At 44.5% G+C, this 288,358-nt stretch overlaps 2 protein-coding genes and 1 pseudogene across 4 annotated transcripts; all 3 read right to left on the reverse strand.

The window, feature by feature from the left end:
• Positions 1-428: 428 nt before the first annotated feature.
• Positions 429-26,619, reverse strand: LOC136640030 (sulfate transporter-like). Of its 3 annotated transcripts, none has more exons than XM_066614833.1 (4): positions 26,549-26,619; positions 14,832-14,897; positions 12,203-12,859; positions 429-11,614 (listed from the first exon to the last, which is right to left on the reverse strand). In XM_066614833.1, the coding sequence occupies exons 3-4, from the start codon at positions 12,845-12,847 to the stop codon at positions 10,109-10,111; spliced, it is 2,151 nt and encodes a 716-aa protein (XP_066470930.1). In that variant the 5' UTR covers positions 12,848-12,859; positions 14,832-14,897; positions 26,549-26,619; the 3' UTR covers positions 429-10,108. The 3 variants fall into 3 exon arrangements, with proteins under 3 accessions (XP_066470930.1, XP_066470931.1, XP_066470932.1); XM_066614834.1 differs by having other exon boundaries at positions 26,530-26,573; XM_066614835.1 differs by lacking the exon at positions 14,832-14,897 and having other exon boundaries at positions 26,549-26,616.
• Positions 26,620-83,569: 56,950 nt separating this feature from the next.
• PPARGC1B (PPARG coactivator 1 beta) lies at positions 83,570-220,392 on the reverse strand. The gene is made up of 12 exons (XM_066613880.1): positions 220,281-220,392; positions 116,687-116,857; positions 105,461-105,673; positions 101,356-101,472; positions 96,911-98,090; positions 95,482-95,518; positions 92,509-92,573; positions 91,317-92,100; positions 90,686-90,764; positions 89,092-89,213; positions 86,261-86,415; positions 83,570-84,109 (listed from the first exon to the last, which is right to left on the reverse strand). Exons 1-12 carry the CDS (start codon positions 220,362-220,364, stop codon positions 84,006-84,008), a joined length of 3,111 nt encoding a protein of 1,036 aa, XP_066469977.1. The 5' UTR covers positions 220,365-220,392; the 3' UTR covers positions 83,570-84,005.
• Positions 184,302-184,418, reverse strand: LOC136643335 (5S ribosomal RNA; annotated as a pseudogene).
• Positions 220,393-288,358: the final 67,966 nt, after the last annotated feature.

Consider the following 288,358-nt stretch of genomic DNA (forward strand, 5'->3'; position numbering starts at 1 on the left):
CCCAAACTAAACATTGTTGTGGCAGAGCCTGTGTAAGAGTTGGGTTGCAAATTCCTAAAAGCAGGGGAGCATTTAAACTGTAGCACAGACTGGTGAGAAGGGGATCCAAATCTTTCTGCTATTCCCTCTTTTCCTCCCAAAACTGCTTTGCTGTAAGCTATTTTTCTCTGGGTCAGGCTCAGAAACTGGAAGCAGTACCCACTAGAGCAGAAAAGAAAAAAAAAAACCAGAGATGAAGAACTGGGAGAAAGAGCACAAGCAGTTTCCCCTCTGCTCATTCAGGTTGCACCCAGATTTATATGAGCGTGATCCAGTCTGAGTTATGTTGCCATGACCTAGATTGCCTCTAAAAAACTAACAGTTCTTGAATCCTAGCTATGTATACACTACTATCCCAGAGAACAGGCAAACAAGAAGTGCAGAAGACACAGAGTTATAAACTATATTTTACTAGTAAACATGATTACAAAGCACTCTTATGAAAATTGACACAAAATTTTCCAGTCTGTTTAAACCGTTTTTTTACAATGATTTTTTGGTAAGGCACTAGCATTAAGGTTTAATGCTATTGCATGACAGTAGAGAAAACACTTTGCAACACTTTAAATTTGGAGTTTTGTTTTTGCACATAGGTCACTTTTGAGAGTGTAAACTCAATTTTCAACTCTGTATGAAGATGAGACTTTTAATCTTGCAGTGCTGATATGTGGGATGGAAACACCCAGGAAGTTCCACCATCATCTTTGGAACAATGTTCCTCCTATTTTCTTTCTACTTATGTTCCCATATGTTCTACTTGTGTGTAACTTTCTGAGTGACTGTTTTGCTTAAAAAATAGATTGGCAAACATAATTCTTTGCTTGTATGTACTGTATAAAAAAACCTGACAAGGCCCCACCTAATGACTTACAACCCAATCCGACCTAAACATCTCCACACCGATGCAGTGGTACTGGCACAGGCTACATTGCTCCCCATGGGAAATTTAGCAGGTGGAGTCTCCTTGGAGTAAAGCAACATTTGTCCGCTTGCCCCAGGGTAAGCCCCAGCCTGCGCAATGGGTCAACTTGGACCTGTGCCAGCTATATAGCTGGTGCAAGTTTGCATTGATTCATGTTGGCAGATTAGACCTAGGAAAGAGGAGGATACGGCATGTGTTGGTGCCACCAATTCCACCCCTTCTAAGCCCTATCTACCCACCCTGTTGCTGCCCTCCCCATCTTGTTACAACCCTCCCCGCCTTTGTGCTGCACAGAACTTACCCACTCTGTGCTCTGAGCATACTTCTTACATTGGTGCCAATGGGAAGGCTCTTGCCTTACTGCTGGTGCTAACTGGCGCACTGTCGCAATGTGCTATACAGCATGTTTGCAAAAGCACACACTGGTGGAAGGCGCACTCCTCTGGCACAAGCCAGCAATGGGATTGTGCCCCAAATCTCTGAAGATGTTCCAAAAAAACAGATTCTTTGCAAAAGTCTGGAGTCCACAGGGGATAAGATTATTGCAATGAAGCCCATAATGCAGCTGCTTTCCATGACTACCAGAATTCAGCTACACTTGCTATGCAAATTAGCACAGTTGCTTACTAGATTGGCTGAATGGCTGTCTTTGTATAAACATTCAGATAATAAAAGAACTGAACACTTGTTTCATAAACACATCACATTTCATACCTCAGCCATAAAGCTAAAGGAATCTTTTGCCATCGCGCTTCTGGAAAATTCTATTATCTTGCTTAGGCTTGTCACCTCTGCAAGGTGCTAATGAGAAAATCAGGCCATTTTACCCCTGTAAAAAATACCCTGGTCTCATTTGTTCTGCTAGTGCAATATTGTTAAAGACTTCTATCCATTTCTTGGAATATCACATATCTCCCAAAAATGGCAGTCCAAATGTGACCATGTTCACTGGACTGCACACTTGTCAGCAGCAGGTATTGCTGAGAAAAAGAAATTCTCAGCTCAACTCTCTCACTTTTTATACATATTTTCATTAAATTCATAAAATCGGTTACTAGACAAGAAATACACATTGCGCCCCCCATAAAAACAGTAAAATGTTTAATGTTGTATATAAAAGTTACACAATTCTTCATTCTAACAGATACAAAAATACATTATATCCCATGATTTTTATTCTTTATAAAATCTTTATTTTATAAGCCACTAGTAATTTCCTGGCAAGGACTTGCATAGGTCCCAATTATTTTTCTAAAATTACATTAAAAATATATTAATACAACTTTGCAGTTAGCCATGTAATCAAGGAAACTAACAATTCTTTACTGGAATGTAGCTTGCCAGACAAGCTATCCTATGACATATATACAGTACGTGAAAAAGTCTTGAAAATGTTTCCAGGGGTGGTAAATTTTGTACTTCCTTTTATGGCAGACCTACCATTAATGGAAAGGGGCAAATGCCCTGGGAGTGGTGCCTCTAGGACCGCATGGAAGCCACTCTGAGGGTCCCAACGTGGTCGGAAACTGTGCTTCAGGTTTGTCGAAAGCACAGTTTAAGAGCCCGGGGAAGCTTCAGTAGGCTTCCCCGGTGTCTCCTAGAGTCGTGCGAGGCTCCATGCGCTCCAAGTAAGTGGGGGGATTTGCACATGGGGGGCAGCAGCATCCTGTAGAGAGGCACCATCATGGACCTTTGCCCCAGGATGCAGGGCTGGGGAGGTCCTCCACTGGTATTAGAGGTAAGTCTTGGGGCTTTCAGCAGATTTCAGAAAAACTGGAACTGCATTTGTAGAGGAATTAACAATGAGGATTGGATAAAATGTGTGTGCAAGCACAGGGCTCCTTCAAGTAGTGTCAAACTATGGTACCCTATGAGTACCTTGAGCAGTAGCTCTTTTAATCTCAGTAAGGCCATCAGCGTAAAGAATGAGGCATCTTGTCTCTTTCAGATCAAGATGCCATTTTCAAATGATCACCAAAAGGTAGACGTCCCCGACCAAAACATTAAAAGAGTGCCAGTTTTACTTCTTTACTCTAATTGACACCATGAATCAATTTGTTACAGAGCTACCTTTCAAAGGGGCCAGAAATTAATTTAGTACAATCTTCTGGAGGACAGTGATTTTTGCTATATTTATTATTCTAGACAGCATACAAATACAGGTGGAGCCTATTTATCCGCATTAGTTCCGTTCCGTGACTCGGCGCGATTAACAAAAAACACGTTCTGCTAAATTCCATAGAGCTACGCAAATATGCTGCAGCCCGACACTTCCAGATGGAAGGAAATGATGGCAGCTGTTATCAATCCCCTCCCCTCCATAGTCAGACCTCCCCGTTGCCAGCTGTCCAGCTTCTTTCACAGTTGGGATGCTGATCTTTTAAGAGTCCAGCCCTATGCGTTTCTACTCAGAAGTAAGCCCCATTCCAGTCAGTGGGGCTTACTCCCAGGAAAGTGTGGCGAGGATTGTAGGCTAAATCTCATGCTTTGCTTGGTGGGAAGGCTTGCTTGTGTCCATGATAGCCTGCACCATGAGGGGGGGTTGCTTGTGTTGGTGATTGCCTGCACCATCTCAATGGGAGGGGGGGGGAAATTTGGCAAACACTCCCTGGGTTTTTTAAAAGCAATCCCCTCTGTTGCTACCATACCTGCCCCTGAGTGAGTGAGTGAGTGTGAGAGAGACTGCACTCCACCTTGCTGCACGTGTTCTGGCTACAGAGATTTTTGGCCCCCCCTTCCCCCTCTTTGCTGGCTCAGGGGCTTCAGGAGTGTTACTGTTCCTTTGCAAGGGGAACCTCTTCCAGGGCTCCAGGGTTATTTCCCTGCCTGGGCAAGGCAGAGCCTTTTTGCAGTGTTTTGGGCTGCCTGGAAATGGAGGGAGACACCAGTACAGGGCAAAGGAGGCAAAGGTGTGTGTGACTTTTGGTTCCCCCACCCCATGAGACAAATCTGAAGATGAAAAATCAGTGGATAAATAGGCTGCACCTGTATATGCATGTATATCCACTTGTCTGCATGATTTACTCAGGTTGCTGAATTCATTATTTCATGTAGAGTTTTGATACATAATTTTTTTAAAAAAGAATATACAAATCTGTCTTTGAATTTAAAAAAAAAAACTGTCAACACAAATAATTTCTAAGAGTTCTTATTGCATAGTTTCTTAGTTGCATAGTTTCATAAAAATTAATGCTCCAGGACCATAACAACAATGTATGAAAAAGCAGAAAAATCAAGAAGACAAACCCCAGTCTTCTACACAGTACCATTAGCACTCATTGCAAGAAAGATTTTTAAGTGCTATAATCTTAAGATACTGTAAGAGAGTGTCTGCCCCTCTCCATTCCTTTCTCCCCTCATCCCAGTAACACTTACTATAATAGCACGCATAACATGATGTCAAAATGTAGGAAATTGCAGAGCTATGTCATCATGTTATTGGGAAAGGGAAGAAAAACATTGACACCATGTTCTGTATTACCTGCTACTGGGAAAAGGGAAGAAAGAAATACTGGGAAATAACAGATATTTCTTACAATGTCTATTTCCACCTCTAAAAGGACACAGACATTACATTATGCTATGCATAATTCTGAATATTTTCCTACATCCATCAAATCCAGAATGATCAAAGGTTTAAATAATGGCAGGCCCTACAATTCTCCAGAGCACTACCATCAAATGTTGTGGACTCAAGTGTACAAAATAGCACAAAGTGTTGCTGATTGTTTTCTTTGAAAAATGTATATAATCATGCATCGCACAGCAATGACTTAATTCCAGGAAGACCATACCTACATGCAGGTATGAATCCTTATCAGTAATGGTCCGCAGAATAATCACATCTCAGGTTAGGTATTTTTATTCCAAACCTTTTTACATTGCTCTTTAAATCTTCTCTGCTCAATTTTTGTGTGTAGGAGTTGCCTACTGACCAAAGCAGAGTCTGCTCTGAGGTGACGTACAAAAAAATCACCAGGAACACGTATACCTATGAAGTTAAAATGCACATTCTCAAATCACAGCAGTCGCCTTGCATGCTTGTCACAGGTTAACTGATGGCTTAAATACATGATCTCACCTGATCTTTCATGCTTCCCACTTCAATCGGGTTTTCTCTTCCCCCTCAAGGTGTGGTAAGTTGGGAGCCCTTGGTTGCAGTTCTGGGGTGAGGAGGGCACTTTTGCTGGAGTCAAATTTTGCTGGGAGCTGAATGGTGGGCAGCTCACCAGGCTGTTTTGCCTTTTCTCACTTCCCCTCAGGGTTAGTTGTTTTTTAAGTAGACCTTGGGTGCCAGAGTAGGGAGAAAAGATACACTGCTGGGTACAGTACATTGTGCATAGCACAATGCAATACAATGCTATTGTATTGTTCAGTACATTGCTATTTGATGTACTGAAGGTAAACAGAATGACCCATTGAGATATTGGTCATAGTCCTGTAAAAGTGCTTTGAATTGCCCTGAGATCCAAAGATACAGCCTTAAAAACAATTTAAAGAGACAGCATCTCCAAAGAATATTTACTGTAACTCACATGCTTTTAATTTTCTGTCCCTGTGCTTTTAATTTTCTGTCCCTTTGGCATTTTTGCCAGAAAGCAAACACCAAAGTGGCTTAGGGCACACCATGAAACTAAATCGGTAATTATGTGATTAAAAAGCAAATGTGTTCCCTTCCAGCCAAGGACACAAGGAGCCCAATGTTTACAGCTTACAATCTTGTAAATTCAAGATTAAAATTAGCACTATGTAACTTACTAAAATGCACAAATTGTCCAAAGAGTAAAATCTGTTAAGTTATTAAATGCCAGCATTTATAGTGCATTAGCTACACAGAGAGCAAGAGAAACTGCTATAAACAGCAGTTGTAGAGTAAAAAAAAGATAAATCAAGAGACATGTTAAGTTTATAACTGAAGCTTTGTGGATATTAATTTCCATAATGCCCTGCTGTTAACACACAGAAATGTTCCAAAAATTTAAACTTCTATCACTCCAGCTGGCATAATATGCCCTAATAGGGCTATTTGGTATTAGCAGGCTGCAGTAGAAATCTGCCTTGTTCAATTTAAAGTTTAACAGGCTACTTCTACTTGATGAAGAACTGCATATTGCTCAGCAGATTGTACAATCTCACCCACAGACCTCGGCCTCATAAAGGGAATCACCACATCAAATCATGACATTTACGCATGCTGCAGCCAGGAAGTTGGAAACAACCCCCACAAGCTCCAATTTATGTCAGCAAATCCATACTAATTTAATCCAGAACCTGGTCTTTTGAAATTGGCGCAATTGCCACCCCACGTTTTGGGATAGGAAGTATTCTATTTTAAAAAGCTGCTCAGTGGTGCAGCACATACTTTGTATGAATAAGATCCCAGCTTCAGTCCCTGGTATCTCCAGGAAAGGCTGGGAAAGACTCCTGCAGAGTTATTGCCAATCTGAGTAGACAACTTTGTTCAGTCTCAGTATAAGGCAGTTTCCTACTTAAGCTAAGATGAGTTCTTAGTGGAGGATGAGGCACACAAATGGCAAAAAAATTTTTTTGAGCTGAATGCTACACTGCAGATTTGTAGAAAAGCAGCAGAAAGCCAGCCAAGGCTGTCACTTTTCTACAAAGGCTTATACAATGTTTATTTCTAAAGTATCTCAAACATACAGTGCACCACTATAACATGCGACTAATCATCATGAACATGATTCCAATAAACATCTAGAATCGGTGGGTTTCTAGATTTAGGCTAGTTTCCATTACTGTCTTGTCGTTAACTCCTTGACCGGTTTTTCCACTCCCTAAAGGCAGCAATGTAAGCCTATAGAGCACCCTGCTGGAAGGCAGTGCTATTACATGTGGAGAAAAGTTCCCATCCTGAATTTTAGAAATCATCAGAGCTCTCCGGAAAGCATTTCCCAAACAAATCATGGGAAGGATTTATATACCTGCATATTATTCTCTTGGAAGAAGGCACCTGTATCAAATCTTTACCCAACAAATGTCTATCTATCATGCCGCTGCTAACTCCTCGGGAAGGAAAAAGGCGACCAAACCTTAAATGCAAAGTTGACATAACAATGTAAAAAGCATGATGGCTATGAAAGTATTGAAGACTAATTACATTGTGACTAATTACAGAGGCTCAGATAAGAAAGCGCCCATAACACAGAAACTGTATAACTGTATTTTTTTCTCCCACATAGTTAATGAAAATGGTATTCTTAGAAAGAAGACAAACTCCTATCAAAAGAAAAAAAAATGTCAACACAATCCACAGATGACTTACCTACATTAATTTACATTCTTTTATTTCAGGAGAATGAAGCAAAGTTAAATGCAATATTTAAATTGCGAATTGGAAACACTGTTTAATAACTGCTGGGTGAAAATCGTATTCTTGTCTTCCTAACTATAGTTCCAAGGTACTGTTTCAAGCTGAATATAAATATAAAATTTTGCATCAGAGAAACCAATTGCATAGATTGTGGTCCCTCCTTTACACTGCTCTTAAAAAAAAGTGTACTTAAAATGAATATTTAATTGTTGATTATGCAAAAGTGACACAGGGATTCACTATTATCCCTCATAAAGGATACATATTTTTTAAATAAAAATGCTAGTTTTCCCAAGCTTTAGTTTGTACCCATCCCATTAAAATCATTAGAATAATTATTTGCACAATGCGTAATTAATATATGGAATTATGTGGTGATGACACCTGGCTTAGGGCCCAATCCTATGCAACTTTCCAGCTGCAGTGCAGCCCTGAGGTAAGGAACAAATGACCCTGTACATTGAAGAGGTCTCTGTGACTGTTCCCCCCCCCCGATGCAGCGTTCACCCCATTGACACAGCTGGAAGTTGGAAGCTGGAAAGCTGGATAGGATTGGGTCCTTAGATGGCTTGAGGTTTGGTCCAGGCAAATTATGAAGTCTATTGACCAGAATAGCTACACAGAAGGTTCGGGGCAGTTTACCTCTGACTACTTAATTGCTGGTGGAAGGGACAACAGTGGGCATGGTTACTGAATTCATGCCCTGCATGTAAGCCTTCTAAAGTCATTGGTTGGTCACGAAGGGATGCAAGACTAGATGGACCTTCGATTTGATCTAGCAGCACTCTTCTTATTTCTTATACCCTCTATACAAGTCTCTTATGATTTTCTTAGATCACTCACAAGAAAGTTTCTTCCTCACTAACTGATGCCCCAATCTTATTGGGTCCTTGTGCTGTTGGAACTAGTGTTCTGGTAACACAAGGTTCCTTACAGTAGTGTGAAAGCTGACCATTGCCATATTCTGCCACACTGCTGCCATCAACGAAGAGAGATGCAACACAGATGGCAGTGCCCCCAGGAGGCTCCGTGGCAGGGGCAGGCCATGGGGAAGGAGGGGGAGTAACAGGGCATTTTGGGGGAAGAAACAGGGGGCATGTCAGGGATTATCCAGCAGCAGTTATGTATGTTGGATCTTATCCCTTCTTTTTGAGACTTCTTTGGCCCTTTTCTCTCCTCAGACATATGGCACAAGAGTGGCTGGCATACATCCAAGACGACCCATAGGCAACTGGGCAGCCTACCTGGGGGTACTTACCTCCTGCTGGCTGTCTAGTCATGCCTCCTCACCATTGCATGCAGCATGCACTCCCTTGGCACAGGTGCATGCTATAACATAGCAGGGGACAGGATTGGACAGTTAAAGAATTCAGTTTGCAGCTGAAATTGTTTATTGGGTTTCTTAATGTACCCTTTTCTTACATTTTTTGGAATCCAGTGCCATTATATAGACACAGGACACTGATATGTTTTCATTTGTTTAAATCCTGTCTTGTACAGGTTCCCGCAATGCAGGAAATAATTTGACTTGGCCGAACATCTGGATGATCTAATAAGAATTTATCATTACTGATCTACGATAGTTTGCAGCAGCACTTACAAAAGAATCTGTACAGGAATCTTATTTTCATAACAATCTCCTAAGATAATGAACTTGTTAGAGCCCTTGTTCTCATGTGCTAGGAAAGCTAATAATTAAATGGAAGCCACAGAGCTTCCTCTTTCTTCTTCCCATTCTCATGCTCTGCAGAACATTTTAAAATAGAAATAATAGTTAGAAGCATTATGCAAAAACAAATCCCCCCCAACAACCTGAAACCTTTACAACTGAATATACAAACTTCAATACCTAAATAGCTCCATCTCATTCAGGTGATGAAAAGGCACCTTTGGTTTAAAGGGGCATAAGAGTGTTCTATTTCTTACTCAGTTCGCATTTCACATGCCCAGCCTGTGGGAACTCAAAAACAAACATATCTTATTTCTACAAGGACATCTGGGCCAAGCCCAAAAAGAAGTGCAATGAAAGCCTAACATGCCTGTAGAATAATTGCTCAACAAATCCCTCACATATGATGCAATAGCAGCAAACTGCCAGAAGTCACTATTACAAAAGACCCTGTAGTCAGCTCCTACTAAAAAGTGCTTTGGTTCCCAAATAAATTTCCAAGAAGATATTTACAAATCCAGTTTGCTTCTTAAGTTGCAAAAGGACATAGCTTTAAAAAAAAACAAAAACCATTACGCAATTGCTAACGACATGTCCTTTCCATATGGTTAAAATTCATAAAGGCACTTATGTCTAGCAGAAACAGCAGAAAACTTTGTGTGCTCTCTTATCAACAGGTCAAAACTCAGCTATTATGTCTGTTCCCAGTAATTTCCTGGACAGGTCAGGAGGTAAACAAAGTAGGAAGGCAAACTGCCCTGCCCTGAATTGATCTAGTTTATCAACAGCATAAAGAGACAGGTTTTCTGTTTTAAGGCAAGGTCCCATCCAGAAAGATAGCGTTATTTTGAGAAGCCCAAGCATGAGTGGGCATCAGTGTGAGATAGAAAACTTGAAGACAGCAAAAGGAGAAGTGAGAGGCAAGCCTAGCTATACCACTCAGTCATCATTACTACTTTCTAAATGCCCTACCCAGCAGAGCAAAATTAAAGCATCAAAACACATTTGTTTATGATCTTTTACCATCTACAGTATATGAATTTAAAATCTGCTTGAGAGTATGCCCAGCACTACATCTCACTCACTCAAAACACACGCACTATAACCAAAACTTGGCTAATATTCAACACAAACTCTTTACTTCCCACTAGGCTTCAGAGGCACAGCACCCATTCTGTCTATGAGCACACAATGCATATTCCACAGCTTCGTGCACACTGTGGAAGAGGAAGTTTTTCTCCCCCTTTTTAATGTACTCCCCTCGATACAGAGAATCCCTCACAGAGGGACAGCACTGAGCCAGCAATATCTGGATGCCAATTTCTGCATAATCTTTGTGAGCTTCTTTCAGCGTGTGGATCCCTGCAGTATCTAAGAATTGCACTGCACAGCAGTCAATCACTATGGTATGAAACTCCAGTGGCTGAGTGACAAGCTGCACTGAGATCTCTGCTGGGTTTCCATTGGAACTGGCCGTTTTATCATGAAGCTTTTGCTTTTCTACCTTTCTCTTTGCAGCCACCTCCCACAAAGGGTTGATTCCAGTCTGCTTGTACAGCTTGGACTTAAAGCTCTCTTTATTGGCATAGTAGATTGGTGCTTCAAAACGAAAAACGCAGACTCCTGGCTTTGTCTGAAGGTCCCTGTATGCAGGAAGAGGTTCATAGATTTCAGATTTTGGCACCCAGCCCAATAACTGTCCTTCTGGTCTTTGAGTCCGCACAATGACACAAAGCATGGAGAAGCAGACCCCAATAAGAAGACCAAGTTCAGTACTTATCAGTGCTGAAGAAAGCATGGTGACAAACCAGATCAGTGTGTCTATTTTGCTTAACTGCCACATTTTGGGGAGGTCACTGAATTTCCGCAAGGCTCCTCTGAGATTCACAATGGTTATGACTCCCAGGACACATTTCTGGAGGGAATAGAAAAGGGGAGCAATCACAAGGAGGACTAAAAGGATGACCAAACCAGTCACCACACCAGAGACCTGAGTCTTACAGCCGGTTGACTCTTTGACAAGTGTCTTGGCAAGAGCTGCACTAGTTGTGAAGCAGTGGAAAAAGGAAGGGATGATGTTGCAGAAACCAATGGCATACATTTCCTGGTTGGGTTTGACTGTGTAGCCATGCTTCTTGGCAAACATCTCTGAAAGAGATACAGTGATAGCAAATCCAATAATGGCTATGGCCACTGCATCCATAGCCACATTGGGAATAAGACTCCAATCCGGTGGTTGTGGTGGCAGAAATCCAGTTGGAATGTGTCCAGAAACACTGGAGCCATACTTCTCTTTCAGTTTCCCAAAATGGGATGCCAGTGTAGCTGCCACAACCACAAACAGTTCAGTGGGAATGGGAGCCTTTAGTTTGGACTTGAATCGCTCATTCAGCTCTTTTGTTGGGATAAGAACAAGAAAGCACAAGAAGCTGGTGATGAGATCACAGACATTCGTCTTGTGGATGTTTCTGAATATGTTTATCCAAGTGGCTACAAGAGAACCAACACCACTGCTCCGAGGAATGTCTAGGCCCAAGAGATATTTGGCTTGTGAGGTAAGGATGGTGAAGGAAGCACCTGTAACAAATCCACTGAGTAAGGAGTCGGAGAGGTATACAGATACAAAGCCCACCTGGAAGAAGCCCATGGCAACCTGAAAAGAAATGCAAAGGATCAGAAGACCATTTTACACCACAGGACAGAAGAGAATGATTAGATAATACACATGATGTTAGTAATAGCTGAACCCAAATAAAGTGGCAACTCGGGCTTGTTATGGTGGAGCAGGAAACAGAGGAAGGAAAATTAGACTGGCCCACAGGGCTCCCCAAGCCCCTGCAAGTCTGAAAAATGGGGGGGGGGAAGGGCACTTCCAGTTTTCTTGTGAAAAAATGGGCTCCCCAGACCCCCCCCCCCCCCGCCGACTTCCAGTGCTGGCTGAAGGTAGGTGAAAAACTCCCTCCTGTCCCCAGCAGCAGCGTTATCCTAGGGACTGTGTTGCTGCCTTTCCCTCCTTCCCCACCCCTTAAAGGGACATAGGCCAGTGATTCCCTAACTAGTGGGTTGTGACCCACCAGTGTGGGAACCACTAATCTATTGTTTACTTCTAATCAAACGCAGATGTGAAACAGTAATGCTATAACACCACTCAGTCATCACCCTTCAACTCTTATGTAGGAACCCAAGTGGAAAAAGAAAGGAAGTGGATAAAATAGAAGGCCTTTGGATTATCACGTCTTACCTGATAAATACCTGCCATGAAAGTCACAGTGGCTCCAACAGTAATTGCATAGCAACTTCTATCACATAACAATTGGGTTGTCTGGTTTGTAGTCAAAGGACCCAGAGTGCTGTTATTTAAGTAGGAAATAGTGTCTGAGCGAAAGCTGCTAGGAACACTCGGTTCTAAATCATATCCAGCTCTTTCTACTTCCCGGTTCACCACTTCTCCCACCATCAGGCAGAGTACACCAAAAATGCCAACGGAAATGTGACGGGAGGTTCCAAACAGGAAATAAATAATGCTTGCAAAAAATGATGTATACAGACCATAAATAGGATCTTGGCCGGCCAATAGGGAATAGGCAATAGACTGTGGAACCAACAAGATTCCCACAATCAGACCAGACATAGCATCTCCCAAGATGTTTTCTCTCAGGTTGTACTTTGGTAGCCACTTCAGTACTGGGAGGAAACTGAAAATCAGGTCTTTGGCTTTAGCTGGAGTGCAGCGGCAAGTTTTCTTCACTTTCTTCACCACACATGCCTTGATATCTGTGCCCTTTTCTATAGGCTCCAGAAAAATCCTAGAGTGGGGATTCTGTTTGCCATCATTTTCCACTGCCAACTCAATTGCTGAATGGATATGGTTAGTTTCTGCTGCCATTCTTAAGGCTCTCTAGCAAGGAAAGAAAAACAAAGAGAAAAAAATGTCAGGCTGGTTCTGTAACCAGGAATGGGGGAATTTTGGGGTAGATACAAGGGAAGGGCAGGAGATGGAATGAGGAGGGAGGGAGTGGATCCCAGCGACATTGGCATGCCCCAGGATCATATTCTCCTTCCCCCTTATTCTCCAAGGTTATGTGCCAGTAAAATAACCTTGGCACAAATCTTTGGCACAAATCCAAGGAGTCCCACTGGGGTAGGAGAGGCTTACATCAAGGAGACCTCTGGGATTCCCCCCCCACCCACCCTGGCAGAATGCAGTATGCAATCTGTTGGTGCAGCTGCATCAACACGGGTGTTTAATGAGACTATAAAAACATGAGAAAACCCAGAACAGACTTTCAGACAAAGCCCCACTGGCTTCTAATCAAAAACCCTGCCAATGAACACTTTGCAGTAGGCTTTAATATTATTCTTGCATTGTAACATATATTTGTAGGCAGACTCTGAAGTGCAGCTTTCAACTTTTTAGATCTATTGTTCCTCCCAAAGTTTGTAGAAGACAATGATTCAAACTGTATTTCCAACTCCAGCACCAAAGATATAGCATCCTAACTGTGTGTCAGCTGTAATTTTAATACGAAGGTAAGAACAGAAAATTAGCCATGAGAAAGGGAGGTAACGAACGGTCTGTATCCTGCCACATTTGAAATTGAGACAATAGCAGGTGGTTTCCCAAGAATGCCTTCCTGTCCTCCACTGCCAGGATGGACTCAGCAGGAATAATCTGACTTGCTCAGGAATGCTGCAGTGAGGCAGAGGCAGTAGAGAAGATAATAAAGGGACTTCCCCAACAACTACCTGGCTGCAAGCAGGCAGTTTTAGCTAAGTATCTGGGGTCATCCTGTCCGGGAGCCAACAGTGCTGGAGGAAATAGATAAAAATAGCCAGACATCTCCAATCATAATTCTATGAAAAATTTCTCATAATTTCATATTTAATTGCAAGGTAAAGGGGGGAGGAGAACAGGGAAATCTACCCAGTTGTATAAAATGTGTGTGCACTGGCAGTACCTTAAGAAGAAAATCAAGCTTCAATTCTCAAGCCTTTCAATGTGACTACTTCTACCATCTCTATAATGCTCTTTTCCTGCTAATTGGTTTCTCTCCTTCCCTTTGCTTTTATACACACACTCATCAGAAAAATAAAAGTAAATTCAGTGATGGCTTAAGGTTGTTGTCCAACTCAAAGAGCAAGGAGGATAGTTCAGCCATGTTAAAAGCATTGCATTTCAAGAGCTGTTTTGAGTCACGGGGAAAGAAAGTAAGAAACATTCCTGCAAAATTCATTGAGACACATGGACCAAGTAATGAGACAATTTTAGCCTTGACACCAGTTCTCAATGGCGTAGGGAGAGACAGTTGTTAGCCAGTTTCCTAAGAGTCTCACTCTTTTACTCCTACCCATCTAAAGCACTGTTTCTTTGGCAATCGACATCAGATTTCATAAACCCACAATTTACGTTAGCATAATTAAAACAAAAACAACAAAACAATGTAAAGAACAGTGGTAGCCCAAGAGTGAAAGAAAGAATGGGCTTCAGAACTAGATGTTATTTGCAATAATTCATGGTCAACAAGGACTTTACATTGTGAGAGGTGCTGCACCCAAAGCGTCTTTACTTATTTATTGAAAAAGGAGATCAGAAATCAGATTGGTATACAAAGAAGCTAGTGAAGGGCTCTTTGAACTCACAAAGGTTAAACAGATTATATCAAGGCTTCCAAGATTCCTCACTGTTTGGAATGTAGATCAGGATAGAAGAGTTGTTGATGAAGAACAGTATAGGTAAACCTGTGGATTTAAGCAACAACAGCCAAGACACAAAACTATAACCTTAGTTGGAATGCATGAGCCACACTAGATGTGATGCTGGAGACCACTGGAATATCTTCAGTGGAAGAAAAGAATCCTCAGATACATACCTGTAGGGCACTCTCATTTAACTGGAGCAGCAGCACAGGAGTTCTTTGCCATCTTGCTTGCAGGCCCTGATCAAAGTAAATTTTATTTACAAATTTATATCTTGCTTTATCTCCCTAAAGGGCATTCAAGGCAGCATTCAACATTCCACCCTAATTTCTGTCTCACCACAGAAGAAAAGATTTGGGGGTCCACATACCTTTTCCTCCCATAGTGGGAAAAACAGATAGAAAGGATTGGAGTCAGGAAAATTGCCTGAAGGTAGCAGATGAAGTGCTTCTTCCCCCCAAACTCCACTCTAACCAAAATCAGAGTCCACCAAATCTCCGTTTCAATTTTAAAAAACCTGAGGAGACACCTTCACATGCCTCCTTCACAGTGGCGTCACTAGGGTTCGCGTCACCCAGTGCGGGATGCCAGCGTGTCACCCCCCATGCAGTGGGCGGGGCAACACCCCAGGTGGTGGGCATGGTGATGTACCATCACTCCACCCCCACTAGTTTTTGGCCTGTGCTTTTTGATAGAACAAAGATAGAACACATTCTGCATGAAATTACACATTGACTGATATATAACATGATGGCATTATTCTTCCAAATTATGATTTTAGTGATTTTGGTCACTAGCGGTGTCACACCCACCCCCGGGTGTCAACTTACTAATACCTTGTTGCAGTAGTTCTCAAACTTTTAGCACTGGGACCCACTTTTTAGAATGACAATCTGTCCAAGACCCACCAGAAGTGATGTCATGGTGGAAATAACATCATCAAGCAAATTAAAATAAATAAGTATAAATAATTAAAGTAAAACAAATAATGAAATAAGCAGAAGCCAGCCCTGTTCCACCAAGCGAATTTCCTCTGTAGCCTGCCTGCAATAACCCCCCTCCAAAACCAGCAAGCTTTTCAGCCCTACCCAATGCCCAGTTCAATTTAAGAACTTCTGTTTAAACCAGATCACTGTCAGGATCCACCTGGCTTTGCAAGTCTCAAAAAGGTTCACCTTATCAGTTAAAGCCTCTGTTTCGATCCTTTTTCGTGGGGGGGGGGGGAGGCTGCCTTCTGGAGCACTTGTTTAGCTCCAGGTGCATAGAATCAGGATCATTCTGGTAGCCTTGCACTCTCCTTCACCTGATCTTTCACACCAGCCAAGGCATGTTTGTTTCCTCAGAACCATGAGGTTTTGTTTCGCTTTCCATAGGACTCAATATATTCATATGCTTGGAGGAAGGGACTTTCTTCTCATGTGTTTTTGGGGGCTGCATTAATTGGATCAGGACCATTCTGGTGTCATTGGATTCCTCTCAGCCTGCCCTTTCCGATGGACTAAGGCAAGTTCGCCTACTTATGCATAAACATGCGATACGGCTCACTTTCACTTTCCTTAGGGATCCATGCGGTTTTTTGTTCTCCAGTTTTTTGGCCATAACTTTTAATAGAAAGGAGATATTTCACTCTAGTTTTTTGCATTGCATTCTGCTCAAAATTTTGCATCCAAAGGTATATACTATGATGGGGTTACTCCTAACCACCACGATTTTAGCGTGTGGCCCTCCCAGTGTGTGTCACCCCCCCAGTGCACATCACCCGGTGCGGCCCACACCCCCATAGTGACGCCACTGCTCCTTCATCACAATTAGTTTAACCTTTAGTTTATGGCTTTTCAAACTTTGCAGCTCTGTGATCCACCTTGTCCTCTGCGATCGGTCATTCCTGGTGGTGCTGGAGGCCTGTCCTGGCTTGGGAAACCACTCTATAGGTCTCTGTGGGCCTCAGAATGGTAATCAGAAACCTCATAAGCCACTTCCGGTTTTCAGAAGCAAACCAGAAGTGACTTGCAGAGGCCTGTAGAGTGGGTCGCAGGGCTAGTAGAGGCTTACAGAGGCTCTGTTAAGTAATGGGGCTTCTGGAATGGCTCCTATTTGGAGCCAAACCATTGTAAGAGAGGGCAGGATGGCCAAGATCACAACCCACTGTGCTTGGGTTTGTTACCCACACTTTGGGAAATGCTGCTTTAGTTAATAAGTCTTAAATTTTACCTAATGTAAACTGCCTTGAGCATTCCTTTTACTGGAATTGTGGGATACAAATTATGGAAATACATATGCATATTAAAACTCCTGCAAGGAACCCTACAGTATGAGAAAAATTAACGTACAGCTTTGTCATACAAAGCTACAGGAAGTCTGCATTAGTGACATGACAAGGGACATTAAATATCCCTGCAAATTACAAAAGGTTTACAGTAAAAGGCTTGCTTGTCAGCTGACAGTTTTGTTCACAGACACAACTGACTCTTTGTCTGCTAAATTTGGAAAGATTCTTTTACTTGTACCCATGTCTACTATCTATCAGATTCTACCCTTCCCCTGAAAAAGGACTGGGGATGAGAATTACGCTCTTCATTGCAAGTACGAAGATAAACGACTGCGGAGAGGTGAAGGAAATCATGTCTGACAACATGTAGTTATGTCCTTCTTTGCACAGTAAGGAGAGACGCAGGAGCATATTTGCCCAAGGCCTGTTTCCAGTCTTCCCACACACAGAGTGTGGGGGGTAGGCGAAGAAAAAGAGCGTCTGAACATACCATATAAATATGCTGACTTGCGGAGCTAGGGTAGCCTAGTAGAAAAGAGTACATAAAAGAAAGATCTTTATTCAAATCTCACTTTAAACTCACTAGGTGGACTTTAGCAGGACACTCTCACTCAGTCTCAATCTGCAAATCAGGAATACAATAGTACAGCCTATCATACACAGCTGAAAAAAAATTAATGAGATAACATCTTTGCCAAATGCTTTTGAACCCTTGACATGCTATAAAAATAAGTAGCTTGCACTCCTGCTTTACAAAAGGTTCACTTTATGATCAAATCACTTTACAATGGATTATCTGTAGTAAAACAAGATTCACTATGTAAGGTATTCACTTTATGATGGTCTCACAGTTGCCACTTACAGGAACTTGTGGGCGTTAGATAAACCAGTCAGCGATGTGAATGCAAATGTTTCATAGCATCACAACCAATAGCAGCATTTTTAACACTGTGTGTATTGAGGGAAGGATACAGCCTTCTAATCTGTGTTTTATAATTACAACATTGTGTAAACTGATAACCATGATCCCTAAAGAGCATAGTAGGCATCTCTGAGCTAGGGAAACAGATTGCACTTCTGAAGTTTCCTTAATATTTGGAAACAGTTTGTCATGAGCAGGGAAGTATACTACATAGCCCTCTGCATTTAAGTCCACATCTCCAAACTAGGAGCTGTAATTACTACATACTACATTTAGGACTCTCACTAACATGAAGTTTATATTTGAAGCACACCAATTATACCTTCTCAAACTAAAGAAGTTGCATAATATTCCTAAAGATTCTGGTAGTTATGGGTAAGTCCAACAAGAGATTAGGTACTACAAAAGCTCCTTCAACATGTATACAGTAAAAACAGCTGCCCATTCATCATACAAATACTGTACAGTGTCTAGTATACAGTTGCAGACTTCTATTAAAAGAAAAAACCATCTTGCTAGCAAGTTTCCTGGCACAGTTGTTGGCTTGCTTACACTACATCTTTGTATGTGCCAGCATGAAAGCTTTCATTATGTAGTGTGGAAACTGTCTTTCCAGTAGACAAGCAGGTTTTGGTTATAACAGCATACTGTCACTAAATATCACATTGCTAGCTCTGGTTTAATACTTTCCTTACTGAAACTGCCTATGTTCTTTGTCAACAGCTTTTTATTTCCAAAGGAATATTCCATTTATTTAAATTTGCCATCATTAGACTTTGACATGATCAGCCTTTTTTTCTGACTACAGCTTCAAGACGTGCCTGTTTGTTTCAAATCACAGCATTTGTAGATGTGCTAATGGGCAAATCACAAACCAAGAAGTTCTCCTGAGTCACAAGGTGCAGCAGGAGCCCTGGTATGAACAAGCAGGTACCCATGATGCACCCATCATAGTCTCTCAAGAGATGGCTGAGGATGTACCTTCAAGTTGTTAACTAATTAAAACAGATGTAGTTGAAAACAACATTTTGCTTTTGGTTAAATACTCACAAAGGAATTTGCAAATCTCAACTGTAGTGCCTTCAGAAGTAACTGAATAAAAGGACAGAGTTTTGATACCTGATGTGCTTTAAAACGTGTTAACATGCACACATGGGGGAAATAATCTTGTGTGCTGGGATCCTGTGTAGTGGCAAACGGCACAGCTCGAAGATTCAGCAGGGAATCAGAATGAGATGAGGGTGAAAGATGCAACAAAAAAAACTTGTACTGTGGGGATAAGTTACCAATGATAGGGAAGGGGTATCAAAATAAAGCAATTCAATGTTTCTTAGCCATTCACACAGCTGGATCCTAAGTGTAAGCAGCTGCTACAGAGAAAGCAGAAAAAGAAGGGAAAGAGGAAATCCTTAAAAGGAGCAGGGGTGCATAAAGGTGCAAGCATAGAGGGAGAAGAGTAGGAGTGAAAGGATGTAGAGATATGATGTCGGTTATCCAGGGGAACCTAGGGTGGAAAAGCTGAGAGTTTGGAATATTGAGAAGGTGCAAGGAAGGAGGAAAGCTGGAGAAGTGAGAGAAAAGAAAGGATTCCTAAAATTCAGACCATGGCTAGATAGTAGATCTCTGTAGCCTGAAGCAAGGGTTACTGGCAAAGGGTGAGCCCCTCTGCAAACTTTGAAATGACTTCACCCACTTGCTATGAGAAAACTAGTCTCTCTCACTGGATACATGTTTTGAACTGGCACCACAGCTGCTTGAAAGGTGCCCAACTAGGACCTCCCTGTAGTATGAATAGCTAGAGTGACAGTTAGGGGGACTTTATCTGGGAAGGAGACCAAAGGCTGATCTCAAATTTCCATTAAAATAGTTTAAAGTCTAAAATTAATCACATGTACACACATACACCACAATGCACTCCAAAGGAGGAAAACTAGAGAAGCACCATCATCAATTTGACTGCACACAAACAAGGAGAGGTAGAGGGGAGTTTGAGGCTGAAATCATTTCACAGACTGATAAAGTTGAGGTGTGTGTTATTGCTCGAATAATTAAAAGTGTGCCCTTCCTCTTGGCTTGTAGACCTGGAGTCTCTTGCCTCAGTCCTGCTTCTAAAACCACGTCATGGGCCCTAGTAATTCTCTCCTGGCAAGCACCCAGGTATGTTTTCATGCACACTTCAAATAAAAAGTGTTTTCAGGCAATGGTTTTCAGGAGTTTATTAATGTGAAAGTTACTATTCATTTTTAGAAAGATATACAGTCTTTATCAATTTGGAGCTCTGGAATTAACAATACACTTCTTGTGATACTAACATGTGAGAACTAAATGGCTTCAAAAAACAAGCAGGTTCAAATATCATCAGCCCTCTTTTAAAAACATATACTGGTTTCAACAGGGCGCTATTGGTTTAGTTGCTTGTGGTTCTATATTCCTTGAAGGAAGCTTATGGTGGTTTAAATTTGTTAGTGTTGTACACAGGGAAAAGCCCGTGTGAGTGCCTTGCTTCTTCAGCCCCACTAACATTTCCTTCCCAATTAATCCATTTTTGCCTGGCCCACAGGAGTACATATTTGTTCCCTGTTGTATATATGCAACGTTGGACAGAAATTTAATCCACAATCAATTTCAATCCACAATTGCTTCCTAATTTTTGTTGACTAACTACCAATGGGCAGAGCAATCCAAAGTGAGAGTTGAGCTAGCGTAGGCCCCCTGCACTGGTCAGAGCGTTGTGAATGTGCCATAAAACACATTTGTGGCTACTTGAAGCTGGGCACGCCAGCGCAATGATGTGTACTGGCCTCCTACTGCCAGATCCCACCCCGTGGAGGCCAGAGCAGGTAAGTGCAGAGTTGGATGGTGCAGGGGGTGGGAAAGGGTGGCGGGAAGGCAGAATGGAGGTGGGGAGGGGGTATTTTTGAGCAGGGGAGGGCAGACCAGGAGGCAAATTGGGCCTAGGAAGGGGGAGGGATTGGCTGTGGCAGCGCAGGCCACTCCTAGACTGATCAACCTTACACAGACTTCTTGGATTTGCACCAGTGAAATTGCTAGCAGAGATCCAAGTAGCCCCACAGGGTTGACATTGGAGCTTGACACGGGGTAAGGGGAAAATAATTTATTACCCCAAGTTGCCCTCCAACTGGCACCTACCTTGTGCTGGATCCAGTGCAGGCCACTCTGCCTGAATGTTCAAGTGTAGGTTAGAATTGTGCCATAAATCAATTAAGACATACCACTCTTTATACTAGTGTTTCTCAAACTGTGGATTGAGACCCACTAGGTGGATTGTGAGCCAATTTCAGGTGGGTCCCCATTCATTTCAATATTTTATTTTTAATATATTAGACTTGTTGCTACTGTGGTATGTGACTGCATTTGGGGAAATGTTACAGACCTATACTTTTAAAAACCTACTGTGTATATTCTTTTAACAACGACAGTAAATGGGACTTACTCTTGGGTAAGTGTGGGTAGGATTACAGCACAGGTTTGTTAAAAATTTTCCTGCTTGATGATGTCACTTCCGGTCATGACATCACTTCTGGTGGGTCCTGACAGATTCTCATTCTAAAAAGTGGGTCCCAGTGCTAAATGTGTGAGAACCACTGCTTTATACTATATATGACACACATTCATTCTTGACCCTGGTGGAATCAACAAAGTGGTGACTTTCACTTTTTTGTTATTAGACAAGATTGAAGCACAATCACAGACTGCCTATTTTAATGTGTGCTATTTTAACAATTGAGGAATTTCAGCTCTTCCTCTTGATTAACTTAGATTTGTGGAAAGTCACTCGCATTTCAAGAGGTCTGAAACAAGCAGACAGTTTAAGTTCACTCATGTGAAGCACAATGAGCTTCTGTTTGTCTGGGTCAAGATAGCACTGAGAGGTCAAGCGAATCCACTGACATGGCCGCTTTCCAAGACAGAGCCCCATGTTTATACAAAGAGCTATCAGAATCACATATGCAGGAACAGTGTTTAAAGTATATGCAGTTTTTGGCAACTCTTAGAAAAATCAAACATGCAGCTTGGATTTCCTAAAAAACATTAAATGCACACAAAGAGCAAAGTCAACACTGTTAAGCTAATCTAACAAGACCTATCAAAGGAAAACTTCCTATACCAAGAGCCCAATCCGATGCATTTTTACTCAGAATTAAGTCCATTATAGTCAAAGGGGAATACTCCCAGGTAAAAGGGGTAGGATTGCAGCAAAAGCTTAATCCTATTGGATTGGGGCCACCACCAGAACACAGATTCTGCTGTCAGAAGAATCCAGTGTGGAATCCACACTGGATCTAGACCATCAGGATCCAGTGTGCGAGGCATGACGTTGCTGGTGAGCACGAGGCCACTAGTGCAGTAGTCGGTGGACTCACACGTTCACCAGTGGTGAGGCAGAGGTAGGTGCAGGCAGCGGAGAGATAAGGGAGGGATTGGGAGGGACAGGGCGTTTCTGGGTAGGGAGGGGAGAGGAACTGGGGCCGGGAGGAGGTGGATCCAGCTGCGATGGTGCATGCTGGACATCCCCTCTTTTTAAAACCCACCCCTTTTCTCTCCTTAGACATATGCCACCAAAATAGGTTGCATATGTTTGAGGAGGCCTGTTGGGAACTGGGCAACCTACCAGAACAATAAAATGTTTTTACTTATTTCCTGCAGGCTGTTCGATCACGTCTCCCACTGTAGATACACTATATGCTTTTTGGGTAGGGCTGCATTAGTGCTGGTGGCAGGGAACAGAATTGCGCTGTAAGTATCATGTATTCATTTTCAAGTCTCCTGGAGGTGGCTTGCCTTAGAGAAAGGAGTTTGCATTTAGCATAATATGTTGAGTCATTATTTCAGTATTTGCAATTCGAGCCTAAAATATTATGTTATCTACCTATATGCTTTAAGCACACATGCTCACTATCACTTTGATTCCTCTTCTGAATGCTGTTTAAGGTATGGGAGCCACAACAGTCTCTCTACCAGAGTGCGACAGGGAGGAATGTGAAAAGTTCCCAGGTGGCCTGGGGGAGGCCAAGCTGCCAGTGTAGACCTCTTGAAACCAGAGGGTTTCTCTTAATACCTGATTGGTATGAGAAGGAGCTGCCTTGTAGCAGCTCCCATGCTATAAAGGGAATGCAAGCAAGAGTCCTGAGTGCACTTTTGTGTGCTAAGCTCAGAACAATCAGTACATAAACAACTTGCTGAACCGGTACCATACACAGTGATCCCAGGAGGCCACAGTTTGTTGAAGCAACACATTTGAGTAAACATTAAAATCAGAGTCAGCTTTACTACTCCATATTGCGCATCTATATTCAAAAGACTGGAACATACATGAGAAAAAAAAAAGCACACTATAATAGGCCTTTGATGACTTCATTCAGATCCCTGAGGCAAAGAGGTAAAATATTTGCTCTTTGACATTTACATGTACATCTAGTTACACAACATTATTGACCTGCCCCTTCCATATTTTAAAAGCTCAGTTCTAAAAACTGTTGAACTCCCAAGGCTGCTTAGCTAATCTGATTGGAAACTTTCCTGTAACTATTTGAGCATCCCTCTGTGCTTTTGTTTAACCTTGCCAAGATGTTCCACTTAGAGTTGCTGACTTGGTGAAAAGCTCAATAGATCTCAAGGTCTACTATACTAAATCACAACCCCTGGAATGAATTCTGACCCTCTCAATGAAAATCCAAGAAAAATGTAGGATCAAAGGACATATGGTTACAGCAATCCTGATATTTCAACTCATAACTTATCCAATCATACAGAAAGGTGTTGTCAGGGGAAGGGTCCAATGTTAAAAGTCAAAAAGAGCACTTGGGTGTACTGTGAGCCCCAGAAGATAAGCCGAGAGCAGGGGAAGATTCTGAACTCCCCACTTATGTGCTTCTTCTGCTTTTAGAATTGGATTATCAATTCTCCTCCTTCTCAGTGTGATTGGGATAGTTCCATGTTTAAACACTGGAAACTGCTACCATCATTTCTCATGTGACCCATGGAGCAAAGTTCTCTCCCACATAAAGATACACTCTCAGTTGCCACACAGCCCCATTGCCATTTTACGCCTTTCATTTCACAAGGAACCTCCAAGGCAGCTCCATAATAAAGCACTAACACATGCCTATGTTACTAAGGTTAGGATTGGGGCCTCCTTCTATGCTTTGAGTTTATCAATTTTATTTTGCTCATCTTTGTCACTGGAATTTTCTCATTTTTAACACTAGGGTGCCCTCTTTCATCTAAGGTAGATGCTATCCTCCTTCCCTTGCCCTTCATTGGAAGCCTCCAAATAGGCAGTCTGGTTCTTCAGTTTACCTTTTTTAATTTTATCTATGTATAGCACAAGCCAATTCTCAGAAGCCCCCTAATTTCCCTTGGTGACAGTTAAGGGCTAGTTACACTGTCAATTTCTCCCAATACTACCATCCATCTACCCTCAACATCATATACATTCAAGCTTACAAGTAGAAAAAATTAGCACAAATACCATCATATACAGATAAACTTAGCAGCAATTTCTGCAATTATAGGAGTGCCTTTTCCCGTTACCAGGATTATGGGGGTGGCTGAGTTAATGTACAAACATTTCTCCAAGAAATCTATTTTCCAGTGACGGATCATGACTGTAAGTCAATTCCATTCAAATCAATAGGAATTACCCTTTCCAGGAAATATGTTTAAAACTGACAGAGTAATCTTATGCATAACTACTCAGGAGTAAGTTCCAATATGTTCAGTGGTGCTTACTCCAAGGAAAGTGTAAATAGAATAGCAGCTCCAATGTTTCAAAGACCACTCTTACAAACCACTCTTACAAAAGATGGACAAAGTGCTGTGACAATAAAATGAAGAAAAATATATTGCTATGATCAACAACAAATATTCAGAAGCTTATTACAAAGATAGAAGTAAATTACAATGAGATCATAAACCTACATAAATAATTCCTTATTTTCTAAGCCCGGTCCCTTGGCTTCTATTACACTCTTAAGAAAATCAAATACTCTTTTAAAATGATGTATAAAGTATGAAACCTCTTGGCTGATGATACTTGAACTTTCCTTCAGAATTCCACCTGAAAAAAGTATTTGATCTACATTCCAAACTAATTCTTACTCAACTGGCACTGTAAACAATATGTACAACCATTTTATCCTCTCACATAAATCTTGAAAAACGGACCAACGCCTTCTACAAACTTTGTTTCCTTCACCATTTCCCAAGTCACATCAGTCTCAATTCAATTCACACCATACCCCTCTGCTGTGCTTGCGATTTGAAATCTAGCTCCAAGACTCTCCCCCCCCTTATTCATTTCCTTTTCTAGCCCCTAGGCATGCGCATGACCATTCTGTAAACTGGTTCAGGAACACAGAGACAGCAGCAGCATCCATGGTTGGAATTTCTTGTTCCTCGTGTATTCTGTGTCCAAAGTGGTAAATCTGAGAGCAGATTTGGGACTCACAAAGTGTAGGTGAAATCTAGTGTGCGTGGTGAAGGGGCACTGGTTGTTCCCCGGGCATGCTTTTGTACAATACAAAAGATTATATAGCCCAAAACTAGAAGCATCATTCCAGTTCACAGCAACAGAAACATGAACAGATATTCCAAACATCTACTGTATTGAATACCAACATCACAAATGCTCTATTGAGAGGTGAGAAGTGAAACAAAGGGACTGCTAAGTAGACTAGTTCCACAAATTCACTTGAATCTCAAAGTTTGTCCTCTGCAGTACCACTTCACATGGTCCACCTATTCAAAGTACCATGGGAAGAAACTGGTGATGACATCATTGCCAGTTACTTCTGGGTTGGGAGACCAAATGCAACGTGGCAAACACCAATAAGAAGCTCACTGAAGGTTTTTTCAAGCATAGAAAAGCATGCTTTGGAGCTCTACCTGCCGAGTCCTGTACCGCTATTTGTTGTGTCACGTTCCTGGTCTCGCTGCTGGGTGGCAGGTGTCCAGGGATCTACTGTGTATCACCAGACACCACCTCAAGTACCATGGGTGGTACCTGTACCACCGGTTGAGAAACACTGCTTTAGTCCCTTGTTGCTGGAAAGTGGAAAGTTTTGTTAGTATTGAAAGCCTCTGAGTTTTGTAGTGTTTTCTAAGTCAGAGAATGGAGGGGACAATCAGGCTGGCACCTTAGACCCAAGAGAAGAACTCCTTCCCATCCCCACAACACCACCACCAGCAGCCCCATACCCCAAGGCAGTGATTTTCAACCTTTTTGGTCTCATGGCACACTGACAAGGTACTAAAATGGTCAAGGCACAGGTTTTTTTGACAATTGACAAGGCACACCATGCTGTTGGTGGGGGGCTCACACATCCCCCAATGGCGCTACTAATAAATGACTCCCGTGGCACACCTGCAGACCTTTCCCGGCACACCAGTGTGCCACGGCACAGTGGCTGAGAGTGGCTGCAGCGAGTGCATGGCACCTGTTGGAGTCTCGCCTGAAGGAACTGTGCCACTGCCCCCCATGGCCTCGGGGTGCCTGCAGTGGCAAAGCTCCTCTTCCTCGACACCCCTTGGTTATGGGAGAAGAAACCACTGGCTTGGAGGGGTCTCTCCTGGTCGCTGCTGGGGGGAAGCGAGCCCCGCAGCCCACCCCCCTCCGGCTTCAGCCAGGCTTTCCTCCCACGGGTGCAGCAGCGCCCACCTGGGACCCTTCGCCTTACCGCCCACGCGCTCGCCGCTCCCAGGCAGAGAGAGGCGACGCACTTGAGTCTCTGGCCGCGCGCGCGAGCGAGCGAGCCCTTCTTCCCGGGCCCCGCGAGGCCACCGCCCCCCGCCAGCCTCCGCTCACTTACCAGCGGCCTCCCACCCGCTGACGTCCACGGAGCAGCCCTGCTTGGCTGGAAGGGGCGTGCGCAGCGCCTCGGCCCGCCCGCCCGCGAAACTGGAGCCGGAGGACAGCTCCCCATCCGGGTGTGAAGGAGGGGAAGGAGCGCAGGGCAGTGGGCAAGCCTCTTCTCGGGGCCGATGACCTTCAGCAGCGCTCTTCCGCCTCCAGGAGCCAAGGCTGCAGTCCTCGGCTAGCCACACTTACCTGGGAGAAAGCCCCGTTGACTAGAATGGGACTTCCTTCTGAGTAGACAGGCACAGGCTTGGGCTCCGAGGCTGCAGTCCTAGCCACGCTTTCCTGGGAGGAAGCCCCGATGACTAGAATGGAACTTCCTGCTGAGTAAACATGCACAAGATTGGGCTCTAAGTCTGCAGTCCTAACCACACTTACCTGGGAGTAAGCCCCATTGACTATAATGGCACTTGCTTCTGAGAAAACATGCATAGGAGTGGGCTCTTAAGGCTGCAAGCCTATACACACTTTCCTGTGAGTAAGCCTCATTGGACACCATGGGACTGACTTCTGAGAAGACATGTATGGGATTGTGCACTTCGGCTGCAGCCACCTGGGAGAGTAAACCCCATTGACAATAATGGGCTTGTTGCTTCTGAGTAGACGACTTGTTGCTTCTGAGTAGACATGCATAGGACTGAGCTGTTACTTGGGAGTGAAGGAATCCCACTGACTCGCGCTTAGGGTTGCAAACTCAATGAAGGGAACAGGTCCCCCCATGCAGTGGGCATCTGTGTGTCTGCTCTGCTTGCTGTGTGTGATCGCTGGGCATTGTGTGTCATTTCTGTAGGCACAGATCCTATACTAACCAGTATTTACTGTCCCACTCTATATTTGAAAAATTTGGATACATTTGTTTACACAGGGACACTTAGGTGTTTGTGAGCCCAATCTATGCATGTCTACTCAGAAGTAAGTTCCATTAGTGTCAATAGGGCTTACTTCCAGGAAAGTGTGGATAGGATTGGGCTGTCAGTTGTGCAACAACAGTATTGTATATGTTTACAAGGATTCGTATTACGCACTGGTCTGTAACAAAGATTAACTTTTTCCTCTTGAGGAAACTTGCATCTCTAAGTTGGGAGGTCTCAGTTGAAAGGTACTCCTTATGCATAAAACCTATCCAGAGCCAGTATAGCACACCGCTTTTTTTTTTTTTTAAGGTTCAGTGTTCATGTGACTTTTTGATGTCAAACAGCCCTAAGTAATCTGATGGGCAGCCCAGTCCTGAGCTTTCTGGTGCCCGCTGGAGCAACAGCACCAAAGCAGCAACCAATGTATCCAACAGGTGTAGGGAAGCAGCCGGAGGTCTCCATAGGAGAAGGGGACTTTCATCCCCTTCCTCCAGGGAAAGCCCCAAGCCTTGCAATGGGGCTTCTCAAGTCTGTACCAGCTATTTTGCTAGCACAGACTTGAGAGGCTCTGTGTCAGGCCTTCATGATATGGTGGAGCAGAGCTCCATTAATCCCACTCTGATTCCTCTCCCCACCTCCAGAGGCTGCACCTCCACCTGGCGGTTGCACTTATCCCATGCAGCAGCGCATCCTCTTCCTGCCTGCGCTGGGCCTGGTGCCTAACTGGTACAGACCCAGTGCCAGTGCTCCTTACTCTCCAGGTGCTATAATTTGCCTGAGCGCTTGAGGAATCTCTTCCAGGCCCGATCGATGCAAACGCATCCAACAGATGGGAACATTTCAAGAATGCCGTTTACAACAACGACTTGTCCATATTTGGCAGGAAGACCAACAAGACGGCAGACTGGTTTGAAGCCTACTCTGAGGAGTTGACACCAGTCACTGAGGAAAAGAGGAGCGCTCAAGCAGCATACAAGGCCTGTCCCAGTGAGCGCAACCTGCAGGTCCTCCGAGCTGCTCGCAGCAAAGTCCAGCAGACTGCCAGGAGATGTGCTAACGACTACTGGCTCCAGCTCTGTTCCGAGATACAGATAGCAGCTGACACGGGCAACATCAAGGGGATGTATGATGGTATCAAGCAGGCCCTAAGTCCAACACAGAAGAAAATTGCCCCTCTGAAGTCTGCCACAGGCGAGGTCATCCAGGATCGGATGCAGCAGATGGAACGCTAGGCGCAGCACTACTCTGAGCTATATTCCAGAGAAAATGTAGTCACCGAAGAAGCGCTGAACAACATTGAGTGCCTGCCTGTGCTGGAGGAGCTTGACAGTGAACCAACCCTAGAAGAACTTCACGTGGCCCTGGACTCCCTTGCCTTTGGCAAGGCACCTGGAAAAGACAGCATCCCTGCTGAAGTCCTAAAGTGCTGCAAAGAGATCATCGTCACTGAAATCCTGCATGAAATCCTCTGTCTCTGCTGGAGAGAAGGTGGAGTACCTTAAGACATGAGGGATGCAAACATCATCACGCTGTACAAGAACAAAGGCGACAGGGGTGACAGCAATAACTACCGTGGCATCTCTCTCCTTAGCGTTGTAGGAAAGTTGTTTGCCCGAGTTGCACTAAAGAGGCTCCAGGTACTTGCAGAGAGCGTTTATCCAGAATCACAGTGCGGATTCCGAGCCAACAGGTCCACCACTGATATGGTATTCTCCCTTAGACAACTGCAGGAGAAATGCAGGGAACAACGACAGCCACTCTTTATAGCCTTCATAGATCTCACGAAGGCCTTCGACCTGGTCAGCAGGGATGGCCTCTTCAAGATTCTCCCCAAGATTGGATGTCCACCCAGGCTCCTCAGCATCATCAGATCCTTCCACAAGGACATGAAGGGCACTGTTGTCTTCGATGGCTCCACATCAGACCCCTTTGACATTCGAAGCGGCGTGAAGCAGGGCTGTGTTCTTGCACCAACCTTGTTTGGGATTTTCTTCGCTGTCCTGCTGAAGCATGCCTTTGGAACCGCAACAGAAGGCATCTATCTCCGGACCAGATCAGACAGAAAGCTCTTCAACCTCTCCAGACTGAGAGCAAAGTCCAAAGTCCAGCTGAAATATCTGCATGACTTCCTCTTTGCCGACGATGCAGCTGTCACTACCCACTCTGCCAAAAATCTCCAGCAGCTCATGGATCGTTTTAGCAAGGCCTGCCAAGATTTTGGACTGACAATCAGCCTGAAGAAAACACAGGTCATGGTTCAGGATGTGGACTCACCTCCCTGCATTACAATCTCTGCGCATGAACTGGAGGTTGTCCATGACTTTGTGTACCTTGGCTCAACGATCTCTGACACTCTTTCTCTCGATACCGAACTAAACAAATGCATCGGTAAAGCAGCTACCACGTTTTCCAGACTCACAAAGAGAGTCTGGTCCAACAAGAAGCTGAAGGAACATACCAAGATCCAGGTCTACAGAGCTTGCGTCCTGAGTACACTTCTGTACTGCAGCAAGTCATGGACTCTTCGCTCACAACAGGAGAGGAAACTGAACGCATTCCACATGCGCTGCCTCCGACGCATTCTTGGCATCACCTGGCAGGACAAAGTTCCAAACAACACAGTCCTGGAAAGTGCTGGAATCCCTAGCATGTATGCACTGCTGAAACAGAGACGCCTGCGTTGGCTCGGTCATGTTGTGAGAATGGATAATGGCCGGATCCCATAGGATCTCCTCTATGGAAAACTCGTGCAAGGAAAGCGCCCTACAGGTAGACCACAGCTGCGATACAAGGACATCTGCAAGAGGGATCTGAAGGCCTTAGGAGTGGACCTCAACAAGTGGGAAACCCTGGCCTCTGAGCGGCCCGCTTGGAGGCAGGCTGTGCAACATGGCCTTTCCCAGTTTGAAGAGACATTTGGCCAACAGTCTGAGGCTAAGAGGCAAAGAAGGAAGGCCCATAGCCAGGGAGACAGACCAGGGACAGACTGCACTTGCTCCCGGTGTGGAAGGGATTGTCACTCCCGAATTGGCCTTTTCAGCCACACTAGACGATGTTCCAAAACCACCTTTCAGAGCGCGATACCATGGTCTTTCAAGACTGAAGGTTGCCAACAATAACAGTGCCTGGCACTAGGGCTCAGTGCCAGATCTGGGCAGTTTTAGAATTGGGCCCTAAGTAATTTTCCCCTACAATTTATCCTTTGTCTGGCATGTATAACTTGAAAAGTGTTTTGTAGTACTTGTATGAATGCATGTCTTACTATGTATGGTTTTACGTGAAGTACAGACAACACAATGTTGTACAAAAACCAAGCAAACCTATACCATCAAATAACTTCAAAATTATTTATTAAAAACCTGTTTACTCATTTTAGCTTTACAAAGTGTTTTGCAATCTTTTCTATGGTCCCCTTTGCAGTAATGTGGGAAATAAATCACTATTATGCCCATTTTACAGATGGGGTATACTTAGCTTGGGAATGAATTTTTCAAGTCCACAACAGAAGTGTAACTTGAATAAGTGTAACTTGAACCTATGTGTCATAAATCCAAGTCCAACTCTCTGTCAACTCTACCCATATGTTTGGTGTGCATATTTTCCCCCCCAGCTTTGGATCATTTATAACAACCTTACACAACTTAGGCCCAAATCCTAACCCACTTTCCAGCACTGGCATAGCGGTGTCAATGGGAGGTGTGCTGCATCCTGCAGTTTGGTGGCACTCATGGAGTCCTCCTCAAAGTATGGGAATGTTCCCTTACCTCAGAGCTGCATTACCCTTATGTCAGTGCTGGAAAGTGGGTTAGGATTGCGCCCTTATAGTCCACCAAGCTGAATGTAGCCTACCAACTTAGAACAGAGGTTTCTCAAGAGCTTGGTGAATCTGTTTTTGCCTCCAGCTGAAAAATTAAGGAGATTGTCAAATACTTGGCAACCCATATCATTTGACTGGTTGGTTGAGTTTTGGCTTGTGTCATGAGTTGTACAGGCCAGATTTACAGTACATTTAGCAGAACACTGAAAGAGGCATAGTTTTAGTTACGCTAGCTTGGTGACTTGCAAATAAATTGTTGTAAGCTGGTAATTATTATCTGTACGGTGCTCTGGTCTCTTGTACTTTTCCAATTGATTGCAAGATTCCAGTGAAATAATTGAAGACAGTGAAGATCTTTTCTGGATGAAACAGTGGGGAATGCTTATTGAAAAATTCAGATACTTTTGTGCTGTGATAAACTGGACAGAGGAAGGAAAAGGAGAAAGTTGTGAGGCAGGGGGTGGCTGTTGCTAGATTTGCACACAGTCCAAATCTCTGAGATAAATTTTGGGGCAATTCTTACATAAAAGCCATGGGGAAAGCAGCTTGCAAAGCTTCCTTATGACGCTGGTGCCATCCAATAGCTATAACTTATGAAATGTGTGTAGCCTGAATTGTCTATAAAGAAAATGCTCTAGTTCACATGCAATCACAATGGTTTAAGTACTTGGTGCAGTGTTTCTGTAGCTTGAGAGGAGTACGCCCAGGATGGGGGGCATGGGACAACTTAATAGTGTATGCCTACTTACAGTCATGGATTAAATTTCCCAAAGTATGGATTCATAAATGACCTGGAGACGGGGCTGAGCAGAGAGGTAGCTAAGTTTGCAGATAACACCAAGCTTTTCCGAGTGGTGAAGACCAGAAGCAATTGTGAGGAGCTCCAGAAAGATCTATCCAAACTGGCAGAATGGGCAGCAAAATGGCAGATGCATTTCAATGTATGTAAAGTCATGCACATTGGGATTGGCAAAAAATCAAAACTTCTCATATAGGCTAATGGGTTCTGAGTTGTCTGTGACAGATCAGGAGAGGGATCTTGGGGTGGTGGTGGACAACTCAATGAAAGTGTCGACCCAATGTGCAGCGGCAGTAAAGAAGGCCAATTCTATGCTTGGGATCATTAGAAAAGGTATTGAGAACAAAACGTCTAATATTATAATGCCGTTGTACAAATCGATGGTAAGGCCACACCTGGAGTATTGTGTCCAGTTCTGGTCACCACATTTCAAAAAGGACATAGTGGAAATGGAAAAGGTGGAAAAGAGAGCGACTAAAATAATTACTGGGCTGGAGCACCTTCCTTATGAGGAAAGGCTACAGCGTTTGGGCCTCTTCAGCCTAGAAAAGAGGCGCCTGAGGGGGACATGATTGAGACATACAAAATTATGCAGGGGATGGATAGAGTGGATAAAGAGATGCTCTTTAGACTCTCACACAGCACCAGAACCAGGGGTCATCCACTAAAATTGATTTTTGGGAGAGTTAGGACAGACAAAAGAAAATATTTCTTTTATTTATATTTCAGCATGTAGTTGATCTGTGGAGCTTCTTGCCATAGCGTGTGGTGACGGCATCTGGCCTAGATGCTATGGGAATCCACGGGGTTTGTTTTAGATTTTTAATTATTTGTAAATTGTTTTAATTATTGTTTTTAATTGTTAATTTTTAATTTTGTATTTGTTGGAGCTAATTGTTGTAGGCTGCCTTGTGTACCCATAGGGCAAAAAGGCGGGTATAAATTAATAAAATAATAATATAGATGCCTTTAAAAGGGGATTGGACAAGTTTCTGGAGGAAAAATGTATTACAGATTACAAGACATAATGTGTATGTGCAACCTCCTGATTTTAGAAATGGGCTACATCAGAATGCCAGGTACAAGGGAGAGCACTAGGATGCAGGTCTCTTGTTTTCTTGTGTGCTCCCTGAGGCATTTGGTGGGCCACTGTGAGATACAGGAAGCTGGACTAGATGGGCCTATGGCCTGATCCAGCAGGGCTGTTCTTATGTTCTTATTATGATACCACTGGAATTTTTGTTGTTGGCAATCTTCAGTCTTGAAAGACTATGGTATCGCGCTCTGAAAGGTGGTTCTGGAACAGCGTCTAGTGTGGCTGAAAAGGCCAATTCGGGAGTGACAATCCCTTCCACACTGGGAGCAAGTGCAGTCTGTCCCTGGTCTGTCTCCCTGGCTATGGGCCTTCCTTCTTTGCCTCTTAGCCTCAGTCTGTTGGCCAAGTGTCTCTTCAAACTGGGAAAGGCCATGCTGCACAGCCTGTTGTCACTGGAATTACTGGAAGGGCAAAGCGTCAACACTAACACAAGCATCACAAGGTCTTGTGAGCCTCATGTTCCATTGCTATATCAGATTAGGCCATAAATCACAACAAGAAGTCATCTATGAGTCTTCCTGGGCAAAATGAACATCTTAAAACATTTATTTCAGGACATTATCAGTTTGAAGAATTGCCAGAGAATAGAGAGTATGCTGAGAGCTATGGAAGAAAGGCAGGGAAAGCATTCCCAGTGGGGAAACAAGTAAAAAAAATGGAGATCAATATTCTGTGGGCCTAAAACCCAGGGAAACATGAAATTTACATTTCTGTAAAGAGAATTTGAATATGGAAGAAAGAAATTGGAAGAAACTGGTGAGAATTAATATGACTCCCTAACCAGGTTGCTTCCAGTGGGATAAATGTGGGAAATTCTTGGCACACTGAAACATATTTATCCAATTTAAGGATAATTGTCTGAAGCTCTGCCCTGCATTATCCCAACCTTTGCACATAAAAGCTTTTCCCCCACAGTTGCTCTACTTGCATCCATTTGGCTGGATGAGATGTAATGTGACAGGGCAGGAAACAGCAAGCTCTTTCAAGTGCTGTTATATCAACTTACCTGTTGCATCTGCAGTCTCTGATCCTCTGCAATCCTTGTAAAATTCTGTAAGCAGGACTGTTAGTAATAACCAAGGCTTGATATTGGTTCTTACCTTTTGGAGGTTGATTGCTACCTGGCATCTATGACAATTAGCAATCCTTGGTCTGTGCAATGAGCAACTAACCTTTTTGCATTTTTTGTACCTAGACCAGAGTCCATAAATACTGAAATAAATAGCACTGTTAGATTCAAAATATGAATGAGAGTGTTTTTTTTTGTTTTTTAAAAATTATCATGCTAGCCAGTTACTATGCTTTTCATAGTGCTTTTCAGTGCTTTTCAACCAGTGGCAGTAGTCCTGCTAGTACTCGGCCAAGTATATTACTCTACACACGTATCAGTGCCACCATTGTCCCAAAGAATTGTACAGCACTGCTTTGTTTGGCCCAACCTGGCATCTCCTGTGAGGATTGGGCCTCGCAGGATGCTGAGGGGGAGAACCAGAGGGGCCTGAGAGAACTTGTGGGGAGGGGGTTAGTGCAGCACCCTGACCCTCCTCCACAGAGAAGGTCAGGTGGGATTCATAGGTGTCACTGCCCCATAGTGGGGAAGGGAAAGCTTCTGCAGCTCACCCCAGTCCTCACCTTGTGCTAGTCAGACTGCCACACTCCCTCTTCCTCAGCTGGTGGCTGGGTTTTGAAGTCCTGTCACCCACCCTGCATCAATCCCTCTTCCAACTGCCCTTCACCCCTCAGAAACGCATGGATTGGACATCCCTGTCAGCGTTGGAACATTTTGTGCACTTCATGTGCATTGTTGGACAGGCCATCATGCGGACTACACCAAGGGCAGGATGGGATGCCACTCCATGCTAGACGATTGTATGCTGAGCCTCAGTGACTCATCATTGTCGGGGCTGCTCCCTCCCTCATGTTGATGGACAGCAGTACAGCTATGCAAAGGGCAGGACCCTGCTCTTCAAAAGGGGGCAGTTTGGGCAAGAACATAGATTCCAGGAGAGACCAGGAGTTAGAAACTACTACAGCAGCCTCTCCCTCAGGAATAAAGTGGGGTGAGCTGTATAATCTCACACATAGCAGCTGTCCCTGGAAGAACAGTGCAGTAATGTATCTATAACTGGATATGCTCTTGGAAAACAAAGTGTTGTATGTGTTGGCAGGACCAGTGCTAGGCTATCTGTGCCCTAGGCAAGACTAACTACTCCCCCCCCCATTTTTCATAAGACTTTATAATTAATTATATTCCATAGGACTGTTGTGGTATTTATCTTAGAATAAAAAATATAAATTGTCAGTTACATTTTTAAATGGGTTAAAAAAATGAATCTGTATAAAACAGTGCCCCTCAAAGGTGAGTACTGCGCCCCTCTGAGGTCTGCGCCCCAGGTGGCTTCCCAGTTGGGCTAATGATCACACCAGCCCTGAATATAGAGGTAATTATAATACTGTTCTAATTCGATGCATTCACAGTAATGTACTCATCATTGCATTAGGTTGGAGCCTGTTCCATAACTGACTATCAGTGCGGCCTCTCCTGCATGGCCGGAGTGGGAGATGGATGGGGACCTAATCCCAGAAGGATGAGCCAGTTATGACTCAGCCTTGGGAACTGACTGGAACTGCTTCTGGTTGAAGAAGGCATCTAGGAGAGGTATCCTTGCCTGCTGAGGCACTTCCTGGTAGGAAGCGATTAGCTACGTGCCAGCCAGAATGCACTGCTCTTGTTGGGGCAGTGCTAGCCAGAATACACAGCCTCTGTTGGATGAAAGCACCATGTCGGCAGCTGACTTTTCCACATTAAACTTTTGAATGGTTTTCTGGACTTTAACCTTGTTCTTGTTTATAACGCTGTAAAAATTACACCCAGGACAAAGAGTGCTATAACAAAACAGGGTCAGAGGGTCAGAGGAAGCAGTGTTGTGGGAGCCATTCATGGGGGAAATAAGGTTGAAAATCAAGCTAATGCCAGGCTAATGCCAGGCAGCCTGAAAGAGGAAGTCAAACGTGAACTTTCAGGGAGTTAGTAAACTTCCATACACATGTCTTAAACGTTTCCACAATGCATGGTTTAGAAAGCAGAATTGGCAGCTGAATATTCAGGTGGGCATGGCTGAAGGTCACAAGGTGCTAAAACTGCCTTCCTCCTCTAAGATGATTTTCCTCTGTTATTTGTCCATGCATTCCAGTTGAAAGGATAGAACATTTCTGTACCTCACTTAGGGCGCAATCCAAACCTGTGCTGGAGCAGGCAAGATAGGAGGCTTGCGCTGCATCCAACGCAGTTTCGTTGGGTGCAGTGGCTCAGCCACGGGCAAGGGGAAGCTCTTCCTCTTACCCCTGGGTAAGGGCTGCACGCCCCATTGGGTCTCCTCGGATCTGTGCCACCTCTGGAGGTGGCGCAAGTCCGAGGAGAGCGGAGCGGATTGAAGCCACTCCATTCTCCCTGGGGACGGGGGTTGGGATCCGGCATAACCACCGGGTCCCAGTGCTGCTCCCAGCTCCCCACGTGCCCGCCCCTGGGGCCGCTCATCACCCACCCTCCACCCGCCCAGAAATGCCCCCTCCTGACTCTTCCCCGCCCCCCCATACCTTCCTTTGCCGCTTGTGTTGGCGCAGGCGTGCCGACACAAGCAGCAGTGCGGGGGCTGCCGTGGAGGCTTCTGCCTGCCGACGCAGCTCCCACCCACAGAGGTGCAAATGTGCTTTACGGCACGTTTGCAACCCTCCTGTGCCCAAGGGACTTGGGCCGGCATAAGGCGCCTTTAGGATTGCGCCCTTACTCACATTGGTTTTCAGTTTTCATGAGTTTCTTAACTGCATTCAGCGTTGAGATAAGTTACCTCAGGTAACACTGTAAAGGTTTTCATCTCCTATCCACCTCAGAGATGCAGTAGCCTTCATTCTGAACTCATTTGCTGAGCAATTGCCCCTCATCATTGGGTGGGATGACACACAGCTGATTCACTGAGCCTAATCCTACTAAGTGGAAAAACAATATTATTGATGAATTCAAACTTCGGAATTAGTTAAAGCAGAGTAATCCTCTTAATTTTAAAAGATTAAATGTGTGTTGACAAGAAAAGACTAAAACTTCCTATGCCTGCCACTTGTCTTAGCATATTTTCTTGATTTCTTAAAGAAGAAATTGTTTCACTTCCATTACACTTATTCACAGAACTGCGGAGCATTGACAAGGCTTTTTTCATTGTTTGTTGCCTGCGATTTAAACTTCCTGTTGTTCACATCTGCCCACAAGAGAGAAGTTTTGCTATTTGTACCTGCTATTTGCTAATGTGCCCTCCTAGGCAATGTGCTGCTATTTGCTAATAGCAAACGTGCTAATGTGCTGCTATTCAAAAAAGATATTTAACTGATTATATTTTATCCTTGGGAGGGGGAGTTTTATGCCTGCACAAGTTGAATTAAGTTTCTCTTTATGTATTGTTGTCATGAAAATGCAAGACAATATTTAAATATTGCATATTTTTGAAGTTTCAAAGGATGTCTTGGCTTGCTGAGAGAACTTACATCTAAGGACAGAGAAACTGCTTGTCTGTAGTAACCATATAGTGCAATGGTATGCAAGTGACACTGAAGGATTTCTTTCTTTAAAGATGAACATTAGGATAATTAGTTACATATTGGGAACAAGTAGCTTCCAGCAGTTACTGCATGACTAAAGTTTGCCAGGGTCATGGCTTCATGGGTCATGTAGAGGATAATGCATGCAGAAGTACCAGGTTCAATCTTTGGCATCTCCAGTTATGGTTGGAACAAACCCCTGTGGGAAACACTCAAGAACTGCTGCTACCAGAATCTGCTGAACTTAGTTGAACCAATGGTCTGGCAGCTTCATGCCTTCATTGGACAAGGGGGTGACTTGTCATCACAAAATTGGCAGCACTGCAGCTTTCTGATTTTGATTGTTGAGTTGATTGTCTTCTGTATTGTGCATCATGACAACATGATATGATATAGCTTGAAGAAACAGTAAACGGGGAATTCACAACCCAATCCTAAGCTGCCTGGTGCGTGGGGTTGCCATGGTGCCAAAAATGGCTGCCGTGGCATTCTGAGCATGCTGAGCAGTCACCGGTGACTCCTCAGGGTAAGGGGACATTCATCTCCTTCCCTTGGGTAAGGAAAGTAACCCCGTAATGGGGCTACTTGACTCTGTGATGGCTCTTAAGCCATTTCTGGGAGGCCAGATAGTGGCATTGCAGGTTGGGAGTTTTGAATTGGACAGTGGATCACCTCTGACTGTCCTACTTCACAAGCCCTCATGCTATGGATGGTGGTCCTACAGATAGTTTTGGAACTAGGGTCATGGCCCACAAATTAGGACTATAAACCACATGCAATTAGCGTGCCCCAGATCACCAATGCAGCCCACACACTTCATTAGCATTTGCATAGCACCTTCTCACTTTGCAAAACATTTCACATGTCATTGGGATCTAAACCCAAGTAGAAGTCTTGTCTAAAAGTGTTTAAAAAAAAAAAAATTAAATATGAGCTGCATGTAGTCCATTTGGGCTCAGGTCTGGGATGAGAGTGCTTTAATATTTTTCCTTCCATTGTGATATTTTTTTCTGTGATTGCTATTTGCCATAGTAGGGAACCTTTCATTGGCACAACTGACCCCCCTTTTGCAGGACGGTCCAATCAAACTGGAACAACATCAGAGGAAAACAGTTTAAGCCTCCCTTCACCCCTGCTATGGTCCCAAACTGGAGAGTGCCCTCCCTCTCTGGGTGGCTGATATTTAATGAAAGATGAATGAACATACAGTGCGAAATTATGTGGTTTTTGTAACATGACGTTTGTCCCTTAGATATCTTTTGGTTCCCAACTAGGAAATAGGGACAATGTCATTGCTTTTAGACTTTTCTTGTTCCCTACAATTGCCATGATAGGGACTCTCCCCTCCTGTGACAATACTATAACTTTAAATACCGAAGCTTGGTATTTAAAGAGTATTTGAAAAAGAGCAGTTGGCAATTGGGGTCACACAGAGTGACCCCATGTTTTGGCTTCACAAAGGTGAGCTTGAATGATAACACAGTGCCTCCACCTGTCATTGTGTAGCTAAGCGGTTTGCAGGCCACTTATGTTCTCCTTACTTGTACAAAATATTGGTGTTTCAACCTCAACACAAACTTCAGTTTGCAAAGTGTAATAATTTACCATCTAGTTTATTATGAGTCAGTAAAACACACAGTTGAGGCAATTTGTAGAAACAGTGGATCTGACTCCCTGGTTCGGAATTAGCCCAAGACGCAGGGGGAGCCTCAAAGGCAGGCACCCAGTGGACTTTAATTTGGATAGATCTAGCCCATGGCAGCTTACCTTGAAATGGCACGATCAGTAAAACAATTTTGCACACCACTTTTGGGAAGGAGAGGAATAAATGAGAACTTAAGCCAGTTGGCTGCTCAGCCAATCAGTGCAGTTACATGAGAAGCCAATTGCTGCTGAAGCCAACAATGAATAATGTTAATGAGCTAGAAAATGACAGGCTTGGGTGCTAGTTTGGAAAATCATGTCCAGCTTCAGAAACAGTGCCAAAAACCCTGAGGATAGACTTCTAGACAGTGCTGTGTCAGAGGCATGAAAGTGGTTTTCTTTCTTCCACATGCTAATATTAAAGCAGTGTGATACCTACATTTGCTTATAGGTAGAGAAATATTCACTACAGCATTTATCTGGCCACATGATATCAAAATAAATATACAACCCTGACATTGAGCCAATGGATTACATTAGACCCAGCATGTACTTGGGCATAACTGATGTGGTAAAAATCTCTGATTTTCTTCTACTGTTTTGCCTATTTTTCACCTGTTGTGGAATATTCTAGCACCTCAGAAGCTTCTGTGATGCTTCAGCATGCTGAAGGGGCTGCTGAATTGTTCAAAACCAGTTTAGCCCTGTTGTGATGTTTTTTATTGTGTGGACACTTTCTTCTTCCCCAACTAACCACTAAGCAAAGGATCTGATGAGGAGCCAGCTCTTTTGGACCATGAAGCACACCTGATTTACAGGAGCAAGAAATTCAAGGCCTCAGGTGACCTCCCAGGACTCTATGCCACAGGTGACTTCTCACGTTTTAACATTTTACCTACCTGGTCTCGGTTCACTTGGGGTGGGTTGCCATGACTTTCACATTATGCTAAGGTCTGATTTTAGGGGACCCTGGTTTTTGATGGCCTCTGCCTTACTAGATGGGAAGCAGGGGTGGCACAACATGGAATGCTGCCTGATGCTGCCACAGGTCTGCTGCCTATGCATTGCAAAAACAAACCCCTCACTATGCTCATTTGTGTGCTGCTGTGAAACCTGGGTGGAACTTCTGGTTCCATTAACAGGGATGGCGTGAACTCTCATGCTGTCCCTGTAAATTAAAGACAAAGTCCAGCACTTCTGTGTTTCAGAGTGTATCCCTGCACTCCTCTCTCATGGGTCGCGGTGACATCAGAAAATATAAGATCCCAGGAAATTTTGTCCCCCTCCTTGGATCCTGTCTCCCCTTTTGGGTACAATTTACTCCCTGCACCCGCCCTCATGGGCCCTGATTGGGCTCTTTGGGTTCATCCTCTATCATGATAGAGGCCATTAGTTGATGAGCACTACTGCTTTGATCAATATAGTGTGTGTCTGTTTGAAAGAGGATCAAAAGTGTTTCTTCTTTTACAAATGAGCTGCCTACGTAGGAGAATAATATTTGCCACAGGAAATCTCTTCTGCAAGTCATAATTAGTTGAAATTTCAATTATTCGCCATAACTCAGTATTAGTTGAAAATTTTCTTCTTTGAAAAGCAATTCTGAGTCATCTTTCTGGGAATGGCCAGTTTTGCTGAATTATCTGAGACTTACAGAATCTTCAGTTGTGTTATCCTTTGGCACTATAATTAACATGGTAAAATAATATAAAAACTAGATCCCCAAACTACATAACTATGATCAAGACTGGCGTTAAAAACATCTATGTAATATGAAACCATCCGAGAGAAGATTGTTATTGCCGGATATAGAATTGGAAAAGCCATTGCTTGAAACCTCTTACTTGTGGTTGTAATGCCTAAACTTAGTTTAATTACGAAAGTTGCTTATACCCTCACCTCTGCCACACCAGGGGTACTCAGTCTGTGGCAGCACTGCATGCCACAAGTGAACATACTTTAATTCATGGTTCCACTGAATATTTGTACAGCAGGTTTGTACAAATTCCCTAATGTGTGCATGGAATATTACTGAACCCTCTCTTTATAGTTGCCCAAACACATTTTCAGAGAAGATTCTGGGAAATATTATTTAATGAACTTTTTTGTGTGCCAACTTAATCCCTAAATTCAAATTTAATTAAAACAGCCTAGGATTAAAGACAGCAGACATTATCCCCTGAAACCGAATTAATCAGAACGAGATGAGCTATTATTCATAAGCCTGTTTAGCTTGTTTTCACTCCAGAATCATAGCAGTGTCCTGTAGTTATGCAATTATGCATACAGACTTGGGCAGCAAAGTTGTGTCTGGGCTTTACCACTTCAGATGGGATGTGCAAGTGATTAAATACCCCTCCATACAAAAGAGTCCCTGCACATACAAAACTAGATGTCAGGGAGAAGGTGTAAAGCACTGGGGATAGGGTTGGTGATGAATCTAGAAGCCAGTCTCAGGTGCTGTTCCTCCTGCACTTCTGGTTCCTCAACAAGTCTGGTAGACTTAAGCTACTTGGGTAAAGAGTGCCCTTTGGGCTACAGCCTTAATACTGTACTCTCAGCTGATCTTTCAGGCCAGTCTGGAACACCAGTAACATAGCTAGAGGGGGGCAAAATGGCAAATACTGCAGGCACTGTGTTGTGCTTTGTAAGCAGCCCCTCCCTCACAGTGGCTCTACTCACTGTTGGAGCCATTCTGGGCAGCGATGGCAGTGTGCAGGAGATGCAATTTGGTTTGCATGTTTCCATTGATGCTTGAAATGTCTTTGACAGCAAGTGGGAGGGGCCGCTTACATGGCATGTTTGTAGCCTGCAGTACTTATCATTTCGCAACCCCCCCCCCCCCACTCACCAAGCCCTATAGAGTCATGAGTTCTGAACAAGGCCTCCATCTGACCAATTTATTGGTAGTTGTAGTGGCAGGCATGCTCCACCTCTGCACAGGGCCTCTGGGAGGAATTTTATCAGGGGTACAAAGTTTATTTTGGGCCCCTTCCCTTCTCCATTGGATCATCATTTCTATGAAATACAATATACAGGCTTACACAAAATATGAATGCTTGTCTTCACACAATATATGTACAAATTTTCTGAGATCCCAGGAAATTTCTCTTCCTCTCCTTTGGCTCCCAGGCCCCCTTTTTGACCCCAGGCCCAGGTACCCCCTGCACACCCATCTTATCATCTCTGCATCTCACTTGTTTCATTAGAAATCAACCCTTGTCCTGACCATGTCCCTATCTCTGGACTTTTGGTTTTTAATCTGCATGTATGTCTGGCCTTCATTTTTCCTGTTTGTACCCTACCCTTGTCATGCCAAATGACTACTGAGAACAGACCCTTGCTGAAGCCTGACAGAATGGTTCCAGTTTAACTGCAAGCAGATGTTTAAAATACAGAGTTTTATATATTGGACTAAACAAGTGTTGTACTTCCGAACCCCCCCCCCCACGGCCTGGATGGAAGCAGAGGCATGTATTAAGTGATATATTGTGCACAGTGATGGGATTGGTCAGTGGGTTGCAGCAGTGAGACCCCAATTTCACTTAGTTCTTGGGAAACATCCTTGCAAGATATAAGGTTGAGCAATAAACCGTAACAAAAAGTGTTTCCTGTTTGGGAAACCCCGTATCCTTGGTTGAAAACCAGGCATGCAGAACACGGGGAAGAACTCTCCTGTGAAAATTTGAGTAGGAAATCATATGATATGAGCACACCAGTTAATTTCCTACCCTCAAAGCCTCACAGGAAAGCTCCCACACTGTTCTCTACAAGGGTTCCTGAGATTCCTACAGAGTTAGAAAGTTTGCCACAGGTTGACTCGCAGGACAGCATGGCTTCCACTATGACAAAAGCCCTGGGTTGCAGAGAGTAATCTTCTTTTTTGCTTTCTTGCCCCTTGTCAAGGGCTCCCTAGCTGAAAATGTGCTGCACCTGCCACAACGAGGAAAGATGTGCCCAGGTGTGACTGGGGTCAGTGCTATCATTAGGACAACTAGGCAACTGCCTAGGGCACAGGCCTCAGTGGGCAGCATAGTACTGACCTTTGAGGGGCACAGTTTAGTTTTTTAAGCCATGCAAAATATACAACAGCAAATAAGCAAAGAAAATTTTTTTTAATTTTTAAGATCAATACCACAACATACAAAAAACATGTCATGTGGGTGAATTCACTAAAGAAGTCAATGATGTTAGGAACCGTTAGTGGAACAAGAAGAAGGGGCAGGCAAAGAATGTGCTGGCTTGATACCAACAAAACAGATACAAAAATGAATGTCCAACAATTGAAAGAAGCTGTGCTTGTCAGGGTAGCATGGAGAGTTCTCACCTATAAAGTCACCAAGAGTCGGACATGACTGAATGGGTAACACACACAAAAATTACAGGTGAGCCACTTATCTGCACATCAGGTATCCATGGATTAAATTTCCCATGGATTTGGGGGGGGGGCTGTGCCCCCATGCCAATTCCATAACTTTAGTTTCTGTGTGCTTGCGCTAGAAGCCCTAGTGTTTCTTCCTTAAATGAAGCAAAATCGTTGCTGAAATGAAGAGTGATTGAACCACCCTGCATGCTAGATGGAGCCTAACTGGACATTAACAGGAAGTGCTTCCTGTTAATGTTAAGTCTCCCTCAGAGGTGTAATGCACTGCCCTGGTGCCCCGGGGCAGTGACATTACAACAACACTTGACATCGCATCACATAATGTCACTTCCAGGCAGTGCTGTACCCAGGGCTACTGGTGCCCAGGGCAACACCTGGTCATGAAGTCATGAAGTCATTGACGTGCACATTGGGGGAAGAATACCAGGCAAATCTCTAACAAAAACCCTTGACTTCCGACGGGCGGACTTCCCCCAAATGAGGAGGCTGGTTAGAAGGAGGTTGAAAGGGAGGGTAAAAAGAGTCCAATCTCTCCAGAGTGCATGGAGGCTGCTTAAAACAACAGTAATAGAGGCCCAGCAGAGGTGTATACCGTAAAGAAAGAAGGGTTCCACTAAATCCAGGAGGGTGCCCGCATGGCTAACCAGCCAAGTTAGAGAGGCTGTGAAGGGCAAGGAAGCTTCCTTCGGTAAATGGAAGTCTTGCCCTAATGAGGAGAATAAAAAGGAACATAAACTGTGGCAAAAGAAATGTAAGAAGGTGATATGGGAGGCCAAGCGAGACTATGAGGAACGAATGGCCAGCAACATTAAGGGGAATAATAAAAGCTTCTTCAAATATGTTAGAAGCAGCAAACCCGCCAGAGAAGCAGTTGGCCCTCTGGATGGTGAGGGAGGGAAAGGGGAGATAAAAGGAGACTTAGAGATGGCAGAGAAATTAAATGAGTTCTTTGCATCTGTCTTCACGGCAGAAGACCTCGGGCAGATACCGCTGCCCGAACGGCCCCTCCTGACCGAGGAGTTAAGTCAGATAGAGGTTAAAAGAGAAGATGTTTCAGACCTCATTGATAAATTAAAGATCAATAAGTCACCGGGCCCTGATGGCATCCACCCAAGAGTTATTAAGGAATTGAAGAATGAAGTTGCAGATCTCTTGACTAAGGTATGCAACTTGTCCCTCAAAACGGCCATGGTGCCAGAAGATTGGAGGATAGCAAATGTCACGCCTATTTTTAAAAAGGGAAAGAGGGGGGACCCGGGAAACTATAGGCCGGTCAGCCTAACATCCATACTGGGTAAGATGGTGGAATGCCTCATCAAAGATAGGATCTCAAAACACATAGACGAACAGGCCTTGCTGAGGGAGAGTCAGTATGGCTTCTGTAAGGGTAAGTCTTGCCTCACGAACCTTTTCGAATTCTTTGAAAAGGTCAACAGGCATGTGGATGCGGGAGAACCCGTGGACATTATATATCTGGACTTTCAGAAGGCGTTTGACACGGTCCCTCACCAAAGGCTACTGAAAAAACTCCACAGTCAGGGAATTAGAGGACAGGTCCTCTCGTGGATTGAGAACTGGTTGGAGGCCAGGAAGCAGAGAGTGGGTGTCAATGGGCAATTTTCACAATGGAGAGAGGTGAAAAGCGGTGTGCCCCAAGGATCTGTCCTGGGACCGGTGCTTTTCAACCTCTTCATAAATGACCTGGAGACAGGGTTGAGCAGTGAAGTGGCTAAGTTTGCAGACGACACCAAACTTTTCCGAGTGGTAAAGACCAGAAGTGATTGTGAGGAGCTCCAGAAGGATCTCTCCAGACTGGCAGAATGGGCAGCAAAATGGCAGATGCGCTTCAATGTCAGTAAGTGTAAAGTCATGCACATTGGGGCAAAAAATCAAAACTTTAGATATAGGCTGATGGGTTCTGAGCTGTCTGTGACAGATCAGGAGAGAGATCTTGGGGTGGTGGTGGACAGGTCGATGAAAGTGTCGACCCAATGTGCGGCGGCAGTGAAGAAGGCCAATTCTATGCTTGGGATCATTAGGAAGGGTATTGAGAACAAAACGGCTAGTATTATAATGCCGTTGTACAAATCGATGGTAAGGCCACACCTGGAGTATTGTGTCCAGTTCTGGTCGCCGCATCTCAAAAAAGACATAGTGGAAATGGAAAAGGTGCAAAAGAGAGCGACTAAGATGATTACGGGGCTGGGGCACCTTCCTTATGAGGAAAGGCTACGGCGTTTGGGTCTCTTCAGCCTAGAAAAGAGACGCTTGAGGGGGGACATGATTGAGACATACAAAATTATGCAGGGGATGGACAGAGTGGATAGGGAGATGCTCTTTACACTCTCACATAATACCAGAACCAGGGGACATCCACTAAAATTGAGTGTTGGGCGGGTTAGGACAGACAAAAGAAAATATTTCTTTACTCAGCGCGTGGTTGGTCTGTGGAACTCCTTGCCACAGGATGTGGTGCTGGCGTCTAGCCTAGACGCCTTTAAAAGGGGATTGGACGAGTTTCTGGAGGAAAAATCCATTATGGGGTACAAGCCATGATGTGTATGCGCAACCTCCTGATTTTAGAAATGGGCTATGTCAGAATGCCAGATGCAAGGGAGGGCACCAGGATGAGGTCTCTTGTTATCTGATGTGGTCCCTGGGGCATTTGGTGGGCCGCTGTGAGATACAGGAAGCTGGACTAGATGGGCCTATGGCCTGATCCAGTGGGGCTGTTCTTATGTTCTTATGTTCTTATGAAGCATCATGATGTCATCAGAGTGCTTGCACTCCAACTGTTTCCTGATGGGGAAGCAGTTGGAGCATGTGTGTGTGCTCAGCAGCCAGCCAGGTGATTTCGCCTGACCAGCTGCCAAGACGTTGCGTGCGCTCCAACTGCTTTTCCAACGGCTGCGGACAGGGTGCATGCTGAGCCATCATGTGTTCAGCAACCAGCTGGGGGGACTCCACAGGAGAAGGAACAGGGGGTGCAAAGTCACCAGTGCCTCTTCCTCCAGGGAGAACCCAGAAGTGACTGCCTTGTGTTGCTTGTGGTGCAAAGCAGTCACTTCCGGATTCTCCCCAGAGGAGGGGCGCTTGCTGCAGTGCCTCATTGGTGCCTGGAGGCTGGACAAATGGCAAATCTGCTCTTCCCAGGAATCTGATTTGGGGGTTAGGCACCCCCACAAGCATTTGAAATGTTTCTTTCTAATATTAAATTTGGTGATGTGGTGGGTCATGTTTTCATAGTGAATCTTCTTGATCCCAGCTCCAGGGGGTCTGGGAAGGTGCCTCAGACACCCAACTGCATCTTTCACTGCAGCATCAGGTGGTGGAGATGGCAGGCTTCCGGACAGGCTTGAGACTTCATCATCTGCCAAAGACGAAGTGCTGCTTGAAGGGAAGAGTGGGTCCAAGGATGTTTTTGACAAACAAGATTGGCACCTAGAAGGCACAAAGATTGACACAAAGCAGACACAGGGCATTAGAACTCCAGCTCACTGATGAGCAGAAATGAAGCAGAGCTGAGCATTGCAGACAGGCTTCTTCCAGGTGCACACACACTCCGAAAAACCCATAATCTATGTGCCATGAGTTGCGAAATGGGGCTCATCCCTCCAGATACAGGATGTCAGGGTTGACGTAGCCACAGAAGGGACCACAACATGGCAGGAATAATACTTCTATTATGTCATATCCCCCAGATCTACAAGGAAAGCTGTGGGTCTAGGGTTGATGCTATGGGGTAGTGGCTCTGGGAGTGCAACAAAAGGGGGCACTGGCTGCCACTTACTTCCCTCTTGCAGCCTTATTCTTCCTGCAGCATATCTTGCGGAATCTGTTGCTGTCGTTTATGATGGAGTAGATCAGTAATACTGCAAACACGAGATGAAGGACCATGTGAACTGATGCGAGAAAGCGAAGGAACCAGGAAACCCTCCACTTCCCGTGAGGTCTGACTCAGAGACAGGCTGCTCGCCAGTCCATAACTCCTTCTTCATTCAGCATCTGGTTGTGGGGCCACAAGCCTGTTACACAAACGGGAAAAGAATAAAACTTTGAGGACGTGTAGGGAGGCAGGATATCTGGTCTTCATTTCTTTTGAATCAGTGTGTTGTTTGCAGTTTCAGACTGCCACATGCATTCCACTGCTGCTTGATTCTTTGCAGTGCACACACCCCTGACACATCAGCACCAGCACTGGAAAATTGGATAGGATTGGGTCCTTAAATGGGAAGGGGAGGGCTGCATTTGCATTAGTTGTATTTTACAACTTGCATTTTGCAAGAATTTACAAGTTACATTTTTATTACCTGGAGAGCAGGGCCCATGGGGGGTGCAGGGGGAAATTTGTACCTGGGCTCAGGGTCAAAAGGGGGGCCTAGAAACCAAAAGAGAGGACCAAAAAATTTCCTGGGATCTTACATTTTCCAGTCTCACCAGAGACCATGAAAGGGGGTTGCAGAGTGTACATCATTCCTGGGCCCAGGGTCAAATATGGACCTGGGAGCCAATGAGGAGAGTTGGTAATTTCCTGGGATATCATAAAATATTTTTTATATTGTGGTTCATAGAAATTATGATCCAATAAGGGAAGGGGCACAAAAGAATCTTTGTATCCCCAAAAGGAACCCCCATAACCTTTGCAGCCCCTGATAAAATTCTTCTCAGAGGCCCTGGTCTGGACTCTGAAGAGTTACAACTGAGATATTCCATCTCAGTGAGGTCCAAACTAGATGTGACAAAGGAGACCCATGATTAGGTTCTCCTGTGATCAAACACAAATAAGGTCACAGCTGTGGGGAGCTCTAGATAGAAGACCATGTTGTTAAGAGAAACGGGGTGAATCCATCCCCTAGTGCTATTTTTTGCAATTTAAATCATCCCCCAAACTACTATTTTCTCAGCAAGGGAAAGCTTTCTTGCGTCATACCTGTACCCATATGTTTTCCCGTGATGCATATAACATCTTCAGAGCCCATTTTTATAAGGAAAATGTTGTAAAAGTGAAGAGGCTAAACCCAATGTTATGGTCTTGATCTGCCCCTCCAATTCTACAAAGAAATTAAACTGTGAATGGGTTTCCCACATCATGTGCAGTGGTGCTCTGAGAATTTGACTATATTTTCATAATTGCAGTGCAAGTCATATCCATGTGTAAACCATATGGAGTAGATCAGTGGTTCTCAAGCTTTTTAGAAGCCCTAGAGGCTGCTGCCTGATTTATGAATGCCAAGGGGTGGGGCTTGCTGTCCTCCACTCCTCCAAGTAGCAGCTTGTTTAACCCCTGATGCACTCGGCCTAATCTACCTTGTCAGTTTCACAAACCACCAAAAATTGGGTCATAATGCACTGGTTGGTCCGCTGGAGTAGAACATCCATCAGAGATAGATATTTTTAATTGTCTCAGAGCTTAAAGGAGAGATTTAAGCTGGAAACTTAAAACTGGAAACTGGAATTGCACAAATCTTCTTGTTGGCATCCTTCAGTCTTGGAAGACTATGGTATTGCACTCTGAATAGTGTTCTGGAACAGAGTGTCCTCTCCAGTGCGCGAAGTCTGGGTAAAGTAGATATGGAGGATAGACTGTTACCCATGCAGCAAATCCCCCCCCTCCACGTCGCTGAAATGGTCCAATGGAAAGGCAGAGACCAATACGGTTGGTTCCAGCGGTGTCGCAGGAGTTGCCAGAACGTGACTGTGTTCAGCCATGAACTGCCTCAGGGACTCCGGCTCCGGATTTTGCCTCGAGGTTGACTCCTGAAGCCTTTTCCATAACTGGATGTAGCCACAAGGCAGTGGAGGTTTGGGATCAGAGTTTTCCTTCTCTCAGATGAGCTGCCTTCCCAGGCTGAGGAGTCCCATTTACCCGGTGGCTGTTCAGTCGCCTCTTATGACAATTATAGCCAAACTGAGGGCCTATTCTTATCCCCAGCCCTCAGGGGAAGTAATTGCACAAATACATGAAGGAAAAATCAGAAAAGTACAAGATAAATGTTTAAGTTCTAGCAAGTTTTACTGGATATATTTTGCAAGCAGAAGCCAGGAAAATTCATGGAAAGGATTGTTTTCAACCCGGACCTTCTGCTCCCTTTCTACAACTCAAGTTTGCATGAGGAGGTGCTTTGCCAAATGAAACTTAAGGACTCAGTTCTGTTTCTGCATCCTGACAATACATGCTTATTCAGAAGTAAATCCAACTGTGTTCACTGGGACTTTATTCTCTTTAAGAGAATAAGAGGCAACCTTTAAAGTGTTGCCCTCTTATGTTTAGCAGGGGGAGAGTAAACTGTCTCTCTTCACCCCATCATGGCACCTTTGCCGGTGGCTGTTGCTGGTGTCTCTTTTGTTTGTTTGTTTGTTATGGTGAGCCCTTTGGGGACAGGGAACCATTTATTTATTTTTTGTTGTAAACCGCTTTATGAATGACTCCTGATTAAAGTAGTATATATATCATCATCATCATTGTCATCAAAGTGTATATAGGATTGTAGTATCAGTCTTCCCCCAATGTTGCCATTTATCAGAGGCTGAAGCAGATGCCCCAGGGAAACTAGATGGCGCAAAAGAAACTCTTCTCTTCTTGGGCGGATCTTATAAGCAAGGCTGGGCAAGAGTCAAGTGGGCAGGCAGATGATCTCACACTCCAAAGAATCCTGTTCACATCTCCAGGTTGTACAAACTGAAAAGAATCCTGTACAACAGGCCCACCAGATGCCTGGGGGCATCAACATATGCTGTAAATTCAGTGTCTAAGTCATTGCAGATGCAAGTGATTTTATCTGCAAAGTGCCTTGCGAATGCATCACGGCAAGCAGCAACACAATACCAATACAGTTGGGTTGGTTTACTTTGCTGGAAGCTTTCCTGGACAGGTAGCAGAGAGATGTCAAGATGTGCCAATACAAGCAACAAAGTGCTCATTGTGTGGCATCACTAAAACATGCAGGCATATTTCTGAACAGTATGGTTATGTGCCAAAGTCGCTGTGTTCCTGGGGTGGGTGAAGCTATATGGAAACACAAACCATTCATTCCGCTGTATTTGGAACCGGAATTTGATTCCGGTAATGCAACCAAGTGTGCAATCGTTGGCTTAATATCCTCCCATATTTGGAAGGTTTGGCAGAGTTTTAGCTATTTAAGGTGAAAACACAGGCTCACACCCAGACCCCCCCACCCCTATTTATAACACTATTATCTTGCTGTGGTGAAAGGAGGTAACCATGGTGCAATTTAAAAACCGAATCCCTTTGTTTCTCTGGTCATGTCTTGAACTTCCCAAATTGGATTTGGTGTGTTGCCACTACAATGGGATTTTTATGGCAAGAGGGCCAAATAGAAGGCTACCGCAAGGTGCCCACTCTCAACCCCCAACTTAATGGTGCAGATCTTCAAGTGGAACTGGGCCGCCTCCATCACATTCTACCTCCTGGAGAAGGCTTGCCATTCCCTGCAGTCCACTCCAGGTACCAAAATGAGTCATGTCTTTCCAAATGTCCAGGCAACACCACATATTCTCTTACACTTCCAGTTTGTTTTGTTATGATCTGAACAATAGATTCCCACTTAGATAATTGCAACTTGCAAATAACTGCTCACTGTGAATATAACAATGTGTTTCTGTTCATTTACCTCTTGGGTTTCTTTCAATGGCTTGTTATTGAGACCCAGGTCAGAGCTCCAGTTCAAAACAACAGCATGATCTGCATAATAGGTGGAGGCATAACTTTTCAACTATGTGCTCCCTCCTCCACTTTTCATACAAGCCTTGGTGATCTGGTCGCCAGCAGAAAAGCAATGCTTTTCCCACAAAAAGGAAACTCAGGGGCTTGAGGCACAGTGGTACATGCGGCCCAGTTGTCATCTGGGCTTCTGAGGTATGGAGGATAGAGATGCTGTGCTATGCTAACTGACCTCCTGTTTCATTTCCTCCACTGGACTGTTCACCCCAACTGTTTCCCCTTGGCAGGGCTACTGCATGCAAGAGTTTGGTGTCAGAGTGACTTAAAGCTATAGCAGCAGGAGGTCGAGGCAATGGTCCAAGGTATGCCCTTGGCACAAGCTCGAAAAGTACAAGCCAAGCGGGAAACTGCTAGCTTGATTCATAACGTAGGCTCTGCTCATGCCAGGATGCAATAAGATCTCTGAGCCCTAGTTTGACCTACTGGCATAATGTGTACTTTTGAAGATGGGGGAAATATGCACTTTGAGGAAGAGGGAAAGTGCTTGAAATACTTAGGATTTAACCATGTTTAGCCTGCTCTGATGTCTGTTCAGCACAGCCAAATACATTTTTACTCTCCTAGTCTTTTTAGTATTTAAGTTCTGGTGGTGTTATTTTAATGCTTCTGTGTTTTGATTCTTGGTCATGCTTGGACTTTGTTATGTCTGAAGTATAATGTTAGTGTGGTGGTTTTTGGAAGTTGCCCTGGAAATGTTTTGCTTTGAAAGCTGGGATGCAAATGTGTGAATTGAATGACTGTTCGTGCTTGAAGTGTGTCCATTCACCCCAAAGACACAGGCTCCTCATTCCACAAATGCACTGGTCTTCAGTGGCGTAGCTAAGGGGGTGCAGGGGGTAGCAGTTGCACTGGGCACCAAGCTTTAGGGTGCAACAAGCTCAACTTGACACTAGTGACCAAAGTTGTGAAAATCTTGGTATGAATGAATAATACCATCATGTTATATATCATTGGAAAGGTAATTTAATGCTGAATGCGATGAAACAAACTGCATTCGAATATCTGTATTCTATCAAAGTTATGGCTAATTAACCAGAAAATTAACCAAGAAGAACACAACTGCCTTATGAAATAAGAAGTGGATTTTCTTAACTCAAAACTGACCTATGAGACTGATTGTTCTAAGAACCAAAGACATGTTATTTTGTTATTGACATGTTGCAATGACGTATTATCATGATACAGCATGAAACCAATAAGGTGTTAATATGAGTCAATTCTCATTCTATGTATCATAATACATTTACCCCTGCTAACTGAGTAAAAAGGCACTTTTTCAAGTGGTGCCCCTCTTATATTAAGCAGGGGGAGAATAACCATTCCTCTTCACCGCAGTACAGTGTCTTGTATCAATCAGGGGCACACTTTTTATTTATTTATTTACTTAATTAAATTTGATTTTGTCTGGGGGAGGCTACAAATCTTCTTTGACCCCCAGGTAGCAGATAGATGCCTTAGCTATGCCACTGACTGGGGGGAAGACAGCAGAGCAAGTGGGTGGCGAGCTGCTGGGGGGAAGAGGTGGGTTCCTCCCAATTTTCACTTTTACAAGTCACTTCCAGTTGTAACATCACTTCCAGGGCAACATTTTGAGCCTGGCACATTTTGGGCTACACGATCATTAGCTACGCCACTGCTGGTCTTCATGGGGCTATGGTGAATCAAGTCCTTTGCTTTCTTACAGGGGGTTCCAGAACACATTTTCTCATCTCTCCCTTTAAGGTTTGTTAGGATTTATTGATACAAGCTTTTAAGGACATATATTCAAACATACATTTTGCAAGGGAGTTGTTCAATCTCATATTTTGTGCTGTCTGTTTACCTGACTGCCACTTTTTGTTTATCTTTTATTCCATTTCACTCAGTAAACATTTTTAAGCTTTCATTCTTGTCAAGTGTTTTTCACTGAGATACAATCTCCCTTTTGATTTATACTTTCTAATAATAAAATAATAATAATAGCAGAGGTCCAAAATAATTGTACCAGTAAACTCAGGAACCATTTTGATTGCTTGGGTTATTTATCATCATCACCACCATCATCATCATTAATAAACATCTCTCTGGCTAAGGGAAGCACAACTCTTTACTCCTCAGCAAAGAGCCTAGTGAAAGTTTGGTGTTATAGGCTGCTGGCTACTTGCTGCAGAGTGAAATTGAGAAGGGCCTGCTCCATATTTTGTTTTGTGTACTCGGCACTGTCTCAAATCAAACACTCCTCTTTGGAAGGTGAACACTGATGTTACTCTGTCAACACGCTATTGGTAGAGAGGGGAATTTGGGTTGCTTATCATCAGTGATGCCATGGACTCTTCAAGGGCACTTGTGCAATCACAGTCCACATGGCCCTCCAATCAGCTATGGCTCTTCTAGCTTGGAGAAGAATGACCTCTCCTCAGAAATCACATAGTGCAGCTTAAGTGCAATCCATGGAGTAGGAAAATATGATGTCCCTGAAACTGGAGGGGCCACGAAGGAAAATGTCAGGCAACTAAACAGTTGTATAATAAACTGGTCTTCTGAAAAAGATTTAACCCTCAACTATGATAGGAATAAGAGACTAACTAGACATTACTGCAATAGGGCGTCTATATTTGAAAGCGGATAGTGCTGAATTTCTAAAAAGTGTGGGTAGGGTTAGTTGGTAACCCACACCACCCTTTTAACAGATAGGGTTGAATGGGCCTCAATCCCAAGGTTGCAAGACAATTGGACTATAATCTTAGACACTCTACCTGGGTGTAAGTCGCATTGAACTCAAGGGGGCTACTTTTGAGTAGACATGTCAAGGATTGCGCAGTCAGTAATTTATTTATTTCAAAAACATAAGTCATTTCCAAGACAGAAAATCAAGTTCTTGACAAGGCATATCCACATTGATGGTTACATGAAATAATTAAGTGGAAGTTATGCTAAAATATTTCCTTCTCTGTATTTGGCTCTTGCAATACAAGTAGTTGTGCCCTCTTTGACTAGGTCAGCAATTTTCAGTTTTTTTGCTCTCTTGTCACACTGACAAGGCACTAAAATTGTCAAGGTACACAATCAGTTTTTTACAATTGACAAGGCACAACACACGGCTGGCTGGGGGCTCATATTCCTATTACTATATGACACTCCACCAAACTCCTGTGGCCCACCTGCAGACCATTCATGGCACACCAATGTGCCATGGCACACCAATGTGCCATGGCACAGTGGTTGAAAAACGCTGGATTAGATATTTTACAGTCCTTTACTAGACTATTATTCCACTTGTCTGAGGGGAAAAAATGACTTTGTCACTGACATTGGACTTAAACAGCATTGCAAACAGTTGTGAAGTACAGTAATTGGCAAGTTTTGCTCTCCTTCATCTATCTTCAATAGATAGATAGATCTTCCATAGATGAAGCTGGCTGGCTACCTCACTGTAACCATTTCCAAACTGTTCATGAGGTTCTGAGGAAGTATTTTTCTTCGCATGTATTTGAAAAATCTTATGCATGTTTACTCAATGTAGGTCCCATTGGGTTCAATGAGGCCTTCTTGCAAGTAAGTGCGCATAAGACTGTAGATATTTTGAGTCATTTTTACAGGACATTTGGCACTGATATTCACAAGGGACATGTTCAACTAAAAACACTGATCCCAAAATTGTTTGTGCAGAATTCAAACTGACAAGCTATGGAAACGAAACACAATCCATTGTGTGAGGCTTGATGAACTAGACGGTTGTGTTAGTAATTGTGTGTTGTGTTCGGTTCGGAGCAGTACCAGTCTGTCATATTCTGTGACTTTGCTAAGAATCTATTTCAAAATTCATATGTCAAATCCCTGTGATTTGCTGTGGTTTCAAAAGGATTCCCCGCCTACAAGGCTGCCTCACTCCCTTCAGCAGAAAGGTAGCTCTGCATAGATCTGCTACAAATAGCTTCTCTTCCCAAAGTTTTAATGTTATGCTAATCACCACCCAGAATGTATTCCTCTTGCCAGAGGTTGGCTTAATCAGGCAGGAGTTCTGCTTGCAAGGCTATGGTTTCTGTCTGATTCGTTTCAAGTGAGCAATAAAAGCAAGGAAGATCACCCAACACTGTTCACTTGTTCATGCTGTCAAACAAATTAACATGACTATATCTGATACAAACAATTGCTAACCAAGAGGGCTGCAATAGAGATTTTCAGGGGAGTCGAATGGCACATAATGACAGTGTTTGGGATCCCGCAAAGAAAATGTTTTGACAGCTTGACACAAAAGATTATGATTAGCTATTTATGCATATAGTTACATGTGTCATGGCTTCATTATTATTACACATATCAAAGCCAGGCAGTGGGGAACAAAAGTAGTCCAGAATCAGTCATGAAAAGCTATCAGTATGAAAAAATCAGAGAGCCTTAAAGCCAGTAAGAAGTTACTACGCTTCTAAATGAGCATGCTTTCTCTGGTCTGTGACATCACAATAGTTCACTAGAGCTTTTTTCCAATTCAATTCCACCCTGTTCATTTTTTCAATAGTATGCTATAGATAGCCAGTATGTGATTAGAAACAACATCTAGGCCAGGGCTGATTGGCTGCAAGTAAGAGTCCATTGCATTCCTCTTCTCCATTAGTTATAGAAGTATTGACCCACAATCAATGCTTTTGCTAGAATTCACCTCCTGGAAATGCCAGCTTGGAAAGGGTAATGTTTGAACTGGATACACTTAGTAACAGGTTGGAATTCTCAAGCATTCCTAGGAAGTATCTTCTGATTTCAAGATGGAGGGAGTCTGAGTGAGATCTTGCCCCTCATTTCCAAGCATCAGATGAGCAGCTGCTTTAGGATAGGGAAATGGGTAATTAAAAACAGCTACCACCACCACTACCAGCCACTCTTTCCTACTTGCTCATGATCAAAACTTGCACAAAACTCAAACCCTGATATCTCAATGCTTTGCTCCATTGACGCAAGTCAAATCCTCCACTCTTGTGGACTGGCACCATCAGTCTGCTAATGTAGGGGTGGGCACAGGGGTGGTGTGGTTCCCCCACTCTGGCTGAATTGTTATCTCTGCATGTGCATGCACCCATCCCCAAAGGTCAGTGGGGAGGATGGGTGGGTGAATGAATGGGTGGGCCCTGTTCCCTTTGCTTACAAAGAACACAGCCTGCCTGCTTTGCTCTGCTTCTCTTTGAGATGAATGGAAGTAGGGGATAGTGGGCACCCAGACCCTCCTGCCCCTGCACATTTCAAGCAGAAGCAATGCAGGCGCAGAATGTTTTGTTAGTACAGGGAAGGGGCCAGGCTCCAAATCACCTGCCCCTGCTTGCTTGGTGCTTTGTAAGCACCAAAGAGGTGGGGAGAGGCAATCTGCAGCTGTGCCAGCTTCCCAGCCCTTCTCCCAGCAAGTCAGAAGAGAATCAGAGTATCCAGTGGAACAGCAGGCTGGAGAGGGTAGTGGACAGATGAACTGGGGGATTGTCCATTTGCATCGCATGGGTGCTGCTCCACTTCATGGCAGGGTCAGCCCTGGGTGGGCAGAAAGTTGATTGGTCTACTAGTAGACCACTGGCCACTTCTGCGAATGCCTGCTGGTTGCTGTGATCTGCTTGATCAGATGCTGCCCTTGGTCTGCCTTGGAAATGAGTGCATCTTTTCAGTCAGTCTCTGATCCATATGTAAGATATAGGGGGGAAACAGTGGTGGACCTGGGGCAGGGGGGCAAAAGCCTTAAGCGCTGTACTTGCCACATGCTGCCTCCACCCACCGTGCCATCGAGCCATTCCGCAGTCGAGACTCCCTGCAGCACTTGGCAGCAGGCAAGAAGCCTTCTGAGGCTTGCCCACTATTTTAAGCAATACCTCTGGTTTTGTCAGGAAAACATAAGTAGTGTTTAAAACAGTGAGAGAAACCTCAGAAGGCTTCTTGAGTGTCATGTGAGGCTCTGTTACATCTGGGGTGAGTATCCTGAGTGGGGGTGGCATCCGGGGGGGGGGCATGTCACGGACCAGCCCCAGGTCGTAACCAGGGCTGGTTTGCTAATGGGGGTAAATGTTGAGAGAGGTTATCTAGCTTGTTTTTTACAATAATAAGATAATGATCAAACTGCATAAACTTTTAAAAGGTCCCTCTGGCTCAGAGAGAGAAATGGTACACCAGAGCCAGTTGAGCGCCATCATATAGATGTTATCACCATGTTATTCACAATGATCACAAACAGCCGAATCCTATGCAGGTCTACTCAGAAGTAAATCCCATTATAATCAATAATAGGGCTTAGTCCCAAGTAAGTGTGGATAGGATTGCAGCCTTAAGGACATACCAGGGGGACAAAGTTGTGACTGCCTGCATCAAGTATTTGTGAATTCTACACTAGCCAGGAAGTATAGAAACTAGGGTTATTACCCAATGATTTCAAAAATACTACCCTTGGGATTTTAGTATCAAACACTTGTCAAAACATTGAAATGCTTATCCTAGAACCTTAGGATACACTGTTCAATTGTTCACAGTTCACGTCTTTATTCCTATCTGCTTACCTGGGTTTGCACCAATTATTTTCCTAGTCAGTGGAGATGACTGTGGTGATGGAAAGACTTCACAAATCACATCTGAATAAAGTAAGATTATAAATTACTAGAATGTGCTTACTCTTTGAACTGGAGTCATGTAACTCCACCATTGTGTAGCTATTCACACAGATCTCATGCAGCTTGATCACATGTAGAAATCAGATCCACTTTTTTGGCATAAAATAATGAAGAAGAAGAAAGGGATAGAGTTTTAAAACAGGAAAAGCTTCTGGATCCTGAAACTGGAGTTTTAGAACAGGAATATCCTGCATTAAGAAAATTTCCTACCAGCCTCACCCTCAAAAGGGAAACTTTGTCTGAAAAGTTTAGGATATGGCATCACAGCTGTTGAAAACTTAATATGGGCTGATGTCTGGGAAATTAGTATGTTAAGACACCTACCATCAAGAGAGAAATCAGCAGCTGGAATAGCCCTGTATTTGAAATGAAATAATGGGTAACAGTTTGCAGTAAGACATGAAAGAGTAGATAAAACAGTCATACATGTGCAGGGCCCATCACAATCACAACCTTTTTCTTAACCAATCATGACACTACATTTCTTTAATAAGGAGTTTTTACCACCTTGTTGCACGTGCTTTGTAAAGGGAGCCCCTTCTGTCCTGAACTCTGACAAACAGGGTTTGACAGCCCAATCCTGAGCTGCGTGGGGCTGCAGTGGCACTGAAAATGGCTGCCACTGCATCCTGCGTGCTCCGGGCAGCTGCTGGAGGCTCCTCGGAAGAAGGGGGCTTGTGTCCCCTTCTGCCGGGTAAAGCAAGTAGCCTCATAATGGGGCTACTCAATGGGGCTTTCCGCTGACCCTAAGGTTGGTGGAGAATCAAGACCCTCTGTGTCGGGCAGTGAGCCCAACACAGAGGTTCTGGATCTGGTGGAGCTTTGCTCCACCGGTTCCGCCTCCCTCCCCACACCCTCCCCCCAGCCTTCCCACATGCCCCCTCTTTCCGCTGCTTGGTGGTCCCATGGACCACCAAGCAGCGAACCTCCAGCGGCTGTCACCCACTAGCCCAGTAGGCTAGCACTGGCACTTGCCTGGCAGGAGGACCCGCAAACATGCCTCATGGCTTGTTTGCGACAGTGCGTGCTGGCAGTAAGCCGGTGTGCACTGTTCAGGATAGGGCAGTTAGTTATTGGGATGCAGAGCCAACACAATCTGTACAGATACACTTAAATGGCCACTTCCATATCTCAAAAACCAGCACAAATATTATTTGTAATTAATTAATAACCACCTTTTTGCTGAACACCTTTTTGCTAACAAACGTTGTGAAAAAGTTTAATTTTTCAATAGTACTGGACAGTGTGTTGACAGATTGTGGAAGACTTATGTATTTCAAGGAGTTAGTGGTCTGTAAAAGCTCTACCCAAGGGTTAGTTTGTTCTGTCTTGATTGGGTTAATCTTTCTAAAATTGCTGACTCTCGCTTAGTCAGCTTTTGCACTTGTAAGAAAGGCCTTATCATATCTGAAGATGTTCTGGGCACCAAGCCAAGGTCATGTGCCTGGGTGAGGCCACATCTCAGGGAATAGCATCATATACTTTTTTCCTCATTGAAGGTGTATAAAAGGGGGTTTGGAAATGCCATTAGGTACGCATCTGGTGTTGGTGTGGGACGATCATGGGCATGTCCTGTGAACTTGCCCTTCAGATAAACATGTTAATAGACAGAGGTACCACTTCAGTGCTGAGGGATAGGAACACTGCATATCATTCCGTCTGTCTGGAGGATTGTAGCTTACAGAAAGCGAATACATCCCAATTTCTGCTTTTATTCCACTGGCTGTTCCATTGCTTCCACATATGAAAAGAACCTTGCCCTTCCGTCAATATAAACAATTAACAGGACTGTCCTGTGGTTCTAGGAATTTGTGATAATTCTTCATAGGTCTCACTTGGGAATAATAGTTTGGGTACAAGTTTCCTCAACGTTATATTTTGAGAAGAAAGATACAAAGAATGGATGTGTTTATTTGCAATATTCTTGCCCTGCCCAAGTACTCCCAATTTGTCAAGTTTCCTAAATATAATCAGAAATGAATGGCAATACCGTGCCAGAGACACAATACAGAAAGACAGAGAAAGAATTTACCTGCTCCATTGTGTTTGGTTCATGATTTTACCTACAGAGAATAAGCAAACAGGACAAGATTACTGCATCGCACAAAACCACAACTGTAGTAGAGATGATGTCATGAGAAGATCTGAATTCCATTACCAGGGTTGATTTGGCATGCTGAGGTTCAGAACACAAACAACCTGGTCAGCTCCCAGATGCATAACCCAGTATGTGAAATGACCCTCAAAATTTGGCAATGATATGCCATGTTATTAGGAGATGGAAGCAAACTTAAGGTTGGCAAGTCTCCCAAGGTTCCATATTTCAAGGTTCCATATTTCATACACAGTGCTTTACCCAAATCCACTCCCATCCCCATCCCCTTCACAGACAGAAGTCAAGAGCATATACACAGAGTTATGTTGCGGTATACAAGGGGTGCGACTCTAATGGGTGACAAGCTTTCATGCGAAAGCTTTAGAGAAAGCACCATGAAGTGCTGGAGAAAGAGTGAGATCTGACTCCTTTGGAAAGAAGATCTTGTAGCATTGGTTTATACCTTCTTATTTCCATTTTGTCTGGTTGCCAGACTTCAAGCTGTAAAGACCTTCCAATTGTCTCATAAAAGCCCCAAGATCTAGTAAACATACAAGTGGAGAGATTTCACACACAGTTCACTGTGCGAGAGCAGGCTGGAGTTCCCTCACAGAATTCTGTTCTGCCAACCATATGGAAGGGATATAAAACAATGTTTGAAACAGAAATATGCCTCATAGGTCCCCTAGTGGTTATACTTTTGGCCAGCCATCAGCTCCAGTGTTTTTAGATTCATTGCAAAGTATGCTATCTTATTCTGTGTTATTTATTTTGTAGATATGCGTTGGCAGAAAACATTAAGATCACATCTCCTATGATAGAGTGAAAAAATATGCAGTATACAAACTAAATAATTCAAATTATTTATACAGGTATGTAACAGGATATGCATGAAAATGGAAAATGTACATAATGGTCAGTATTTGTGCATACTAACCACCATCTTAAAACTAAGTGCCTTTGTTATCACTCACCTATTCCAAAGTTTACACAGTCATCACAACTTACATAGCTTAGGGGTCCAATCTTATCCTCCCCCCACCTAAGCAGCCACCTATGCAGCTCCATAACCTTCCCAATGGTGGGATGCAAGCATGTGGCTCTGCACATGGCTGCTTTTATTATGGCTGTAAAGCAAACCCCACCTCCAGAATGGTAGTTCTAATAGCGATAGGATTGGACCATAACTAACTCAGTTTCTTCTTTCTGTTCTTGTGGGAAGTGTGATAGAGCAAGTTCACTTACCATGGACTACTTGCATTAGGCTATCTAGATTGGAAATGTAAATTGCTGTGTGACTTCTGAAATCCTGAATGACTGACTGGTCCAGATGCACTGTTAACACTTCCACACTGTCACTGCTGAAATTCTCTTTCTTAATCCTAGCATGCAGAAATAGGTTCATCAGACCATCACAATTGATCGTACAGTTTGCCACTTCTAAAGTCATCTGCTACGTTAAATATAGGGCACACAATGAAGAGAGTACTGTATGTAAACTATCACTCAGTTCCTCAATATGATATACACATATCCATCACTATCTGTACATTCACTATACTGATTTTCACTTATATGTTCTGAGAATATTAATACCATATTTCTGTTTCCATACCAAAATTTTTGGTTGTACAGTCTAGAAAGAGACATTTAGAGTCCAATCCTATCCCACTTTCCAGTGCTGATACAGCTGTGCCAATGGGGTGAGTGCTATATCCTGCACTGGAGGAGCATTCACAGAGGCCTCCACAAGATAAGGGAATTTTTTTCACCTAATTTGGGACTGCTTTATAGCTGCATCAGCACTGGAAAGTTGGATAGGATTTGGCCCCCAGTCTGTGTGAGCAGAGACCACAATTAAAAATTGCGCCAAGCAGGTGTGTGCCATGTACTACCTGATGGGTGTGTGAACCTACACTCAATTTCATGCTGGCTTTCAAGGCACATTATGTGAAGTTGTGTGTGTACTCACATCTCAGCAATCTCCCTTATCACCACCACCCTGGTCTCCTTCTTCTCACTCTTCCTCCTTTGCCAAACATCATTGCCCTCCTTCTGTTCGGCATTTACAGTGATTTTGGGGAAAACTTAGAGCCCAATCCTATGCATGTCGACTCAGAAGTAAGTCCCATTAGAATCAATGGGGCTTACTCTCAGAAAAGTGTGGATAGGATTGGGCTGTTGGAATGGCATTGGAAAAACATAGTGCCCCCCTCTAGCTACGCCAGTGGGTGGGGCAAGGAGCAGATGACAGGATGGAGAAGGAATTGGCAGGAGAAACTATAGCTGCCACACTGTCCCACCGCATCAGAGAATTTAAAGGGAAAGCACCGACCTCCAAGTTGCAGCCCGGCACCCCCAGTTGCAATCTCTACGCCCAAGAGGCAGGCTGCCAGTAGTATGAACAACCTTCAGGTGTTTACACTGATTGTGAAGGCATGATTAGCCTCCTAGATAAAACCAAGATGTGTCAACACAAGCAAAGGCATTCTCACAGCAATACACCTGCCACAGAAGGTATAGACATAATAAATCACAATAGATTAAACAAAGCATGAATGGGAAATGGTATTAATAAAATCACGCCACACTGATGAGGCAAATACTTTCAGGCACAAATTATAGCAGGAGCAAAAGCTACATTGTGCCAGACATCTTATTACTCAACAATGATTCTAATTAGTGGACCACCATAAGAAATCACTGATGACAATTAGAGAGAGATGCAAGTCTATGTAACATGCCAACAGTGGAGAAGGTGTTATATGACATTACCTCTCTTGGGCCTGGTGAAAATCCTATAGAGTGACAAAAAACATGGTTCTGAGTGCTAAGGAAGGCAGGCGTCTGGTCAATCAGAATTTACAAGCAGTGCAATACCATGCAGATCTACTCAAAAGAAGCCTCATTGAGTTTAACAAGCCTTACTGCCAAGAAAGAGAACAATGCAGCTGTTTACCTTGAGGAAGAGGCAAGCATCCATTTGCTCTGTCAGCGCCCGTAGCTCCAGAAGACTCTGGACAGCTGCCTCCTGTTGCTCTTCCGTTTGCTTTCTCAATACCATTATGTCAGTCAGCTGCTTTTTCTCATTGGATTGGATGTCACCTAAGATCTGCTTCTCCTTTTGATCTATCTGAGACTTGATCTGTTGAAAGAGCTTTGACAGCTGATCAGTCAATGTTTTCTTATTGTTCTAAGAAAGAAAGAGAGCAGGCATTTATGGATGAGTTGTGTTGGATTTGAAAATGGTTTTAGTAGGCAAATGTGAATTATGCGGTTCTTGAGATTTAAGGCCCTCATCTGAATCTACAGCGGTTAACAGCCCAATCCTGTCCCCCACCATTGGTGACAAAGGAGCCACACCAGCACACCAATGGTGTGCACTGCAAATTTTGGTAGTGGGGTGATCAGAAGGTGAATAAAAATATTTTCCACCTACCTGTGCATAGACCTCCTGGTGGTTGGGTCCCCTCAGATCAATGCCAGCTACATAGCTGGTGTAGAGACACTTGGCCAACAGACTGAGGCAAAGAGGCAAAGAAGGAAGGCCCATAGCCATAGCCTGCATTGGCTCGGTCATGTCGTGAGAATGGATGATGGCCGGATCCCAAAGGATCTCCTCTATGGAGAACTTGTGCAAGGAAAGCGCCCTACAGGTAGACCGCAGCTGCGATACAAGGACATCTGCAAGAGGGATCTGAAGGCCTTAGGGATGGACCTCAACAAGTGGGAAACCCTGGCCTCTGAGCAGCCCGCTTGGAGGCAGGCTGTGCAGCATGGCCTTTCCCAGTTTGAAGAGACACTTGGCCAACAATCTGAGGCAAAGAGGCAAAGAAGGAAGGCCCATAGCCAGGGAGACAGACCAGGGACAGACTGCACTTGCTCCCAGTGTGGAAGGGATTGTCACTCCCGAATTGGCCTTTTCAGCCACACTAAACGCTGTTCCAGAACCACCATTCAGAGTGCGATACCATAGTCTTTTGAGACTGAAGGTTGCCAACAGCTGGTGTAAGCCCAAGGCAAGAAAAGGGGCGGGGCAGTTTTGAAAAGAGGTGATAAGATCCTGGTGCACACTGGCGCTGCCAGGATCCACCCCCTCCCCTTTCTCACCTCTGTCCTCCCCCACCCTGCCCATAACAACACCCCCATTTCCAACCAAGGATGAGCAGCAGAGCTTGTACCATGTGTGTGGCTCCTCCTGCAGTTTGCAGCAGCAACCTAGTAGCACATGATAGTGGCTCAACTTTTGCGCTGCTGTAAAGGGCCTTGCGCTGCGGGAGTGTGAGTTTTGTCAGCACAATGCCGTGATAGAATTGGGTGCTAAATCTCTGATGGAGAGGCAGAATGCACACCAAAATGTTGTGGAATCTGTTTGAATTGCAGTGTCTCTATAGCAAGCACAACCAGATACATTGTAAGATGAAGCATTCTAAATAATAATAATAATAATAATAATAATAATAATAATAATAATAATAATAATAATAATAATAATAATAATATCATCATCAACAACAACAATAATAATAATAATGAGAAAACTGTTATGGTCAGTTTACTACCACAGCATATACAAGCGAAGAGAAATGTGTGAGAAATGCTCAGGGCCTGATCCCTGGTGTGAGAACAGAATGCTCCTGTTTTAATCTGTGAAATGTTGGAGAAGCTGTGTTAAGTTTGATTAACTGATGCATCATGGCTTAGCCCTTGTAGTTGTTTCCATTTCCACCAGCCTTTGCTCTCTTTCAGAGAGCAGACTTATAAAGCAGGCCTTAATGGAATCTGAAGTCAAATTGTCGTACTACAACTGTTCATTTTGTCAGAGTTCTATATTGTGGGGGCATCATCATTGCTACCTGGCTGAAGAGAAAGCGTAGGGCTACTGGAAAGAAATGCATCTTGGTGACACATTTATTTTTCAATGGGCATCATCCAGCTAGAACACAAACCTTTATCTGAGCCTCACTCTTCTGAAGATGCTCTAGGGCCTTGTCAATGGCAGTTTTGTTTTCCTGCATCGATTTCATAATCAATGAGAGAATTGCCTGGTTAAAAGAGAACATCAGTCAAGACAGAATAATAGGAAATGGTTGAAAATCATAAGTACAAATCAACATTTGTAACATCAACATTTGTACAACATTTGTACATTTGTTACAACATTTGTAACATTGATGTTACAAATCAACATTTGTAACATCAATATCAATGTAATTAACTGAAGGGAGAAATTTTCATAAGAGAGAATACCTGTTTTGGGTGAGTCTGAGAGTTAGAGTGCTTTAAAAAAATTATTTTGGTACTTGAATGTTCTTCAAAAGAAAATATTAAAAATGACCTTTCTTTCAAATAATGAATGGTGGTTAAATTGCAAAATAACTCACATGTCATTAAAATTCTCTGAAAGGCATCTGTATGAAGTTTAGTTCAAAAGGAAATGTATCTGTTTGTATCTCGATTTGATTTATTATTTGAAAAGGCAGAAATGAATCAAGTGGGAAATCTTTAATCCATGAAATAGCCATAAAAACAGGATAACAATGCAACTCATTATTAGGCTCAAGAGACTGGGGGCCCAATCCTATCCCATTTTCCAGCGTCGGTGCAGGAGTGCCAATGGGGCACGCACTGCATCCTGTGGTGGGGAAGCAGTCACAAAGGCCTTCTCAAGGCATGGGAACATTTCTTTCCTTATCTTGGGGCTGCATTGCGGCTGCTTCGGTGCTGGAAAGTTGGATAGGATTGGGCCCTGGGTCACTACAGTTGCCTTATTTTTCTCTTTTTCAAATTAAGTGATGTAATATTTATATAATTTTTACATTTATATAAAATATAAATATATTTATATATATTATAATATTTGTCATTTGGGGTTAAAGGCAAAGGTAGAGTCAGTGCCTATGTGACCATCTCACAACACAGATGAGTCTTTTAAGTACCCTCCCACCCAGTAACTGGTTCAGTAACTGAAGTGATAGTCAAACAAGGCAAATCAGGCAGGTGATTCAATCAGCTTTGCCCCTTTAAAGTCTCTTCAATGTGCATATCATGCTAGTGGGGTGGCATAAATTTGGGCCAGTATACTGGGGATTGGTCATGATGGAAAGCCCAGCCCTATGCATGTTTGCATGTTCAATGGGTCTTGCTTCCAGTGTATGCTTAGGATTGAGCCAAGATGTGGAATACATGGATGCAGCAAAAATCTATGTATGTTTCCTCAGAAGTAAAACCCACTGAGTTAAGTAAGATTGTCTGGTAGGTATGCCTGCAATCTTACTTAGGACTAAGTCCCATTGAACTCTGTGGGGCTCCATCTTCCAGAACACATATGCATATGATTGGGCAAATCACTATGACTGAGGTTGAAATCCTGAACACACTTATGAGGTGGCCCTACTGAAAGCAATGGAACTCACTTCTGAATAAACAGGCTTGCAATAGCATGGTAATTTTTGCTGTGTTGTATCCTTTGAATATAGCATTTGGGGGCTTCTTCCCAAGTAACTCACATCCTACAACAATTATCCAAAACATGACTGAGAGTACACAGTTAAGTATGTGGAAGTGTTTTCAGGCTGTCCTGTCCCTCAGCTTGCTGTCAGCAACTTTGTGTAACATGAGGTTTGCAGAGGCCAAAGTCTTATTAACCTCAGACTTGTTCTGAGTAAACATATGTGGAACTGGGCAGCAAGTTCCTACACAGAGAGTAGTGGAATGAAAAGCAATGCAATCAGTCACTGGTAACTTTGACTAGATTGTCCCGTCAGGGTTGAAAGGGCATAGTGCAATTGATAAGGAGACAATGAATGGTGGAAGGATGAAGAACAAAGCTTCGTGTTAGATACTGAGCAATGGTTACTATCACAAATTTACTGACAAGTGTGGATTTTTTTATTCATTATAGAGTGACAGTACAGTAGCATAGCTAAGAGGGGGGACAGCACTAACTTTTTCAGTGCGCCTTAATGTGCTGTGTAAGCTGCCCCTCCCCCTCACCGTTGGAGCCTTTCCCTGCGGTGGCGAGAGCAAAAGTGGAGGTCTGCTTTGTTCTTGTCGCTGGGAATGGCTCTGATGGTGAGGGGGAGGAACAGCTTACACGGCACATTGAGGCAGGCATTACCTGCCAAAATACAGAGGATTACCAATAGGCAGTTTCCGAACCACCATTGGTTGGGCATGATTGTTCAGTGGGGTTGGCAGGCAAAGAACTGAATACTACCAGACTTTTGGGAAAGGGAGGGAGACCAACACTGCTGTATGAGAGGGGAAAATCCTTAAGCCTAGTGTTTTCTGTTTCTTTTTCCCTACCCCCACTTGCTGGTCAGACCTTCCCGCCCAAGGCAGGTAAGTCCTTTATTTGTTATCCAGCAAACTCTTTTAAGGCACAAATGATGCTGGAGGAGAAAGTATATAATAATAATAATAATAATAATAATAATAATAATAATAATAATAATAATAATAATAATAACTTTATTTATATCCCGCCCTTCTCCCCAAAGGGACACCCAGGGCGGCTAACAACATATAAAAGAGATTAAAACATAATTTCACAAACGTATACGTCAAAGAGCGTATATGTATATTTATATTTCATGTATATGTATATTTCACGTATATGTCAAAGAGCATGTCTGGAAGAGGGTTCAAAATTCTCTCTCTTTAAGCAATTTCTGCCCAATGTTGCATATACACAACAGGGACCAAATGTGTACACCTGTGGACAGGACAGAAATGGGTTAACTGAAATTCTGTGTGGAATATGCAGATCTGTCTGCATGTGCCATTTACATCTCATATATCAACAGAAAAAAAATTAAGCATTACTTGTCACTCTCCGCATTTGAAGGAGGGAACCAGATCATCATACCATTTGGTTTAAAGTCTCTAAGGACCCTTTTCCTTGTTCCCATGTCTGATGCCAGTTTAGATTAATAGCCCAGTCCTAGCCTTTTCCCTGCCATAGCATGCAGCTGTGCCAAAATGGGCTGTGCAGTATGCTATGGGAGAGCAGATCAAGAAACTTAACCCTCCATAAGCTTCCTGATTACCAATGGGTTTCCTCAGACCTGCACCATCCACCCTCCCCCATTGACTTAACTGAGTAAACAGGCCTTCCACGCTTTGCCAGCTGTCTGGAAGCACGTGGCTCCATGCACTTCCAAAACACATTTTACGACACCATAAAGCTTGATCCACTACTGGAATACTAGTTCTGGTGGCAGCCCGCCTCTGTAGGACTGGGCTGCAAGTGTATGGCTATGTGGCTATACAGTATACCATTGTTAAATTAAAAAAAAATTAAAGCCATTTTGGAATGTGCCATGCCTAGATGAACTTCAGGCCCTTACCATCTGCTTGTCATATTCGGCTTTCAGGGGGACAGTGTTGTGGTCCTTGTGGGCATCTGTGGCAGAGCATGTTGCACAAAGGCACTCTAGGTCATCTTGACAGAAGTATTCCAACAATTGTGCATGTTCCGAACATTTCTGGTCCTCCAGGGAGCACCCAGCACCGAGAGACACCAAAGTATGATCCTTCTGGGTGGACTTAGAATTGTGTTTGCTCAGATGAGCCTTGCACAAGGAAGCCTCACAAGTGAGACATCTCTTCTCTGCTGACTCAGGCTTCTCAAGGCAGAAATCACAGGGAACCATCGTCCTGCTTTCTGGCAGACCTTCTGCTTTGTGCTTCTGAGGAAGCAGTGAGAGACTTCACTATGCAGCAGAACTATCAATTGTCTGCTGGCAACCCAAGCTGGACCTTGAACATGGGCAAGAGACACTGGCCTTGGACTCCTGCTCTGCATTCAGCATGTTGCGGGCACACCTCTTGCAGAAGCATAACCACAGGTCAGCGACACAGTGATACCTGCTTAACCACAGACTTTTCAAGCAAGTAACCACTCCAAGTTCCCTGGCATAAATCCCGAATCTGCATAGACTGGCTAAGCTCCAGTAGATGAAAATGAATGGAAAGCTATAAGTTCTGTTTGACTACTTTGATATATTTGGCCCAAAGGGCCAAAAACATGTGACTTTTAATATGTTTTTGGTATTTGGCTGGTATTTTTTTTCTCTTTTTTAAAAAAGTAACTTTAAATTAAAATGTTAAAAGTCACATGTTTTTGGCCCTTTGGGCCAAATATGCAGGTGGGGTGGGGGCTTCAAACTGTGACAAAACCATGGCAGCAGAGAGAAGGGCTTTAAGACTTTGCCCCTGTTTTTGTTTCAATCCTGATTGGAGGTGCCCTCCTGCATGCTATTTAAATGAGAAAGTTTCAATCTGTGTCGTGCATAGGGGTGCCAATGCACACTTGGAGCTTTCCCACCTGAAACATGGAGCTTTCCAGTGCACACACAGAGCTTCGCCGCCCATTTCAGCAGAAGAAGCAAAGAGAACATTCTTATGCACATGCAGTCATGGTCCTTCCAATGAAGGGTATATAAGAAATCTGTGTCTGCCTTTGACCCCACATTGTGTTATGAGCTTAACTATGGTCCTTCTACCACCTACATCAGATCTTGTTCCTCAATGTCACAGTTTGGTGTCTGAACTAAATGCCAGGATCTTCCCAGTTGCATCTAAGGCTGTCTTTATTATTCCTTCTTGCCAAGCCATTTCGGAATGACAGCAATTCTTTTGATATCTTTTAAGACAGGGGTGTCAAACTTGTTTCATACCGAGGGCCAAATAGCATTCATGATGCCTGCTGAAGGCAAAAATGATGCCATTAGGCAGGAAGTGATGTCATTAAACAGGTTATAACCAAAAATAAACACTTTTTCTCACTTAGGAACTCATTAGCTGCAAATGACAGAAGAGAAAACACACAAATCTTGATCATATTTCAAGACATGGGAGAGCCTAATTTTTATGTGGGCTGCCCTTTCAGCAGTGCTACCTCAGCACTGCTAAGCAGCTGAGAGCCCGAGGGCCCGATAAAAAGCTTCCGCGGGCGCATCCGGCCCCCTGGCCTTATGTTTGACACCACTGTTCTAAGATGTCTCATGGCTCACTTGCTTCTCTGGAGACTTGGTTTGTGCTATGATTTGTGGCATGGATGTTCATTTGCATTTTTTCTGGGTCAGGAAACAAATATTAAAGGGGAGAAGGGGCAGTAAACATCATCATCAATGGAAAGTTCTTTTGAAAAGGGATATTAATTGTGTGGGTTGCAAAGTACTGGTATTTCAATAACCTTGGTACTGCTGCCTTCTCCACTCAGCCTTGGTCTTCCCACCCACACAAGCCTTGAGATGATACAGGAGCAGCAAAGCTTTCAAAAAGGCACCTGGACAAGTAATGGGGCTTTTGCTATGTCATCAGGTGACTCACTTTAATGAACAACAATCTTCACTGTTCCTCATTTGTAGTTCTCTGACTCAGATTTGTCCAGCTTCCATTAGCTGTTCCAGAAATACCAACAGCCCCAATACAAATGTGGATGACTCATTAGGAAGACACAATGTCAAAGCCTTTTAGCTCGCATGCTCTGCACAGTTAGCCACCAACTTACGTAATGTATTAGTGCAAAGTTTTATATTTGCTGACAGTCGGCACAAGTTAAACTTTCAGTTCCACTGATTTCCAGTAGTACAGTTAAGAATACATTTGCTCTCTCCTGCTGAAATAAATGGGGTTTAAAAGTAGGACTGTCAACCTGCTTAAAGTAACCAGTAAATTAATCAATACAGTATTGATCAATTCACTGTATTGGTATAAGTCTGAATTTGGATATATACAATCATTCTGAGGGAAACTGAATGAGTTTTGTTGTTGAATGGTGACTAGATCTTAGATGAAGCCTGCCCTCCTGCACACAAGCCTCTGAGTGGCAGGGCAAGGCTGTGGCTTGCCACAACTCAAAAAGGATATAGTGGAAATGGAAAAGGTGCAGAAGAGAGCAACCAAAATCATTACTGGATTGGGGTACCTCCCTCATGAGGAAAGGCTACAGCGTTTGGGTCTCTTCAAGCTAGAGAAAAGAAGCCTGGGGGGGGGGACGACAACATGATTGAGACATACAAAATTATGCAGGTGGTGGATATGGGGATGCTCTTTTCCTTCTCACCCAACACCAGAACCAGGAGACATCTACTAAAATTGAGTGTTGGGAGAGTTAGGACAGACAAAAGACATTATTTCTTTATCCAGCATGTAGTTAGTCTGTGGAACTCCTTGCCAAAGGATGTGGTGATGGCATCTCACCTAGCTGCCATTAAAAGGGGATTGGAAAAATTTGTGGAGGAAAGTCCATTACAGGTTACAAGCTGTGATGGGTATGTGCAACCTCCTGATTTTAGAAGTTGGCTACCTCAGAATGCCAGATGCAAGGGAGGGCACCAGGATGCAGGTCTCTTGTTTTCTTGTGTGCTCCCTGAGGCATTTGGTGGGCCACTGTGAAATGCAGGAAGTTGGACTAGATGGGTATACACCTGATCCAGCAGCTCTTCTTATGTTCTTATGGCTGTCTGTGGTCTCCCTGCCTTCTCACTGTACACTGTCAGTGTGCATCCCCCCCAGCTACTGTTTTTCAGTGTTGATGCAGCCCCCTCTATGAGTGAAGCTTGGGCAGTTGCTCCCCTCCCCAAATAGAGCCTTCTACTACCTGCAGTTTGATAAGCGCTAGTGTTACAGTACATGTGTTTTAGGCCTTATGTTTAAGGTACTTGTAGCTACAGCAGAATTGTTTTAGAAATTTGCTGCCAGTTTAATCAGGTATATCTTTAAATCAATAATTTTTCTTCTGCCAAGAATTACTGCCAGAACCCCCAGTACACATACTATGGACTCTTCTGTGCCTGCTGTATATTGTATTTTTACTCTGCAGTTGCCTGCCCTACCCTGGCTTCAGAAAAGAGGAGGGAGGTTGATAAAATTACCATAGTGTTTCTTCAGAATGCTCAGTCTCACAGTGGATCTGGTTCCATGTATTGCAGCGCTTTTGATCTGCATAGGCAGGTATGTCAACAGCAATGTATAGGAAGTATTATGTGTCCATAATGTTCTAGGAGAGGGATTCTGCCCAGGGGATCCCTCTGGCTAGCCTAATCTACTGGGCTGGTTGCAGCAGATTTTGGTTGCAATCCTAACCACACTTTCATGAGAGTAAGCCCCACTGAACAAAATAGGACGTACTTCTGAGTAGACCTGGTTAGGATTGTGCCCTCAGTCTATCAAGATGTTCCCCAATTCAGCTGTGGGTCCAAATCAAGGAGAGAAGGGAGTGAGCGTGCCAACTACTAGGCGCTGCCCTAGATCAGGGGTGCCCAAACCCCGGCCCTGGGGCCACTTGCGGCCCTCAAGCCCTCTCAATGCGGCCCTCAGGGAGCTCCCAGTTCCCAGTGAGACTCTGGCCTTCCGGAGATTTGTTGGAACCCACACTGGCCCGATACAACTGCTCTCAGCGTGAGGACAACTGTTTGACCTCTCGCGTGATCTGTGGGATGATCTGTAGGCTCCCTCCACTGCTTGCTGTTTCACATCTGTGATGCAGTAGCGGCAGAAGAGGAAAGGCCAGCCTTGCTTTGTGCAAGGCCTTTTATAGGCCTTGAGCTATTGCAAGACATTCATTCATATAAGTTCATCTTTAATATATTCATTTATGTAAACATATGTAAGTTTATTCAAATTTGAAATGTAAATTAATTCTTTTCTTCCCCCTGCCCCCGACACAGTGTCAGAGAGGCGAAGTGGCCCTCCTGCCAAAATCTTTGGACACCGCTGCCCTGGATCATCATGGGGTTGCTGACAGACCCTTCATTTTCCTTATTCCAATCTCTTACACCTGTTGTATCCCAATCCTCTCTTGCTTGAGTGCTGTCACTCCCTCATACAAGGAAGTGGTTCGAGCGTCAGTGATTTCCCCCTCCCTTCTCTACCCCATGTACCCCCCCCAAAGGAACCTATTCTAGTGCTTCTCTTAGCCCTCAGAAGCAGATTTTCAGGAAGTGTAGGGGCTGGAGAAGGAAAGTGGGGTTGCTGAAAATCATGCCTCTGCCTCTTGTGTGTGATAGCACTTGTGCAGGAGAGGATTTGGATGCAATCCTTTGTGTATTGTTTGCTGAGCTGGATGGATCAATGGTCTGATTCAGTGGTGGCTAATATGTTAAGCTCTGTACATCAAAAGACAATAAATCTTTGGTAGTCAAAGCTAATGTCAGGGGTAAGCCAGAGCCCATGCTCATCCTAGGGCTCAACAGGTTGGGCTGCCCTCTGAAACCTCATTATAGGTAGTAGTGCCCAATATACTACCACAGGGCTTTGGTCCAGAGCCCCCAGCAACCTGGTGCTTGCACCGAAGCTCAGTATGGTCTTCACAGATTGGCAATGACTCTGCAGGATTTCAGACAGGAGTCTTTTCACATTCCTGCCTAGCAGTGGTGTAGCTAGGTCATTTGACATCCGGGGCCCATAAATTTTTGTCACCCCATATGACATAATTATTTGATTATTAACTAATTATATTATTAATTAATTCATTTACATTTTTATACCACCCTTCCTCTAAGCAGCTCAGGGTGATTGATGTACATGGTTCCTCCCCTTATTTTGCCCTCACAACAACCCTGTGAGGTAGGTGAGACTGAGAGATCGTAATAGTCATGACATGAAATTAATAATAATAATAATAATAATAATAATAATAATAATAATAATAATAATAATAATAATAAAATAAATGCAGTGAATATTTCCCCACAAGCAATGGATGAAATTCTGCATCAGATGTTATATAACATGATGGTATTATTCCTAAAAGCTATGATTTCCAGAATTTTGGTCACTAGGGTGTCACCCCCCCCCCCGGGATGTCTCATTGGCCTGTTTTGAGTTAAGACAGTGGTTCTCAAACTTGTAACACTGAGACCCACTTTTTCGAATGACAGTTTGTCTGGGACCCACCGGAAGTGATGTCATTGCTGGAAGTGACTCATCAAGCAAAATAAAACAAATATGTATAACTTAATTAAAGAAAAACAAATAAGGAAATAAGGAAAAGCCACCTGTTTCACCAAGTGAATTTTCTCTGTAGCCTGCCTGTAAAAACACCCCCCCCCCCGGAAAAAAAAATATCAGTAAGATTTTCAGCCCTCCCCAGTGCGCAGTTCAGTGTAATTCTTACATTTCAAGCATATCGCTATCAGGACCCACCTGGTTTTGCAAATCTAAAAAAAATAAAAATTGACCTTACCAGCTCAAGCTTCTGTTTTATTATTTGGGGGCTGCTGCATTCTGGAGCATTTGTTGAGCTCCACTTTCATCAGATTGGGACCATGCAGTCAGCTTTGCATTCCCCTTTTTCTGACTTGACCAGGAGCCAAGGCACGTTTGCTTACTCATGAGTAAACGCAACCATGTTGCTTACTTTCACTTTCCATAGGGCTCAATGCATTCATCTGCTTGAAGGGAGGGACTCCTTCTTGGGTGTTTTTTTGGGGCTGCTTTCATTGAATAGGAACCGTTCTGGTGTTGTTGGATTCTGCTCAGCCTGCCCTTTCCAACGGACTAAGGCAAGTTTGCCTACTCGCAAGTAAACATGCAGTATGGCTCAGTTTCACTTTCCTTAGGGCTCCATGCATTTTTTTGTTTCTGGTTTTTTGGCCATAACTTTTGATGGAGATATCTAACCCGTTTTTGCATTCCTCTGGAAATTTCGCATCCAACAGTATATGGCATGATGGGGTTATTCATAACCTCCGCAATGTTAGCAATGTTGGGTCATTTGTGGTGTCACCCCCCAAGACTGGCACCTGGGTCAGATCCCCTCCCCCTCCCTCGCTAGCTATGCCACTCCTGCCTGGACTGAACGTGAAATCTTCTGCACACAAAGCATGTGCCCTACCACAGAGCTGAGACTCCTCCCCATAGGTCCTTTGGGTTAACTGGCAAAATGGGATATATGATGATGATGAAACTATTAACATGCAAAAAAAAAATACAAAAAAAATGAGCTATTAACATGCAAAAAAAAAGATATATCAGGCACAGGAGAATACAGTTTGCCTCATTTCATGTTGGTCTTCTTCCAAAATCAATGAATCTAGGCAAGAGGGAACACCTGGGGGAGGCACATTTTAAAAACATGTACATGATCATGAAAGGTTGGTTGAGGCCCACAATCATGAAGGTATAGTGACAGATCTGTGGATGATTCCACTCAGTTGTTTGAACAATGGAAAATGAGTAGTACTTAGCAGACAACCTTGGACCTACTGGTTCCCACTGAATCCTGGGAAAAAAATTATCTTTAAAAGACAATGACAGTGGTAAGTGGACTGGACTTGAAACCCAGATATCAAAGCCATCAAATCATAGTTGTACCACAAGCCACCTGACAATTTGCAACGGTTTGAAGATCTCTGACTTGTACCTCTCTCCCTCTCTCTTTCACGCACACACACACACACACACACACACACAGAGTGTGTTCCTGGATCATACACAGTCAATGTGTGCATATGTCCCATGACTGCAATTCTTAGGAACAGAAAATCTGCAAAAATATACACAGAGAACTCCATACCAACAGAGTCATAATCAAGCAGGACATTGTATATTTGTTATGGTTTATTTATAGGCAGATCACTTCACTATTTACAGTACATGAATGTAGAGATTCTACAGTCTTTGTGATGTAAACAAGTAACTCCGCAGCGGGGGGAGTCTCAAAAAGAAGCCAGTTCTGAAGTATTTACAGAATTTAAAATAGAACTTTTATATATCCACCAGATAGATATAGAGAATACATTGAGCAATTTGGTTAAATCATCTACGAAACTATAGAATCTGACAATGTAAAAATACAAGAAAACGTTCTCTCATTTAGAAGGTAGACGTTGAAATCACACTAGAAAGAAATCTTTCTTTAAAAAATGACAATAACAAAGGAAAGGCATAAGAATCTATGCCAATTAAGGTTAAAGTATATTACATAAATAAGGACACAACAGAACACAACTGGGGAAAAAATTAAGTGAAATATAAAAATCCTCTACTAATTTTTTTTTAAACAGCAAACTAAAAACTTTGATTTTTTTTTCATTGCAAAAGGGGCCAATCCTGCTGCTTTTACTTACCCAGGAGTAAGTTACCACTTAGTAATACATGTAAAAGGGAGGCAGAATTGGACACTTCTCATTATTAACAATGTCCTAATCAAAAACAAACAAACAAAAGTAAACTCTAGCTTTTATTATAAATAACATAGCAAATGTGCCCCTCTGTTAGGTGAAATTCTAACACCTGTCTCAAGAAATGCATCAATTTAGCCTCCTTCACTCTCTCTGGCTCACATGCACTCATCAACACGCGCCACAAATAGTAGTATTAGTTCCTTCTTTTTTCAGTTTTCTAATAAATAATGCTTTCTAAAGCACCAATTGTTGTATTAAAACCGGATTCTCCAGGGACTCTTTGTCTTGCTGTGCACATCATACACAGATTTTTTTCCATGTGGATGTGGAAAAGAAAACTGCTCCCCAGAATTTTTCTTAAACTACCACAAAAAGTGACACTTTTACAATCCCAACCCACTGGATTGGGATCTGGGCACATTCTGATGCTTACCAACAGCTCTGTACATTCTCTTTGGTGCTGGGAAATTCTTTGAGGAGTGGCAGAATTCCCAAACACTGAACAAAATGGAACAAGCTCTTGCTTTTGTGGCTTTCCGTGTGCGCACTGGATCATAGCTCAGGGTTACATATGCCAGGCATCATAGGACACATGAACCTAAGACTAATGCATGTGATGTAGTCCATCTGATTGACCTGGGGTTTAACAAAACACAGGACTACAACACGACATCTTGCTGTTTCTATTTCCAGAAATTCACACAACCCATAGTTTGGGACCCTGTTCTCTAACGCTGGCTCACACTGGCCTAGATTTCACTGAGCTTTTAGCCGTAACCCTTCCCTGACATGCTAGCTTTTTATGTGCAGGGAATGTAAGCTCCCACTTGTAGCCTGGTGGTATAGTCCAGGCACAGGTAGTCAGAGATTTCTCTGTTAGGTACATTACATGTGCATGTTACATTTTTAGTGTCACCTCATGGTAGCTACTTATTTCTAGCACTTCCCGTCAGTGCTAATGATGTTGTAGCTGCCTGAAGGGAAAATGCAAAATGTACAAGCCCCCAGGTTATTCTGAGGTGGAGGTGTGCACTGCACATAAAGTGAAAGGAGTTACCTCCAATCATACACGAACACTTCATGGGAGGGTCCACAACCACATCAAAATGTCTCATGGGAATTAATGATGCAAGAGATCATGGGAAATCTGCATCAAATACAAAATGGAAGTATTTTGTGTGAATGAGGCCTACACACAAAGCTCTTTGCAGACTCTTTGAAAGCAGACCAGAATGCAAAGGGATTTGACTGCTTATATTGCTAAAGAGTGTCACAAATTGGACTACCCTGCTGTAAGAGCAAATGGAGGAAAAGAACTAGTATAATGATACAGTATTTTCATCTGGCAAAAGCAAATAAGACACACGCACACATCCACCCCCCCCTCCCCACCAACTCCTCTAAGGCAGTAGTTCTCAAACCTTTCAGCATTGGGACCAACTTTTTAGAATGACAATCTGTTGGGACCCACCAGTAGTGGTGTCATTAACCTAGAAGTGATGTCATGGTTGGAAGTGACATCATCAAGCAGGAAAATTTTTAACACCCCATTCGATCAAATCAAATCAAGTAAGTTAGAAGTTTACAATAAGTTTCAAAGAAGAACTCTCTTAACCCTCCCAAGCAGTTGCTGATCTGTTTAAAAAAAATTCCCCAAACATCCCAGTGGCTGCAATCCTATCCACACCTACCCAGGAATAAGCCCCATTGACAAAAGTTGTTAAAAGCCGTTACAGAGTAGGCTGTTAAACATACAGAACTGTAACATTTCTCCAAATGCAGTCACATACCATAGTTAGTATCAAGCCTAAAATATTAAAAATAAAATGCACATTGAAATGAATGGGGACCCACCTGAAATTGGCTCATGACTCAACTCGTGGGTCCCAACCCACAGTTTGACAAACACTGCCTGAAGGGTTTTTGAGATGGTCCAGTGAGAAAATTGGATACTAATAATGGAAACCCAAAGCATGAAAAGCTGGCAGGAAGGCTTTCATGGAGGTAGCAAAGCTCAACCAGCTGTTCTGAACATGGGGGTCAAGATGTCATCAGATCAAAAGCAAGACCTGGAAGCCAGAAGATCTGTGCGCAGTCTTTCCGATGCTACCATTTTTTTCTTCCACTGAAGATTTCAGCTGCTGAATTTAGCAATATTCTGAAGTGTGTTTTACATAAGACAAATTAAAGGTCTAAGGATAAGATAAGAAAATGGCTTATGACTTACTCCTATTATTAAGGTATTTATCCAGATTTAAAAAAATGGACGTCAGAAGGAATTTCTCCCTCTTTCTCGCACACACACACACTCACACATATATAGAGATATTTTTTACTTAAAAAAATAAAATGTCTCCCTCATGATTGCCTTTCTTAATAAACCCTTTTATTCCGAATACACCCTAGAAAATGAATTCTGTTTCTGTATTTGGTTTCTCACCTGGTCTCCCAAGGGCTCGGTTTGTTCGATCGCTTATTGTTATGGCTAAGTCTATCCCTTAGGTGGGATGCTGGCATTATGCATATTAGTAAGAGAAAGGAATAGGGGAGGAAATTACAGGCAGGCTGTCAAAGACCATGGAGAAAAAAATGCAAGAGCATGCTCTTTTAAAAGGGATCATCAAGGTCATTAAGCCTCCCTTAGCTAACAGGCACTATGCCAGTTTCAGACAAAGGGTCTCAGTGTCTTATCCCTGCCTGACTTCAAAATGAGCTGATTAAAACTGCACCAAAGATGAATCTGCCCAAACATTTTATTGACAGCAATGACTATAATGAGACATAAAGCTCATTTAATTTCTTAAAGGAAGAGTAATCTTTCCTTTCCCCTTTCCATCCCAGCACTAACATGTGGCTCCAAACTGGAATTCTATGAGTTGTATGCATACACTTGTTCCAGGGTCATAGCCCAATTCTACTGGGCGCTTATGGTGGCAGATATCCTGATCCACTGCCGTAAGTGCTGGTGCGGTGCCGCAAAAGGTGTGTCAGTTGTGTGTTGCAGGACCATTGGTACAAATGGCCAGAGGCCCTGTATGTGCATCACTGGCTCACCCAGGCTGTGTGGGAGCAGGCAAGGTGGTAGCAGTGGTAGGTCATAGACAGGTCAGGGGAAGATTGGAGCAGGAAGTGGGCTGGGCAGGAAAGGTTAGGGGTGGATCTCAGCTGAAGCAGTTCACACTGGGATCCCCTTTTCTGGACCAGACCAGCCTCCTGAAGACTTCTTAGATGTATACCATCTAAATAGTTCGCGTAGGTCTGAGGAGATCCACTGGTGGCCAGGCATTCTACTGGGAAGTAAGTAAAAAATAATTTTACTTACATATCCTGGGTGGTCTGATCAACCCTGCCCCCCACCCATTGCATAACCTGGTGGGGGATCAAATTGGGGTGTTGGTTACTGACCCACTGGAACTGTACTGTGGACTTCCAAAGCTCAAAGTGTTAGCTCCAACAGTACGTTCAAAATGCCCACATACTATTACAGGCTCAAATTGCATGACTTATGACCCACCCGGATGATCACAGCACCACAGCCACATATTGAGGCCTGAAAGATACTTGCCCCCCAACCATTTATAATACTTAATATTTATATAGCATAAGTGTGAAAAGTGCCTTACGTGTATTGGCTTGATGTTGTCTTTCTATCAACATTGTAAGGTGAGTAAATATTATTATCTCTCTATTGCAGCAGGAAGCTGAGGTTGATGAGTGGCTTGTCTAAGTCCACCTAGTGAGCTGTAGGCAGAGATGAGATTTCAACCAGGAAGTCCTGATTCACAGTTCAGTCTCTTAGGCTGCAATCCTATCCACACTTACCTAGAAGTAAGCCCCACTGATTATAATGGGACTTCTCAGCAAACATGCATAAGGTTGGGTTCTTAGCCACAGTGCTACACCAGCTAATTTTTCTTTCTTTTGTAGTCCTGGATAGAGAACAGACATCAAGGCTTATTCAGCCCCTAGCAAGTGTTCTGTATTTGGCTTGATGGGATCCTAAGAACTCCTCTGCTGTAGCAAATTGGATCCTTAAACAGAAGTATTTTGCAGGGCTACTCCTGGCAACACATATGGACTGCTGCAGCTTGCTGCTCTGTAAAACTGAGGATATCTAGCAAATTCTGTCCCTCCTGGAATACTCTGATACATACATTCCACTAAAATTCCCCCATCTTGGATTTTCAACCTCCCAAGTTTCTGGGAGTGAAAGTAAGACCAAAGCCTTTTCACACTGCTCCCTGTACGGTTGACAAGAACTTAGCTGTGCTCCCAAATAGCCATTACAATAATCCACAGGGACTGCTGTGCCATAACCAGAGTTAAATGTGCCTACTTTTCAAACCATGCCACTCAGGAACTACATTCAATGCTGTTGGATTCACAGCTGTTGCTGTGCCCAGCAGAAGTTTGTGGGGCTCAGTCAGGGCCCTACCATTACCCTTCTTCCAAATGTGTGCGCATTTGTGCATATTGCATAAAGTCTGAGTGAAGTTTTACAAAAAAAACAACAAAAAACATTTATAGGCTTCAGGCAACACAAAGACCACTTACTACATCTCTCCCTATACCTAGGACTGAGAGGCCATGTGCGTTTCAGGATCTCTTTGCCTCCTCAGAGAGCACTGCATTTGCAATGCTCTAAGATCCATGGCAAGAACAGCCTCTTCAAAGTAATCTGAGATATAAAACCAGATTAGTACAAACCAGTATTTGCAAGCAACTCGAACTGAAGACAGCTTCTTGTGGAGAGCAGAAGGACTTTTCCTCCCCCTCCGCAGCTGCATTCAACACTTTCAACATGCTTCAAATTTGATGCATTTTCCATCTCTCTGACCAAAGCCAGCTGTGTACTTTGATCCAAACCAGGAGATGGAAGAATTCCACTTATTGGTTGTTGGGGTGGTTACTATTTTTTTCTTTCTGTTTGATTGTTTGCTGAAAACATCGGCACAGCACAGGACAGTCCTACCCACCCTAAATGTGTCGCTATGTACATTCTACAGTAAGCTCTATAGCAATCACATGTAAACATCATTGTGGTGAGGAAATACTAGGACAGAAAAAGGCAGAGCTACAATGAGGCACTTGTCAATAGCAGATGCTTCATCTGGGCCAGATTTTGCTCTGGACTGATTATGGGAAGATATCCCACAGCCGGCCACTATCTCAGTATGCCACCTAAACAGAGGTGACAAAAGCAATGTATTAGCAGTCAAGGGATTTTTGAAAAACATGGGAAACCATGACATTAACTACCACGTGAAATGAGTCCTGTTCTTACAAAAGCTGCACATTAAAAGACAGAAATCTTTAGAATAGGAGTTAGAAATCATTAGCATGACACGAGTCAGCTCACTGACCGCACTCATGGCATTTCTGGTGCATGCGATTCTAAACAAGTCAATGCGACTACTCAGACAGAGAAGCTGTTTGACAGCATGAGTTGGGCCTAAGCTGGGCAGTTGCCACTGTCTTGCCAATTTGAGTCTTTCCATTCAAATGAAATACATGTTGATGCCAGACAGACCTGAAAGGAAAATAATTGTCTGTAGGTGGAATTAAGGCTGTTGCATTCTATCTACACACGATGGCCAAATCCTAGAAGTGTCACCTTTTTTGTGAAAAATAAAGCTAAAGATAAGGTGACCAACAGAAATCTTAGTAAGACTATTTAGTCTCCACTGGGGAATTGAAGTTTTTATTGGTTTCTTGGTTTCCCTCTCATGTCCCTTGACATTACTTGTAAGTCTAAACATAGCCCAAGAGCAGCCAAACTGCACCAGGCAAGCTCTTCACCTAGCAAAGTGAGTATGAGTTGCTTCAGAATGTGGCACTTGTAGCCTGGAACCTCCCTGCTGTCACTCAGGTCCTTGAGCATGAGGCTAACTGGCACAACCTCCTCTGACCTGGCACCCTGACCACTATCAAAGAGCTCTGTTCTCCATTAATCATTTGTCTGAACCATCCTAAGCTAGGCTATACCAACTTTCTGCATCAAGACTCCTCAGGATTGTGAATCTGTAAGAGGTCAGTCAAGGGAGGAAGGGAAGAGGGGCATCAGGTCAGAGGCACTAGGAAGTAAAAGAGAATGGCTGCCGGCAAGTAGATAGAAACTATGCCTTTCCTGGAGGATGGAGAGAGAAAGAGGGAAATTCATTTCACAGTTCTTGATGGGGAGACCCGGGTTCCTGGAATAACGGTAGTAATGTACGTTTTATGGCTTATTTGGCTCTGCTCAAAGGGAGCTTAGTGTTCACACTAAGGCAGGGATGTTCAGAAAATGATCCATGTACTACGGTATTTGCTGTGAGCACTCTGTACTCACAGCAAGAATTTCCTCAACCCTTTTCTGTTGGGCATGGCAGAAAGATCCTATCCACCTGGCAGGGAGATTTTTGCTTTGGTAAAATGACCAGATGTTCCTGAGGCTACCAATGAGGTGACATAGGGCCTTGGAATGATTTTCTTATACCTCAAACTCCAAACTGTTTTTCTTTACCAAGGCTTTGTGAAACTGCGGTTTTCATACATAATAGCTAAGGAACTCAGTCCCTTTGGCATTATCTTTTTGGGGGTGGCTTTCAGACCTCCCATCCTTATCATTTCTCTTATTTGGAAGGCAGATGGAGCTTCACTTCCTTGTGACCACCACCTATCCATGATGAAGAGAAAACAAGAAATCTTAACAGCATTTCCCTCTCTCTCCATTTTGTTCTTTGAAATTTGCAGTCTGAAAACTCCATTCCTCTTGGTCCAGAGCCAGCTCTGGACTGCAGAATCACAGTATATTATTATGTCTTATCAATGATTGGGGAGCAGGGATGTCAGAATTAAGCCCATGCATATGGAGAGAATGGCTTGTATCGCAATACCACAAACTCATTCAATGATGTCAAGGGCAGGACTGAATTCTCCACCAGGAAGGGAAATCAATCTCAGCTGAGCCACTAATTGGTGGGCTTCTGGCCTGGCCACATCTGCTGAGGGGCAAGTGCCTCATTACAGTGCATAGTTAAAAATCAAGGAAGCGGTACAATAAATCTGAATTACAGTACATCTGAGCCATAAATACAATAGAAGTATATATTTCTTTCTTCTATTAAAAATTAGTTTACAATCCTGATTCTATTCACAATTAACAATTTCATCATCACACACTACAGACAAAAAAAAAAGTTATGGTGAACACAGCTGCAACTCCACGGCAGAAGTGAGGAAGAGGGGCCAGTCAGAGAAAGGATTGAACAAGGAAGGAACAGGAGGCTTTTGCAGGCTCGTCCTAACACAACCAGTCAGAAGCAAAGATATTAATGTGTGGCAGTGGAACATCAACACCATGGGGACTCACAGACAGAAGCAGCTTGTTCAATGTAAACATCAATTTTAAAGGGACAACAGTCTCTCTCTCTCGCTCTTGTTGTATACTTAATCATTTCTTTGAAAACGTAAACATTTTGGAAGTGCCTTGACTGAGGTATTGAGGTATTCCTCAAAGGTTAAGGCTGTTACCGATGCAGGCTGTTCTGGGCCTCCTGCAGCAGGCTGTCGAAATCCATGGTCTCATATTTGCTTTTGACTGAAGCCGGGGAGGACTCTTCTGTACTGGAATCTGAGACCAGCAAAAGAAAATACAGTTTTTAAAAGAAGATGCAGTATCCCAACAAAGAACAAAAACATGCATTCCATTTTTGAAAAATTCAAACTCTTAAATAATAACAATATTTATCAGTCCAGTGCTTTCTGAGTGTGCAAAGTGCTTCAAATGAATTATCTTGTTGTTGTTGTTGTTAATAATAATAATAATAATTATTATTATTATTACAAAATTATTATTATTATTAATTATTATTATTAGTACAAAATTATTATTATTGTTATCCTTACAACAACCCTTAAGTCAGTAGTTCCCAAACTTCTTCACTTTGTTTATGTGGTTTTTCTTTTGGCTCTGTTGATTTATATTTCATTGTATATATTTTGTATATATACAATGCCTCCGCAGGGCTCTCCAAGTCTCTGAATAACAATAGTGATTGTAACCCACTTCTGGTTTTCAATCATGATTGCTATTTTTCAATCCAATGCTATTTAAATCCTATTATTATTATGCCGCTTTTCAACAAAAAAGTCTGCGGCTTGAGGAGTCCTGCAAGGGTGTTCATGGGGCTCCTGGCATCCCCTGGAGGCTTGCGCTGGCTTAGGTAAGTTAAAAAAAAATTCCTTTTGGCTGCAATCCTAACCACACTTTCCTGAGAGTAAGCCCCAATGAACAAAATAGGACTTACTTCTGAGTAGACCTGGTTAGGCTTGTGCCCTTTTTCCCCAGCAGCAGCACAAACCTGGTGATTGTATTGCTGCTATTCCCCTACCCCAAAGATGAGTTATTCCCTGGCTGGTGGGTTGCAACCCTCCAGTTTGGGAACCACGACTGTAAGGTGTTGCATGGACAATATTTCATTTAAGTTTATTTCGACTTTGTTTAAGGAATGCAGGAGCTGCATTTGCACATGTGTACATGGTGCTGGGTCCCTGCCTGGAGAGCAGTAACATGAATGCACTGATCCACAGGCCAGGAAGGCCACACTCCGATTTCAGAATTGAAGCATACTAGTATCACTTCCCTCCACCCCATTGATCTTTGGAATTCAGGGCTCCAGATTTGAACGGAGCATGTTAATTTCTTAAATGTCAGTGCAGTTCTCAAGTCTCCAAAATGGAGATGAATCTTCCCAGCCCTGAATCCTGTTGAAACAACATACTTAATTATTTTTCACCCTAGTGACTTCCCTGTTCTCCTGAGTTTGGGAAAAACAACTTTCGAAAAACAAAGGAAAGATTTCACACCTCCAATGGTCCCCACCAACCTCATGATGAAGCTCAATTTCAGAAATGATCCAGCAACCACCCAAACAGCTACCATAACATCAACAGAGTGATGGCATAAAGGCAGAATGCATCAGGGGACAAAATGGGATTTCATGTGATACCTAATACAGAATAATACAAGATGTTCATATAGGTGATATTAACATCTAATATCACTTCTTTACAGTTCTCTGGACACTTCAGCTGTCCAGACATCACATCCCCTTGATTCTTTTTAACCAGTGTTTTCTTTATAAGTATTATCACTTCATCTTTAGAAGTTGAATTGAATTGAAAAAGGAAAAAAGCAAATTTAGGAAATTTTGACTTTCTTTTATCTCAAGGTGAACAATGTCAGATTGCTATTTGGGTACATGGTACAAGCCAAGGGTACATGGGTACAAGCCGTGATGTGTATGCACAACCTCCTGATTTTAGAAATGGGCTATGTCAGAATGCCAGATGCAAGGGAGGGCAGCAGGATGAGGTCTCTTGTTATCTGGTGTGCTCCCTGGGGCATTTGGTGGGCCGCTGTGAGAATACTGGAAGCTGGACTAGATGGGCCTATGGCCTGATCCAGTGGGGCTATTCTTATGTTCTATTTCTGGAAAAGAAAAATGGTTGGAATGCAGACTTCCTTGCCATTTATGGTGAATGACCTGAGAAAGTGAGCAAAGCTGAAGTTTCCTGGTATTTTTTATCTCTCCAACCAGTCCTGAAACAATGTCAGGAACCTGCAATTGTGTAAACAAGCTATGCATGGTAAAACGTAGACATAAATCTGCTGGGCCGTAAAGGAACATGAAGGACAAATGCTCCTCACTGCCATGGGAGGACCACTACTAACACCAGCCCCAAATAAGGGTCCCTTTAGCTGAGATGGTTGCTGGCTTACCCAAGTCAGTGTATCTGGTCCAGAAGACGTGTCCAAAGCTGCCGTAGCACAGCTGGAACAAGGGCTCATTTCTTTTCCTCAGAGAGGCACCATTCTTCAGGGATAAGGCCGCGTGTTCTGAGCAGCGGTACGTGACGAAGCCATACTTATCTCCCCTGAGGAACAAATGAGAGGACAAATCTAAAAGAATGTAACTTACTGCAATAATCCAAACGTTAGTGCTTATTTCTTACAAGCATGTATTCTATTACTTAGTTTTATCCCATCCTACCTCCAGAGGAGCACAGGAACATAGGAAGCTGCCTTGTACCAAGTGAGAGCATTGATGGACCCAACTCAGTACTGTCAACACTGTCCAGCAGAGGTTCTCCAAGGTTTCAGACAGGACTCTTTCTGTGCCCTACCCAGAGGCGGTAGAGATTGAACTTGGGACCTTCTGCATGCAAAGTGTGTGTTCTGGCATTCAGCTACAGCCCTCTATAGCACACACAGCTTTCCTGCTCCCATTTTATCCTCAGAACATGGTACACTGTGAGATAGCAATGGACCCAAAGTCATCAGCTTTCTGGTGAGCCAGGTATCTGAACCTGGGTCTCCTTGGTCCTAATCCAGCCACTATACCACACTGGGCCTCTGCATCCTTTGCCTGATTTGATCAAGTACACCATGGCAGCATAGATAATTATAGAAATGTGGGTACAGGAATTCAAATTCTGCACTAGACAAAATGCTGTGACGCAAGAATATTTGCATGCCTTTGCTTATTTTGCATAATTTTTTTCTGCTTGTCCAAGCTTATGCAGGAAACTGTCACCCTAGTTTCTGAGATTTCAACAGGCACTGCCAAGGACTAGCAAGCTGATTTTTTAAAAAACAAAAGCTGTGATTCTTACTTTGCTCAATTGTGTGCCCAGTGCTGCTGTAATTACAGGATCCACAGAACTTGAATTTCAGAGTAGAGGCCAGTGTAAAGGCTGATTTGCATATTCAGAAAAGTTGTTTGATAAAGTCTTTCAAAGATATTATGACATCAGGGTGGAGATGGAGGATGTCCTCCACATCCAGATCTCCCCAGCTGTGGCAAGCAAGCATGACAGGGAAAAACAGCTTGCATTCCTCATGATATATTTATTTTCAATGAACAGGAAGCTTTTAAAAGTTATTGTTAGAACAATTGGCAGCATTCAAACACACAATATCCTGTCTTTTGATTTCTGAAGTGAGACAGGGCGCAATCCAGATGACCAGCCGATGACTGTTGCGAAAGTGCCGTAAAGTGCTTTCGCAATGATTTAAGAGAAGGGAGGCCTGCACACACTTGTGTACCAGCCTCTGGACACTGGCCCAAGCCTTGTTGGGTTGGTGCAATGGTAAGCCTCTGCTGGCTGAGCTCGGCCGGCGCAGGGTTCTGGAGGTGTGTGGGGAGGATGGGAGAGAGGTGTTTCTGGGTGGGGGGAGGGTGGGTGGTGGGTAGGCCCATGGGCAGGTGAGGGGGCGGGGCCAGGATCCAGCACTTATGTCAGATTCCATCCCCGGTCCTGGGCAGGCCTGGGCTGCTCGGATCTGTATCACCTCTTTAAGCTCTGGTTGGCCCCCCATTGGGGTTGCTGTGGCTTTACCCGGGGTAAGGGGAAGCGATTCCCCTTGCCCCAGGCTGAGTTGCTTGTGGCCCCAACCTTGCTCTGGATGTGGGGCAGGCCTGCTGGCCTGCCTGCTCCAGGGCAGGTTAGGATTGGGCTGTTCATCACAGAAAGGCTGTACCTATATACTTGTTCTACACGTGTAGATTGGATAACCCTCATGTGGGACTGCTTACACTCCACTTCAAATTTCAGGTGAGAAAGAATGTTGGTTTGAAAGCACTCACATGTCTTCCCATGTAGGCTCCCAAATTCATGGCAAAGATCTAGCTCTCAACAAAAAGAAATCAAGCGAGTTTGGCTGATGTGAATTTCTGATGTGGGAATTTTCCCATTTAAACAAATCAGTTCTTCCACATGCAGAACTTGAGGAGGCAAGCTTTACAACTTGGCAGTTGTGGATATCCTTGTTAATGCAGGGAAGAAATTCAATCAATTGCCAAATAAATATGTCATAATTGATTTGCTTTGAGGTATTGAGGATAGCTGTGGAGAGCCTGACCCACAGCTCTCTGAACTGAATGTCATTTACTGCATGTCCAGACAGATACCTGGAGCACCCAATATATTCCACTGAATGCCACACAGCAGTTTTATTTCCTCCTGACACAATTAGATGGCAGCAGAAACTAAGGGTAGTGCTACTTAGCACTAGCCGAAGGTGTGTGACTTAATGGAGGACATCCTGAGCCTTAGGCAGGCAACTGAACCAGGGTCATAGTACTCCTGCTTACTCTGGTTCTATTTTTATGCTACACTCTGTGGATTGATAGACCCTAAGATGGATGAGTGGCTGATCCTGTATGCCCTCCGGAATGACAATATTACGCATGCTCCCAGATTTCTACATCAGGAGCCCCATTATTTTATAACTGTGTGGATCTGCAGAACTTAAGACAAGCATCTTTCAAAGTACCACAGTCCTGTGGAATTAACACAAGGCAAGTATCCCGTCTCCTTAGAATTCTGAAACAAGGCACCCCTTCAGCTCCATATTACACTATAAAAACGGGCACACGCCCAGAGAGCAGAGGTCCCCAGAGTCCCATGAACAAACGGTGTCCCTGACTCCAGGGCTCCAAAGAAGAGGCCTCTCAGTCGCAAAGCGAACAAGCTAACTTCATGGCGCTTGCGTTTCCAAAAATGAGTGACTTCAAGGATGGAGGAGCAGCAGCATTGCTTTTGACCCACCTTTTGTTCCTAGTCAAAACACAACACTCGACGATCTCCCCAAACACTTCAAAACGCTTCTTCAGCTCGCTGGAGCTCATACTGCTGGAGAGGTTTCCAATGTACACGACTCGGCCTTCCCTCTGTTCAGGCATAATAACAATGGCTTAGATCCCTCCCTGTACGACTCTTTTCTGACTGCTGTCCCCACCCCTGCCTTAACAGGAGTCAGCGTGGCAGCAGGCTGTGGCATCACAAGATAGGCCCAAGGGTGCAGGGTCCACTGGGCAAACAACTCCTTGAGGAGTTTGCACCTGCTGTTTCTTCACTGCCAAGATGCAGATGAGACATCATTTACCTTTTTCACATCTTCCATTCAAAGGATGTTATTTCCCCCTTTTAAGCTTTGTTGCAAATCCGAGTGGACCCAAGGAGATGTGACGAGACTGGGCAGGGGGCATAGGATATTTGCAGTGACTTTGCTGCCAATAACTACCCCCTTCCCACCCGTGACATGCCTCCTGGCAGCCCCAATCCCTCCCTCTTGGGCCCATTACACCCCTCCCTGCACCAACTCACTGGGAACTAGGCGGTGGCTGCATGACCAGCACCACTCACTGTTTGCAGCAGCAGCCCAGTAGCATGCAAAAGTGTGTCACAGCCTGCAATGCCACAAACTATACTGTGCTGTCAGAACAGGAGTACCGGCAGCACAGGTGGGGGATAGGATTGGGCAGTAAATCTAGCAAACATTTTCTAGCAAGAAAAGGAAAGCAAGATGCCAAACAAGAACAAAGCTTGTTAGCTATGACAGCAGAAGAAAAGTTAATTGTAGGCAGCAAGTTAACAGCATTGTAAAAATTAAGAGCTTTGCAACTGCAAGGCTTAGACCAGTAGTTGCAAGTAAAGGAGCAAATGAGGGGCAATCATAACAGAGCAGACTTCCTAGCCTTCCCCTAAGAATTCTACTTGTGGTCTCCTGCTCTATTTGGAGTGCCACCAGCTTTTGTGCAGCTGCAGATGCACCAATCATCAGTGTGATGTCATAAACCCAAATCCAAATTGTAAAGCGGCAGTCAACTTCCATTCCCAACATTTGATTGCACAAAGATGGAATGGTGGGGGAAGGAGGAAAAGCACACTAGATGTTTGCATGTTTTTGAGCAGAAAGACCTCCCAGAAGAGTTCAGAGTAGCCCTGCGTACTTTCCCTTCCTACTTCAGGAACCATGTGAATAGTTCCGTTCTCCTCTATTTGTCTGATTTCAAAGATTCAGACATTCCCTAAGATCTCAGTTCCCACTGCTCTATGCAAACGGCATTGCTGAATTCCGCACTGGGATCTTCCCAGGAAAGAATGCAAGGTACTGACAGTTGCTTATGCTTTGTTTCCAATACACTTGCCTAACTTGTCCTTGCAGCAAGGGATATTGTAACAGCCACCAATGCACTGCTACTCCTTTCTGGAGCGGAAGTTGAAGCAAGGACCTGCAGGCTGCTTTGTCCCCAAATTCAAATGAGTTTCAGAAAGAGGAAGCCATCTGCTCGGCTTGGAAACCACACCGCTTCCACTTCATTCACTGCAAAACCCACATAGAGCTCATGGGGTCACTTACAATGGCTTTTTCTCTTCTCTTCTCCACCTGCCCTTGATTGCTCACAGTTCCATATTGACACTGCTTGCCATTTTCACATCTGTTGGTAAACAAGACAGCATAAGAATTGAGCCCTGAATAGATCTTGGTTAGTCTGAGTGCTAGGAATGATAAATAAGCCGAGGCATACTCCTGGTTGGCAAGGGCTGGCACATCCTTTTTAAAGGCAAACAAAGAATGCTGCAGCCCATGTCCAGAGACATTCAGAAGCATTTCCTTTCACATTATTATTTTTATACTAATGATGCACTCAATACTTTGCAAGAAAATAAGCAGATAGGTCCCTGCCCTGAGGCGCTTACAAGTCTAACAGTACAATCTTATATATATCTACTCAAAAGTAAGTTCCAATCAGTTCAGTAGGGCTTACTGCCCAAATAAATGTCCATACATCTGCAGCCTTTGCCTTCATTTTGTCATATCTACTTTGTTCAAGGGCCACCACTAGCATTAACAGGGAGCTCTTCATTATTCCAAGATTTTGCTTGGCTTGGTAAGAGAGCAGGTAATCTGCAGGAGAGTTTGAAAACTGGCCACTGTCACCCCCTGATGCTTTGTTCACCACCCCCTCTCAAGGATCCCATGTCTGTACCTGAAAGCCCATCTGCTAGCTGGAGACCTGGATCTGCAGCATGACGTCTCAGAGCCAGACCTGCTTCGGGAACAATAGTGCAAACTGGCCCTAGAGAGAGGCTTCTTGTATGGACACATCTTGGATTCCAGTGGATTTGTACAACACTCTTCCTCCTCCTCTTCATCCTCTTCATCCTCCTCCTCCTCCTCAAGCGGGGAACTAATCTCACTGCAGCTGTCCTCAAAGACAGTGTCATATTCAGGAGTCTTGCAAAAGGCAGCTTCCCCATCATCCAGAGCGCTGTCCAAGAGGCCAAAGTGTTTGGTCAAGCTGGCCCTGATCTCGTGGTCTCTCAGTTGTTTGCTGCCTTCCTTCATGGAGTTCTCCAGAGCTCCCTCCTCGCTTGTCTCCTGATAGTGCACGTCAGGCACTCTCCGCTTGTGTTGGTTTTCCATGTGGCTTAGGGGCTCCCAAGACTTCAGCACCTTCCTCTGAAGTGAGGCCTCAGGTTTCAGGACCTGACAATAGTCATGGTCACCAAAAGAGCGCGAGAACGGGCGCTTCAAGACCCCATGTTGCTCGGAGTGAGAGGGGTGGGTGCCAGCCCGACTCAGGTGTGCATACAGCTCTGTCCGCACTGGGTGCTTCTTCTGGTGCTTCCTGGAGGTTGCACCAGCGCCTATCATTGGCTGAGACTCAGAACTGATGATGGCAGTTTCCTTGGCCGAACTCTGGTGAATATCTGGCTTATACAGGTCCTCTTCTGAAGGCTTGTATGGTGGAGTAGTTGGTGGAGTGAGACCTTATCTCCCCCAAGAAAAGAACAAGATAAAACTCTTTCAGTACAGAAGCATAGTTACAAGGGGAGGCAGGCCTCTGCATTCATCATGCATGCCCACCCATCTGTTGACCCCTCAAAAGCTGTCCTGCAATTGGTCATGGGTGACTATTCCCTGCTATTGATAGCTAGCTTCCTGTCTCTGGAAGAGAGATCCAAAGCGCTTGGCAACTAGACAGATGCAAACTGCCAGTCAAACTGCCTTTTCAGACAAAGGGAAGTGTGCTTGAGGGTGCCTGGATTCCTCCAGATTCAATGGCAATGGAGTGAGTTAACATTCTGACATGATGTCTTTGGCACTACCCCACTTTCTCCAAATCGTGGGTGAACCCCTTCAAAGCAAAAATCTCTTAAAATGAACTCCAGTCTTACCTGCAGTGCCACACAGCTCTACAGTCAGCACTTGCTCAAAATTACGTTTCCCAAATGTAGAGTCCCTAAAGAGAAGAAAAGTAGGGTGGAGAGGTTACGGAAGAGCCAAGGTGAACACAGTATACTATAGACAGATGCCACCACCAATGACATTATTTTCATGGGCATCACATATGGCATTGTAATTATCTCCTGGCACAACCTCTGGGTCAATTTAGTCCTCAGAAAAACTTGGGATGAATGCAAGACATTTTTTCACTGGTTTGGCTGACTTTTTTGTTGATAAATTTAAGCTCTTTGGCATGATAATGAACCATTTTGAAAAGGTGAGACAACATGAAGAACTGTGAGGTTGTACGTGTACATGTTGCACAGGTAATCCTGGCTCCTGTGCTGCTTGGGGCCCATCTCATCTGGGGGCCTCTGGAAGACCTTAAAACATCACTGGGAGATCAAGGGTGAGTGTCTTCTCACAACAGATATTTTGGAGGCATCAAAATCAACAGCACCAGTCTGAAATAACTTCTCTGCGAATTCATCTCACGTCACTGTATGGATTAAGTTGGCCAAGAAATTTTACTATCCTTCATGTCTGCAATGCCCTTCACAATGCTTGTCACAGTAATTCCATCAGTGATGGAATTTAGCAAACCCATTTGGCAATGATTTTTTTAAAAGACATTTCCGATGACTATCCTGTTTGAGGAGTCTTTTCATTGTAAAATGTAACTATGCAAATATACTCATGAGAAGTTGAATTGTCCTCAGTTCGATTTACCTGCTCTGCCTCATTGTCTTTGAGAGTGACTTCTATCTGAAAGAAATTTCTTTGAGAAATTTCTATCTGAAATACGCAGCCATAAGTGAAATATTTTTGCTCCTACATGATGCCCTTCTTAGCACACAAGCAGTCTAGCTTTAGGTTCTTTTCTGTGACATTAGAGCAAAATGGCCAATGGTAAGAGTTTTTGCAACATCGGAGAATGACAGCTATTCTTTGCCAAACAGCGTTCAAACTCATGAGGTATACAGTATATGTTTGATAGTGTATTCTGTAAAGCAGGTATAGTATTGTAACATTTTTTTCATCCTGATACATGCCCTGGATTGTCAAACCCCACATTTCAACTTGGATTCAGATTTTAAAAGAAAGGGCAATAGAAACCATTCTTTTATTATAAATACATGCGTCTTATACAGTTAAGAATCTGCGTATGAAAAATGCAATGTAGGAATTGGCCTTCAATCCCCAATGAAGCAGAATTTCAAGAAGAGGCCCAGACATAGCAACTTCTCAAGGAGCACACTGCCAGGGTGAACCCTGCATCACAGGAAGCATTAAATCTGCCCTACAAGCCAGGCACTACACTGAGGCACACTTTGCTGCCTCCTCGGTGTACAGCACTTTTGAACCTCTTACAAATGAAGCTGTAAAAAGGTATGGTCCATATGAAGCCCTGGGATTGACCAATTGAATTGACAGACTAGGATGCTACAGTATGTAATGATGGCAATCTGTAGTGACAGAGCTCCTTCTTCAAAGGTGTCTGTACGGGCTCCTACGCCGATTCAGTGAAATGGATCTTGTGCTGCTGTTTGCAAAACACCAATGAAATGAATACTTGGTCCCAGACAAGTAATGTTGGAGGTTAGATTAGGTTAACAGTGCTGTGGCTTTCCAGGAGTGGCATTTGCCAGACTTTCTGGGCACCTGAAACTTCAGGCTACTATCCTCTGATAAGCTAATAAACTGAAACTAAATCCTGAAAAGTTCTCCTGATCTAAAAATCCTCAGTGCAGGCACTTGAGCCATCTACCCCCTTTGAATGGGGCTGCGCTCCCTTTACAGAAACAGTGCGCAGCTTAGGAGTTCTCCTGGATTCTCAGTTCTCCCTGGAAAATCAGGCAGCAGTGGCCAGAAGTGCATTCACCTAGCTTAAGCTGCTGCACCAACTGAAACCTTACTTGAGTTGTTTAGACCTGGCTGTGGTGATCAATGCTTTAGTAACCTAAAGACTGGACTACTGCAATGCGCTGTATGTGGGACTACCAGCGAAAACAGTTCGGAAACTGCTATTAGCACAGAATGCGGCAGTCCAAGTGGTTATGGGGGCCAGACGTTTTGACTTGGCTAGACCACTGCTTCAGCAGCTACACTAGCGGCCCATATGCTTCTGGTCACAATACAAGGTGCTCATTCTAGCCTTTAACGCCCTCCATGACCTGGATCCAGGCAACCCGAAAGACCGCCTCCTTCCATACATTCCAGCCCACCCTCTCAGGTCAGCTGAAGGGGCTCTTCTACAAGTACTGCCTTTGTCCCAAGTGAGAGGGGTGGCAGCTTGGGGGGAAACCTTCTCTGTGGTGGCACCACAACTATGGAATGCTGTCCTGAGGGAACTGAGAACAACTTCCTCTCTCATGGCTTTTCAGCAAAGACTCAAAACATATCTGTTTTGCCAGACATTTGGTTGCTGAGTGGATTTTTCCCTCTGTTTTTCTGATAATACTGCGATGATTTGACTGCCTCCCGGGACTCATTGGTTCCCCTTTGGCTCAACGAGTTCTTTCCTCTTTTTCCCTTACATTTTTTACCCTGTTTTGATATTGTTTTTCACCATGCAATGTTAAAATTAACGTTTTAATGCCTTGTTTGATTTTTTTTACTTGCTGTGATACTTTGTACTTGAGTATAAAGCTTTGTAAGCCGCCTTGGGCATTTTGCTTCGGCATGAGAAGGACAGGGTATACATTTCTTAAATAAATAAAAATAAAATAAATAATAGGATGGATGGATTTATGCATGTATGCATGCATGCTCCACCTTTCCTATGCAAATGCCCAAGGTGGCTATTACTCTATTACAAGGCAGCTATTATGCTGTTACATAGTGGTTCCTATGCAAATAGCTCAAGGCAGCTATTATGCTATTACAAGGCAGTTTGTATTGGCATTGTTTGGTATTACACTTACGTTTGTGCCAAGGGCAGTGATAGACACCTAGGTGCTCCTGAAAGAAAGCAAACAGAGAAAAGCAGAATGACTCAATGAAGTATAAACATGCTCTTCAAATGGGCTAGGGTGCATATTACAGAGGAGGCATAGTAGGGCCAAGTCAGCTGAAGATCTGCAATCCCAGTGTCTTTGTTCTTTTACCCTTAGAAGCAGTGGAGTAGTGCAGCACAGTCCTGGCAGTGAGGGATCCCCTTGTGCTGCTTCCTAATGTACATCTGCCAAAGCTATGATCAGCTGCAAATGTGGGAGCAGAAACAGGGACCTGTATTATATCTGCTTGTTTCCCCTCTGTGGGTAACAACAGCTGAGAACTGATTTACAACAAAGAAACAGAAGGGTTAGCCCTACTCACCCACAGCCCAATTCCCCTAGCTGCTTGTTAAGAGGGAAAGACGTGAAGGCACCTGATCATGGCTCTGCCTTATCACACTGCAGCACAAGAAGTTGGTAGCTCTGAATTCTAGACTCTCCTCTGCTGTACCATCAGTTTGCGGATCTGGCCTTTAAAGGCATTTTTAACTCCCTTCTGCCTTGTCACCCTTTGGTCCAGCTAGTGCCCTCTTTTGTCACAACTTTTGCTACCCCTCTTTTCCCCTCGATACATGGCATAGTTAGATAGATGGCATAGTTTATGGATGAGACTGATGCAAGGCAAGACTTCCCTTTCTTGTCCTCAGTTTTCCATCTGTTAAAACTGGGTGATATGGGGCCCATATAAATCCATTATTGTCTGCTGGGATTACTTTCCTGGAAACTCCAGCAGATAATGCATTTGTGGATGGCAAATCATTAGTTTTATGAGACCAATGGGGTTAAGGGGAGGTGCCAGAAGGAGACCTGCTGTTAACTAATCTGCTAGCAGAAGACTCTCAGGCTGGCTGCAGAAAACCCTCAGGATGGCAGCAGAAATGCTCAGGACGCAGTGAAGACCTTCAAAATGGCACCACTAGTAGCACAGAGCACTTTAAAATGGCTATGGGGAACTTCAAAATGGCACAGATAGCTTCTTTGTTGGCATTTTGAAGATTCCCAAGGCCATTTCAAAGGTCTCCTTGCTACTTGCAGGTACCATTTTGAAGGTCTCCATTGCATTCTGAAGGTCTCTGCTGGCCCACAAATAGCATCAGGGTGGCCGCAAATGCTGGGGAGAACTTAATAGCCAAGACACAGACTGTGAATCATGAGAAATAGGTGACAATTCTGCTCCTCATGGATAAGTGAACCAACAGACAGCAAATCCGCGAATAGAGAGAACTAACTGTATAACATCATGCTCATATCTAAAAAGGAGGTTAGGGTAGCTCATGCCAACCATCTGGCTTTACATCCCCCAGTCCTGCCCAGTGTGGGGACACTGGCAACACTGTGGTTCTCTTCTCCTCCATACCTGTTTGGTGCAAGAGGGGGCAGCACTGGTTCTCATTTGTCTCACACGCTTCACTCTCCCTGGAGCTCTCTGGCGAGGGGGTCTGCAACTCCATGGGGAGGCTCTGGCACCCACTGTCCACTTCATCCACACCACTCACTTCTATCTCGGCTGCTGGTGCTTCTGTATCAAAGTTCTGCAAAGCTGGGCATGGGGTGGTCTCTGTGGAGGCAAATTTGTTGCCTACTGCCTCTGGGAACACAGCAGGGTCTGGTGGAGACTCATCAAGGAATGACAGCCAGAGACTGAGTTCAGGGTTGAGTCTCTTGGAGCGCCGCACAGCGTAAATAGAGCTTTCCTGTTTACGACCTACTTTTGTAGAGGGTAGTTGGGCTGGGAGAGTCACCTGCTTGGCACCGTCTTCTTCTGTGGAGCTGCTAGTCTCTTTCTTTGCCTCGGGCTCTGATTTTGGACACTGTCTCAGCTCAGTTTTCACAGGTTGTGGCATTTTGACTGTGCACTTGCACACCTCTGGGGACCCCGTGGTCTCGAGTGGTGGTGCTCTGGGGGATTTGGAAGAGTGTGACATGGTCAAGGAGGCATACACAGGCTTGGCCAACCGGTATGGCTTACTCACATCACATGGGAGGTCTCTGGCTAGTAACTCCTTCAGGATGGAGAAATCGGAAGAAGGGGCTCTGGGTGGCTTGCAGCCCGCAGAGGTATGCCAAGAGCGGGATGGACAACTCTGCTTGCCATAGAGGGGAGTCCTCTGCAAGGGGCAATCTGGCTTTGCTCTTTTAGAGGGGCTGTGAAAATGCTGGTGTTTCACCTCTGCAAGGTCTGTGGGAGGCAACTTTCTTGGGGGAAGGCAGTAGGTGTGCATGTAGCGAATGAGCTCCACAGCAGCATGTAGCTCCTTCCCACCTATGCTTTCCTCTGAAGAGGAGGGGGGCGTTGCTGCAAGATGACTGTAATTCAGCAAGTCTTCACTTGAATCACTGTCCTCTCCATTGTGAGCACAATGTCTCTGGGGCTCAGTACCTCTACTACTGCTGCCACAGCACTCGTCTGGTGGCCAGCTGGCTTTTGTGTGTGGGCAGTGGGTGGCAGTGGTGGAGGTGAGGTGCTTATGAAGCTCAGTGCAGCTCCGACTCTGAGTTTGGAGGAAGCTCGACTTTCTATCCCGGACACCGTCCACCTTCAGAAGCAGAGAGGAAAGGGTTTCAGGCTAGAAGAGTGACACTTTTCAAATGCAAATAAAGAAACCCCATGTTCACACAGTCACTGTATTTGCTGGGGAAGTTAAGAGTATTCCAGTAAGGAACTGCAGAGTTAACTAGAAAGTTTTACACATTTCATAGTAGCCCCAGAAACTGATTTGTTGTTGGATGTTTATCTGTGCAGACAAAGAATCTCATGGCCCTGGGTTTTATGAAAATCCATGTCAGCCATGACAAAATGCATCCATTATAACCCAACAAGGGGGGAATGACACAGCCTTCTATACAATTACCCTTGTGATTTATCAGTGGTGCCTGAAGGACACAAGGATCTGACTTTAATTCCAGTGCAATTGATTTATGATAATTAAAACCCAAATATTTGCAAAATTAGCACAACTAAGGTAATATGCCTCCCCCCCCCAGAGAACTTGTAAAACCTGATCTTCTGTTTCTAGCAGACAAAATAAAGAGCCTTGAATTCCAAGCCATCACATGGTACGTGCTCTCATTTCCCGTCCATTCAGGGTAAATTTCAGCCAGTATTCTGGTACCAAGCTTTCACAATATTTTCTCACACAATGCAAATGGAAGTTGCAGATGAAATGCAAGCCTCTCTCCAGCCAGTGATTCAATTGCTACTGAAACTGCTTTGTGTACATAGCTGAGCACTGTCACGGGCACCTGCTAGAGGATGTTTGTAACCCCACTGATAATGAGGGGTTTACCTTACAACCAAGGGCAAGGATGTTCTGACCTGGAATCAGGAAAGAGATGGGACCATTACCCATCTCTTTATGAATTTCTGTTGTCGCTCATCATGGGCCCAGTTCCACAGCACACAAAGGCAATGCCGTACATTCACGTACTTCAGTTACTTTCTTTGACACCCTCCCTACCGGCCCGTGCACAAATGATGGAATACCAAGAGCCATGCTGCCCAAGTCACTGTTTTCATTGTTCGGTTCCAATCCACCAGCCGCAGGGGAAGAAGCAATGAAAGAAGTGTCTTGATGCAGAAGGAAAGCTCCTTCGGGGAAATTTTCCCTTTGGAAAATTTAAAAATGGAAGATGTGCATACAAGGGCACATACTGCAAAAGGGGAAGATGGAAGGGAATTCCTCTCTACATGGAAGAGAATTCTTGGAGGGTATGAGTTGGCAGGGGTGGGGTGTCAGCTTGCTTGTACTTTGCCATTTCCCCCCCCCCTTTTAAAGGGTTAGCTTGATAGTGCAATAAGTACACTACAGACAGTACCGTGGAAAGTGATCATCTTGGAAAGAAAGTTCAAAAACATATTTAAAATAACTCCAAATTTGTCGAAATGTCGTAGTGTGATAAGGAATATGCTGCCTTACAATTATGTCTCACACATTATCCAATAGCTGCTGTTCAAGCATGCACACACAACAATCTGACCAGCAATGGAGGTGCAGGCTGGAGGAAGAATTGCATTTAACCAGCAAGCCTCCACAACTAAAGCAGTGTAGGGAGCACTCATACTTTGGTATAAGAATCCATCTGTGCAGAGCCTGAGGAAAACAGTACAAGTTGGGCGGACATTTAAATTGTTTCAGCCCCTGCCCATCTGTTGAGTATATGGTTGGCAACCTTCAGTCTCGAAAGTCTATGGTATAAGCCTACAGCACCTGGTATTCCCAAGCAGTCTCCCATCCAAGTACTAACCAGGCCTGACCCTGCTTAGCTTCCAAGATCAGACAAGATCAGGCATGTGCAGGGTAACAGTTACTGCATTCCAAAACAGAAGAAACTTGGATGGATGAGATGTATGGCTTCATTCCCTCAGTGCACGGGAAAAGGGATCCAGCAAAGATCTGGTGGGAGGGGGTGGTGGGAGCAAGGGCAAAGTGTGGGGAGCTGGGAATTGGACATCAGATGGAAAGGAACATCTGTACATTTTGAAAAGCTCCTTTCAAGAACTGGAGCAAGTGGATTTTTCACACCACCTGCATCATATTTCTTTCCAGCAGGTGTCTGTGACAAACAACATAATTTCTCTTCCAGAAATCTTCTCTTTCTTCCAGTTAGTATGGAAGGGTCAATGTCTCTCTTATTTTTCACCTTGCTTTTCCCATGTCATTTAAGTCAACTTGTCTAATGTGCTGCAAAATTTCTATTATCCAAGTGGAAAATCTTTAATGGCATCTTGTGTGGATTTCAGGGGATTAGTTTAAATGACTGGACTGCTTCTGCAACTTAACACGGAGGTCTAGTCAATTCAATCAGCTGTAAGTCAGTTCCACCCTAATTTGGGTCAGGAATGAGAGTGGGAAAGATCTCGATGAAGTCTAAATCGGAAAGGGAGTCTGATGCAAATAGGAAACAGTTTGGACATTGTGGGGAGGCTGTGGGAGGGGGTAGATCTGACTGTGATGGTGCACACCTGACCCTATCCCCATTTTCACAAGCCTCACACCCCCTTTGTCTCCTGGGACTTGTGCCTGGTCTGAGGACACCCACCATGGAGCAGAAGGCTTATAGAGGGGAAAAGATCCCCCTCCCTTATGGATACAATGCCAGTCTTTTTGGTGCGGCTGCACCAGTGGAGGAGGGGAATAGGATTGCGTTCTAAATCACCCCTGATATCACTGCTCTTCTGGCTGCCATTAGTTTAAACAGCTCTGATGTCATGCAGAGCCCAGCCAGCTTTGGCCTAGGCTGCTGGAATGGGAGTGGGATTCCAAACTCCACAAACATTCTGTGTGAAATCTTTAGCAAAGTATCAACATTCTTAAATGGTTTTGCTTTCTTGGCGCAAGTCAATTAAGAGCCCAATCCTATCCAACTTTCCAGCACTGATGCAGCCATGCCGATGTGGTGTGCGCTGCATGCAGCAGTGGGCAGGAAGTTCCAGGATTGAGCCGTGACATCAGAGCCCTTCAAGGGCTCTGAAAACAGATAACTCTAGTTGGCCCAAGTCCACTATGTCCGATGAAGAGACAAATCATGTTTGGGCTTACAGCTACTTTAAAATAAGTTAATTAGTGTGCCACCTTCAATACAATCATGATTTTTTTCACAACTGATCTTAGTCCCTGTGTATTCCACCTAAAAACCTCTTTAGATGATACAGATGGAATTGATCTGGCATTTCCTGTGAAGTTCTGATTGTACTTTTCACGGTTAAAATGGCATATGGGCTTTAACAAAACAACCTGGATTTGACTTTCTGTAAATACAGTTCACTGTGGTATTTTAAGGAAGGGTCGAGATGAGCAATACCTTTATGCAGGGTCGTTGGGGTCTAGATTTAGGAGCTCCTTGTCGCAATACGCTCCCCTCTCTTTGAACCTCATAGCTTGGAGGCACATTGGATGGAGAAAGAAGCAACTTCTTCAGCTGGAAAGAGAAGCAGTGAAAGAAAGAGTCGGAATTCCTACATAAAATAATAGCAACTTCTGCTTAAATTCTCCTAGGTTTCACTTATCGCATGATAAGCAGTTGACCTGGAGAGCCAAACTAAAACACCACAATGTCAAGAGAGCTGTTTTTGTTGACCAGACAAGAGCCACAAGGTCAATATTTCTCCCACATGAATTTTTGACAGTCATCTCACTGTGAAAATTCACATGAAACATGATTGTGGGAAGGCTCCAACACATCCTGGGATCAGGAATGTGTGGTCATTAGAACCAGGAGAGGCATAGTCTACCTGACCCTTGCTGCCCTCCCCAAAAAGGACCTGCCCAGTTAAAAAGCTCCAGAGGCCTTCTGAGGGCCAGAGAGGACATGTGCGGCCTCTTTGGCCCTTGGAAGGACTTTTAAAGGTACTTCTGTTTTATTTTTAAAGTACCTTTAAAGGCTCTCTGGAGGCCTTAAAAGGCCTTCGAAGGGCTGTAGAGCCCTCCCAATGCAACGAGAGAGGTTGTGTCGACCTGGAAGTGACTACTTCTGCTTCACGGGACACTGTGATGTTTGTGCCTCACCAGCTCAAGTAGCACAGCATGTCCGTGTCTGGGATTGAAAGCCACCATGCACTTGGCAAAGCCAGTTCTGGATGTTCATCTCCTGAAGTTATGCTGGCTTGCAATCCCAGAGGTAGAGACCTGCCTGTTTAATTGATGTAAAGCATCCTGCACACTGATGGCCCCACAGAAATAACGTTTTGGACATTACCAAGACCCCATTGCATGAAGCCTAATAGCTTTTTTTTGTTGTTGTTAAAACTCATCAAGGTGATTTGTCAAAACTCATTCATGGTATATGCACCAAAACCCCTGCAAGTATGACCACCACAAATGAACATCTAGGTTTTATGCTATTTCCAGCATGGAGGGGCCTTTTATGGAAGAATCATATTTAAGCCCTCAGGTAAATGCTCAAAAAGCAGGACCAATTTTTACTTCTTTCTGGAGAACTATTTGGCTGCATGTATCAAATGTTACTGCTTATGAGGGAAGCCAAGTATTCTTAACACTCTGTATTTATTACATGTTATTATGTGTTCAAAACACTTTGCAAGTTCTCTCTCTGGGTGTTCCTCCAAACATCCCATGAGTGTCTTCCAAGCCAATGTACATCTATGGATTCCTTTTAGAAGTAAAAGACCAACCTTAGCACTGCAGTAACCAATCATACTGAGTCTTTCTGTCCCAAATTGATAGTTTTGTTTTTGGGCATCTCTCTCTAAGTTTACAAAATTATTCCCCTATAAGTGAACTCACTGGGAGCCCAAACAGAGGGGAGGACAGCTTTGGACTGAAGCAATCGAGATCCCTCGTTAAACAGGGAAATACTGCATAGTGTCAAAAATGACCCTGCCCCTATCTCCTCTCCAACACTTCCAAACTGAGAAGGGCTATGCCCTTAGAACATCAGCATGTATATGCAGATCTTCAACCAGCTGGGACTGAAAGAATTAGGCTGAAGGAAAGAAACCAGCATGATTCTTGTGCGAGTTGGGTTCAAAGAATGGTTGTCTTTAGGTTCATATGCTCCAAACCCATTTTACCACCACCAATCCCTTAAACTGTAAGAGGGTCTAAACTAAAGTTTAAAGGATCATATATGGTACTGCTGAATTATTTTCTGGGGACACGTTTCCTTTGAAACCAAATTCCCCCACTCCACACCTCCTTTAATCCATGACATTTGTTCACAGGTTTCACTTGTGTATATCAGTTGGAAAGTACGCATTGATTCTTGCAAAATAATCAATTGGATGCAGCATCCCAACAAGGGCTTGGATTAATTAATGCCTTCGCTTGCCAAGTGTTTTGAAGATGTATTTTCTGTCCAAATGCCAAGTATTTACTAGGATGATCTTTACATCAGATGGTGCTTTAATCCCATCAAGGAAGTTGTGAGTCAAGTAACAAGTTGGAAATTATTTTCAAGTATCTGGAAATGCTGCCCAAATGCTTCTGATTAGATGGCTGGAAAATTTGTGTTAAAAGGGGGGCATTTCACATTCCACACTCTCACACTGAAGACAATATGAGATCAGCAACAAAATGCCAGCATTGACTCTTATGGGAACATGCAGCAAGGAGAACTCTTCAAAGGCATTCTGGAGTCTCAAAAAAAAAAAAAGCTCTTTAGAAATTAAGCTTATGATAGACACTGAATCCACTGGTTCCCACGGTCAGATGTCTGCTTTCCTCATTGCAGTGCAGTGACATTTCAGTTTAGTCTTGTCTGTGTGAAACTCCCCATTATAATAAAATGCAAACTTATTTCCTTCTCCCCCTGCAACGTATACATCCTATATATACACATATGGATTTGTGTGATATATATGGAGAGATTGATAGATATCTTATACACCCACGTACATGCACACTTCTGTATGAAGTAAAAATGCATTTTCACCACTAGATGCCGCTATACACTTTTAGAAATTATGACATTCATTTATGATACACTGGGTAGGGAGGGGTAGGAAATGATCGGCCCATGGGTCTGTGATTTTCAGCCAGGTTCTCCAAACCAGCACCTTTGCTATAGAACAGATAGGAAGAATCGCTCCATTGTATTGGACCTCATAAGATGATTTAAGGCACAGCTAGGAATCATAAAACTGAACCATCTTATGGAGGACTGCAGGCTCTACTGACTGCCCTCTAGAATCTAGTGTCAGGCATCTCTCTCCCTTTACAGAGGTATCATCAACAGTACTCACTCCCCTGCTGCTGCTCTGCAGGTTGACTAATAAGGAATCTGTGACAGAAGCCACAGAGAACTAAGGACAGCTAGGAATGCAACCTAGTCAAGTGCCCACATTTCATGAGCTTTGCAAGGAAGTCACAGGCAGGGCTTTGCATGTTCTGCACAAGCTCAGACAAAAATAGCACATACTCTATAGTTCTGGGGAGACAATTCAGCACCCTTAGACTCTGAATTTTTAGATTCAGATTTTTAGATTTTTAGGGATTTAGAATTTTAGATTTAATCTAAATTTTAGATTTAGAATTTTTAGATTTTTAGGGAAGAAAAAAAGTGACAAATTTCTGACTGTCGAAAGTGTGCAGTTAATGTGTTATGAAGTCTCAGAAGCTAAGGGATGGCTGATTTGACTCCTTACCTGGGACAAGCCAAGGAAGAGTAACAGCACAATCCTATTTACTCAGAAGTGTTTCAAAGAATACAATGGGATGTACTCCCAGGTGAGCGCATGTTGGTTTGCAGCCATATAAAACAGCTAAAATTGTATAATCTACAGAGGTCATGGAATCCAAACTTTCTAGGCACAAAACATATTTACCTATTTATTCAAGAAAAAAAAGTGTGCCCAGTTGTATGCACTAAGATTCAAAACAGCTTACATTAAATTCAGATTACCATCACGCACACTTTTGGTTTTTTAAAATAAACAGTGCAGAATACACTCATCCCTGTCCAGAAGGATTCCAAGAAAAGCATAAAAACAAACAACAAAAGCTAGTATTTCAGGAGCCTTCTGAACTATGGTAGTTGGGAGCTAGCCATTCTCTGGTCATGTGGATGCATTGTGTTTGGAGATTCTGTGGGACAGAGGGAATGGGTGGAGATGACAGCGAGAACACCTTCTGAAAATGGGCTCCTCTATAATGAGGCTTGTTTAAAATGATTACAAGGCTGGAATGAAGCTGTTCGTACACTAGCCTGCCCCGCTTCCCTCCCCAGACAATCACACTGGCCCCCATGAAGATGGCAATGGAGCAAATCAAGTGAGAGCAATGGTGCAGCACATGTATACGTATACAATAACAGGTATATGCTTTTGTATTGTTATAATTGTAAGCCTATAATGAAAAAATTCAGACCTTTGCTTCCTATCATACCCATGCAGCCGGCTTATCAGAGGTGCATCCAAATCCACCTTAAACAGTAGGAAGTGGGTTCTTACTAGAGACAGCTCATCAACCTCTGGGGCCAGAGGAGGCCCCCTCGTGACTGGGGCAGCAGGTTTGGGAGAGGGGGTGGGTGATGTGCAGCCGCTGTTGGGCATGTCCCCCTCGTCCATATTTCTGAAGGCAGCGAGGCCCATGTCGTCTCCCTGGATGTCATCCAGTGTCTCGGTGAGAGCCGCCAGCAATGCTTCATTCTCGCTGTCTATAATCTGGTGGGAGGAGTCAGAAAAGTGTGAGAAAAAAGAGAGAGAGAGTGTGAGCAGAGAGGACACCTGGGTCATTACAACACCTCCTACAAAAGAAGAATGCTAATTTAATCACATTCAAGGAACAGAATAGCAGTTACCTACACAGGCAGAACAATGGAGGCTGGATATGTATGCAGGACAGGAAAAATAGCCTTCCAACCATAAAATGCAATAAGCAGCATAAGTGCTGTATAAGATCTATACCAGTATTTCTCAATGTTTATTCTGCACTGTACCACTTCACATGGTCCACCTATTTGAAGCACCACCAGAAGTAACTGGCGATAACATTATCGCCAGTTACTTTTGAGTTGGGAGGCCAGATGTGACGCATCAAACACCAGTGGCTCAGCAGGGCTTTTTGGAGCATGGAAAAGCAAGCTTTGTAGCTCTGCCTGCCAAGCCTTCTACCACTGTTTGTTGTTGCATTCCTGGTCTTGCTGCCAGGCAGCAGGTGTCCAAGGGTCCCACAAGTACCACCAGACACCACCTCAAGTACCACTGGTGGTACCCATATGGTACCACTGGTTGCGAAACACTGATCTATACAGTCATCCTTCCTTCCTTTCTTCCTCCTTCCTCTCCTCCCCAAGGTTACCACTGAAAAATTTTGTACTGTACTTGCATTAAAAAATTGTAATAAAAGAAATACATGGTAGATCTTAGAGTTCACAACCTAGCAAACCACTCCCATTGGGAATGTGAACTGCTTATTAAAAGAGTCAATACCCATATTGTTAGCTGCTGATTAAATAGTGAACATTCCCACCCCCAAGGCCTACCTGCACTCAACACAATAAGTACCTGTGACATTCACACAACCATATTTCACAGTTTTACAGCATCATGGAAATTGTTGTTTTATTGCCTAACATGATTCTGAATGAGCTACATGTCCATGTTACCACGTAGAGCCCCTGAAAAGGCTGCAAACTGTATGGATCTTGCTGTCTCATTCTCTCTGGATGACTCTGAACAAGTGGCAAAGAGGGCCTGATTAATGTCATGCAGGTCATTACCTTTAAAAGGAACTCTTGGTGCTCATTTATCCTGCTGATGTCATGGATCATGTGCACCAAGAGGACTCTACCAGATCTAGTGAGATCATGGAAATCTGGGGAATCCAGATCCTGATTAGGGGACACAGATTTTTTTTTCCAAATATCCTCACTTCCTTTGTTTTCACTAATGAATGCACACTAATTTGTGTACTTCTGTGTATCTCTTAATACAGTTGCCCTCAATTGGGGATAATTGGAATACCTTTCAAGAAATGAGTACCTTTCAAGAGACTCTACAGATTCAGGGCCCAATCCTATCCAACTTTCCAGCTCCGGTGCAGCCACAATGCAGCCCCGAGGTAAGGGAACAAATGTTCCCATACTTTGAGGAGGCTTCTATGACTACCTCCCCACCACAGAATGCCATACATGGCCAATTGGCATGGGTGCACAGGCACTGGAAAACTGGATAGGATTGGACCCTCAACCATTAATGACCATACAGTCCACCAAAAAGGACATTCCTTTTAAAAACATTTGCCTAATTTGATGGCACATGGAGAGATTTTATTTTAAGGTGAACACTTTTGGATAGATAAGCTAAAATTGTATATCTATATAGATACATTTCTATTTCAGGACTAGGACTTACAGTAGAAAAAATTGCTGTGTGACTTATACTTGATACATATTGTCATTAGAGGAAAAAAATACAAATCGTCTTAAAATAATAGGTATCAGTGTGGATTCCCTCTCGTCCCTGAAGATATTTTCCATCTTTCTTGTTTTGGCCTATTTTGCAGCCTTATCCTATTCATGTTTCTCCTGAAGCACATGATAAGTTTAATAAGACATATTGCCAGTATACACAGGATTTCAGACTTATTTGTACTGCAACCAGGACAAATGATACACCAAATGATGGACTGTGACCTTCAATCAGTTTCACTGGTAGTTCAATCAACTAAAGTTTTGATATATTAAAATGTGTCCCTCAAGACTGAGATTAGGTCCAAGAGTGAAGGACATTCCTCTGTATGTGCTGTACACATGAGGCAATTCCCTCTTCTCTGCACAAAATCTGATAGGGAAAAACACAACTTGAATAAAGCCTCCTTTTCCAGTTTACATCCAAACTTAACAAGCGTTTTGCATTTCTTGGCAAAATGACTATAGCTTTCCATCCAGCAGTGAAAACCCAGGCAACTGAAGCTGATCCAGACCATTTTAAGCTCCTTTAAATCCCAATTATAATGGGAGAGTTGTGCACATGCTTAGGGCTTGTGACTGGGTGTGCTTTTAAACACACGTAATATGTACACATGGGGGGGAACTAATTTGTGTGTGGGGTTCCTGTATAGTTGCCAATGGCACAGCTTGATGGTTCAGCAGGGAAAGAAGAGAGAGGTGACACTGAAAAGGGCAACAAAATAAATTTTACTCTGGGGATAATTAACAATAATAGGAGGAGGAAAATCAAAATAAAGCAAGGCAATATGTAAGCGACTCACTCACACATACAGCACTCACACAAAGGGAGAAAAGCAGGTCGTCAGTTTGACTACACGAGACCGATAATAAAAGATAGTGGGAATATGTGGATTAGTGGCAAGCCCAAAGTGACCAGTCCGCATCTGCTGGATTGAGCATGATGCCTTCCAGGGCCCCTGGGGAAGAGTATGAAGATCAGGCAAACCTTTCATGTTAAAGTGGGCTCCGAGGGCAGAAGAAGGGCTTTGAAGCTAGCTCCACAAAGCTAGGCAGCAGTCTGCATTCACTTGAGGAAAGCATGGCAGGAGAGCTGGAGTTGCTTTCCTGGAGAGAAGGGCTGCATTGTCAGGTGGCTCACAAAAGGTGTCTGCAGCCTGTATGGCACAGTAGCTTTGGATGCGCTCAGGAAGAAAAGCGAGGAGCGAGGCTGCAAAGGAGAGAACCATGGGGGTTACAGATCCTTGGACTGTGACTGGAGTGAGGGTGGCTTCAGGCAGCACCAGTGGTCAACCCACAAAAGACCAACTGTAAGGGAGGACAAAGGCAGAGAGCAAAGACACAAGGGTCTAGTGACACAGATTTTTATGTCCCTCCCATAGGATCCTAAGGGAACTTTTGTGGGATGAACTAATCAAGAGACCTTTCTTTGTTAGTTGATGGAGTCCTTCATGGGTGCTGCCTTTGTCTTTGCATCTGGCTGAGGGTGCCAGCTAAGGAGATGTGCTGGTTCATTAACATGTCTCCTTCAGACATGGAGTTTGGGTGGGCAGCTGAACTTGGAGATCCTTCTTTTGTTGTGCTAACCACTTATTTTCCTGGGTCAGAAGGCTCCTAGGGCAGAGGTGGTTTTTGTCACACAGTCAAAAGTGCTGCTCCATCAGAATTTTGCAGCAGGCAAAGCTCCATCTGAGATTATCTATCCGGGGTGATTGCTCTGATTATAAAAAGGGTGGCCTTCCTCCTGGGCTGTGGATTTCCTATCAGTCTTGAAGTTCATCGTGTTTCTGGTCATGTCCTCCAGGCAGGCACCCAGTACCAGATACATGTGCTCACAGGAGTTATCTTTGCATATATTAAGCTATAAGGCAACAGGTTGCCATCCTATTGCCTTATAGTTTGTTTATTAACAAATACTGTAAGTTCCTCTGAACTTAATGGATCTTACTTTAAAGCAGGGGTGTCCAAACTTTCTGGCAGGAGGGCCACATCATCTCTCTGCTACTGTGTCAGGGGCCGGGGATAAAAGAATTAATTTACATTTCAAATTTGAACAGATTTACATAAACGAATATATTAGAGATGGAATTTATATGAATGAATGAAGGTCTTGCAACAGCTCAAGGCTTATAAAAGGCCTTGCACAAAGCAAGGCCAGCCTTTCCTTTTCTGCTGCTGCTGCATCACAGATGTGAAATTAATTTACATTTCAAATTTGAACAGATTTACATAAACGAATATATTAGAGATGGAATTTATATGAATGAATGAAGGTCTTGCAACAGCTCAAGGCTTATAAAAGGCCTTGCACAAAGCAAGGCCAGCCTTTCCTTTTCTGCTGCTGCTGCATCACAGATGTGAAACAGCAAGCAGTGGAGGAAGCCCTCGTCCCACAGATCATGCGAGAGGTCGATCAGTTGGCTGACACCAGTTGCATCAGGCCAGCGCAGGCTTCAGCAAGTCTCCAGAGGGCCAGAGGCTCATTGGGGACTGGGGTCTCCCTGAGGGCCAGATTAGAAGTCCTTGAGGGCTGCAAGTGGCCCCAGGGTCGGGGTTTGGGCACCCCTGCTTTAGAGTAAACAAGTTTAGGATTGCATTGTAAATCCTTCCTATTAAATTAGACTTAGAAGTGTTTAACTTTGGCCAAATGGTACCCACTATCTTTCGATTTTCTCCAGGATGGGGTTTTGCTAATTGGGTTAAAACCAGCAGCCTGAAGCACATGGGTTCAAGCAGTTTCCCACATGGTTTGCCTTCTCAGGGACAATCCCACTATAAGAGTTATAGTAAAAACTAGAATCTAATCTCTGCCTTATGGCATGATCTTCAATATACCATACATGTACCACACACAGTATTATCTTCCATGTCCCACACAAATTCCTATACAAGGCAATGAGTCTCTGCCATCCAGATTATTCAATGAGATGGAAACTGCAAGATGCTTGTACAATGTAAGGTAGAGTTAAACAGAACACCTCAGATGACACAACCATTATATACTGAGAGCCAGGATGGTGTAGTGGTTCTGGGGTTGGGCTTAGACCTGGAAGACCTAGGTTCACAATCCCACTCGGCCATAAAGTTTCCTGGGTGGGCATGGCCCACTCACTGTCTCTCAGCCTCACCTACTTCACAGGGTTGTTGTGAGAACAAAAGAAGGGAAGGAGTCATGTACACCACCCTGAGCTCCTTGGAGGAAGGGTGGTATAAAAATGTGAAAAATAAAAATAAATACTATCACAATATGCTACCAGTGCAATGGCCTTAAAGTTATTGAAAATTACTTTTAATTGCTAGGAAACAAGGTTATGGGTGCCTAATCAATTCTGAATGTTATCTGTTTGCCACATAAAAGTATACAGGGCTGTGAAATCCTCCATCCCACTTCTATTTATATACTCCAATCAACCAATTCCCTAAATTGTACAGTCGCAGATACCTGAATAGCATGATGAGCATGAAAATCATTTCGGAAAATCTGAAGACAAGATAAAGAAGAATGCTGTTTATGTAGGATTAGAGTTAAATGATTCAGAGGAAGGGGGTTAATATATCTCAAGAAGCAGCTGATTATAATAACTAAGATTTGCTGTTATTCCTAGTGCTGATGGCTGAGCTGACCATGAAGCATTTTTATAGGGCTTCAAGTCTGACCAGCTATACAGCAACCTTCTCAATACCTTTAACTCTGCAAAACTTTAACAGATAGCCAAGACGTCAAATGTGAATTAACATCAGCTGTGTGAAATCTGGTTCTTTTCCATTCATTTCCATGTTGCGATTTGCTGTAGCAATCCTTTCAATAAGATAGAGCACTGCATGGCTTTTCAATACTAGGATGTATCAAGTAAGATATTTTAAAAGAGGGGGTATCACAACAATATTTGTTTTAGGCATGAACTGGGCTGCCTCAAAAAATGAGGTTTTCTAACAGTCAATGAGTCACATGCCCAAGTAAATGCATACAGGCTTGCACTCTTAGTCCTGCAACATATTGAGTAGTCTAGTGGTTCCCAAACCTTTCAGCACTGGGACCCACCTGGCTTTATGAGACTTTAAAAAAAACCAGTTTCACTTTAACAGTCAGTCAAGCCTCTGTTTTTATCCTTTTTCCTATGGGTGGAGAGGGGGAGCACTGCCTTCTGGAGCCTTAGTTGAACTGCACATTCCTCGGATCTGGACCATTCCATAGCTTTGCATTCCCCTTTGCCTGGCCTTCAATAAAAGCTGAGGCACGTTTGCCTACCCATGAGGCAAACTCAGCTCAGTTTCACTTTCCATAGGGTTTGGTATGTTTTTCCTTGTCATCTTGGAGAAGGGGGATTTCCTTCTTGAGCGATTTTTGGGAGCTGTGTTCATTGAAACGACCATTCAATGATTTTGGGGGCTGCGACCATTCTGGTGGTACTGAGTTCCTCTCGACCTGCCCTTCAAAATGGACCTAGGCACTTTCACCTACTCATGAGTAAATGCACACGTGCAGCTCAGTTTCACTTCCCACAGGGCTCAATGCATTTTCCTCATCTGCTATTTGCTTGTCAGTTTCAGTTTCACGGCCCACCAAGAATCAGGTCGTGACTCACAGCTTGGAAACACTGGAGTAGCCCACCCTGATGTGGACTTCCAAGAAAGGAACACTTGATATAGTCCCCACATGATGGGGACATGACTGTTGACTGAACAATGTATAGGACCTAGTAGGCTCACGCTCACTTGCCTCCATCTTCTGTGTGTTCACAGAAAGGTATGAAAGACATGTTTTTCTTCACATGGTATGTACACGCAGAAAAGCCCCTTGTAAGCCACTTTCTGAAATTCCACTGTACACATGGGGCTGGGGCAAGGCAACAGACACACTCCCTCTACCCCCCTGCACATATTCAGTCAATGCAAGGAAGTAAGATGTGAAAAGCATGCACAAGATGTACATGTGGGAATGTCTCTTTCCTGGCTTTCTCCCTCAGATCTTCCTTGCTTCATATGCAAGGCAATTTTGATGTTTCCAAGCAAGTCCCTCATGTGCATTCTGATGTGGTCCTGTCACATGGAAGCTCTTATCACATGCTCACCTGAGCAACTGAATCAGCTTTTAAATCCTCACAATTGTTTTCTGTTTGAAACGAGTGAAGAATCCCCACTGACTTTGAGTGCTTATTTGGGCTTAACTATAGCCATAGTTATCTTGCGTACTGAACCCCAAATATTAATGTCAGCTTTCTTAGAAGTTATAGCAGCAGCACTCAGGAGGAAGGCACCAAGCGTGCTGCATTCTCTGAACAAATTTATTTTCCATCCAATAATGGCAAGACACTCCATCATGCCGGACATCAGCAGGATACATTTCATCAGCCTCTGCTCACTCCTAAAAGACCGGCCTTTTACATATCTGTTCTGTTTATCTTTTCCTCAGGAAGTTCAGCGGAAAATATGCATCCCACCATGACAGCCTGTCATTCATTCTGGCCCTTTTATAAGAACAGCATAAAGCTGGAATGTGAAGGTATCACAGTGGGGAAGGAATTCTTGAGAAGTTCATAATGAGTGAATAATTCCACTACAAAAAATTATCTGGCAAGCACTAGTAACCTGAAATCCAAGATAGTCCTTAAAAAAAGTAAAGTATTTTCTCTCCGTATGCAGTTGGTATATGGACACCTTGGAGTAGGCCAAGAGAAGAAACTTCTTCCTTTCAGTGTCTTCATCCCACATTAGTTCACGTCACAAGTTGTCAGGGTGGAAGCTTTTATCCCACACTGTTTTTCTTAGTTCTTGTTTCGCTTTTCAGTTCGTTCTGCGGGAGACACTTCAAAGAGCCTCTGCAGACATCCCCCCTCCAAGATTAACAGTCACAGGAATCAGTGTATAAATGATGAGTTCTTTTATTACAGGAACTAAACTGCAATAATATTAGCTTCTCTCACTATATACAGTCCTTTTCCAACATCCTGTCAGACCTAGCTCCAGCTGAGCCAAGTGGATGTTGTAGGGCAATGTTTCTCAAACTGTGGGTTGGGACCCACTAGGTGGGTCGCAAGTCAATTTCCTTTCATTTCAATATTTTATTTTTAATATATTAGACTTGTTGCTACTATGGTATGTGACTGCATTTAGGGAAACGTTACAGACCTATACTTTTAAAAAGCTACTATGTATATTCTTTTAACAACGATAGTAAATGGAACTTACTCCTGAGTAAGTGTGCGTAGGATTGCAGCCTAGGATTGTAAAAATTTTTCCTGCTTGATGATGTCACTTCCTGTGCATCACTTCTGGTGGGTCTTGACAGATTGTCATTCTAAAAAGTGTGTCCTGGTGCTAAATGTGTGAGAACCACTAAGAGTCCTATCTTCCACAATTACAGTAAATGAGATGAGCTTGTTTGAGCTGAATTTAATATATTAAATGTTAATTCTGGCATACAACATCCTTGGATTGCTTCTGCTTTTTGTTTGGAGTACACCGTAAGCCTTTGCTATAGGCTAATTGTCCAAAGTTGCTGAATAAGAGGACCTGCCTCAGTAGAATAATGATGAAATGGGGAGTCAAATGGCCAAATTGTCAATTTAACCAGGCTAGTGGACAGCATCAATATAGTGAGGGTGGGTACTCATTCTTTCCCACCAGCCTTCAGCTATTTTGTGGAACAAAATTAGCTACCCCTGCTAATTGGGTAAGAGGCACTTTTTCAAGTGGGTGCTCCTTTTTTTAGCAGGGGGAGAGTAACTGGCCCACCTCACCCCAGCACTGTCTGTTCTAGTGGCTGTCTGCTGGTAATCATTTGCATCTTTTTAGATTGTGAGCCCTTTTGGGACAGGGAGCCATTTAGTTATTTGATTTTTCTCTGTAAACCGCTTTGTGAACTTCTATTTGAAAAGCAGTATATAAATACTCATAATAATAATAATAATAATAATAATAATAATAATAATAATAATAATAAAACAGTATCCTTTGATTTGCTCTTATCTCCAGAGGCTGAAAGGTAGTCTGAAGAAGCAAAACTGCAGCTACTTGGGCTCCCTACTGCCATTACACCAAACAGTAGCTAGAGGGGCTCCAAGTCTGGAGCCAGGCCCTCCTGTGCCCCTAAGAAAGAGAGTGAAAACAGATTCTAGTGTTATGTGGTGGAATCCAATAATGGCTCCTATTGGAGCAGAACACCAAAATGAAAGGACTGGGGGGAAGGGGTAAAGGTGTCCATAAGGTTCTTATCACAAAAAAGTGCTGAAGTTATAAAAATCTATAGAGAGAAGCAGAGATTCCCTAGGGGCCAATCTGAGGGAAGATGTGATCCCAAGCCTATTTATGAGGAATATGGTGACAAAAGAGTTCTGCTAACTGCAGCATAAGTTTTGTGAGAAAGACCTCACCACACCTGACACATGCAGTGACCCCAGGAGGAGATGGATAAATACAATGCAGATGGTTTGACACAATGGAGGATAAACCAAGCTAACAAGGGAAGGACTAAAGATAATAACAGTTCAAAAAAATGCCCTGATTATATGGGAGCAGTAAATATACTAAGAATACCATGCACCCCAGTGGGAAATTGCATACTTCTTGTGGGAAGTAAAGAGTGATACAAAAAAGGAGGGGAGAGAAGCGAAACATGCAGAAAGACTCCTGTCACTCACAGGTGAGCTGTACAGCTTTTATCTTCCTCATTGGCTCACAGCTCAAGTCACCTGCATTACATCCCCACTCAGTGATTTGTATAATGGGACCACATATATTGAGAGAGTGCAAGCAACGCACTCCGCGAGGGAGTTTTGGCTATAAATATCCAGGTGCACAGAGATGCAGAGGTGATGCTGAAGCTGAGGAGTCAGAGAGCAGCTTTCTGTGTTCTGGAAATTAACATTTGTGGACAACATCATTTTGTGTTGCTTCTGATGATCCTCTTAGAAACCACATCTTTCTCCCTTCTCTCTCTAACAGCCACCCTCCTTTAGTGCCTCCCACCTACTGCGGAACGATCCATCAGGTTTAAAAATCAAGCTGGATGCGTGAGGCACTATCCTGTAATTTCCTTTTAATAATACATCACAAGAGGATTGGCTTGGCAGCCCTCTCCTCCTATTCTACCTTCTCATTAGCTTTACTACACTTGCTCCATTTAGAAACCAAGTGCAAATTAATGGAGCACTAATCATCTGCAGATGAGATATTAATAGCCTGGACCCCCTCCCCACCCACAGCCACCTTTCCTCAGCTTCCCCATGCTGTTCCAGAAAGAGCAAAGAAATGAGTGTATGATGAGGAATTAAAGGGCAAGCTCTTCTAGGAAACAGAATGCCCCAGATCTGCGCATGTGTCATAAGAGCATAGAACCAAAGTAAGAATGGGCTGTATGGCTTGAGAAAGAACTGAGTTGTTTTTTTGAGGGGGAGGGGGGTATGTGTGGAAAAAGGGAGACAAGAGAACATCTGCAAGGATTCCTGAATTAGTTGAGCTTTGACCCTTTGAAGTTATTCTATGTAAGAATTTTACACGTGCACCTCATCAGTAGCGCAGCACAAACTCTGCACACAGACTGTAGCAGGCTCAATCTCTGGCAGCTTCAGTTATCACTGAAAAAAGTTGAGTGGGTGCTCCTTTTTTTAGCAGGGGGAGAGTAACTGGCCCACCTCACCCCAGCACTGTCTGTTCTAGTGGCTGTCTGCTGGTATTCCTTGGCATCTTTTTAGATTGTGAGCCCTTTTGGGACAGGGAGCCATTTAGTTATTTGATTTTTCTCTGTAAACCACTTTGTGAACGTTCAGTTGAAAAGCGGTATATAAATACTGTTAATTAATTGTCTGAGATCTTGGAGAACTGCTGCCAGTTGCAGGAGTCATTGCTGAGGTAGATGGGCCCATGATCTGACTTAGTATCGGGATATTCAGCAGGGAATGATCAGAGAGGAAGAAAAAAAGTCTGCTCCACCACAAATCCCAAGTGTAGCCTGAAACAAAAACTACTGAAGCCAGAGGGTTCAAGTACTGGTAGCTTGGATGACAACCCAGGGTCACCTTTCCACTCTTCCTTGGGCGAACTCTGGGCAGATTCTGATATTTTTCCTCCATAAAACTAGGAAGGAATACATGCTAGAAATCTTGTTGTGAAATCCTACCAGCAGGACCTGCTCGTGGTTATGGATCACTTCTACACAGTCGATGTGGGCTTTAGAGTCAAACATTATGCAAAACATTGCATTGAGGGGTAGAAACGTAGGAAGGAAAAGCAGTGCCCCACAGTAAACTCCTCCACCATCAAATACCTGAAAAAGCTCAGAGTCATCCGTGCTATACTGGCTGGACTCTGTTTCGGAGCGTTCACACCACTGCCACTCGCTGAAGCAACTGGTTGAGTCAAAGTCACTGGCATCCAGCTGGGACAAATCAATCTCGGGGAAATCAGAATAAAGGTGCCCCTCACCAGACACTTCATACTGTGGAGAGAAAAGAGGGGACGGTGAATGTGGCTATTTCTACTGTCAGCCTGCAAATCCAAGAATGAGGCCAAAGGTTACATTCACTTATATAAATCAAGTCACAGATGTCTGGGCGCCCAAATGTTACTCAACATAAGGCCACACTAGCAGGGACTCAAGGAGCCCAAATCTTCCTAAAGCAAAGGAGGATTCACCAGCACCTTCATGTTCCAAAATGCAATGCTTTCCCCTGATTCCCAATGGGGCAGAAAAGAAAATGCAGCTGACAAAATAAAATGTTTTTAAACCCCATGGGAAACCATATAGAGATGGGGCTGTTCTCAGATTCTTTGGAAGCTGATTCCAAAAACATGGTACCACAACAGAAAAGGCCCTGCATCTTGCCACCATCCCCTTGACTTTAGATGGTGGTGGTATCCTAAGCAGGGCCCTTTCTGACAATCGTAGGGGATGTGCAGGATTATATGGGGGAAGGTAGTCCTTGAAATATCCTAGTCCTATGCCATGCAGGGCTTTAAAGGTCATCACCAACACCTTGAACTGGGCTTGGAATGGAATGGGCAGCCAGTGTAGCTGCCGGAGTAATGGCAGAATCAGCCCACCAAGCCCTGGTGACCAGCCGGGCCACCACATTCTGCACTAAATGCAGCTTTTGAACCGTCATCAAGGGTAGTCCTATGTGTATAGTAGTCTAGACAAGATGCCACTAGGGCATGGACCACTGTACCCAGTTCAATCTGACTCAAATATGGTCTCAGCTGGTACACCAGCTAAAGCAGGGCAATGGCCTTTCTGGCCTTCTACCATCTGGCCATTCAAGGCCAGCTTCAAGACTGCCAGGCTTTAAGTAAACATCTTGAGAAGAGTTTGTTGGGAAGACATTTACTAGACCCATTTACAAGATAAGACAACTCCCCTATCCTCCATAAAAGCAGTCCTTCACTAATGACTGGCGTAAGATTTGAAGGGGCTATGCTCTCTATTTTAGGGATAGCGACAGCCATGAGTTGAATATTTTGGATTCATGGAAAAGTCAATGAATTAGAAGTTAATTTCTGGAAAATCCAAACTGTCTACCAATTCATATTTATTTAACTATTTTTATCCCACCTTCTCCTCCACAATGGGGTGCTGAAGGCAACTTACAATATATAATTAAATTAAAACAAAACAACAATTTAATACTAACAGCACAATAAAAACCAAGAAAAAGCAGCAGAAATAAAAACAAAGTACAAATAATGAAAAACAGCATCATAAAATATAAACATGACACAAATGAAAACGACAAAATGTCCGACCACAATACAAAAAACAGCCACAATTAAAAGTATCAGCACAAAATCCCCCAACACACACACACACACACACACACACACTGCATACACATTATAATGAAAAAGCCATATGAAAACACACACACACACACACACACGCTGCATACACATTATAATGAAAAAGCCATATGAAAACAAAAAGTTTTCAGACCCTGCCAGAAAACCCCCAGGGAAGCAGCAGATCTCAGTTCAAAAGGGAGGGAGTTCCATAACTGTGGTGTTACCACACAGAAGGCCCTACCTCTTCTGGTCAGTCCCCCCAGCCTCAGTCATGGGTGACACAAGTAAAGGACCTCATCAGATAATCTCAAGGGGCAAACTGGTACATATGGAAGAAGGTGGTGCCTCAGACATCCTGGCCACAAGCTTTGAAGGGCTTGAAAAGTCAAAATCAGCACACTGAATTGGGCCCTTATTGAAACAAAGTGGCAGCCAGGAAGCCACTGGAGCAGCAGTCTTACAGAAATGAACCACTGAACCCCCATGACCAACTGGGCCATCTCATTCTGCACTAACTGCAGTTTTCAGACAGTCTTCAAGGGTAGTCCCATGAAGAATATACAGGTTGAGTCTCATTATTTGCATTATAGCAAATCCATTTAAAAAACAATGTCCTTTCGATCAGTGATTTAAAAACCGACTTGCTGACCTTTGTGATGTAAGATAGAGTCATTAAACAGACAATCCATCAATCAGTCTCTCTCCAGGCACTTAGAAAGACTTCACTCTGAGCCAGGGACCTCTTCCTTCACCAACGCAAAAGGGGAAGGGAGGGGTTGCTTGCTTTGTAGTGAAAGTGCCTGGAGAGAGAATGACTGATGGATTGTCAGCAGGATGCCCGCTCTTGCATTAACAGCTATTGTTAAACACACTATTTTCTTTTAATTTCTTTTCTTTCTTTTCTAGCAGCATACAAAGCCTGTCCCAGTGAGCTCAACCTGCAGGTCCTCCGAGCTGCTTGAAGCAAAGTCCAGCAGACTGCCAGGAGATGTGCTAACGACTACTGGCTCCAACTCTGTTCCCAGATACAGATAGCAGCTGACACAGGCAACATCAAGGGGATGGTATCAAGGGGATATGGGGATAACATCAAGGGGATATGATGGTATCAGGCTGGCCCTAGGTCCAACACAGAAGAAAACTGCCCCTCTGAAGTCTGCCACAGGCGAGGTCATCCAGGACCGGGCGCAGCAGATGGAACGCTGGGTGCAGCACTACTCTGAGCTGTATTCCCAAGAAAATGCAGTAACCGAGGAAGCACTGAACAACATTGAGTGCCTGCCTGTGTTGGAGGAGCGTGACAGTGAACCAACCCTAGCAGAACTTCACGTGGCCCTGGACTCCCTTGCCTTTGGCAAGGCACCTGGAAAAGACAGCATCCCTGCTGAAGTCCTAAAGTGCTGCAAAGAGATCATCACGACTGAGCTGCATGAAATCCTCTGCCTCTGCTGGAGAGAAGGTGGAGTACCACAGGACATGAGGGATGCAAACATCGTCACGCTGTACAAGAACAAAGGCAAAGGTAAAGGCAGAGTAGGAGAAGAAATTGGGAATGGTAGCATGATGGAATGTGATAGACGGTTTGGCACAGTGAGAGGATGCGGGGACAAAGGAGCTAATAAGCAGCCCATCCTGGGGCATTCCATGTACAAATGCTTTTATGCAAATGGCCGAAGACTCCAAGCAAAGATGGGAGAACTGGAATGTCTGGTGACAAGGGAAAACATTGACATAGTGGGCATAACGGAAACCTGGAGGAATGTGGAGAATCAGTGGGATACCGCAATCCCGGCCTATAAACTCTACAGGAGGGACAGGCAGGGGCGTGTTGGAGGTGGGGTGGCCATTTATGTTAAGGAAGGGATAGAATTCAGCAAAGTAGAGATTGAAGGCGGGTCTGACTCCACCATAGAATCTCTGTGGGTTAATTTACTAGATCTCAGGAGTGATGTAATACTGGGGGCGTACTATCGTCCTCCAGACCAGAAACCGGAAGGGGACCTTGCAATGAGGAAACAGATCAGGGAAGTGACAAGGAGGGACAGGGTTGTAATCATGGGGGACTTCAATTATCCTCATATTGACTGTGTCAATTTGTGTTTTGGTCACAAAAAGGAGACCGGATTCCTTGACGTGCTAAATGACTGTGCCTTAGAGCAGCTAGTCATGGAGCCCACCAGAGGACAGGTGTCTCTGGATTTAATATTGTGCGGTACTCAGGACCTGGTTAGAGATGTCAGTGTTACTGAGCCATTGGGAAACAGTGATCATGCTGTGATCCATTTCGACGTGCGCGTTGGGGGAAGTATACAGGGCAATCACAAAAACCTTTGACTTCCGACGAGAGGACTTCCCTCAAATGAGGAGGCTGGTTAGAAGGAGGTTGAAAGGGAAGGTAAAAAGAGTCCAATTTCTCCAGAGTACATGGAGGCTGCTTAAAACAACAGTAATAGAGGCCCAGCAGAAGTGTATACCGCAAAGAAAGAAGGGTTCCATTAAGTCCAGGAGGGTAACCGCATGGCTAACCAGCCAGGTTAGAGAGGCCGTAAGGGGCAAGGAAGCTTCCTTCCATAAATGAAAGTCTTGCCCTAATGAAGAGAATAAAAAGGAACATAAACTGTGGCAAAAAAAATGTAAGAAGGTGATACGGGAGGCCAAGTGAGACTATGAGGAAAGCATGGCCAGCAACATTAAGGGCAATAATAAAAGCTTCTTCAAATAAGTTAGAAGCAGGAAACCCACCAGAGAAGCGTTTGGCCCTCTGGATGGTGAGGGAGGGAAAGGGGAGACAAAAGGAGACTTAGAGATGGCAGAGAAATTAAATGAGTTCTTTGGATCTGTCTTCACAGCAGAAGACCTCGGGCAGATACCGCTGCCCGAACGGCCCCTCCTGACCGAGGAGTTAAGTCAGATAGAGGTTAAAAGAGAAGATGTTTCAGACCTCATTGATAAATTAAAGATCAATAAGTCACTGGGCCCAGATGGCATCCACCCGAGAGTTATTAAGGAATTAAAGAATGAAGTTGCTGATCTCTTGACTAAAATATGCAACTTGTTCCTCAAAACGGCCACGGTGCCAGAGGATTGGAGGATAACAAATGCCATACCAATCTTTAAAAAGGGAAAGAGGGGGGACCCGGGAAACTATAGGCTGTTCAGCCTAACATCTATACCGGGTAAGATGGTGGAATGCCTCATCAAAGACAGAATCTCAAAACACATAGACGAACAGGCTTTGCTGAGGGAGAATCAGCATGGCTTCTGTAAGGGTAAGTCTTGCCTCACAAAACTTTTAGAATTCTTTGAAAAGGTCAACAGGCATGTGGATGCGGGAGAACCCGTGGACATTATATCTCTGGACTTTCAGAAGGCGTTCAACACGGTCCCTCACCAAAGGCTACTGAAAAAACTCCACAGTCAGGGAATTAGAGGGCAGGTCCTCTCCTGGATTGAGACCTGGCTGAAGACCAGGAAACAGAGAGTGGGTGTCAATGGGCAATTTTCACAATGGAGAGAGGTGAAAAGCAGTGTGCCCCAAGGATCTGTCCTGGGTAGGGTAGGAGGCAGGGTAGGAGAAGAAATTGGGAAAGGTAGGGAGATGGGATGTGATAGACAGTTTGGCACAATGAGAGGCTGCGGGGACAAAGGAGCGAATAAGCAGCCCATCCTGGGGCATTCCGTGTATAAATGCTTTTATGCGAATGCCCGAAGTCTACGAGCAAAGGTGGGAGAACTGGAATGTCTGGTGACAAGGGAAAATATTGACATAGTGGGCATAACAGAAACCTGGTGGAATGCGGAGAATCAGTGGGATACCGCAATCCCGGGCTATAAACTCTACAGGAGGGACAGGCAGGGGCGTGTTGGAGGTGGGGTGGCCCTTTATGTTAAGGAAGGGATAGAATCCAGCAAAGTAGAGATTGAAGGTGGGTCCGACTCCACCGTAGAATCTCTGTGGGTTAAATTACCAGGCTTGAGCAGCGATGTAATACTGGGGGTGTGCTGTCGTCCTCCAGACCAGAAATCTGATGGGGACCTTGAAATGAGGAAACAGATCAGGGAGGTGACAAGGAAGGACAGGGTTGTAATCATGGGGGTCTTCAATTATCCTCATATTGACTGGGTCAATTTGTGTTCTGGTCACGATAAGGAAACCGGATTTCTTGACGTGCTAAATGACTGTGGCTTAGATCAGCTAGTCACGGAGCCCACCAGAGGACAGGTGACTCTGGATTTAATTTTGTGCGGTACGCAGGACCTGGTTAGAGATGTAAACATTACTGAGCCATTGGGGAACAGTGATCATGCTGCGATCCGTTTTGACGTGCACGTTGGGGGAAGAATACCAGGCAAATCTCTAACAAAAACCCTTGACTTCCGACGGGCGGACTTCCCTCAAATGAGGAGGCTGGTTAGAAGGAGGTTGAAAGGGAGGGTAAAAAGAGTCCAGTCTCTCCAGAGTGCATGGAGGCTGCTTAAAACAACAGTAATAGAGGCCCAGCAGAGGTGTATACCGCAAAGAAAGAAGGGTTCCACTAAATCCAGGAGGGTGCCCGCATGGCTAACCAGCCAAGTTAGAGAGGCTGTGAAGGGCAAGGAAGCTTCCTTCCGTAAATGGAAGTCTTGCCCTAATGAAGAGAATAAAAAGGAACATAAACTGTGGCAAAAGAAATGTAAGAAGGTGATAGGGGAGGCCAAGCGAGACTATGAGGAACGCATGGCCAGCAACATTAAGGGGAATAATAAAAGCTTCTTCAAATATGTTAGAAGCAGGAAACCCGCCAGAGAAGCGGTTGGCCCTCTGGATGGTGAGGGAGGGAAAGGGGAGATAAAAGGAGACTTAGAGATGGCAGAGAAATTAAATGAGTTCTTTGCATCTGTCTTCACGGCAGAAGACCTCGGGCAGATACCGCTGCCCGAACGGCCCCTCCTAACCGAGGAGTTAAGTCAGATAGAGGTTAAAAGAGAAGATGTTTCAGACCTCATTGATAAATTAAAGATCAATAAGTCACCGGGCCCTGATGGCATACACCCAAGGGTTATTAAGGAATTGAAGAATGAAGTTGCAGATCTCTTGACTAAGGTATGCAACTTGTCCCTCAAAACGGCCATGGTGCCAGAAGATTGGAGGATAGCAAATGTCACGCCTATTTTTAAAAAGGGAAAGAGGGGGGACCAGGGAAACTATAGGCCGGTCAGCCTAACATCTATACCGGGTAAGATGGTGGAATGCCTCATCAAAGATAGGATCTCAAAACACATAGACGAACAGGCCTTGCTGAGGGAGAGTCAGCATGGCTTCTGTAAGGGTAAGTCTTGCCTCACAAACCTTATAGAATTCTTTGAAAAGGTCAACAGGCATGTGGATGCGGGAGAACCCGTGGACATTATATATCTGGACTTTCAGAAGGCGTTTGACACGGTCCCTCACCAAAGGCTACTGAAAAAACTCCACAGTCAGGGAATTAGAGGACAGGTCCTCTCATGGATTGAGAACTGGTTGGAGGCCAGGAAGTAGAGAGTGGGTGTCAATGGGCAATTTTCACAATGGAGAGAGGTGAAAAGCGGTGTGCCCCAAGGATCTGTCCTGGGACCGGTGCTTTTCAACCTCTTCATAAATGACCTGGAGACAGGATTGAGCAGTGAAGTGGCTAAGTTTGCAGATGACACCAAACTTTTCCGAGTGGTAAAGACCAGAAGTGCTTGTGAGGAGCTCCAGAAGGATCTCTCCAGACTGGCAGAATGGGCAGCAAAATGGCAGATGCGCTTCAATGTCAGTAAGTGTAAAGTCATGCACATTGGGGCAAAAAATCAAAACTTTAGATATAGGCTGATGGGTTCTGAGCTGTCTGTGACAGATCAGGAGAGAGATCTTGGGGTGGTGGTGGACAGGTCGATGAAAGTGTCGACCCAATGTGCGGCAGCAGTGAAGAAGGCCAATTCTATGCTTGGGATCATTAGGAAGGGTATTGAGAACAAAACGGTTAGTATCATAATGCCGTTGTACAAATCGATGGTAAGGCCACACCTGGAGTATTGTGTCCAGTTCTGGTCGCCGCATCTCAAAAAAGACATAGTGGAAATGGAAAAGGTGCAAAAGAGAGCGACTAAGATGATTACGGGGCTGGGGCACCTTCCTTATGAGGAAAGGCTACGGTGTTTGGGCCTCTTCAGCCTAGAAAAGAGACGCTTGAGGGGGGACATGATTGAGACATACAAAATTATGCAGGGGATGGACAGAGTGGATAGGGAGATGCTCTTTACACTCTCACATAATACCAGAACCAGGGGACATCCACTAAAATTGAGTGTTGGGCAGGTTAGGACAGACAAAAGAAAATATTTCTTTACTCAGCGCGTGGTCGGTCTGTGGAACTCCTTGCCACAGGATGTGGTGCTGGCGTCTAGCCTAGACGCCTTTAAAAGGGGATTGGACGAGTTTCTGGAGGAAAAATCCATTATGGGGTACAAGCCATGATGTGTATGCGCAACCTCCTGATTTTAGGAATGGGTTAAGTCAGAATGCCAGATGTAGGGGAGAGCACCAGGATGAGGTCTCTTGTTATCTGGTGTGCTCCCTGGGGCATTTGGTGGGCCGCTGTGAGATACAGGAAGCTGGACTAGATGGGCCTATGGCCTGATCCAGTGGGGCTGTTCTTATGTTCTTATGTTCTCTTCAACCTCTTCATAAATGACCTGGAGACAGGGTTGAGCAGTGAGGTGGCTAAGTTTGCAGACGACACCAAACTTTTCCAAGTGGTGAAGACCAGAAGTGATTGTGAGGAGCTCCAGAAGGATCTCTCCAAACTGGCAGAATGGGCAGCAAAATGGCAGATGCGCTTCAATGTCAGTAAGTGTAAAGTCATGCACATTGGGGCAAAAAATCAAAACTTCACATATAGGCTAACGGGTTCTGAGCTGTCTGTGACAGATCAGGAGAGAGCTTGGGGTGGTGGTGGACAGGTCGATGAAAGTGTCGACCCAATGTGCGGCGGCAGTAAAGAAGGGCAATTCTATGCTTGGGATCATTAGAAAAGGTATTGAGAACAAAACGGCTAATATTATAATGCCGTTGTACAAATCAATGGTAAGGCCACACCTGGAGTATTGTGTCCAGTTCTGGTCGCCACATCTCAAAAAGGACATAGTGGAAATGGAAAAAGTACAAAAGAGAGTGACTAAGATGATTACGGGGCTGGGGCACCTTCCTTATGAGGAAAGCCTACGGCGTTTGGGCCTCTTCAGCCTAGAAATGAGACGCCTGAGGGGAGACATGATTGAGACATACAAAATTATGCATGGGAAGGATAAAGTGGATAGAGAGATGCTCTTTACACTCTCACATAACACCAGAACCAGGGGACATCCACTAAAATTGCATGTTGGGAGGGTTAGGACAGACAAAAGAAAATATTTCTTTACTCAGCGTGTGGTTGGTCTGTGGAACTCCTTGCCACAGGATGTGGTGATGGGATCTGGCCTGGATGCCTTTAAAAGGGGATTGGACAAGTTTCTGGAGGAGAAATCCATTATGGGTTACAAGCCATGATGTGTATGTGCCACCTCCTGCTTTTAGAAATGGGCTATGTCAGAATGCCAATGCAAGGGAGGGCACCAGGATGCAGGTCTCTTGTTATCTGGTGTGCTCCCTGGGGCATTTGGTGGGCTGCTGTGAGATATAGGAAGCTGGACTAGATGGGCCTATGGCCTGATCCAGTGGGGCTGTTCTTATGTTTTAAAGGCAACGGGGTGACTGCAATAACTACCGTGGTATCTCTCTCCTTAGTGTTGTGGGAAAGCTGTTTGCCCGAGTTGCACTGAAGTGGCTGCAGGTACTTGCAGAGAGCGTTTATCCAGAATCGCAGTGCGGATTCTGAGCCAACAGGTCCACCACTGATATGGTATTCTCCCTTCGACAGCTGCAGGAGAAATGCAGAGAACAACAACAGCCACTCTTTATAGCCTTCTTAGATCTCACAAAGGCTTTCGACCTGGTCAGCAAGGACGGCCTCTTCAAGATTCTCCTCAAGATCGGATGTTCACCCAGGCTCCTCAGCATCATCAGGTCTTTCCACGAGGACATGAAGGGCACTGTAGTCTTTCATGGCTCCACATCAGACCCCTTTTACATCCGAAGCGGAGTGAAGCAGGGCTGTGTTCTTGCACCGACCTTGTTTGGGATTTTCTTTGCTGTCCTGCTGAAGCAGGCCTTTGGAACTGCAACAGAAGGCATCTATCTCCAGACCAGATCAGACGGAAAGCTCTTCAACCTCTCCAGACTGAGATCAAAGTCCAAAGTCCAGCTGAAATATCTGCATGACTTCCTCTTTGCCAATGATGCAGCTGTCACCGCCCATTCTGCCAAAGATCTCCAGCAGCTTATGAACTGTCTTAGCAAGGCCTGCCAAGACTTTGGACTGACAATCAGCCTGAAGAAAACACAGGTCATGGATCAGGATGTGGACTCACCTCCCTGCATTACAATCTCTGCGCACAAACTGGAGGTTGTCCATGACTTTGTGTACCTTGACTCAATGATCTCCAATACTCTTTCTCTTGATATTGAGCTAAACAGACACAACGGCAAAGCAGCTACCACGTTTTCCAGACTCGCAAAAAAGAGTCTGGTCCAACAAGAAGCTGACGGAACATACCAAGATCCAGGTCTACAGAGCTTGCGTCTTGAGTACACTTCTGTACTGCAGCGAGTCATGGACTCTTTGCACACAACAGGAGAGGAAACTGAATGCTTTCCACATGCGCTGCCTCTGACGCATCCTCGGCATCACCTGACAGGACAAAGTTCCAAACAACACAGTCCTGGAACGAGCTGGAATCCCCAGCGTGTATACACTGCTGAAACAGAGACGCCTGCCTTGGCTTGGTCATGTCATGAGAATGGGCGATGGTCGGATCCCAAAGGATCTCCTCTATGGAGAACTTGTGCAGGGAAAGCGAGCGCCCTACGGGTAGACCACAGCTGCGCTACAAAGATATCTGCAACAGGGATCTGAAAGCCTTAGGAACGAACCTCAACAGATGGGAAACCTTGGCCTCTGAGCATTCTGCTTGGAGGTAGGCTGTGCAGCATGGCCTTTCCCAGTTTGAAGAGACACTTTGCCAACAGACTGAGGCAAAGAAAGAAGGACCATAGCCAGGGAGACAGACCAGGGTGACACTGCACTTGCTCCCAGTGTGGAAGGGATTGTCACTCCTGAATTGGCCTTTTCAGCCACACTAGACGCTGTGCCAGAACCACCATTCAGAGCGCGATACCATAGTCTTTGAGACTGAAGGTTGCCAACAAGTGTTTCTTTTAATTTAAAGGGCCTTTCTTATCCTGCTGAGATAGAAAAATCCATGGATAATTAGGTTATACCTGTAATCGCTTGCATGACTGTCTCTCTGAGTCTACAACAGTAAGGAAAGCTGTTTTTTAAACTGTGATTTTAAAGGGATGCATTTTTCCCCTCCTCCAATGATCAGCACATTCCTTCTCATTTGCAGTAGCCATTCGTGTGGAGTCAAATCCATGTATAAAAAATCCATGTATAACAAAGTTGGACCTGTATTGCAGTACAAAAGTCTTGATGTCACCAAGGTATGGACCACTGTGGTTGGAACTGAAAGACTCAGATATGGCTGCAGCTGGCACACCAGACAAAGCAGGGCAAAAGCTCCCTTGGCTATCACCACCACTTGCCATTCCAGGAGAAGCAACGAATCTAGGAGAACTTACAAGTTGCAAAGCATATTCCATACTGTATCCCATATTGGTTGAAAATCTATTGAATTGCAGCAACATTCTGAAATGAAAGGACATTTTCTCCCACTTTCCTAACCCTCCAGAATTAAAACATGAGAGGTCTCAATCCTCCCCCCCTCAGTTACTATCTGCAGAGACATTATAATTATGTGTTCTTAGTTTCTGGAACACTATCAGAATTAACATATTTTATTTATTAAAAGATTTATATCCCACACTTTCCTCTTCCAACAAGAAGGTGCTCAAGGCAGCTTCCAGAAGAAAAATACAACACAATACAATAAAAAAAACCATATAAAAAAAACATAGCAGCAATCCAAAAGATGACAATGTGAGCATCACAGTGGATGGATAGAGTGGATAGAGAGATGCTCTCATGTAACACCATAACCAGGGGACATCCACGAAAGTTAAGTGTTGGGAGAGGGCTCAATCCTATGGTTCGCACCGTGCCTCCGTGGTGCGGACCACAGTCACAAACATGCCATAAGGCATGTTTGCAGGACTTACAGCCGGGCTCCCACCGAAGATGGCTCAGCTCTGGCCAGTGCTGAGCCACTGCCTGGCGGGTGCCCACGTTCCACCGGGCTCCAGAACAGCAAACGGGGTGGGGACAGGGGCGTTCCGGGGAAGCCAGCGTGATGCAGGGAGGGGGGGCGCGCCAGAGGCGTGCATGGGGGCGGGCGGAAGGAGGAGCCGCAGAGCTCTGCTCCGCAGGATCCTAGGCACTCGTGGAGGCTGCGTGCCTTACACAAGTGCCTTTACTTTAGCGGTGTCCAAAGAGAGTTGCCCCATTGTGGGGCTTCCTCCCTTACCCGGGGGAAGGGGACGAACATCCCCTACTCCTGAGGTGCTGGATTCGGCGGCAGCCCTCGTGGTGCCGCCCCAGGCAGCTCAGGATTGTGCTGCCCGTTAGGATTGGGAGTTAGGTCAGACAGAAGAAAATATTTCGTTACCCAGCGTGTAATTACTTTGTGGAACTCCTTGCCACAGGATGTAGTGATGGCATCTTGCCTGGATGCCTTTAAGAGGGGATTGGAAAAATTTCTGGAGGAAAAGTTTATTACGGGTTACAAGTAATAGTTGGTATGTGTAAGCTCTTGGTTTTAGAGGCAAGCTGCCTCTGATTGCCAGATGCAGGGGAGGGCACCAGGACGCAGGTTGTGTCTGTTGTCTTGTGTGCTCCCTGGGGCATTTGGTGGGCCACTGTGAGATACAGGAAGCTGGACTAGATGGGCCCATGGCCTGATCCAGCGGTGTTCTTTTTATAGTCATATGTTCTTATAAGCAGAGGCAAAAGCCTGACATATAGAAAGCTAAGAGAAAAGGGAAAGTGTTTAGTTGGTGCCAAAATGACAATAAAGATGACGCTGAACTCATATCACTGAAGCAAGGAGTTTCATAACCTGGATGCCACCACAGTGAAGGCCCTCAATCACATCACCATCAGGTATACTTCCACCAGCAGTGGAACATGGTCCTCTCAGACCACCTCAGGGTTTTGGACAGTATCATGTGGGGGCAGGGTTAGCCCTAGACCTCCCGATGCCTGAGGTGGCATGTCAAATGCTATTGTGCAATGATGTGGCAGTCTCTGCTAAACCAACTATCTAATGCTCTAGCTCAGCACTCTACTCTATATTACCTCCTCTCTATTGTTTCCCATCTAGGAAGGAGAAGTACCGGAAACAAGCCAGCAGTCAGAGATAGGCACCCCCCATCAGCCTGCTGCCTGAGGTAGCTGCTTCACTTGGCCTCATGGATGGGCAGACCCTGTGTGTGGGGCAGACAGTCCTTTAGATACTGTGATCCAAAGTCACTGAAGCTTTCAAGGTCAAAACAAACATCTTCAATCACACCTGGAAACGTTCCAGTAACCAATGCAGATGGTGCAGCAAGAGTGTTACATCATACTCCTCCCTAATAACAGTCAGAAATGGGGCTGCTTCATTCTTCATGAGCTGAAGTTTTTAGATGGTCTTTAAGAGTAGCCCCACGTACAATGCATTACAGTAGCCCAACTAAGATTAAACCCATGTGTGGGAGAACTGTGGTCACGTTTGATTGACCCAGGAAAGGATGCAGTTGGCACAACAGCTTTAGCGGGGCAAAATCATCCTGGGTCACAGCCAACACCTAAACATCAAGGTGCAAAGCCAGGACCAGAAGTACTGCTGAACAACAAATCTGCTGATGAGAACAATCTCCTCCAGAACAGGCTAATAATTCATAACCTGGATTAAATGTCTCCCAATCAATAACATCGCTGCCTTTAACTTTATTAAATCTTAACATCAACCTGTTGCCCCTCATCCAACCCATCACAGACTTCAGACTGCAGGACCACCACACTACCAAATGGAATTGAGATATAGAGCTGAATATCATCCACGTACTATCAATGTCCTCAAAACCACTGATAGTTTTGAGAACCAACCTTCCCAGTGGTTTCATGTACACATTAAATAACATGGGAAACAGCATGCAGAATAGCATGCAGAATCCTTAAAGTCAACAGCCACAGCATCGAGCAAGAGTTCTCCAAAATCATCTTCAGGAATTTACCTGAAAATATGATAATGTTCATTTAAGTCTTAATTTAAGTTGTTATGGGTTTTTAGTGTACAATTTGTGTTTATGATTTTATGCTATTTGCATTTTTACATTGGTTTTTTGTAAGCCACCTCGGGTCCCTCTGGGGAGAAAGGCAGAGTAAAAATATTGAAAGTAAGTAAGTAAGGTTGCAATCCTAACCACACATTCCTGAGAGTATGCCCCATGGGACAAAATAGGACTTACTTCTGAGTAGACCTGGTTAGGATTGTCCCCTAAGTAAGTAAAGTCTGAGTCTGCTCAAAGGAACAGGACCCCCCCCCCACCACCATTTGATTGATCAAATTAAATGGCTAGATTTCAAGGGATTGTCTTTCAAAATAAAGATGGTTGTTTCCTGTGTTACATGCTTCATTAACCATAATTACAGAGAACATGGGCACTCTTAGCATCACTTGGGAAAGTTCCCTTCGCCACAGGGAGGTGCCCTGGAGGGAAGTATTGATAGTCTCCTCTGGACATGGTAAACTCTGAACCAGACACCTCATATGTTAGCAAAATAGCTTACGGCACAATCCTATGCAAGGCTGAAGTAAGCCTCATTGTACTCAGTGGAGCTTACTCCCAAGAAAGTGTGCATAGAGTTGTAGTGTTAAGGGATTTTTTTAAAGCTGTTCCAGCCTTTAGCAATGTAATGTGAACATTTAGGATTTGCCCTACTGTTCTGATAGTCAGCAATTAGGAAGAAAGGAAGAAGGAAGGGACTGATTGGGCAGCTGAGATGAGCACAATCATGTGAGACTATGGAACTGACGCCCAAGTGCATTTGGAGGTGGCAATTTTGCCCCACTAGACATATCTACCTGCAGTTCCATTTCTCTGCCTTCTTTTGCCTTCCTAGGTCTTCCGCCTCCTGTTCCATCCATCACCTAAACGTCACTCTGTGTCACCCATGGCACCATAAAGCAGACCTTCAAGCTCCAATATTTCCTCACACCCAGTGACAATTTCTCCTTATAGAAACAGTTTCTCCAGACACCAATTCAATAAAGACTCTAACAATCCATTGTATTCTTCCCCTGCTCCTCCAACCCAGCCAAAACGAGAGTATAATAGAGCAGAATCAATGGCTGGCGCATGTAAGGCAATCTAAGCTCTAAGAACGGAGCTAAAAATATCCAGTCAATCACACCGAGCAGCTGAGACCCGGCCCCATTTCCACCACATTCTCAAGGCATACGCAATTGCATTAAACTCCAGCATAGACGGGCGAGAACGAGTGACCGAGAAGGACACAGTAATGCTGCACTGCACCATTACTGTTAAGCCTATCAAAGGTCATGAGCATGCTGGAGATGCTGCTCGCGAAGGTCCAGAATGAGAGGAGGGGAGGGGAGAGTTGCTGAACACCAAGACAAGGCCTGCTCAGACAAGGGCAGGCTGGAATTTGGCCTTGCTTATTATTTTGTTCTTACCTGATGACTGTAATTTGCTTAGGTTATGTGTGACAATTTCTCGGGCTTCAGATCCTGCTCTTCCTCAAAGATGTTTAGGTGGGTTCTCTCTCTTTATCCTTGAAACAATCCCGTGACGTATTTTCAACAGGAAAACCGTGATACCGAAGGCCACCCAGTGATCTTCACAGCTGAGCAGGGATTTAAATCAGGAGGTTTCCTATCCAAGTCCATCCACTGTACCCCATTGGTTAAGCACGTCACCTTGGCAGTCTTTAACACAAAATTTCCCTTGTTCTATACACTGGAAGAATAGCTCTGGCGAACAAAGTGATAAATGTTCAAGCTCCGAGTGCTAAACGTGAGTCTTGTAATGGTAACGTTCTGATACCAAATTTCACTGGTGTCACTACTACAGTCTTTACTCAGTTGAGAGGAATTCGGCATGCAGTCCTCCCTCTCTGAAACAACAAACCCATTCCAGACAAACCACCACAGAGCTGGTAGATGATAAAAGCCTTTGTCCTCATAATGACCAAGACTAGTATTCAAAACAGTGCCCAAGAAACGAAAATTCACGAAGCCCTTTTATGTTAAGACCTGCTGATCTGTGGGAGATTCCTAACAAAGAGGAGAGCAAATTTATTTGTTTTGCATTTAGCTCTCAGATCACAAGATCAGCTGAGCATTTGAGAAGCCATAATGAGAGAATAACATCCTAGGCATTGCTTTGAAGTTTCCCAAATAATCTCTCTAGGACTCAACAATCAATTTTCACAAGAAGGTACAGAAACGAAAGAGACAGCATTTTTTTTTCCTGTTCTCTCTTTATTAACTGGGATAATCTCAGATTATAGGGCTTGTTTCCCGCAAGAGTGGGACTTTGCGTTCTATCCCTCTTTTCCAATTTCATTTTAGAACATAGTGTACCATTACCAGAGCACACTGTAAGTCCTCCTTCCTGTCTGGATGAACAGGAGGTGAAAGAAAGGGCAAATGGTCAGCAGTTTATGAAAGGGAAGCTCTAAGGAAGAGCCAGCCATGGAGCAGAGAAAATGCTTGGAGATGGGTAGGAGGGCAAAGACTCTGATTTAATTCCAAAAGAAAGTTGAAAACCTGTCGTGTATAGGGAGAGATTCCATCCAATTGCATGCTAACATGATTGTAACAGCCATGGACCCTGACTGCCAATTCCTCATCACTGAAGTTCAAGAATCATCTCAGAAGCTCCCAAATAACTGCAGATAAGAGGGTGGGTTGCAAACTGAATCAAAACAGCAGATGTACTCTTGTGGCTTCAACAAGAATTCCATATGCAGACATGAGCAGGTGAAGTTTTTCACGGCACTGAAACAAACATTGCGTTAGCAAGTTGCTGTTAAGAGCATAGCTACAGAGACCAGTTGAAAAGTTGGCAACATTAGGGGTGAGTGAGTGGGTAGGCTTGCTGAAACAGAGACCTTTTCCTTTCTTCTGTGTTGTGACACAATTATTTCAATGCACTGTATCTGCAACACACATCTTGACTCTATGTTTGAGGAATGTGCAGTGTGGAACCAGAGCAGCCCCTAAATAATTGCTGTCCAAAACATTTTGGGCTGAAGAGGAATCAAAATCACATTATGGCACAAGCCAGTATATTTGAACAAAAATCTCACAGAGGATTTGCAGGTGATGTATGCTGACCAACCTGAGTCCTGAGGTCTCATGTCCACCCTTGGCTGCTATCTTGCTCCCTTTATTCATGCCACGGGGTACAAAGTGGGCTTGTTCTCAACTTCATTTGTGAGTTTTTTCCTCCCCTGTCTTCTGTGTTGATGGTATAATCATGTTGATCCAGCACAATGTAAGTGTATATATTACACAACGTATGCAAAAGCTTTCCCCCTCTCCTAAGCTGAGGAAGAAAAACTAAAGATTAGCAGCCCACATAGCCTGAGGGATATGCAGTATTAATGGTGCACCCCATTGTACACAGACAGAGAAAAAGCAGCAGCTTCAAGACAAAGGTGCTCTAAGCAATCTGAACCAAGCATAACTGAGCAGATACAGTGCACTGCAGACACCAACTAAAGTCAATCAGGGACTTTCAGCCTGATCCTAACCAACTTTCCAGTGCCAATGCAGCCACAATACAGACGCAAGGTAAGGGAACAAATGTTACCTTAACGAGACCATTGTGACTACCCCCCCTCCCCCAGTATTCTGCATTTTGGAGCAAGCCTGGGCAAAGGAGAGGACTCCATGAAACATGGAAGAGGGTGAAGGGAGCTCAGAAGACTGCCTAGAGCAGGGGTGCTCACACTTTTTTGGCTCGAGAGCTACTTTGAAACCCAGCAAGGCCCGGAGATCTACCAGAGTTTTTTTACAATGTTCGTGCCATCATAACATATAACATTTATGTGTACAATGTATGTTGGTGTACCTTGCATAACTCGTGCAAGGAAAGCGCCCTACAGGCAGACCACAGCTGCGATACAAGGACATCTGCAAGAGGGATCTGAAGGCCTTAGGGATGGACCTCAACAAGTGGGAAACCCTGGCCTCTGAGCGGCCCGCTTGGAGGCAGGCTGTGCAGCATGGCCTTTCCCAGTTTGAAGAGACACTTTGCCAACAGTCTGAGGCAAAGAGGCAAAGAAGGAAGGCCCATAGTCAGGGAGACAGACCAGGGACAGACTGCACTTGCTCCCGGTGTGGAAGGGATTGTCACTCCCGGATTGGCCTTTTCAGCCACACTAGACGCTGTGCCAGAACCACCATTCAGAGCGCGATACCATAGTCTTTCGAGACTGAAGGTTGCCAATACAGTATACTTGCATAACCGCATGAGCCAATATTGCACAACACAACATAATTAACTATAAACATTTTTTGTAATTACTTGAGTTTACTTTGATGACTTGCACTGAAGTGAATCAGCCAAGGATGCATAGTCGGACAGTAGCTGCTGACAGCCAGCCTCAAGCACACTTCCAAATGTTCATCAGTCATGGTGGAACTTAATGATCTTCATGTAGGAAAAGGCTGACTCACATAAATAAGTGGAGCCCTTCCTGCCTCAGGTGCTCTTGTATCCCTGAGGGCCCTATTGCCTTCAAGTGGCTGCAGCTGTGCAGCACACTCTGCTGGATGCCCAGGCCTTACCCTTAAAGGGGCCACTGCTGACACCACATCTACCTCCTCGCCAGATCTTCCTCGATTCCAATACAAGTGGGGGGGGAGCAGATCTCTATACAGACCAGTGCAAAAACAGGGGAAAGGTGTGGGGGAGGGAAGATCTCTATATAGACATCACAGCAAGACCAGTGCAAAACCCCTTGCACACAGAACCAACAGATGGAAGTTGGGGGGGGGGGCAGAGCTCCATACATACCAGTGCAAAAACAGGGGAAAGGTAAGTCAGCCCCAGTAGAGTCAACGGGGCTCACTCCCAGGGATGCGTGGATGGGAGAGAAGCCTGCGATCGACTCATTTTGCCTCGTGATCGACCGGTAGATCGTGATCGACGTATTGAGCACCCCTGGCCTAGAGCCCTCAAAATGCAGCAGTTTTGCTGTGCAACAGTAGGGGAAGCTATTTGGGGCTTTTTTTTGTTACTTTCTACCTATATTTAAAATGGACTCCCAATATCCTTGGGAACTGTGGATAACGGAAACCATGGATGCAGGGATATGGGGGGGGGGGGGTGCCTGTATTCTCTATGTACCCCCGGGGTGAAAATAATTATAGTGCCCCACGCCCTGAGTTACAGCACAAGACAGGGCAAGCATGTGTGTTCTCCCTGGCAATCTCTCCTACAGTAACATCACAACAATGGCCACATTTTGGCCCAGAGGAGCTGCTCTGTAGTTTGCTTAGCTTACTGGTTAATCCAGACCCTGAAGTCTCTCAATTCCTTCACCACCTGTCGTAACAGTTAGAGTGCAATTTCCACCAGTGTTTCTTCATCACATGTTCTGCTTTCCCTCAAATCTTCCCCTGGGAACAGAGTTAGATAGTTTTTATTTTTAGAATATCTTTTAATATGCATTTGCAATTCTTTTATATATATAAAAAATGAACTCCTGCAAAACAGCCAGATCCCTCAGTTGTCTTTGATATGTCACAAGTAAAGAAATTCCAGTTCGGCAATCACAAGGCGCAGCTGACGCTAGCACTTGGGATGTCTTTTGATAATCTCTATAGACGTGACACTTCCCCACTGCCAACGGGTATAAATAAACTGATGCAATCCAATGCCTCTTTGGGCTGCCTACTTGGCATGCTGAGGCCAGCAAACAAAATTCAGCTGATGCCCTGGTAATGCCATGTCGTTCAAATCCAACTCTACTAGGTTCACTTGGGAAACTAGTAACCTGAAAGTTTTCTCCTGACTGCAAATCCAAATCCATTCCAAGTCATTCACACTCAGAAACCCTAATCTGATCAGTTGACATTGGACAGAGAAAAGCAAGTGGTTGGTTATGAGTGGATAAGTGGCAGAAACAACCATCAGACCTAGCTATCTACGTTCTCTGAAACAGTACAACCATTTGAGATCTAGTACAGGTGGGTCCTGGTATCAGTGAGGAATGCATTCTGGCCCCCTCTGAGGATACTGTGGATATGGGGGAATGCTATATAAATAGCTTCCTCGCGCACCTATTACAAGTACCTTTTATTTTTGTAGTTGTGCTTGTAGTGCAACTGTTTCTTTACATTCTTGCTACACTGAAAAATGAATGCGCAAGCGATAGCCTGCACACTACAGAGAGTGCCTGCTTCCTGTTAACGTTCAGTTAGTCACCCTCTAGCATGCAGGTTGGTTGTCTGCATATTCAATTCTTCAGCTCAGCAAGGAAAAAACACTAATGCTGTAAGCGTGACTACAAAATAAAAGGTACCTGTAATGGGTGCAGCAGGTCCCAGATATGTGGATAACTGAATCCTGCTGGTACCAGATCCGTGGATACGGAGCTCACCTGATTAAACTTTTAAGCCTTAATCTGCAACACTGAAGTCACTTTTCCATTTTTACTGTATACATCTCTGCCCTCCAGTCTTCATAGTTTGTCTTTCTCTACAGGGCCAACGCAAGACTTCCTGGTGCCTGAAGTGTGCATCAAGTGCCACTATACCCACATATGGCAGCACACTAGTGGCCACCTCTACTGCTCTTCTTCCTACTCCCTGAATTTGAAAAGGAAGAGGGGATCGGAGTGGCAATGTGGAGGAAAGGAGCATTCTAGTCTACTACTCTCCCCTATGCTTCCTCTTTTGTTCCATTTCTCTCTTTCTTCTTGAACCCAGGGAAGAGGATGAAGAGGGAAAGTGGCAAAGGTGGCACTTCCTCCACCAATCCACAGCCTGCAATGATCTGAGATAACAGAGGGTAGAGCCTCTGTTAGCCCGAAGATAACATCAGAAGGTCGCCAGTTCGAGACCACCGGCAGCTCCCGGAACGGCGAGACCTTGAAGCAGCTGACAAGCTGAGCCGAGTTATTCCATCTGCTCTGAGCAAAGAAGCGTCTTGGCTGTCCTACATGTGAGAGATGAAGGAGCTGCTTGTCAGCCTGCGACGGAGGCACTGGAGGGCAGAAGTGAGATCAGACCAGGAAGATTCACCAGAAATGTTGTGTGGTTCTTGAAAGAGATAACTGTCTATGATTGTAAAAATCCCCTTGAGGGATTTAGAAACACCTGCCTTGAATAAAGTCAGAGGAGTAATTCGATGACCAGAAAGGTGGTATAGAAATACCTAGTTATTAATATTACAGTTATTATCGCCTTACTTAGCTTCATGGATGGGCTGACCCTTTCTCTACTTCTCTCCCTGCTTAAAGTGCCTTGAACAGAAAAAGGAAAATGGTGGCGGCTCCACTAATGTGAGTCACCTGAAGTAAAGACAAAGGTTAGCTGTGGTCACAACCCACCTGTTGAAGACCAGTGGCCTAAAGCTTTGGAACTAAATAAAGGCATTTTTTTTGAGCCAGTGCCAAATGCCATTCAGTTGAGGTAGCATAGTTACAAGGTTGGACCTGTCCTTCCTTGGCCAGTTCTATCAAAGAAGTATTTTCAAGCTCTGGAAGAATCTCTGAATACCAGTTTCCTTCCTCCATTGCTTTAGAAACAAGAAGAAATGCATGTCTTTGGCTGCCTGCCTTGGAAGAAGAAGAGCTGAAACACAGAACAGAAGGCAGAGCAGCTGATGATATTTCCGATTCTTCTTTCCACCCCCACTTGTGGGCAGGTGGATGGTACAGGACACTACTCTGACAGGCCTGGTGCTTAGAGTGCGTACTGGATCTTTGCTGGTCTAGTGTTCCCCTTTCCTGCATTTCCTGTTTCTGCTTGTAAGAGAAGTGAACTTTGTTCTAATTTACCCAAGAGATTGTAAGGAAAGCAGCCACTGGGGCCTTGGAAGGAAGCCAGGAAGGAAGCCGGCAAAAATGGCTAGGAATTCTGGACCATCCTTCTCTCCAGGCACCTCATTTGTGCTCACTGGAGCACAGCAAAGAACAAAAACTAGCCCGCGAGTTTGGCGGAATCTGACCATTTCCCCTTTCTTAATCAACTGGGGAAGCTAAATGGTACACAGTTTTAGAAATGTGTAAGTTTTAGAAATGTGACTGGAAACTCAAATTGTGGGGAAGGGCTGCACCTCAGCATGTGTTACATGTTGAAGATGCTAGGTTTGACTCTCCACTTCTCCACTAAAAGGGATCTCAGGTAGCCAGGTTGGGAAATCCTTGTTTCCTTGGAAAGCTGCTGCCAATTACAGTAAGCCAAACAGAGGTACAGAACATGGATCAGTGGCCTAAATCAGCTGCATGTGTTTATCCTCAAAACTACAGCACATGAGAAAGTGCATTCCATAAGGCTGCCCTAGTACTATGCCATTAAGATGGGCTACAGGTAAAAATTCAAAGAGGACTGGGATGTAAGATACAATTCCATTCCAAAAAAATGCTATCTGGAAAGATGGATGGTTGGATTTGCCTTTGTCCGCAGTGTGATTGGGCATTTTGGCCTCCCACCGCGATCTGTTAATTAGTACTGCCTAGATTTTGTCAAATTGCACAGCAGGTAGGCAGTGTGACACTAGGCAGTCATCTTCAAGGCACTCATTCAACATGGCCCCCAAGTTTTGTCTTTAACGTATGAATTTCTTATGCATTAGCATCCGGTGAAAAGGCATTACAGTTCTTGATTAAAGTAAAAGAAAAGGAAAATGAAAGTGATTTGCATATGGCGTAAACATTTCCACAGTAGACAGCCAGCAATGACTTGCTGGACACAGCACTGAAATTGCTATTAAATTATTTTTAAATACTGAGAGACGTCTCTGTCCCTGCCATGAGGAATTGGTAATCGAAACAGAAAATGCAGAATGCATGGGCTGGATCAGAGGAAGCCTCTTTTACGGAGCTCTTTGTGTTTGATGCCTTAATTATAAACTGGTGGGTGACACCTTATTAACAGATGCCGGATGGCAATTGTGAGCCTGGGGATAAGATCTGAAAGAGGGAACTCTCCTGCCATGAGAAAGGCTTGTATGTGCAACATGAAGGGCTGTACTGATCCCCACTCTAAATTGGTCACACTCATACTCGCAGAGTTACGTTCACAGGGAAGCATGCTGTGCTCAAGCATCGGAATTCAGGCCTTCACAGTGATAGACAGACAGCAAGATAATTACAGAAGTGGAATTTCAGTCTGTCCTTCTCTCTCATCGGCTTGACAGAGAAGATCGTCTTCTGAGCAAGTGCGTGCTCTTGCACATCTCAAGCGCATGGATGAAAGACATAATGTCGCCTGGCACCAGTCAGAGAACTGCCTCCTTGAACTCTACGCTGGATGTCTTTGGGTTATGTAGCTTATGAGTAATGTATTTCAGGCCAACGAAGAGCTAAAGGACACAAATAAGCAGCCTCACATGAGGGACTGAACCACTTTGGTTGGTGTTCAAATACTTTAGCATATTTAAAAGAAAAACACTCCCTAAACACACAAAACTGGTATGTCAGCCAGGAAGTATCTGTCTTGGCCTTCACTCTGTTCCTTCACACAGTCTGGGAACCACTGCTTTAGTGGAAAGATTTAAAAAAGAAATGAGCATGTGTCCCCCAGACATTTCTGTACATGTATCTTAAGAGCACACTTAATAGGAAAACGAAAGAGTAGACCTGAGCCAAGAGATATTTTTCATCTTGTTTTTGTTTAAACTGAGCATAAACTAAGAACAATACCTGGCTTTCAAGGTAAGCTGGAGAAAGGAATCAGAAGTACTCCAATAAAACTCTGCATCATTCATGAAATCACTACCACTGCACTCTACACACACCTACCGCCTTGAAGGCAGGAGTCTCTATCAACCATACAAAAAGTTTGTTCAGGCCAAGAATAGGATTGAAGGAGTAAATAAAGTGACTATCCCAGAATACAAAGCACTGGAATTTGTCATTCAATCTAAACCAGGGGTGCTCAATAGGTGAATCGCGATCTACCGGTAGATCGTGAGGCAAAATGAGTAGATCGCGGAGTGCCGACCCCCCCTTCAGGTGCCTCTGGGAGGAAACGCCGGGAGTAAGGCCCATTGTACTCAATGGGGCTTACTCCCAGGTAAGTGTGGCTAGGATTGCAGCCTCACAGCCTAACCCTAGGCATGTCTACTCAGGAGTAAGTCTTGTTATACTCAGTGGGGCTCAAGGTACACCAACATACATTGTACACATAAATGTTATATGTTATGATGGCGCAAACATTGTAAAAAAAGCTCTGGTAGATCTCCGGGCCTTGCTGGGTTTCAAAGTAGCTCTCGAGCCAAAAAAGTGTGAGCACCCCTGATTCTAAACCACTGCTTGCACACTGCATGGTCCACAGAGATGAGTGATAACATCGTCCCCAAAGAAGTCTGTAGGGAAATTAAATCAATAAAAGAATTCCAGATCCTGATGACACATTCTGTGGGACTTTGGGTGAAATTCACAGAATTATCTGGTCCCTCACAGACCTGGAACACAGTATTCCAACAATCTCTTCTGTCACTGTTGAGAGTGTTAGCCAAGTGATTGGATAAGCCAGCAAGTGTGCAAAGTATTTTACATGTATTATCTTGATGCACATCTTACAAGGAATCTGCAAGAGAAGACAGTCAATTCTCACTGGGTTAATGACCCCAGTTTACCTTACTGGGCTTAAATTCCTGGAAAGCCCAGCAGATACAGAATCATTGATCCTATGGGAACAATGAGTTGAGGGAGAGGTAGCTAATCTGCCAGCAGCAGATACCTTCAGAATGGCGCTGATACTTTCAAAATGGTGCAGATAGCTTCAAACTGACACCTGCAAATAGCTTCAAGATGGTCACGGATAGCATCAGGATGGCCGTGGATAGCTTTAGAATGCCGTGGATAGCCAAGAAAGACAGTGAATGCTGCAAGGTAAGTAGCACTCTTGCTCCCAGCAAATAAGCAAATCCACAGGAATGGAGTATACTGACTCTATTCTTATTATCCCCAAGTTGCAGCTCAGGACTTGAGGCTGAGAGTTAGGGGCTTGCCTAAGGCCACCTGGTGAGCTCATGGCTAAGGTGAGATCAGTCTCAGATCTGTCTCCTACTACGTTAGTTCACTACTGCTGTGCATGAACGTACAGAAAGTCATTTCAGCCCCAAATCCTTTTAGCTGGAAATATCAGAGATGAAATGTGGGACCATCTGCAGGCAAAGTGTGTGCTGAGCCGCAGACCCTCCTTCTTTCTTTAAAGCAAGGCAGGCTTTGAGGCAAGAAGTCCAGAGGGACTCTTAAAGAGCCTCCCTGATGTCTGGCTAGAGAAGCTAAATCATCACTGCTTTATTTGTGAACACTCCAGATGCACTTGGTGAAATGATCAACCAAAACGGGAACCCATAAACCCTAGCAAAAGCCACAGTGTGACTTGGCAACCCCAATGAAGAAAAAGCTGAGGGTTCTGCCAAATGGGAGCAAAAGTGCCACTGTATACATCTTTATGAGCAATACTGGTTGAAACCTTAGAAACCAGAGGGGTAGCTAAGTAGCCAGAGGGGTAGCTGATAATTAGCCAGAGGGTTAGTGGAACATGAGTTCCAGTGGCACAATGTACCCAAAAGATTGGTAGGTAGGCATTCCTGATGCAGGAGATCTTCTGACCTTTTCCTTACTTGATTATAACCTTCCTCTCTAATCTTAGATACACCATTTTGCTTGAATAAGGTGGCAACGTCTGTAATACGATGGTAAGGTCTGCTACTAGGGCATCATGCAAGATAAACAAGGATTGCAAAGTATTCAGATAGTATAGTCAGAGGTAAATGCATTCTGTGCAAAGACAGAAATGTGCAGGGAGGTATTGGACAAAGAATTCAGCTTTTCAACATTCAAGAATACAAGTTCCTGGACATTATGGCTGTGGATGTGCTCAAAGGCATGTAAGCAGTGTCTGCAGAAATCACAGAAGGGTAGTTGAATAACATTTCCATTTGTTGCAAATGGCATTTCAGAGTCCTGCATACCACATTGCTCCTCCTGACGACAAGCCAAACAAGAATAAATTGTGCAAAGCAGTGAATGTTGCAGAACAGATGAGCCAAAAAATAAGAAATTGTTTAATTTTCATCATCTACACAGGCCACAGAATTTAGCTCTTCCTGTAGCACAATTTGGGTTATCTGACTGCAGAATTTTAATGTTATTTTCTTTAAAGCACAGAAAATAAAGGCCTGGATACGGCTGCATGGACACAAGTTACAGGTGCAAAGAGTTCATATTACACACACATGCACATGTGCACTCGAAAGGACAATTCCCAGCACTGCAAGTTGGGGCTTCCTCTTCAAATTTTGCAGGCTGCCCCTAGTCTATGCATGCGCGACGGGCCATCTCATGTGAATTCCTGGATCACCACAAGCACAAATTACAAGTGTACAAGCTGCAGGAAGACGTGCGAAATCAACAAATAAGTATGTGCAGACTGAAAAAAAGGTTCAATTCGTAGTTGTGCAAACTGGTCCTTGGTTATTACAGTACCTTAAAAGGATGGCTAATTTTCTTCTCTTTTTTTGCAATGCAGCAGAAAACACAGCAGAGAAATCACATGCCGCTCAGCTAGACAGTAAGCTTCCACCTAAGGGCTGCTGCAGCTAAAAATGCTGCTGAATGGACAGACTGCAGCAGTTTCTCAATAACCTAATCCCGTTTAAGCCTTGAAGGCCAGCTTTATGCTGTCATTTGCATGAATGCCCAGGGATGCTTTGCAAGGGGCTTGTCATTCAAGGGCTGCTTCAGTTGTGAAGGTGGAGTCAGTTGTGACGGTTCTGTTTGGAAGGCTGAGGGGGGCCATTGCCCCAGAAGGAGCATTTGGAACAAAATGACAAGCTGGGCTACTCACAAAGAAACTGTGGCTTCTGCCAATGACTCACCCAGTTTGATTCAGAGCCTCCCACTCATGAGTAAGTCCCTACGCATGGCATTAAGAGATAAATATAACTTCAGCACTAGCCTCAAAGAGAAAGCTCCAAATTAACAAGTTGCATTTAAGGTACTTGGATTGCAGTACTTGGATTGAAGCAGCACAAGGTGCGATCCTTTACAAACAGACTTCAGCAAGGAAGATTCCAGTCTTTCAAAGGATAGAAGGGGGAAAAAATGAGACATTATTAGCCAGGGGCAAATGGACTGGATGGCAAAAGTGTATGTTTGTCTTTTAAAAGATGGGGAAATGGTTTCCTGACTCTACCCCCCCCCCCAAAAAAAAGAAAGAAAATCCCTGTGCAAGGGGATTTTGTGAGAGCCGTCTGGACTTATCAGGGAAATCCGTAATTACATACTGCAGGCAGTGCGGATTACCAACAAGCTGGAGGGAGAGAGTTTTTTTTCATTATCCTGAACTACTGACCTCTTCGACAAGACTGTCTCTTCAGAGCCTGCATCTGCGCAATTAGGGATATTCTAACCACTTGAGGGACAGATGATTTACATCCAATGGACTTATAGGAGCTTACAGGATGCCCAGACTGGTAGCTGAGTGTCTTCTTCTTCTCAACAGAGATGGTTTGTTGGAACTAAATATTACAATTATAGAATAAAAACTTGATTTCTGTTAGAGTTCTTGACTTGTCCAACAAGGACCTGTAGAGTTCTTGGATGGTTTTCCCAAATTGGGAGAAAGTTGGTGGAAAGGAAGTTAGAGACCACACTGCACCTGTGATGGCAAATGGGTCCCTTTGTGAATTTTGCTATATTCAAAAGATACAACAGAGCAGTCTTGAGGGGTGGGGCAAATCAAGCCTGCTGGAAACAAAGTTGGCACTCCAAGTCTGTAGACTAAAGTGTGGCACCAGGCTGCTGGGGACCCTGGGACAACCTTAGCCCTAACACTGAACTGGGTCCCCAATGATAGCCCCCTCCTCTGATGGCACATTGGACAGTATCACTGCCACTAATAATGACAGTTCAGGTGTCTGCTCAGTCAGGTGGGCCTGCTAATGGACAATGGCCCTCAGCCAGCACCTGACCTAGCTGGCCTTTGCTTGAACTAGCCTGTTGTTCTCTGGTGCTCAAGGGAATGTCATATATGTTTAACATCAATGACATCAGATGCCCAGCAATCACTAACTAGTAAGAGTTCTGCAGGATGGGTCAAGCTAAAAGTCCATCTATTTGTGGCCTCGGTCACTGGCCAACTAAATCCTGCTAGGAAACTCATGAGCAGGCAATAGCCAACCACTGCTGTTTGCCCCCAGTAACTAGTATTCAGGGTTATTGCCTTTGAACATGAAGATTCTACTTTGCTATCTGTGCTAATAATAGAGCAGTCCAATATGTCTGATCCTTCCTAAAAGGCATCTACACTAGCGGCTATCACCACATCTTGTGGTAGTGAATTTTACAAGTTATTTACGTGCAGTGTGCAGAACCATTTCCTTTTGTTTGTCTTCAGTTTACTGTTCATCAGTTGCTCTGGATGATTTTGTTTCAGGACTCTGAAAATCTCTCTCAGCCCACTTCCTCCTTGAGTGTGTTCCTGTATGTATCTGTGTATGCTAATAGTGGCTCAGTGACTAAGGGGAAAATCATGGCTTCTGCAGCTCAAATCATAGCCCTTCTAGGAACTTTCTGCCCTCTCAGCCCTGCTTAGTCTGGAATATGGGAATTAATAACTTATTTATCTTATGGGGTTGTTGTAAGGAAAACAACAAGGGAATATGTGTGAAGGCAATATATGTTGTGCACAGACAAAAATATGATACAAAGGCTGAGTATCATTATTATGCACAGTGGGCCAATGAAGCTGGGGTGTAGATCTGGAGGCAAGACCTCCCCCACCTGCATTCAGAGAAATATTACCATCCCCAATGGGCTGCAGCACACACCTTTGTCTAAATAGATTAATCAGCCCTTATATCACCATGGAATTGAGTCCCATATTTTCACAGCAGAGTAATTAACAAGATAGCTCTATCCTCCCCTTGGTATAAAATGAATTCTTACTGCAGTGCAAGGTTCAAGAGGCTCGAAAGTAGTGATTCTTAACCTTTTTTGGGGTCTCGGACTCTTTTTGAGAATCTGCTGGATGTTACGGATCCAAAATGCACACAAACACATAAGCACAACAGTTTTTTTCTTCTTTGCAACCGCATCATGGACCCCTTGAAGCTTATCCATGGACCCCAAGTTAAGAAGCCCTGCTCTGAAGCATCCTTCACCTTCTCTTACAAATAATGAAGAGAACAGACAGAATCTGGCCCACTCTAGTGTTGGTACTTGAAAGGATTCCAAGCTGAGGTCTAATAGGCTTTTGCTGTATGCTTACACCTATGTCATCTAAGAGGAAAGGATCTGATTGCCAGACAATAATAGCAATCACTCTGCTAACACTATTGGTATTAGCCTTCTTCCTCATAAGCTTGTCCAACATGGAGAAGAAAACCTAGGCATAAAAGCAACCTGATACCATCAAGAGAAAGACCACACTCTTTTAAAATTCAGGATACGGTTTTTGAGATAGAAAGCAATTTTCCTTTTCTCTAGGTCTCCTGCATTCTTGGTATCAAGCTCCAACATTGCGATTATCCTTCCACTTCAGACTAAAAAGCTATTTTTAGCACCTTCAGGCCCAATATACGAGTTTCACTGAAAGTCTGTTGGGATTTCAGGAAAAGGTAGGAGTTTTCTACTTTGTGAGCACTTTCTCCAAAAGGAGCTCCATTACATATGCTCCTCTATTTCACGCTCTTCCTTGACAGCCGTTCTTTGACTGGGATGACAAGATGAAGAGAACTTTGGTGCTATGAAACTGGATCTCTCAAGCAATGGGTTGCAAGCCCATGAAGAGAGATGATAAATAAACATGGGAAAGAAAGAAAGAAAGAAAGAAAGAAAGAAAGAAAGAAAGAAAGAAAGAAAGAAAGAAAGAAAGAAAGAAAGAAGCTGGCAGTCAGCATGAAGGTCAGAGCGCAGTGTGTGCCAGGAGATATGCCAACCCCTGCGATGGCATTTGACAAAATGTCATTTTGAATGGGTGTGTGTAGTGCTGACTCATGTCTTTTGTCAGGCAGCTCCTCTTGACAGTGTGATATTTATAGCCAAGGCTACAAAAGAAGCAATTGGTACTCCCAGGGTGTTACGACTGGAGAGGTGGTTCAGCTTGTGCTGGCACACATAAATATTTGACATTGTGGAGAGAGGCAGCTGGAATGATTTCCCGCAGGGCTAAGGAAAGGAGAGGAGGGTTCCCTGGGTGCCAGGTGAGCCCCCCTGGATGGGATTCCCACTGTTTGCTCCTCCTTGCAGATGACCCATCCAGACTCTGTGCCAAGAGTGCCCAAAGAGATTTTGAATTCTGGTCACAAACAGGTTGCAAACAGTAAGCTCTCATTAAGGCCTGCATTGAGCAACCAGTGATAGCAAACAAGTCAAGCCAGTTCAGAAGCCCATCTGAGGCAAAAAAAAAATAAAAGCAAAGCCATCTATCTCCTCCTGCTTTCACAGACAAGAACAAATGAGTGCCAGGTCTCTATGCTCCTTGCCCATCTTGTGACTTGTGACTACTAGTTGCAATCACAGACATAGAACGTTTGGTTTGCAAAGTGCTTTATAATTTTCCAAGTACTTGACCTGATTACAATCCTGCAAAGTAGAGAACTATTATTCCCATTTCCCTGATAGGAAACTGATGCTGAGAATGGAACCAGGGCCACCTGGTGGTAAAAACCTCTGGTAAATATACCCTGCCTACTACTACTTCCCCCACAAAGCCATTACAGCTGTGAGATGGTGAGGATAATTGCATAACTTGATGCAGTAGCTCTTTCTTCTTATGATTGATACAAGATCTAAGCCAAGAGTATGATTGGCCTTTCTCAAATGGATCATAATAACAGTATTTTGCTCTTCTTTAAAATGTTTCCCTCTGAGGACTCCACTAACCTAAGCCAGCAATTACATGTGTGGGAATCAGCTTTGGCTTAATGATGGGAAGCTGAGACACTGTCTCCTATGGCAAGAACTGTCTTTGTGTCCACAATGTGCATGAAGAACTGCTGGGAAAAAGGGACAGATCAGTATTACAGTCTCAGGGCACTAGTGCAATCTTTCCCAATACATCTGACACCCTTACAGCCCAATCCTAGGCAAGTCTACTCAGAAGTAAGTCCCATTGTGTTCCTTGGGACCTACTCTCAGGAAAGCATGCACAGGATTGTAGCCTTAAACTCAAGTTGGCCCCTCTTTTCTATCCTAACAAAGAGCAGAACAGAAAGCTAAGCAAAAAGGTAAAAAAAACAAGGACAATGAAAAGGATCAGCGGAGCACCTTAAGTATTTGCCAGGGCATATTTGGCAGAGACGGAAGAAGGTGCCCCAAGTCATGCATTCCCCAGGTCTTCAAATGGCATGAGGTTCAGCTGCTACCAATATGCAGAGGAAACAAAGTCAAGCAAAAGCAATCTAGACAAGCATGGGGCAGGATTAGGGAAAGAAAAGCATATTTTAATCAAAGATTAATTAGCTATGGGGTGATTTTTTCCCCCTCATATTTTTCACAGTCGTACTGGTAGCTGGAAAATATCTGTGTTTTAATGCAAAGCGACTGACACGGCCAGGAAAGAGAGAAAGGAAGCCACTGGCAGCAAATCCTAAATTCCTCTCTGCTTGTTTTGCTGTAAATTCAGAGAAACATGAATAAAGATCCAGCTAAATAAGTCAGCGCTCTTCATTCTAAATGATTAAATGCTCCTAACTGATCAGAGATAATTTCAAAGAGAATGCAGGCTGTACTGAGGTGAGGCACGTCTAACCATACTCAGGAATGCTGTATTACGCTACAGCTTTCAACAAACAAAAAAGGAACAAATTATACGTAGTAAGAGAGTTCTGTGACTGGAACTTTCCGGCATCTTTTTCAGAATGCAACAATGAGGGGAGGGGAATCTGAATTGCTGTCATGGTGAAGGGTCTAATAATAAAATTATTACTCCTGCCAAAGCTTAGTATTTGTATAGCGCTTTTGGAGAGTTCAAAGTCTTTGACATGTATCATCTTCATACTGTCCTTACAACAACCCTGTAAGGTAAGGAATGACACAATCCTACTCAAAAATAAATCTCATTTTGTTCAGTACTTCCAAAGTGAGTCTGACAGTGCAGCCCAAACTGCAGCTGAGACTGAGAGAAAGTGGTTGCCTAAGGACAAGGGGTTAGTTCATGGCAGAGATGAAACTCAAACTGGGGAATTCCTCCTTAGCCTCTCAGGGCCCAATCCTATCTGACTTTCCAGCACTGGTGCAGCCCCAAGGTAAGAGAACAAATGTTCCCATACCTTGAGGCCTCCAAGACTGCCTCCCCAACTCAAGAAGCAGTGCATATCCCATAGGCACAGCAGCACCACCACTGGAAGACTGGATAGGATTGGGTCCTCAGTCTCTTAGCCCTCATCCTACACCAGTTTTAGCCCTTTGCCCTATTCAGGATCGGCCAAGACCTCCTGGCACAGGAGGCAGAATGCTAAATATGACCCCGCCCTTACCTGGTGATGTGCCAGCTTCTGCCCCTCTAACCCTCTAGCCCCACTCTCATCTCCTCACCTCCACACTTCTGCTCTGTCCCCCTCTTCCTTTTCCAATGCAGGAAGTACAAAGAGGAGGATCAGTAAGCAGGCGAACAGATCTCCCAAACCAAAGCCTCAATCCAAATCCCACCCCCACCCCCGCCACACAGCTGCAGAATTCCCAAGTCACACCTAGGTTAGTCCTAAGAAACTCTTTCCCAACAGAAAGAACATGATGCACCTTATAACTAAGATCAGTTGAGCCCACAATTCAGTTGTCACTGTTGTGGATATGTGTTTGGGGCTGGCATTTAATGGCTGGGATAAAGAAAATACGAATAACTATTGTTTAACAGGTTATTTTTTTTTATTCTATGTATTTTGACTATTTTAAACTGTTGCTATCTGCTGCCAAACTTCTGGAACGGGGAACAACAGAAGCTGAACTAAGTAAAGAGAATGTTGACACCACACAGGCCAAACCCGGAAGCGTTCTAGGTTACAGGGGTTGAGGTCTTTGATAACCATCTTGTTATCTGGCTTCCACTAACAATCTCATCATTAATCATTCACTACCAATAATTCAAAATCTTGGAAGGACACAGACACACAGAAAACAAGCAATCAAGCCCACCACTTAAGTGTGTACAGAGGGATTACTCTGATCCACATTTCATCAAGTGGCAGGATGCTGTCTGCAGAACTGACAGTTTCTTGATTCAGGATTTTGAGTTTCCACTTCAGAGTTTGGATTTCGATTGTTCACTGGTGCAAGCACAAACACATCAGTGTTTCCGGAGAAAAAACACCACAAAGAACACCGAGTCCAAGTAAGAAGATGTTAAAAACCTTATCAAAGCCTACAAAATTTAATGGTGAGGTTGAGCTGAATTAACAATTTTTTTTTTCTCAAGCTTGGTCTACATGCAAATGAGTGAGGTGGCAGAATGGAACGTTGCACTTCTGACTATAGAGATGGTGGTACCAGCGTTGAATGTTCCCTGCATAACAAATTGTTTTCCAGTGAACATGGGAAGCTGCCTTCTGCTGAGTCAGACTCATGGTACACCCAGCTCAATATCTGCATGCAAAGCATGTGCTCTGCCATGATACTACAGCTCCATTTCCCCAGAAAGAGAACATTAAAAAAAAAAGATTTCAGCCCAGCCTGTTCCCCACACACTTACTATTTGCAGGGAGATTTTTCTTTTTGACATTGGGAAGCAAAACATTGCTGCACATGAGCAAAGATGCAGGCATCAAAATGTAGCCATGTGCTTTTCAGGCCTGGTGTGAATGTGGCAAGGATAGAATTCCATTCTGCATGAATGCATACAATGGTCCTGCTCGTGTTCAGCAGATGATGGTGTACATAGATTTTTCATTATTATGCCATTCATTTATTCATTCATTTATGCATGCATGCATGCTCATATCTTCCCTTTCCATCACAAGTTACAGGATGATCAAAGCAGCTAACTGTCTACTGCAAACTTTGAACCACTCATGCAATACCAGCAGCTGGGGAGGGCCACATGTAAAAGGTAGCAATGGGGGGATGGGACTTTAAATCCTACTACTGCAGCTTCATTGCTAACCAAGTCTGTAGAGGGGAAAATGAAAAACAAATGCAAGGCAAGGAGCTGGTCTAAGATCACACAGCTGCGATCCCAGAGGCGCCTGTAAGCCACAGCAATATTTTCTAATAAACTTGGTGTTAACTCCTGCCACACAGCAACAAAGACCAGGAAAAATGAACAGCAATAATATCAAGTATGTGTTGGGTACGGCACAAAAATGTGAGTGGAAACAGGATCCAGTTGTAACAAACTGTTCAAGGCTGTGCTTCTGGAAAGAACAGTCATGTGGTTATGCAGGGAAGCCAGCAGGTAATGCCTAAGATAGAATCTGATTTTAAAAGTTTCTTGCAATTTATCCACTTGTTTTTTCTTTCAAGGAATCTTCTACAAAAGAGAATCTTGAGTTCACTGCAAAATATGCCTGAACAGAATTGTGGTTAATTAAAATGTTTAAAAAATAAAGACACCTAACCCATGGATGTCTACCAAAGATTTTGTGACACAGGCTACTTTTCTCATAGAGGAAGATTCCGGGAGGAAATATTTAACTTTTGCGGTATTACAGATATGACACAAAAAGTAATATTGCTCCATTAAAAGCTGCATCATCCATAGCAGTGTTCTTCAAACTTTTTTTCCCATGACCCAGTGCAATAGCAATGATGTCATCACCAGGTGCCATGTCCGACTGTGCCATCGCAGCTGAGTGGCAGCCAGTGAAGGAGAGGGCAGTGGTGGATAGCCACCCGTAAGACCTGCTCCCAGGGGCAAGATGGAAACCTTGCTTTGAAGAACACTGATTGATAGGGCTCAGCAGTCATATTTCTATATGTAAGTGACTTGAGGAATAAATGCATATCACGTTTCTCCAGGAGACAATGGATGCAATGCCTCCTTGAAAGGCCCCAATGAAGCACACAATTCATAAAATTGAAGTCATACAGTTCTCATTCAATTCAGCCAAGCTTGTGTGGGAGAGGCTTCAGGTTGACTGTTGTATTGCTTCTCAATAACTCCAGTTAACTACAATTTTGGGAAAGCCCCATACAGTATATATGGTTCCAAGGAATCTTAACTCTTTAGCTCGCAGAAACAGGTCATAGCTCAGTGGCAAAGCACATGCCTTTCATGCACAAGATCTCTGGTTTAAACCCCAGCATATTCAGTTAAAGGACCAAGAAACAAAAAAAGAAGAGAAAGACTGAGATGCTGGGCTAGCCAGACATCTGGGCAATGCTGGGCTAGATGACAATGCTGGGCTAGATGATCCAATGTTCCAACTTAGAGTAAGGTGGTTTCATAGATGTTAATAAACTGTATGAAACTGCATTTTCTCTATACAAGATCCTGGACTGAGGCCTCCCAACTCTTGAATGTGCTAGGCTTGGATAGCCAAAGGGAGCTTTTGTGCACTTCAGATATTCAATACAAAATATGCAGAGCATAGTACTGCCAAGGGTACATAAACCCACTCTGTCTTATTGCATTGTCTGTGTAAGCCCTATCTTGCTTTTCAAAAGACGTATCTTCCACTTATAGTTTCTACTACGTCAGATTTTGAATGAGACCCCGAAGTATAAATTCCCCTAAAAGTCAGCAGATAGTCACACATTTACCAAAGTATGAGGCCTTCAGAACTAGGTCAGTGACCCTGGAAACAGCAGTTCCCCACCTTGTTCTCCTTGGTGACATTCTAGCAGTGCAAAATGTGCCGTGGATGTCGTCATGCTCCGGGTTTCCCAGCCCTGATAAGCAGAAGCTAATGAAGTGAGGTGGGAAAATGTAGAACACAATGACATCATTCCATATATTTAGTATTACTAGATGTTATTGGAGAATGAAAGAGAATAAGATGTGGGATATGTTTTGGGTTGCAACCAAGCGTCTTCTATAGTACTGTATTTAGTTCTGGCTCCACAATCAGGTTGTGCTTCCTGGATCGACAGTGATGAATGAAAACTAACCCTAAATGTTAAATTCTACTGGTGTCTTGTGCTGGTGGACCATGAGGGCCACTGCCACTATAACTTTCCCACATTCTGTCAAGCACATCTGCTGGCTTGGGGCACAGAAGGCTGTGCACCACCGACAGTGGCTTGCAGACTGACCATCAATGAACCCCAGTGTATGTTTGGGGGCAGATTAGGGATCAGGCTGAGCCAGGGATGGTAACCATGTTTTCAAAATGCAAATTAATAATTCTTTGCTAGATGCATGGCAGCTTTGCTAGATACTTTCATAATCACTTCTTGACCTCTGAAACTAGAGAAGTGTTTTCAGGAATTCCAGTCCCACTGTTCCCAGGAAATGCTGAAATTCCAGGTAACTTCAAAGACCATAAGCTTCTGGAAATATTTCCTAACTATCCAAACTCACTCTATACTATTTCCTGCAATCTATATAAATTTAAACACATGCACACACAGAAATATCCTTTGGATGACTCCCCTGTACACCTAGTAATGATTTAATTAGCAAGACGGTAGAAGTGTTCAGCATTGTTGCTGGGGTTCTCTCTGAGTTTCTGATTAAGCATGAGCACCTCTTTTCCCAGACTGTCCAGCAGCTCCAGGGATGAGATCTCCTTGCTGAAATTCTGGGGCTTCTGGGAATAATTCTACTTATTCTGAATCTCAAGTACACAATCAAGGCAATGCACCAAATTCATATGTTCCTTGACCAAATGTCTGGACCAGTTACACATTTCTTGTTCCCCTTTTGTAACCAGAAAGTGCCAAAGTGAGCGGGGAAAAAGAAATCAAAGACATTTTTCTATCAGTGTGGAACTGAGCATGCTGCCTCTCCCAGTAATATTTCCCATTATTTCAATGAAGAAGCTTAAGATGCAGTGAAAGAGAAGCCTGTTTTAGTTGCAATTTGAGACCTCGGCCAACCATACATTAAAAGCCCTGAGCCGTCCATGGGATCCTGCTGATGCATCATTTCCCAAGAAATAGCAGAAGTGGCCCAAAGGCCAACTCACGCCACTTGTCCCTTCAATCACAATACACTTCCCTTCAGACATATGCCCAGTAAGAGAAGAACAGACCTGGTTGACAGGTTGTTATTAAGTTTCTGCCCCCCATTTGCTTAAGACACTAAAAACAAACTAGGAATTGCCAGCTTCAAAGTTAACTTCCCTGTTGGCTGAAATGCCACTGCAGATGGCATTAAGCCTTGATATTCCTGGTCTTATTAGCCAAGAGTACCAAGGCAAAAATCCATCTTCAAACACTTCCTTTAGAAGGGGTGGAGGGGAGAATATAAAGACACAATTGACAACTGGTTTATGAGCATCAACATACACTGACATGTGTGTTTCATTTTTTGGTCACCCACAAAAGCCTCACAATCACTGGGGAAAAAGCTGACACCTGGAAATGGCTTAGCTGCTCAAAGGTGCAGAGGAGGCAATTCTCACATCTTACAAGGTCATTTCTTCCACTGTTTCCCAGCCGCTGCCTTCTTTTCGCTGCACCTGCATAGATGATGGATGGCACTGTCCCCATTCACAGATCTAGCCAATACGCCTGGAAAGCTGCAGAGAAAGCTCCACCTGGAGCATGAGCAGCAGGCTGGAAAATCCAGCAAGCATTCAGAGTTTTTCAACTGGGAAGATTGTGACTCTAATAAACAAACAAATAAATAACCAGTACATGCAGGCGCATTAACATTCACACTCACACCGACCCCTAGACCCCTATGCTGTGAGGCAGAAAATCACAAGCACAGGAGAGGATGGAGAAAATGAAGCAAAATGCTTTCCTAATTATCAGGATGAGTCTTGGCTCTGTCTGTTGGTCACAAAATTTCTTGCACTAGCAACTCTGTTAAGTTGAATAGAATTCCTATGCAAATATTTTTTAAAAACATTCTTCCTTTGATTTTCTCAAGGTGTACAACAATCCTGACCATTGCGGGGGGGGGGGGAGAGGCTTCAAGGAAATACACCTTGCACAAGGGAGATTATAAGGGCCTCGAGGGGAAAGAAAATCTTTTCCTTTGGATGAGCCATACTTTGTCACTTCTGAATGCATCAGTTTCTTGAGGATCATGGGAAGATGGGCTTCTTTCTGCACTGTGTTTCAGGGCAACTTCCAATAATTATTCTCTTAAAGCAGAAATGTCTTCCAATGAACTCAAAAGGTAACAAATATGTCTGTTTTCCAAAAGCTTGCCTAAAGAATGCACAACTACCCTGTAAAACATAAGCGTTATTTTCACCTGAAATCACACACACACACACACACACGCACGCACGCACGCACGCACGCACACGCACACACACACACCCCCCTTTATTTTCTATAAGAAAAATCACACAGTAATAGCAGTATAAATTCCGTGTGTGTGTGTGCGTGCGTGCGTGCGTGTGTGTGTGTGTGTGTGTGTGTGGTGTTTTTGTGTGTTTTGAAGTTGCATGTTTTATGTTGTTTTGTTTGTTGTTTGAACCCAATATAAGTTAATACATGCAACTTCACAAATGGCCAAAGCATTCCTCAAAGATCCACTAAGGAAATGAACTTAGAAAAATCAGCAACAGACAATGTACCAGTAGTCCATTTCATACAACCCACAATATTGGAAACCTTGCAGGAAAGAATACATTCCCAGGACCCTGTCTACTATTTTATTTTAGACATAAATTTTAAGATATTTATATTCCCCCTTTCCCATGAGAATGAATGAAAGTGTGGCACAATAAAGTAAAAATGCAGAATCTGATAAAGCATTCAGTCAAATAAGCAGAAAGGGAACACAATCACAGAAAATGAAGTCAAGCAAGCAATGTCCAGCAGTCCAATATAATCGTTTTGTAGTAATCACAATACAATGTTACCCTCCCTCAAATGCCAACTATTTTTAAAAAATAACTTATATTGGGTTCAAACAATGAACAAAACAACATAAAATAATTGTTCGTATACAAACCATAAGAACAGCATAATCCTATTCATGCTTACTCAGAAGCGCCACCATATTCAATGGGCCTTACTTTTTGGTGTGTATAGAACTACAGCCTAAATCCAATTTACCGTATATTAATGAAAAATATACATATGTTTGATCTCTGTCTGAACACTTATCAGTTTGGGACATAACAAAAAGTGACCATCTTTCAAGAAACATATTGCTATCTTCAGCTCATATAGAGGAAAGAATATCATATGTTAATAGGCAAACCTATATTCCAACCTTTTCTGATCCAATCAAAAATTAGCAGTGGGACAGATTTTTCCCCAATAACTAACTATTGTTAGTTCTGCAGTTGTCAAAACATTGCTCTTTAAATAAAGACTAATATCCTCCTAAAGTTTTTGTTGTTGTTGTTGTTGTTGTTTTTAAGTAAAAACCTGTTTCAGATTCCTTGAAATATAATGACATTTGTTGAATCAGATTCAGGACCTCATTCCAGAACTAAAAGGTAACATTGTTATTCAATGTACGCCAAAAATTGGCCCTAAGATAGCCCCAGGGGCAGCATAAACTGCTGCCAGAATAAATTTTAGATAGTCTCAGGGGTATTAGATACCAACAATGAATTACCTTAGGCTGCAATCCTATACACCAGCGGTTTCTGAACTCTCATGTAGAGTTTTTCAACCACTAAATCTCTGCAGTGGTGGTGGTGGTGAAACAGTAACATGAGTCCCAGCATCGCACCACTGCAGGGGGGGTGCTGTTTTTGATGTTACTTGCTGCCAGGGTTCAGGGGGTATGTGGGGAGCCCCGCAGAGCGCTCTGCAGGGCTCCCTGTGGCTTACAGAATGTTTTTAAAAATGATCGCAACCCACTTCCCAGTTGTGATCAGTAAACCGGAAGTGGGTTGCAGTATTTTTTTTAATTCTACAAGCTGCAGGGAGCCCTATAGAGCACTCCATGCGGTTCCCTGCACCCTCCCGGACCCCAGCAGCAAGTAAATAACATAAAAAACAGCCCCCTTCTCCCACAGCAGTGCAATTCTGGGGGTCACATTGCTGCTTTCCCCCTGCCCCCTTAAAGGGAAAAGGGCAGTGGTTCTCAGGCTGGTGGATCATGACCCACCAGTTTGAGAACCTCTGCTATACACAATTACTTGGCAGCCTATCCCACTGAATGCAGTGGGATTTACTTCTGAGTAGACATGCACAGGATTGTGCTGTTAATATTGCTCCTTTAATCAAAGTGAGAGTAGTCTTTGTGCGATATCAGTCAATATTCACCACCAGTTATCTTTAGCTATGCTACAGGTTTGCCATTTGTCCCATTTCTTTTTAATTGTATCAGTCAGGTTTTTACACATCAGTTATGTATAGAGTAGATTTTACATATCATTTCTTTTCTTGAATTACCCATTAAAATTTGTTTGAATGAGGTGTTGCATCTTAATACTTGGTATCTAGCCAACGGAGCCAGGCTCACATTCCTAATTGGGAGGGAGATGGGGGACGGGGACTGGATCAGCTGAGGTCTATGGCCTTTTGTTCACTGGACTTTTTCCTCATATGATAGCAATTTCTTGACCTCTCACAAATGTCACAATTGCCACTAAACTATTTTCTCTCCATGGCTAGTCCTCCCTCAGAGCTTGTTCTTCCTTCACCATAAAATGAAAAGTTAACAGCAAAAGACTCAGGCAAAGCAGCAGTTTATACTTATGCCAAATTTTCAATAACGCATCCACATATTTCCCCATTTTTTTTTTAAATCAAAGCAGGTCAGAAAAATGAGTCTTGAGGAAAAGCTGTTCGACCTTTCTTAATTCAACTGACAATATCCCGGCACCCATTCCAGCTACACTATAACGTAATGTCTGGCACCCCTAGTCTGTAAAGTACTTTGCAACAGGGCAAGTCTCAGGGGCACAGGTGGGAAGGCTGGCTACCCACTGGCACTGGCAGCAGTTGAGAGGCCTGCCAGAGCAGTAAGTCCAGCACAGGGATGGGGGAGGGCAGGGGACAGGGAGGGGGTCGAATGTGATGAGGGAGGACAGAACAGAGCAGTGACATGGGGGGGTGGATTGGGCATGGGAGAGGGTGAGACCAGCAGCGCCAGCATGCACCGTATCGAAATCCCCTTCCCGGGTTTGATCTGCCTGCATGGATCAATGCAGACTCGCGCCAGTGATATTGCTGGCACAGATCCAAGTTGAACCGTTGCAGCTGCTGGGGTATACCCAGGAGCAAGAGGACAAATGTCCCCTAACCACAAGGATACCTCCAGCATCCAAAAATCCCCTGCAGTATGCAGCATAGCTGGTGCCACTGCATTGTAGCAAGGGCATTTATGTTGGATTGGGCTGCCTACTCCATGTTAGGATAATTTTTATCTTGTTGTGTGATCTCTTTCCATTCCCTTGAAATCCCATTCCAAAGAAAGGCTGAGAAAACAGTGCCCGGAAGCCTAACAGTTTCGTTTGCTGTCCAGTTTTCTCACTCCAAAGAGGGGGAAACAAATTCTAAAAACAGCATGTCTAATGCTTCCATCTTTAGACTAGAAAGTTGGGGACTGAATTATACTTGGCTGAGATTTTACACTGAGCATCTAGAAGAGTTTCAGAAACATGTCCGATTGGCTTAGCCCAAGTACTGTTGTACAGGTGCATTATAATCGCTTATTCCCACAGTCCTAATTCAAAGAAATGAGTAATACACAATGAGCACAATTTAGCAAGGTGGAGAGAACAGAATGGGACATAGTTGCAAATCACTTATACAGGTCCCACCTCCGTATACGCGGATTCAGGCCCCATGATTTTAACCACGGGTTCTCATCCTGCAATGGAGGCCAGATCTGAGCTCTTGGATGCGACCAGAGGTGTTGTTCAGTCATATCCAAGAGCCTTTATGAGGTCCTCAGAGGCCGTGCACAGTTTTCACCAAAAACCTGAAGTGCCCATTAAACACCTCTGGAGGCTGCACATAACCTCTGTGGATATCAGAATGGCTCCGGACATGACTGGAACGAAGTTCCGACTGCCTCTGGAACCCCAACTGGACCACAACCCACGGATTTAATTATCCTGAGTTTCTAAATCCACAGGGGGTACCGAAATGGATTGCTCATTGATACCAAGGTCTGACTGAATTCAGAACCTATCACTTTCAGTGGGATTTAGAGGCAGCAGTCAAAACATCACAAAAGGCCAATGGGAAGCCAACACAGAGTCTTGTATCACCTAGAGATTAACAAATGTATTTCATCATAACTCTTTGTGGACTATAGTCCAATTCATCAGAATGCATCTGATGAAGTGGCTTGTAGTCCATGAAAGCTTGTGCTGAAATAAACTGGTTATAGACTTTAAGCGGTGTTAGAAGACTTTGGCCTCAATCCTATCGGGTTTTGCACTGCCCAAACTGGTGTTCCGGCAGTGCAAGGCCCTTTACAGCGGCACAAAAACCAGGTGGCTGTCATGTGCTTCTGGGCCACTGCTGCAAATGGGCACTGCCACAGTACGTGCATCAGTGGCTCCCAAAGCCTCTGTCATTGCTAGTAAGTTGGTGGCAGAGATATGTTATGGATGGGAAGAGGGAAAACGGGGAGTTTCAGAATGATGAGGGCTGGGAAGGGGATGGATCCTGGTTGCAGCAACTTAGACCAGGATCCTCTCCCCTCTTTCCCAGGACATCCCACCCCTTTTCACTTGTTAGACTTACGCCAGGAAAATGGCTAGCATAGGTCCGAGGACACTCATAGGCAATAAGACAACCTACCAGGGGTTAGTAAAAAAATATTTTACTTAATGCTGGCTGTCCAATCACCTACCCCTTTCCCCCTCACTACTGGATAAAGCATGTAGTTCCTCAGCACAGCTACAGGACAGGATTGGGGAGTGAGTGGTGTTTGTTTTTTTTTGCTCCAACAGACTTACATGGCTTCCCTCCTGCTGATTTTAAAAGGTTCTTCATGTATTTTGAAGCAAAGACAAGTTTTTGATACCTGTAGCAAAACCTATACCTTTATTAACTCTTGCACTAACTACAATCTTTCATATTCTTTAAGTTCAGAGAAGTGCCATGATCATTACAGTAGTAGAAGCTATAGAAATGCTAAAGGAAATGACCTGCATTTAATCTGCATGTTGAATAATGGACATCTAAACTTCATAGTATTGAAAGAAATGTGGGGTAACAATTTGTCTCATCAGCTTAGATTCCAGCTAGCTGAGCTTACCAAGAAATTTGATGTTGCCAATTCCAGGCACTCAAATTTATGAGACTGGCCCTCAAACGGATGATACCCCATGAGATATAAAACAGAAAGATGAATTGTTCTTGGCAAGTAGCTCACAGGCATCTAGCCCAAGTCTCTGCTCCGAGGCAGAAGCTATTCAATGCAGGTACATCTTAGAGCTATTAGGCCATAATTTCCAGATTATAGAATGCCACAAGCATAAAGAAATGGCCAGAGAGGCACAGCCATACAAGAAGTACATATAATGCCAGAAATACGTGATGAGCAACGATTACATGTAGTAAAAAATGAATCCAAGCATCTTAGTATAATTTACACATTATAAGAAAAAGTTAAAAGACCAGCTGCCAGTTAAATTGAATTCTTTCCCAAGCTCACATGTAATGGTTTGACCTTGTGCATGAAAGCAAAATCTAACCTTTGAACTTTCCCCAAGTACAGTAAACATATCTCATAATGCAATCTTATGCACATCTATTCAAAAGTAAGTTTCAGAGTTTAATGGGTCTTATTTTCAGATGGTTGTATACCCTAGCTCAGTGTTTCTCAAACTGTGGTTCGGGACCCACTAGGTGGGTTGCGAGCCAATTTCAGGTGGGTCCCAATTCCTTTCAATGTTTTATTTTTAATATATTAGACTTGATGCTACCATGGTATGTGATTGAATTGAGAGAAATGTTACAGACCTATACTTTTAACAAGCTACTATGTATATTCTTTTAACAATGATAGTCAATTGGACTTACTCTTGGGTAAGTGTGGGTAGGATTGTTAAAATTTCCCTCCTTGATGATGTCACTTCCGGTCATGACATCACTTCCAGTGGGTCCTGACAGATTCTCATTCTAAAAAGTGGGTCCCAGTGCTTAAATGTGTGAGAACCACTGCCCTAGCTTATCTTGCTCACTATATTCCCTGCCTCCTACTGAGGATATGATAAATTAGGGACCATTTAATTTGTTCCCCAGTTTCTGTGACTCTGGGGCCCACTGCTACCAAACTTTACCTGCATTCTCTGTATCCCTGAAGGGTTAGAAACTGAAAACAGTTGTTCTGATGAATAACCTCCAGCTGTTTGCACCAGCAACTTCAATGTGCATGAAAGTGGTGTGACATTTACAGCACCATAAGACTTAAGGCAGTGGATCTCCTGCTGAAGGCCCTATTTAAGATAGGGACATCAATGGCTGCCCATTCAAAGCAATCTTCAAATTCCCAGTTTTTGTTGCTTTTACTGGTGCTTGCCCAGTATTTGCTGAGGAAATGTCTAAGAGGGGAAACACTGATTTAAACATAACAGTGAATCGTGCCACTGTGAATCTACAGTCAACTGTGGGGCTCCAATGTTTGTCTACCGTATGTCTCTACATGTCTGGAGATGCAAGAATCTCCTTCACATGTTGCAAGCATGAGTCAAATATAGATTTACTCGCAATGTCATGGTAGTGTGCAATAGTTCTGAGGGACAGAAAAGGAGTTCACTATCTCCTGAGTGTCACTCAAGGACACAGAAGATAGTAGAGAAGTTCAAGCTCAGGTTAAGAAGGCACAAGTAAGCCATTAGTATCCTCTGTTCTTCTTGAGCATTAAGCATGACCCGAGACAGAACACGTCTCACCTGGTGTTGGCATGCGTATATATGGATTTGTGCCAGGTGTTTCAGGAGTTGAGCCAGGAGAAAAAAAATGCCATTGTGACAGAGATCCAGAAAATGAAAAGAAACGTCTTGACATATTTACAGAGGCTCCTGATCCTTGTGGAGGCCTGGCAATCAGACCAGCATGTTCCATAGCCTGTCACACCAGGGCTGGAGTATCTCTGAAGGCGGCTCACAAATAGCAATAATGCCAAAGTCCTAAGAGATTTAAACCAAACGACATATCCTACCAACCTTAGCCCTGCCTTCTTTTCCTTCACTCCACTAGCCTCTCCCACATCTCTCCAAAATCGGGCTCATTTCATTACATGGATGGAAGAAGGTACAAAATTAAAGGCGAAGAGGGCAAGGATTGACTTTCTATATGCTCTGATCCCTCCTCATGGATCAAAAGTCCCTTTAGTCTTACAAAAGTGGATAGCACCAGTTTCTTATCAGATTGACAGGCTACAGTTTACTGCTCCATTGAGTTCAGTGCATTCCATGTATAGTGCCTATGGCCTCTCCCTGACTTATCCTTAACCAGTATTCCCCTCAGGGCCAGTTCAAATGTATGGTCATTGAAGCGTTCACTCATTTAAAACGTACCACCGTACCACCGCAATTTTCACGTGGGGAGCCATTTCTTTGAAAATGCTCCCCCCCCATGTGCCAACTGTACCTCAAAAAAGAAGTCTTCTAGCATCCAGTCTCTTCCCTGATATGGTACCTTTCATATGGTGTGTTATTTTTATGAGGGAGAACTTGAAAACAAATGACTCCATGCAATTAAGATGTCAATGGTAAGCTACGCTCTAGGCTAGCCTCCCCCCCATATGTGGCAGGTTTTGTGTGGGCACGAGTAGAGATTTTAGTGTGCCACTGAGGTAAGTAGAAGTCAGAGCGTGAGCCAGTACCAATCTCTAGGGACAGTCTGGCACAGGGAGGCTGGCTGGTGATCCCTTGGGCCTGGATTGCAAAGTCAACTTCAAAGGCTTTCTGACTTGTGAGAAGCAAAGCAGTTCAGGTTCCTTGACCCTACATGATTGGAGCAGAGAACCCAAACCATAAACTGATGGGCCACAGTTTTGAGTCAGGGTGGAAATGCCTGAAAGGGGAATAGATGCTGGCTTGCTGTCTCCTCTAGGTTAGATGCCTGCACTAAAGGGGGAGTAGTTGTAGGATTTTGCCAACTGCACAGTTGCTCAGGTTTGTTATTGGGCTTCAATAAAAGTGACCCAATTAATATTCTAATTTACTTGTCTCATGTGTTTATTGAGGGGTGCACGAGCAAGGTGCATTTCAACATGGATGTGTGATTTTTTTATGAGGGAGCACTTGAAAACAAATAACACCACACACATGGCACTTTTCCACAGGGATCCTGAGGCTAAGAATGTTCAAAAGGAGCGATCTCAGAGCACTTCCTGATTGCAAACAACTAGGAAGTGCTTTGTGACCACACCATTTGAACTTTCTACGCCTCAAGGAGCCATGCGGAGGGCTGCGCAGGGCTCCCCGCAACTCCTGCAATGTGCTGCAACCCTCCTTACATCCCTGTTAACAACGTGATCCAGGGGATCGCTTCGCTGCCCTCAACCCCTTCCCCACAAAGACTTACCACAGGGGGAAATTCCCAAAAAGTTTGAGAACCACTGACCCAGTAGATTAAAAAAACAGTGGATACCAAATCAGTGGAAAAAATAGCTTTAAAGACCCACTTCCAGGTTTCTCGATCCTCTGTTGTGTCCCAGAATGCATTGGTATATAGACCAGAGGTTCCCAAACTCCTGCCAGGGAGTAGGGAACCTTGTAAGTCCCTGTGGGGACAAGCCAGGGTGAAGGGGGAATGGCTCAGTTTACATGCACAATGGTGGGTCGTGACCCACAGTTTGGGAACCACTGGTATACACACTGTACTGCATTCAGCCATTAGATGGGGTGAGTAATGGAATCTAATGGAATGAAATTATAACACAGACCTTGAGGGTCAGAAAAGTTTTTCCCAAACTTTATGGTGGTTTAATATGAATTTGGGGTGCCGATTCCAAAAATGGCATCCGTTTTGCCCTATCACGTCTGGTTTTGGAGATATAGTATAGCCTCATTAGTGAATGGTTCAAGCAGCGTCCTCATGAGGAAGCCATGGTGTAGCCCCACAGGGGGCTATGCAGCAGCCAGCACAGGGCACTCACTGCCTTACCCCTCTCACTGCCTACAGTATTACATAGGATTGAGCTGCAAGTCTCAATGACCTCACTGGGACGTACTTCTGAGTAAACATGCATAGAATTGCACTATTCCTAGTTATCCACACAAGCATCCTTTTTTAGAATATTTCATCTTTTAAATCTTATGGAATTATGGGGAAAAAATTTACTCTTAAACTGGTGTGATAACTATTATAATTGACATATCCTGCGAAAGAATAAGCATTATCCCTTGGGTACTCATTAGAAAAGAAACAAAACTCTGACACTGCAACTTAAAAAAAATAATCAAATTGGAAGGAGACACCCCAAATATCTCCTTTGTTAATAAACACTTCACTGGGGAGGAGGTCAATGTGACTCTCCCTTAACGCACACTGGCCTTTAATTCACTTGTACCTAATGCATTTTTCACACTGATATTGATGATGAAGGACTCTTCTTTCCTTCTTTATTTCCATTTGAGAACACAGCACTGCAAAACATCTTATTAGTGTCCATCTCCTCCCAGTGGAAAACTTCCAAAGGTGTCTTGGCATGACCAGGCACATTCCATTAGGGCAATTATGTATTACTCCTACTCTTCCATGATCCTGGTTATTACAAAATTTTGGGGAAACATAGCCAGAGGCAAGTATGGTATGTAGTAGTCACACCAGCCTGAAGGCCAACATTCTTGCCATTTTTTCCCCAGAACCACTGGAGACTATGAATTGAAGTCACATCAAAATTAAAATAATAATAATAATAAAATAAAACTTTATTTTTATCCCGCCCTTCTCCCTAACGGGACCCAGGGCGGCTAACAACATATTAAAAGTGGCTTTAAATTAACTTTAAAATAGCAGTTGTATTTTCCATTATGTCCTATCTGGTTTTTTCTAAAAGCCTTTTCTCACTATATAGTAATGAGTATCTGCTCTGTTGACAATTGGCAAGCATTCTGGGTAACCAAGCTTAAAAGCTGAAAGTGGAAGAGGAATACTCTGGTACAATAGCTGATATAGGGCCTAATCCTATCCAATTTTCCAGTGCTGGTGCAGCCGTGCCAATGAGGCATGCGCTGCATCCTGCAGTAGGGAAACAGTCATGGAAGCCTCCTTCCAGGAGGCCCATTTGTTCCTTTTCCTCAGGGCTACATTGCAGTTGCACTGGCACTGGAAAGCTGAATAGGATTGAACCCATAGTCACTGAAGATATCTGAATTACTGTGCACTCATGGGTCTAAACATACCTACATTCCAAATGTAGGACATCTACTTCAAAGTGAGGGTTAGGGAAAAAAAATCTCCAAAAAGACTACTGCTACACACTCCTCCAAGGGTTAATGTCCAGAACTGGATGAAAAAAGAAGAGGGGAGTAAGAGGTGGCAGCGTAATTTGACTGGATCTTCTAAGCAAGATTCACACTGTGTTTTATCCCTGAGATTTATCCATTTGTCTTTTTCCTGTACAAATATTGTCCGCTTCATCTGTTTGACTATTTCTGTTCTGTAGGGGAAAAAAAAATCCTTTTATTTGCCATTCATTTCATGGTGTTTTTGTGACAAGACCTTTCATACTAAAGGCTAATCATTCACAACTCTGGAAAAGTATGAGAGGAGTGTGAATTAGGGATGTTGGTGCATTGCTGTATGCTGTGTTCTCATGGTTAGAAATCAACCTTAGGACAGCTTGGGACCTAAAAGCTTCATTGGTACTGCACATGTAAAATACACTGCTATGAGGCTGCAATTAGCTCTGCAGGCAACCTTGATGCAAGCATGTGATCTGAGCACAATGTTGCCACGTCACCATAGCTAAGCTGGGTCAGATGGAAGAGCACCTGGGAGCCCCATGCACACTGGCCTATACATACATACATTAAAGTTATCAACCATAACTGTCTAACTGAGAATCCAAGAAGAGAAAATGCTGCTCTTCAAGGAAAGAATGCAGATATAGGGGTAGGAGTGGAATGGAACTGCACATGGTTTAATAGCTCTTGCACAAAACTCTGAGAAAATACTCAATGGAAACTAAAACTCTTGCAGAAAAGTGGGCCATGTTTGCAGACACAGCTTACTGTCAAAGTATCTGCAAATATGGTAATCCGTCTGATAATCCCATTTGAAGAGTAGGGTATGACTTTTCAGAACTGGAATAAGGAGCAAAAACTGGAATATGAAGCATAACCGATCTCTTAGATCATTAGACCCAACTTAGAACTTGTTTGGAAAATTCTATTTTTTTAAAAGTTTTTTAAAAGTCATGAAGAAAACTATTTATTTGGTCATGTAGAGTTACAATTATCAAATTATAAGACAATGGGCACAATCCTAAACGACTTTCTAGCACTGAGGTAAGGGCAATGCAGCTCCAAGGTAAGGGAACAAACATTCCCTTACCTTGAGGAGTCCTCTGTGAGTGCTACCCAATTGCAGGATGCGGCACATGCCCCACTGGCAAAGCTCTGTCAGTGCTGGAAAGTTGCTTAGGATTTCGACCAATGTTTTTCATGAAAGCACTACAATAGTACCAAACAACAAATGGTAGTAAAGTGACAAGATTTGATGGGTCAATAATATTCTTGGGAATTTTAAAGAAACTTGACTTGGTACAAATGTGTACATATAAACATACATCTACACACCCTGCCACTCAAAGCTATCCCAAGCAAAATCATTCATTCAGGCGATGTCCAAATCACATGGCCAATGTGGCTGGTTCTGGCTAAGGCCTGCCTAGGCTCCTACATTCACCTCACTGCCTTTTTACAAAGTATGTGCACAGAGAAATTTTATTTACAGAAACATTCCTGGGTCATGAGGAGGACATGGGGGAGATTTCATCTCCAGGATTCTGTGAGCCTGGGGTGTAGACTCAAATGACAAGCTGCAGGTGCTGGACAAGGCACAATAGAGATATTAATCAGAATGCACTTATTTATTGTGTTTTCTGGGGCCAAACCAAAGGGATACTTCAAAAGGTTTGTCTTTGGCTTATACTCTGCTTCACTAGACCTTTATTGCACAGAAATCCAAATTTTCCTGTGCATCAGAAAGTACTGCTCCTTCTACCTGTCCTCCAGAACATCCACAAACAAATCTTCTATGTGATTTCCCTTCAGAATCTCACCTTATCAGAAAAATTATCAATATACATTTGCTTAGACCCCCCTCCTCACTCACCAAACCTACCAATCCCCAGGAGCAAGTGTCTGACACACTCTTTGTTCAGATCAGGGAGCAATGATGTTTGAAGAACCTCTTTTGGAATGGGGTGGACTGAGGCTTTATCTATCGAGGAAGAAATATATCACACCTTATATCCAAGCACCCTGAAGATGGTTTAATCGGAATTACCCTTTGTTCCTCCTGATTTAGGAGAAGGAGGGGAAACTCTAGATGCAGTTTCATCTCCAGAGGAACTTATTTGTTGAAATGGGCTTGCGTGTTTGGTTTGGCATTCAAAAAATGTTAACAGGCTGTTTTTTATGCCACCTCCATAAACTCTGGATGGCTCCAGTTCTCTGGCAGCAGGGAAAGCTGCTTGAAAAGTCATGTGAGTGGCAGCTCCAGTTACTCAGGGTCCGGCCATGCTGTTCCTGTGCTTTGCTTTGCTTTTATCTAAGACGTCTTCCAGCTCAGAGAAGACCATTACCCTCTCTGTGGCTGTGGCTCCTTTTGGACTCAGAAGGCTGCCCAGTGCCCTTCAGCAGACCACTTTTGCCTGCAATGTCACCTTGGCAAAAAATACTGCAGTTCAAACTTTGGAGGTGGGGGGGAGCATGCAAGAGATAAAGGCAGCATTGTTGATCTGCTTAGGGAATGGGAGAGAGAGAGAAAGCGCGCGCTGTGGAGCATGGGAATCAGGTTCTGCAACCTGCAGAGCTGCTGCTTTCTCTAGGCTGCCACATAAGGTCACAGAAGAAAGGACAGAAGTATACAAGTCAACCCAGCTAGGAAGTTGTCTCTGGACCTGATATTCTGGTGCCAAAAGGCTTAATGCCCCAATTCTATATGCCTATACTGATTATAAACATGATACTATAGAAAACATGCAACCAAAAAAAAAATTGCTTTCAGCAAAGAGTGGAACACAGCATCCTAGGCTGGGGTCCAAAGTTCTGAAATTCTGTTTTTCCAAATGACTGACAACCTACAAGACCTAAGGCATCATCTATAGAATGGTTTCATGGTCTCAGCTGTACATATATCAAACAGAGGCAACCGTAACTATCTATATTAGTGTCTGCCACATTTTCAGGTACAGTCACCTTCCCTGCAATGTCCCCCGTCCCCCTCCGGCACATTGCCACTGCTAAGTAAATTCCAGATTTCATGATGGAGCCTTTAAATCGTATTGCACAAGTTTCCCATTATCACTCCCAAGTTATCCTTGCACCAGAATAGAACTCAGAGGCACGTAGCAGAGGCTCTCTGCTATGACCATTACTCTATCAGTAGAGGCTGGATCACTGATACCTTTCCTTCTTGGTATTATGAACAGAACAAGGCACATAGTGGCGCGCCTGGTAACTGTCCCCGTCAGCAGGTTTCTCAGACCTTGAAGTGTCCTCAAAAGCTATCGTATTGATGATGCGAGGCAGGTGCTGCCAAGGGTGCTTGGAGGTAAAATCAGCTTGGTACACACAGACAGCTGATATCGACTCACTTGCTTTACGCTGCTGCTAGCAGGCTGGGAATGGCAGAGTCACGTGCAACGGAAATTGAGAGAACTGATACTAGGAGGACAAGGGCTACATCTATGACAGTGTAAAGCCGGCTTCGATCATGTCTCTCTTGCTTCAGATATATGCTGCTGGGGAGCAAGGAGCTGGGGGAGTTTGAGGAGCCAAGGACAACATGGTTGAACCAAACAGGATGTGGGAGATTCAGTACTGAATCTTCCAACACCTTTTTCTTCAGAGTAGCCATGTAAGGGAAGGGGGAGAACTTGCTAATTTAATCAGGGATCTGGAACTAGAGAAGGTGTATTGAATTCTTTTGTGCTTCTTTCCAAAAACAAACTCCCCTTCAGCTGCTTTTAGGGGAAAAAATTGTAGCCTGTATTTTTCCCTAACTGTGTCAATAGAGGCTTCAGGGAACAGTTTAGATTGAGGGAAGGGGGGGGGACGGCCCCAGCATCACCTCCCAGATCAAATTAACAGCACATCTCCCATTAAAACTACTCTGACATTAAAAAAGACATTAGGAGATCTAACCATAGATCTGTCATTCATCTTTCAGCCTGCAGCGCCTGCATTGCTAAGGAATGCTGTTCACCTTTATGTTCACCTTTATGTATGCTGTTCTCCTCTCCCTCCCTCCCTCACCCACCCACCCCAAGTTGCTTCCAAGGTATCCAAAGTCCCAGGCAAGGGGTTTCAAAATGTGACAATGTCACATTTTTGCATAGTCACATTTTTGCATAGCCAGATTTATACTCTCGCACAAAGTCATGCTCACAACTGCTGTAACTCCACCAACACCAGTATTTTCTACAGCAATTACGACACAGGCCTACTGCATGTTAGAAGGGCACATCTGCCCTTCACGCTTTACGTGTTTACTGCAGGATACTCTGCAGGAGTGAATCAGCTCTTACTGCATAAAAAAATGAAAGGGAACTCACAAGATTAACTGAAAGGCAATAATGACACAAAACAGATTGGTGCTATCATTCCCACATTCCCATAACCTAAATAATGCTAATGGTATGCCCAGAGTAGGGCATGGTTGTTTATGTGAGATTAAGACCAGAAGTCAATTATAGGTGAGGCAAAACAGGTTATAGACAGACTTTCAAAGGTAACCAATTAGGTAAGACTTTCAAAGGTAACCAATTATCATGTTTTGGATGCATTTGGGGCCTCTGGGTCAGTTCCAGGAAGCCAACAGAAGCGCATATTCTTGAACTTTTAGTTGAAAAGCGGTATATAAATAATAATAATAATATTCTTTGACCAAATGTGAACAAGAGTCTGATCTAGAGCACACAGAACTCCAGTAATAGTGTTGCTTGTCTCTCATACGATATAACATCTCAAATATCACTGCATAGTTCAGCATCTGCCCAGACTTTAGTAAGCCTGAATTCAAGGCCATCACAGCCCCATAATGGGGAACAAACCAATAATAGATCGCAGGGACTTTTGTAGCATGCAATATCATGGCTCTGAATCATAAGTCATCAGATCCTCTGATGAAATAAATTATATTTTGCAAAGAACAAACACTCTGCAACAGGAACTTTGTGTAGCGGACTGCATGCAACGGTTGGGCATTGGAACTTCCCACCCATGAATCATGCTCTGCTCTCCTCCTCATCCCATAAATAACCTAGGAGGTTGTTACATGAATTGCACAGCGACTGCTGCAGTCTGACAGGGACTGCCTTGCTCCCATCTACTCCTGCAAGAGAGATCTAGCAGTCCACTGTTGTAACCCCACCTGGCCTTCCCCATAATCTGCTGAATAAGGACAAATGCTAGTGGGCCACTGGTTTGGGCATTCAGGGGTAAGCATGTTGGCTGTGATACTGCACTACAAAATCACTGGAAGTCAGAAGCACCACTGAACTAGAACTTCCTTTTCTAGCAAATCAAAGGGTTGGGATTTATCCACATGTTAGCAAGTGTTTTTTTGTGTTGTTTTTTTTAAAAGCTTGCAAAAGTTCACTAGTTGAAACAGATGCAGACACATCAGGGCCCAATCCTATTCAACTTTCCAGTGTAGCCGTGTCAACAGTGCATGCTCTGCACCCTGCTGTGGAGGGGGAGCAGTCACATCAAGTTCCTTTACCTTGTGGCTGCACTGGCACTGGAATTTTAGGATTGGGCCCTCAGTCTTAGTCTTTCCACATCGTTCCCTTTCAAAGACAAGGTAATGGGGTTCACAGTGGTTCAGTAGGCAGACTGTGCCTCTGAACAAGCAGGAGGGAGGATGTCCCCAAAACCAGGCGTAAAGAACACAGAAGATAGAGAAGACCCAAGAATACACACTTTTACTACAAACTCTACTACACATTTCCATGCAAGTACATGAAGGCTTTGCCAAATTAAATTAGCTCACAGCCAAACTCCTTGGATTTCCTGGATCTGACTTTTCTCTGACCCTCTTTTGCTGAGTGCCAAACTCTCAGTGTGTTTGTTGTGGCCTGTGCTGGATCTTCTCTAAAAAGCTTCCTCCAGCAGTGGCGCCAAGGCAGAGAGGAAAAGGAAGCAGTGAAACTGTCTGTATTGTGTAGTAAAATCCATTGGTAGTATTGTGATACTCCTTTGGTCTGGGCATCTAAATATAGCATCCGAATTCATTACTGCTCCTGCTGCTGGGCTTGGTTCTAGATGAGCCAGGATGCTTTTGATAAGACTCTCATGTCCCCGGCAATAATGCAGAATGGAATATAAACAGATATATGCAAGCAGCTGGCCATGGCAAGAGTCACAAAAGGGAAAAGGAGAAGGAGTTTGTGACCCACAAAAAAGTTTTTTTCAGTAAGATTCTAAATATATATAAGCTATTATGCACACAAGCCAGAAGGGAAATTCTGAATGCACTTCCCCCGTAGGTGCCATCATATCCATTTGCAGACAGGGAATAAGCTGGAGGGTGGATTTTTTAAAAAGATAATTTAATATAACATGGCTTTTTAAAAACAAACAAAATCAGATCTAAACAAAATTTTAAAAAGCACTAAGTGTCTCTTTAAAATAAAATAATCTGGATTACAATGAAATTGGAATATTTAACAAAAGCCTACTCTAAAGACTATTTCTATGCATGAAAAAGAACCATGGTAAAAAAATACACTTCTTCTTAGGTTAAGAATTATAAAGGACATAAGAAGTCAGGCATTGTGCTTTTTGTCTGTGGGCTTTGCATCAGGCCCGAAGACTAGCAAGTCATCCAAGATCTGAGGATCCAGAAGATGACACCCTGTAAACCACCAGGATCATCCATGTAGCCCAGATGGCTGACCTTGCACTACTTCTTTTTGCCCTCCAACTACCTAAGCTCCACAATATGTTCAGTTCTCAAATGGCATATGAATATTTATGACTCTGCTAGTCAAAGAGCCTGGACATGTGCTTTCTGTCTCACGAAGAAACATTTTGCTGCCCGGTAACTGCCAGCCCTTGCTTATGGACACTTGCAGCCCAGTTCCACACATACATGTTCATTTTGCTCAGTGAGACTTACTTCCAAACAAGTATTATTATTATTATTATTATTAACAGTATTTATATACCGCTTTTCAACTAAAAGTTCACAAAGCGGTTTACAGAGAAAAATCAATGGCTCCCTGTCCCAAAAGGGCTCACAATCTAAAAAGATGCAAATGAATACCAGCAGACAGCCACTAGAACAGACAGTGCTGGGGTGAGGTGGGCCAGTTACTCTCCCCCTGCTAAAAAAAGGAGCACCCACTTGAAAAAGTGCCTCTTACCCAATTGTGTGTAAGTAATTGATCTTAACTGGCTTTCTCTGTTATTTAATTCAAATTTTAAGTAAATCTGCCTTGATGAGTTGCTCTTTAGAGGGGCAGCCAAAAGTATTTTCAGACACCTCCTTTAGGGCTCAATCCTATCCAACTTTCCAGCCTTGAAGAGGCCTCCAAGACTGCCTCCCCAACACAGGAAGCAGCGCAGACCCCATAGTTACAGCAGCACTGGCACTGGAAAATTGGACAGGATTGGGCCCTCACTCTGCAAACTGAAAGGGTTGTTTCAGTTCCTCTGTCCCAGTCCCATCCCAATTTAGAGCATAAAGTATGTAATGTCTCTCCTTCTGAAGTGCCTCCCTAGACTAAGAGTTCAGAAGCTGTTGTCATCAGAGGGTTCACTTCCTCAGATTCTGAATCATCACAAGATGAGAACTTCTACAGGAGGCTGACAAATAGTTACTGGCCCACAGTTTTTTGTTTGCTGATCTGCTTGCCTAAACAGACCTTTGCTATGCATGTTTGACAGCCTATGAAGAAGGACGACAATGAGAAGGAGAGAGGGAAAGAGAGATGCTCTATCTCCGATGGGCCACTTCACAGCTGGTCTTCACAAGCTGGTCTCACAAGCTAATCTCACAAGCAAGTGGCTATTCACAATCCTGCTCTACAGATAGGGATTCTTCCATGGGATTCCTTCCCAAGGCATGCAAGTACTGCCACAGATATGATCCAAAATAAACAAAGCTCTCATCTAGATGCCAGCCTTGACACCTTCAAAATATAACTGGGGGGGGGGTAGGATTGGGGTCCTCACTTTTTATGGATGACACTACAGAAGAAGTATGAGCTGCAGCACTATAAAAGCAGTAGGTACCGATGCATCTTTTGTCTGTCTGGGCTCTGCCACCTAGTTGTTGCCTATCCAAGGATGCACCCATAAAGCCTTTGCCCACAGGCTTCACTGTCTGAATGGAGTCAGGCCTGGATAGCATAGGGCATTTTCCAAAGGAAAAGTTACCTGCCTATTCCAGAGCACTGGGGCAATATAAAGATACACTGGGATTACAAGAAGCTGCTGTGTGGATTCGCCCTAAAAGACTAGCTGGGATTCAAAGACAAGCCACATGCATGCATGGAAGAGAGAGCTGCATACACTATGAGAATTTTGCTTCCTGTGTTCTCCCTGCTAAAGAGAAAAGCCAATTCTGAAAGCGGTTTGCTTCTTTAGTAGTGGGAAATGACTACAAAGAAATCAGTAAATGCATGTTTGCAAGACCGTGATAGTAGACTGTACAAATCCTATCTTACTGCATAACAGTAGATAAGTGGCAAAAAGCAGAGCAAAACAAGCACCTTGTAAACAGAAAAGTCAGCTCAGAGGCCATTCTCCAAGGCATGTCAGCTGGTTCTGAAAAACTCTTTCAGGCATAAATGAGTCAAAATTAGTCCCCCATCTTTCATTGACAAAGGCTTCAATCAACACATCCCAAGACATGTAGAACTGCACTGGAGAGTGTTTTTTTTTTAAGAGCACAAACAACAGACAACAATGCTTGTGAGAGAGTTGAGTATGTCATTCGTGCATTAGCTGTTCAGAAAATTGTTAACCAATCCAAACTAGCTGGAATGAGTGCAGCAGTAGCACAAGAAGCCTCATTATCCCATTAGTCACAACTGAAGAAGAAAACATCACCAGATTGTTCTGCCTGCAGGAACACCTTCACAGCACAAGTCTCACCATCCTTTCAGTAACAGAGACATGAGACAAACAGGAAGACAAGATCCCATTAACTGTAATCGAGGCGCAGTATGGTCTGCATTGTTATTGAGACAAACTTGGAATGACATAATTCCATAATTCTTTTTTAATGCAGTGTGCAGCTTTCATGCTTGTGTAGAAAATCTTGGAAAGAGGTAGACATTGTGTGACTGGAAAAAACTGCAAAACCACAACAGGACTTCAATGAGTGACCAATGACCAGTGCGTGTGCTTCACTATCCTCCATTACTCTATTTCAGGGGTGCCTAAACCCCAGCCCTGAGGCCACTTGCAGCCCTCAAGGCCTCTCAATGCAGCTCTCAGAAAGCCCCCAGTCTCCAATGAGCCTCTGGCCCTCCGGAGATTTGTTGGAGCCTGCACTGGCCCGACGCAACTGCTCTCAGCGTGAGGGTGACTGTTTGACCTCTCGCATGAGCTGTGGGATGAGGGCTTCCTCCACTGCTTGCTGTTTCACAGCAAAGGAAAGGTTGGCCTTGCTTTGTGCAAGGCCTTTTATAGGCCTTGAGCTATTGCAAGACCTTCATTCATTCATATAAGTTCATCTTTAACATATTCATTTATGTAAACTTATGTAAATTTATTCCAATTTTAAATGTAAATTAATTCTTTTTCCCTCTGGCCCCCAACACAGTGTCAGAGAGATGATGTGGCCCTGCTGCCAAAAACTTTGGACACCCCTGCTCTATATTACTTTCCTGTATTTATCAGTCCCTAACAACATGTTTACTCAGAAGTACAACATGCCAAGTCCAATGGGCTTAGTCTAAGGTAAATGCCCATGGAAATGCAGCCTAAGTGATCTTTGGTGATCTTCTGGGCACAAGTCTCTAAGCTTGTATCTTACTTCACTTCATGCCCTTCTTGTCCTCTGCCCCTGAAGTCCGCTTTCAAGACTTACAGGGTGGACAGTGGATATGTTAATAATAAGACCACCCTCTATACAGATCTCACCCACAGCTTGCTGAAAAAGTGCTTGTGTTTGGTGAGAAAAAGCCATCATATGAATTGGCTCTAAGACAGCAAAGACAGGGCACATGTATTGCAGTCTATTGCTGAAACTGCCCTGCACAGTGAACAAAACATGGATCACATGAGCATGGAGGCAATATTTATGGAGACCTTTTTCCTCTTATTAAGGAATGTACCAGTGACATGCATTCAGGGAAGGCAAGGGAGGCAGAGCCTCACCTAAACCAGCAAGAAAAAAAAGAACCACAACATGTTTTTTAAAAGTTCCTTTTCCCTTTCCAAAGCTGCTCTTCTCTACTCAGCTCAATCCATTTAAGGCAACACACACAGACAAAAACATGGAGGGAGAGCCAGGGAGGTGGACTTAGACTTGAAAGATCCACATTCGAATCCCCCATTCGAAGCCATTTGAATCCCCCATTCCCCCTGTTCGAAGCCACGAAGCTTCCTGGGTGACCTTGGGCTTTCTCTCAGCCTCACCTACCTCACAGGGTTGTTGTAAGGAGGAGAGCAGCTGTGTGCACCACTCTGAGCTCTTTGGAGGAAGGGCGGTATAAAAATGAAAAATAAATTAGAGCTGCCATCTCAGTCACTATGGTGGCTTGCAGGAATGCCTGTTCGAGGACAGACACCAAGAGCTGATTCCATTTGCCCAGTAATAAAAAAGACAGTGCTTTTGTCAGCAGTCTCTTGGAAAGCACTAGGAAGACTTGTCTCCAGCAGGTTAGGCTACATTCACAGCTAGCGTCAAAGGAAAAAAAAAAAAAGCAGTGCGGCTGGCTAGCCAATTAAAAAACAGCAGGATGCTTGCATCATTAAGCTCTGGGGAAGCAGTAGGAAGAGTTGCTTCTCTTCTGCTTAAAAAAAAAAAACCCATGAAGAAAAGCAGGGGGTCTGCACAATGGACCAGCTCTTAGACTAAAACAGCAGTCACCAAATTCACAACCGCTGTACATGGAAAAGTATGCTCCAGAGACGGAGTTTTATTTATTTATTTATTTCCGGGGGTTCAAAGACTGAGCTTAAGGCAGGAGAGTGAGTGTGTTGCCTCCCCTGGCCTGGAGCTCACTGCACGTCTCTGGAATGTGGTATGAGCGGTCCCTAGCTACCTACCCTGAAAGCCTCAAAGTTTTGTTCTGTGTCTCTACTGACCCCCCTATCCTACCTCTTTTCTTTCAGAGCTTTGTTAGCTTAGCATGTTTCAGAAATGAGAAGCTCTGATAAAAATAGTCAATTTAAGCATGTTAAACATCCACCTAGAGTAGCGCTTTCAAAATGTTCTAACTTTGAGGAACCCTTTCCATGTCAGTTTGTTTGCTCAGGAATCACTAAGCGCTGCGGAGGATTCTGGGCCATGTTCGAGGGTGCTCACTCAATTCACAAGGATCTGCGGGGCTTCACCATGGTGCCATTCTAAGTACAATCTAGAATCTACAGCTGCACACTACAGAGAAAGATTGGGAGTTGTGGACGAACTGCCCATCAGCAAAACTTGTGTGCCACTATGAAATGTCTCACTGGGCTATAAATAGGGCTATAGGTCAGTGGCAGAATACATGCAGATGGTCCCAGGCTGATTCATTAGCAGCTGGGAAAGACCCTTGTTTGAAACCCTGGAGAACCACTGCCAGTCAGTATAGACAATACTGACCTAGATGGATGAATGGCCCAATTTGGTATGAAGCATGTTCCTAATGCCAGGGTTCCCTAGAACACAGTTTGAAAACCACTGATCTGACAGTACTGATTGTTAGTGCCAACTGCCCACTGTGTCCTCAGAACAAAAAAGGGGTGAAAAGGGTTCACCAATCGTGTCTTTGATTTCTTATTTGCAGGGGAAAATCAGAGCTCCATTTTGCAGGATCTTGCATCCTATGAATAGCAGTGATTTTCATTAGAAGATTAATGTATACCCCCAGCTGCTTCACTGCAGTCCCGAACGCCCACTTAGAGTTCAGCTTTGACACACAGGGCTAAGAGAGAAAGAATTCGCAACTCTCTGCTAAATTGTGCAAAGTTCTTAAGAGAAAAGACACTCTAACAGGACGCTTAACCCCCAAACACACAAAAACGCTACAAGGGCACCATCTTCCAGTGACATGACATCTACTTATTAGGAGGTGTTTCCTTTGTATTTGTTCCAATTATCAGAACCACTCTGGATACAGGCTCTGGTGTCAGGAGAAGAAAAGGATGGGAATAAAAGGGGGTGAGTCCACAGAGAAGCTTCAGCTGAAGCCTTGGAATGATCTTCAGCATTGTTTTGGCAAGACAATGTACATAATAAATCAAAAACTATTGAACGCAGATAATTGTGCTAATTGCATGCACAAATCACTTGGCTTGTTCCTTGCCACTTGCTTGCGGCCAGTGTCACTGAACCCACTTCAGCCAGCAATCTCCAAGATGAATAGGAAAGGAATGGAGCATGATTTTATTGTCTAGTAAGGTGGAAAGGGGGAGGAGGGAGGCGCTAAGCTCCCTGGCACTACTGGCTGTTGCTCAGATGTATGAGAAGGGCACACTGCATAGTGTCACTGGTGCCTGATGCTGGTACTCTTGCCAAGCGCTCTAGCTGCTGGTATGGGGAATAGAAACAGTGGTCTGAAGTAAGACACAGCATCAAGCAGCAGTACATGCACAGGCTTACATCAAGGTGCTCAAACACCAGTGATTTAATTAAATTATGGAAAAATATGTTACAATAGATTTACCCTAGAAAGCCCATGATGATGCTTCAAAATCTTTCCGGAAACACTGTCATCAAAGGATCTTCCATATCAGGATGGGATAAAAGCTGGGATCATTCTTTTAGCTGCTGCATGAAAACACTCCTGAGTCTGCTGTAGCCACTCTCTCCTATCAACCGAGCACACTTTGAGCTCTCCCCTGTTTAGCTTAGCAGGAGGCGCATTCCATAATAAACGCTGTACCAAACCCCAGAAGGGAGGCTATATCAGTTGTGCAAATAGCCCAAACTAGCACAGAGCCTCTATTAATCTGGATCACCCCTTTACTGCCACCGTTAGAGCTCTGGAAAAATGCAGCTGGCAGAATGAACCTAAGCCTATAGTCAAAACCCAATGTACTGTCTAGTTCAGAGAAATTTAGACATCTGAAGTGCACAAATAAGACTGATACTTTTTCAAAGCAGTAAATCAGTGTTGAGAGACAGTACACACACTCTCTCTCTCTGGGATACTGGAAACATAACTCCCTTGTTGTAACACCCCTTTACCAGGTTCGCTGATTTCCTGTCTGTTTCTGAGCTCAAATCAGTGCCATCCAGGGTCTTTCACCTTTTCCCATAACTACTTGCCCAAGCAATAAGATATGGTGGAGAGGTACTCCACCACGTCCCACCAACATCTGAGATATATTTGACCAAGATGCAGGAGAGAGCCTTCTATGTTGCCACAGCACATTTGGTAATTTCCTCCTTAAGGGGATTCAATTCTCCCCCTTTTTGATGATCTTCCATAAACAGGATTGTGGAAGTGTAATTGTTTTGCTAGCCTCCTAACCTGTTGGGAACTTAATAAGATGCTTTCACAATGCTGCCAATTTGTTGGGTTTTGTTGTGCTGTTACCTTCTTTTTATTACAGAAAGAGCCTTATTGTTTATTATAGTAAAAGCTGCATTATCTGGCATGCACAAGGCATAGCGGTTGCCCCAATGTGTCACACAAAGAAGATTTCTCTCCAAAAGCCTCCTTCACACTTACTACCTCACAGGGCTCCCTCTGTGCTGCCACTCAAGGTTTTACCATGATGCTCTAGGAATGGAGATGTTTCCTTTGTCTCCATTCCTAGACCGCCCTGGTGGAATGTGGTCTGTACCGTATTTGGCTTCTTCAAGATGGGCTTGTTCAAAATTTGCCCATAAATAGATTGGCCTAAAAGGGAGCCACATGTGTGTCCACAGCTGTGCCCTGTATTTGTAGGTAGTGTTTGGGGTAAATGTATTAATAGTACGCATTACATTCTCATAATAGAGCAAATCTTTTGCACAAATAATCTTTTGCCATGCTAAAGCCTACAAAATTGGCAGGTGGGTTTTTCTGAAATGATAATAAGCCCGCTCAGTCATTGTCAACCCTTCTAGCCTTTCTGAAAGTTGAACAATGGGAGACAGACCCATCCTTCCTGGTCTCTGCAGGAAGCCTGCAGCTACTGAGGTTCCCTCAATCTCTCTAAAAACGGTGCATTAACAAAGAAATGCCCAAGCAAGTATTAATTAAAACATGCAAGATTTCCGGACATGGCACTATATGCAACAGGGATCAAAGGGGGTCAACAATTACTGACCCTATCTAATCTATGGGGTGGCCCCTTCCAACAGGAAGAGATTTACATGTAGAAGGCACAATACAAGGTTGGAATTCTTGAATGCCATGCAGCACTAGATCTCAAGGAGAACTGAAAAAGCTATACATTATAGATGCCTATCACAAGCTCATGTGACTTGGAGATTAATTACAAGCAGTGTTCAGTGCCAAGGCTCAGGTTCTAGGAAAGTCTCTGAAGAAAAAAATGCTGGGAAGGGCCAAACAAAGGAACAGCTTCCTGAATGAGCCCTTGCACAACACCATCATTACAGTAATTCACATGTGCCAGGGACTGGTCCCCTGAAGCAATGAAAGGGAAATTCCCAAGCCTCACATTACTCCATGTCTTCACTTGCAATGAACATGTAGAGGGAAAAGGGTGTGGGACATTTGTTTATTAAGTCAGGGAAGGGAAGCATTCTATGAATTTCCCATATTTAAATATTTGTTATCTGGTCACTGTTAATCTGAGTTAATCCAGTTACTAGCACCACTTCAGTTTTTCTTCCCAGTGAACTTCCTTGTTGATCTCCAGGATTCCCTACTTCTTTGTATTCCCCATCTCATAATCTGCTACAGCATCTCTGCACCACTATAACAATCAAACCTATACCTCCTACTCATCCCCCAAACACAAACAGCTTAATCTACAACAAAAAGAGAGGCACCAGAACCTGGGAGACTTATAGATGTAGTGAGACACAAGATTTTGTGGGCCAGAAGTCACCTAAATGGGTAGGTATATCCTGAACATTGTTCCCTCTAAGGTGTGAGGTTGAACAGGCCATGCACCTTCCTGCTGAGTTCCGTGCAGTACGCTTAGCAAACTGGAAGGTTGGGGATGAAGTAGCTATGTCAGGGCCCAATTTTCCAGTTCTGGTGCAGCAGTGCCACTGGGACATGCACTGCTTCCTGTGGTGGGGAGGCAGTCATGGAAGCCTTCTCAAAGTAAGGGAAAATTTGTTCTGTTATCTCAGGGCTGCATTGTGGTTGCACTGGTGCTGGAAAGTTGGATAGGATTGGGCCCTCAGTCTGCTGCAGGGAAAACCAACAAATAACCTGGTGGCACTTTAAAGACTAACAAAGTATTGTGGCATAAGCTTTGGTGGGTCAGAAATCAGATGCAAGAACTACTACCTTCTTGCTGCCATGTGTGCATGGTAAAGAGGATGCAAGTGGTGGTGTTGCAAAGGAGGTCAGAAGGTCCAGTAGTGCAAAAGAGACGTGTGAAATGTTCCTGTGCAGAGCACATATGAAAAACAGTCAAAAGAGGACAATGTCCAACCAGAGTGGGCATGTCCAGCTCCCAATGGGGGATGAATTTGCAATAAGGCAAATAGTGTACATAATCACTTAAAGGGGTACATTTACTTTTGTAGTGAGCTAGCCACACACACTTTCTACTGAGCCCAAATCTGATAGTGTCAAATCTGCAAATCCTGTAATTCCTCTTTCTTGGCTTCACAATGAAGTGAGAGGAAACCATCCTCTTACAGGATGCACAGCAGATACTTTATGATGCACATGCTGAGAGCTTTCAGCTAAGAGCCACAGATGATGACAAGTGGTGTTTTGTGACTTACTTTGTTGGAACTGTAGTAAGTGTCTGCTAGGACAGGGTATTCATCTGGTGTTGTCAGCGTGAGTTTTTAGCTTTCCCAAGTGAGGACTGAAATTTTCTAAGCATGCCCAATATAAATCTTACATGTGCTTGTCCATGTGAGAAGTACTGAAAGAAATGTTCGGCTGTAGACAATGGAGCACATGCCATGCTTTGGAACTCTGTACGTATGTCGAACAGTCAAGTGGTTTCCAGTATAAACATTATATGCCCCAACCCATTGAAATCCTGAGGAAGTATTGTTCTACGTCAGCCATCAGTATGTTACTATACTGGAGAGCTTTGTGGGTCCTGGCAATACTGTCTTGAAAAAACAAGCTATTCCCTAATCTGAAACAGTTGTACACAAAGACAAAATGGTGAAGTTCAGCAACCAGCTGTCCCAAGGCATCATCAGAAACAACATTCCTGACAGTTTGTAACTCCCTCTTATGTGGTCTTTAGAGTATCTACATTAGGGTTGTCAGAACTGTGTTTTATCGGAGGTCATCAATGAACTGCAGTTTCCTTAGGTAGCTCACAATATGCCATGGGATAGCAAGGCTGCTGGTCAGAGGCAGTCCTGGGCTTTTTTCAACCCAGAAAAAAGCCCAGTTCTGGGATTTTTTCCACCATTTCCCACTTTGCTGCTCTCTGCCCCTGACCGGGAAGCAATTACAGTGACATCATCACATCACCACAATCACTTCCGGAACAGTGCAAGGAGTTGAAGCCTCTCCCAGAGCGATTTGGCTGTGAACCATCCCCTTCTCTCCTCTGAGGAGACAAAAGATGTAGCCCAAAGCAGAGTCTGAATCGCACCTGGAGTGGTTACAACTCACTGCCACTCTGGGCTTGATTCTGGGCTGCCACCTCCTTCATAAGGAGGAGGGTATTTTCTCTTTTTTAAGGCTTCTTTCTCTTAAACAAAATTTTTTTAAAGGCAACAGGGAGGCAAGGTTGGTGGTGCCGCACCCACACGGGTGGTGCTCAGAGTATTTGCCCCCTTTCCCCCCAGGTATGCCACTGCTGCTGCTGGCCTAGGGCCTCATAATCTACGTAGTCAGGTTTCTCTAGACAGAAGTGGAGCACACCCACTAGCTATATTAAATACACCCATTAGCTGAATTTTGAATTAATTCAATTTGCATGTGATATTATCTTTTTCTACATCTTGAATGGCTCCACTAACAGGATGCCTAGTAGCGGACACAAGCAACGATATTGCTTCACTGACTCTGTATCTGGGCGCAGCACTAGGAAGAAGAAACCATGCCATTGCAAAGTTGACAACAAAAAGAAAGACTCTCTCAGGTTACCCTGAACCCGATCGTGCATATCGGTTGATCCTTACTGTGCAGATAGGCCTTTCATAGTGGGCTTCACAGTGAGCATAAGTCTTGCCATGGAGGCCAGCCTTTCCTGTGATGTGGATTCTTACATCTGTTAATGCTGTTCAGTGACTAGGGCAGATTATGCCCATGGATCTTTCAGGAGACTGTGCCAGCTCAAGAAGCTCTAGGCCTCAAAGATACAGCTTAAGTATTACAGTACAGCAAATTTCACAGCCACCCCAGAACCCGACAATCTCTTTTAGCTCAGCAAGAACCACCTACTCTATAAATCAAAGAAGACTGCACAAATGAACCGCCAGTGCTGAACAAACATACCATAACAGCATGCAATACCAGAGCTAATCTGCTTGGGAACACTAGCTGTATAAGGGAGGTAGGGGGCCAGATAAACTCTGAATTCTGCAGGGCAGAGGACGGGCATGATATTTCATGAAGAAAATGATGTTAACAAAGGGTAGGGCTTCATTCCTTTAAGGCAAAGTACTTCTCATTTAGGAATCGGAGAAGCTGAATTCATGAGCCTTTGTGAGGGCTTGCCGTGGACCTTGTGAAACAAAATGCTGGCAAGCTCTTTATTTCAAACATTGTCTATTTCTTTATTGTCTAACTGCAGTTAACAGACAAGCACAACAAAAGTTTTGAAGGTGAAGAAGATCATGAAGGCCCTTGGCTGGATTTCTAGGTACACCTGGTCTGGAAAGTGGTGGCCCTTTTAACGCAAGCAGAATCAAAGCTACCTGAATCTGGTGTTGGTGGATAGTGGCTCAGCAGGAGGACAAAGCAAATGCAGCTGTGATACAGTAGGGCAGCAATTTTCAACCACTGTGCCGTGGCACACTGGTGTGCCGCGAGTGGTCCACAAGAGTGCCACAGGAATATGGGGAAAGGTCATTTATTATTAGGGCCAAAGGGGGATGTGAGCGCCCACTGGCAGCATCGTGTGCCTTGTCAATTGTAAAAAACCTGATGGTGTGCCTTGACAATTTTAGTGCCTTGTCAATGCGCTATGAGATGAAAAGGGTTGAAAATCACTGCAGTTGGGAGATATGCAGCATAGTCATACAGCCCATTGAGTTCAATGCAATTTATTCCCAGATGCATGTGTGCAGGAGTGTCTCTTTAGGCCACTACTAGATTAAATTATCCAACATGCAGAAGAAGCATTCCAGAATGTCATTTATGTTTGTTGCATGTACTCAAGATAGCATAACACGGATTAATGATCATTCTATCACTCTGACCAACCTAAGATACACACAACTGTGGTGATCGAGGAGTTGTCAAAGTGGGGTCTTTCCCATCACTGCAATGCATTTTTTGAAGAATCAGCTGGATCAACTAATCTGCATTAATGATTTTGAATAAAACTCTAGGGGTGGCTGATTCTAGATTAATTAACAGAGAGTATGTCTATAAGAAGATGCTCTTGTATACATTGCGCTGGGAAAATGGAACTGGGATTCAAAATATAGGAGTGTGTTTGCTCAGAACAGGACTCCAGCTACTGACAGGTTGCCCCATTGACCATTTGAGATATACAAAAGGCCTTTGCTAAATTTCACAGACAGTGAGAAACAAAAATGCATGCCCTCTCTCTGAGAAAGTTATTCAGAAAGTGATACATTCAAAAGATGGCTGTGCAAATTCAAGCAAAGAGGAAGGGCAAGGTAGGGTGGGTAAAAGAAAAGGGAAAGCTGTTACTCATCTCTTAAAGATATGGGCCTGAATCCAGCAAACAAGTTACACATACAAAACAGCTTCTGTACATGGGTTCCTTTGCTGGATTAGTAACTCACATGCAGAACTGATACACATCTATACTGCAAAGTTTATTTGGCTGCAAGGCACCCATTATAGTTACCATTCGCATGGTACAGTGAAGATGAAAGTGTGCCTTCCCATAAGCATTGTAATTTTGATGGAAATATGCATCCTCAGGTATTGTCTCCATGCATGTTCATTACTGCAGATTATTACACAGTATCTTCATTGAAGCTATTGTCTCCATTATGGCTCCTCACTGGTAAGAAGGCAGAGGCTACACTCATACATAATCACAAACCATGCCTCTTTATGGCAATATGGCAAACTATGCCACATTATGAGAATGTGTCGTAGTAAGCCTTGGGCTCGTGCACATCCTCCCTTCTTCACATGAGAGAGGAGGAAATTTAAAGTTTCTGGTTAATGGTTGGCAACCTTCAGTCTCGAAAGACTATGGTACAAGCCTACAGCACCCAGTATTCCCAGGCGGTCTCCCATCCAAGTACTAACCAGGCCTGACCCTGCTTAGCTTCCAAGATCAGACGAGATTGGGCATGTGCAGGGTAACAGTTGCTGTCACAGTTTCTGGTTATAATTTGTAACAACCACAGTTTTCCATACCATCCAAACACAGGAAATAGGAGTTTGTGCAATTCAGATTTACGTAACCAACCCTGAAATAAAGTCAGGATTTGATCCAGGTATGTGGTGGGAAAAAACCTAGCTTTCACTTTTCTCCCTTGCACACTAATCAGGGAAGGGGATGCATCAGCCTGAGATTCTCTATGGCAAATTCTCATAACTGCAAAACATGGCTTGCCATTGTAAATGGATGCAACCACTATGGCCAGTCAGCCAAATCAACACTTACTCATTTCCAATACAAAAGGGGGGGTGGTCTTCAGAGTATTTGTCAGAGCTTTCACTAGCTAAAAACTGTGCATGGGACCAGCACTAGGCACACAGGGGTTCCACTGGACACCTTTGTCAGTTATCATTGCCAAAGAAAACTCACTCTTTTCATCAAGCTGTAGTATACACATATAGCAGGTTACATTTTCATTCAAAGCTACTACAGAACTCTGAGCAAAAATTGGCTGACCTCTTCCTTCTTTACTGGAGCAATGGGTTAAAACAGGTTAAAATAGGGAACACTGCTGAGAATTAGCAGCGAACTCTGCACTTTTCAGCTGCAAAACTCTGGGTGGGAAGAAGCTCCACTGAATGTTTAAAACAAACACTTCGTCGCTCTTGGCATGGAGTCCCATTGAGGGAGGACCAAGGAGGATGGGAACTCTAGGCACACTCCCTCAGAGTGCCAGCACTTTCAGCACATTGGTTCAATTTAGGACACCTGCTACACTAGAGGACAGAGGAACCTTGTGATCTAATTGGCCGATTGTGAGTCCTGTTGCTATCCCATGGTGACATCTTTGCTCTGAATATTCTTGCCTTGTGACTCCGACTTCAGCCAACTAACAGATATGCCAGAGTTACACACACAGACGGCAAACCTGCATCTGACCACATGGCCGGATGAAAGGAGAACGGAGAGTGGGGAATGAGAAAAAGCAAGAAGAAAAGGGAAGACAACCAACGTATGAGTCTGCAACAGAAGTATCTGAAGTTTAACCAATTCTGTCCCATTGAATTCTTGAGAATGAAGCATGTGCTGAACTCTCCTGCTGAACTGAATGGAACTTAACACCATTTAACTTTGGTTGGAGTGCAGCCATCATCATAAAACATATTCCCCTTTGAATATCAGCAACAACCAAGCTTCAAACATAAGCAGTTCTGAAAATCATCAAACAGTCCAGTTTACTGCTTGTGTTTAAGAGGGCTTAATAAATGAATGGGCATTCAGCAAAGGACCAACAGCAAAATCTGCTTTGCTGGGAAGGGAACATACATTTGGCTTTGCACATAGCAGAAAAACAAGTGGGTGCATGTTTCTGTATTGCACCACATTAACCAGAAGCAGAATTCATGCAACTCTCTCCTCTCACAAATGGGGAGATGCATGAGCTCTATACATATCTGGAGCCCTGTTTCCTGCAAGAGCGATAAATAACTTCACTTTTTGGACAAGACAATACATGATGACAGCAAGAAGCATCAGTCACTGGTGCGTTTGATTCACAGCCACATGGCATAAAAATGTTGACGAGCTCTATGATTCAGTACTGAGAAAAAGAAAAAAAATAGATTGCAGTGGATAACAGGAAGTCTGCTTTTCCTAGTGGAACAGTGCTGATGGGAAAGAACCATTTCAGAGGTGATGCTATCAAGGCAATACAGGCCCCTGGGGAGCTTGAGCTTCCTAATTATTTGTTTTGATTTCTAAAACATGTATCTGCAAGAGATTAGCTCGCCTTGTATGATTTCATTGTAGTAATAATTGGTCTGTGTGCATAGTCTGGGCTGCATGAATTAGAATGACAGCCCAATCCTGAGTTGTCTGGTGCGCAGAGCTGCAGTGATGCCAAAATGGCTGCCGCGGTATGCAGTGCACAAAAAGGCAGCCATTGGTGGCTCCTCAGGTAAGGAAGCAGCCCTGCAATGGGGCTACTCGATTCTATGGCAGCTCTGGAGCTGCCGAAGAATCGGAGAGTCCTGTGTCGGACTGCACAGTCCCACACGGGGCTCAGGACTTGGTGGAGCAGAGCTCCACAGGTCCTGCCCCCTCCCTTCCCTGCTCCCTCCCCTGCAACACTTCCATCCGTCCTCTCCCCACCTTCCCCCACCCTGGACCGCCTTTTCCCCGCCTCCCCCAAACCCCCACTCACCTCTCCACCACCAGGTGACTCCAGGCAGCGGAACGTGAGCCTAAAGCTGGAGCTGGCCCAGCGCGCTCTCTCATTGGGCTAGCTCTAGCACTGGGCTTGCAAACATGTCTTACGGCTCGTTGGCAACAGTGCATGCTGGTAGTGAACCGGTGTGCAGGGATCTGGATCGGGCCCCAGGCTGCAATCTAATATACACTTTCCTGGGAGTAAACCCCATTAAACACATTAAGGTTTGCTTCTGAGTAGACAATCATAGGACCAGTGGTATACCTGCGGGTGGGGCAAATACTATGCCACCATGCACTTTCCCCAGCAGCAGCACCCCATGGCACTCAGTTGGCATGCCGCTATTGGCCCCAAGGGCCACCTCCCAGAGGTGTTCTGAGAGCCAAGGAAACCGTGCATGGCCTCCCTGGCTCTCAGAAGTCCCTGCCACTGCACAGGACTGCACTGTAAGAACAATAACTCTCATTTGAAATAGCAGCCTGGCTTCATGGTAAAGTGCCCAGTTCTGGAAAACTTCTCACAGGTTTGCCCTTCTGGGTTGCAAGATTAATGTTCATGCCCTTTCTTGTAATGTGACAAAACAGGGGTGTATGCTGCAAAATCTAGACTCGGCTTGAAAGAGACTAATCTTTTGTTTTAGTGAATGGAGCGGGAAAAGCATAATAAAGAGGAAATTATTTCCACATTTTCCATTTTTAAAATGCTGAGGATGGGAGAATTTAAACACTTCTGGTTGCCATGAGATCAAAGTCCTGTTAGATGCCCTGCAGTCCAGGAGGCTTTCAGAACTAAACACGGGTGAGCAAATAGAGCTGCTTCTGAAAAGGAAGTTAAAGAAAAGGAAACAGCCAAGGAAGGTTCATTTGTTCTTTCAGTAATGAATAGAATAATAAAAGATATAAATGAAATCTGGATCACAAGACTGGGTATGAGAAGGGGGCGGTCACTGCAGCTGGGCAGAAATCCAGCATTCTTGCAACCCCTGACCACCAGAGGGAGAATTTCCTTCTTGCACATTGGGAGAAAAGCCCTGCTTATGTCACTTCTGATCCTCGTGTAACAGTCCACTGAGCTGCGAGAGCAACAGATACGCCAGCCAGAAATGGCAAAGAGACAATAAGCTGAAACAAGAGTTGGCAAAAACTGGCCCTGGATCTTCAGCAACTCAAGATGATTCTGAAAGGGGGGGGGGGAGTAGAGGCTGAAGAATAATATTTTGGCTCCCTTTGAACAGCAATGAAAATCTGTGGCATTGCCAGCTCCATCTCGCCTGCCCCACCTCCACAGGGAAAAATCTCCTTATGCCTATGCTACTGACCTAACCCCAGCAAACACCCTACAGACTCTCCTCTTTTCAAGCAGATGAAACCAGCAATATTCCTCTGACTCTAGTGGGTGATTCTGAAGAAGACTCCTGAATACAAATAATATTTGCGAAGCTAGTAAAGCAGAGGACAGTGAAAACTGGGCTGCAGTAAGTAGAACAGCTGTGCATCCTTTACGTCTTGTCCCTCTCTCTTCACAGCCAAGATCCAGCCACGCATGCGCCAAAAACTCTCCCACGGTTGCAAGTAAACATCCTGGGATACTCAAGGATCCAGATGTTTGGGGAGGGAAGAGGGCAGGAGGAGGTGGGTGAGTCTGGCGACAGTAAGGAAGGCAGGTGGGAAGAATATATATGTCAGTCCCACAGAGACCCTGCAGTTACATCTTTCTGTGGTCTCATCCACACTGCTGACCTGTGAAGACTCACATTCACTTGATTACGCTAAGGGTGACAGCGGACAAACATTTCAAGTGCGGGGGAGATGGTTTCACTAGACATTCCCTGTCCTGAAAACAAGTTGCTTCAGAACATCCGCCATGCTTTATATTTCTTGCCTGTGTTTGCCTCAAGGCTGTACGACAGGGCAAAAGGGGATTCAGAAGGGGTCTCCATTCAGTCCACAACTGAGCTTGACCTTCTTTTATTTCAGTTGGTGACATTTCAAAGCTGAAACATGAAGACCAGTTTTAGTTCCTTCTCAGCTGAAATGAAACCCCCTCAGAGACCCGTTGTACAGAGCAGCTTGAGCTCAAATTCACCCCTTCACAGTGACTTAGGCCTTTCACTCTGGAGTTAATTCCGGTTTCACACCACTGCTTAATTCTGTGTTTTGGGCAACCCAGAGGGAGTAGGCCCTTCAGAAAGGTACTCACTAAGCTACTGGCAACCCTTGAGAGGGAATCGCAAGCCCTGAGTTGGTTGGGGCAGTTCCAGGCAGTCATACATGCATTTCCATGCCACTTGTAACCAGGCTGGATACAAGTCAAGGGTTTTTTTTAACATGAAAAATAAGATTATAACTTTTATAGAAAGTGTCTCTTTTAAAATACCACAGCCTGGTTTGAAACTGAATTTGAATTCAGCATGTTAAAGTCTATTCTTGCAGTCTCTTAAAACTGAATCACAATCATCTATCAAATAAAATGAGTCAACAGTTGCTTCTCTATGTAAAAATAAAATATTGATGAAAAATGTCTGTCTTCAGAGTTTAAGCATTATAAATGACAAAACAGGCCATGTATCATGTTTATTATTTGTGAGCTTTGAACTGGACCCACAGACTAGCAAGGCATCCAAGGCACAGCAATCTAGGCAATTTACGGGCAGAGAAACAATGACTGGCGTTCATGGAGAAGCCATGCAGGGCAGTAACTAAATTCCCTGAACACTGGAGCTTACACTGGAGCTTTCTGCAGACACTGCTTGAACATTTCTCAAGCTATGACTGTTCCTTCTGCAGCCATTGTTCTAATACAGCAAGAAAAATTTTGGTATACTAAGTACCTTACAATTCAGGGTCAGCTTGATATGGAAAATTCAGCACTGGTACAACTTCTGAAGTTGTGCAACTTCTCAGGTGCCAATGACACAAGTCATTATAACAATAATGCAAAGACTGTATTATTATCCTTAAAGTAATAGAATAGAATACAAGTGGCTTGGCTTTACAGTGGATGTGCAAACTATGTGAACCACACAGCTCAGCTGACATAAAAAAGAACTGGCATGGCGTTTCCACCATAAGGACTATAAACATCATGCGTGGGGGTGGGTGGCTGGATGAGTGTGGGGAGGAAGGTTCTTATGAACCAAGCCCCTGATCCTTTACTTGCTGCCAGATTATACCTGAAATGCTAAGGACAAATTTACCAAAAGCCCATATTTCAGTCCTATGTTGATTTAACACAGAATGCTCTGTCATTTCCTCAGTTTCTGTCACCTCCTAAAGTGACTTTAACTTGGCCAGGTCTTCATTTCCCAGTGCAAATTAGTTAATAGTTGTGGAAGGGGGGCTTTGCTGCTGTAAAACACTTCCGTTTTCTGAAGCGGAGAAGTCAACAAGGCAGCCAGTTGGCATCCATCTTAAGTGCTGGCAAACGCAAGCTGATATCAATTAAAGAGAAATCCTCTATCTTTCCTGCTGGTCTGCATCGATACCCCAGGAGACCTGCAGAACTGCACTGTTGATAAACACTTGTCAGAGGCCATTTCCCTTCTGACTGCTTTTATTTCTGTTTGAACTGGAAGGGATAGCCACAGATTCAGGCTCTGGAAAGAGGGAATGGGTGCCAGGGCACACAGCAGACAGAACAACCAAAGAAGGAAAGGAGCAGGACAGAGGAGATTATTGGGCCTCCTTAAGCAAGCAGCTCTTACTGTAAAAGGAGTGGGAACAAGACTGAACAGCTCAGCTCCAGCTGCATTAAAATGGCTGCAAATAGAGTGAGAGAAGGCAAAAAGAGATTAACCCTTTTGGACAGCAACTCCAGCACCCAAAGCAGTCATCTATACAAAAGAATGGCTCACTGCCACCAGCATCACAATCACACTTTATTATTTATTTATTATTATATGTTCTAATAACTATATTTTTACCCCTCCTCTAGCAAAAACAGTCTACTTTCTCAACAACTCAAGGATGTCTCAAGCATGGGTCCCAAAAACAGTCAAAATCCCATTGTTGGTGAGTGCTGGGCATCATCTGCAGTCAAATGTGACATGCCATTTGCCCATCCAACAGGTCCAGACTAGGAGCAGGGTCACTGGTTCTCAACCTTTGGTCTATGAACCACTGGTAGTCCTCGAGACTCTGAGAAGTAGTCTGAGAGGTCTCAGGGAAAACAACAACAATCAACTTTAATCACTTTCTGCATCAGCTGCAGATGTGGGCGGTCCATTCTCCACTCTCTGGTAATCCATGGGAGAGCGCATGCTCAGGTGATGCTTCACCACATATCACCACAGAGGGCAGAGTACAGACAACCCACAGCCACATCTGGCAACAAAAGTAGCAACCCAAAAATCTTCTCTATAAATAATGTTGTCTAATTACTGAAAAATTAATTTTTTTGTATGTGTGCAGGGGTGTAGGGGGTTACATGTGGTCCATGGGCTCCTAAAGTTTGAGAATCACTGGTCTAGAGTTATATATAAAACATGCAACACCTAACATCTGTAGACGAGGTATATGCAAATATGGTGGTATGAGGGCCCCATAGGAATCCCAACTCTGGAGAGTTGACAGAGTGAGTTGGCAGCACTGAGGGAGGGACGGCACTGGCCAATATCTCCTCCCTCATATAGTCACACACAAAAACTTCAGGTATATGCAGTATGTAAGCAAAAGTATAATCCTGTCCACTTTTGCAAACTCTCCTCCCAAAAGTCAAACTTTTCAAAAAGATGTTGCAATTATTCCCATATCTATTCCACGATGAAAATGAGAGGAGGAGCAGGAACAGAAAATTGTACCAGGAAGTTGGTCTCCCACTATGCAAATCTTCCACATTCTGTCTGCTTTCACTTGTCTTTCTAGCTCTACTAGAGCTTTAGGCTTTGCCTGTTGCAACAGAGTTCAGGAGTATCACATTGTTATCCACAGTGCTAATATTTTACTAAGTTTGTAACAAGACTGTAACTGGTCTCACATGACTAGCCATTCAGTGCCAGTCTGACCTTGTCCCAACCTGCCCTTATTCAGCATACACACACCCAAACCTCCAGCCCTTCCCACTCTTAAGGAAATGGAAAAGGGAGTACACCTGCAGAACGGCTTTTTAACCAAGCCATAACCTCAAACACATATTATTTCACTCGGAACTTGGCTCATCATCTGGCTCCACCAGAATCAATAAGAAGATAAAATTCATACTAATACACTGGAAAAGATCTCTCATGATCCACCAAATGAATGAATTGCAAAAGCTCAAGCAACATTCAAAGACCTATGGTAAATCTTGACAAACCTTTAGTATCAAGCACCTACTCCCTGCATTTTAAAGTGAGACAAGCTGCACGACAAGATAGAAATAGAATTGCCAATTTTTCTCAAGTCTTTCAACAGTTTCCTGCTAAAAGGGATAAGTTATACAAATGATGACTTTCTCTTAGCTGTGTCTCCATGCTGTGGAAAGCTGTTGAACTTCTTCACAGCATGTAGCTGCTAAAAGAACACAAAATATGGTAAACTTGTGTCACACAGGTAGTGCCAAGCAAAACAATCCTGCAACCTGTTTCAGTCATTCTATCACAGCAGAATAGCGTTCCATCCAGCATTTAATTAGGTTCAGCTATGCTCCATTTAACACCAAGCCCCATAATCTCCTGCTCAATCCCGTCTTCCACCATGCTATAGCAGGCCAATGGTCAATCAAGTTTATATCATAAGTAACAAGGGTTCTAAATTTGATGCCACATCTAGAATCAGCTAGAACTAGATGCTACATGCCTCTAGTGTGGATGTGCCCCTCTCTGTATGAATGGGAAACATGAGGGGACAACTAAAGGCACTCATTAGGCTTTGCCTGGAAAAGTGGGGCATATGAAGGGAACATAATCACTGCCTTAACAAACAACTGTAAAGAAGGCTACAAAATATTTGTTCTACAAAGAAAACAACAGCAGCGATAGGTTTAAAATGCCACTGTATAGATGTGGTAGAAAGTTGTAAAAATATTTCCAATTTAAATAGTGGAACATGTTGGCGGTAAACATTGCAGCGTTTCAGGGCAAAATGTTTGAGAGAGGGAGGGAGAGGTTGGACATCTGTCAGAAATAACTGAGATCTAGAAAGTCTTGCCACCATGCAATGGGAATGAAACATGTAGACTGATCCTATGTGCATTGATTCAGAAGTATGTCCCGCGATATTCAGTGAGACTCATTGCCAAATAAGTCTGCCTAGGATTGCAGACCAATAGCGCCATCTTTATCCACTGATATAAACAGAAGCTTTCCACAGATTTTAATAGGGTTATGACTGCAGTGTAGATGAGCTGATGGGCTGCATTAACACTTTTGTACATCCATCAATTTTTTATTCAATTTTATTTTTACTAAACCTAACAAGATTTCCATATGTCATCAGGCAAAGCCAAAATCAAATTCTTGTATAAGATTGCCAGCTTTTCTTCTGTCCCTGCTCTTGCACCTTTTCACAGCTCCCTGACAAGGGAAAGTTTAGCAGATGAAGTTTTTCCTGACATAGATAATAATAATAATAATAATAATAATAATAATAATAATAATACAAGTATTTCTATACCACCTTTCTTGGTCCTCAGATTTCTCCTTAGACTTTATTCAAGGAGGTTTACATAGGTAGGCAATCTAAATCCCCATAGGGATTTTTACAATTTGAAAGAAGGTTTCTATCTTTCAAGAAACCACAACATTCAGATGTTTCTTTCTTGATCTGGTCGCACATTCTGGCCTCCGTCCTCCCACGCTCAGAGCAGATGGAATAGCTCGGCTCAGCTTGTCAGCTGCTTCAAGGTCGCATGGTGCCGGTGGCCTCGAACTGGCGACCTTCGGATGTTATCTTCTGGCAAATGGAGGCTCAACCCTCTAGACCAGACCTCCTGCCCTGGGAGGGCAGATGGGAGAGCTTCACTTTTACAATTTCTGCACATCAGGCAGAAACAAAAAAAACAGAAGCAAGGCCTTTTAAAAGCTGGCAACTTTACTTTCGAGAGTGCTTGGCACCATTTTTTACAAGGCTCATACAGCTGCCTCAGTACAAGAACCAGTGTCAGAGCAGCCCTCGGCCACATTAAACCCAAGTTTCCCTCAGACATTAGCACATTCAGACAATTTTGCAGCTGCCAAAGAGTAATACACTTTTCTTATCTCCTTCTTATCTTCCTATCTCTTCCTAGCAACACTTCCATCCTGTTTGTGCTTTCTTATTAAGAGGTCTGTTTAACATTAAAAATAGCCTCCACATGGCAAAACTGTGCCCTTCACCCCATTAGCAAGTTTCAAGGAGAGCCATCAACTTCTGAGGTCAAGTATGTCATTGGAACTCTGCTCCTCAAGGAAAGTCTCTTTATTCAGACACAACCAATGCATTCAACCATGCTCATCAAAAGGGTAGTAGTGGGTATCTAAAAAGAATCAAATCATCTTCAGATCATTAGCTGGGCCAACATAGAGCATGTTCACTTCATTGCAGAACTTCACACCAGGGCTGTAGGTCTTGCTTGCATGTGCAATCACATTTTCTTCCTTGGACCTGTGGGAATCTCAGAAAGAACAAGCTTGGTTTTAAGTATCTACCTGAAGAATCCTATGCCCTGTCCTCTTTCTTGCATTACTGAATAATGGAACGGGAAAGAAAGCAGGTGGCACTAATTACAGTGTGAGACGGAAGACGGAATTGGAATGGATTCCCAAAGCTGTCCATTAAAGCTCACTGTAAACTATTACTGGCAATGGCAAGAACAGAAAGTAGAAAGACATACACATGCCTTTGCATGCATATCAGTGTGCACGTGGCACATCCTTAAAGTCAAATCTATACACTTTTGCATAAATACAAACATTTCCCTGCTATTCTAATAGAGAATGCCCTGTGTAAGGCATGACAAACCTGATGTTTCACAGAGTAAAAGTGGCAAGTTTACATTCTCATTCAAGCTGTAAGTACTTGAATGCAAGTAACACTGCGCTCTGTGTGAACACATCTACACACTTCCTTTCTTTTTTAAGGAAATTATTCTTAAACCTCTCTATTCTTTTCTATAAAATACCATGGCTTTCCATACTTTACTGTAACACAGAGATCTTCATGTTTCATATAGGAAAAATCCTCCTTGAGAAAATCCAGGTAGTTTAGTGACCAGATCCAGAAGAGTACTACACCATACTCCTGTATCTTTTATGTGCATATTTACAGGAAATTGTGTAAATGGACATAGGAACTGTGATAACTGTATAGAGAAGAAAAAGATGTTGGCAGGCAGACTCCTTGTCTTATCTGCTGAAACTCATTTTTAACGTAGTTGTTAAAGGGACAGAAATGCTGTCCTCCTTTGGATCTGGTCACCCTAATGAGCAGGTCTCAAGATTAATACATCAGTAGAGATATATTAGTAATATCACTAACAGCTTCCAGAGGGGCAGCCATGTTAGTCTGATAGCAAACACAACAAATCTGTGAGATCTTTAACAGGTTTATTGTAGCAGAAGTGGACAGTTTACTTCATTGCATACTGAAAAAGAGTGGAAACAGACATTGGCCAGGGGGGCAGAAGCAGGCAAGAAAGCACAAAAAATAGCTTTTGAAGAAAAGAAGAGTACTAAAAGGACTTCCTTCTGGTACTCCCCAAAACTTGAGACAGAGAAAGAAAAATAGTCAAACTAGTTTAGCATGACTAGGACTAGCATTTTAAAAAAAATGTAAATAGCAACTGTATAGGGCAGCAATTCCCAAGCTGTGGGTCCAGGACCCACCAGTGGGTCATGACCCAATTTTTGTTGGGTCATGAAACTGACGGCAGATTAGGCTATGTGGTTCAAGGGTTACTACTGTGGTTGAGCACTGCTACCCAATCACTAGGGGTATATATTTTTTTTGTTAAAAACACATAAAAACACAAAACACCTTTTGGGTGTTAAAATATCCAAATAAAAAACCAAAAACCACCACATTTTGGTGTTTAAGATATTTTCCAGAAATTAACATAGATTACTTTTCAAGTTAGAAATAATACTGTGACTGCATCTGCACTATATCATCTATATCACCTACCTGGTATATTTTTTGGAATTATAGCTAGCTGCAAAGGCAAGAACTGGAAGGTTGTGTACTGGCTCCTCTTCTAAAAACTGAGCAGCAAGCCTCAAGTTTAGTAAGCTTCAAATGAGGGCTATGAACACTGACATGACATTGACAAGACCATCTTGCTATCTCCCTATACAATCTAAAAGGAGTGTGATCCCATACAGACAGTCAAACTGATCTGGGGTGAAATTTCTCACACTGCCACAGCTTTGTCACCTTCCTGCCACATGGACAGCAAGATTTCACCACATTAGATATTTGGGGAAATGGTTGTACATACAGACTGTCTGCACGAGAGCTGCAGAGGCAATCTCCAAATGAGCACTAGCACCCTTCTTCATTTGTACTTTACAGAGATTAAAAAAAAAAAGACACAGTGACACAAAGACAGTTTACTGAGTTTATTGCAAAGCTTATAACTGCAAAGGGGTATTAGGAGAGATAAGTGTTTGCACTACATACTTGGAGGGGGGAATAAGACATTTTTACAAACAGGACCTGCAGTGTTTCTTTAGGTACAATTCAAATATAAGAAAGCACAAAACTGCAGAAGACATCAGAACACACCTTTAACATCACATAAGGAAGCATTGTTAAGTCATCCTAAAATATTGGAGGGGAGATTCAACTGAGAACATTTTTTTTTCCTCCTTGAGACCTAGGGAGCGGGTAGAAAAAAACTGAGTTGCTCCTGGGTTGCAGCTGCAGATGCCCTCAAGTCAACTCAGTTCATAGTCTTCAAGCCAGATCCATAGTTTTTATTTCAGGTGTCTTACAATGAAAGGCTTGTAGGGTATCTGTCTCAAACAAGGAAGCCCTACTTTCAGAAAGACATTAAAATGAAGATGAAAATTGCATATCCTAGGTTGGTTATGCTGGCTTCCTTCCAGTTCAGGCATTACTACTGGCATTGAGTGTTTTTTATTTATTTATTTTAAAAAAGAAAGCTTGCCTGTTTTCCTCAGAGAGGTATAGAGAAAAATGCCTTTGGTACAGTTTGAGCCTGAGGGAAGAGAAAGATGGCACCCCAAGAGGGAAATTAAGATGAAACAAAATCACGTGATTAAACACTTAAAGAAAAACCCAAGCTTGCGTCCACTTTGATAAAGAGATCTTTTAAAGTGTTTGCTTCCCATGCTTTGCGCGCACGCAACATTGGCAAGAGGCTGAAGTGAATACTGTGTGGCAAATGGGATGAGAGGCAAGAACGCTCTCACTTTTACAAAACTCAAGGAATGTGAATGGACTTACCTACTAGGTTGATGGACTTACCACATCACTACAAAATTGGTAGCATTTTGTAAGTGTAATAACTTCAGTGTTCTTACAAATGAACAGGCACATTGAACATAAATATGGGGGGAGGCCAGGCCTCACAGGCACGTCAACAGCACACCTTGTCAGCATGCTCCTTCTGCCCCCACCCACTCTCACATGCACAGGAGCATGTGGGGGATAAGGGTGCAATCCTAACTTGCACTGAAAGCAGACAGGCCACAGGGCCTGTGCTGCACCCAGCACAAGTTTGGGGCTAAAAGAGGCACAGTCTGAGGCAAGGGGAAACATTTCCCCTTACCCCATGTTGCACTGCAGCGGCCTCAATGGCTCTACTTGGATCTGCGCCACCTGACAAGGTGGTGCAAATCCGAGCAGCCCGGGACAGCCCTGGGCCTCCCGGGAACAGGGTCAGGATCTGGCATAACTGCCGGGTTCTGGCCCTGCCTCTTGCTCCTCGCCCGCCCCAAGAATACCTGCCACCCACTCTCCCCTACTCCAAAATGCCTCTCTCCTGCCTGCTCCCCGCCCTCACCATGCCCCAGACCCCCATGTTGGCCAAGCTCGGCCAACACAACTCACCCCATACCTGGGGCCCGCAGTAGTGCAAGGAGGCTGGAGCACAAATGTGCGCTGGCCTATCTTCCCTTTGAGTGGTGCAACACTCAACACTTTTGAGTGGTGCAACACTCAACACTTTTGCAACACTCCCAGGCCAGTACAAGGAATTTGCGCTGGCCCTAGCGCAAGACTGGATTGAATCTAAGTGGGCTACTGTGACAAATAAAAGCAACATCATACAAATTGCCATAAGTCACAATGGGAGATTTGATACAGGTGAACTGTGGATACCTACTTTCATTCGGCCAGGCAACCAGTCTGACTCCTAATCTCTCCAAAAGAAATAGTATGCTTTCTTGGGATTCTTGTATAGGTGGAAAAAAGGATGTCTAAACTGCTACTAAGCTGTCACTGAAATAACATGCTGTGTGTGGGTCCCGTCCCCCCGCCACTCTGTCATGAGGTAAAGTTAACATTCCACAGCATTGTCAAGCCTGGGAGCAAAACCCCAGCCAGATGTCCTAGCCATTCAACAGAACTCTTGAGAAAGGCCTTCCTCCACTTAAAGACATCTGCTTCTCCTATCCTGCTACAAAACCTAGATCAGTTGCTCTCCGAAATGAGCAGGGGCTTATTATTTTTAGATTACTGGTATGTCTTGCATGGGAGCTGCACAATGAGACTGCAGCCATGCTGGTTACCATGACAACATCATCACTTCTTCTCAAGACGACAGAGGATTGTCAAGGAAAGTAAACAAAAGGAGCAAGAATTAGAAAAGGGGAAATGACTGGGATTCACCTAAGTCTGCATTAAGTTACGTGTATATCAGTCCACCTGATTGTAGCCTCTCTACCAGAAACTCTTCAGATTTTCAAAATACTTTCACATAAGAACATAAGAACAGCCCCACTGGAGCAGGCCATAGGCTCATCTAGTTCAGCTTCCTGTATCTCACAGCGGCCCACAAAATGTTCCAGGGAGCACACCAGATAACAAGAGACCTCATCCTGGTGCCCTCCCTTGCATCTGGCATTCTGACATAGCCCATTTCTAAAATCAGGAGGTTGCGCATACACAACTGGCTTGTACCCCGTAATGGATTTTTCCTCCAGAAACTTGTCCAATCCCCTTTTAAAGGCGTCCAGGCTAGTCGCCATCACCACATCCTGTGGCAAGGAGTTCCACAGACCAACCACACACTGAGTAAAGAAATATTTTCTTTCACCAGGGATGATGGTGAGGTCTCAGATTCTGCCTGCAGTGATGCTGTCCTCAGCATGCAGTTGGGCTATGTTGAACATGGGCAAGTGCAGTGGAGCAGACATAGATAGGCCTTTCATGCACTCATCACAGAACTTCTGTTTGCTCCAGTTGTAACTTTTGAGGCTGATGCAGCTACAGGGCTAAGCTTCAGCAACAAGCAATCCTGATTGCTGTGTGCAGTATCTGATGTCTCTCACTGCTTGTCCATCCCCACAATGTCTTCTGGGAAATTATTCCTAATATTCATATCATATGTCCAGGGATATTATTGCAGAATAGTCAATGTTTTCCAAGATGAATTAAACCACATGCTGTGTTTCCTGTAGGTTGAGTTGCCTACAGTCCTTTTTCCAGTAAGGCAGAGACATCAGTTCTGCCCTGAGGAAAATAGCCACAGCTGCTCCTTAATTCACCACCTTGAACATCATGGAACCAGCAGCTGAATGATACTCCGTATTTGCTCTTCTACACGCTCTTTGCATCTGTGTTGTGTCTGGCAGGCAAACAAACACCTTGGGGCAAGGAAGACCACATCTTTTTACAAATCTGTAAATCACCCAGACGGATCTTGGCACCACACAGATAATTACAATGACATGACAGCTCTGTTCCTAATGTCTGCCTGTGTATCTGGGATAACAGAGCTCCCAACATACGTCAGAATTGGCCCTACCGAGCTTTCTGCCTGGCAGTCACAATGGAAGTCAAACAATTGCACTGGCTTTGATGAAATCTCCACTGCATCGCAGAGTAAATCGTGGCCAATGCTGGGTCTGTACTTGGAATAAACCACAGTTCCTTGGTCTGCAAATCAAGAACAAATCAAGTCCCCAAATAAAGACTGCAGAAGAAGTTGCAGTGTGGGTGCCAAGGTGTGACTATGGGGGACAAGGGTTTCTATATGAAATTCTATATGCATTTACTTGGGAGTAAGTTCTATTCAACTCCATGGAACTTACACCTAAGTAGACAGCCTTAGGTTTGCACTGTTAGAAGAGGCTTCACGTTCATAATGGAATGCAACTACTTTAGGTTAATCTAAGGCCCCATTATTAGTGACACAATTGACATTCACAGACATGCATGCTAGAGAACAGAAACCAAACTAGGTCATGAATTCAGAAAGTGGCTCACTCACCACCACCCCCCAGGTCTGCATAATCTACAGAACACAGTCAAGCAAGGACTTCATGAGGACCTTCTGTCCAGCTCCATGATCTTGATCTCCTCCTGAAAAGTACAATTGATACAATGTACTTGTGTCTGTTTTTTCTATGGATGCAGTTAAGGTTCTGCTGGGCTCCTCAGCTAGTTGGCTTAACTACCTGGCGTTCACAGTAACCTGCAGCCCTGCTTGTCCTGAGCAGCTCTCAGTCTTATAATTAGCCCTGCTGACCTCCAAAATCCTCAGCCTCTCTAAGCAGCCATGCAATAAATCCCAGATCCAGGAGTGGAAATAGACTTCATAAAAGGCTTATGACCCTATTTATTGCATTCTACGCATGATGGGTTCTGATGGCATGGCATAATACTGCAGAGGCTTACTTTCTCAGCCTCCAGGTCCAGACAAACCAGATGGCTACTGGAAGAAGATGGCACACTCTCAGCATTTATCTATCAGAATCAACACTGCTGAAAAACAAAATAGCACATGAAAGCGGGACCTAAGATATCATAACGCCAGTGCTTAATTTCTTCCTTTTTTCTTTTTCTTTTTTAAAGTCTATCTGGATACAGTACCCTCTGAAACCCTTCCCCCTAATCCCTGGCATGTGAAGACTCTCTATAGCAGTGGTTCTCACACACTTAGCAGCAGGACCCACTTTTTAGAATGAGAGTCTGTCAGGGTCCACCAGAAGTGATGTCATGACTGGAAGTAACATCATCAAGCAGGAACATTTTTAACAATCCCAGGCTGCAATCCTACCCACACTTACCCAGGAGTAAGTCCCATTTACTATCATTGTTAAAAGAATATATATAGTAGCTTGTTAAAAGTACAGGTCTGTAACATTTCCCCAAATGTAGTCACATATATCATGGAAGTATTAAGTCTAATACATTAAAAATAAAATATTGAAATGGGGACCCACCTGAAATTGGCTCATGACCCACCTAGTGGGTCCTGACCCACAGTTTGAGAAACACTGCTCTATAGGCATTTGGTGGTATGAGAAATGTACTCTGCACTTCCTCAGAGTACAATTCATCTAATCTTCCTTCTGCTGGCCTTCTTCCTTCCTTCATGGCCTTCTGCCATGTAAATTTACCCATCAATTAACATTTTCCAGGGAGACTCTTCTCTGCATGCCATCACTGAGTGAGGCTTAATTGGCATGCGCATGGGATAGTGTCTTCTCCATGATCATCCCCAAGTGAGGAATTCCTTGCTTTAGAGAATTCAGAAGGCCACTCACTTGCTGCTTTTTAAGACACACCTGTTACACCAAGCTCAAGAGTGGGAATCTGGACTACTTCTTACTGCTGGGCAGTCTCCAATTCATTTTTAGATTGTTGAGTTTGTGCTTACTGTAAATTGAGTTTAAACCTGTACTCTCTCATTAGCTACCGTGGGATTATCCAGTGAAGATGGGAGAGGAATGAATGCGTGAATGAAATGTGTTATAGGTTTGCCCCTGGTGCTGAGGCCAAAGCTGAACCATGGTGCAAATTAAGCTCTATATGGGTTGTTTTCAAGTTAAACATGTAATATTATTCCCTTGTGTCCACTAATGGTTAGACAGAGCTGCAATCCAGTTGCTTGTAACAAGGCAATCCCATATTCAGGCTGTGGAATTACAAGGTAAGAAATTCACGCCAATCTGTTCCTCAGTATTGGGCCACTAGGGATGAGGAGCGCCTGGGGACGAGCTAATAAAAATGTCAATAACAAAAACAAGCAAACAAACAAGCAAAAAAAAACCCACAACCTGCCTTTCCATAGGCTAACACTCCTGATAGTTCTGAACATCCATCAATTTTGAACGTGCTCATATTTGCATGAAATCAGCCGCATACTTTGCAAACACAGCAATGTAGTTCAATAGCATTGGTACATGGTGCTGTCGGGTGTGAATAAATTGGAAAACTAGCAAGCAAAGATCCTCAATAGACAGGCAGAACAGCATATGATGCGGCAGCTCTCTATTTGGTGTGCATGTGAAGGGGTGTGTGCGGAGGGGGGGTGAGAGAATGCTCCACAGGGGACCAGCAGGCCATGCAGAATCAAAACTCTAAGCATATTTTCCTTTATTAACAGACTGATGCCTTTAAAAGGCAACAACAGGAAAACCAAAGAGCTAAACAGCCAAGTAACCAAGGGATCCTCTGCATCCCTGTGGAAAATATAGAGCAAGCCTTATCCTGTGCACGTTCCAGTCAGTCAGAGACCAAATCACAAGACCGATCAGCTAGCACTTCAAGCAGCCTGGATGAATAACAGAGTCTAAATCAGGAAAGTCTGAGCCCGAGTATCTGCGCCACAAAGGAGGGTATCTCTATATACACACACACACATGTAGATAGATAGTTGTAGAGCCTCAGGCAGCACACAGTGTACTTCTTGCCAAATGCTGTTGCTGCAGTGGCACATACACAAAACAAATGAAGTTCGTCTCTAGAGAAAAGGTCTAGCTACAGGTCCGGGGCCAAAATAGAGAGCATACAAGTGAAAGCATTATCAGAGTCACCCTTACTGTAACGGATAGTCTTTTGATGAGGATTTGGTGCCTATTTCAACTCCGGCAAAAATAGAGTGCACAGAAATGCTCCTAAAAGCAGGATCTGCAGCAAAATAAAAGGTGTCTGTTGTACAGGCAAAGAAACAGGTCACAAAGGTGAGCAAAAGAGCCATAGGCATCAGAAACTTTTGGACAACAAGTGCTTATTAAGGGATCAAAAATGTTACCCCAGCTTCAAGGCACAAAAAGACCCATGTCCCTCACAGGAACAGGGGACACTGCTGCAATTCATTCTCCTGCAACTCAGCCCCCTCCTTTGCCAGCTGTAGCAACTCAGAACTCACTGGGGGGGGGGGGGAGGAGAGGCAGAAGAACTGAATAATAATATTAAGGGCATGAGCCAATATGTGTTTGTTTCACTCATGCAATCCTATTCCACTCAGCAATCCACACCAAAAGAAATGCGGAGAGATGGACGAAGAGAGGGAGAGAGAGGGATTTTCTAAGCCACAAAATTATGCACAAAGTATTTTCTAAGCCACAAAATGATGCACATTTGTGAAAATGCAGCTTCTACAAACAGGCCTGCTATCTGAGAGAAAGGCATCTGAACTACCTACAACACCTGAAGCCCAAATTACACGTGATTTAATGATCTTTTACCATTGCTAATAAGCTATGTTTTTCTCACTTTAAATGTCACCACACCCATCTCATCTAATGAGGAAAAAGGCATTTTTCCCACTTGCCTTTCCAGTTGCTAGTCCATAATGTCTTGCCGCTAGACTTGGATGCACTCCCAGCTTGACATGTTTGGTGACCGATAGCATGTAACTCCCTTTTCTGCACTGCCTGCCTGCCTCCCCACTGACATTTTCTTCACAGTGGCAAGTTATCCCCAACTTTTGGGATGACGGAGGGAAATTTGCCTTATGGCTTCTTCCAAATTCTAGACAACCAAAAACCCCACTTGGCCAAACAGCTCAGCACTGGGCTTGCTGCAAACTCCCATGAATTGTATCTTATTTATATTGCCAAACCTGAGGACAGGCTACCCAAGTGGGTCATCACCTCATCTTAAAGTCTGCCTCTGGCCTTGGGAAGTTGATACCCATGTGGGGGATGGTGCAGGGGATGGAACTGGGGTGGACTTAGGGCCAGCCAGGGCTGTTCCTGCCTCTTCTCCCCTTCTACTCCACTGCCAGGTGTTTCTTCTTTCACTGTTCTGCTTCTCCAGCTTTCTCCACCTTTCCCTTGTCCACTCCACATCTTTGGCTTCCTGTTGCTACTGCCTTCCTCCTTGGTCTGTCACTGCTTTCTCCACTCCTTGCCACTTCACTATACCTCCCCGGTGCATAGTTCTTGCCCTGACTTTCTGCTCCTCTTACCCATCCTTTCTCTGTCCTTTTGCTCCCTACTTCTCTCTCTCCCTTCCTCCCTCCACTTGGCTCTGCTCTCACCCTCTCCTCCTTCACTCACCACCTCTCCTTTACAGCATCTGTCCAGTCTCTTCCTCCCCCCTCAGTGGGACCCAGGTTGGCTCTATTGCTGGTCTGTTTGCTGTGATACTTCACTGCCTGGTGACGATGGAACCACTCGGTGAGACAGCCAGAAGTGACGTACTGCTGAAGTTTCATGCGCTGCCTCAGCAAGTCACATGGAGCTTCTGTATCCTCCAGAGAAGTGATTCTCTAATGTTTGGCACCAGGACCCATATTCTACAATGAGAATCAGAAGTGATGTCATGACCAGAAGTGATAGCATCAAGAAGAAAATTTTTAACAATCCTAGGCTGCAATCCTACCAGCACTTACCCAGAGTAAGTCCCACTTACTATCATTGTTAAAAGGAGAGAGAGAGAGAGAGAGAGAGAGAGAGAGAGAGAGAGAGAGCGCCTGTTAAAAGTACAGATCTGTAACATGTCCCCAAATGCAGTCACATACAAAGCCTAATATATGTATTAAAGTCTATATATACACATCGTCTAATATATTAAAAATAAAATATTGAAATGAATGGGGACCCAACTGAGATTGGCTCGTGACCCACCTAGTTGGTCCCAACCCACCATTTGAGAAACACTGTTCCAGAGTAAAATCTGTTCCAGTGCATTTCAGCTGCAGCAACCACTGTGCAATGGGGAATGATAAATCCTTACTGAGGGAAGAGTTAGGGCACAATCCTAACCAACTTTTCAGCACTGACATAGCTGTGCCAATGTGGCATGCACTGCATCCTGCAGTGGGAGGCAGTCAAGGGCAGCCGCCTCAAGGTAAGGGCAAGTTTGTTATCTTACCTTGGGCCTGCATTGCAGCTATGTCAGTGCTGGAATATTGGTTAGGATTGTGCCCTTAGTCTCACAACAGAGGATGCTTCCTAGTATATCTGGAGCCTCCCTCCCTTTCACCACTAAACCATTCAGTCAAACACCTGAAGGGCACAATATTTGCCTGGAGCCTTGAGAAGCCATCCCTAACTAACATTCATTGGTTGCTTTTCTATTGCAGACTTCTAAAGGGCAAGCTGCAGATTCCCCCTCCTCCCCATTAAATGAGCTAAATGTATTTTTAATGTACTCAGTGTCCCAAATATCAGGGCAGCGAAGGGCACTCCTTGTACCTTGCTTTCCTCCTATCCCCAAATGTCACACCTGCTGGTTATACCAGGCATCTCGGAATTCAGCATTCCAAGGTGTCCCTGCCATTCTTCCCACCATGACTCTGGCTGAATACAGAACTTGCTCACGGAAGGGTCAGGCATTTTCAATCATATGGCAGAGCTGTGCAGCACGTACTTGTTAATGCGATTCTTTCGTGTACATAAAAGCAATTTACCAAACTCACAATGCTGCTTGTGGGGTTCCAAATACATTTAGATCTTCAGGGAGGTTGGAGATGGATGGGGGGGGGGTGAGCAGGCAGGGAGAGAACTACAATTCACCTTTTAACAGTTTCTTATATTGCCACATTCACCTCAGTGAACAAATTGGTACCTATGAATGCTAATCAGTACTGGGGTTAAAGTAAAAGAATAATTCCAAATAAATCAAGGGAAGTGTTCCAAAATGCTCAGTGCCCCGACAATGGAACTTGGAGCATTTTGGAAAAAATAAGGTTCCCACCTGGGTGCTTAAAGCAAGCTGAGCTAACAGAATCCTCAAAACAGAGCCAGAACAAGTGTTACTTTTGGAGCTACGACCTCGTGGCTTGCATAACATGCAGCACCAAAGTAAAGGAATAAATGCTCCTTACCTCCAGGAGGCCTCCACGTGACTGCTCCCGCACTGCAGGATGCAGTGCATGCCCCACTGGCACAGCTGCACCAGAAAATTGAATAGGATTGGGCCCTAAGTTTTCAGTCCCAGCACTTCTTGCATTTGCCTGCCCAGGTGCTCCAGTGTTTCAACAGTTCCCTCATCAGCTTCTACAATTTTAGGCTCAACCAAATAACCAAAAAAAGAACCCAACCCCAAACAATTCTATGAAGTAAACTTCTGCTGCTAGGGTTATAACAAGGAAGCACATTGGCACAGTTTTGCTGATTTCTTTAATACATCAAGATTTATGAACATAGGATCTCATTTTGCAGAATTCACATTTTGTTCGGTGAGTTGTTGTTCGCTTGTTTTGTGTCTTTGTACACACTGCTCAGGCCAATGAAATATATTGGGTGATGTACTGTTGTGTAATGCTGATACAAAAGAGAAAGCATGGACCACAATGACTGAAAGCATAAATGCCATATCCAGGTTGACAGTCAATGACCGGAGCCAAGTGGCCAATGATCTCCAAGTGCACCTGAAGTTGCAAGTTGCCTACTGAATGATGGATGCAGTGTGTGCTGTTCCCAGTGTACAAGTAAGCAGATACCTTCATCCACATAAGACATCACGCATGCCAATGCAAAGCCTCAAACTGCACTGAGTTCAGAGATGACATCATGTCAACAAAGCCTAAGTGAATCACCAGCAGCTATTGGGAAGAGGAGAAACCAGTGTCACTAAACCTTCATCTCAGAAGCCAGAGCAATGAACAAATAAAGATGTAGCCCATTCAGTCCAGGAGAAAACCTGAAATAGGAGTGGACAAGTAATTGCAGTGAATAATTAATTATGATAGGCAAGCAAGTAGGCAGAACAGGAGAGAAAGCAAAAAAGAAGAAAGATGGAGCATCTGATAAGGGGAAAGTCACTTTCCTTTCAGGCCCTTCTGGATAATATTTAGTTGCAGCAAAACTCTCAGATTTTTCTGCAACTATAATTTCCTTTGAATGCATGCAACATTCTTTGGTTCCAGTGTGGTGATGGTGGTAGTGGTGGGGTGTTCTCAACCTCAGAACCAAAATGGAAAAGACTGTAAGGATCATTTAAATCAGATCCAAGCTTCACCTTAAAGTTCAACCACAGTCAAGCCACTCATGACACTCATTAGCTATATCTCAGTTCTCATACCATCCCCACTCACCCATCTACTTCACTCCAGTTTAAATCCTAATATTAAATGAAATATAACTACAACACATAATGAAATTCATATCTTCAGCATGCAAAAGGAGGGATCAAGGTGAACCAACACAAACTCCTCTTGTATTTTACTATCAGATCACAATGGCATTTGTACCTTAGCAATTACAACTGTAAAAACAAATCCAATCAAACAACAGTCGATAGTCCACTGTCTCTCTCAGTGGTTTCTGATTCATTCAGATACAGAACAATGGAAACAAAGTCCATCAAAGTTAGCCTGGATGTCTGACAGCCAACCCTCATTAAATTGGTGTTTCTCCAGTTCCTAAAACTGAATTGGAAGTTGATTTTCCAGCTAGGTATCATCCCATCCCTAACCTCATTTTTTGGGTCAAGTTGCTGAATATGTGGTTACCAATCAGTTCCAGGTTCATCTGCATATCAGTTTTATAGAACCTGTTAACCTAGCTTTGGATATGACTTGCATACTCATAGCCTAGGTGAGATCCCTTCAAATGTTATTTTTCAAGAACATGTGCTGATACCTATGTCAAAAAAGAAGCTGTTAAAGACAACCAAAGTATGTATTTTGTTCTAGGGCAGTGGTTTCCAAATCCTACAGAGGAATTGGGAACCAGGCAAGTGTTTGCCTGGCCAGGAGGGGGCAGCAACAGCACCGCAGAGATTGCAGCGCTGCTGCTGCCAAGGGGCTTTTTTATTTACCTGGGGCAGTGCTAGCCTCCTGCAGGGTCCTAGAGGCTCGCAGCCCCCTCTGATCTCCTCCGTGGCTGTTATAAACAGCCCTTATCGCTGATATGAAGCTACTTCCTGTTTTCTCTGAAAACTAGAAGTAGCTTTAGATAAGAGATAAGGGCTTTGTAAACAGGAGGAGGTCTGGCAGGAGGGCAGAAGGTCTGGTCTAGAGGGTAGAGCTTCCATTTGCCTGAAGATAACATCCACAAGGTTGCCAGTTCGAGGCCACTGGCACCATGCGACCTTGAAGCAGCTGACAAGCTGAAGCCGAGCTATTCCATCTGCTTTGAGCATGGGAGGATGGACACCAGGATGGAGGCCAGATCAGAACGAAATATCCAAATTGTTGTGGCTCTTGAAAGATAGAAACCTTCTTTCAATTGTAAAAATCCCTCTGGGGATTTAAATAAGCCTGCCTATGTAAACCGCCTTGAATAAAGTCTTGAATAAAGACCAAGAAAGGTGGTATATAAATACCTGTATTATTTATTATTATTATTATTATTATTATTATTATTATTATTATTATTATTATTATTATTATTAAACAAGCTGTGAAGGAGATCAGAGGGGGCCGTGAGCGTCCAGGACCCTGCAGGAGGCCAGCGCTGCCCCCCAGGTAAGTAAAATAGGCCCATGGCAGTGGCATCACTGTGATCTCTGCAGCACTATGCCACTGAGCATGGCCACTCTCCTTAAGGGGGAATGCCCTGCTTCTGGTTCCCCTGGTGGCTCATGACCCATGAGTTTGGGAACCACTGTTCTAGGGCAAACCAGATGTTACAAATGACAGAGGTGTCACTCTTTGCAATCTCTAATACAAACAGATGTGACATGGCATGCTGTAATAACAGTTTGCATCTTCCTGCCCCATATTTGTGATGAGGGGAGCACCCATGGGTGCTAAGAAGAACAACAAATGGATCTCATATCTATAACATAGATTTACTTCCCACTACTGATTGCAAGTACTGTATCCCTCAACTATTTTAAATGGTGACAGCAAGTTTGAGATATCCTAGAAATGTCAGAAAACCTATCTATACAAAAATACTATGTCCCTCTTCCAGTTGTGACATAAGCAGTCCAATCCAGTGCAAATTCCCCCGTGCCAATGCAGCAACACTGGCACAGCTTTAACTCCAACCCATAGGGGAATTTAGCACCCAGAAAGCCTTCTCCCCTCATCCCGGGGGAAGCCCCAGCCCATGCAATGGATCTACTCAAACCCGTGCCAAGCTAAATCAATGACACAAGTTCGCATTGACCGATGTCAGTGGATCTGGCCCAAGATGGGGAATAGGATGCAGGACCGATCCACTCAGCCCTGGTCCCTGTTGCTGCCCTGCCACCACCCTGTTCCACCCCCGAGCTGCCCATCAAGAACTTACCAAATCTGGCACATGTTCCTTCTGCCAGTGCAAGCAGCCCAGTGCTTGCCTTCCTGATAGCAAGCCAAAATGTTATGCCATCGCAAAGTGCTTTACGGAACTTTTGCACATGCTCTACCGGTGCAGAGGCCAGCTACGATTGTGCCCTGATTCTCACATCACACTCCTGTTTATTGTTCATTTTTTTCTCCTTGCATCGCAGTCATTTCAGCTGTATATACGTATACTGGGACAAATTTTGCTCTGGAAGATTTGAAATCTCCTTCCCTGGATGTTTCAACAAGAGGTTAGAGATGCACAAAATAGTCTAAGTTTTTTACAACACCCAGTCTGGCCCTGTGTATAGAAGGGGTGGGGATGGGAATTTGTGTTTGTTTCAGCCTCCATTAGTTATTTAAGCTTATAGACCTTGGATGCTCCAAGGATGAACTCTGTGCTTGGGTGAACTTTTGGAATCAACAGTGGAATCAAGTGAAGGGTAGCTTTTCCAACAACTTCGTCTGATTAAATGCAGGTCATTCTTAGGAGGTGGACATGGTTACGGAGAAGTGTAGTGGACACAGGACATGGTGGCCCCTGTTGAGAAGAGCTGGTAGTAGAGCATGGTAGCATTGCTGAAAAGAATTGAAACTGCAGAAGAGCATAACAGTGCTTTAGGCTAGGCAGGTAACTTCCATCTTTCCACAGAAAGGATTATTTGCCCTTGGCAAGTCAGTTATCAAGAGCACAATGATTAACCAAAAGGAATTTGCCCTCAAGTCTTGAGTACGTTCACCTTGTAAATTTCCAGTGTAGTCTGAACTTCTGTTTTCCTTTTGTTTTCACTGTTAAATGCTTAGATTAGAGCTACACCAGCAATTCCAGCCCATATGCCTCAAAAGGTAAAATTTGAAATTCAGCAGTCACAAGTGGACTCTGAAGCTTTCTTCTGCAGTACTAAGGCAGCCCATTGATGACCCATGCATGAAACTTTCTTCAGCTATGGAAACAGTAATTACTGATGTTATCACCCTGAAACGAAAATCTGTTTTGTGAAAAGATTGTCAAGAACATAAGAAATCACCTTGAGTAAGATCATAGGCCCCATCAAGCCCAGTATTTTCTGCTATTTGATCCAACCAGATGGCTCTATGGTAGCTGTGGCTGGTCTTTACCTTATATCCTGCTACATTACTACATGCTTAACATTTTTTCCACTGTTTATACCAGGGGCGTGAAACATAAGGCTGTGGGCCCAATGCAGCCCCCAGAAGCAATTTATCTAGCTCCTGTTATACTTGGGTTCCCCCATCTTGATAATTGGGCTCTCTCGTATCTTGAAATCATGAACAAGATTTGCACATTTTCACTTCTGTCATTTGCAGCTAATGACTTTCTATGTGAGAATAAAGTGCTTATTCAGGCCATCGTCTGCTTAATGATGTTACTTCCTGCTTATGATGTCACTTCTGGCCCTCAGCAGGTACCATGAATGCTAACTTCGGCCCCCTGTATGAAATTAGTTTGACACCCCTGGTTTACACCACTGAGAGTGCAATCCAAAGGATGCGCTGGGCCAGCACAAGCCCCTTGTGCCAGTCCAGGACTACTGCAAATGTGCTGTAAGACACATTTGCATTGACTTGGGCGTCGAGGAGGTTGGCACAAGGACACGTGTCAACCTCCTCGTGCCAACGCAGGCTCCAGTAAATTTGCACCGGCCTTTCCAGACCAGTGCAGGGGTCTGGAGGGGTGTGGGGAGGGCGGGAGGGAGGCATTTTGGGTGGGCCTGTGGATGGGTGGTGATAGAGCGGGGGGCATGGCCAGGATCTGGCGCTTATGCCGGATCCTATCCTGTTCCCAGACAGCCCGGGGTAGCTTGGATCTGCGCCACCTCTTTAGGTGATCTGCCTCTTTAGGTGGCGCAGATCTGAGTAGACTCATTGGGGCTGCTGTGGCTCTCCCTGGGTAAAGGGAAGCAATTCCCCTTGCCCAGGCTGGGCCGTAGGAAGCCCCAAACTTGTTCTGGATACAGGACAGACCTGCCGGCCTCCCCATTGCAGTGCAGGTTAGGATTGCACTGTGAGTGGGTGAAAGTTCAGGTTAAGGCAATCTCTCTTGGACACTTTTATGATACATGCTGAGGCAACCCAAGTGCTGAATGACTTTAGTAATATACTGGAGTTTTCATGTACATAATGCAAGCAGGACCAATAAGACCCTGACAAGTCTCCATTAAGCCAAATGAAATAAATGAAAGCATGACGCTTCTTCATCGCCATCCCACTGCTACAACAACATTCTGGGCCTGATTATGGAAGTTGATGAAAATCTAGTATTCCTATCTTTTCAGACATAATTTATACTACTCTAGACTGCTTACAATAAAAGTGGGGTGCATTCTCAGACCTCTCATAACCAGATTTCAGACAGTGTATTGATAGTATTTAGAACCTGACTCACACATGTTACCATTACTCCATTGCAAAGAAAAGTACACCACTAGGCAGAAAGGGAGATGTTGTGCTCAGAACATAGAAGACTGAAAGACCCAATCACACGAGACACACCAATGATGACAATTTCCTGATGATTCTGCATCAGCAGAGCACATGAAGATCTTCCTCAGAGTTTTACATTCCCAGTCACCAATGCAAGCTTTCTCACAAGCATTCTCCAATAAATTCAATGGTGCTTATTCCCAAGTAAACTTGCAAATTATTTTGCATCCTTAGATTGAAACCCATGCACCCAATATTCCCATTACCTGGAAATATGTCTCACTGGCTCAAAGGATTGTGCTATTAGTCTTTGAGCCTGCTGTCTCGCATACACTTACATATAGTTCCAGATGTTTCAAAAGGTTTTCTGTTACAGAAATTCCCTTCACTAACTGCTAATAAATATGGTTAAAAAGCAGATGCCCTTAGCAATAGACAGTTTGCTGGACTTAGAAATGTCTGGACTTGATGCAATGTATGTTTACTCAATGTACGTTCAATGAGACATATTTTCAAGTAGTTTAATACTTTGGGCACTACCCTTTCACTTGGATTGCTAGAGTTCAGTGGTTGTTCATTGATCCTGCATCAGATTCAATTCCACTCTAGGCCTGGTCATGATTAGTCATAAGAAAATAGGCTCAGGTGTGTAGGCTCACAGTAAAAAATGGTGAGGGCTCCGGCAACAGCAGTTGAATACAGCCTACAATCTAAAAGAGGCACCGAGATGTCTACCTTTGAAGGGCGGGCTTACAAGGAAGTCTTTTTCCCCAGCCTGCTCATTGGTTGTGCTGCAGGCAGCAAGTTCATAACTTTGGGAGACATTGTCAGAAAATGAACTTGGAAAAAGCATCTTAATGGAAAAACCCTGGGCTCTACACTCATTGTCAATACTGGAGGCTCCAATTTTCATCTAAGCAATCTTTTATTGCTCCCTTAAAGACAAAAACTAAGGGGCAAAACTGTCCCTAATCTTAATAGGAATACAAGAGAAACGCCTCTGCATCTTTCCCAATGCCTTCACTCCCGATTCCAATGCGGCAGGGGCTGAGCAATCAGTTCATTAATGGTTTAGTGACAGCAATAGTGAAACTGCAATCAGCAACTTCTACTTCCCTGTTCTGCTCATGGAACGTTTACTGAATGGGAGAAGAGGGCAAAGAATTGCAACATATAGTTTGGACTAGAAGGGATGGGGATGGAAATTTGCTACAGACTCTCTCTCTCTCTCTCTCTCTCTCTCTCTCTCTCTCTCTCTCTCTCTATATATATATATATATATATATATATATATATATATATATATATATATATATATGAGATTTTACAGACTAATTATTAAACGTAAGTGCAATTTGAGATTTCTAATGTATTAACTCACACGTGCCTTTTCTCCAATAATCATCCATATTTTGGGAGATGGGTACTCTTCATCACGGCTCAGACCACCTGCCACTACCCTCTAGTCACTATAAAAGCAGGCTTGATGGAGCAGACCAAAATTCATCTAGTCCACAAGTCTGAACAGTGGCCAGAAGATTCTCCTGAGAAGCACACAAACATGATGGCAATGACCCTCCCCTGGTGCCTGGTTCCAGCATCCAATATTCAGAAGTACTGCCTTGGACTATGAAGATCCCATCTGGCTATCATGGCTAACAAATACGAATAAATCTTGCATGAAGTTATCTTAATTCATCTTCCAAATACGAATTATTGCATGAATTCATCTTAACATTTTTTAAAGCTACCATGGATTGTGGCCAGAGTGAGTACAATGCATGGAAAAATACTCTGGACAACTGGACATTTTGCTCCCAAAAGGCCTTGGATAAGGTAATGCTCATGGTATTTTTTAGTCACAAGTTGGCCAAAATATGCATGGTCCCTTTTAATCTCAGATAACCCACTCTTACAGCTATTCCACATGCATGTGCTCATTGCCAAAAAATCACCAAAAACCATAATACATCACCTAGCAAGCAACTTGGTTTCTGGCAAGAGAAAACACTCTTCCTAAAATAGAAGAGGTAATCAGCTGAGTACTGGGAACCAATGGCTTTCAAAGTTATTGGATCCTCTGAATACTAGCAGCACCATACCATATCCCCGAGAGCCCGAATGAGCAGATGCCACCTTCCCAGAGAACCTAGTTGGCCAAGAAGGGAAAAGGCATTTGCTGTGATGAATGCCTGCCACAGACAGCAGCAGCACAAGCCAACTCTGGAACTGGCAGGTTGACTGACATTTTGCATGCGTTCAGAAGGCACTTTATCCTGCCAGTCATGTGCAAGAAATATAAGCCCTAGCATTGCCACTGTACTGACCTAACCCACAGACATAGGAAGACACAAGTGGATTTTCCTCACCATGTAGCTGGAGTCTGTTAGTGGCTACCCTTCATGAATATGCTTCACACTTGGCTTTCACTTGTGCAGATACAAGTTCTGAGTATTACTCACAACGCCTCTCTGTTGAGATTCCCTGGACTACAGTTGAGAGACACCATTAGTAGTAACAGTATTTATATTCCGCTTTTCAATGAAGAGTTCACAAAGCGATTTACAGAGAAAATCAAACAACTAATGCAGGCAGTTAATACGTTTAAGTGCATCACTACCTCAGTTCTGGCACAGTGAGATTCCACATGATGCATTTCTTGATCTATGAGTCTGTAAAACTGGCAGTATTCATAATCACCTAACTGAGCCTATAAACATAAGAAAGCCCTGTATGTCAATCAACCAACAGCTATCTAGTGCCTATGTCATAGTTGATTCATTTGCTAGCTGTCTAAGCAGGGAGGCTTAGAAGCAACACTCCAGAGATGGGCAGCCCAATCCTGAATGCTTCAGCGCCCAGGGTGTCAAAACCGCTGCATGGTGGTGTCAAATGGTGTCAAAACCACTTGTAATGGTGTCAAAACCACTGCATCCAGTGGCTACCGAGACTACCGCTGGGGTTTCCTCAGGGTAAGGGAGCCTTTGCTCCCTTACTCCAGGTAACGCTGCAGCACCGCTAATGGGTCTCTCAGCTCTGCACCCACATTTGACGGGGCACAAAGACGAGGAGACCTGTGTCGGGTTGCCCTGCTTGGGAGGGGGGTTAGGATGCAGCAGCAGAGGCCGCCACCACCTCTACCCCTAACCCTCCTGGGTCCAATCTCCCCTTCTCTCTGCCCTGTTCTGCCCACTCCCCACCTCCCCCGCTTCGTCCCAAGAAGTCTTACCACTAGCCAGTGCTGGCCATGCAGTGGTGAGGCTCAGCTCCTACTGGCACTGGCCCAGCACTGCCACTCTCTCCTCCCCGGTGGTATAAGCGTGCACATGTGGTGGTATGTTTGTACCGCTGGTGCTATGAACTTAAGGATTGGGCCCTAAATTCTCCATGTTACTCTTTTTGGTAACCTGGGTTCAGAAAGTTCATCTTTAACTGGGGAGAACAAGTCCTCCTGGCTACTGCCCACACTTTATGTGTCATGAAGAAATAAAAAGGGATCCAGTCTATACTGGGATATACTAAATTCATACTTCTTTGACTATGGTTCATGTTGAAAAGGCAATCTCGTTTCACTTACAACATAATACCATACAAAGATACTATTTCCAGAGACTGTTCACTCTATCCTTTTGCTTCCCCATGTCTTCTTTACATCCCAAGCTTATATAAATCTGTCTGGCACTAAACTTTGTTAACTTGAATAAAACTTATTTGCAATCCTTTTCATGTCCATTCGGAAGTCCAAATGTGTTCCATGGCCTTACTGCCATGAGAGGGTGCATAGGATTGCAGCCTTAATCTGCTTTAAATTGCTGTCTTCAATGCAGTCTATGCATTCAAAACTGTGACTGAGATAACAATATTGCATCTGAACGCTCTTTTCCTTGCACAAAACTAGCTTGTCAAAGATAAGGCTGTAATAGAAGCATGACGTGCTAGCTTTCCACATGCAGGCCTCCATGACTGCCCCTCCAACTGCAGGATGCAGCACATGCCCTACTGGCACAGCTATGCCAATGCTGGAAAGTTGGTTAGGATTGCGTCCTAAGTGAAACAAACAAGCTAATAAAAATAGACCACCAAACCAAGCCCCTACAGCACTTACAAAAGCTCAGGATCACAAAAGTCCTATTTGGATGTTTGCCCAAGTGCAAACTTATCTGTGCCAAGCTTGAGCACACTGACTAGTGGTTTTGTGATCACTTCATCACTTGTCCATTTAGATCTGGGAAAGTAGAAACAAGTCAACGAAAATCCTACAGCCCTTCTCTTTTCTCCATTTGGCCTATGAAGCATGCAGACAGAGGAAGCTCTGCAAAGGACAGCATGTTTTTTCCCCCTCCCCACTGAGAAGAGGTGCTGACCAAGGTACTCAGAACCAGTATCTAAAAACACCTACATATGGTACTACCAAGGAATGATTTGTTTGTTCTGCCAAGAAAAATAATACCCGCACTTCTGCCTAATTGAACCAGCAGAGACACAGACATTCAAATAGGGATAAATCGTGCCAGTTAAAAGGAGCATAGCACAGATCTGTGAAATAGATGGAAGTGCTGTATGTGTGTCTGAGAGAATACAACCCACTTCGTGATTATCAATAATGGTTTACAGCTCCAACCATTAATTAATTGAGCTGTAAACAAGATGCTGAGAAAATAAGAAGGAATTATTGCCCAGGGAAGCTCCAAGTGGCAGCCTGGATTATCATTATAATTTTTCTTCAACAAATCAAACATGGGAAAAGTCGTGCTGCTTTCTCACTCTTCTAGAGGGTCCGCAAAGAGTCTCTTAACTCTTATCTCTTCAACAGCTTACACTAGCAATTTCTCACACCTTACAGCACCTGATGAATTAGCTACAATGGCCACAAGCTGGAAATGAGAAGCTCCAAATGCATCGCTCCGGCTTGTGCATAAATCATCTATTTCACATGCTGCACAATGAGCCCATTTTGATGAAAAATCAGACTGCAGAAGAAAAGGCCTTTAATCTTTATCTGTTGCAATGCAGTCATTTTATGTGAAACATCCTTTCCCCCAGTATGCAACAATGAGAAAGGTGAGCCTAAACCCCAATACTTAACAAGTGGGCAAGGCAAATCAGATTAGAATTTCATTGCCCTTTCCTGGAGACACTGCCAGCTGCACTTGGGCTCTAGTTCACCTGCGCTGTGATTTTCAGAGCACACCAGCCAGAATTTCTGCAATGCTGCTGCAAGGAGAGGGAAGGGGAGGGGGTGTCCATGATATGTATTGGGAAGAACTGAAATCCTTCAGGGTCTCCATAAAAGAAAAGGATAATATCCATTATCTCATAGCCTCCTGACATTTTGGCCTCTTAGGATAATCTGATTCTATCCTGGAACACCAGGGGTTTTGCAGAAGCAGCTTTCAGACTTCATTGAGAACTCAGCAGCCCAGCTGCAAGCAGAGCCTAGTACAGTATAGTAGTAATGGGGAGAGACGTCAGAGGCGAGCCTCGGAAACACCTCCCTCTTATAGCTAGTTACAAGCAAAGCATGTGACAGCAGCCAGGGTTAGAGCCCTCACTGCAGTTTCATCAGAGGTTAAGGTACAAACACAATGCACTCTTACAACTTCAATCATTTTTCAAAGAAATCACATGCCAGTCCAGTTTACTCCAGACTTTAACCCTTGCACACATGCAAAGGGGGAGAAAGGTAATCCAAAGATTGAAAGCACCTACCAGCAATGCAGAAGGGACCTGCAGCAACAAGCAAAGATCAACCAACCACAAGCATTAATGCAATGTTATTTCTAAATTCTATATTAGCAGTGTTGCTACTTCTGTGACCTCAACTTCTTATGCAACAGTGAGTGAAAATCCACGTGTTTGCAAAACACTTGGATTTTCAGGAAACTCAGTGGCCTCTTTATACGCAACATACAAAACTCAGGATTTGCCTGCCCCAATGACATTTGCAAACTTCTGTCTTACAGTGCAAGATATTTCAACTGTCCCAATCACCACACAACAATAACGTGTGCCCTCCTCATTCTTATAGAAGGCAATCGGAGCTTTTAAGCAACCTTCTAAACTGTCTTGTCTCAAAGATAATTTTTTCACAAGCAAACATGCTTTCTACTGACCCACCAGAGTTTGAGTCAGTTATTTCATGGCATCATGTAAATAAACCTTTGCAAAGCAGAAAATACGAACTGTGCTTACAAAATACTCCATCCCTACTTCTTTAATCAAGCTGTCAGCATCTCCTTGTTAATTCTCTGTGAGTCCCCCTAGCCAACATGTCCCATGACAAACTGGAACGCTCTGGCTCTGGCACTGGCACGGAGGTGCTCAGACTACATGAGTTCAAGCTGGAGCAGGCCCAACCTGGTTCTGTCTGGCACACCAACACACACACACCAGGAACAAATCAGCCTGAGCAAGTCCAGGTCTCTGTTGCTTGTTTGGGACTCAAACACAGTGGACTTTCCTCAGCTCTTTTACAGGCAACTCAATAAATGCACCCAGGAGCGAGGGAGGGTAGAGTGGAGTGTGTGCCACATCCCAATTCAAAGCCATTTAGAAATCTCTGCTTATGAGAAAAAAGGGGGGTGCATGGTGGCAGTGGAATGGTAACCATGGAAAACTCTCTGCAATTGCAACAGGCTCTGGGCTCAGAGATGCATGATGGTCATGCAGCATTGACTCTATCCCTCTTGGCTTCTCCCCATAGAAAAGAATGCAGCCCACTTCCAGCAGGCACCCTCTCGTGATCAGGCCAGGGCTGCCAAGAAACCCTAATCTGATGCAGCTCCATCCAAAGAGAAGGGAGATTTGCAAAGTTGCTTATCTGTGGCAACTAACCCCACCTCCCTCCCCCTTCCTCTCACCCTCACTCCAAGGCTACAGGTATGTAGCCCGCAACCAGCATGCCTCATGCCAGCATGAGTGCAACCCAGGACATGAGAGTTGCCACCAGCAATCCCAAGGAGAAAAAGGAGGGGGGAGGCTCCAGCATCCCATCTAGTCTTGTTGCCCCACAGAGTCAAGCTGAATGGCAGGTCAGTCCTGCCTCTGCACACTGCAAGGAAGCAACACCAGCTCCTTCTCTGCAGGAGAAACCCAGTGGAGGAAACAGTGGCAGGGGGGTAGACAATCGCCTTGCATTCACTGGACAAATTCTGATTCCCACTTGCACCTCCAGCCTCCCCTATCCAGAGCTGATCCTCCCCTTGCGCAGGGGCTCTAAAGCTCCTGCTGGGAAACAATGCAAGCCAGAGGACTGGCTGGTATCTGGGAGCCCAATCCTATGCACGTCTGCTCAGAAGTAAGTCCCATTATAGTCAACGAGGCTTACTCCCAGGAAAGTGTGGACAGGACTGCAGCCTCAGAGCCCAGTCCTATGCAAGTCTACTCAGGAGTTAAGTCCCATTATAGTCAATGGGGCTTACTCCCAGGTAAGTGTGTGGCCAGGTTTGCAGTCTCAGGCAGCAGCAGTGGCAGCAGCGTGACCCAATCGTCCACGTGCGAGTGGTGCTGAAAAGTGTCCGGGCGCTCGAGTTTCTCTCTTCCTTTCCCCGAGCAATCGCGGGGGGAGAACCCACAACTCAAGTCTCTCCGTGACAGCGCTCGATCTCTTCCGCCGGATCCTCGCTCTCTGACTATAAATACGCTTCTTAGTACAGTAGCCGCGGCTGCTGCATGGAGAGCAGCAGCACACGCAAAAACCTCCAGGGCTGCCGCTACTGCCCAGCCCAGCCCAGCCCAGCCGGACTGTGAGGTTTCTGGCTGCACAAGCAGGCAGCCTCCCTCCCTCCGGTCCTCCTCCCCTCTGTCTGCTGAATGGAGAGAGGAATCCTGCCGGGTCCTGGACCGGCACCACAAGGAGGCTCTCCTGGCTGCTCAACTGGAACTTGCCAGGAATACTGGGAGCCCGATCCTATGCATGTCTACTCAGAAGTCAGTCCCAGTGTAGTCAATGCGGCTTATTCCCAGGAAAGTGTGGATAGGACTGCAGCCTCAGAGCCCAATCCTATGCATGTCTACTCAGTCCCAGTGCAGTCAATGCGGCTTACTCGCAGGAAAGTGTGGGTAGGATTGCAGCCTCAGTGCCTTCATGTGCCTCCGGCTGGGGCATGAGGAGGAACCCGAGTCCGCTATGGAGAAATGGAAAGTCTTTCCCCCTGCAGGCTCCCCCCGCTTGGCGGCAGGCGAGGGGCTCGCCGGCTCCTGACAGATCAAAGCCGGCACCGAAGTACTTGCAGAGGTCTCGTGCCCCAGACTTCTAGCGGCTTCAAGTTGGATCTGACGCCCGCCCGCCCGGCCGGCCCCATTCCTCCCTCGCGCGCCAGAATCCGCGTGTGCAGGGCGGCTGCGGCGCCCGGGGCTCCGTTCCAGACTCCCCGGTGCAGGGCTATCCCGGGGTGCCCCGAGCCCCACATTCCACGGCGCGGGGCAGACCCGGGGTGCTTGCACGGTGCACCCCAAGCGCCTAGCGGATCGGCCAAGGCCCCCCTCCCCGGCGCCCCCCCCCGTGGCCGAGAGTCCTCGGTGCACGGCTGGTCTGGGGTCCCGGAGCCCCCCAGCGCAGAATCCCTCCCCCGCCACTCAGCCGCGTGCCTGCTCGGAGCGCCTGCGGCTGCACCGCGCCTGCCGGCTCCGGACGTGCCTGCAGGCTGCCGGAGCCCGCCGTACCTGGCTGTCGGTGAGATAGTTGAAGACGAAGGAGGAGAGCTCCTCATCCAGCAGCGCGCTGCAGTCCGGCGCCGGCTCCGCCATCTTCCAGCTCCTCCGGCAGCGGCACCAAACAGCATGCGGCAAGGGCAGCAGTCAGCAAGCAGCCGAGCCGAGCCGAGCCGGGCAGCCGGCGGGGAGGAGCCTGCAGCCCGCCGGTCGGGGGTGGGTGGCGCCGGCAGCAGCGGAGGAGGGGCCCGCGCCGAGGGAGGAAGCGCTTCTTTCGCGCGCTTGGAGCTGCAGCGGGGGCGGGAGGCTCTGCTCCACGCGCGGGCAGCGCGAGCTGGAAGCCCAGCAGAGCCCCCGACACTCAGCCCGCCTGTGGTGGCTCTGGCTGGGGGCAAGGAAAGGCAGGCGGCCGCTGAAGCTCCAGGCGGCACCGAGACCCTTCCTCCTTTCTCCACTGGCCCAGCATTCTCCTGCCTGGCAGTGGCGAGAGGGAGACCTGCTTGGTAAACAGTGGAAAGCACTCTGCACATGCACAACGAAGTGTTCTCGCCGACAGGGGGATGCATATGGAAATAGGCTTGGGGGAGAGCCTTCTCCATAACTACTAAGCTTCCTCTAACTACTACTAAGCTTTCTCCAAACTCCTTTTTCCCTGCCCAGTCCTCTGCAAACCAGTGTTTCTCAACCAGTGGTATGAGTACCACAGGTGGTCCTTGAGGTAGTGTCCAGTGATACTCATGGGACCCTCAGGCGACACTCCTATCCACACTTTCCTGGGAGTATGCCCCATTGGCTATAATGGGACTGACTTCTAAGTAGACGTGCATAGGATTGGGCTCACAGAACCTGTCCACCTGGCAGCAATGCAGTGTGACAAACCGCAGGAGGAGGCTTGGCTGGGCAGGCAGAGCTCCAGCGTACACTTTTCGTGCACTCTAAAAAGCCCTGCCGTCCACCCTGAGCCTCTTACTTGCGTTTGTTGTGTTGCGTCTGGCCTCGGATGCAACACAATCCCAATGCAACATCATCACTGGTTACTTCTGGTGGTATTTCCAATAGGTGAACCATGCAGAGTGGTATGATGGGGACAAACGTTGAGAAATGCTGTTATAAACTACATTTTAATGCCTCCTGCCCCCCAGGAAGGTCTGAATGGCATCCATGGAGTTTCCCTTCCTGCCTACACACCAAGCTTGTGAGGTAAAGTAGGCTGAGAGAGCAACTGGCCAAGGCTACCCAGTGAGCTCCCTTGTTGAGTGCAGATTCCAGTCCTCCCCAGACCTAGTCCAACATGCTATCTGCTATGCAACACTGACTCATCAGTTGCCTTTCCGATACAGGGTGCTGCTGCCACTTGTAATGGAAGTTAGGGTACGAAAGTCATGTACTCTGCCATGGATAGCCAAACATAATCTGGATGGTTTGGCAATTTGACCATTCCCTTTCTAGGAATGTACATTTCCTTAAGCAATGCAGGTCAGTTCAAGAGGTTTTTGTTTCTAATTTAAAGATTTCCTTGTGCCTTTTGACATGTTGCCAGCCTTTCTCTCCAAGTGAACCACTAATTCCCACCTAGAGCAGAGATGTGAGACCTAAACCAGCCAATCTGCTCAAGCTGGGGTTCAAACCCTGCCAGTTCACCCAGCTACAAACAAGCATCTGCTATGCTGCTATTGTCAATAGCAATCAGATGTGATATTAGCCAGTTCACTGTGCAGCCTGAAAAGAAGATCTCCATGTTCATGGGATGGAACATTGGGTAGACCTTCCTGCTGTGCATATTGTTCTCAGAGATGATATGAAAGCTAAGTCCATAGGTAATGCTGTGGTATAAATGCTCCCATTACCTCAGTACAATACAATAGCTCTGGTAACTCACTCTGGACGGCCTGCTGAGCTGACACATTGTGGTTCTGAAGTGTGAAAGGTGAGCGTCATCTCCTCTCAATCAATACGTTAGACAAGAACATGAAAAAGGAACACAATAGCAAAAAGGAAAAATCCATTTGTCCACGCTGTCTTCAGCCAGCAGCCAGAATGCACTCCTTCAAAAGGTGCAAAACATGCTTTAGCATCTAGGTTTAGATGCTCATAAGAACATAAGAACAGCCCCACTGGATCAGGCCATAGGCCCATCTAGTCCAGCTTCCTGTATCTCACAGCGGCCCACCAAATGCCCCAGGGAGCACACCAGATAACAAGAGACCTCATCCTGGTGCCCTCCCTTGCATCTGGCATTCTGACATAACCCATTTCTAAAATCAGGAGGTTGCGCATACACATCATGGCTTGTACCCCATAATGGATTTTTCCTCCAGAATGGATTTTTGCTCCACCACCCTGCACCAAAACCTAGTGCAGCACAGGGACTCAGAACACAATTCTCTACATGTTTACTCAAAAATTACACCCTGTTGTGTCCAGCGGAGCTTATTCCTAGGAACCATGTTTAGGATAGCACCCTAGGAGATTAAATGGCAAACCAGGAAATCTCTAATTCATCTCTCGCCTCTGCCCAAACTTGCTAGATGGCCTGAAGCAACTCACTGATATGTAGTAATGATAACGTGGACTTACCTAACAGAAATGTTGCAAAGATTACTGAGATTATGTGTGTGATGTATTTTGACCAATCAGCTCAGAGTTGGGGCTGGTTCTGGATAGTGGAATGTCTTCAGCAGGGCTGTAGTGTTCCTATTCCCTCTGCAGCTCAGAGCATCCCTTTGTGACTCAACTTCCTCTTCCTCACACCCACCCACCCAGCTTAGTTTACGGTTCCCATTTCCATTAACACTTTAGTCACCCATAAGGCTACCTTTCCAGACCAATAATAATAATAATAATAATAATAATAATAATAATAATAAAAACTTTATTTCTATCCCGCCCTTCTCCCCAAAGGGACCCAGGGCGGCTAACCAAGGGCCAGACCAAGTAACTGGATGTAGCAACAGAAGGGCACTGAAGAGCTGGCTCATATTTTCACCCCTATTGAAAAAACAGGGGAAGAATCTACGTGCTGGAAAACAAATAATGTATTGAAATTGAAAAAAAAAAAATCACGCTGTAAGATTATCTGCAGACACGAAAGGGAATTCAGAAAAAGTTGGGTGAGCCAGCTTGGCAAGATTACAGCCGTATTCTTCCTCCTTTTGCAAATGAAAAACCTGGCAAGCTAAATATAGAGGCTTAAAGTCAATCCCCCAAGGAAGCCAAGTTTGGACAGTTATTGTACCTGTTTTAAGTTTCCTTGAAGCACACAGCTCAAAATGCGTGTAAGTTGGTTTTGTTGTTTTTAAATCAAGTTCAATACATTTTTTTCACACCAGTGGATTCTCTCTCTTCACAGCTGCTTTTGTGTGTGTTGGTGTTGTGGAGTGTAGTTCTCCCTGTTCCCTCCAATCACTCCATTTCTAGGAGCAACAGAAGCTAACTGTTGGGCATCTTGGTCAGTTGCAATTCTCCAGCGCTGTCAAGTTACAATCAGTTTTGCATTCCGGCACAGAGGCTTCCCACTCCCTCACTGCAATGCAAAGGCTCCAGTAGGTTTCTGGTAGCCATTAAGAGATAGATTACATGCATGCTTCTTACTATTGATTATTCTGTAAAAATTTTGAGATGTCTCTCTTACTTCAGAGACTCTGATCATTGTACAGAGCAGTAAAGAACATGCAAGGCAGCAAATGCTGGCAGGGTTGGCCCTTAATTCTGAAGAGGCCAGATTTTACAGCACCTTGAGCTAAGTTGGCCATGAGTCAGGAGCCCAGAACTTGCTCCCTGTTGACATATAAATGCACATAGTCACTCATTAGACTGGCTTTTATGATGTGCTAGGCTATAGCGATAACCGCAGGAGAAGCAGCTGTTGAATATTCTGTACACCTGAGCAGAATGCATGCTGAGCTAAATTGGAGGAACACAAAGAACAAACCTTGCTCTTACCCAGGGCTTTGTTTTACTGGCTTGCTGCTGTCTGTGGCACAGGGAACACTTTCAAGGTACTGTATAGGCACAGCGTGTTCTCATGTTTTATTGCACATAGACTCAAAAGTTTCTTCTGAAGCAATTAATGATGGGACTGAAACCCCCCTTTATGTTGTACCTATATGCCTGCCCAAAGCAATGAAAATCGAAAGAGCAGACTTTGATAATGCAGGCAGTTGAATAATTTAATTAGTCAATATAGAATTGCCCTGAGCAGTGCACACGCAAGCAATTGGAAGCTGGACCTCCCCGCCCCACAAGCCCATTGGACTGAGTATATATGATACTTAACTGCATAATAGGATTATGCTGCTAAGTGATACATACTAGCTGACTTGAATTGTGCCTAGTGTTTCTGGGTGGGAAATGAATGGAAATTGTTTGTTTTCTGACTCCAGTAACAATAGAATCCAGGTGCTTATCCACTCTGTCCCCAGCTGCTTTATAGATGTCTCTGGTTGTTCCTTAGAACTTTTACAGATCACAAATACTATGGGCACACTGTCTCTTTTGCCATATTTCGTGAAGTTTTCATTTAATGTGGTCATCATGCCACTGAAAGGGACCTCAACAGTCTAGTCCAGTCCTTGATTCTCAGATAAAAACATCCACACTCCATATGAACACTCTATTTAGTACAGGTGTGTCAAACATAAGATCCACAGGCCAGATGCAGCCTCTGGAAGCAATTTAGCAGCCTTCATTATAATTGAGCTCTTTAAATAATACATGTTTGTATGTAAAATGTATTGTACGTTTGTATCTGTGTGTACACGTAGGTTTGCACATATACATATATTTGTGTACTACTTAGGTTTATATTCTCTCTACGGTTTCCGTACAGAGTCTTCACCTACCAAATGTTTATGCCTAATAAAGGTTGACTTGGCTTGACTATAATTGAGCTCTCCTAGCATGATAATTGGAATATCTTAAAATTATGAACAAGATTTGCTTTGCACATTTTCTCTTCTGTCATTTGCAGCTAATGAGTGAGTTTCTATATGAGAACAAAGTGCTTATTTCTCTCCATCATCTCCTTAGTAATGATGTCACTTCCTGCTTAATGGTGTAATTTCCGGCCCTCAGCAGGCACCATGAATGCTATTCAGCCCACTATATGAAATTATTTTGGCACCTCTGATCTAGTAGATCATCTAGCATCACCCAAGGTATGTAGCGCCACACGCACAGAGCAGAAGTGAAGTGTGGGCCATGCACCAAATGTGCAATTAGTTAATGTTGATTTTAGGAGAATCCAGAGTCAATCAAACTATATGCCAACAATAAATGTCCAGATTGATACAGGAAAATTCTTTCAGCAATGACACAGTAGTGTAAAATGAAATCTATTCACCAAGTGTAAGAAGAACTAGTCTTCTCATGAAAGAGGTCTCTGCCCACCTCCAATAATGGCAGAAGGGAGCAAAAAAAAGCAAGTGTTGGAAGAGGGGGGGAAATCTTCCTTGTCTCAATAGGTCCGAGCTGAGGAATCAGATTAAAACCGACAACCAGCCTTTGTTCATCAACTATCTTCGGAAACTGAAGAAACATTTTGCTTCCACAAGTGTCCCAACTTTATTTACCTCTAATACTGGGAGATCTAATTCTGATAAACTTGGTTTATAAATGACATATCATACACATTAGTTGCTGCACCTACATTTGCGTCTGAAAAGCAAAAGTCGCTTCTGGAGTCTATTGCAGGCAGTGGCGTAACTAGGATTCGTGTCACCCAGTGTGGCAGGCCTACGGGTCACCCCATGCAGTGGGCAGGGCAAGACCCCAGGTGGTGATGTACCATCGCTCCACCCCCACTGGTTTTTTGGCTGTACCTTTTGATAGAACACAGATATTTCAATGTGGTTTGTTTCATTGCATTCTGCGTGATATATAATATGATGGTATTATTCCTCCAAACTCTGATTTTAGTGATTTTGAAAACTTATAGAGTCACACACACACACACACACACACACACACACACACACACACACACACAGAGCCCTTGTCAACTTACTACCACCTTATTGCAGCAGTTCTCAAACTTTTAGCACCAGGACCCACTTTTTAGAATGACAATCTGTCCAGGACCCATTGGAAGTGATGTCATGGCCAGAAGTGACATCATCAAGCAAATTAAAATTAATAATTATAAATAATTAAATTAAGATAAAAGAAATAATTAAATAAGGGGGAGCCAGTCCTGTTCCACCAAGTGAATTTTCTCTGTAGTCTGCCTGCAGTAACACCCCCCTCAAAAAAGAATCAGTGAGCTCTTCAGCCCTCCCAGTGCCCAGTTTAAAGTTCTTCTATTTCAAGCATGTCAACATAAAGACCCACCTGGCTTCACAAGTGCAAAATAGAAAACATTCCCCTGATCAGTTGAAGCCTCTTTTTTTGGTCCTTTTTACTGGGGGTGGGGGGGTGGTGGTGGCTGCCTTCTGGAGTATTTGTTGCGCTCCATTGCCATCCAATTGGGACCATTCTGGTGTCCTCACATTCCCCTTTGCCTGGCCTGATTGTAAGCCAAGGCACAAGTAAACATGACTGTGTAGCTTAGTTTCACTTTCCATAGGGCACAATACACTTGCAGCTGGAAGGGAGGGACCTCCTTCTTGGGTGTTTTTTGGGGGCTGCATTCATTGGATAGGGACCATTCTGGCGTCCTTCAATTCCTCTCAGCCTGCCCTTTCCGACAGACTAAGGCAAGTATACCTACTCGTGAGTAAACACGTGATATGGCTCGGTTTTACTTTCCATAGGGCTCCATGCATTTTTTTCTTTCTGGTTTTTTGGCCATAACTTTTGAAGGAAAGGTGCTATTTCACTCCGGTTTTTTTGCATTGCATTTTGCTGGAAATTCCGCATCCAACGGTTTATGGTATGACAGGGTTGCTCCTAGAAACCATGATTTTAGTGCATTATCCCCCTGTGCACGTCACCCCCTCTTGCGTGTCACCCAGTGTGGCCCGCACCCTCTGCACCCTCCTAGCAACACCACTGATTGCAGGCCATTCTGAGGCCTGTGGAGCAATCAAATAAATCAAATAAATCAAATCAAACTGCATGATAAAATTGAATTTAATTAAGGAAATAAAAAAGAAATTATTGGTTCCATGCTGTATCATAATATCTCATTGGCACTCAGAACAGTCTCATAGGTCAGTTTGAAGTTAAGCAAATTCACTTTTTGTTCCACAAAATAGTTGTTTTCATTTTCTGGTTCATTGGGCATAACTTTTGATAGAATACAGATATCCCAGTGCAGTTTATTTCATTGCATTCTGCATTAAAATTCCAATGATATATAACATGATGGTATTATTCATACATACCAAGATTTTCATAATTTTGGCCACTAGTTTCAAGCTCAGCTTGTTGCCCCCCCCCCCGAAAGCTTGATGCCCGGTGCAACTGCTACCCCCTGCACCCCCTTAGCTACGCCACTGAGTGGGTCGCAGGTCTGGCATGACCCAGAAGAGGCCTCCAGGGCCTCCTACTGAGGTATCCTAGCACTTGGCGTCTAGCTTGGACGCCTTTAAAAGGGGATTGGACAAGTTTCTGGAGGAAAAATCCATTACGGGGTACAAGCCATGATGTGTATGCGCAACTTCCTGATTTTAGAAATGGGTTATGTCAGAATGCCAGATGCAAGGGAGGGCACCAGGATGAGGTCTCTTGTTATCTGGTGTGCTCCCTGGGGCATTTGGTGGGCCGCTGTGAGATACAGGAAGCTGGACTAGATGGGCCTATGGCCTGATCCAGTGGGGCTGTTCTCATGTTCTTATGATGGTTCATTTAATGACAGCCCTGCCTAATGACAGGCTGCAGAGAATGCATTCCTGTCATTAAGTGATGCACACCTGTATTTTGTTTCACTTAATTCTTCACCTTATGTTAACAGTTTTGTACTCAGAAAGTTAACAGTGCGATTCCATTGAAACCCTCTTGCCAATGCAGCCACAGCAACAGAGAGTGCTCTGCATCTTATGGCAGTCACAGGGGCCTCAACATAAGGAAACATTTGTTTTTTTATTGTGGGCAAAGCCTCTGTTTCCCCAATGGATTTCCTCAGTTCTGCACCAGCCATTTTGGTGGTGCAGAACTGAGGTGAGAGGAGAAGGAAGGAGCATAGGATACTGGCATATGAGGATGCCACTGCCCCTGTTCAACCTCTCACCCCGTCCTGACACCCCTGTTCATTCCCCTCCCTGCCCCATTTCTCCCACCCCCCATTGCCAACTCACTGGTGGCAGAGAACAGTGGCCTCTTCCAGCCACTGTGGTCACCACCCATTGCACAGGAAGCCTCATTGCACTTGCCAGCAAAACATCATTTCAACTGACACGCTCTCACTTCTGCCAGTGGAACACACGTTCTGCCAGCAGAGTGAAAGGATAGGGCATAAGTCCCTTCCCTTTATGACTTCTTTTTAACTAGATGAAAAAGGCCCAGTCAGAAATGTAGGTTATGTGGTCCATCAGATGTCGCCATAACTACGTCACCATGTAGATCCATGGCCACAAAGCAAGCCTGCATAATATCAGATCTCGCTAGGACTCAGGTGCAGAAAGGTGACCAAACAAGCCCTTTCAATGAAAACGTGGGATGGTCTTGTTTTTGTGTTTCTCTCCAAAGCCAAGGATGAAATGCCTTGAGAAGTCCCATTACTGTTGATGTTATAGCTCTGTGGGTCAGAGCAAAAAGGCTTGGGGCAGCAAATGGCTCATAAAGCAGAAGTTGACCACTGCTGCATGTAGTCAGTTGAAAAAATAAAGTGGAGGAAAACACTCCCAAGGGCCTCCTTGCTGTTATTATTTTTATACTGAACTAAAAATGCACAAAGTACGGAATAAAATATAATCACTGGCAAAAAAATAATAATAATCTAATGTTCTTCAGGAAGGAAAAGATGGGACTATTTTCCAAAAGTGTTGCAATGGCTGGTAATGGCAGTGATATTGGATGGGCATACAGCATTCTGAGGCTCATTGCCATCAGCATACTTCATACAGATACTACAAATGGAAAATATATTCCACTTAAAAGAAGGGCAAGTCCATCTTCAGGTGTAGGGTTGCCCACTTTAGAACAGGTAGCTTTAAATCCTGGGATGCAGCAGGGCCCAAGGCAGCCAGAGCTTCTCCCCAATTTTCCCTCTCTGATTCTATCACCTTCCTCCATCTGCAGTCCGGTTTGCTGCAACAACAGAACCCGGACCATACAGTCTGGGCAGGGAATTGCCAGGAGAGCTAGTGTTGCTTCATTACCTGCTGCATATGGGAACTTCAACCTATGTGAATGTTTGCCGGACTTAGCAGCTTTTAATACCATCAACCACAATATACCTCTCGACAACCTTGTTGGTGTGCTGCTTAGACATTTTGCCATGGTTCCAGTCTTTCTTGGGGATTCAGTTTCAGAAGTCAGTGCTGGGGAACTGCTCCTCAGCACTGTGAGATTGCTACTTTTGGTGTCTCACAGTTCTCTACCTTGCTCTTCATCCTCTTTAACACTTACATGAAACCACTGGGGGTTTCATGAACCCTTGAAAGCTGAAATTTGTCTTCATCAGCATCCTGATTGCATTCAACTCCATCTCTCTTTTCCATCTCAGATCAGGGAGGCCTTGGAGACTTTGAACTGCTGCCTGAAATTGATAATGGACCGAATGTTGGGTAACAAACTGAAACTTAATCCAGAAAAGATAGAAGGGCTTCTGGTCAGTAGGGCTACCAACCCAGGGGTAGGGATACAGTTTGTTTTGTATGGGGTTGTGTTGCCTACAAAAAAATGAGTGTTGCAGTTTGGAGGTGGTCCTAGACCCAAATTTGCTTCTGGGTTTCCAGATGGCAGCTAGCACAAGTCCAAGGAAAGAAGGGGTTGAGAATGCTATAGGAAAGGTGGGTAGGATCCAGCATGTACCATTACCACTTGATCCACCCTTCCCACAACTGCCCCCTTGTTATGCCCCCTCCCTGCCCAGTTTTGCCCCCTCCTTGCCCTGTTCCACCCTCCCCCACCTCCCCTGACACTCCCACTGGCTTCCCTGATCTGGTGGGCGGCGGGAGAGCCAAAAACACACTCCAGCCTGGCTCCAGCCTTCCTGCCAACATCCCCAGCAGCCTACTACTCAGCACACTGCCAGAGCACCTTTTATGACTGGCACTTACTGCTTTACAGCACTCAGCACCAGAAGAAGAGGCGCTCCAACAATGGCTGGCCCAGATGGGATAGGGCCAATGTGGTACTTTATTTCTATAGCTTATTTTCCCTAAGTAAAATAATTTCTATATTTAGTATTAGCATTTCACTGTTTGCAGTGAACTGTCTTTCACGAAGACAATTTTCTTTCTTTTTTTATCAGTTTGTTGTTCTAGTGATTGTATGGAGATTTGGGGCTTTTCCCCTCTGATTTGAATTTATCTAGTTTCAACTGCCAGTGCCAGGGAAGATAGGAGAAATCATTGGTTATGAGATATGAAACAGTATGTGTTTTTGCCTGTATAATTGCACAACTACATTTTTAATTAGTTCCTTGCCACATTTCATTTAAATAGAACCCATAGAAAGTACCTGATTATTATTACACCTCAATTGTTTTGCTCTTTTATGTAACTTGCAAAAGTGATCGAAGTGATTTCAGAAGCTCACTAAATAGATTCCCTCCACCCCTCTTTTAAACTGATTGCACTCCATATGCATGTTTGTGAATCAGTTGCAAAATTCAGAGAACTGAGGTGGTAGATGTGAATTGAGGCTAATGTAGAAGGTGCAACAGTACTAGTCAAAGAAGATGAGGTGAAGATGTTTATCTTCTATCTCGGTGAGAAGGCGAAGCCATTTCCTGGCATTCGAAAAAGACAATAATAATAAATTTTTCCCCATGAATATCTTTGACACAGATTTCTGATATGACTGTCTCCAGTGATCTTCTTTGTCATGTGTAGCTTCTGTTCCATGATTCGGAGAAGTCCGCTGACCATACTGTCTCACGTGACAACTGGTCTTTATGTTTTACAGAAAATGTTCAAAGCATCTTGCTTGGCCATAATTTTATATGACTGTGAGTCATGGATTATAACCAGAGCAATTTCCAAGGGATTAAATGGCTTTACAGCCAGCTGCTGTGATGTGATCCAGGTCCAGGGAGACTGGGTATAAAGTTACCAATTTGAAGTGTAACAGGAAAAGTCTGCCAATGCCCTTTCAAAATAGCACAGTTCAGAGACCAACTAGTGTCACTAGGCCACTGGTCAGGAGGAGTTGCAAAGTTTATCTCTACCCTTAACCTATCAGAGACTGAATGTGTGACACAAGAAAGAGAGCCAATGAAAAGCAGCCAAACAAGAGACACCCCAAATGCTGTGTAAACGCTACAGCTTTGGTTTCAGATTTCAGATGCCCCTGACACTCATTAAGCTAATGTTGTAACAACTGAGAAGACATGTGGTGAAAGGCAGAAATTTTTGGATGCCTATTCAAAATTACAACATCCGCTCATATATAGTGACCCTAAGCAGAGGGTTGCCTTACCTGAAGTATGCGACTTGGTTGCGGCATACTGTGATCAGAATTGCATGAGCTGATCTGAGATGGATGGGGCTGGACTAGGGGTCTTTTGATCCCTTCTCCCTCTGCTATGGAATAACCTGCTTTAGAGGTTCCTTCAGAGTTGGAAAATTAACTTCTCAAAGTGCACTTAATTTCAGATGGTGTACCCCAATATGATTTACAGAGGGAAGCTATGGCAGCTACGAGGAACGATAAAAAAGTAACAGAGAAACAAAAAGAGTCACCAGAGGTTTCTACATTAGACAGGCCAGTTCTGAAGCCACTTGTAGACACAAGACCTCAGCTGGTATCAGACTGGCTCATGAGTCAACTGCCCTTCTGCAATCATCCAGTGAAGTAATGTTCAACTGGTGCACGCTGAATGTCATGCAAAAATCATGCAGGGGATGGACAGAGTGGATAGAGAGATCTTCTTTTCCCTCTCACATAACACCAGAACCAGGGGACATCCACAGAAGTTGAGCATTGGGAGAGTTAGGAGAGACAGAAGAAAATATTTCTTTACCCAGCGTGTAATTAGTTTGTGGAACTCTTTGCCACAGGATGTAGTGATGGCATCTTGCCTGGATGCCTTTAAGAGGGGATTGGAAAAATTTATGGAGGAATAGTTCATTACGGGTTACAAGTCATAGTAGGTATGTGCAAGCTCTTGGTTTTAGAGGCAGGCTGCCTCTGATTGCCAGATGCAGGGGAGGGCACCAGGACGCAGGTTGTGCCTGTTGTCTTGGGTGCTCCCTGGGGCATTTGGTGGGCCACTGTGAGATACAGGAAGCTGGACTAGATGGGCCTTTGGCCTGATCCAGCAGGGCTCTTCTTATGTTCTTACGTAAACATTCACCACCCAGTCTTAACTTCTTTTCTCTTCCCAGAGGAAGGAAGGCAGGAAGTTGAATCAGATATGCTTGTTGTAGATCCTGTGCATGCTTCCTGTAGTTGTTGATGGAGGAGCAATTGGAAAATCAAGGGAATTCAGCAGGCCAACAAACTCTCCTCAACATTTTTGAAATGGGTTGGAGAGTTTCTAAGACATGGGCAGGGCAATCCTACATTCAAATTAAGCCAGCAGCCTATCTATGCTAGTTTAATTAGTCTGTGGCTTATACTTGGTCAGCACAAAGGGGAAGGAGCCAAGAAGAGCTTTAAAATACCCTCTCCCTCCCTCAGTCTCTACACCTACAGCATGTCCTAATCATGTACAGCATGTACCAATCATGTGGTGCTATGCAAACATTGCTCCCGCATGGACAGAGTATGGAAGGAGGCAATCAATACACAGTAACAAGGAGAAGCCCTGATGATGTCAACATACCACACCACACCTAACAGAAGGTGACCCGCCAGGAACCCGCCAGGAATTTGAACATAGTTCAAATTCATTTCTGGCACTCACACAAACACTCACACAAACACAAAGACCTTTAGGACTACATTAAACAGGGAAACATGAGATCGCTTCCCTGGGAGCTCCCCATATAACACAATGACGTGAGCCTTTCTAGGAGAAGGGTTCAGGTCTCCAAGAGGGACTCCATCAGCTGGAGAGAATCTTTTTGCCACAAGAGAAATTACACAGAGGGAGCCCCACTTGCACTCAAGCAAGCTGGTAGCCCATGACATAGGCAAGATAGGTTCAGGTTCAGTTCGGGGGATTGCTATAATCACTGTCAAATTCATCTTTCGCATTACTGGCCAGAAGCAAAGCAGACGAGTCTCACACTGGCTAATCCATACAGCAGCTAACTACAGAAGAGAAACTCAAAGAGAAGTGTGCATCCTGCAGTGCCCGCCCCCCATAACCAAACTTTATACAACAGAAATATAGTGACTATATGTGGAGAGTAATCACAGTGGAACAGCACAGGTTCTGAGCTCTAGAAGACACAGGTTCAAATGTGAGATGCAATTTCCCACTGGAAATGCCTTGTCAGAACCACCAACGGTCACACCTGGAACTATAACATGGGAACCAATCCAAGTAATCTCTCTTTGGACCAGTCAATGGACTTGCATATGAAGCAGCTTGCCTGTTGCATCAACAGGCTTATCCAGCCACACATGCACCTTGTACTCATTTGCATCAGTACGGGGCCAGCCCATACTGCTGGTTATCCTTCCAACATAGCTATACTATGCTTCCTGCCTCTCCCTCCCACTGATTTCTTCTTTCATCATGGCAGCAGGAACTGGGCTGCCATATATGTTCTGAAGGTAGCAGGCTGTTTGTGCAAAGTGCCTTTTCTCCATAATTCTCATTCCACAGTTCTTCTTTCTGTTCTTTAAGTGTGCACAGCACGAGGCCAGAGAGGAATAACCCCATATCGTACACCCTATCATCTGAGCTGGCCTCCTTGGCAGGGGTTTAAATACTAGGTTTAGTGTGCTGTGATTGCCTGCAGAGTTTAGTCTGTATCCTACACTCCATGATAGCACAGCGAGCTAGAGAGTGGGAGGTCAGAGGTTTTTTGTGGGCTTTCTTCTCTTCATTGTTTCCCCTGGGTTTATTTGGACTTACATGACTTCTGAATCCTGTATAACTTTTAGGCCATTGTTTGGAATATGGTTGTGGTCTGGAGGAGATAGGATCTGAAGTCTGGTCTTCCCCATCCCTTTCACAACACAGTCTGTTCTCCATGCATTTTTAGCAAGTTGCGCTGACAATGGAGTTGCAGCAGTTTAACCTTGCTCCAGTGTAACTCTGGAGATACTTAAGATACCTTTTATTCTAGCATGTGAATGTAAGTTGAAAAATTACATAATAATAGATTTGCTGCCCCATAATAATAGGATTGGGCTGCCCTGGTGGTGGAACAAGCATTTGACCAGTGCTGACTGACTTATGGCAGTTGTAAACGTTATTCTGGCAGCGTGCACTGCCAGAGCGCCAGCGGGAAGGCTGGAGCCTTCCCTGTCTGTCATCTGATCTACAAAGATCTGCTGAGGCAAATAGGACATCAGGGGATGCAACAGGATGGGGGGAGGGCAGAATAGGACTGCGATGGGGTAGGGGAGGACAGGACGGGATAGGGGCAGTGGGGTGGAGGATGGGCAGATCAGCTGTGGGAAGGGGGTGGGTTCAGTAGCAGCTGGTGAATCCTAACCACCTTCCCAGGCCTGATTCCACTGTGCGGGTCCACACAATTTCACTGGTGCCAGCCTGAGTAGATATCCCCTATACACACTGCCTTTAATGGAGACTCACTCAATTCAGCAGCAGTTGTGTAAGGCCATGCTAGGCCTGCCCAGAAGTTCTGGTGTACACCTATGACATCACTGGCTTCTGCCTCCACCCACTGCAGCCATTCAGAATGGTCATGGCCAATTTCATTGTCCTCACAGAGCCATCTGGTAAGGTTTTTGGACATACACCAAAAAATGCTAACAATTGCATTTGGAGCAGCACAGGAGGTGGGGGAGTGGTCTAAGAATGTTTGCTGATATACCTCGGAATCTTTGGGCAATAATAATATTTGTCCAGGATTGTCAACATTTATGCAGGGCTATTAACATTTTTGAGATTTTGGACATTCATCATAGCATATATGATATGGGCATCCTTAAAAGTAAGTTCTTTTGACTGCTGATTAGCTATTCCCTGTTCATAGGAAGAATGTGCAATCATAAGACAAATATAACTTCCAAAGGTCTGGATGCATACATTTGTAGCCATACATCAGAGACTGGATCAATAGCATATACCAGTGGTTCTCACACATTTAGCACCAGGACCCACTTTTTAGAATGAGAATCTGTCAGGACCCACCGGAAGTGATGTCATTAAGTGACATCATCAAGCAGGAAAATTTTTAACAATCCTAGGCTGCAATCCTACCCACACAAACCCAGGAGTAAGTCCCATTTACTATCATTGTAAAAAGAATATATATAGTAGCTTGTTAAAAGTACAGGTCTGTAATATTTCCCCAAATGCAGTCACATCGTATGGTAGCATCAAGTCTAATATATTAAAAATAAAATATTGAAATGAATGGGACCCACCTGAAATTGACTCGTGACCCACAGTTTGAGAAACACTGGCATATATAGTATTTATTTCTGTCCTCTATATTTATAGTAGAGTGAGGCTGAAAGGGGAGGCCCAGCAAAACAGAACCAGTCTGTAGCCAGGCCCACTGCTATCTTTCTTTAACTTGCAAGACCTCAATTCTGATATATCGGAGCAATTGGAGCCTGCCTGGTTCTTTTCCATGATTTGTAAGTATAGACAAACTCTCCTTGTTTTGCTGTGTGCATTGTCCCAGGGCCAGGGAGGCCATAAAAGTCTTTCGGTCCGTGCTGTGTATTTCTGTAAATCTGAGATGAAATCTGGAGGCTTATGTTACCTCTAATTAGGGGGAGACTCACGGCTTCATTTTGGGAGTTTGCCGTATCCTTGTCTGACTCTCTGGCTCTGACCCTTCTCTTTCATTTCTATTTTCTGTCTCTCACCTAATCCCCCCTCTAAAGTGATTTGTTCCTTTGAAGGAGATCTAGGTAGATAACGCTGGAAAGCTATTGACTTTTAAGTGACCAAACAGAGCCGCATCCCAGAGTACCTTATCCACACATTCATTCAGTCTCTCACCCTCCGAATGAACTCTGCTTACTCTGCTGCACTGTACCACTGCAGGCGATTACACTCAGCTTTCGGTGTCTGTCATATTGTATTGATGTCACTGTTTAGCGCTACAGCATGTACTGCCTTGCTGCATTTGATGATGCAGCCTGTCCTCTGTCCTCCCAGCAATGGTTGTTGGCTTCTAATGCAATCAATTCATTTCACCATTTGGGCTCTAGGTCTAATATAATATAATGCACAACCCTCTGTGTGTGTGTGTGTGTGTGCGTGTGTGCATGTGCGTGTGTGTGTGTGCTACCGTCACAAACTGCTCTCTCTCTTCTCTCTCTCTCATTTAGTTTGCATTTCTTGCCATCACAGAGTTGGCAATCCCCATTCTTTTATTCCTCAAAGTAGTGTTGGATGCAGCCTGCTTGCATGATTCCCTAGAATTCCACATAAGGGAGGTTGGACATAAGCAGAAGTGTACCAATCTGTAAAATTTTCCACAAATGACTCAAGCCCACTGAAGCAGTATTAGGACCAAATGAGTCATAAGAAACTGCCCTATACTGACTATCCCAAGTCTCAGGCAATGGTATACCTTGGTACCTTGTATTGTTTCACAGGGGGGTTGAACAGGAGACCATATGCATGCAAAGCTGTGGCCTTTCCTCAGGCACACTTCCTCTCATGTGCTACAGTCAGCTAGTACCCAGCCTTGGAGCATAAGGAATGCATCCAAACCGTCTCCTATGAATGGGCCCAAAGGAATGCTTCCTGGGCAGAAAAGGGAGATGATCTATGCCAGCTTGAAGAAGGCATGATAAAGGAATTTCCCTAGAGGAATGCCCAAGACAACAAGGGGCGCAATGCTAACTTGCGCTGGAACAGGCAGGCCAACTGGCCTGCTCTGTATCCAGTGCAGGTTAGGAGGTGGCTTGAGCACAACTCAGAGTAAGGGGATATTTAACCCTGTACCCTGTGTCATGTGGGCCACTCCTATGGGGCTACTCAGATCTGCACCAGCAAATTCGCTGGTGCAAATCTGAGCAGCCTGGTGTCACACCAGACTGTCTGGGAGGGGGGTCAGGATCCAGCCTAAGGTGCTGAGGCCGCTTCCACTCCCTACCCAGCCCACTCTTCCCACCCAGCCTCCAGACACCTTCTCCCACCCCCTGAATTGGCCTGCCCGGGCCGGCACAAACTCACTATCTCCGGCAATGGATCTGGCGCTTAGAGGCTTGGAGGCCTACCCAATGCCCAAGTAACCCAACCCCAGGAACATTTTTCCTTTTTAAATATGGGATAGATGCTGCAGTGAATTATTATGACAGAGGGGCCTGACCCCTCAACAGACTGGTCACACCAGAATGTAACTTTGCATTCTTTAAACTTGGTCTCATCAAGTGTAAGCTAGAATCTACATTTTCATTGCATTTTGTTGGGTAACTTCTTTCATAATTCTCCTCATCTCATCTGACTACCTTCCCTATCCTCAACAAGCACCTTTTGGTTTGCTGCACTTGCGCATGAAAAGGTTGCATCACTGGCTATTTAAGATTGGCTACTGAGGCAAGCTGGTCAACTTCTGGGATGCTAGGTCCGTTTGAAGGCGATGATTTTTGGTTGGATTTTTCTTAGTAACTTAAAGAGCTCTGGGTTCAAGGAAGGCACTATGAGGTTCCCTACAAAGTTAAAGCAAAATTGGTAGAAGCTAATTTCAATGTATTGAGTGAATTCAAGGCAGAATTCATTAATTGGCTTATTGGGACTGATGGCAGAACATTGGGAAATTGCCATGCTTGAGAGATTCCATTGAGTATTTGATGTGCCAGCTCATGAGTCCATTCCCTCTGGGGTTTAATGATTAAGGTGTAGACTGAAGGGGATAATTCATTTGGTTTTTCAATGAGGAGATCTCAGGGAACCTGATTTTAGATTGTATTAATTCAGTCTGGGCTTTAAGGAAGGCACAATGCATATTTTGTGTTATATAGTATGAGCACTTTTTACTGCCATGTTTGTTGTTTGTTCAGAGGTCATTTTAACAAACTGCCCATTTCCAGTGCAGTCAGTTCAAGACTGGTTGCAGCAAAGGTCAGGGCAGAGGGCAGCAGGGCTGTCCACGGGTGCCACCAGAAATCCAAATCTAAACTATGATTCTCTACCTCTCCCCTGTGCACGATGCTAGCTATTAGGGAGCTTTGTCATTAACTTCTGTGTAAATATTGTCCAATCCTTTGGGGTGATCATGTGATGTTCCAAAACTACTCAACAAACCCCAAAGTCAACAGGAATCCAGAGGGCTATAGTACGATGCCGCACAATTACTTTAAAAAAATCCTTGGATCAGACTTCAAAACTTGATTCTTCCATGCCGGGCTCTTGGTTGCATGATTCATATATATCTTGTTCAGCACCAAGATCCCTGCTGAACACTCTACAAACATTAACTAGTAGAGAGTAATAAAAATATCACTCCTTTCCCTTTGCCGTGCATCCTTAGCTTTGCATTCCCAGTGCAGGTGTCCACAGCAGGGGATGGGTCATGCATATATCTATTTGGAGAATACGCCAAGTGTATATAAACAACATGCAGTCATGATCAAACAGCAGCAATCTGGGTCATGCTGAGAAATTCTGAGGGTTTTTTTTTCCCCTTTTCAATACAACACGTTTGGTACTTTTTTGACATGGACCATCACCTGAGAATGCAGGCTGAAATAATTAACAGCCCAATCCTATCCTTGAGATATGCTGGCCTATGTCCATGCACACCAGCCCGACAGCCCGGCTGGAGCAGAAGTTCAGTCATTGGTGGATGGTGCCCAGATACCAGCACAATGTTGAAAAAACACTACGCCAACATAACGCAGATTCTGGTGCAACTCTGTCAGCAGAAAGGCCAAAATGGGGGAGGAGATGGGGTGTAACATGGGAGGGATGAGGAGTCAATGAGATACAGGAGCGGATTGAGTTTGTGTTTGAGGGGGGCCATGAGCACTACCAATTTTAGAGCCCAGGTCAACCAGGCGGGTAGACCTGGGCTCCTGCCTGGCCTTGGAGCCCAGGTCTACTGGCTGGGTGGACCTGGTCTCCTGCCTGGCCTTGGAGCCCAGGTCTACTAGCTGGGTGGACATGGTCTCCCGCCTGGCCTTGGAGCCCAGGTCTACCAGCTGTGCAGACGTGGGCTCCCATTCCAGCCAATCTTGCCAGCGCCCATCCAGTGGGTGTTCCCCTTGCACCCAATTTTGCTCCCCAGCCTGGCAGGCAGCCTTGACTGCTGGCAGTTTGAGGGGGCCACGAACCCATGCCCCCCCTTGAATCCTCCCCTGATACCATAACACCCTCTTCAGACAAAGGACATGCCCCCCAGCACCAGAAAAACACATGCTAATGACAGAGCCGACACTGGTAGAAGAAACTCCATAGGGCACAATAGGGAAGGGGAAAACAGCAGAAAATTGCACATCTCACCACCCTGTGCCCTGCCCACTTTCCTATGACAGAGCATAGGACACGATACATGGCACAACCGACCCCAGCACACCAACCCCAGAATATAAGCCCCTGCCAGGGAGATCAGAAGACATGCAGCGGGGGCCAAACCTCTCTGGTTTCTCAAAGGGGAATTTTGGTGATGGGGCACATGGTGAAAGGGTATTTGATGTACAAAGAGAGCACTTTGTACAAACAATCTCTCGTCCCTCACAACATGTATGGCAAGATACTTGTAACACTTGTCTTCTTGGTATGCAGGTATTCTGCCTCAGGAGGACTCTGTGCAGAAACATCCAACTGGAACCTCTGCTTCACCACCCTAACAGGGAAACAAGGACAGTGCACCCCACAAAAGTAAAGAATGGGGGAAGGAATCCCATGTTGCGACATATTGATGTTGCATCTCTGTCTTATGTCTATACTCCCACCCCCATTCTGACCTTTTAGAATGATCAAATGTGCCTCTGCTATCACCCGTGTTGCCTAACCGTCCCTTCCTTTTGCAACAGCTAAGAGCTGGGAGGGTCTGCTCTGATGTGCTAAACCCCAGGAGCTCCAACAGATGCTACTGGTGGCCAAATGCTCATTTGAATCCTCATGTGTTTTTCAGATCTGCACCATTGACATGGGGGAGGGAGGGAGTTCACAGGGATCCTCTTCAGAGTTCCACTGTGGCTGAGCCAGGAGATGGAAAGGTAATGTTCCAAGTCACCATATTCTCACCCCCAGCAGTATGCCACTGCATGTGCCCTTTGATGGCACCACTTTCACAGTGAGTATGCATCGATCGCAATCGAGAGAACAGGTGTGACTAATGCTGTTGCCAAGTCCCTATTACTCCCTTTGTGCCTTTTCTTGTTCCCTACAGGCAGCTGTCCCACAGGTAAAGACACCATGCAGATCCCAAGGGAAACCTATAGCTTGCCTGCAGCTGTGGTGACCAACATGAGCCCAACACAAGCCCAGCTGCTACTTGGTGAGGTTGCTGACCTACATGTTCCACACCCCTGAGGCTTTGCAAATTCCATGGCAAATAGTAAATTGATTCAGCCAGGCCTCAGTAGCACCTATTACGTGGCTGTCTGTTGGATAATTTGCAATGCCGCAACAGTCCTGCTGGGAGGAGATGGCTGGTAACACCATTTCTGTGTTTCTCTTTCAGATGCTGCTCTACCACTGATATAGTTCAATAAAATCTTTGATTGGATCACCCCTGTTGTGAACAGTACTTGGTCAGCAAAGAGGGATCCCTTCATCTCACTTTAGTTTTCTTACCTGAACTACGGGTAAGGGCTCCTCCCCTCTCAGGTCTGCAGCATCCTCTTTCTTTGATCAACTCAGTGATCGTGAGCCTCCTGTTCTCTACTACCATGACATGTTGTAGACAATTGCAGGGGGATGGGGAGGGCAGCATACTAACAGCTAAGCTGGCAGGTGCCAGTGATGAAGCAGAGGGCATGGTGTGGGTGTGGATAGGTGGGGTGGGCCGCTGTAGTAGGCAGCCTGTATCTGAACCAGCCCAGTGATTGGTCCATGTGACCTGTAGATAGCTAGATGGGATCTGTATTGAGTGTAAGGGCATTCAATTCTAAGAGTTAATCTAAACTCTTAGCTCTGTTACTAGACCACTGGGAAATATTGGTGTTTTAACAAAATGTTCCTGAGTGTGCAACAACTGAGAGGGAGGCAAAGATACTTATCGACTTAGGCCCAAATCCTAACCCACTTTCCAGCACTGGCAGAGCTGTGCCAATGGGACGTGTGCTTCATCCTGCAGTTGGGGGCCTCCTCAAAGTAAGGGAATGTTTGTTTCCTTATCTAGGAGCTGCATTGCTCTTATGTCAGTGCTGGAAAGTGGGTTAGGATTGTGCCCTTAATTACTGGTCTAGGTATGACATTCGTAACCCAATCCAATTATCAAGAAATGCCAGCGTGACTTCATATATGCCGATGCAGCAACAGCCCTGCTAGTTTATCTGGCATCAGTGACAGACATGACCTGGACACCTCCCCCCCCCCCCCCAGTGACAATAAGCACCTTTCCTCTGCTGCCATGTTACACGATGGGCAATAGCAGGGGGACAGCAAGGACAGCGTACTGACAGTGAGACCAGCAGCTGCTAGTAATGCAGCAAAGGGCATGGGGTGCGTGGGGCTGTGGTTAGCTGTGCAGGTTCCTGCAGGAAGTGCTTTGTGTCACATGCCAGCCCAGTCTGTGCTATCATGCACTGATATGGTGATAGAAGGGATGACTCTGGCAGTGATTGGCTGAGTTGCCCTAATGTCACAGAGGGATGGCGCAAGCAGAACGTCTGTGACTGCTCTGATGCTTTGGAACTGTGGCTGCTTTTTGCCAAGCTGTTCTGATCCAGCAGAAGAGCAAGGCCAGACGTCTTAGGAAAAAGGGACTCAGCGACATGGACAGAAGAAGGACATAGGGCGCAATCCCATCCTTTGCTGGAACAGGCAAGCCAAGAGGCTTGTGCTGTATCCAGCACAGGATAGGGGCCAGAATTGGATCAGCCAGAGGCAAGGGGAAACTTTTCCCCTTACCCCAGGTAAGGTGCCCTGGCCTCATGGGTCTCCTTGGACGTGCACCACCTCCTGAGATGGCACAAGTCCAAGGAGAGCGGTGCAACTTCAAGCTGCTCCAAACTCCCTGGGATTGAGGTTGGGATCCAGCATAACTGTTGGATTCCAGCCCGGCCTCCTGCTCCCCACCTGCCCCTCCCTGGGGCCGCCCACCGCCCACCCTCCGCTCGCCCCAGAATGCATCTCTCCTGCCGCCTCCCCGCCCACCCTAGAGCCTTCTGTCGGCCCAGGTGGGCTGATGCAAGGCTCACTACCTTTGTCGGCCCAAAGCCTTGTGTCAGCCTCTGCAGGCTGGCATACCTTTGCACGCTGGCCTTGCAGACTCCAGAGGAGGTGCAAATGTGCCTTATGGCACGTTTGTGATGCTCCTGGGCCAGCCCAAGGGACTTGCTCTGGCCCATTTGCAGCTCAGGAGAGCAGAGCGCTGATAGAGTAAAAGTAACAGATGGAGATAAGAAAAGAATGTAGTTGGAAGAAGGAGCAGTTGAATGGAGATGGTCAGAGGAAGGAGAGAAGGGAAGGAAAACTGGACGTGAGAATGGGCAAGGAAAAGAGATCTCGTTCCCCAGAACTGTAGACAGTGGCGTCACGCGAGGGGTGCAGGGGGTGCGGGCCGCACCAGGTGATGCACACTGGGGTTGACGTGGTAAAATCGTGGTGGTTAGGAGCAACCCGATCATGTTATATACTGTTGGATGTGGAATTTCGAGTGGAAGGCAATGCAGAAAACCAGAGTGAAACATCTCCTTTCTATCAAAAGTTATGGCCAAAAAACCGGAAACAAAAAAATGCATGGAGCCCTATGAAAAGTGAAAGTGAGCCATATCGTGTGTTTACTCGTGAGTAGGTGAACTTGCTTTAATGCGTCAGAAAGGGCAGGCTGAGAGGAATCCAACAACACCAGAATGGTCCTGATCCAATGAATGCAGCCCCCAAAAACTCCAGAGAAGGAAGTCCCTCCCTCCAAGCAGATGAATGTATTGAGCCCTATGGAAAGCAAAACTAAGCCTCACGGTTGCATTTACTTGCAAGTAAGCAAATGTGCCTTGGCTGGTGTGGAAGATCAGGTGAAGGAGAGTGCAAGGCTACCAGAATGGTCCTGATCCTATGCACCTGGAGCTAAACAAGTGCTCCAGAAGGCAGCCTCCCCCCCCCCCCCACGAAAAAGGATCAAAACAGAGGCTTCAGCTGATAAGGTGAACCTTTTTGAGACTTGCAAAGCCAGGTGGATCCTGGCAGTGATCTGGTTTAAACAGAAGTTCTTAAATTGAACTGGGCACTGGGTAGGGCTGAAAACCTTACTGGTTTTGGAGGGGGCTGTTATTGCAGGCAGGTTACAGAGGAAATTCACTTGGTGGACCAGGGTTGGCTTTGCTTATTTAATTATTTGTTTTACTTTAATTATTTATACTTAGTTATTTTAATTTGCCTGATGATGTCATTTCCACCATGACATCACTTCTGGTGGGTCTTGGACGGATTGTCATTCTAAAAAGTGGGTCCCAGTGCTAAAAGTTTGAGAACTGCTGCAATAAGTTGTTAGTAAGTTGACACCCTTGGAGGAGGGTGTGACACCACTAGTGACCAAAATCACTAAAATCATAATTTGGAAGAATAATACCATCATGTTATATATCAATCAATGCGTAATTTCATGCAGAATGTGTTCTATCTTTGTTCTATCAAAAGGTACAGCCAAAAAACCAGTGGGGGCGGAGTGATAGTACATCACCACGTCCACCACCTGGGGTATTGCCCCGCCCACTGCATGGGGGTGACACGCTGGCATCCCGCACCGGGTGACGCAAACCCTAGTGACGCCACTGACTGTAGAGGTGAAATAGCCAGCCAAATATTTGGCAGTGGACTTCTAGCTGTATGACTAATCAGAGAGCTTCTTTGTAACAATGTGGATTTGTAACTATGGTATATTGAATTGCTTCCATTCTACCCAGGAATGTATAAGTATAATGATTCTGTCCATTAATGCACAGATGCCCCTGCAAAGGTATCTTGATATTCCATTTTGAGGCTATTTCTGTCTGCATTAAAATTCCAAGGCTTACCCCACATGCAAACAGAATGCCCCAGGTCTACAATATTACTCTGCAAAGTTTAATTTCTTCACACAGGAGGATTTTTTCCCCTAGGAAATGCATAGGTGCATTTTGCTGATGAAAGAGGCTGGCAATATACATGTGTACTGGTAACACCCAAGGAATCAGATATCCTAGTATTTAGGGATCTCATGTGGACTCAATTCCCAATCCCCTACTTCATTGAAAGATTACCCAATTTCCTGGATAACACAACTATCAATTTTTAGTCGATTATTTTGTTTAGATTCTATCCTCCATGCTGTGTAACATCTATATGATCATCTGGTGATTTGGAGTCCTCAATGCTGATGACTCCCAGCTCTTTTCCTCCTTTCCACCCAATTCCAAAGAGATGGTCGAGGTCCTAGATCATTGTCTGGAGGCAGCTGGGAACTGGATGTAGGCAAACAAGCTGGGACTCAATCCTGATAAGACAGAGGTTCTCCTGGTCCAGAAGTTCACTATGCAGGTATTGAACTATCACCCTGCTCTGAATGGGGTTGCACTCCTCTAAAGGACCAAGTCCGCAGCCTGGGGGTTCTTCTGAATGCGCAGCTGCTCCTGGATTCCCAGGTGTCAGCTGTGGTAGATGAAGCCTTTGCTCAGCTTCAGCTGATCCAACAGCTGCAACCTTACCTGAATAATTCAGACTTGGCCATGGTGACACATGCCTTAGTGACATCTAGATTAGATTATTGCAACATGTGGCTCCTTTGAAGATTGTCCAGAAACTGCAATTAGTTCAGTATGCAGCCACTCATGTGATTGTGGGGGCTTGACAGTTCGATTCACTCAGACAGCTGCTACAGTGGCTGCTGGTTTATTTCTTGCCAGGGCCTCTTGATATAGCTGGAGCAGGTCTGAGTAGATCCATTCCCTTACCTGGAAGAGGCCTTGGGGACTGCCTCCTATATGATGCAGCATGTTATCTGGTAGCATGGCAGTGTTGGGGGGGGGGGAATCGATAAGATTGTGCTGCCTGTGAGGTTGGCTTTTGGCCCAATCCTAATTGCTGGTGTAGGGTATTCAGTTCAGTAAGACCTTTATTGGCATAAAATACAGAGAAAGAACAAAACAAACAAAAATATACAAAGACAACACAACATAAACAACAGTCTTTTCCTCACACGCTGCCCAGAGTGCCAGAGATGTAGGGTGTTTGCATGCCTGCAGCACACAGCAAGTAAGCAGCACCAGTGAGAAGGCCTACGCCATCCGGCCGGCCGGTGCTGAATCCCAGAGCACTGCCTGACAGAGCAGGTAAGCTCCTGCAGAGCAGCTTGCAATGGGGAAGGGAGGAGGGCAGAGGGGGGCAGTTCAGGCCCAGAGGGGGCGGTACTGGCGGCAATGGCCTATACTGAATCCCATTCCCCCCCACCCACCCAGGCCTGAAAGCCCAATATGGAGCTTCTGCTAATGAGGTAAGTCCCATTGAGCATGCTGCGGATCAACAAGGGGTAATAATAATAATACAGGTATTTCTATACTGCCTTTCTTGGTCCTCAGATTTCTCCTTAGACTTTATTCAAGGCAGTTTACATAGGCAGGCAATTTAAATCCCCGTAGGGATTTTTACAATTTGAAAGAAGGTTTCTATCTTTCAAGAAACCACAACATCCAGATGTTTCTTTCTTGATCTGGTCGCACATTCTGGCCTCCATCCTCCCACGCTCAGAGCAGATGGAATAGCTCGGCTTCAGCTTGTCAGCTGCTTCAAGGTCGCACGGTGCCGGTGGCCTCGAACTGGCGACCTTCGGATGTTATCTTCAGGCAAATGGAGGCTCAACCCTCTAGACCAGACCTCCTTTATCCAAAGGAGACCTCCAGCCTGATCAATCCCAGCACTGGATACAGCGTGGACCATGCAACTCCACTGTACCAGTACTGGAGAGGATTGGGCTCTCCGTCCAGCAAGGAAAATTCCTACTATGAGAATCCAGCTTCTTGTATAGATGTGTTTCCGCATTGCCCCAGTGAAACAAATGGATGAATCTTTTCATTTGGAAAAGCATCCTCTTCTAAGGCTACCAGCTGTAGCTTATGTCTACAGCTAGATTTCTATGAAAATGTCATAGAAATCGTTATTCCCATGGTTTCAAACACATGGTGATGCATATATTTTCCTCCAGGAGAAATTGGTGTTTGGGGATTTTTTAAATTCTTCCCGGAGCCCTGAGATGACAATTTTCCTTTGCCTTCCTCTGTTTATCTGCCTCCTCCTGACAGAATATGAACAAATCTTATAGAACAGGCCCTTGATCCCTTCTCAGTATCTTCAATTGCTGTCAGATAGGTTAGAAAAATGAACAAAGCCACAGTGAATTGAGTTAAATGCCAAACCAGATTCTTTTTTGTTCTTGACATTGCAGGAGTTGACAGGAGGACCACTGCTGGGCACCCTCTCTTCTCATTCGAATCCAGGAATTGATGTAGACAGTCTGTAGTATGCCGTGGTATTAAACTGCGGGATGTCCATACAAAAGCAAAGTCTTTGGCTTATTGCTTCCCAGTTGAATTCTTCCTGTAGTAATCTGTAGAAGTGCTGCATGTTCTGACAAATCAGAGAAGCAGGTCCTATCATCATCCATGGAGATTTACAACCAAGTTGTCAGAATGACACATTTACATGAATGCAAATAGCCAATCCAAGGCCTTGGATATTTGATGCTACCAGTCCCTCTAGGTGACCAGGCAAAGGTGTCAGGCAAAGCAGCAGCTCTCTCCATGAGGCATTCCGGAATAGGTGGTGTGCTCCCAAGAATTCCTTCCCGCTTATTCAGAATGAATGCATCATGCTTGGATAATTGCTTTCCTGCTCAGAGTGCTTCTTAGCAACAGCAGCCGCTGCAGTTTCCAGGCACCAGCTGCAGGAATGTCATTTGAATGCCACAGCTGGCCGTAAGGAGCAGTGACAAATGCATGGGTTTGCAACACTGGTCTCCCCTCCCCCCCCACCACAAAAAGTTGTACTTTGGAATGCAATCCCATGCCCTAGTTTGGCTCGAGTACTTCACTCCTGGAGCCCTCTGTAAATTATTGGAAAACTAACTTGATACCCCTCCTTCGCTATGGTATTTAACTACTTTAAATCCATTTTGACTCCAATAAAGTTTCCTTTGATTGCAATGAATAATTTAAATGTAGCACAACTACCCCATGTCAGGCAATTATTGAAAGTCGTGCAATTATTGAAAGTCGTGGTTCCATTTAAAATATGTGACAGGACAGGGTTGTAGGGCACCACCCAGCCGTTGTCCAGCTCTATCCCATTGATTTCTGCGGTGAAGCCACCGCCAGCTGGAGACTGCAGGTATCCGGCCTCTCCTGTCTTAGCGTCCTTTTGAAGTGGCCAGGGGTACCTCTTGCTGCAGCTGCCTCCTTTCATGCAGGGTAAATTGTGGTTCAAACTGCCACAGAGCTCATAAATCATGATGGCCTTGATGGTGTTGTGGAGGAGAGGGTCTTGCTCAGAGTCAGGTATTTTGGCACAGATGATTTTGTCAGGGAAGATGCACTGCCCTAGCCACTGCAAGATGTGGATGTGAGGTAGACTCTGCTTTTACCATTCCACAGAGTACATGAAGCACACACTCCCCCAAACAGACTGCCCTTGTTCAAGAGAGCCATCATCTTCTTCACCTTTGGATGGAACACCCTGGCTATGATGTTGTGACAATCGTGGGACTTCTGTCCAGGCAACAGTGCATCTGTGATATCGTTCCACCTAGGGTTACAGGTGAAAGTGATGGACAGATCAGGACAGACATGGAGGCGGACATATGTCATGGTGTTTTGAGTCCGCTCATGCATGTAGTGAGATCCCTCAGTGAAGGATGATGGGAACATCACCATTTTGACTCAGCTGAGCAGCGTCAGCATCCTGCTTTCCCACTGCATTCCTTAGGTCAGTTGTTCTCACTACTTTAGCACTGGGACCCACTTTTTATAATGTGAATCTATCAGGACCCACCGGAAGTGATGCTATGACTGGAAGTGACATCATCAAGCAGGAACATTTTTAACAATCCGAGGCTGCAATCTTACCCACACTTACCCAGGAGAAAGTCCCATTTATTATCATTGTTAAAAGCATCTTCATAGTAGCCTGTTAAAAGTACAGATCTGTGACATTTCCCCAAATGCAGTCACATACCATGGTAGTATCAAGTCTAATATATTAAAAATAAAATACTGAAATGAATGGGGACCTACCTACCTACCCACCCGCCCCAGAGCCTTGAGTCGGCTCAGCTGGGCCAACATAAGACTCACCGAGGAAGCTGGCACAAAGGCTTGTGTCAGCCTCTGCAGGCCAATGCACCTCTTAGCACCGGCCCGGCTTCCTCCCGAGGAGGTGCAAATGTGCCTTACGGCACCCTTGCAACCCTTCTGCACTGTCCCTTGCGCAAGTCCCTTGCACCGGCCCATGGGCGCCTCAGGATTGTGCCTGTAGTGTAGCATCCCCTGCAGTTGTTTGACCAATCCCTGTTTGATGTCAGGAAAGTTGCTGGACCTCAAGTGCACTTCCCTTTTGTCCTTCCCATGAAACAGATTTGTTGGAATTTGGCTTCCTGTTGAGGTGCTGCCTGCAGACTTCCTACCAAGTGATACACCTGCCCCTGAACTTTGAAGGTCAATATGAAGCCATCTCGCAGAACCTGCTAGGCCCTGAATGATGTCTTGTTGAAGCAGCAAACACAATTCATGGATGTGCTCGGGGTGCCTGTCCATTACCAGGTTGTAGAGAGGCTTGGAAAGAGGTTTGAAGGGCCGGAGCTACATCTTGCCAGTGTTGCAGCACATGCCTCCTCCTCCTCCTTCCACTTGAGGATGTTGTAGTACTGGCGCTTGTGGCTCATGGTACCCAGAGCTACAATGCTGTCTGCCTCATAAGCCACATATACCATGCCTGAGTGAGCCTTGACCTTTCACAGATAAGTTCTCCTTTCTACTCATCTTCCAGGATTGCTTTGATCATATCAAAACTACCACTCTGTGCACCTCAGGGTGATCTTGCTGGTACCTGGCCACCACTGCTCTCTGCAATTCAGGGTAATTAGGAAGGTACTTGGCCACCGTAGCATGGTGCACCGCAGGATTACTCCGCACATATTTCCTTTCTGCATCCTTACGTTGTTCTTCCTTCTAGTGTTAGTGTTATCTGGCACGACGTTTGCCAGGAGCCTTCTTGGGCACAGGAATAGGTGATGGCTGTGAAAGGTGTGAGGTATAGTTGGGCTGATGGGGGGCTGGTGGGGTGGACAGTTCTTCAGGTTCACATGGCAGGTACGCATTGAAATGGCCCCTAGAAAAGTCCTGCGTAGCCTCCTCACAGCACTGAGACTCATAGAGCTCACCGTTGCAGGAAACCTTGAAGACGAACTTGAACAGTTGCCCAGCTGCCACCAGCTCGCATAAACCACCACAAGTAAAGGGTTGGGACATGTGAGCAAAGTACTCCGCAGAACTGGTGTAGTTGTCCCCCTCATTATCATGGGACATGATGGAGAACTCCTCCCAGTTGTCCACCATGTTCCTCATGATAAGCTCACACAACCTCCCTAGCCATTAGCTGAGTGTCATACATGAGATAAGAGGCAGGCAGGCTCCGTCTCCTGTGATGGGGACAATAGCGTGAGGCACTATCTCCCCATTAACATTTAAAAACTCAATTGCCATACCAGCTTAAAAAGGCTTAAGTTGGTCTATACACCACAGACCTCCCTTGTGTAGTAGCACAGGAAAAAGGGCCAGCCTGGCCTAAGTTGGAATGTAGAGTGTTGTGTATGAAGATGTTAAGTGAAAGAAGGAGTATCTGGGAGTGAGTAATTAATCTGTTAGCCCAGTGTCTTGTAACAGGTAGGGATGATTTGTAGGGATTGTGGGGGTGAAGTTAGGGGTATATAGGCTGAGCCATTGCCTTTGTGTACATGTTGTTTTTAACTGATGGAATAAACTGGAGATGTGGATGCTAATTGGTCTGTGTTTATTGCATACGGACTCACAATACAACATAGACCACAGGCCTTTCTCTGGCAAGTAGCACAGGGAAAAAAGTCAGCCAGGCCTAAGTAATACAAAGGGTTCTATAATTCACCCCCAAATTTCGATTTGCCCCTTTAGGGGTTGATTAAGGCAAAATCTTGAATTATGTTTTTAAGCATTTATATGGGTAACCTTTTCAAGCAAAAACCAAGTTGATTTCTCACTGGGCCTAAGAGATATTGAGGAATCCATGAAAATACATATCACCCCTTTTCATCCCCTTAGGGGTCAAATTTCTAAAAATCCCTTCTTAGTGGGTGCTTACATCATGGAAGGAATATACTCCATGAATTTCATGTTTCTAGGTCCAGGGGTTTGGGTTGGGCGTTGATGAATCAGTCAGTACATTCGTTTTTATATATACAGATTGAGTTTAATTCTCAGCCAGTTCATGTAGCAGACTGACAGATTCCATGTGATTGTGGCTGAAATCCTAGTCACACTTACTTGGGAGTATGCTCCATTGAGTATAATGGGACGTACTTCTGAGTAGACATGCATAAGATTGGGCTCTGTGTTGTTTTCAAAGCTGATGCCAGGGTTTCCTAATACCACCCTGGGGATGGAGAAGTGTACATGAACTTGGGAGGAATCATTGGATTGGGAGCAAGAAAGGAAGACTACCCACATAAATGCAGTCATGGGCAGCACTAATGTCAGCTCATACTTTTCGCCATGAAACAACGAATGCTTCCATGACTGGCCCGTGCTTAGCAGATTTTATGGCACCCTGTTTTTCTGAGGGGGAAACCACACATGCTGAGAGTCTGGGACCAGATCAATAGGTTCTGCACAATTCTTGGTGATTCACAGAAGCACAGATCAGCTCTTTATGCTCAATGCACTAAAACTTCTGAATTGCTTATGCTGGTGCATCCTGGGATTCTCTAGAGAACTCTGCACTGATGTTGAAGACAAGGTCCTCTAGAACAGAATTAGGAGAAAGGCCAAGTAAGCAATGGATGGCTGTGAATGGTGTTCTCCCACTAAGATTAAATTAATGATATCTATCTTAAGCAGAAGACTAGGCCTCATTCTATGGCGCCCAGGGATGGCCAATCTACAAGGCTCATACAACTACAAGTAGTCACCTTGGGCAGCAGATTAGTGGGGAGGGGGGCACCCAACTGTCTGCCTACTTGCCTCGACTGCTGTCCTTCACCTTGCACTCCCTAGATTGGAAAAGGGAGAGAGGGCAGAGAAGAAGAGGAAAAGTGGAGGGGAGGAAAGCAGAGCCACTATAAGAAATTTTATTGGGTGGTACAAAGTTTCTTTTGGGCCCCTTCCCTTCTCCATTGGATCATAATTTCATACAATCATTGGATCATAATTTATAGGAATTATGATATATAAAACTATGTAGCTTTACAGAAAACATGAATGCTAGTCTTCACATAATATATGAAAATATTTTCTGAAATTCCAGGAAATATCTGGCTCCCCTCCTTTGGCTCCCAAATCCCTTTCTGAACCCGGGTCCAGATACAATGAACCCCCTGCACCCCTGCCTCATAGGCCCTGGAGGAAGTTGCTCAGTTAGAACATTGTAGAGGTAGAGCAGCAACGGCTAACATATCATTGAGTAAGGAGAACAGTATTCGTCATGCCGCCTGAGGCGTCAGGAAGACTTGAGCCAGCGCTGATGGCATCCATCCAGTGCAAGCAGTGTTAAGACTGCAGTACAGGTTTTGAAAATATGTGGTGTTTCAACACAAACATCTGTTGCAATGCTCTGTTGCCTTATGTGGAGAGACCCCCTAATGTTCTACAACTGTCTCATGCAGAGCAGCATTGCTGTGTCTGGATACAAGAGATGGCTCAAGTTGCCTCCCTAAATAAAGTCACACTTCCCTCTCCTAGTAATTGGCTTTTCCAATTGATTTTAGTGATTTTCCTGCCTTTGATATGTGAACTCAGCAGAAAATTGAGCCCAGAGTCATTCAAGTCCTTCTCTATTGTGCACTGCTCTCCACCTGCTGCACATTCTTCACACTGGGCCCATTCTTCACTTCCATACTGAGCCCAAGTATGGATCTTTGGCAGAAAATAAAAAAAATAACCCGGGGTTTCTAACAAGTCTATGATGTATTAAAACAATATAATACTGTGCATTATAGTAGAGTAACATTTACTGCCTCCAATCTTTACAATTCCTTACAGATTAAAAAAAAAGATTCCTTTTTCTGCCACATATGCTCAGGCTGCACATACAGATGCTGTTCTCTCTCTCTCCCTCTCTCTGTGCATGAGAGAGAGAGAGAGAAAGAGAGTTACACACACCATTCAGTGAGTTTTGTCCTTTGCCCCACAACAATCCGAATTCAGATATTCCAGGCTTACACAAAGCTCCCCATGAGATTTTTTTACCCAACCTCCTCCATGTACAAGAGGGCCCAGGATGACACCCCACACACATTTCAAAAGATGTGCAGTTTTTTTTGGAGCGGGGACAGTTGCTCTTTAGGAACCTGAAGCAGGATCAAGAGTTGTGCTGCTTGTTTCTCAGAGTCTTCTTGCTTCCAACAGGCTCTGCTTGTATTCTTGAAAAATCAAACAGGTATTATGAAGACATCAGAAGTCTCCATGACCTCTGTTATCTAGAGGAAATAAAACCCTTTAGTACTGCCTCAACACTTCTCACCACTAAGGGAAGTGGGGAGCATTTAAGAAAATCCAATCTGGAATATATTGCAGATAACTAGCATTCACAGCAGTCGGTTTGGCAAAGAAGGGTTACTGTTGTGCTAGCACTGCAGCACCTGGAGTTATGAACATTTCAGAGTTATACACAAACACAATTCCTAACTCAGACATCACTCCATTCTTTGCCTCTCCTTGCCTCCTTCTTTTGTCAATATCCCCCAGTTCCTTCTCTATATTCCAGCATGTCTGATTTCTTCCATCAAACTCCCCGTTTTTGAGGCATAAATATTTTATTGAATAAGACAGAGTGTCAAAAGTTAGCTGCTAAGCAATCTCATTCTGCCATTCAACACAAAAGCAGCGTGAGTGGGTGCGCGCTGGCCCTGTGAGTTACGGTGGAATTGTTGTGGATGACTCATCCAAATGCAGCGTTTTGTTCCAGAAACAGCATCACTGCAGTATGTGGCCATGTCTATATCACAAGCCATGTTTTTTTCCTTAACGGATGCGGCACCCAGCTTATCAGAACATCAGGCAATCCCACACCTTATTTGCATGGGTAATAAGTCACAAAATGTGCACACTGACAATTGTCAAAGTGTCTCCATAAGCAAAGATCCTGCAGTCTGTATAGCTGGCTTGTAACATACAAGGAAATGCACGGGGAGCACATGGAAATAAGGTATGCTTTTTGATTCCCCAGCTTGGAAGGTGATGCCATCAATTTAGTTTGTATCCACAATCAGGAGCCATACAAAATGTACCTGCAAGAAGAAAAGGAGGACAAAGATTGCAGTTGCATGAGTACTCTCTCTTCGGTGAAGTAAGCTCCAGCCGTATAAGCAAGGAAAGCATAACATGCATATGGTTTGGTTTTGGGAGTCCCCCCCCCCCGTTCTGTGATTGATTGTTGTACTTTCAACTTCTCAGAGGTGAATATCAGAAGTGGAATAGGGTTGTATGCTGTATCCTGCTTTGCGTATCACAGGATATGAACATCTTCCCCTAAGGTGAAATTCTCTAATTTTTCAATCATCTTTAAATGCAACATGAACCATGTTTTCTGCCTAATTTACAAGCAGTGTGAGGTTTTTTTTTTTTTTTAAAAAAACACACTAACATTATGTTCTTTTTGCAGCTATGCTTTCCTTCCAGACAGGAAAAAAAAGGAAAGCTTGATGCCTCAAAGGCTTCTGAGGGCAGACAGATAATTAATACAGATAATACTGTTAATACAAATTAACACAGATAAAACAAGGCATGAGCCCACAGCTTTTAAGTCTCATTGATTTTAACAGAAGAGTTAAGCACTTGCTTAAATCTCTTCCATTGAAATCAATGGGATTTAAACGTGTTATATCTTTGGCTGGATTATGCCCATAATGAACTGTTTGCGCTTGCCCACATGGAAACACATGCAAGCACACATGTGTCCAAGAGTTACAACTTCAGGGATCCAAACTTGATACATTCAGAAATCCAAGCATGGTGAAACTGCTCATTAGCTGCTCAGAAGAGCATACAATATAAGACAAGCCCTGCTGGATCAGGTCAGAGGCTCATCTAGTCCAGCATCTCATCTAGAGTGGTCCACTAGCTGCTCTGAGAAGCCCATAAGCAGGAGATAAGACATACTTCTCCCCTTGCTCCCTTGCAGCTGGTATTCTGAGACCTACTGCTGCTGAATCTGGAGGTGGCCTAGGAATGGCAGAGAGTTTCCAGAATATTAACCCTCTATAGAACACAGTGGCAGACCTGCAATTAACTAAAAGGGGCAAATGCCCCAGGTACGGAGCCCCATGCACCTCTAGGACCGTGCGGAAGCCTCTCTGAAGCTTCCGACACAGTCAGAAACCTTGCTTCTGAAAGCATAGTTTAGGAGTGTGGGGAAGTCTCAGGAGGCTTCCCCAGTGTGTCCTGGAGTTGTGCAAGGCTCCATTTTACTCCAGGTGAGTGGGGGGGGGGGTGGATTTGCACATGGGGGACCATGGCATCCTGTGGGGATGCCATCACACACCTTTACCCCAGGGCACGGGGCTGGGGAGGTCTGCCATTATTAGAACATATACTTTTTAGATCCATTAACAAGATACTCCATCCAGTCTTAATTCCTGTAGAGATGCAGACAGGGTGAGGTTAACTTTAAATTCTGTCCTTTTTAAGGGTTTTGTAAATAAGGATCTTAAAACAGTCTGGAAGCTAATGTCAATTATGGGACACTGCTGAAATGTGTTTCCTCTCAGCCACTGCCTTTCAAGATCTGAGCAGCTGTATTTTCTACCAGCTGGAACCTCCAAATTATCTGCAAAGGTAATTCCAGATAATGCATATTGCCATATTTAATATGATGGCTGTAAAAGAAAAGAACATCTGTGGCAAACTTTATATCTGAGATGAAAAGCCACCATCTCCACATTAATCAGAGATGAAAAATGGGCAAGGTAGCTAAGCAACGGCCATTACCAAAGAACCCAGGTATCACCTGGAGTCTATAGACTCACTCCAGTGTTTTTTGATGAATAAATTATAACAATACTTAGCTATACTAGAGAGTGGCCTGTTGGCTGAACAACATACATCCTTAGAAAGTAATGGAATCCTATTGGATCCTGCTGTCTCTTTGGTCAGCCCATCACATTGACAACCAGGCCAAAGACAGGAGCAGAATGAGATAGCTACTTCATCCCAAAGGAGATGAGGCATTGTGAAGATGTAAAGGAGATGTATTGTGAGACTTGGTATGTCCAACTCTGAAAGTCAGTACAAAAATCAACTTAATGCCACACACTGTATACAGTTCCAGATTAAATCAACTGGAGGCCCTGGGCTAGGAGACTGGAGAGGCCCAAACTTAATAGTGTCTGATCATGAGAAACAAAACCTTGCTCTCTTCTTTATCTAAGCAATAATAGTAGAACAATGCTGAAATTTTAGCATTAATTAAAAAAAGATTGTTTGTAAGTTTATAAGACTTCCTTCCGCTGTCTCCTGTGTCAGGCTCTCTGCAAAACGGAAGCAGGGAGTGCTAACAGGAAGCAGGTTGGAGGGCTGAAAACAACGACACTAAACTTTATGAACTTGTTTTACTTTATTGAACTGAGTAACTGTTACTGAGTTAACACACTTGAGTAACTGTTATAGTCCAGTTATTTTCAGCCACTGTGCCATGGCACACCAGTGTGCCATGAATGGTCTGCAGGTGTGCTGCAGGAGTTTGAGGGAGGGTCATTTATTAGTAGGAACATTGAAGGATGTGAGCCCCCACCAACAGCATGGTGTATCTTGTCAATTGTCAAAAGACTGATGGTGTGCCTTGACCATTTAGTACCTTGTCAGTGTGCCATGAGACAAAAAAGATTGAAAATCACTGTGTTATACAGTCATAGACTCATTCATCACATGTTTAATGTTATTAAGCAACTGGGTCTAGAGAGTAAAATCAAGGATTTAAGGGGTTTTGGCATTTGGCAAATTTAAGGGCATTTGGCATTCCCATCAATGTGGCCTAATTTTGGATTTGCGGTTATACCAGTGGAGTTGCTAGGGGGTGCAGGGGGTACAGGCCGTACCAGGTGTTGCACACGGGAGGGTGGCTCCACTACTGGCAAAAATGTTTAAAATCTTGGTATTTTTGAGTAATACCATCATGTTATATATCAAGTGATGTGCAATTTCATGCAGAATGGAATGAAACAAACCATGTTGAAATATCTCTATTCTATCAAAAGTTATAGCCTAAAAACCATCAGGGCAGGGCAGTGGTACATCACCATACCCACTGCCTGGGGTGTTGCTACGCCTACTGCTTGGGAAAAGGACCATCATAGAGGTAATGCGCTGGCCTCCCACACCAGGTGACACAAACCCTAGGCATGCCACTGGCCTATACATTATTTTGGCCTAGATATGCATCTGATTTTTATTGCTATAAATGAAATAAAAGTAATGGTAGTTTTAAAAAATGTTTAATATTTTTGGCAGGAGGCCAAGCCCGCTCCCACCTAGATTATAAGGCTCTGGACCACTGCCTGCTCAGCCCATGTGTAAATCCAGCACTGACTGTATACTGAGGCTGCAATCCTAACCACACTTTCCTGAGAGTAAGCCCATTGAACAAAATAAGACTTGCTTCTGAGCAGACCTGGTTAGGATTGTGCCCTAGATGTGTTAAATCTGAAATGATATGGGGGAAACTCAGAAATAACGTGGTGATCGTGATACCCATCAGGAAGATTCTTGAGTCGGAAACTGAAATCCTCAACAACATGCTGAGTAAATTTCAGCTGTGGGCTACAAGCACAGCCTGTAAGTTAGCTGGAACCAAACTGATGACCTTTTCTCTACTGTGTTCCCAAATTAACTTTTAATGTCACGGGACAAGGTGGACACACTGAAAATAATTCCATTTGCCAGCTCTTCTAAAGTGAGAGCTTTTTGCCATGTGTTGCCATTTGCATCCAGCATAAGCACACCTCAAACAGCATATCCTGGACATCAATGAGACTGGTGGTGTCCATCTATTGTATGCAATTGGCAACGCAAAGTAAGGTGCTTTTGAACATGATTGCTTCTGCATGCAGAAGGTACTACAAGTAAAAGCTTATTGGCAGCTTCCCAAGTAAGTGGCACAATCCAAATTAGTCCTCAAGAGTACTGATAAATAGAAAGCTGTGCAAATCTTCTAGGCTGCAATCCTATACACACTTACCTGTGAGTAAATTCCACTGAACGCTTTGGGGCTTACTTCTGCACAGACATGCACAGACATGTTAGAATCTTGCAGTTCGTTGTGGAATGAGGGAAATTGTTCTGGCATGAGTGAAATGCAAGGCCGAACTACGCGTCACAAAAGAACCATGGCTACCACTGAAAACAACAGTTGTGCCTCTGCTCCAATTTCTGTCTCCCCCAAGCAATGACTTAGTATTCACAATCTGTGGTATGATGTCATCACACTCTGAGTTTCCTCACCCCCAACAAGTGGCAGCCTGTTAAGTGGAACAGGGGCAGGGAAAACAATGTCATATCACACATCTTATATTGCTAGTCATGTCGTTGCACACTGACAGCCCAGTTCTATCCTTGGCAGGGCCGATGGGTGCAGCAACGCCAGAATAAAGACCTCTGTATCCAGCGGCACTACCGAGGCTGCAGGAGCTCCCCTCAGGGGAAGGGGACTTTTATAAGTTCCAGCTTACTTACAGGCTGTGCTTGTAGTCCACAGCCGAGGAAAGCCCCAGGTCCCACAATGGGGCTTCTCAAGTCTGTGCCAGTTATTTTGTTGGTTCAGACGAGAAAACCTCCATGTCAGGCTTTTCAGCCCGACATGGAGGAACCCTCCTCCCAGGCTGGTTCCTCCCCCCACCTGCCCTCCCCCTCTCCAAAACAACTCCCCTACCCAAAAACCCACACCACCACCTGGCAGTGTGACTTAACTCTGGGCGCTTTCACGGCATCCTCTGTCCAACGTTGGGCCAATCCGCTGCCAGTGCTCCCTCTTCACAGGGTGCTGTAAATGTACTTTATGGTACATTTACAACACCCAGCACCGCACTGGAGCTCAGCGCTAGGGCTCCATTGGATTGGGCTCTGAGTTTCCCTCCTTCTCTGACTGCCACTTGTACAGTCTGTCACATGTTTTGTGGTTCTAGACATTTTGGAAAAGAGAAGGAGGAGGACCTGCAGGGCTGCGGTTTGTGACAGCAGCCATGTGTATCTAATAATATCTCCTTCCAATCTTAGACTGCATCTACAGCAAGTAGTTAAAGCTTGAGATGAGGCCTTAGATGGAATTTCAGACATGGTGTTTTTTTCCCCTAATGGAGTTGCTGAAGCTCTTTTACTGATATTAGTAGCTTACACAGTGCTGGGAAGTTGTGTTTATTTCAGAGGGCTGTGGACAGCTCACTTAGCAATGCTGAAGTTCTACAAGCTGCAGTTCTACAGGTTTTGACAAAGATGCTCTTCCTTCAGTTGGCAACCTATACACAGTGCCAATCACCATAATGTGCCTGCACTGTGCCGAGAAGCTGCATATCTCTTCTTATTTACATCTAAGCCTTGGGGACTGTGGATGCTTCCTGTTTGCATTCTGCTCCTGTCATGATTAACCAGCCCAGAGATTACTTCTGATGTCTGTCTACAGAGGACCTGCAAATACTTGTTTGGAAATGGAGGCTGCCATGTTTAGAACCAGCCATGTGATCTCAGTTTAGCTGCCGTGGTGGGAATCCAAAGAGCTTGCTTAGGGATGTGCAGTGCTTTGGGTATACTCAGTGGAATTGATTTTTCCTTGGACCAGCAGACTGCACCCTCCCATGCCATATCACAACTGCTAATAAAATTCCATTCAGGTTCAAAATTGGTTTGCCCTGTGGGGAAAGGGCTACTGTTTGAGAAGATCTGCAAGATCTCTATAGAGCTAGTTGCACAGTTCTTTGGCTGTGGGCTCCATGTCTGCCCAATGTCATTTTGTTCTAAACCTGAAATTTGGTGATCAAGCTTCAGACTTGAACCATGACGAATAAATTATACCAGGGGAGGAAGGCAATGAAGAATAAATAGCATCTGACATTATGTTTACCTACCTATTTTTTGAAATTGCAGGTAGAGAAAGGAGCGGTAAATGGCTACACGACGTGAGTCTTTGTCATGTGGGAAAGGGCATTGTATGGGAAAATACATAAGGAAGCATCATCAAGTGGCAGGCTGTCCTCCCACTTTGTCCTAGTGTTCCCCACCTGTGGCTTTCCTGCGGAATGACAGACAGATTTTTTCAGAGTATGACTTAACTGTACAACTTTTACCAATGCTGACTCATGATTAACCTTTATGGAAAGGAATGATGAGTGACAGCAAGTCTTTGAAATATTAGCAAAAGGCAGCAGAAAATCCTTCCAGAAAAATGTCCTTGGTTGATGCAGAATAGTCATAATGTGACATAATATTCCAGACCTTCAGGGGGTTGGGGCACACATGAAGTTGGTTTTAATTTCTCCTCACTAGCGATGGGGCTGTTCCATAATGCAATCCATGGTATGTTTGCTCAGAATTAAGTTCCATTCATTTCCATGGAACATACTTCCAGGGCAGTGCATCTAGCATTGCAGCTTCAGTGACAGAGCCCCTGCTTTGCATGCAAAAGATCCCAGGCTCAGTCCCTGACATCAGCAGGCACGGCTGGGAAAGACCACAGCCTGAAATCCTGGAACACTGCTGACAGTGGAGTTGATACTAGCTGAGACGGACCCAGGGTCTGACTGAGTATATGGCAGTTTTATGGGTGGGAAGTGTGGTCTGGAGGTGGAGCTGCTGCCTTACCTGAAAAAGCTTAGTAGGATCAGCTCAGGTCTTGCCTTGGATGGGTGCCGGAAGCTGTAGGCAAAAGACGAAGACATGTCAAGGAGTGTGGAGGAGTCAACTTGCAAGAAATGGATAACATCCTGAGAACCAGAATGAGGCATGGTTTGCAGCTGGCTGTGGAACCTTGGAAAGTGTGTGCAGCCAGGGTGATGACTGCACTATGAAGGGAAGCATCTGGAGAAATGGAGATTTCTGTGAGTTTCTGCTCAAAGAATAACACTCGTAAAAACCGCATTTGAAAAAGGGGGGGGTTTATGGTCAGACTGTCTATGTCAGTGGTTCCCAACATTTTTTACTTGCATACCCCTTGGCAGCCCATTTCCATAAACTGAACTTCTCATATTAGCTCTGCAAGGCATTCTAATGCCAGCCCTGCAAGGTATTCTAATACAGATTTGTCTTTTCCACTATTTTTAAATTCTTTTTCAAGTACCCCTAAAGGTCCCGGCAAGTATCCCCAGGGTACATGTCCCCCAGGTTGGGAACCACTGGTCTATGTAAGTCACCTGGAGTTATGGGATTCAAGTCTATGAGATAGGCAGTATACAAACAATGAAATAAATAAATACACACACGTGGCTCCCATATTACTTTCTTTAAAACACTCCTAGCCCACTTTGTCACACGAAAACAATTCCCAAATCATTTACAAAAGTTAAGCACATGAAACAAAACAAGTAAAGCTACCCACAAACAACAAGAAAACAAAACAAGAAACAAAAACAGCAGCAGAAGCAGCAGACCAATGAAAACCAGCATAAAACCTGAGAGCAAGCTTCCAGCACAGCAAGGCTTTTGAGTGTGGCAGCTCAGAACATGATTCACATGCTATCCCACCATTCAAGTCATATTTGGCCATTTGTGGGAGCCTGGAGAATGTTGGAACTACTGTGTTCTACACATGAGTTTTTAAAAACAATCTATAAATTTTTTTTTAGTGAGAGGAATAAAATAAATTGAAACAACGTAACATAGGCACAAGCAAAACAACAACAAAAGAAAGGGATAAATTTTGTGCGTGTGTGTTAATGTATATGATATCAGTAAGAAACATAAAAATACAAAACAATTCCAGCAATCTATACTATAAAATGTATGCCATAAATAATTCACCTGTACATATACATCTAAGAAAGGCTTCCAAATATCCAAAAATATGTTCGTTTGTAACTGTTATTTGTAAGCCATTTGTTTCAAATGTTGATTAGTTAAAAGGTCCTTGATCCATCATAATACTAGGAGGGCACTTATCCTTCCAATGTTTTAAGTGTAGCAGACATTGCTGATATCAAGACTGGATTACTGTAATAACAGTGTAATAGTACTGTAATTACTGTAAGAGCAGTGTGGGACTGCTCTTGAAGACCACCTGGAAATTGCAGTTAGTGCAGAATGTGGCAGTTCATATGATCATGGGGCCATGATGTTTTGAGTCTATAAGTCAACTGCACTGGCTGCTGATTTGTTTCCAGGTGCAATTCAAGGTGCAGGTTTAGAAATTTCAAGTCCTTTATCATTTAGGATTAGGGTATCTGAGGATGAGTGTCCTCTATTAGAAGATGACCTATTCCTGACATCATCCAGGGGTCACCTTCTAGGTGTGCTGCCCCTGGCAGAGGTTAGGCTACTGGCAATGAGGGGGAGAATCTTCTCTGTGGTAGTGCTGCAACTCTGGAACTCCTTTCCACTTGAGCTAAGCACTGTACCCTCCTGTAAGCCTTCTGGGGGTGGCGGGGTGGGTCTAAAGATTTGCTTTTTCTCCTAAGTTGTAGCATTGTGATTAGCACTGATTTTGTGCCAGTTGTTATTTTGTAGTATTTTTAATGCTTTTAATTTTTAGATTGTCTTGTTTTTAATATTATGCTGTAAACCTCTTTGGGCACTTTGATCATAATGGAAGAGGTAGGGATTAAAGATTTTAAACAAAAAGATAAACAAGCAAACATCCATCCCATACGGCGAGAAGCTGCCTGTGAACGGCTCTTGGACAATGAGGGTAGCCACGGCATGTTTCAATTTAAAGCACCCTCCATGTGTGGCAGCTCTAGTACGTGCCTCGGTTCTCAAGCAGACCAAGATCAGCTAAGATTAGGCAAGGCTGGAAACAGTGACAAAGTGTCATCATGTGAATCTCTTCCAACCCTATCACCCCATCCCTAAACTCCCTTGATAGGAAACTACTGCCCTTTGGTCTCCCAACAACTCTGCACTGACATCACTCAACACGACCAAGACTTTCAAAAGCCATAGAACATGTCTACATATAGTTTGGCAGAGTGGCAGACAGTGTGAACAGAGCTACTAGGAATCTTTGCTCTGATTCATTTTCCTTCCAGATTGAGGGATCGTTTTTGTTTTGCCTTTTTAGCTCGCATTCGAGGGTCCCCTGCCACTGCTCTCCATATCCGTTTTGATTGTCATGACCCATTTCCAAGCAAAAAAAACACCTCTGATTTTATAGCATTACATCCTTTCCAGCCCCCCCTCCCCCCGGCCCTTCTCAGCCTCTTCATAGTTCTTAAAGTTGGTTTTTGGCTTCAAGTTTACAGGGCTTTTTGCTATTTTTAGGATCCGGAATTAAAAGAACAACTAAGCTCTCATGTTGTCAATCTCCTGGGAGGCAATGCAGGGTTGTTTACTAGAGGATATTATTCTAGGGCTTTGTCCAGTCTACTTTTAGATGACACGGTTGATGAGACTTCTATCCCTTCTCATGGGAGAGCTAAGAACTCACTCTAGGCATTTTCAAGAGAAACTTCTATTACTCCTGGAGAACAGGCTTTGAGAAGGTTTTGTTAAAGCCACTGAGTTTATTGCCTTTCCTTCTGTTCTAAAGTCATCTTTTCTACCCGTGTCTTCCAAGAGAGGTCACTCTTCATCACACACTCTTCAAAGGATATGATTCTGGGACAATAAGTGAGGCCTTCGTCCTTTTCTTGGGCTTTAATTTTGTTTCTATTTTAAGGTTTGCTCTTTGCTACAGTAGGCGGCCTAAATAGGCATCGTCCCAGGGTTCTTACATCAACTTCAAATGCTTGTTATATCATGACCTTCTGTTGAGAGTTCCATGTGATTCCAGGAATTTTCACAACATTTGGCAGTTGTTGCAGAGATGGGCTCTTGTCGTAGAATTTGCGTACAGTACTCATTGCTGCAAAATATTATTACACACTTAGTAGGCAAAAAGTCAAGATTAGCATGCTTCCCAGTCCTGAATGCAAAAGCATCTATTGCAGGGAGAAGAGGCAAGCTCCAGGGCTGGCCAATTCACTAGCTGGCTGGATGAGATAGTGTAGAAGCCATGAGTCAGCCAACATCCATGAATTAATTATTTAAAAATAAAAAATAGAACTCCGCATTTCTGATCAATGCTCAGGATAGCCTACAGTTCAATTGCCAATGCCAGCCAAGAACAAAGAGCAGCCATCTGAAGTACACCAACCCAGGTAAAAGCAAACCTGACCATCTTAGGTGTGTCTTTGCTGCTTTGCCCTAAGAACACAAAGAGAGAGTTTGAGACACATGACCTCATCACTCCATGAATGTGGAGTTATGAATGAAAATGTTCTATTCTGTGCTGCTGCTGCTGCTGTGGAATTCACCTCTGAAAAAAAAGGAGTACCAAGATGTGAGGTCATTTGGTGACCTCAGGAAGTGAATGCTAAACTACAAAGAGTGCATAACTGTGCCCACTTCAGCCATGGCATAGTGTGACTGTCTCAGTCAAGAGGAAATGCACCATTCTGGCAAGGGAAAGAGAGGGGCAATCTCTTTTTTCAGATGCCTGTGCAAAATTCTGTGGAACATTTTGCCCTTAGGACTCATATAAACCAGCAAAAAACTGGTGGTATGGGAAACAATTGGGGTTATCTTGGAACACAGAGCAGAGTCAGCCACCTTTTCTTGGGTTCCCAGGCATGGGAGGGCATTCCAGCTACAAAGGTGCAAGTCACTAAAGGCACCACTGCAGTTGCCGTTGAACTTTTCCTGAACTACATTTGCTCTTGCACTTGCCCCCAAAAACAAAGCACCGCAGATACTCACCTATAAGTCGATCTCACAGATAAGACAAGGGCAGGTTTTGAGCCCAAAATCATGGAATTTGCTATGACCCTCAGATAAGTCAGGGGTTTAACTTAGGGAGGTGTCTGACTATACTTTTGTCTGATTTTACCCAAGGCCAGATCCTGAAAAATAACCTCCCAGTAATTGTTACCTAAGAACTGTACAGTCACTAATTTATTAAAAACACAGTGTATATACATAGTATGTATACATCTATACATACATGTATACATACATAGTACATATATGTATGTATACATATACATATATGTATACATAGTATAGCAAAAACAGTATTTAAAATAGTCTCTAATTTATTAAAAACTATGATCTATCTCATAGATCATAAGATACATTTTTATTCACTAATTTTTTTAATTGTTCTGTCAACAACCATTTGTAAACACTATCAGAGTAAGGCCACAATCCCATCCACACTTTCCTGGGAGTAAGCCTCATTGACTTTAATGGAACTTACTTCTGAGTAGACAAGCCTAGGATTGGGCTCTAAGTACACTGGAAACAGCATCCCAGTAGAACCATTAATGAAATCCTCCTTTAAAGTGCCTGGTGTCTTAAGCCAAAGGCTCTCTGTAGAACACACAACACACAACTGGGTATGTGCAATTCAGTTCACAGTAGAGAGACAAGCAACAAGGAGTGACTGAGCAAGTGCAGCTGCACATAGTTGCACCTGATTTACTTGGAAGTAGACCCTCTGTGGAGGAAGGGCAGCAGCACCTCCGGGCCTTGTGTGGAGGTCCTGGCAAGGGGATACTGCAGAAGCAAGCATGCTCTCCTAAAAGCTTACTACATAAGCAGCTGTTGCAAGTGCTTCCTAGCTGTTGCCAGCATGCAGCTAAGATCTCTGGCTAAAATACCTGTTGCTGCAGAATTATTCTACTTTAAATTCTACTCTCTGCTTTTCCTGTGTTTTGCATCTTTGCAAGGTCTCCAGGACTCTTCCAGTGAAAAGGACACACACACACAGGGAGATTGCTTCTCTCTCACACACACAGATGCTCCCCCCCCCACATACAAAAATGCAGGGACTTTTCCCCTCCAGTCGACTTCATTGGTGAGGATAGGGGGAAATGAGGTTAGCAAGGAGGTTTGCAAAAAGTTTTGCAAAGGAGAGACTGAAGTGTGACTGTATACAGTAAGGGGAGAGATGGAGAGGAAAGCAAGAGGAGGGAATAGACTGGAAGCCCAATCCTAGGCATGCCTACTCAGAAGCAAGTCCCTTAATAGTTAGTGGGGCTTACTCCCATGAAAGTGAGGCTAGGATTGTAGCCTTAACTGTTTTAAGTGCTCTCTCTCTCACACACACAAACTTTTCCTTTTATAAAAGTTAACTCTTCCTCTCCCCCCCAGTACAAATTCATCAGTGGTGAATGATTATGGGGAGAGGGGCTAGCAAGCCTCAGCTTAGCAACAGAGAGTTTAAAGTTTGGATTCAATAAGGGGGAGGGGGCAAAAACAAGAAGGAAAGAGGAGATGGACTTAACCCTTTCAATGGCTTAAGAAACAAAGGTACAGCCTTCTGCAGGCTGCCTCTCTCTCTCTCTGAAAAGATCACTCTCCCCCCTTCCCCACCCTGTCCAACTTCATCTGTGGGGAGATGGGAAGGGGGTTAGCAAGCTGGGTTTTCCAATGGAGTGCTTGAAGTTTAAATACAGTAGGAAGGGGGGAAGGGGGAACAAGAAGGAAAGAGGAGATGGACTCAGCTGTTTCAAATGACTGCTTCTCCCTTGCTCAGATGCCCCATCCCACACACAGCTCATTGTCTCCTGCTCTGTCTTGGGTGCCGCTCCAGAGATGCCTCTGGGCGCTAGTGCTGAGTGAAGGTGGCTGCTGCTGGCTTCAGTGGCAATTGCCATGCCCTTGGAGCTTCTGCAGCTGGACTACAGCCTGAAGGAGCACATGGAGCACACTCGCAGGCAGCTGTGAATGCTCAGCAGCAACCCCAGCCTGCACAGCCTCCTCTCAGCAGAAGATCACTTGCTCCCTCCCTCCCACAATAGTGATTGGCTGGCTTACTCGCCTCCCCCCACCCTCGCTGCTTGCCTGCCCCGGAGATAAGGCGGGGTAATGATTCAGGCTGCTTTTCTGGGAAGAAATTTTTCGCCTTATAGGCTAGTATCTACGGTATACTAATTTCTGAAAGCAAGTATGAGCTATGCACTCTGCAGTCAAGGCTGATGGCATGGATCATGAGCCAGCTGGCAATAAAAGGGTGAGGCATAGGGATGCTCCACTGATGAATCTCTGCCCTTGGCTGATGGAACTAATTGCTTCCCATTCCTGACCTGTCCACACTGGCTTTGCAATGCAAAAAAAAAAAAAAAAAAGACTGCAAGGGAAATCAACAGGTGCTGGGTTATTCACTACCCCTTCAGAATGCATTCAGCAGTCATTTATTACCATGCATAGGCAAATTAACAAGGATAAGGAGCATTTTAAACTCTAAATACAGCTTGAGAATAGATTAGGTGCTCCATTTGAATACAGCTGCAGGCAGCATATGACAAGAAGCAGAAATAACTTGGGAACCACTCTCCATCTTCCAGTAACTAGCCTTCCTCCCTCCCCAAATATCAAATCATCTCTCAATTAAATTTCAAGGTAAAACACTTTCTCTATCTGTACTTTGCTATCTCATAAACCTACAGGATGGTCAGATGAGTATTACAGATATTTGTGCTTATTGATGCAGACATTCATACTGGGATTTTTTTTTTTTTTAAGATTTAGCTTTTTTAAAAAAATTCAGGAAATATGACTGACTTGGTTCCAAAGATCCAACCTGTTGAATATAGGATGCTGCTTCTTAGGTAGACCATGGGTAACATTCCCCTCCTGGTGCACAGGACCCTTCCTGCTCCATGTCCTCCAAAGCCACCACTGATGGGGGCAGTCTGTGGGGAGATGCTTCAGATGGGTCTCTCTCTCTTTCACACACACACACACATTCTGCTCCTGCAGCCAGATCTTTTGATCCAAGCCAGTTCTTTAATGAGTCCCCCAACAAAAGACAACCACATAATAGAAGCATCTTTCAAGAATAGAAAATGTCCTCTGAAAGTGGGAACCCAAATATAACAGTCCTAGATTGGTGTTGGAGCATGAGTATCTGAAGGTGAGGTGAAAATGTGAAAGTAGTCCATCTATTTTCACCTTCTACAGCAAAATTATTCGAAACACTGGGAAGTAAAAGAATTACCAGTACTTTAAAGACAGATCACTTCCAGCTGTTTCAACCATTACCGGTTTCCTGTATGGGATGGAGAAGGGGAGAGAGAAAGACCCCCATGACAGCTGTGAAAGGGAGTGGGTGGAAAAACTCACTCTCCCCACAGAATGCTGTTTCATACCGAAAAAGGCAGTTCAACCACAAAGTTCCCAGGGTGACGTTGGGCCAATCAGAACCTCTCAGTCTAATTGCTGCAAAGGGTTGTTCTGAGATAAAATATGATGGCCACATATGCGCTCCTTAAGCTTCTTGGAGGAAGGGAGGGATTCAAATGTAACAGTAGTACTAATAGCAGGAAAAAGCAGAAAAGTGGTGAATATCTGATGTGTGACCAGGGCCTGTCTCAAAGGTTAGCCCGGTAGAGCACTGGTTGAGGGCCCACAGGAGCACTCCCAATGTCCCCAACATTTGGCAGGAAGCCAGACAACAACATGAGCAACTCAAGTAGTCACTGCTTTCTCTCACTCTCCCAGTCCACAAGTGGATTTCCTTAGAGGTGCCTGTTATGACACAGGGGCCTTTGAGGAAGCCCTTTTGTGGAGGACAGGAGAGGAGAAGCGACTGCAGAGCAATTTGTTCTGTTCGCCCTCCAATTGCCAGCTCTTTTTTTCAGTGCCACTGGGGCACTGAGAGCACTAAGAGAAGTAAATCTAAGCTGCCTCCATTTTACATTCTCAGGATGGGACGGTAAAGGGAGTGGCTTGGCCATTCCTCTCCATGTTCCACCAGGATACTGAGAGAGGCACAGCCTGTGATATGGCTTCTCTCTCAGTGCCCTGACAGCACTAATGGGTGTCCAAACCTTTGCTGCGGGGATGGGACACGGTGTGTGCATATGGACACAAGAGCACCCAGTGCAACATGAGGTCCCAGTACAGGGCTTTGTCCAAAAGTTCCCCAGAACCCAGTGCCAACACAATGTGTGACAATTGAGTACATGTGCATTGCAACTGAGTACATGTGCTCAGCTGTATGTACACATGCTAGGAAGCCATGAATGGCTGCAACATCAACAGCTTCCTAGTGCACCTGCGAGCAGGTGAAATTGCCTTATGCAACAGTCAACATGCATTTTCACACTTTCTTATACATGGAAATGCTCTCCATATCGACCAATTTGACATGTTTGAAATAGAACTAAATAACTGCTGAGGATACAAATTCCTGTACCACCTAGCAAGTAGAGCTTCATTTTGTTTCCTGATCAACCCAGGTCTGTTTTATGCACAGCTGTTACTTTAAACAAAACACAGAAAAAAACATTCTAAGCATTTTCATCCTGTTGATAGTCTGAATAAATCCATATCAAATGAGTAGTAAATAAATTATGAAGCAGAATTAGCCTCCCAAAGATCTTTGGTGTAAATAAAGTAAGATTGTTTAATCAAACAATGATCTAAGATTTTAATAATCTAGCTTGCCACCCACAGCAGATGTAACAGCAACAACAACAAAAACCCAGTTCACCAGAGTCCAGCTACTGAGACAGCTGCTGTGAGAGTATAAATGGTAGATCTGTAAAATTCAGCAACTTTGTGTGCAAACACTCAGCATTGTGTGAACAACTAGTTAATTGGAAGCAAGGCACAGTGCAGGGGGTCTATCTACAGCCTCTCTCTGAACTGCTGCACCAAGGTTGAAGGGTCTTTTGACTAGCAATGCTAGGGGCATCTGTTACATGCAAATGTTATGAATGCGCTACAGAATGTGGAAGAGAACAAATTTTAAATCAAATGCATATTCTTGTTAATGCAGGATTTTCTTTCCCTTGAAGGTGGTGGATCTCCCTGCAGGAAAAAAAATAGGTCACACACTTTGTGTACTTAAATTGCTGAACTTCCTAAAAAATGAGGCAATTTCTCTTGTGCAGTTTCTTCAGATGCATCTTCAAGTGTTTGCTGTTACACTTTATTCCATGTCACATCAGATGTGAAGAGTCAGTTTCATCCGCAGGAATTAAAAGCAAATCCTGGAAAAAGGTTAGCATGATCCAGATGGTACATTCGGTGAATCGGCTGTCTGAGATTGTGGTGGCTCCTGGAGAAAGTGCATCTTTGCCTTGTGTACGGGATGTTTCACATCAATCTATCACCACATCATTGTCATACATGACCATATGGAGAAATTCAAATAGATGCGCTGATTCTGAAATTCAGGTGACAGTCCTTTGTAAAATGTTGCTCCTTATAAATATTATATATGTTATAAATATTATATTTATTTATAAATATTATATAATATTCCTTTATGTTAAGGAAGGGATAGAATCCAGCAAAGTAGAGATTGAAGGTGGGTCCGACTCCACCGTAGAATCTCTGTGGGTTAAATTACCAGGCTTGTGCAGCGATGTAATACTGGGGGCGTGCTATCGTCCTCCAGACCAGAAATCGGATGGGGACCTTGAAATGAGGAAACAGATCAGGGAGGTGACAAGGAAGGACAGGGTTGTAATCATGGGGGACTTCAATTATCCTCATATTGACTGGGTCAATTTGTGTTCTGGTCACGATAAGGAAACCGGATTTCTTGACGTGCTAAATGACTGTGGCTTAGATCAGCTAGTCAAGGAGCCCACCAGAGGACAGGTGACTCTGGATTTAATTTTGTGCGGTACGCAGGACCTGGTTAGAGATGTAAACGTTACTGAGCCATTGGGGAACAGTGATCATGCTGCGATCCGTTTTGACGTGCACGTTGGGGGAAGAATACCAGGCAAATCTCTAACAAAAACCCTTGACTTCCGACGGGCGGACTTCCCTCAAATGAGGAGGCTGGTTAGAAGGAGGTTGAAAGGGAGGGTAAAAAGAGTCCAGTCTCTCCAGAGTGCATGGAGGCTGCTTAAAACAACAGTAATAGAGGCCCAGCAGAGGTGTATACCGCAAAGAAAGAAGGGTTCCACTAAATCCAGGAGAGTGCCCGCATGGCTAACCAGCCAAGTTAGAGAGGCTGTGAAGGGCAAGGAAGCTTCCTTCCGTAAATGGAAGTCTTGCCCTAATGAAGAGAATAAAAAGGAACATAAACTGTGGCAAAAGAAATGTAAGAAGGTGATAGGGGAGGCCAAGCGAGACTATGAGGAACGCATGGCTAGCAACATTAAGGGGAATAATAAAAGCTTCTTCAAATATGTTAGAAGCAGGAAACCCGCCAGAGAAGCGGTTGGCCCTCTGGATGGTGAGGGAGGGAAAGGGGAGATAAAAGGAGACTTAGAGATGGCAGAGAAATTAAATGAGTTCTTTGCATCTGTCTTCACGGCAGAAGACCTCGGGCAGATACCGCTGCCCGAACGGCCCCTCCTAACCGAGGAGTTAAGTCAGATAGAGGTTAAAAGAGAAGATGTTTCAGACCTCATTGATAAATTAAAGATCAATAAGTCACCGGGCCCTGATGGCATACACCCAAGAGTTATTAAGGAATTGAAGAATGAAGTTGCAGATCTCTTGACTAAGGTATGCAACTTGTCCCTCAAAACGGCCACGGTACCAGAAGATTGGAGGATAGCAAATGTCACGCCTATTTTTAAAAAGGGAAAGAGGGGGGACCCGGGAAACTATAGGCCGGTCAGCCTAACATCCATACCGGGTAAGATGGTGGAATGCCTCATCAAAGATAGGATCTCAAAACACATAGACGAACAGGCCTTGCTGAGGGAGAGTCAGCATGGCTTCTGTAAGGGTAAGTCTTGCCTCACAAACCTTATAGAATTCTTTGAAAAGGTCAACAGGCATGTGGATGCGGGAGAACCCGTGGACATTATATATCTGGACTTTCAGAAGGCATTTGACACGGTCCCTCACCAAAGGCTACTGAAAAAACTCCACAGTCAGGGAATTAGAGGACAGGTCCTCTCGTGGATTGAGAACTGGTTGGAGGCCAGGAAGCAGAGAGTGGGTGTCAATGGGCAATTTTCACAATGGAGAGAGGTGAAAAGCGGTGTGCCCCAAGGATCTGTCCTGGGACCGGTGCTTTTCAACCTCTTCATAAATGACCTGGAGACAGGGTTGAGCAGTGAAGTGGCTAAGTTTGCAGACGACACCAAACTTTTCCGAGTGGTAAAGACCAGAAGTGATTGTGAGGAGCTCCAGAAGGATCTCTCCAGACTGGCAGAATGGGCAGCAAAATGGCAGATGCGCTTCAATGTCAGTAAGTGTAAAGTCATGCACATTGGGGCAAAAAATCAAAACTTTAGATATAGGCTGATGGGTTCTGAGCTGTCTGTGACAGATCAGGAGAGAGATCTTGGGGTGGTGGTGGACAGGTCGATGAAAGTGTCGACCCAATGTGCGGCGGCAGTGAAGAAGGCCAATTCTATGCTTGGGATCATTAGGAAGGGTATTGAGAACAAAACGGCTAATATTATAATGCCGTTGTACAAATCGATGGTAAGGCCACACCTGGAGTATTGTGTCCAGTTCTGGTCGCCGCATCTCAAAAAAGACATAGTGGAAATGGAAAAGGTGCAAAAGAGAGCGACTAAGATGATTACGGGGCTGGGGCACCTTCCTTATGAGGAAAGGCTACGGCGTTTGGGCCTCTTCAGCCTAGAAAAGAGACGCCTGAGGGGGGACATGATTGAGACATACAAAATTATGCAGGGGATGGACAGAGTGGATAGGGAGATGCTCTTTACACTCTCACATAATACCAGAACCAGGGGACATCCACTAAAATTGAGTGTTGGGCGGGTTAGGACAGACAAAAGAAAATATTTCTTTACTCAGCGCGTGGTCGGTCTGTGGAACTCCTTGCCACAGGATGTGGTGCTGTCGTCTAGCCTAGACGCCTTTAAAAGGGGATTGGACGAGTTTCTGGAGGAAAAATCCATTATGGGGTACAAGCCATGATGTGTATGCGCAACCTCCTGATTTTAGGAATGGGTTAAGTCAGAATGCCAGATGTAGGGGAGGGCACCAGGACGAGGTCTCTTGTTATCTGGTGTGCTCCCTGGGGCATTTGGTGGGCCGCTGTGAGATACAGGAAGCTGGACTAGATGGGCCTATGGCCTGATCCAGTGGGGCTGTTCTTATGTTCTTATGTTCTTATGTTCTTATATGTGTATGGCAGACACTTTCAACACATTTTCCCCCTCTCTTTCTTGTACAGATAAATCACATGTGCACTTAAAAAGTGCCTGATGCAATGTACAATAAAAATATCACAGAGCTGGAAACATGTTGCTTGCAGTCACTGCCTCCTATGCTTGTCACAGGTTAACCAATGGCTTAAACATATACGTTCACCCACTCTTTTTAAAATAACCATATTTTTAGTAAAATCAACTTATGATGCAATTTACCACCACTTGCTCTTTGATACAGTCATTGAGTTACCTGGCAGGTGACCCAAGTGAGACAAATTCCCAAAGGAATTCCTATACATTTCCTACTAGGAAAAGCTAGTAGTCATTCCTATACATGCCAGGTTCACAGACAGTGTGCCTTTGGATAAAGTTGGAAGGCAGCAACAGTGGGAGAGGGCATGTCTTCAACTCCTGCTTGGGGGCTTCTCACATCCAAACCAGGATCCATTATCCTTTCCTGCTATTCCATGTAAGAACAGATGATACTGCCAGAATGAACCTTGAAAAGATCTCAAAAGAGTACAAAGCTTTGGGAAGGGAAGGAGTAGGGGAGGCACAAGTGATGCTTTCAGCTATTCTACTGCTGAAGGTCAGCTTAGCAAGAGAAAGCAAGATCCTCGAAGCATGCAGCTGGCGACAAAGATGCTGCCTTTGGGCTTGGTTTGGATTCTTGGACTTCAGCCCATGCGACCAAGATGAAGAACTCCTGGCAAAAGATGAGTAGCACCTCATGAGGTCTGGGAGGACTGTCCCCCTCATCAAGACAGCTTCAGATGAAATCGACAGAGGGAGACAAAAGGCCAGAATCAGGTATTGGAGAAAAGAAGAGACAAAGGAGAAAACAGGCCTGCAGGGGTGGGTGAGAGCATGGTCAGTGAATTGCAGGAAACTGCAGAGATGCAAGGTCTCCAAGGTCTATTAAAAAATGCACAGAGTATTGGACAGCAATAGATTGAACTTGAAATCCTAATATGAAAAGGTAAATATGATCTGATAGGTATCACAGAAACTCGGTGGGATGAGACTCATATGTGGAATATAGAAGGGTATAACTTGTTCAAAAGTTCCAACAGAAAGGGTGGGGAAATGGCATTATGCATAAAAAGAATGAATATGCCTGCACAGAAATCCAGGAATCTGAGCACTAAAGTCCAGTCCAAAGCATTTGGGTAAGAATAAATGTAGTGATCGTCAGCCTGGGAAGGCAGCTCATCTGAGAGAAGGAAAACTCTGATCCCAAACCTCCACTGCCTTGTGGCTACATCCAGTTATGGAAAAGGCTTCAGGAGTCAACCTTGAGGCAAAATCCGGAGCCGGAGTTCCTGAGGCAGTTAATGGCTGAACACAGTCACATTCTGGAAACTCCTGCGATGCCGCTGGAACCAACCGTATTGGCCTCTGCCTTTCCATTGGACCATTTCAGCGACGTGGAGAGGGGGGATTTGCTGCATGGGGAACAGCCTGTCCTCCATACCTACTTTACCCAGGCTTTGCGCACTGGAGAGGACACTCTGTTCCAGAACCACCATTCAGAGTGTGACACCATAGTCTTCCGAGACTGAAGGATGCCAACAAGAAATGTAGTGATCCCATTGTGGAAGTCTGTTATAGACCTGGCTAAGCTGAAGTGAAAGATTATGCAGATAACCAAGCTTTCAGAGAGGCAAGCCATCACAGTAATGGGGGGGGGGGGACTTCAACTATCCTGACATCTGCTGGAAGTGTAAGGGCCCAATCCTCTCTGTGGGATAAAGTGGCGGACTGCCAGGTCTGCCAGTATATCCTGTAGTCCGCCATCACAGCTGCCACTTCTGTCATATGTGGTGCACTACTGCCAGTGCAAAGGTCATGAGGCTGTGCATCGATACTGAGTGAAGGAAAGCTAAGTGTGGTCAGATATGCACCCTGGATTTCAGGAAAGCTGATTTTTGTGAGCTCAGAGGAACTCTAGTAGCCATGGATAGAGCTTAATAAGGCAAAAAGTGTCCAAGTGAAATGGTATTTTTTGAAAAGTGAGATACTGAAGGTGCAACTGAAAACAATTCTTATGGGAAGGAAAATTGGAAGCTATCTAAGGAAACCAAAGTGGCTACACAGAGCTTTCTGAAAGATTGAGAAGCAAGGACAACTATGAGAAGTGGAAGGAGAGACAAACAAAGGAGCAGCTCACCAGTACAGCCTGCACTTACAAAGACAGTGTAAGGAAAGCGAAAGCACAGAATGAGCTGAGGCTTGCAAGGGATGTTGAAAACAACAAAAAAGTTGTTTTGGCTACGTCTGAAACAAGGTGAAGGACAAACGAGTGGTGAGCCTGTTGCTTGGGGGAGATGGAGAAGTGATAATAAATGACAGAGAAAAGGCATCTGTCTTCTCCCACAAGGGAAATGCAGCCAAACTTCACAACAGTTGCACTAATGAAGGAAGGGGGGGGGGGGGATCGCCACTCAAGATGGGTAAAGAGATGGTGAGGGAACACCTGGTTACTTTAAATGAATTTCAGGCTCCAGGATCAGATGAATTACACCCCAGAGTACTGAAGGAACTTGCAGGTGTGATTCCAGAACCTCTGTCTGTCATCTCTGAGAACTCCTGGAGAACAGGTGAGGTGCCCGAGGCCTGTAGATAAGCAAATGTTATTCCTATCTTTTATAGAAAAGGAAAAAGGAGGATCAAGCAAACTACAAACCAATCAGGTTGCTATTAATACCTGGTAAGATCCTGGACAGATTATTAAGCAGAATAAGCTGTCAACACTTAGAAAACAATGGGGTGATTTCTAGCAGCTAGCATGGGTTTGTAAAGAAAAGTTGTGCCACATTAATCCTTACAGTGACTAGACTGATAGATCATGGGAACGCCTTGGACAAAGTGTACTTAGATTTCAGCAGACCATTTGGTATTGTATTAGTGGACCACAAGCTGAACATGAGCCAGTAGTATGATGCAGCTGCAAAAAAGTGAATGCAATACTGAGCTCCATTAATACAGCAATGGAGTCCAGATCATGAGAAGTAAGAATTCCACACTATTCTCCCCTAGTCAGGCCTCACTTGGAATACTGTGCCCAGTTCTGCACACACACACACACACACACACACACACACACACACACACACACACACACACACCCATTTTAGGAAAGGCATTATTAGCTGGAATGGGTTCAGAGGAGGGCAATGAAGATGGCAAGGAGTCTGGAAATCAAGTTCTATGAGGAAGGGTTGTATGAAAAAATGAAGCAAAAATGAAGAGAAAACGAAGCCATCTTCAAGAGTCTGGGGGCTTGTCACTTAGAAGAGGAAAGGGATTGCTTTCAGCAGTTATGGGACTATTATTATTATTATTATTATTATTAGTATTAGTATTAGTATTAGTATTAGTATTTATTTATTATTATTATTAAATAAATAGTATTTATTATTATTATTATTATTATTATAATAATAATAATAATAATAATAATAATAATAATAATAATAATAATAATTACTATTATTATTAATAGTATTTATATACCAGTTTTCAAAAAGTGGTTTACAGAAAAAAATCAAATAACTAATGGCTCCCTGTCCCAAAAGGGCTCACAATCTAAAAAGGTGCAAAACCAGCAGACAGCCAGTAGAAAAGGCACTGCTGGGGTGAGGTGGGCCAGTTACTCTTCTCCTGATAAATAAAAGAGGAGCACCCACTTGAAAAGGTACCTCTTAACCAGTTAGCAGAACAATGGGTTGAAACCACAGGGAAGTAGATTTAGGCTAGACATCAGGAAAAACGTTTAACTATAAGAGTTGTTGAGCACTGTACTGAACAGGGCGGTTGAACTACTAGATGTTCTTCAATATTCCTTCAAACTCTAGCATTCTGTTCTTCCCAGAGGAACCTTTGTCCTCTATGGGAATCAGGAGGCTGGACTAGATGAGCTTGATCCAGTGGGATCTTATGTTCTTGTGACAGGATAAACTGTCTTCTCTCTCAAGATGGCCCTTAAGTAGCCCACACAGGAACATGTATGGCCCAAACCCATTTGAATGCTGCGCCGCTAATACTGCAACAGCATGATGTCCGCACAACATCCAAGGAACCAATCACCGCATCCACCCAACCCTGACAATGGCAGCTAGAAAAGTACTGCCAGTATGAACTGAACAGGGAGCACAGCAGGCTCGGGGCCAATGAGCAGCCGTGGCTGGGAGAGGAGCCTTCCAATAGCCTCTAGGAATGAGTGCATGGGCCCCAATGCGATCCATGGGGAGGTGCCCCAAAGGCACCACACTCACAGGACACAACACAAGGATGGCACAGTACTACCATCCTCTGCAGGAGCTACTTTGGCATCAGCAGCAAAGGAGTAAAAGCTAAGAACTGCTAGGAAGCCCTGCAGCCATGGTTCAGGTCCCCTTATCCCTCCCATATGAACACACACACACACCTCAAGGAATATCTTTTTGAGCAGAGCAGAACAATAGCTCTCTTGAAAGAAAGCAGCCATATGACACAAGCACCCAAGAGTTTCCATGGCAAGGATTTGAGTCCCTGAGGGAGCATCTGCCAGCTAGAAAGAGCACTTTTGGCAAGGGAGAGACTGAGGTGATTCACAGTGGGAGTCACAACTCAAGCCAAGCTGGATGCTCACTGTCCAGAGCCACAGGCTGGGAGCCAGGCAAGGTGGGGTTGGGCCCAGCCAAGGCACTGGCCTCACAAGAAAAGCACTAACTTATCCAAGAGATCAATTCAAAACACCATCTACTGTGTTCACCTTAAAGCAGTGGTTTTCAAACTCTCATGGAGAGTTTGAGCCACTGTAAGTGCTTGCAGGGGCGGGGGGGGGAGGTGGCAGGGGGGAAGGATCGTGCCGCTCAGGGGGCTGCAGGGCCCTCTAGTAGTTCTTAGCTTTTACTCCTTTGCTGCTGATGCCCCTCAGCATCTTCATGCTGGTGCTGAAGATGGCACCAGGCTCTCTGCATCCCCGGGAGGCTGCAGGAGGCTTGGGTAAGTGCACCCAAGCCTCCTACAGCCTCCCAGGGGTGCGGGGAGCCCGGTGCGATCTTCAGCAGGGCTCCCCGCAGCAGTGAAAGTGGAGCGATCGCACTCCACTTCCGCTTTAGCGGAGGCAGGGCACGATTGCTCTGCTTTTACTTTCACTGCTGCAGGGAGCCCTGCTGAAGATCACACCGGGCTCCCCGCACCCCCTGGAAGGCTGCAGGAGGCTTGGATAAGTGCATCCAAGCCCCTGCAGCCCGATCCTGAGGATTGTGCCGCTGCCTCCAGGCTGCCTCCAGGCTGCCCCTACCCCTTAAGGGGGCAGAGGCCAGGGCCCACAGGCTGGGGCATCATGATGCCCCAGTTTGAAAAGCCCTGCCTTAAAGGGTAGCCCCGCAAATTACAACTGAAAGCCAAAGGTGCAATATCCAGGCCTAGCCTTTCGTAATGGTAAGAGTTAGTCCTGTGAAAATAGGAATAGTTGTGTTGTCACAAACACACATTTTTAAAAGAAGGTGACTATTGGGCACTTCAGTAGAAATGTCAGCTTGCCAGAGGGGGAAGGACATAGAAGCTGAAACCAACTCATCCTAAGCTGGAGTGTGGGGGAGCACCTTGAAAGTGTCATACTAGGAAGAGGATTCAGGCAACAAACTCAAGGTAAAGCCAGAAGATTGGCTGTGTGGGGGCTGCGTATGGGAAACTATCCTTGGGCCTATTTATGTTTCACTGTGAGGCTGTTCCAGAAAGTTTTTAGACCTATGGATATCTCTTCTTTCACACTGAGGGCTAGTGTTAAGATTACGGCTCAGGACTGTGGAGTTCTTTCGCTTGTTGTGGGCGATAGCAAGGGGGTCATTCAGTAGTGCCATTTGTGACACTGAAGCAACCATTCCAAATTGCAACAGCTTGGGAAGGAATTGCAGTTTCCCAGTAACAATAAGGCATTGTGGTTTGGGCACTGATAAACTGTGATAGCCCTGAAAGTGTTACCAAGAGTGCTTTTAAAGCATGTGTAACATGCGCACATGGGGGGGAGAATCATGTGCTGAGATCCTGTGTAATGGGCCAGTGGCACAGCTGTGTAATTTACAGCACAATCCTTTGCATGTCTGCTCAGAAATTGTATTCAATGGACATATTCCCAGGGAAATGGTAGAGGATTTCAGCAATAGTGTAGAAAGGACAATGGAGGGAGGGGTGAAAGGTGCAACAAAGAGAGTTATTTAAGTGACTCAAACCAAAAAGGAATTCAAAAGTGGGTCAGTCTAGCTGAACTTGCTCACTCACACTTTAAGCAAGACAGAGGAAAACACTTTCAAACCTTTCATACACAACTGAGCTTTATGTGTATACAGTGGTTAGGAAGAAAGAGATGGAGAAGGAACAGAAGGAGCAGAGTGAGAAGGGGGAAAGAAGAGGGTGGAGGGACAGAGACTAGGTGGGATTGATTCCCAGAAGAAAAAAAGGTATTTTTCTATAAAGGCCTGGAAATGCAGTTGTCTGGATTCCCCTGACTTACCTGGGAGCAGAGCCACCCAGGAGCCAGCCCCCAGACTAGGCAGCAGCAGCAGCAGCAGCAGCGGAGGGAGCGAGTCTGCCTTAGCCCCTGCAGCTTGCAGGGGAAATGGAGCCACAGGGCTGCCATAGCCGGACCCTCACACCTGCTGGGAGAGCAGTTACGAGACCAGAGGGGACTGGCCTGCAGAGTCCTGGGAGCAAACTATGGCAAGCCACAACCAGGCACTCATTGGCAAATCTGGCCTGCTCCTGAGCCTGACGCTGGAGCGTGGGGGACCAAGCCAATCCCTGACCGGCTAGATGGGCCTCCGGCAGATCGCATGAAGCTCCAGGGCTTGCCATTGCCCCTTGTCTGTTAGTCTGTGGGGACAACACCATCCACAAGCCCAGTCCATTCCAGGGGTGAGCAACAGTTCCTACAGCCTGGCTGGCAGGCAGAGCAGAAAGGAGAGGCACAGTTGAAAAGAGGGAGGAAAGGTGCAGGTGGCCAGTATTATAACCCTCACAGGGAGGAAGGGGCAGAGCCTAAGGGGCTGGTCTCCAGCATAAAGCCCAGCCCAGACAGGGATGAAGGCAGGATTGACTAGGCTACTGGCTGGAGTAGATGCTGGCTAGCCTATGAGCCAAAGCAGCCTGAGGTTGTGCAAGTCCCAGATGCTGGGGAGAAGGACTTGGGTGATGCAACCCACAACCCTACTGAGGCCACTTGGGCCAGGCTGATATTGCTGAGGCCAGACCCTGAGGTGCCCCACTGCTGCCTCCTGTGTCCCAGGCCAAACAGCAGTCCTTATGATATGGAGGAGGGAAATGAGAATACAGTATTGGCAGGAAAGGGGAAAGGTTTCTGCAGTCCATATCGCTACAAAATGCTGTAGATTGATGGTGGCTCTCTGTAGCCTGGACGAGGGCTACAGGCAAAGGGTTCAAAGGCAAATCATTTCACTTGTTTGTTGTGGGGAGTTAGTCTCTCCCACCTGAAAAACATTTGTAAGCAATACCCCACGTCCCCTGAAGGAGATTAAGCAGAATATCCAACTAAAAAGCCCTAGTTTGAACTTTTTCCAGCTCTTAGAATCCTTGAGAGATTTGTTTCAGGGATTCATTTGGGGAAGAAACCTGAGGCTGATCTCAGGTCTCCACTAAAAATGGTGGGAAAGCAGACTAAAAACACAAGCACATATGTACCACATCACTGCCACAAACAGGAAAGAAGGCCACACACACTAAGCATGTATGCACTGTGAATAACGTGTGACAAAGGCAAGGAAAGACAGAGTGAAGTGATGGATCTTTGGAGAGGCTGCACTGAAGACCAAGATTACCAGTCCACTGCTGAGAACTCTGAAAGAGTTGTAAGGCAGGGACCACTACAGTAAGGGAGTCAAGCCAGGGGACTCCCTGAGTTAAAGCAGACAGAAAACTGTGCATGCAAGGGATAGGAAGCAAGCCCTTGCATGCTGTTAAGCAGCCATCAGAGGGAGGAACCAGGTAACGGAGCTTCTCTGTTTTCCTGGACACATTGAGAGGGAACCCACAAAAGTTATCAACCACTGGTTCAGTGACTTTGGTTGCTCTGGGGGGAGAGTGGCCCTTGGATGGCAGCTGGAATGGCAGTGAGTTGATGCAGCACCAGTGAGTTAATGATCAGCAGACAGCAAGGCAGGATGGAGCAAAAAACAACCACACAAGACTCTCGTGCCCAGAGCTTTTGTAGACTATTTTCCTATAGAATCTCATGGGATGTGCCTCCTTGACTGAATTCCAGTCAGGTGGTTGGTGAGGACCACTGGAGTCAAGGATCACTAAACGTGGTTGGTTTTTTTTCTCATATAGTCAGGAGCTCTTAGCAGGTGGCTTTTGTTACCAGGTGCAATTTTGCTGTTCCAGCAGGATTTAGAGCTAGTAGCTGCATTTGATTGTTGGAGCTGTGCAAACTCCATTTGAATTAAGGAGGAAGCACCTCTCCGTCAGCATTCTAAAACAGACCAAATGCCCTTAAACAAGTGGAGGGGTGATTATCTGGCGTTCATCAAAAACATGGTCTTCCTGGCCTGTGGACCTGAGGGCTCTTACCATCAGTCCATCATTATTGGCCTATCCTATGATCTCCTGGCAGGCACTCAGCACCAAGTTCACATGTATAAATGTCCCCTGCATGCCTTGACATAGAATGTTGTCCATATGACATATGGAACTCTCTAGAAGGCTCAAGATTGTGATGCAGTGAATGAGCTACACTTGGGCATTTGTTGCATTAGAAATTAATGATCTGGAAAGGGCCTGAGTGACTAGGTCTGCCTGAATCACCAAGGCAGCTGCACCCTCATAAGGAACAGAGTAGTTTCTAGCTTTCCCTCACTGATCAGAATGACTTGAATCACCATGGGCTTGTTGTGCCTTATGAGTACTTCAGTTCTGCCACTGCTGCGCTCAGTGCATCAGCCTCTCTCAAGGGCTCTTGCCTTCCACAGTCTCCAAATGCTCCAGAGCAGCATTCTGTGCTTGCATTAAGCTCTCTGGGGCCAATTCTCCCTGCTGTGAAGCAGATTTCTAGTAATAGTCTGAGCCTGGAGGGCATGTCACCCCTCTGCTGCCACAGCTGACCTCACATTGAACTGTCAGTGCTGAAATGCAGGCTGGTGGCCCCTATAGGCTGTGTGGTGTACTTCATTGAGAAGCTGGTGCAGAATGAGCACCCGAGGTCAAAGCTGGTGTTAGGCTGGTGTAACTCTCTAGCCAACACACTTCCACTGCCAGGGGGTGCTGCATGCCGAATCAAGCTTTCAGCCCCTCACCGTCTGATGGACTTAAATAAATAAGAAAAGAGAACACTCCAGTAGTTATCTGCCTGTGCTTTTCTATAAGGACTTCAAAAATACAAAAGCTCTTTCAAGTAGGCAGGCAAAACCATGCAGGAGAACAGCAGCAGCAGCAGGAGGCAGAGAGAGAACGGATAGCGTTTTCCAAGTGGAAACAGACAGCTGCTGTGAAGAGCGGAAGGGTGAGACGCCCTCTGAAATCTTATTACAGTGGCGACTGAAATTGAAAATGAGCTTGCTGGCCTCAATTTAATTCCTATTTGTGAAGATGGTTTTAAAAAACCCCCAAAAACCCCCACAAAAAACACTGCACAGATTGCTACCACTCCATCACAGAAGGCCGGGACTAGGGCACCGTGACAGAAGAAATATTGACAAGGGAGGATTGATAAAGGGAGGGATACACAAATCCAGGCTGGGTTGGGGAAGCCGCAGAGAGCTGGGCTATCCTCAGGTGATGTGGAGAGAGAGAGTGGCCATTTTGCCTTTCTTAGAATGCCTCATACTGGTTTATTTCATAAATGGCCATTGGTTCTTATGTTTAATCATGGCTGCAGGCAGCCTTTGCCTTGCAGGTTAATTACTTAAATGATTACTTATTAAGGATGAAAGGGAACCCATTCTACCAACTCAGGCTTCATGTGGCAATATTTAGTAGAAATGACAGGCACATTTTACAGAAGGTAGCCCTTGGTCTAAAAAAACTCCACAGTCAGGGAATTAGAGGGCAGGTCCTCTCCTGGATTGAGACCTGGTTGAAGACCAGGAAACAGAGTGGGTGTCAATGGGCAATTTTCACAATGGAGAGAAGTGAAAAACGGTGTGCCCCAAGGATCTGTCCTGGGACCGGTGCTTTTCAACCTCTTCATAAATGACCTGGAGACAGGGTTGAGCAGTGAGGTGGCAGAATTTGCAGACGACACCAAACTTTTCCGAGTGGTGAAGACCAGAAGTGATTGTGAGGATCTCCAGAAGGATCTCTCCAGACTGGCAGAATGGGCAGCAAAATGGCAGATGCGTTTCAATGTAAGTAAGTGTAAAGTCATGCACATTGGGGCAAAAAATCAAAACTTCACATATAGGCTAATGTGTTCTGAGCTGTCTGTGACACATCAGGAGAGAGATCTTGGGGTGGTGGTGGACAGGTCGATGAAAGTGTTGACCCAATGTGCGGCAGCAGTAAAGAAGGCCAATTCTATGCTGGGGATCATTTGAAAAGGTATTGAGAACAAAACGGCTAATATTATAATGCCGTTGTACAAATCAATGGTAAGGCCACACCTGGAGTATTGTGTCCAGTTCTGGTCGCCACATCTCAAAAAGGATATAGTGGAAATGGAAAAGGTGCGAAAGAGGGCAACTAAGATGATTGCTAGGCTGGGGCACGGCGTTTGGGCCTCTTCAGCCTAGAAAAGAGATGCCTGAGGGGGGACATGATTGATACATACAAAATTATGCTGGGGAAGGATAAAGTGGATAGAGAGATGCTCATTACACTCTCACATAACACCAGAACCATGGGACATCCACTCAAATTGAGTGTTGGGAGAGTTAGGACAGACAAAAGAAAAGATTTCTTTACTCAGCATGTGGTTGGTCTGTGGAACTCCTTGCCACAGGATGTGGTGACGGCATCTGGCCTGGATGCCTTTAAAAGGGGATTGGACAAGTTTCTGGAGGAAAAATCCATTATGGGTTACAAGCCATGATGTGTATGTGCAACCTCCTGATTTTAGAAATGGGCTATGTCAGATGCGAGGGAGGGCACCAGAATGCAGGTCTCTTGTTATCTGATGTACTCCCTGGGGCATTTGGTGGGCTGCTGTGAGATACAGGAAGCTGGATTAGATGGGCCTATGGCCTGATCCAGTGGGGCTGTTCTTATGTTCTTATGATGCAGGAAGGGGGGGGGGTAACAATTTTTTTCATAGGTGTTTTCTCAGCCAGTTAATGGCTTTATTTATGATTTGATATTTTTGTGTCTCATGACTCAGGCGTGAAAAGTGGAGTGCAGATAAGAGCAAAAGGGCCTTGCTAGAGGGCTTCTGGCATCTTTTTGCTGTCAACGTGATGGAGTCCTTCCAAAAGATTTCAGCAATGCTGTCAGATGCAAGAGCAGAAATTTTAATTTGCTGTTCATTATGTTTAGATTATGGAGTGCATCCCAGCTAGCAGGTTGTGTTCCTTGTATTTCTGGAAGCCTCACCATGTTCACTTGGTTTGCTCTCCTCGCTACCTCAGTACATGTGCATATGTATATATGTATCATGATATATGTTTCATGTCTTCCTTATCAAAGTCTGTGCCACAACAACCAATTTTAGTATTTGATATGCCACAGGAAAATTTGGACATACCTACATTGCAAATGTATACTGGCTTCATACTACTTTAATGCCCCAATCCTATTGCGCCATTGGCACTGATGCAGCTGCGCCATGGATGTGCGCACTGCATCTAATGGTGGTGGGAGAGATCACGAGGCCTTCTTGTTCCCTTACCTCTGGGCAGGTTTCTAATGGCCTATGGGTCTCCTTGAACCTACAACAGTTCTATAGCTGGCAGGAGGCAGCATGGGCAGATTAAGGAGGCAGCATGGGCTGAAAGGAGAGGGATGGGATCTGATGTGCATGTTTCCCAATTTGTTTTAAATAGAGCTCAACAAAAAATATACACTCAGGGCCCAATCCTATCCAATTTTCCAGCACTGATGCAGCTGTGCCAATGGGAGTATGCAGCATCCAGTGGTGGTGAGGGGCAGTCATGGAGACCTCCTCAAGGGAAGGGAATGTTTGTTTCCTTACCTTGGGCTGTATTGTGGCTGCACTGGTGCTGGAAAGTGGAATAAAATTGGGCCCTCAATTCTATCCTGAACTTATCCAGTACATTACAATATAAATATTGCAAGAGAGAGTACATATTCACAATGTTGATGGGGAAACCAGTTTTAAGTCTGTAACTCTCCTCCACTAGGTGCTCCGAAAATGCAGTCCCCCTTTGCTAAACTGTAAGCATTGTATTGGCAACCTTCAGTCTCGAAAGACTCTGGTATCGCGCTCTGAAAGGTGGTTCTGGAACAGCGTCTAGTGTGGCTGAAAAGGCCAATTTGGGAGTGACAATCCCTTCCACACTGGGAGCAAGTGCAGTCTGTCCCTGGTCTGTCTCCCTGGCTATGGGCCTTCCTTCTTTGCCTCTTAGACTGTTGGCCAAGTGTCTCTTCAAACTGGGAAAGGCCATGCTGCACAGCCTGCCTCCAAGTGGGCTGCTCGGAGGCCAGGGTTTCCCACTTGTTGAGGTCCATCCCTAAGGCCTTCAGATCCCTCTTGCAGATGTCCTTGTATCGCAGCTGTGGGCTACCTGTAGGGCGCTTTCCTTGCACGAGTTCTCCATAGAGGAGATCCTTTGGGATCCGGCCATCATCCATTCTCACGACATGACCGAGCCAACGCAGGCGTCTCTGTTTCAGCAGTGCATACATGCTAGGGATTCCAGCACGTTCCAGGACTGTGTTGTTAGGAACTTTGTCCTGCCAGGTGATGCAGAGAATGCGTCGGAGGCAGCGCATGTGGAAAACGTTCAGTTTCCTCTCCTGTTGTGAGCAGAGAGTCCATGACTCGCTGCAGTACAGAAGTGTACTGTACTCAGGACACAAGCTCTGTAGACCTGGATCTTGGTATGTTCCGTCAGCTTCTTGTTGGACCAGACTCTCTTTGTGAGTCTGGAAAACGTAGTAGCTGCTTTACCGATGCATTTGTTTAGCTCGGTATCGAGAGAAAGAGTGTCGGAGATCGTTGAGCCAAGGTACACAAAGTCATGGACAACCTCCAGTTCATGCGCAGAGATTGTAATGCAGGGAGGTGAGTCCACATCCTGAACCATGACCTGTGTTTTCTTTAGGCTGATCGTCAGTCCAAAATCTTGGCAGTCCTTGCTAAAGCGATCCATGAGCTGCTGGAGATCTTTGGCAGAGTGGGTAGTGACAGCTGCATCGTCGGCAAAGAGGAAGTCACGAAGACATTTCAGCTGGACTTTGGACTTTGCTCTCAGTCTGGAGAGGTTGAAGAGCTTTCCGTCTGATCTGGTCCGGAGATAGATGCCTTCTGTTGCAGTTTCAAAGGCCTGCTTCAGCAGGACAGCGAAGAAAATTCCAAACAAGGTTGGTGCAAGAACACAGCCCTGCTTCACTCCACTTCGGATGTCAAAGGGGTCTGATGTGGAGCCATCGAAGACAACAGTGCCCTTCATGTCCTTGTGGAAGGATCTGATGATGCTGAGGAGCCTGGGTGGACATCCGATCTTGGGGAGCATCTTGAAGAGGCCGTCCCTGCTGACCAGGTCGAAAGCCTGTAAGCATGCTGATTTGAAAAGCAGCCCTTTCAGGTGAAAACTTCAGGTGCTGACTTGGCAAGAGACCCCTTCACTCACCTCCCCCCTCGCCTTCTTACCTGCCAGAGGGGATCATTGAGACCAAAGCTGCAGCTAAATTATACTTTTAAAAGGCTAGATGATTTTATGACCAGTACAGCTTTCAATGGCTGGTGCCACTAAAGACAGGAGAAGTTAAACTGCATACTTGAGTGATGGCTGCAGGGATGGGAGAGTCCTTGGCTAGCTCACATAGAAACAGCCCAATTTTTCTTTGGTATGCAGAATGCTAGACAACTCATGCCTCATGAGTCCCTCCCCCCAACTGTTGGAAGAGGAAAAAGGGGCAACAACCCTGCACAAGCATTCGACTACTACAGGGGGCAGTATTGCTAGTTAGCAGCTGGAGCAGTTACCTGCCTCCCCCCCCCGCCCCCCATAAATCTCCTTTAGTATGCAGATTGCTATTTTCAGGCTGACTTCCTTCTACCACCCTGCCTTCTCACAGTCTCAAGATACTCAGCTAGACATACAGGCTCTCTGTCTCTCTCACTCTCCTATCCAATTATGTAGCTCCTTCAATCATGGCTCCCCCCCCTTTTCCTTATAACCACAAGCTTGGCAGTATTCTCCTCAACAGAGGTCTCCCAAAGCACACTGTGTAAACCAGTTGTGCCAAAAACAATACCAAGGTGAAATCCCATGATTTCAAATTCACAAGTAAATAAGGAAGGCTAGAAGATTGTGGCATGTTCAAAGAGACAAAGATCCAAAGATTCCAGGGTTGGGGTGGGACCTGAACTCAGGTCTCTGTAGTACTTCAATTGCATTGTCATAGGAAGCTGCCTTATACTGAGTCAGACCTTTGGTTTCTCCAGGTCATTCTTGTCTACTGTGACAGGTATGAATTCTCCAGGCTTTCAGGGAGGGCTGTCTTTCCTATCCCTGCCTGAAAAGAACCTGGAACCTTCTCCATTCAAAGTGACTTTGCCACTGGACTTCATCCACTCCCTATAAACACATTTCTCCGTCCCTTCCATCTGAAAATTCCACCATTGCTGCCGTCTTTCAACAATACAGAACATAATGCTCTGGAGGACCTGTTAGATTCTCTCTCTCTCTCTCCCCCCCCCCCCCAATTCAATATTATTAGTAGGGTAATACCTTTCCTGGGACCAACTGAAAGATCACAAAGATGTGAGCCAGATTTCCAGTTCCTCCCAACTATTCATCAGGCTGGATGTTAACCCCCCCCCCCCAAAAAAAAAAAAAAAAAAAAAGGAGAGAAACAGTCATTGCTTGACTGGTACAAGCCTACAGGTTTGTAACAGTTTAAGAAAGGAATGGAGGTGGGGTGAAACAGACTGAATCAGATGAAGCTGTGCTTGGGAGGGGAGAAATATCTACTGTGGCCCCACAGGTTACAGGGACAGTGAAGCATGGCTGGACAACATGGAAGGCAACAGCTATTCCATTCTCTTGCTCAGAGAGGAGCCATAGAGTGTGATCAGGTTTCTGTGGGTGCCAGGCCGCATGTAGGTTTATATTCATGGTGAACGAGTGCTGTAAATGGAGGCAAAAATCAGGCTCTTGGAATCTCAGGTTTGTTCCCAAGGCTGGTTCAGAGCTTTGCGATTATCTGCTATCA

Source organism: Tiliqua scincoides, chromosome 2 (genome assembly GCF_035046505.1).
Source record: "Tiliqua scincoides isolate rTilSci1 chromosome 2, rTilSci1.hap2, whole genome shotgun sequence".
Taxonomy (NCBI): domain Eukaryota; kingdom Metazoa; phylum Chordata; class Lepidosauria; order Squamata; family Scincidae; genus Tiliqua; species Tiliqua scincoides.

Coding starts and splice junctions, on each gene's coding strand:
- LOC136640030 (XM_066614833.1), bottom strand. CDS start 12,847: ATGGCAGCAGAAACTAACCATATCCATTCAGCAATTGAGTTGGCAGTG. Junction 11,615..12,202: donor TCATGGCAGGTATTTATCAG/GTAAGACGTGAT, acceptor ATTTCTTTTCAG/GTTGCCATGGGCTTCTTCCA.
- PPARGC1B (XM_066613880.1), bottom strand. CDS start 220,364: ATGGCGGAGCCGGCGCCGGACTGCAGCGCGCTGCTGGATGAGGAGCTC. Junction 92,101..92,508: donor AGAGCTGTGTGGCACTGCAG/GTAAGACTGGAG, acceptor GGGGGAGATAAG/GTCTCACTCCACCAACTACT. Junction 86,416..89,091: donor GTTTTGACTAGGAACAAAAG/GTGGGTCAAAAG, acceptor TTTGTTCCTCAG/GGGAGATAAGTATGGCTTCG.